General features: G+C 38.3%; 1 protein-coding gene across 4 annotated transcripts; it reads right to left on the bottom strand.

The window, feature by feature from the left end:
- Positions 1 to 24967: 24967 nt before the first annotated feature.
- LOC127445625 (E3 ubiquitin-protein ligase PDZRN3-B) lies at positions 24968 to 173479 on the bottom strand. Of its 4 annotated transcripts, XM_051705811.1 has the most exons (10): positions 172636 to 173479; positions 169039 to 169125; positions 159346 to 159453; positions 38203 to 38456; positions 34802 to 34889; positions 28626 to 28724; positions 28434 to 28496; positions 28232 to 28333; positions 28020 to 28136; positions 24968 to 27308 (listed from the first exon to the last, which is right to left on the bottom strand). In XM_051705811.1, exons 1-10 carry the CDS (start codon positions 173347 to 173349, stop codon positions 25785 to 25787), a joined length of 3156 nt encoding a protein of 1051 aa, XP_051561771.1. In that variant the 5' UTR covers positions 173350 to 173479; the 3' UTR covers positions 24968 to 25784. The 4 variants fall into 4 exon arrangements, with proteins under 4 accessions (XP_051561771.1, XP_051561774.1, XP_051561773.1 ...); XM_051705814.1 differs by lacking the exons at positions 159346 to 159453; positions 169039 to 169125; positions 172636 to 173479 and adding exons at positions 102699 to 102749; positions 107940 to 107985; XM_051705813.1 differs by lacking the exons at positions 159346 to 159453; positions 169039 to 169125; positions 172636 to 173479 and adding an exon at positions 59969 to 60112.
- Between the last annotated feature and the right edge of the window lie 84913 nt (positions 173480 to 258392).

Genomic DNA, 258392 nt, shown 5'->3' with positions numbered 1-258392 from the left:
AGCATAACCATTGAGTTTTCTTTTGCTGTTGGAGCACATGGGTAAGCAAAAATGTAATTTGCTGTGGTCTTCCATTCACCGCCATTCAGGTTTGGCAAACTATGATGACTTCCACTTCGTGAATGATGATGTGTGAAAAGGGTCCATGGATTAGCTATGATGTCATATGGGGACTCGATCTGACACAATGAACCAGAAAACAGTCTAGCAGCAATCAGAATCATCATGACACCGGCCAGTAGTTGGTCAGGATAAATGTGGAGTAAGGTGAGCAAGCAAGGGCCGTTATCACCGAACACATTTTCTGCGTCCATCCGAGCTGTTTTTAACTAGTTTCTCTAGGTCTTTGACCATTGTGACGCATCTCGCTGTATTGCCAGCGTCTTGTCCATGAGTGCCGTGTTTTTCAGAAGCTTTCAAGTTCTGTTAAAAACGCGTCTCAAGACACCTGATTTCTGCTCTGTTCGATTTGTCTGTTCGATCCATGTTTTGCTTTTTTAGTGCAAGAATGTGTGAGCGGCCCCTAATATTGAACTGTACATTGACAAAAACTTTACTGTCGTCTTCACTTTATTATAGATTAATATATCACAAGTAGCCTATCACAAAATCTTGTGTTTTGACCGTAGACGTTTGACTAACTGTGCTAGAGCCACCAAAAGACAATTTGGGTTGTGCGAGTTAAACTTAAAAGTCATAGTATAATTCGCATAGGCATACTAGTTTCTTTGGTACAACTCCTGAGAAACCCACAGAGACCTCTGCTCCTTCTGTATAACAAATCAAGCCAATTTCCAATTCATAATTTGCAATTACTACATGCCCTCTTAATAAGAGGCATGTCTAATTTTCATATTATCCCCAAAAGAGGTGTTATTAAAAGTGACTTAGAGAAGGCATTGACAGAAGTGTTCAAAAGTTTGGAACAGAGCACTGTGGGGAATCCAGTGTCTTGCAATTTGGACCAAATAATAAATGCACAAGTGCCAATTGAAGTTTGAAAGTTATTTCTCATTTTCCTTAATCAAATTCTGTAAGAAACTACTGAAATAGCTAAAACCATCTTATGATGTGGTTTGATGGTCTTTACCGGTCCAAGCTTGTCTTGCTGGTCTTTCAGCCTGACCAGTTAAAAAGTGTCCCAAAATTCTCTAAAACCATCAAAACAAACCTGCGTAACCAGCATGACCATGCTGGGAGACCAGTTTACCACCTATGATTGGTTCATTCAGCAGGTAAGACTGTGCATAAGAACAAGAACTTCATAAGAACAAGTAAACAAACTATACGAATTCTAAGCCAGTCCTACTGTATGTAATATTATTTCAAAATTAAAAATATATTAAGCCTTTCATGGGCATTTATCAAATTTTCATTCTAGACATGGATTGACTGTGGCTGGATTGGATTGGATTAGTTCACTGTTGGGTCACTGATCTCATTGCTGTAACCCATAACTCAGTTAGAGCAAGGGTCAAGCCACACCGTGCAGAATCTCTGTATCATCCAATAGAGGGTAGTGTTTAGTCTCCAAGCCAGGCCCAACAGGTTTGCCCCTCCCCGTGATGAGGAGACAGGCTGACTGCCCCAGGGCTGTAGATATGGGCTGCTCTCCTCCTTATTCATCCTTCTCTTTGGCATGCAGTCTTGATGACTGCTCAACTGCTGGGCACCATGTCCAATGCAACCTTCAACTGAGACTCCCACATGGTCATCACTTTAACCTGTTAACCTGTGCCTTTGTCCCTTCAGACAAAAAAAGTGACAAATCACAGTTTGTTTGGTTTTTATGTGCCCTTTAGGAATAGGCTTTTCTGAAGTAGTTGATATCTCACTAAAAGACATATATGGAAATAATTCATTTAAAACATTTATAAAATAAACTATTAATAAAATGGGTAACACTTTACAATCAGGTTCCATTTGTAAAAAATGAACTAAAAATGAACAATAGTTATACAGCATTAACCTGTATTAATCTTTATTAATGTTAATTTCAACATATATTAATACATTTTTAAATGCAAAAGTTGTACGTTTACATAAGTTAACACTATGAACTAACAACAAACAACTGTATTTTTATTAACTAACATAAAAAAAAAGATTAATGAATGCTGTAAAAAATAAATTGTTCATTGTAAGTTCATAATATCTATGCAGTAACTATTAACTAAATTAACTAAATTATTAATTAATTAATACAAGTAATTAAAAATAAATTAATAAAATAATTCCATGACTGGCTGTACAGAAAACTCTGAGAAATATGAATTAGCAGAAATCTGTGTAGACTTTATCAGAAATGTAGGTACTGATTATTTCAAAGACATAAAACACAAAACAAATGGGGAATATACAGTTTTGCTTGTGGAAATCTAGTTTACTTGCTACAAGGTTTGATGTCACTTACCTTGCAAACTTTGCAAATCCAAGTTCTTCCTCAAAACTAAATGTTGTAGCAAACATTACCTTGTAAACACGACTTTGCTGTGTACCCCAACTCCCAGAAGTTATGTGAAGTCAGTCAGTCAGATCATAATTTGCCACATCGAGAAAGTGGTTGCCATTTTTGTGTACAATATGCATCAGATGGTCAGCAAACAGTACATTTGCAATGACTAAAATATACTGAACATCATGGGTCAATTTAAAGTACATTTTAGAAGTTCTACAACTGTATCAAGGATATTTTAGCATTGCTATAGCATTTCATTATTTCAAAGTTAGGGATGGATGTTTTTGTTTAACGTCAAGGCACGTTGTTCAGCAAAAGTGTGGTGAAAGATTCTTCACATGGTTGGCAATGGCAGGACTGGTTTTTATAAGAGACATTTTTTATGTTTTCTTTAAATATGTAACCCTTGTGATGACGATACTTTTGTTTATGTTGAAGAGGGATGAGTTGTCAAGTGCACTGCAGTCAAGTTCGCCAACAAAGCCTGAAGTCTTGGAATTGCCAGACTGTTGAGGAGGTGCGATGGAAAAAATACACTGTTCCCAGACAAATGTTGTTTGAACTGCCACTGACTTCTCAGACAAACATTGACCATAGATTAAGTAGAGGCTTCTGTTTTGCCTATGCATGAGCTTTAAGTACTTAAAGATATATCATTAAATAGGAAAATAACTCATAAATCTTCCCACACGTGCTATTTGGAATTTCTTCAGAGACTCAAAGAGAAGCTTGGCGAGAGATGAAGTAAGAAAATTACTGCTTTCATATCGCAAAATGTATCTGACATCTGCTTTTTGCCATCTGTTTTCTTCACATAAACAGGTGAGGGGACATATTGAACGCAGTCTGCCAAGCCCATTTTCTTGGCTCAAATCTTTACAGGGTAGTTACAAGATGGAATCAGTGGCAAAATGCCTGTCATGTACAAAGTCCCATTTCTGTTGTGTTTGGTCATATTGAACACACTTTTACAAAAATTACCATGCTAACCATAGTTTCCACCATTACTAACTCTCTTAAACCATGGTAAATTAATATGAAATCGCCTTTAAATAGCATAGGAAGCACTCAGAATATTTCTGTGATTTTCTTTTTTTTAAATGACAGGTTACCATAGCTTTATCGTAGTAATTGTGATAATTGTAGTTAACTATGGTGTTTTAGTGGAAACTATGGTTGCCATGGTAAATTTCTTCATCTCAAATCATAAAACACATAAATATTTTTTGAGTTTGGCATCCTTTTAGTACAATAGTGACAGAATAATAATTAAGACCTCTGTTATATATTTATAGGCGTAGTCTCAAATTAATAAGAAGAAACCCTTAAGGGATATAATAAATCAATTCTATCATCATTGACTCAATCTCATGTTGTTCCAAACAAGGGCTGTCAATTGATTAAATTTTTTATCTAATTAATTACAAAATATTGCGATTTAATAATCGAATTAAAAAATCGAAATGCTTGGTGCAGAACAATCTGGAATAATTTTAAACATTGTATCAGTCACCTCTTTACAACCTGAACTTGTTCAAAACGTTAATCTTTGTGACACCTGCGCTAAAAACAATCTAGACAGTGCAACGAATGAAATAGAACACAAGAGTCTCATGTGCGTTTTTGAGACTTGAAGTTATTTTTAACTTGACACAGTGTCTAAAAATGTGCCGGTCCTGCGTGAGACACTGAAGAAACAGCGAGACATGGTGCAGCAGTCAAGGATGTTTGTCTAGTGCGTGTTTACATTGGAAAACAATGGAAAAACAGAGCAGACGAATGCAAAAATGCATTCAGTGTGAGCGACCCCTAACTCATGGGCGAAACAAGTCTGGAAGTCCTGTATATTTTTTCAGAAATTACAAACCAGAACCCAAAGTCCTACTTGAAAAACTGACCCAAACCGGCGGACCTCTAACATAAACCACTCTAAGAGTGCTGACAACAGAGTATTTGTGCCTATACACAACATGTGACATGTCACCCCTCAAGTGGTTTTTGCTGAGCTTTCCCACCGGGCCCCATTCAGTTGCGTGGTGGTTAAAACCGTTACTGACTATTTTTAATAGTGCTTCTCACTTTGGTTGTGTCCCGTCTGACTATTGTTCAGCATTTCTAGTCATAAGCGTTGTGTTTTAAGGACGCTGTGTTAAGTTAAACGTACTTTGAAATATTGAAAAACGTGTATCGACATCCCTTCATTTTGTTGTGCTCGGCTGTGTTGCTTGCTCATTGGTTTGACCAGGTGTGTTGCCTGTACTAATAGAGTGCTGACTGCCCCCTACTGCCTCTGATTTGCAAAAACATCATCAAGGTGGTACACCAAGCTTGGATTGCTCCAAAGATTGGAACATTCCTTATTACGGAATGCACATAAATTTTAACGTGTTATTTTTCATGTAATTAATCAAATTAAATTGACAGCCTTATTCCAAACCCATGAAACACAAAATGACACATTAGGCAAATTACACCCTCAGTAACCATTCACATCATTGCATCTTATTTTTTATTTTTTATCTTTTTTACATAAAATGAAAGTGAATTGTGACTGAGGCTGTCATTCTGCCTAACATCTCATTTGGTCAGTTACATGTCTTGCATTGATAAAAACTAGCCCTGCTACAGAGAGCTGATGGCTAATTCACAATAATACACACATTGACTGGCATCATTACAGGGTCTGTGAGCCGGTGGCCTCTGTTGGAGTATTACAGTGTAATGAAGTGCTTTATTTGACTCTTGTGTAGGCTGTTCCATCATTGCTCCATTTATAGATATATCCTCAGCGTCTCAGGCAAATAGCAGCTGAGGACCTGCTTTACTACACAGCTAGGCTTTTAGCTGCCATTTTGTGAAGGGAAGGCTGCTTTTTGCAAGAAGCTGTTAGAAGTGTAAATGGAAGACTAATAAAGGGGCAATTTGGGTGATTTTTTTTTTTGCCCTCATATAGAGTGCAAAGAACGTATGTCTGTGTATATTTTGTTTAGAAGGGGAGGAAATGGGCACTTGGGAAATGGTTGGGAACATGTTGTGTTGTATTTGTGCAACACTGCAAATTTTGCAATTTCACTGACATGTAAAACCAAGGTTTTTATATTTTCAGAAGAAAATGTTAATGGTGCTTTCCCACATGCAAAAGTTTGTTCTGATTGTTCTGGTTTCATCTGTAAAAATATCGGTTTTCCAATGCAACACTATCTTCATTTGAACAATCTCGATATCGATTCTTAAATCTTTTACTCAATGCACAACCCTCTAAACAACGAGAGCATACCACTTGTATTTGCAACCAAATTTCACACTATGTGAATAAAATGAACAGTGCACTCCACAAATATTGGCACCCTTGGTAAAAATGAGCAAAGAAAAATGTATAAAAATATGCCTTTTATTGTTTGTCCTTTTGGTCTTTCATTCAAAATATTCAAAAATATAAAAGATATATCCTCTAATGGATATCAAACAATTGCAAGCACAACACAAGTTTAATAAAAAATTAAAAAAAGTATTTTTGTCAAATATATGCGTGGTACAATTATTAGCATCCTTTTATTTAACAATTTGTGCAACCTCCCTTTGCCAAGATAACAGCTCTGAGTCTTCTCCTATAATGTCTAATGAGGTTGGAGAACACATGGCAAGGGATTTGAGACCATTCCTCCATACAGAATCTCTCCAGATCCTACTAATTCCAAGTTCCACACTGGTGGACTCTCCTCTACAGTTCACCCCACAGGTTTTCTATAGGGCAGGGGTGTCAAACTCGGTTCCTGGAGGGCCGCAGTCCAGCAGAGTTTAGCTCCAACCCCAATTAAACACACCTGAAGCAGCTAATCAAGGTCTTCAGGAGTGCTTGAAGATTACAAGGTGGCATTATGGAGCAGGGCTGGAACTAAACTCTGCAGGGCTGCGGCCTTCCAGGAACTGAGTTTGACACCCATGCTATAGGGTTCAGGTGAGGGGACTGGGATGGTCATGGCAGAACCTTGATTTTGTGGTCAGTGGACCATTTTTGTGTTGATTTTGATGTGTGTTTTGGATCATTGTCCTGCTGGAAGATTCAGCCATAGCCCATTTTAAACTGTCTGGCAGAAGCAGACAGGTTTTGATTTAGTATCTGTTGGTATTTGATAGAGTCCATGATGCCATGTACCTAAACAAGATGTCCAGGACCTCTGGCAGAAAAACCACCCCACAATATTAAAGATCCACCACCATATTTAACCATGGGCATGGGGTACTTTTCCATATGGCTACCTCTTAATTTTTGTTTCATCTGACCATAGAACCCAGTCCCATTTAACGTTCCAGTAGTGTCTGGCAAACTGAAGACGCTTGAGTTTGTTGTTGGATGAGAGCAGAGGCTTCTTCTTGAAACCCTCCCAAACAACTTGTAGTGATGTAGGTGACGTCTGATTGTAGTTTTTTTATTGCATTTCTTTAATTATTTGATTTTTCCGTCCTTTCAATTATTTTGCTTCAATTACAGGTTAGATTTTTGTGAATATTTTGAATCAAAGATGCATTTATCTACACGCTCTTTACAGAAATGACGGTTTTGTTAAAGGGACAGTGCTGGTTTTAGCATGTGTTCAACAAATCAATGTCAGTACTTAAATAGTAAATAGTACACATTATGCAATTTAACAATAAACATATAACACAAAATAATATATAAATTATAATATCTGATTAATTGACTGAATACATGGATTTGTTCATTTTTAAAAAGCCAAAATGTTACCAAATGATTAAACACTAATAAAAAATAATTAGTAAAATTCATATTTTCGTAATGTAATTAGAAGGTCCCCTGTATTATTAACAACATTAGCTGGAGAGAATTTGTTTCATAAAAGGGACATTATTACTGAAATATACCCATATGAATCGATATTGAATTGAATCTAAATTGAATCGAATCGAGAGCTTGTGAATGTTTTTCAGCATGTTACTTTGTGATTGCTTACTGGCCCAAATCAAATGAGCCCAGCTTACTCGCAGTTTTGGGGAAGCTACTTTTAAACTGTAGCTTCCCAAGCTACTTATAAGTTAAAGTAGTTTAACTTTCAGACAAGCTACTCTTTTAAAAACAGGTGTTACTGTAGCTAAACTACAAGGTACTAACAAAAAGGTTAACTACATAGAAGCTATATAACAAAGGAAAATATTTAGGTATATAACAATTGGATGACATTGCTTGCAAGACTTTATGATATTTGAATCCATAGATATGGCTCAAGTTAAGCATCAGAGGATAAATGGGATTTGTTCAAATCCTAAACCCTAAGTATTAGAAATAGTAATAGTGATACTTGCTAATTTAACTAAAATTCCAGGTGCAACTGCATAACCAACCAAAACACCAAACGGTTTATTCATTTCAATTTATTGGGAAATTCAGCATGAAACAACTGGTATCATGTGTTGCAATTTTGCAATGCAAAGCTGAATCCTTACACAGTCAATATAAAGTATTGATATTAAACAGGACAATTGATTTATGCAGACATCCAATTTACGCATGTGCACAGATTTAGCCTTGATTATTGCGGTGAGCGCACAATCTTGTAGGCAGTTTGATGAGAGTTTATACTGCCACATTGTGAACTCCTCTTAGTGGCCATGCACTCAATCAATTTCCTGCTTGTGTTACCACATAGCTACTCATACTGGTGACCAAACAAGCCACATATTACCAGAGGTTATTATATGATGTAATCCTCACCATTACAGCTATGTGCAATAGCAAATTCATCATAATATGAGTTGGTGGGGTTTAAAGACCTGACAAGAGGAAACCAATAAAATCAATAATGCCTAAATACAGTGAGTGGATTTATTGTGACAAAGCTAGTGAATTTAGGGTTAGTACAGCAGTTAAGCTGGTCCTGGAACCGGTGTGTTGCACTGCAGGCATTGCCATCAGAACTGCTTCATCCCCCAAGGGAGCTATTATTTGTTTTGATGGTCAGTAAACCAAATCTACCCCGACACGCAAGACCTGCCTCACTGTAGCTACATAGGACTAATACAGGTCACCACACATAAAAAAAAACAAAAAAAAAAAAAACTGTATTTTGTTTATGCATGCAGTAAATTACTGTATTTAGCTGATAATGTTTTTTAATTTTTTTTAATCAAATTTAAATCCATTTTCTAAATGGTTTCAATTTATGCATATAGTGTATTCATCTTTTTAGAGATTCTCTTTTTTTGTTTTGTTTTTTGCAAATATTCATATTTGCAAATACATTGAAGCTTAATCTTCATCTTCAAAGAACAAAAACTTCATCTTGCCCTTGCAGTAGAACAACATTCCACGGATTCCTTAGAATTTCATTTCAGTCCGTCTTTCCCAAAAGTCAAAGGCAGTAAATCTACACTGACTTTAACCTAGAAAAAGGGGGCTAGTAAATTCATTCTGATGCCTCATTTGTTACACTGCTGAAAGACCTCACAATATGTCATCTAAAGGCATATCTTTATTTGTTGAGGATTGGTCATAAGCCATGATTTATTCCATTAGACATTCTTCTACAAGTCTTCCTCAAGTACTTAAAATCTACCAAAAAGGCAATATATGACAAAATAGTATGGTGCCTTGATCCTGGCATGGAATAAAAAAATTAAAAAGATAATTTTGACTTTATCTCTGCAATTATTTCTTGCCATTGCAAGATATATAAATCACAGTTATGTGATATGAAGTCGCAATTGCAGGCTTATATCACGCAATTGCCAGAACTGTAAGTTTATATCTCTGAATTGAGACGTTGTTTAGCATCATGCGAAATTGCAATTGTGACTATTTCTTGCAATTGCGACTTTATTTCTCGTAATTATAACTTTAATTTTACATTGTGAAGATATTAAGTAGAAATTGGAGAAATAAAAGTAGAAATTCCGTGAAATAAACGTTATTTCTTACAACTGCGAGTTTATTTCGCAACTTTAAATGACTTGAGTGTCTAAATTGCCAGAAATAAAGTTGCAATTGCGTGATATAAACTCACAATTGTGACTATTTGCCGGATATAAATTTGCAATTGTATAATATAAACTCACAATTGCGACAGTATAGTACAATTATGACTATTTCTTGCAATTGCGACTTTATATCACTCAACTGTGATATTAAGTTGCAATTGAGTGATATAAACTCGCAATTGTGACTTTATTTGCTGATATAAATTCACAATTGCATGATATAAACTAACAATCGTGCCTTTAGTTATTACAACTGTGACTTTATCTCTCAAAGTTGCGAGTGTATAACGCAATTGACTATTTCTCACAATTGCGACTGTATAATGGATTTGTTATTTTATTTCTTGCAGCTGCGACTTTATATCATGCAATTGTGTGATATTAAGTTGCAATTGTGTGATATACACTTGAAATTGTGAGAATAAAGTCACAATTACAAGAAATAGTCAAAACTGTGAGACAAAGTCAGAATTACCTCTGAATTTTTATTCTGTAGTGCGATCCGGCTTCCATAATACGTAACTAATATATAGTATATCAATATGTCTAATCTTTGGGCTTACATACTTGCTTCACAGGCAAAAAACCCTTCGTAAAGCTAATGAAAACTGTAATTTATAGCCCACCAATGCTTGTACTAGTAATTTACAATGAAAATATTATCTAAAATGGATCTACAATCGCTACAATGACAATCTGATAGCAGAACAAAGGCAAGACATGCTAATCACTGTACCTTTGAGGTTCAACGTGATGTTTAATTTCTCAGAGAGGGAGAGAGAGAGAGGGGGGTAGAGAGACAGGTTTTGGATTGATGCCTCGAGGTACCCAGGGTAAACATAATGGAATGGCACTGTACAAACTAGCACAGTTGCTGGTGCCAGGGGAAACCAAAGCACCTCTTACCTCTATGAAAGTTCCGACACAACAGTGCCTATGGCTACTAACAGTGACAGGAAACCCAGGTGCATGAGTGTCATGTTTACATTGCACTGCACTTGTTTTAGCCACTGCTCTCACTTGCAATATTTTGATACTAACCTACAGGTATGGATGAGCATTAATGCAAAGTAAATATGTAAAGGGGGATACTTCTTAGTGTTTAATGTTTTATTTTGAGACTTAGATGAGTTTCTGTTATGTTGGAGTTTTAGGGGTCACCATTATGGTGAAGAGTGGAGCTTGAGGTAATGATGAGGACAGGTAGGCAAATGCTCTGCTAACTATAGCAAAGTTACTAAACTACACTTTATAGTGCTTCCAACCAGCATGTATTTGTCATGTTAACATACATTTTCACTAGTTAGTACATAAAGAAATAAAATAGATTTGTTTGAGTTACAGTGACACTTCTAATTTTGTTGGGTTTACCCAGTTCAACTAGGTTCTTTCTACACAAAGTGTTTGTGTTGAGATTACGTAGTTATTTTAAGTAAAGAAAACTCATTTCAAACATGTTGAACCACTGTCCATGACTGAATCAAGTTCAGCCGAATAGCAATTTTTTTTTTTTTAGTGTATATTGATATGAGAGGGCTATTGAAACCCTTTTAATATAACGTCTTCTTCAGTCCAAGAGAAATACTTGTTGAAAAAAACTACATTAAAACAGCCTTAACTGGTTTGACAGTCTCAGCTGATGTTCCGCTCGCTTAACTGGGAAGCCATCTGGTGCCCAAAAAGGGGGCCAAAACTGCCCCAAACTCCCCTGAACAAGCTAAGAGACCAGCCTGACCTTAGACTGGTTTAAGCTGTTTTTTGTTTTTGTTTTTCAAGTAGAGAAAAGCTGCTTAGCTGCTTCATGTGGTGGCCACCTTAAATGACCAGTTAAAACCAATTAAAACATTTGGGCAATTAAATGCTGGTTTAAAACCAGATAAGACCATCTTGGACTCCCTATTTCTTGGCAAGTCTTTTTTAATTATAGGAATCGAGCCCTAGTGTAGTACTAAAGTGAAAACTGGACTATGAGTTACTGCAATGTTAAGCCATAAACAACGTGGCTTAGCAGACCTTTGAACCTAACAAGTCTGTGCTAAGTTCAAGGGTCAGATGACTAGTGGGGGTAACTTTTGTTTGTGGTCATGCACAGGGTTAAGACCATTCTTAACTATTTGTGTGTTCACAAAACAATGCATGAAATGCATATATTCTGCCTTGTACAATTTCCTGAATTGCACCTCAGGGATCAGCAAAGAACCTCTATTTATTAGGACTGATGTCACAACAACATTCCAGATATTGTATGTCTAAAACATCATCATAATTCTTTAATCAGCAGTTGCATAATTATCAATGGCTAGATAATTACATTTTCCTAAAAAAATATGATTGGCGGAGAGTCACATGATGCCATGCGAGGTTCGGACGTGTGAATGGCCAGCTCTGCACACTTTGCTGGTTTTAATACTTTTTATGTCATAAACCGGTGAGATTTGATACACCCTGATTCTTAACTGTTCTAGGAAAACAATATGTCAAAGAATTCAAAATCCTCAGGCTCTGGAGACATTAAAAGACACTTACATGCTCAAGCTGATGCCCCTCCGGAAGCCTCGAGCCCGGGACTCAATTTGGACAGTGCGGTCAGAGAGATTCAGCATCAACTGTTGAGCATGATGGCAATGCTGACGAAGGTCGTTGCTGACTTGGAGGATCTTGCTGTAATACATCGATCGATCACTGCCATGATGACTAAATTCACTGAGTTGGTTACAAGAGTGTCAGATATTGAGAAACGGATCGATTATCTGGAGTCATTGGAGAGGGAATTAGCTGCTAATCCGCTAGTGACCAAGGTGGATTTGGAACACATTTGGGAAAAGTTGGAAGACCTTGAGAATCGTAACCTACGGAATAAGGTCCGAATTGTTGGAATTCCTGAGCGAGCAGAGGGTCAGAATATGGTGGAATTCCTGACACGGGCTCTTTCCGAGTCTGCTCAACATAACAGGCCATAAGCTGGAAATCGAGCAAGCTCACAGGGTTCTGGCTCAGAGATCTGCTGAGGAAGACAGGCCCCGATCAGTTCTGGCCAAATTTCGGAGATCATCCGATAAAGATCTCATGTTACGCAAGGCGAGGTGTAAATGAAGGCTTTCTTGGAAGAACCACAACATTTTCTTGTTCCCAGAATTTGCGAATTCGACGAGAGAAACGTGATCGATTCAAGGAATGCAAGAAACTTTTACATCAATGGAAGGTCGCTTTTGCACTGATGTTCCCTGCCAAATTGATAATAGATACTAAGGATGGCCGCAAAGTATTTACTTGTCCTCAACAAGCATTGTCCTTCATAAGGTCAATGGAATGAGTAAGTCATTGTGTGATTCTCGTGTTGCAGTCGAGTGGGCCTGACTCACTGAACATTCACTTGACCGTCCGAGGAAACTGGGCACCTTTTTTTTTTGTTTTGTTTTTTTGTGCTGGTTCCACCTAGTATCTGGAGTTTGTTTTGTGTAGTAACACTCCTTCGGGACAATTTGTGGATGAATCTGCACGTTCTTTGTGCTTGTGCCTCCTACTGGCTGGAGTTTGTTTTGTGGAGTATTTTTTGCAGAACACTGGAATGATTAGGTGTAATCATTCCATGTAACAGCCAACTCACTGAACATTCGTTTGACTGTCCGAGGAAACTCAACAGCTTTTTTTTTTGTGTGTGTGTGTGTGTGTGTGCTGGTTCCGCTAGAGGCTGGAGTTTGTTTTGTGGAGGAACACACCTTCGGGACAGTTATGCGGATGAATCTACATGTTCTTTGTGTTTATTCTGCCTATTGGCTGGAGTTTGTTTTATAGATTTTCTTCTGTTATGTAATTCTGTCTCACAAAATTTGTATAGAAACACCGGACTTGAGCAATCCGATGGCAAAGTTGTCATGGGGGCACTCGTAAGCGTGCATGGACTGTTGGACGCTGGTTGGCGCTGTCATGCACGGGGTTAATGCGCACATTTTTCTTTTTTCTGTTTGTTTGGTTCTGGGGGAAGTTCGTGGTTTGATTATTGCACTAATGTTGGAATGTGGTCTTTATAACTTTGTTTTTGACACACAATCTATTTTTTATCATATGTCAAAATGTCAAATGTTAATATGAGCGGATTGTCTCTCTCCACATGGAATGTGAATGGGTTGGTGCACCCCATAAAAAGAAGGAAGGTTATTTCTTTTCTTAAACGAAATAAATATGATATAGTGTGTCTTCAAGAAACGCATCTTTCCCCAGGGGAAGCTGAAAAATTTGGGAAGATATGGGGTGGACATGTTTTCTTTAGTACTGGTTCAAGTAAGAGCAGGGGAGTCATTACACTGATAAGTAAACATCTACAATTCAAATGTCTCATTTGAATTGTAAAGATAAATTAGGAAGAGTCATTATTGTTTTAGCAGAAATTCAGAGGCAAAGGTTGATTTTGGCTAATATTACGCACCTAATGCTGATGATCAGGGCTTTTTTATAGATCTTGAAGGGATGTTGCAAGCCGCTGGCACCCCTCATGATATAATATTGGGAGGAGACTTTAATCTTTTGATGGACTCAATCCTTGATCATAGTGAAGCAAAAGTGTGCAAGCCCCCCCAGAGCAACATTGACGCTTCACAGGATGTGTAAAAATCTTGATCTTACAGATAATTTTTAATAAGGCATTTGAACCCATCTGGTAGGGACTATACATTATTTTCATCAGTCCATAGATTTATTCAAAAATAGATTTATTTTTATTTTTATATATAAATCCCTCATTTCATCTGTTGTTGATTGCTTAATTGGAAACATCTTAGTCTCAGATCATGCCCTGGTGTGTTTAGAGGTGTTGCCACATATGGAGAAAAAGAAATCATATAGTTGGACACTTTAATGTATCCCTTTTGCAAAATCTTGATTTCCAACAAATGTTAAAGGTTGAAATCAATGTTTATATGGAGACCAACTGGTCCTCAGTATCCTCAGTGGGCGTGGCTTGGGAGGCACTTAAGGCGGTTCTTAGGGGTCGGATCTTACAGTATGCCTCATTCATCAAAAAACCCAAAGCACGAGAACTCGTGGAGTTGGAAGGGAATATTAAAAGTGCCGAGGCAGAGCTGAAGCGCGAATGTCGTCTGATGGCCTCAGAGAATTGACCCGATTGAAATACAGAAATAATACTATTTTGTCACAGAAGGTGGAGTTTTGGCTATTCAGGGCAAGACAGTCATACTTTGAGTTGGGGGACAAAGCAGGGAAGCTTTTTGCTAGATATATAAAACAGAGAGAGTCTTTTTCTACCATTCCCTGTGATATCTGCTGGTGGTGAAACTTTTACCGTGGTCATTTATATTAATAATGCTTTTAAAGAATTCTATCTTTATCTCTATAGTTCCACGTCTTCATCTACTGATGAAGATATTAGCCATTTTGTGGAACCTTTAGAACTCCCTAAACTGACGACTGAGCAAAAAAATTCTCTTGATTCTGAGATAACCTTGGAGGAGCTTGGCGAGGTAATTAAGACCTTGCCTACAGGCAAGACTCCGGGGCCAGATTGCTTTGCCACTGAGTTTTTTAGATCTTACGCTATAGAACTGGCTCCACATTTGCTATAAGTTTTTACGGAATCATTAAAAAATGGAAAGCTTCCGCCAACCATGATGCAAGCCCGGATCAGTCTAATTCTTAAAAAGGACAAAAATCCAAGCGAATGTAAGAGTTACCATCCAATTTTTCTGATCCAGCTAGATGTTAAAATATTGTTTTGGCTAATTGATTAAGTAAAGTTAAGGGAAGTTTAACTTGTTTGTTGGGAAATGGGGTGGATATCTGATGTTTCTGGATGTGTGATTATTTATTTATTTATTTATTTATTTATTTTTGTGTGCGTCTATAATCATGTATGACCACTGGGATGTTGTTGGGGGCCATGGCGAGGTTGGGAGGGGTAATAGTAGGGGTTACAGTGCATCCGGAAAGTATTCACAGCGCTTCACTTTTTCCACATTTTGTTATGTTACAGCCTTATTCCAAAATTGATTAAATTCATTATTTTCCTCAAAATTCTACAAACAATACCCCATAATGACAATGTGAAAGAAGTTTGTTTGAAATCTTTGCAAATTTATAAAAAAAAACAACAAAAAAACAAATCACATGTACATAAGTATTCACAGCCTTTGCCATGACACTCAAAATTGAGCTCAGGTGCATCCTGTTTCCACTGATCATCCTTGAGATGTTTCTACAACTTGATTGGAGTCCACTTGTGGTAAATTCAGTTGATTGGACATGATTTGGAAAGGCACACACCTGTCTATATAAGGTCCCACAGTTAACAGTGCACTGTAATTGTTGATTCTGTGTATATATAAGTTTTGTTTTTCTATGTTCAATATGTGAATCAATAAAAATTGTTAATCTGAAAAAATAAAATGTGATTGGTAGTTGCCAGTGCAAAAGTTGTTCCCCTACTTTTACACACACTAAAATTATGGGGGCAACTTTTGCCCTGGCAAATGCCAGGATGTTTTCCATGTGGTTGTGAAGGTGTTCTAAATGCTTTTTAGTGCATTTCTATATGGCTAGATAAGAAGCTACACAAAACACCCTAACAACTGCATAGCAACCACCCACAACACCCTAGAAATGTGATGGTGACTTTTGCATGGGCAAGCACCACTCACATTTTAATCAGAAAATGTAAAAATATAGTTTATTTTACTATGGTCAATAGATTTTCACCTATACACATACAACCACAACAGTAGCTCTCCATTCACATTTTGTCTGATGTGCTTCTTTTGCAGCTGTCCTTCACACTTAATTTCTAGTGTTCAAATCACTGGTCCTCCAAGGGCATGGATTGCCCAGAGCCTAAAAGATAAAAGTATGAGGAGATTTGAGTGAGATTTGTAAATTAGGAAAAGGTCAATGTGAATGAATTGTTGGCTTTTTTTTTCAGCTGGTGGTGGAATTGATTGATTGGCACTGTGTCAGTCACATTGTCTTCAGTAAATGTAAAACTCTAGGTTTGCTTTGCATTGAAGTCCTTGTTTCCAAAAGATAGGGAGGGGACTGTTTACTAGTGTTTTATGCTATTCTTAAGTTTCGATTAGACAGGCTGTTTTTTTTAAATAGCTTGCACACTGTGGAAGCATGTTAGAAATCCATTAAGACTTTGGGGGAGAATACGTTTTCACATCTTAAATGACTCAAAAATAAATTTTAATGTGTGACCCAGATACTCCATTTCTCTTTGAACTGAGACTGTGAACAATCCTATAGGCTGTGATTGGTAAGTATTGAGTCCTTTATTTATATAGCCTATATCAGCACACTCTGGAAATTGCACATAAACTCTGTTTCCCCTGTCCTGCTTTTCAAATGACTGAAATGTTTCTATACATTGACAGTGGGCTTTTTCATACACTATACTGTCTTAATCATAAAGAGATGTCACTGTTCAGATTTTATGAGTCTGGTCAGGCAGCGGAGGTTTAATTGAATTGGGCACATACTTCAAGTTCTCTCTGACGTCTTCATGTTTGAGGGTCTTTGGCCATGACTTTTATGGTAGTCGATCAGATGGGAGTCTGCTTCTCTCCTATCAGTCATTGTTATGTTTGATGTCATTTCACCTGCACAATATGAAAAAGGTATATAGGGTCTGTAATATCTTCCTATCCAGCACATCTTAATGTGATCCTATTTTTATTTTATTTTCTTTAACATTTTTTATATCAATGCTTATTTTTCTTATAATATAGTATCACACACACACACACACACACACACACACACACTTAACAGTTTGGAATCCCTATGACATTTGTATGTTTTATGAAAGAAAACTGAATTACTTTTATTCTCCAAGAATCCTCCACTTGCAGCTATGACACTTTAGGCATTCTAAAAGGTAAGTATTCCTCAGGTGAAGTTTCATTCCATGCTTTTTTTCAGCAGTTCCCAATGATATAATTGGCATGTAATACACTTTAAGGGCATTATGATCAAACTGTTCCCAGAACAGCTCAACACCTCAAACTTAGAATTATCCATCAATACTCACTAATAATTTACAATCCACTTTTTAGGTTATTTTGCACATTCTACACTGTTCTTCTTATTTGCCAGTGTCTTCTCTTCACTGTTGCGGATTAAACTGGTGTTTGGCATGTACTGGTCATTGACACTGATAGTTTAGGACCTGATGGGTCTGTTTCTCAAACTAGAGACCTTGATGTATGTGTCGTCCTATTGTTGTTAAGCATCTGGGCCATCCACTTCTCTCTTTGTCCTGGTTAAATCAAGGACGATTTCTTCTTTCAAAACATGGAATATCCTTTATCTCTCTCTTTCTCAGTAAAATAAAATAAATTTCTAGTGAAAAGTGCTTCTTTTTGTCCATTCTAAAACCAAAAGTGACTTGCAAGAAATGTTGGAGTACCCAGTACTTCAGCAACTGAAAAAGACACTATATTGCCATTTTTGAAACTTCATTAATTAGCACAACCGTTTTCAACTGTTCTAATAGCAAAACATTTTTCCTGAGTACCAAATAAAAATAAAAAAATAAAAAAAAGAAATTATATATATATATATATATATATATGTATGTGTGTGTGTGTGTGTGTGTGTCCCATTTCCCACATCTGAGCAGTGTGGTGCACAAGTCTGAGACCACAATTAAAAATGCTTTTATTTAGAATTTTTCTCATTTACAGTTTTTCTCAAACGCTTTGGCTCATTTTTTGAAACAGTCTTAACATTCTCTAAATTGTAAGTGCAATTGTCACAACTGCTTTATGAGACATCACAACTCTATTGCATGTCTGCAAAATGTAACTCACCCAAAACATTTAATTCATGTTTCAAAACCTAGTTATTGTGTCAGTAAATTGGCCAATGCCACCAAAATGAAAAGTTTTTTTTGTCATCGTGTGAGCCGCACAGGTCAAAATGTTTAGATGCTTTTTCACCATGTCAATCAACCCTGGAAATGTTTTTTATATACAAATTTAATTTTTCTTCTACATTTTTGTTGACACTGACTGCTTACTGTACTATACAAGAATGTCAGTTTTGTCTAGCTGAATGCTATTGTGTATCACACGGAGCTTTTTAGATACCGATTTCAACAGTAGGTAAAAGTTTACTGGGAAAAGTCAATACTGTACAATACTGTAGTACACAGAAAAAGGATATGCACATTTTTATGTATACTGTAAATTTTAGTAGCAATATGTTACATGTAAACAGAAAATTCAAATTTGCTTGTCCATTTTTACAAATTTCTTACATGTAAAGTCATATATAGTGAACAGAAAATTGCCTCAAAATGACAAAACAATGAAAAAACCTGCGGTAGTTCTGTAAAAAACTATAAATTGTACCACCTCACAGTACGTAACACTACAAGTTCCCATCTTCTTGGTAGCCTGTCGCTCTTGTTGGTCTGGCCAGAAATTTAGCAGACATCACAAACATTCCATGTCATAGATATTTATGGACTATACATGTATGTCTGACAGATTTTGATAATTGAATGGATCATTTTGCATGTGATGGCTCACACAATGAAAGAATGTTTAGAAGTAGTGAAGAGTATGACAATTTCACTGAGTATCAACTCATCAGTTTTGCCATTTGCATTGTTATTGTGCAAATTGTAGACAATTGTACTTACTCTTTTGCACACATGTGCCAAAACACGTGCAATTTGCTTAAATGAATAAGAAATTCAAATCTGGTATGAACAAGAAACTAAATGTTCAGAGATTTGAACTTGTTATATAATTCTCATTTGAGAATTGAGCCAAAGCAATTGAGAAAATCTGTAATGTACACTCACTAAGCACTTTACACCTGTACACCTACTTATTCATGGAATTATCTAATCAGCCAATCGTATGGCAGCAGTGCAATGCATAAAAACATGCAGATACGGGTCAGGAGCTTCAGTTAATGTTCACATCAACCATCAGAATGGGGAAAAAAATGTGATCTTAGTGACTTTGACCATGGCATGGTTGTTGGTGCCAGATGGGCTGGTTTGAGTATTTCTGTAACTGCTGATCTCCTGCGATCTTCACGCACAACAATCTCTAGAGTTTACTCAGAATAGTGCCAAAAACAAAAAACATCCAGTGAGTGGCAGTTCTGCGGACAGAAACACCTTGTTGATGAGAGAGGTCAACGGAGAACGGCCAGACTGGTTCGAGCTGACAGAAAGGCTACGGTAACTCAGATAACCACTCTGTACAATTGTAGTGAGCAGAATAGCATCTCAGAACGCAAAACACATCGAACCTTGAGGCGGATGGGCTACAACAGTAGAACACCACATCGGGCACTTCATTAGCACCATAGTGTTCCTAGTAAAGTACTCAGTGAGTGAATAGACCATATTGTAAGCGTAACAAGCGAAAAAATTTTTTTTTTAGAAATAAAATAAAAATAATATATATATATATATATATACACATATATATATACACAGTATATATATTGTAAATGTGTTCTTTTGTTCTCTAAAGAGCAAAGAGGATTTTTTTTTTCCTGTTAAAAGATCATGTGATTTATTTTTTAACATAGGGTAATTGGTGTCCTGATGTTTGGTGAAGATAAATGGTAAGATCTACCCCCTGTCCCTGGTCCAACATTCGGCTTTGATGACATCAATATTTAATCTTAGGGATGGAAACTTGGGTTCCCTTATTATTACTGCAAAAGTCAAATCAAATCCGGAACCTACACTAGTAGCAACCTCTTAGTCAAGAAGACTATATTTATGATGTCTTGGTTGGGTGATTGGAAGTACAGGCTAGACTGTTTACAATGGTGAAATGTAACATGTAAACACGACATGTAATGAAAGTTTATCATGTAGATGGCAACGATCATATATACTACATGAATATAATTAGTGATCCTACATAGGATGGCAACCGTTCAATCAATGCAGTATGTTTTGATTGATGTTACTTCAGTTGTATGCTGTTTGCTTGAAAGGATAAATGGGACTTGGAGAGGTCTGAAATAAAAACCCCTGAAGGTCTTAATATTGTTAATGTAATTGAAACGTGAACAAAATATTAATTTTGATGTAGAAAATAACCAGCTATTCAAGGCTGTTAACTTGTCATTTGAAATTGATTTTACCCTTCTTTCTTTCTTTCCTTTTTTTTTTTTTAAATGTTGATTCAGTTGATGCAGTCCATAACACAAATGGCACAATTGGGGGAAAATTCTACGACAGCCAATTGAAACTAGATTTTTACATTTTCTGAGGACAATGTGCGTGGTGCTTGCCTGTGCAAGATATGGCTTAATATAAATCGAAGAGATTTTTAAATCCATTTTCTTAAGTCCAATGGCTTACAAAAATTATACCGTACCTCTCCTCAACAAGCTGCACAATTTCAGATTAAAACCTAACCCTAGGTATGAGCAATATTATAGTGATTCTTGCTGTAGCAAACACCACTAATAAAAAGCTTGCTATTGCCTTACTCCCAAGCAGAGTTGGCCCACTGGAGTGCATTCTCATTCTTAACAATGAACCCATCCCATCACCCAGTTTCCTTGCAGAAAGCTGAATGCGAGCCAAGGACGCAAACAGTGATCTTACCGGTCACCGGACGATTTACTCCTGAGCCTCTCCTTTATTTCTGCCGTGGCATTTAGACAAATGAGGGGAGCTCCAAAACTAACACCAGAGGATGGCCGGCAGCATCAAGCACTGCCCACATTCATTCATTACCAAAATAAAAACAAACCAGAGAGTGTGATCAAAGCAATCTACATTTCAGCTCTCTTTCTGCCCTGGAAAGGGAACAGCTCAGAATTGATTGCTGTTGCTTTCTTTTTGTTTGCTTTTGCTTGGAACACTGTTATCTCTTATTAAAGTGTGTGTGTGTGTGAAGATGGATCACACAAATGGTCCTCCTTCAGGCAGTGCAAAAGCAATCAATTACAAACAAGCAGACAGAGAGCGGAGGAGGGTGACAGCGTGTTCCCTCACCTCCCTTATTAACATAATTATTCCCTTAACATTTGCACAAAGATACACATACCCTATTCATGACAGTATGGGCTTTTTGTAGACTTAACAAAATTGGACTTATGAAGCCACAAGTGGTCTTGGTAGAAGCATACACACTTCATATCTTTGATTATATGCCTTATTTTTTGGAAGCCAAGATTTGCAAAAGGTTGGATTCATAATTTTGTCATTGGTTCTTGGATGATGCAGTGGCCATAAAGCACAGTTACTGCTTACACCATGGCCCTAAAAAGTACGGTGAATCCTGGCAAAGTGGGACATTTTCTGATTGCCACTGATGTACTTAACCCTCTGAGACGCGAGCGTAACTGCTGTGTGCAATTTCCATTTCTCTTTTTGATTTGTAACTAGTAGCATCTAATAAGCTTGCAACTTTTTTTTTGAGCAAAAAGTTTTTCTAAAAATGTATGGCAACATATGTGGACAGCAGGACTAAGTTGAGAAATTAAAAAAAAAAATACTAAGCTATAGAAAGTCAATTTTTTTTTAATCAAATTGTTTGTTTCCAGGAGTGTTGGTTATTCATGTTTTTGAGACGTTACAGACATTACATCAGAAATTAGCATAATTAATTCTGATGCACAGCAAAAATTTTCAAAATTGCATATCAGATAAAACTAGACTAATCTTTTGACTCAAACAGGTTTCAATGTACAAATGTAATTAGGTTTCTTACCAGATGTAGTTTTGTTGGTGTTTCTCCCAAAGAAAAACTCCGCTGTGGTCGGCACCATGTTGTTTGGTCACAATTCGAAAGTTTAACCCTTTACTGACAGCACATGATTCTCCTCCTGAACTGAGATCAGTCGGTTTAAATGAATTTAAATTATGCGTTACGTATAGCAAAGCAAAAATACAACGTCCACGCATGTGTTCGCAGGGTTGCACGAGGTTAAAACAAGAAAAAACTATTTGCCAAAAAGCACAAATGTAAGTAAATTTTAGGAATATTTAGACATTTTTACTGGTGAACAAGAAACAAATACTCAGTAGTAATTTTTTTTTTTTTTTTTTTTTTTTTTTTGCAGTGTAAGTGAAGTATATACACATAATAATAGATGATTAGGCTAAAGTATCCCAATTAACAAGTTTTCCTGTATTCAACATATTTGGACACTTAAGTCACACTTTAAAATGTATTTCATTGCATTAGATAAAACACCAAACCAAGTGTCATCAATTTTAAAGAAAAATGCAACAAGCACATCTTTTGAGCAAAGCATTTCACAAAATAAATTAGTTTTAATTTATCTGGACACTTTTAACATGTCCATAGACCATTAGACAGAACATTAGTGAAGCATTTCCATATAATTAAAGTGATGAACTACACCTGTGGTTACTTTGCTAGGCCACCTGTGTGAACCTGAGGGAATTCATACATCAACTGAAATTACCCTGAGGTCAGAGGTAATTGCAAAATTGCTAAGAAAATTAGAAAAGTTCGTTTGTTTGCAGATGCCACTTGGTTTGATATTTTGTCATTTAATGCAATTAAATTAATTAATTTGTAAGCCTGTCTTTTTGGGGCATCTGTACAAATTTTGCTAGACTGAGCTAGTCTAGAATCGGGAAAACAGCAAGACTTTCGGCATACAGCTGGCAGCACATTTCATTGCAGCTGTGGCACTGCAGACCTTTCAGTGAGACTGGTATGAGATAGAGGTCTGTGCACTGACCTAAGCTCTATGTTTCAGAGTTACACAGTTAGGAACATATAAGCAGAAACAGGGGCCCAGCTGGGTCACTGGCCCTCAGGTCGAGTGGTCACTGAAGTGTGGACATCATTCATCCACAACCCCCCTAATAGACTTGGACACAAACAGACACACACATATCTGAAGGACCAATGTTAGACCCTTTGCTTCAGTGAATTCTTAAATTAATTTAAAGGAATGCCTTTTGGAAAGTAACCTACTTGTGGTTTCTCATGGAGCCAATTATTTCAGGTATTCCCTGAAAAAGTAAAAAAGAGTTAAGTTGTACTGGAAAATACACTGCGTGCCCAGTTATTAGGCAAGTGAGTATTCTGATCTTATCATTATTTCCATGCACATTTTCCAACTCCAAACCATTTAAACTAGAATGCTTATTGGATTCAATAATTTTCAGGAGGTATGTATTTGTGTAATGAGGGAGGGTGTGGCGAAAGTGTGCATAATTATAAGGCAGCTTCATTACCTCAGGTAAAATGGACCAAAAAAGAGATTTAACAGACACTGAAAAGTCAAATATTGTAAAATGCCTTTCAGACGAATGCAACACTCTTGAAATAGCTAAACTATTGAGGCGTGACCACCGCACAATCAAAAGTTTTGTTTAGAAAAGGTGCAAATTAACTGCAAAAGACTTGAGAAGAATTAAATGTGAAACTACCAGGAACCCAATGCTACCATATTCCAGAACTGCAACCTACCTGAAGTGTCCAGAAGTACAAGGTGCCAAGTGCTCAGAGACATGGCCAAGGTCAAGAAGGCTGAAACACAACCACCACTGAATATATTCACAAGCTGAAGCGTCAAGATTGGGCAAAGAAATACATGAAGAAAGATTTTTCAAAGGTTTTATGGACAGATGAAATGAGAGTGACTCATGATGGACCAGATGGATGGGCCCGTGGCTGGATCACTAATGGACACAGGGCACCACTTCGAGTCAGGTGCCAGCAAGGTGGAGGAGGGGTACTGGTATGGGCTGCTATCATTAAGGATGAGATAGTTGGATGTTTTCGAGTTGAAGATGGACTGAAACTCAACTCTCAAACCTACTGCCAGTTTCTGGAAAGTACTTTCTTCAAGCAGTGGTACAGGAAGAAGTCCTCAGCGTTCAAGAAGGCCATGATCTTTATGCAGGGCAATGCTCCATCACATGCATCCAAGTACTCCACTGCTTGGCTAGCTAGCAAAGGCCTCAAAGATGCCCAAATAATGACTTGGCCCCCTTCCTCACCTGACTTAAATCCTACTGAGTACTTGTGGGCCCTTCTCAAATGTGAGATTTACAGTGAAGGAAGACATTACACCTCTTTGAACAGCATTTGGGAAGCTGTGGTTTCTGCTTCAGCGAAAGTTGATTGTGAACAGATCAAGAAACTGACAGACTCCATGGATGGAAGGCTCATGGCAGTAATTGAAAAGAAGGGTGGCTATATTGCTCACTGAATATTTTTGAAAGGCCACAAATGTTATTTAATTGTCATTTTGTGTTACTTATTTGTTGCACCTACTCTAAATATAAAGAGAATAAACAACTGAGTTGGGAGAAATTCTTTTTGTAATTTAGTTGCCTAATAATTGTGCACACTTATATATTCCCCTGAGAAAGACAAAACTCACTTTTTCTTTGTTAAACATTCAGGTTTGAGGTTCAATAACATTTTGGATTGACTGAGAGCATTGTGTTTGTTCAACAATAAAATTAATCCTGAGGAATACAATTTGCCTAATAATTGGGCACGCAGTGTAAAAAAAAAAGCTCAAAACACATTTTGAAAGCTCATCAAATATAAAACAATAATTTATTATTTATCTCATTTTAAAAGACATCAAATTGTGTTTCTAACTAATGATTTGTTAAACTGTATCGTCTTGGCATAACACAATGAAGACCTATCCAAAAAGGCTTTTTGTCTACAACAGAAATTAATTCAAACAGATTTAGATTTCAATAAATGGTTTTGCTTAATGCATATCTAATGTAACAGTTGGAAAACACAGTAGCTGTTTGAAGTATGGCCTTTAGAAAAACAGCACCTTTTCTTTAAAATATGTAAAACCTTTTTAGTTTTTATTTTGTTTTAAAACCCCAACATACTGTAGTACTGCAAAGTATACAAAACACCCGGCAAAAATTCTGAGACAACCATGAAGCTAAATAGTTGCATTACTTTGATAAGCAATATGTATGCATAAAAAAGTAAAATACTGTTAATTACAGTCGTTACATTTTGGAACATAAAAGAAAATCAATAAATGTTGCTGGTTGTTATGGCACATTGTCTTCGTATTGTGTTCAAAAAGCTTATAAAGAGGTCAAATTTCATTAACTTCTTTAGTAGAATATTTAAAACAGCAAGCTCAAAGATAGAAATGAAAAGGGCAAATAAGATGACACAATCCTGTCACTTTAACAAATCCATCCAATGAGACCCTCATTGTACCTTTTCTTGGCAACTGGCAAAGTTCCTTCAGACAAGCCATTCATATTTCCTATTTACACATGTTGCCACATTGAACGAGGCAGGATTGTCTACCCCAATCGGTAGTGTCCTATATACAGCTCATTATATAAAAAAATGGATGCCTACACTGTGGTTACTGACAGCAGGGAGTTGTACACCCGTGTACCATCGGGTGATTTTGTACCATGGGTCAACAGTTCCTGGATAGTCATCCAATTGTCAAAGATTTTCTTGTTTCGCTTTTTCATCATCTTCTTGTGACTCAGTTCAATGATGGTGGGCTCCTTCTTATCTTCGGCACTAACACCTTGCTCTTTTAGACAGTCCATACGGCTCTGCTTCATAAACTCCCTGCGCTGACGCTGCTCCTTGGCACGGACGGCGTGCTGCTTGCGTTCCTCTTTGCTCCAGTAACGACCCATCTTCAGCTCACTGATGGCGTCATCATCTGTGGTCATTCCACTGCGTTCCTCTCGGATTCGTAAGGCTCGCTCTTTCAAGAGCTTGTCCCGGACGGGCCGTTTGGTGATGTAGCGTGTACCGTCACTGCGGATCTTCACCTTCCACTCCATCTTGGGTCCCAAGTCGGCAGAAGCAACAGGGTCCCGGCACATGCTGACCAGGCTCAACTGGCTTTGGGCATACTCCACTGACTTTTGCTGGATCAGTTGCATGTAGCTCTGGTAGTGCTGGGCATGGGCAGGGATGTGGGCATGTTTGTAGGGCGAATGGGGCTGAGTGTGGCGGCTTGTTGTGCGCTCTCTGATTTCAGGCTGAGACCCAGTCTCTGACTCTTTTGACGATGTTGGCCGACTCCTGTTGGGGATGCAAGCCTCTTGGACAGGCGAAAGCAGAGGCTTCAGAATTCTGTTGCCACAACAAGTTGCGCTACTTGGCCCTGCCTCAGCCTGATTTTCATTTCCACGCCGCAAAGAGTTGTCGGGAGAGAGCTCTAGTGTGAGTGGTGTGCTACGGCAACTTTCACCAGTATTGTAGGCACTGGAGCTGTCCTTGTCTGACTTTTCAGGGAGTTCACTGATGTCGGCCAGCTCATGGCGTCTTGCATCCACACTTGTGTTGTAGTTGCGGAAGCCACTATTGTGCAGCATCCAGGACTGTTCACGGCACTGCTCGCGCAATTGCTGCATGCGATGCGCTCTTACTATGCTCAAGCACTCAAGCTCAATGCTGCGAAGTTCTTCGTTTAGAAGCTCCAACTCTTTGTCCACACCCTCCTCGCCTACACTGCCCTGCCCGCCAACTATGTCACTGCTTGGCCAAAACAGGCTCTGCTGTGGACTTCCGCTCTGTTCCTGGCACTTGAGCTCCAGCAATTTCCGAAACCGCTCACATTCGTCCGCAGGGAAGTCACCCAAGAAGTCAGCATCAGCATAGTCTGCAGAAATGAAGGACTCGCTGCTAAAAGGGAGGTCACCGCTGCCTAGGGTGTCCTGACTATATGCGAGCATGCAGCGGCTACCTAACGTGGTGGAGGCGTTGGTCTGGTCATCTGCTAGGTTCTCCTGCTCAGAACTTTCATCATTACGGGTGCTGTCGTCCGTGCGGCCCACTCCACTGTCCTTCTCATGCCGTTGAGAGAGAAGCGTGGCAGAGTCTGTTGTACCGCCATCCTCCTCATGCTTCTTCTGTGACAAAACAAGTGAGGAATATCATTACTCTGATTGAAAAGACTCCAAATATTTCTAAGTATGACTTTGGCCCTGTTTACACCTGATATGTGTCTCAAATGTGTCTTCAATGTGTTTTTGTTTTAAGATGCTGGTAAAGGTTTGGTAACTTCCAGCACTTTGCTTATTTCAACCAAACATTTGTAAATCCAAACGTGCAAAATTATGTACAGACAGAGAGTGTTTCTGATTGGCTAAAAAAGCACAGACTGCTCCACTGACTAATTTTTTATGTTTACAGAGCCAAGGGCTGTCACAAAGGTAGGTGTGATTTCTCAGAACACCTATTTCATTGATATCTGTCAGGTAGTTTACGTTACAAATGCGATGTGGACATTTTCGTTCTTGACAACCTCCGAAAATGGTTTGAGTGATGCATTGGACCCGGTTTACACCTGTATTTCTCACTGTCCACTTGTGATCGGATCACCCGAGTTAAATAGTTAATAAAAAGTGTAAACATGGCTTTTAACACATTTTGAGTCCTTCTTTCTTTTAAGCTAAAATCTTGTCTTTACCGCTTCACCTACTCCAGTTACATAGCTCAGTAACGGACACTGAAATTATGATTGATATACTGGATGTTTCGCCATGACAGGCTGGGCTATGATTGACTGATTTGTCTGCCGATTGACATTCAGGAGTGGCATTGTGATGGATTTCCTGTACCTGCTGGAGCATGCTTGCGGTGAACTGCATAGCCTGATGATGCTGTTGCTCCAACATATCCATGTGGAGGTCATCCAGGTAGTCGTTTCTGTCATCATCCATCCAGCCCTCATCCAGCTAAAACAACAAGAACAGGAGAAAAGCAATCAGCTGTCCTTTAATGTTGGTCAACAGCACGTGTGGTGTGCGTGTGTGGGGCTTGGGTTTCTCACCTGTATCTCTGGGCGAGCCAGTAGCAGGCACACATTTAGGTGTTCTTCACTGGTTAAAAGAGCCACTGCTTCCTCACGATTCTGAATCTCAATGCCATTTATCTAAATTTAGAGTGGAGTAGATATTTGCTTAGATAAATACCTGAATATTACTGAATGAGAACAATTACATCAATTAGTTTCTGGCTGAAATGGAACAAACCTGGATGATTCGATCTCCCTCACGAATTCGTCCATCTTTTGCTGCAATGCTGTTCGGATCAATCTGCATAATTAGAAAAATCAGTTTGCAAATAAAATACATCTAACTGGCTAGTAATTGAAAACATTACCTAGACATTAAAATGGACAAAAACAGCTATGCTAAATTATTTTAAACAGTTCTCCAAATCACCTCGCTGACATAGATCCCTGTCTCATCGTCATCATCTGTCCTGTAGCACACCGTTAACCCCAACTTATCCTGGATATTAGTTCTGTATAAATCCACTTCCTGTAAAGAATGACATTTTAAACTTGAGTGTGATCTTAAAATTTAAGATTTTTACATATACTGAAGAAAACGTGATTAGCGCTTGTCCTTGCCAAACACGCCACCATGATGCTAGTGTTGTGGGTTGTTGCAAAGGTGTTGCTATGAGTTTGCTAAGGTTTGAGTGGTACTGAGTGGTTGCTAGGTAATGGTTAAGGTGTTCTGTGTTATTACTAGGTGGTTACTTAGTGGCCCAAGTAAAAAGAATGGCCCAAGACAATATGAAATGCTGGTCCCTGTATATCTCAGGTACTCTATGGTATTTCTTTCCACAATTTTCTTTTCATCTGCCAAGTGAGAATTGTAAGCCTGTTTACTTAAAAAAAAAAAAAAAAAAAAAAATGGAATAGCACTCCTCTTCTCTACCAACCAAAACATGTTTTGAGGCATTATTCATGTTCATTGCACAAACAGTGTGGGATGAGTTAGACTCTAAAGTTTAATACTTTGGTTTAGAAATTTGTTCAAAAGTGGATGCTTGCCTTAGCCAGCACTGCTCACTACTAATATACACATGTCTGCTGTTTTGATCTAAGTGTTTGAATAATTTGTTATTCTGTTATTTTGTTTGTAATAAATTAATCTGTAACCTACAAGATACATATGGAGATCACAGCTCTCATGGGGCTGATATCACAGCAGTAGGGACAGAAGAGGGTGTACGGTGCTGTTTAGATTTTTCATTGTGCATTATTCTCATGATTATAAAGCACATTTTACCCCCAAATTAAACCATTTTCTTTTTTCTTTTTTTTTGTATTCTCAATATTCTTATTTTTTTACTACATAACAGCATAAAGACAGCTGTAATACAATGTTTTTTTTTTTTTTTTACTCTTAATTCAGATATGTTGAAGACAGTCCAACAAATACTACAATGATGTATTAAAGGTGCACTCAGTCATTTTTTCCTCATTAAAAAAGTTTAACTCCTAAAGACATGAATGGTAATTTTGCAATATGTGTAGGAAATCATGACCGCTCACATTAAAATGAAGACTCCAGTCATGTTTTATTCTACATGGAGAGGGTCCGCACATGGGGGCTGCCATGTTAGAATCACATGACCAACCGAATACTACTCGTTTAATCTCAGTAACCGTCCTGATATTTGACACTTTCACTTATTAAAGAAATTATGGCTGACTGTGAATACTATATTTCTACAATGGCATCTGAAACTGAAAACTATTTATTTTAAATGATGCTGCATCCAAGCCACTAGGTGTCAGTGTAAGTCCAAGATGACACAAAGACAAAAGTTACTGAGTGCACCTTTAACACTTTCAAATTTAAATAATATATTGTTTCTTTGTCCCATTATAGTAATAAGAATGTGATTTTTCTGTAATTCGGTAATGAGATTTGGGTAGGGGTGGGATGATGCTTACTTGAAAATACTGTCTCAATGCAAAAATATTATCCTAAAAGAGGCTTCATTTCTCTTTTGATTTTAGGATGAAATACGCACAGTACATGGTGAGATTTACCTAAGCAGTAACTGACCACAAATTTACTTTCCTGACAAAATCTTGATTGGTTCATTGCGCATAAAGTTGCTCAAGTTCAAGCCCATGTTGAAGGCTGTCTTGTTGGGCACTTCTCATGTACCTTACAGTCTAGCTGATCCCACAAAAGCTCAATGGGGTTAAGATCCATAACACTCTTTTTCAATTATCTGTTGTCCAATGTCTATGTTTCTTTGCCCACTCTAACATTTTCTTTTTGTTTTTCTGTTTCAAAGGTGGCTTTTTCTTTGCAATTCTTCCCATAAGGCCTGCACCCCTGAGTCTTCTCTTTACTGTTGTACATGAAACTGGTGTTGAGTGGGTAGAATTCAATGAAGCTGTCAGCTGAGGACATGTGAGGCATCTATTTCTCAAACTAGAGACTCTGATGTACTTATCCTCTTGTTTAGTTGTACATCTGGCCTTCCACATCGCATTCTGTCCTTGTTAGAGCAAGTTGTCCTTTATCTTTGAAGACTGTAGTGTACACCTTTGTATGAAATCTTCAGTTTTTTTGGCAATTTCAAGCATTGTATAGCCTTCATTCCTCAAAACAATGATTGACTGATGAGTTTCTAGAGAAAGCTGATTCTTTTTTGCCATTTTTGACCTAATATTGACCTTAAGACATGCCAGTCTATTGCATACTGTGGCAACTCAAAAACAAACACAAAGACAATGTTAAGCTTCATTTAATGAACTTTTCAACTGTGTTTAATATAATGGCAAGTGATTTTCTAGTACCAAATTAGCAATTTAGCATGATTATTCAAGGATAAGGTGTTGAAGTGATGGCTGCTGGAAATGGGGCCTGTCTAGATTTGATCAAAAATGACTTTTTCCAAATAGTGATGGTGCTGTTTTTTTGTTTGTTTTTTTACATCAGTAATGTCCTAACTATACTTTGTGATCAGTTGAATGCCACTTTGGTGAATTAAAGTACCAATTTTCTTCTGAAACAGCCAAATCTGTACATTATTCCAAACTTTTGGCCGCCAGTATATATATATATATATATATATATATATATATATATATATATATATATATATATATATACAGTTGAAGTCAGAAGGTTACATACACCTTAGCCAAATACATTTAAACTCAGTTTTTTACAATTCCTGACATTTAATTGTAGAAAACATTCAGTTAGGATCAGTTAGGATCAGTTAGGATCACTATTTTAAGAATGTGAAATGTCAGAATAATAGTAGAGAGAATGATTTATTTCAGCTTTTATTTCTTTCATCACATTCCCAGTGGGTCAGAAGTTTACATACACTTTGTTAGTATTTGGTAGCATTGCCTTTAAATTGTTTAACTTGGGTCAAACGTTTTGGGTAGCCTTCCACAAGCTTTTCACAATAAGTTGCTGGAATTCTGGCCCATTCCCACAGACAGAACTGGTGTAACTGAGTCAGGTTTGTAGGCCTCCTTGCTCGCACACGCTTTTTCAGTTCTACCCACAAATTTTCTAATGGATTGAGGTCAGGGCTTTGTGATGGCAACTCCAATACCTTGACTTTGTTGTCCTTAGGCCATTTTGCCACAACTTTGGAGGTATGCTTGGGGTCATTGTCCATTTGGAAGACTCATTTGCGACCGAGCTTTAACTTCTTGGCTGATGTCTTGAGATGTTGCTTCAACATATCCATATAATTTTCCTTCCTCATGATGCCATCTATTTTGTGAAGTGCACCAGTCCCTTCTGCAGCAAAGCACCCCCACAACATGATGCTGCCACCCCCACGCTTCACAGTTGGGATGGTTCTCTTCGGCTTGCAAGCCTAAACCTTTTTCCTCCAAACATAATGATGGTCATTATGGCCAAACAGTTACATTTTTGTTTCATCAGACCAGAGGACATTTCTCCAAAAAGTAAGATCTTTGTCCCCATGTGCACTTGCAAACTGTAGTCTGGCTTTTTTATGGCAGTTTTGGAGCAGTGGCTTCTTCCTTGCTGAGCAGCCTTTCAGGTTATGTTGATATAGGACTCGTTTCACTGTGGATATAGATACTTGTCTACCTGTTTCCTTCAGAATCTTCACATGGTCTTTTGCTGTTGTTCTGGGATTGATTTGCACTTTTTGCACCAAACTACGTTCATCTCTAGGAGACAGAATGTGTCTCCTGAGCGGTATGATGGCTGCGTGGTCCCATGGTGTTTATACTTGCATACTATTGTTTGTACAGATGAACGTGGTACCTTCAGGCATTTGGAAATTGCTCCCAAGGATGAACCAGACTTGTGGAGGTCCTCAATTTTTTTTCTGAGGTCTTGGCTGATTTCTTTTGATTTTCCCATGATGTCAACCAAAGAGGCACTGAGTTTGAAGGTAGACCTTAAAATTCACCCACAGGTAAACCTCCAATTCAGTACACCTCCTATCAGAAGCTAACTGGCTAATTGTCTAAAGGCTTGACAACATTTTCTGAAATTTTCCAAGCTGCTTAAAGGCACAGTTAACTTAGTGTATGTAAAGTTCTGACTCACTAGAATTGTGATATAGCCAATTAAAAGTGAAACAATCTGTCTGATAAAAATTGTTGAAAAAATTACTTGTGTCATGCACAAAGTAGATGTCCTAAATGACTTGTGTTTTAATGACTTCAACCTAAGTGTATGTAAACTTATATATATATATATATACATACACACATACTCAAAAAGTATGTGCTCAAAAGTTTGCATACCCTTGGAGAATTGGTAATAAATGTACCATTTTTAAAGAAAACATGTGTGAGCAGGCAAAACACATTTCTTTTATTTCTTATGGTTTTCATATTCAGCTGCAGTTTATAACAGAATGGCACAATCATAAAACAAAAAATGGCAACAAAGAAAAAAATGAAATGACCACTGTTCAAAATTCTGCATACCCTTAGTTCTTAATACTGTGTTTTGCCCCCTTTAGCATCAATGACAGCGCACAGTCTTTTGCAATAGTAGTCTATGAGGCCCCAAATTCTTGCAAGTGGTATAGCTGCCCATTCGTCTTGGCAAAATGCCTCCAGGTCATGCAAAGTCTTTGGTCATCTTGCATGAACCGCACGTTTGAGATCTCCCCAGAGTGGCTTGATGATATTAAGGTCAGGAGACTGTGATGGCCACTCCAGAACCTTCACCTTTTTCTGCTGTAACCACTGGAGGGTCAACTTGGCCTTGTGCTTAGGGTCATTGTCGTGCTGGAAAGTCCAAGAGCATCCCATGCGCAGCTTTCATGCAGAAGAATGCAAATTGTCTGCCAGTATTTTCTGATAACATGCTGCATTCATCTTGCCATCAATTTTCACAAGATTCCCCGTGCCTTTAGAGCTCACACCCCCAAAACATCAGTGAGCCACCACCATGCTTCACAGTGGGGATGGTATTCTTTTCACTATAGGCCTTGCTGACCCCTCTCCAAACATAGCGCTTATGGTTGTGACCATAAAGCTCTATTTTGGTCTCGTCACTCCAAATTACAGTGAGCCAGAAGCTGTGAGGCGTGTCAAGGTGTTGTCATTTATGGCATTGGCACAGTAAAGGCTTCTTTCTGGCAACTCGACAGTGCAGCTAATTTTTGTTCAAGTATCATCGTATTGTACTCCTTGAAACCACCACACCGTCTTTCCAGAGCAGCTGTATTTCTCCTGAGGTTACCTGTGGGTTTTTCTTTGTATCCCGAACAATTCTTCTGGCAGTTGTGGCTGAAATCTTTCCTTGACCTTGGCTTGGTATCAAGAGATCCCTGAATTTTCCACTTCTTAATAAGTGATTGAACAGTACTGACTGGCATTTTCAAGGCTTTGGATATCTTTTTATATCCTTTTTCATCTTTATAAAGTTCCATTACCTTGTTACGCAGGTCTTTTCTGCTCCCCATGGCTCAGTATCTAGCCTGTTCAGTGCATCCACGTGAGAGCAAACAAACTCATTGACTATTTATACACAGACACTAATTTCAATTTAAAAAGCGAAAGGTGTGGGAAATTAACCTTGAATTGCCACTTAAACCTGTGTGTCACCTTGTGTGTCTGTAACAAGGCCAAAGCATTCAAGGGTATGTAAACTTTTGATCAGGGCCATTTGGGTGATTTCTGTTATCATTATGATTTAAAAAGGAGCCAAACAACTATGTGATGATAAATGGCTTCATATGATCACTATCCTTAAATAAAATACTGTTTTTGCATGATCAGTCATATTCTCAAAATCAATGCCAAAACGTAACAATTTCTGCCAGGGTATGCATACTTTTGAGCACATCTGTGTGTGTGTATATATATATATATATATATATATATATATAACAAGAAAAAACTTACTAAGAAAATTATTATTGATATTGCTACAGTTGACCACTCCAGTACTTCAGTATCAGGTTATTAAGAGTGCAGTTAGAGATCAGTGGAGACAGGTAGGCTGGAAAAGCCTGGCGTCAGCATGTTGGCTGTATTTCTTAATTCAAATTTCAGAGAAGACAGATGGAAAATGGGATGGCATAGAAAACAGATAGATTGTGTGTATATCAGTGTGTGCATTACCTCATATTCCAGCTCCTCTCTCTCTATCTCATGCTGCATGCCCTCTAGGAAATCGTTGGCATCAAAGTACTCATGAGCAGGAGAGTGTCTATAAAACAAAGTCAAACCATAACACAGATATTATAGAGGGACTGTACTGCTCTGCGAATTCAAAACGCAGTCATCGATCTGTCCTGTGACATACAGGTTTGGCTCAACTATGCTTAGATTCAGAAAAAAAACAGTGACTACACTGCAAAAAATAATTTTTTTAAAGTCGGCATGAAACGGAAGTTGCGACGGTACTGTGACGTATTTCCGAGTGAAACAGCTCATCGAACAAAAAAAAAAATGTAGGGCAGGGATTTGAGTTTATCCATTGGTTGTTGATTGGATTATGAAAATTGGGCATAGCATAGTGGACACACCTACCACCATGCTGCTTGAGTCAGAGCCGGTTACTGGTGAAACTGAGCAGCGATCTCAACACATTTATGATCGAACTGATAACATAAACGCACGAACACATCGCGGTCTTTGCTTACGAAGAGGGTGCAGCTGATGAAAAATTAGTGAGTAAAGGAAAACAATACACTAAATATAAAGGGAAAAAACACTTACTCGTGCTGTGCATCCCAAGATAACTGCATTCAAAAATATAAATAAATTCCTGAGGCATCCGAAGCGTTGTATTCAGTAGTGATCACCGCCGCAATTCAGGCATGAAATATCTCGAGCACAACCGCAAATTTGCCATTATTCCTTCTCATTCTAAATGTAAATTCAAGCCAGCTGACCCATAATCAAGGAAGTTTGGCTTAAGGAACAATAATTCTGAAGCTAAACAGATGAAAATACACCTCGCCATCTTCACCAACATATGACTGACGCTACGTTCAACTCTATGCAAGGTTGTGGTATTTATAAGAAAGGGGCATGTTAAGCAGACTAAATGATTGGAGAAGTCCTGCATATGTAACCAGAGAGAAGTCTGTCGTTTCTCTGGAAGATCGCGTTATTACATTTTGATTTAAAATTACGAGGTCAAAAATTATTATTATTTTTTTTTTAAACAAAACATGCATGGATGAACCGTTCACAATAAAATCAATAACGTGCATTTAGAAAATAGATAGGGGTGAATTTTCATTTCATGCCGACTTTAATTTGTATTTTTGTCTTGTTTTCTAGTAAAAATATCTAAACATTCTTAAAACAAAATAAACTTAATTCAAATGGGAAAAAAGTTAATTTTTATTTTCAGATTTTTTTTCTTGTTTAAAGCAAATTTGCAAAATTTTCTGATTTCTCTGAAAACAAGACATAATACAATTTTGCTTGTCAAGTAAATATATATTGTTCTAAGAATATTTCGATATTCTTACTGGAAACAAGACAAAAATACTAATTAAGAAAAAAACATTGTTTGTAGTGTATTTATTAATCCACATTTGGCTGGACAATCAAAAGTAAAGAGCACATGTATGAGGAGGACTGGAGATACTTGCATTTGTATAACTTGTTTCTGAAGGAATATAAAGACATCTTTATGGTTCTTAACTCCTGAAGAGAGAGAGTCCAGTATCTCACAGCAGTCGTAGCGCGCATGCGCCAATCAGCCTGTGTATGCGCACACAGTTATATGGAGTATAATTTCACAGGTTCGCGTTCGACTGTACGTATACGTTGAGTGTTTGCGTCAAAATGGAAGTATACCTAGGGCTTTATGGAATGAAATCAGTGTGGATGAGCTGCCAATTTTGTCATATTTGCACTTTGCAGTTCATGCAAATCATGTTCACCGTTGACAAAGCATAAAATTAATAAAAAATGTATGTTTAAAAGTTGAGGGAAAATATAGTTCATCAAGTAATAACAAACATCTGTGCAAATGAGATATCAACACTGCTCTGTTTCATTTAGTTAAGTAGCAAGACAAATCTAATAAATTCCTCTCTCATGGCAATGAGAAAGGTAAGTTCCTGTCTTAAATTAGAGTCAAACCCTAGGGGGACACAGACAGAGATGAGAGAGGACAGAGTGTGGAAAAAAAGAATACAAATCCAAATAAATGACAGCAGCTTAATTTTGTATTGTGCCCTGGGCCACAACTCTGCCAGTATGACAAGTATATTAAAGTCCAGCTGCGCTGGTAGACCAAAATTTGAATTCCTTGTTAAGACAAATCACAATGACAAATAATTGCAAGAACTTCAATGTGTCTTTGGAAAAATCTCACGAAAAAATGTAAATAAATAAACTGAAAATGAAGCCTATTTTAGGATAATTAATTATTCCTTAACAATTAAACAAATAAACCTCTTTCTCATTACCATATTACATTCAGATTTTTTTATTACTTTTCAGTTTTATTGTAATTCCCATTATTCTCAAAGGTGGTTCTCATTAGATTCTCATTACTCACTGTGTTACAGTATTTTTTTTACTTTATCACATAAACAAAAACACTTTAATATAATGCTTTTATTTCAATCAGTGTAAATGAAAGGCAGTAAAACAAATACTACCATGACATACAGTTTAAATATCTCATATTTTTTGCATTACGTTAAATGAGGATGAGTTTATTTTGGAATGTATTTTATTTTGAGGATTTATTTTGCATTACGGTAATGAGAATTGGGCAAAGGGGTCTTAATTGTCATTAAAATAATAATACAATGACACAGCAAAATATAATTTCTTATTTCTTTACTTTGATTTTGGGGTGAAATATTTTTGATAGGTTTCGTGAGATTCATTCCTTCAGTGAATAACATCTTCACTGTTTAGCTGCATCCTCATATGCGTCACTCATAACTGAAAAACACTCATTGAGCACTTTATTAGGAACAGTATGGTCCTAATAAAGTTCCCAACGAGGTCTTCTGCTGTTGTAGCCCCATCCGCCCCAAGGTTTGACCTGTTCTGAGATGCTGTTCTGCTCACTACAATTGTACAGAGTGGTTATCTGAGTTACCGTAGCCTTTCTGTCAGCTCAAACCAGTCTGGCCATTCTCTGTTGAGCTCTCTCATCAACAAGCCATTTCCGTCCACAGAACTGCCGCTTATTTGATTGTTTTTTGTTTTTGCACCATTGTAAGAAAACTCTAGAGACTGTTGTGGGTGAAAATCCCAGGAGATCAGCAGTTACAGGAATACTTAAACCAGCCCGTCTGGTACCAACAATCATACCACGGTCGAAATCACTGCGATCACATTTTTCCCCATTCTGATGGTTGATGTGAACATGAACTGAAGCTCTTGACCTGTATCTGCATGATTTTATGCATTGCACTGCTGCCACACAATTGGCTGATTAGATAATCGCATGAGTAAGTAGGTGTACAGATGTTCCTAATTAAGTGCTTAGCGAGTGTATGTCATGTGCCTTCTGATTGGCCCAGGGAGCTGTCACTCACCCCTCTGGCAGCAGGTATTGCTCAAGTACATCCACAGGTGCAGCAGATGCAGGCAGCTTGCTGAGGGCCATGATATGCTGGAAGGTGATATCCGTCTGGGTGCTGATGTCCACTACTTGGCCATCCCCAGTTGGACCTGCAGGTTTAGGCCTCGGTGCCCTGCGTAGCACCTGGACCATAATGGGTTCTTTAGCCATACGGAAGGCCTCCACTGCCTGGTCGTGTGTTGACTTGGACAAGTCCTTGCCATTGACCTGTAAAAAACAAACAAACAAACAAAAAAAAACACAATATTGATGTTAAAACCGGTATTAGCTTGAACGTGCATAGAATCATAAATTACCAAACTATTTTTGTTTCCAGTTTTTTAAAAAAAAGGAAAAATTCTATTTAATGGTGCTTACTCGGTAAAGCATCACTATTAAAAATTGATCATGCTTAGGGTTAGGGATTTAAATAAAAGCTATCCCATAAGTATTCTACTTTGGCGTGTAACTCTACTCGCATGGTTTGTGCTACGAACATGAAGACTACCTCAAACTGTGCAGCTTGTTGAGGAGAGGTGTGCTTACTTTTCTAAGTAATCAGACTTATGATGTTTGATAAAATGGGCAAAAATAGATTTATACTGAATAAGGGACCTAAGCCATATCTAGTATCATAATAGTATAGAGACTTGGGAGCTGGTGACAGTCTGAACAAGCATTGTGCTTACTGACTGATTGCAATGGACTGTAGAATAAAAGCTACTCAACCATATACAGTAAACCTGCAGTGAGAGGACAAATTCCTTGAAAATGAAAACAGAATGCAACAGAGCATTAGAAAACAACTATTATAACAGAACAAAACTTATGTAATGCCTATCATGGATTTCACTGAGTCAGATCTAGACTCAGCTAAACAAGAGCATAAATTAGTTGGTACTCTTCTGCTAATTAAACAGGGTCGTTACACAAGCTGAACTGGGGGGTTGGTAAACTAATTTCATTAAGTAATTTCAAGCTGAGGGCCACCCTGGAAGATGTTGATGGTGCTGTATGTTGACTTGAGGAAATGAACACAAGCTTCAGGGCCAAAGCTTGGTGCACCAATTAAGAGCAGAGCTCCACTCATTAGGGTTGAAAGGAATAAGAAAGAAGAGGTTCACAGCAATCTTTTAGTGCAGAGAAACAAGACCAGATGGGGACCAGAGTTGTACACAAAAATAGCCATTTCAAAATTGCAACTGATTGCTGCTGCCCTGACAAAAAAGTACTGTGGTGGTATAATGTACAGTGATGGTATAAGATGGCAAGACCCTGGTACTATGATATGTGACTTAGTACCTAATCTATTATGTTCCTGTGTGTCTATGCTCTCCGTATATCAAGTTTCCTAGACAGATCCCATTGGTTGCTTCCACTGGAAATCCCAATTCCAATAGACCGCCCAGTTTAAAACCATGCCAAAACCCATTCACAGGAGCTTTTGCTGAAGTCACTGTATTTATACGTTTGATTCACTAGCCATTATTACATCCATTCATTTGGTTTGTTATTGTATGTTCACAATCTCATTTCCTAGTCACGTTTTTGTTATTAATCGTTATGTTTGTCACAGTTTTCGTTATTGTAATTTTGTTGTACTATTGAGAAGAAACAGACAGGTAAGAGGTCATGTTTCGTACATTGTAAATACATGTAGGGTTTCTATTCTTGTATAGACACACCAGGTTAGGAGCGAGTGCCACCTGCTGTACGTTTTGTGTTTTTCTAGATAGATAGATAGATAGATAGATAGATTAGGTAAGGCGTCTGGATGCTGAAGACATTTTTATTTACTCTTTTGGTTTCAAGTCAGTTTAGAGGTTAAAACATTGTAGCTAGATTTTAATTTCACTTTTCACCAATTTACTTATTACTTTACACTTTTGTTTAAACCACTTGATTATGGCACCGTATTTGCCCTTGTTTATTGTCATTTGTTTCAGCACACAAATAATTTTAATATCTATATTTAATGTTACACCCTTACACTATCATGGAGTTGAAAATTGTTTTGGGGGCTCGGCCGGGATTTGAACCCTGGACCTCTCACACCCAAAGCGAGAATCATACCCCTAGACTATGGTTAAAAAAAAAAATTAAAAATTTTTAAAAATAAAAAAACATTTATACTGTACAAACTACAGATTCTAGCCCCTAACCCTAAACCTACCCCTAAACCTAACCCTCACAAAAAACTTTCTGCACTTTCAATAAAACATCGTTTAGTATGTTTAAGCGATTTGAATTATGAGGACACTAGAAATGTCCTCATAAACCACATATATAGCATAATACCCTTGTAACTACCAGTTTGTAACCTAAAAAAAAAAGTCCTCGTAAACCACTTAAACCACTTTGTCCATTCTGACTTTTTCTTTTAGTTTTTCCTGTTTTCCAAAAGTGGCTTTTTCTTTGCAATTCTTCCCATAAGGCCTGCACCCCTGAGTCTTCTATTTACTTTTGTACGTGAAACTGGTGTTCAGCAGGTAGAATTCAATGAAGCTGTCAGCTGAGGATGTGTGAGGCATCTATTTCTCAAACTAGAGACTATGATGTATTTATCTTCTTGTTTAGTTGCACATCTGGCCTTCCACATCTCATTCTGTCCTTGTTAGAGCAAGTTGTCCTTTGTCTTTGAAGACTGTAGTGTACACCTTTGTATGAAATCTTCAGTTTTTTTGGCAATTTCAAGCATTGTTTAGCCTTCATTCCTCAAAACAATGATTGACTGACAAGTTTCTAGAGAAAGCTATTTCTTTTTTTGTTGCCATTTTTGACCTAATATTGACCTTAAGACATGCCAGTCTATTGCATACTGTGGTAACTCAAAAACAAAGTCAAAGACAATGTTAAGCTTCATTTAACGAACCAAAGAACTGTGTTTGATATAATGGCAAGTGATTTTCTAACACCAAATTAGCAATTTAGCATGATTACTCAAGGACAAGTTGTTGGAGTGATGGCTGCTGGAAATGGGGCCTGTCTAAATTTGATAAAAATTTACTTTTTTCAAACATTGATGGTGCCTTTACATACTGACTTTACATCAGTAATGTCCTGACTATACTTTGTGGTAAGCTGAATGCCACTTTGGTGAATTAAAGTACCAATTTCCTTCCGAAACAGCTAAATCTATATATTCCATATATATATGGGTCAAAGACGAGACGTCCCCATTTTGTGTCCGCAACGAATTAAATATACATAGAAAACCTATTAAATGCAAGTGTCTACTTTAATGTTTCAAATAACTTTTGCAGAGATAAAATGCCAAAATATGGGTGAAATAATGTTCCAAACTGCGAAATTGTCATTCAGTGTAATGGTCCAAACTTTGATTTTACCATTACATCTTTAAATAAACAGATAAAATACCAAGTAAACAAATATATATTTGTTTTCTTGGCATGTTCAAATAAGTGTTGGCTGTGTTATATTGCAAGGAATATGTCTTATTGTTTTTCTTAAGTATTGAAATAACCAGGGGACTTTTGTCCCAAATATGCAGTTTGTTAGAGGTCATTCAGTGTAACAGGATCAAGAAGCCATTTTGAAATCTCATCAAAAACTAATAGTCATTCAGCAGTCTGTGACATCATCAAAAGGTGCCCTGAAGACCGTGTGGTGATGCAGCAAGGTGAGTTTATTGCTCTTAAATATTTGATCATTTCACCTTTTCATGGTGTGGTAAGTTACAAAACCACGTCATTCAGTGAAATGCCAAAAAACACTGTTATTGTTAGAATTTTTGAAAAATAAGTAGATGTTGTGAATAATTGTGATTAACTTTACTGGTCAAGCTCACTATTTGATATAGGTAGCCAGTTGATAGCCTGCAATATAAGCTGAAGTAGGAGTTTCGTCATTCAGGGTAATGTTTTTGTCATTCGGTGTAATGCAAATTCTCTGTTACATCACAGTGTCATCCATTACACTGAATGACAGTATCAGTGTTTAGATAACAATTTTAGCATTTTATTTACATTTCAGATAAATGAGGGATGTTTTACACTGACAAATATGTGTTAAAATGTATAAATATTAATATTTTAATGCATTTTTGTATTTTTTAATAAAGATAATTAATATTATTGATTTATTTTAGATGCACATGAACAAAGAGAGAGTTGCAAGGCACCGCCAGAAAGTAAATACAGACCCAGTAGCTAGGGCAGTGCTTTTAGCAAGGAGACGAGAAAGGTGTGGAGGATTGCAATTGTCAGAATAATAGCTTACCACTTTTTCAGGACAGAGAGTCCCCCCTCCCTATGTCAAGTTCAAGAGAGGCCACTGAAGGGATTCCCCACCCAAAATACCCATCCTGATAACATGTCATTTATGTTGGCAAACAGAAAGTATTCATAATTAATAACACTGAGTTTATATCCATGTCAGTAATTTTATGTTCATGTCAATAATTGCGTGAAATCTGCATTTCAGCTATCAGAGAAGCAAGCAAGCAGACTTGGGTGGAAATCCTGATCACCCAGCAATCAGGAATTTTATCAGATGCTGCAGCTCAGAAGAGGCGAAAGCAATGGCGGGAAAAATCAAAGAAAACACATGGCAGATTGGGAGAAGTTTATTGAGTAGGCAGAACTGTGTGTGTGTGTGTGTGTGTGTGTTCTTTAAGTTCTAAGTTCTCAATGAAATGAGAGATATAGAATATATTGTATTGCCACCAATGTTTGTTTTGTTTATACGGGTATAACAATCTGTTCTTCTAGTGGGCTACACAACCTGTAGGTTTTTAAACTTCCCACTGTTGTACCTTTCAGTTTAAAGGGCTTTGTTATGCATGTTGTTCAGGTTGCACCATTATGCACATGCCTCATAGAATAAAATGCTTATTCTTTTTCAACATCTGCTTAAGCTGTCATTTACTCAAGAATAGTATTAAAACTAATTTAATGATACAGACTAATACTAAAAATATTGCAATAATGGGAACAATGACAATACCAATATACTCTCTCGCTTTTTGACAAAACATCATTCAGAGTAACAAACCATGGTCATTCAGCGTAACAGATATATAAACCATATACTTATTCTGACCTGTACTTATTAAAATATATAAAGGAATATGTGATCATACTAAATTGTATTATATTTTAAATGAATTTCACTTCCTTACAAAAACTTCTTGCTGACAAATGGGTAAACCCTAGTGGTTTGAAGGATATTGGCAAAGTATAAAGATTTAAATTTACAACTAATTAGTATTTGGGGGTTGCACTGTGATCCTTAAATAGTCTTTTAATATGTCATCAAATGACTGTTGTTATAAATATGCTTGACAAGATTTTATTGTATATAAACTATTGTTACACTGAATTACATTTTAGTGGGCGTCCACTATAAATCATGGTAAAAAGTATGATAGCCACTATTTTTTGCTAAAAAAAAAACAAAAAACAAAAACACTTAAACAGGACTCATTCTAATGTAAAGTAAAAATTTAAGGTTGTATTACACTTCAATTTTTTTGATGCTTGAAAACCCGTTTTCGTCTTTGACCCATATATATATATATATATATATATATATATATGTATATATCACACTGAATCCTTACCATATTCATCCTTAATAATAACCATGGTAATAGCAAGCGGTCAACTGATATGGGCTCTTTTTAAAGGCCAATGCCAATATCTAGAGACCAGGGTGGCTGATGGCCATTGTAATGCTTCCACACAAAACTGCTGATATCAGTTTTACATAAGATTTAAAATTCACTAGAAGCATTACAAACAGAAAATATTTCCCATCAGTTGACATGGCTGTAAGTAGATTTTGGAACTGATACTGGGGGAACTAACCCTTCTGTTAATCACCCAAACTGGGATGATTATCCGCTGATGCCGTTAATCTCAAATTGGCCAAAATTATCAGTAGTATTTACATGAAATTACAAGGTACTTCAAGAAATATCCAAGAATTATAATTTTCCAAAAATAGTGATATTGCCACACAATGTAAAAAAACAAAAAAACAAAAAAAAACAACAACATTGTAGTACTATGGTACATATTGTACTTTTCTGTTAATGTAATAAAAACATGTATAAATAATTTCTAGAAAATCTTAAATGAGATTACAAGGAGCTTCTTTCAGGCATAGTGTAAGACCAAGGAAATATCTAACACAAATGTCCTGAAAATGGTTAGGTTGACGAAAACCTAAACTGACTTCATAAAGATGTATAAGCACAACAGTCTGTGTTAGTATGGCTGCTAACAGGATACTTAACTTTGAGTGAACCATCTCTCTTATCTGAGAGCTTACAGAGCTTTTCCCTGTGTGCTCGTCTCAACGCACACAGCATTCCCCATTTGTTCAGTCCTGATTCCTGGACGAGAGACAGCTTTGATAGGATCAGTGCTTGAGGAACTCTGCAAACAGGTATGCACGGCCGCTCCAACACACAATTATACACACACATAAGCTAAGTACAAGATGATGATGAAATTCAGGAAAAAAACCTAAAGAATCTGGGTGATGCAATAGTTGTGAATACACAAATACCTTATTAGGGTGAACACAAATCCAAATATTCTCACCCAGATTTTTGCATAAAAATAGTCAAATTTTGGGATTCATTTTCTGACAGATATGCATATTTTCTCTAGTTGAAATCCAGTTCTACTTTACTGGGTATTTCTGCACCATGGCTAAAGAATTGAACAACCTCTCATAGAGTTTTAGCAATTTATCCCTTTAAACCCATTCTGCATCCAATATTCTGTTAACTTCTGCTTCTAAAAAAATCACTTGTGAGAAATGTAAAGATACTAATTCACAGGCTGCTGGATCCAAAAAGATTTCTAAACAGACAGTAATATGTGCACACACTGGGCATTGGAATACTCCAGCTGTGAAGAGGGTACATGCTCACTAATAACCAAAACGGATTAAAACTAATCCCAGCCTGAGGGATAATTGGAACATCCAGTATGACTCCAAATTCTGAAACATAAAAACGGAAATAAATAAATAAATAGTTCACCATCTCTATGAAATAAATGAATGTGGAGGAAGTCTTCAAAACCAACCTTACAAAAAGTACAATGGCAGTACCATGGTACAGTGATGGTATCAGATGGTTATACCAAGGTACTTTTATAGATGTACCAAGGTCCTGAATGATAACCATATTCATATATTATGGTATTTACAAGGTACTTCAAAGAATAGCATGGTATTCCCCTAGTACATGTCCAAAATGTGGCATTATCAAGGCATTCAGAGGTAATTAAAAAATACCATGGCATTAGTAATGTTACATATCCAAAAACCACGGTATTACCAAGGTACTTAAAAAAAAAAATACCATCATTAATTCTGTTTTTTTTGCCACTGCTGTTACTGAAGATGCCAGTTCTGTTGAATGGTAATAATATGATACTTTTAGAGATACACCAAAAAGTCACGAATGATTACCATATTATATAATATGGTATTTACAAGGTATTTCAAATAATACCACTGCATTACCATGGTACATGTCCAAGAAACATGTTATTATCATGGTACTCAAAGGTACTTCAAAAAATACCATCGGTAAATAATTTTTTTTATTCGTTTTTTTTTCTCTTTAAATTCTCAACTTTCTTTGCCAATTTTCATTGTAATTTTCATTTTAGTTCTTTATTTTACCTTTTAACTCCTTGTATTCATTTCTGTATCAATTTTATTTCTTTTTCTTAAAACCGTTTCTCTATTTTCACCTAGTTTTTGTAAGAGACAAGTACATAGGAATCCATCTCCTTCTTGTAGCCCACGACCCCCAACACAAAGTCTCAACCCTGGAAATGTTCTGCCTGACTGCAAAATACTGTGAGTATTCCCCACTTTCCAGCATGGAGGAGGAGGACCGGGGCCTCCATTCACTCAGCTCACCTCTGACACAGCCTGCAACCACCTCACTGAGGAGCCACACACCAGAACGGAGCAAACTGAGATCTTCACCCTCTGTTTAACAGAGTCCCACTGGGATGGCCACTCATTGATGACACCAGCAATGACATATGTGCTGTTCCATTAGACTTCCATTGACTGAGTCAGTGAACAGGAACAATGTTTACACAGAACACTGACAAAAAGTAATGTATGAAATGCCAACATAATGTCTAATTTAAAATATCATAAACTACTGTTTTACCTCAGAGACAAGCTTTTTATGGTTATCTTAATGGAGAGGACAAAGTTGGGACAGTCATAAAAAAATAACTACAATTATTACACTGCTCTCTGGAAAACTTGATTCTGATTGGTCAATCACAGCATTCTGTGCTCCATTTCCAGTTTATTAAAGGTGATAATTGCCTTAACCACAGGCTGACATAGTATCTTCACCTTAACAAGAAATTTGCAAGAATTCCATGGCTCTTGGACTTACAGGTCTTGATCTGAGGCCATGTCCACACTTGTACATTTTCTGATGAAAACACTACGATTGTGCTATGTTTACGCCTCTCATCCACACTGGAACAGCATTTTCCTCCACCAAAAACACTTCTGAAAACACTCTCTAACACAGCATACTTTGGAAAACGATGACACTAGGAAACATTAACGTTTTCAGCCATAATCATACTAATGTGGTTGAGGCCATAGTCTTGGTGTTGGTTTTTGGTCTGGATCTGGGCCTCAAGGGGTCTAATATTGGTGTGGGTCTTAGAGGGACTGGTATTGGTCTGAGTATTTGTGTTAGGTCTTGGTCTGAATTTGGGTTTCAACGGGTCTAGTCTGGGTATTATTAGATGGATCTGCCACTTTTCCACCAATGGGCCGAACAGTTGTCATTGAAAAACCGTACTGTTCCGTGCCGATCCGGGCCAGTTGGCATGGTTACAGTTTTTTTTCCACTGTGGTGCAGTGAAACCAGGAGATCTATTTGTGGTGACGGCATGAAAGGTAAACATTGGAGCGCGTGCACTATGGAGGATGATCGCATGTTCCAGTTTTTAGGACTGCTTTTTCCCCCTGGTTTTACTCTGCTAATACACAGACAAGACATAGCCCATGTTGCAAAAAGGAAGGCAAAGAGAAAAAGGCGAGAGGTTTATCATCATGAGGGCTCACGTATGCCACCGGACACGAACACGCAGAAAGGTGAAAGTTCCTAGACTAGCTAAAAAGGATATTTATTGTAAAAATATTTTATCAGGATTATATGAAAATAGTATCTGAGAATATACTGACATATTCTGAGTTTTAATGAGCTCGTAATCTGCTTCCCTGATGTAAAAGGCATGTAAAAAAAACTAAATGTATGCTAAAATACTAGTTAAACCATCATCATAAAATCATGAAGATACACTAACATACACTCTTTTTTATTAACTTTTATTAACCAGCAAAATATTAGTAAACTTGTCAAGCTAGAAACAACAAAGCACTATAAGTTACCTTGGCGTTGGCAAATTGACAAGTACACGTACTAAATCCATGCAAACAGTACGGCTGAGTACGGTATGGTTCGGTGCCGAACCATGCTCAAGCGGAAATGCTACTGTAACTGTTCCTTACTGTGCTCAGAACCGTTCGGCCTGATGGTGGAAAAGCGGCTTTTGTCTTTGTCTTAGTGAGTATTACATTCATCCTGGGTCTGGGTCTAAGGGGGTCTGCTATTGGTCATTGGAGGGTTCTTGAAAGATCTGGTCATGGCTCCAACTTTGGTTTGTACCAGATTATACTGAAGTCGAGGCAAAATCTGCCTGTCAATCATATCTGATGTTGAGTTGATTGGATCGGTTTCCCATCTACACAATATAAAAGAACTTCTCAGTAACCATTAATTGTAAAATATCAAAATTAAGGATTCCTTGTGAAAGATTATTCAAGACTACAACACAGACTCTTGAAAGATATTGACGCAGATTGGGAAACACTGATAAAAATAAATAAATAAAAAAAAACAGTTTACAGATAAAGTTTAAGCTTATGGGTTTATTTTCAGAATCCAGAATCTAACTATGTGTGAGTCCGCTTTGAGTCTTATTTCCTCTTTCTTTCAAATGTAACTGTCCTGAAAACAGCAACGCAATTTGTCAGGGCTTGGTATGGTCTCTCTATGTGTATGTATGTGTGTGTTATAGTCAGTGATGAAGGTTTTCTTGGCCGACTTGAAACACAGCAACCTTTATATGCTGCGGCATGCCATCCCTGTGTGGATTAAGCAGCAAGCAGAGGGAAACTAATGCCAGTGATAAGCATGGACGCCTGCTAAAAGACACTGCTGTTTACTCGCTCTTAATCCTGTTTAAGCATGAAGCATTCTGTTATCCAGAGAGGATCAATAGAGGGAGGCTATATCACTTCCTTCAAGCTTCCTGTGTCTATGCTTTCCTCTTATGAGTTGTCCGTCACTTTCCGTTGGTGAAAAATACTTTCCCACACTCTACCAAAGCTGGTTTTACCACAGATTCAGGTGTAAACAACCAAGATAAAATGTTTAAAGACTGCTCAGTCTTCACCTGTTACCCTACCTATGTGAGCTGTGGCTGAACATAACCGTAATTTACAAACTCATGTAATTGCTAGCCATTTATTTGACATAGTATAATGACATATACTATAAAATTCCATCTGGATAAAATCACTTTACAGCAACTAGAACTACCACTAAAAATTCTGAAAATATCACAGGACAAAGGTCTTTAGCACCAATGAATGTTAACACTTGCTCTTTAAGCTCTTTAAGTCTGCACTTTTTTAAATCACACTTCAAAGCCACACAGCAAGCAGTTATTAGGCACTAAGAGCATGCTCAGTCTGAATCTACATGAGATTTAATAGCGTTTCATCATCAGCATTCAAAATCAGCCAACTGCTTTAGCGAGTTCAAACTTCTCTGTTAGCATGTTTTATTCATGAATCAGCATGGACACCAGGGAAGCATGTCGCTATTCAGCTCCCCCAACATGCATACACACGATTTAGGCTGTTAATCATGTTCTGTCACATTCTAAAGAATAACAAATCTCTGGAGTGAACCCTGCTCTCTGATAAAATGCTAATTGCGATTTAGCTTCACAGAATTGGGTCTATTAATATAAATGACTCTGAATAAAGTAATCATTTCGTTGAGGTGCCATATGCAATACTCAATCTAAAACTTTTTTAAAACAGTATTTTGCAAATTCTTCTATAATTAATATGCATGTAGCTTTTATGACCTCGTATTAATTGAGAGACTACATGAAATACTTTTACTTTAAAAATAATTTAAAGAGTCCATAGACGTATTATGGGTCCACTACCAACATACTGCAATTATAAAACTGACAGCGGAAAAAAAAAGAGCAGACCCCTGTTGTTAGACAGAACAAAGCGCTTTAAACAAAGGCAGACATAACATCATGCGTGAAAACAAAAACAGTTGGGACATTTAATCTAGTCTTATTTCAATTTAATTGAGGAGAATCGGATGCATCTGTGCAAATAAAGCTGTCCATAAAAAGATGCAGGGGCACCTGTGTTTGTCTATCCCCATACAAAATCACATCTATGCCAGACTTGTGGAGACTAATGACTGAACAATGCTAATCTATTCATAGTGTACGTTGAGCCCTCTCATAGACTACAGTGATCTATGCATCATGCCACTTACATAAAGCAGTAACAACATCAAAGAACATATGTCTCAGCTTAGTATTGTGTATTAAAGTACTAAGAAAAGGAATTTAGTTTATATTTGTGTCAAATCCATTTTTAATTCGACATTTCTGAAATTCTTTGTTTAAATTTAGGTGTGGTTGGTCTATAGAACTGTAGTAACATAGTAAAGTGCCCACCTTGAAAAGTAGGCCTATCCAAAATTGTAGACAGGGCCAAAAGTAATGTAATTATAAATATATTTACATTTCATTTAATAATGAGAATTACAAATGTAAAATTTTACCCAATATTTATGTGTGTTACTGCATGCATTTATTATTCGTGTTAAAGTTGCCTATAGAGCTGTGACGTCAATTTGTAGGCAAACATGGAAGTCTAATTCACTATGGTTTCCCTCTGGATAATCCTATGGGTTTTTAAAATGGGGTTTCTGAACTTACAAGTTAAATAAGGTCTGTGGTAAACATTACTTGACGATACATGGATGTTTTGTTCTACAACATAAATTACACATTTTCATAACTCAAATGTTAATTTTGAAGCCAACATGTGTTTAAAAAAGAAAAAAAGTATGTAATTTATGTTGTAGAACAAAACGTCCACGTATCGTCAAGTAATGTTTACCACAGACCTTATTTTACTCATAAGTTCAAAAACCACATTATAAAAACCATAGGAAAATCCAGAGGGAACCCATGGTGAATTCTCTTACAGGTTTTTGGACAACAATCTGAACAGCTCTATTGTGATGTTAGCACAGCAACATGTGCTGATGAAAAACCCAATTAGAATCAATCATTTTAAACCATTCACTTTAGAGGCTTCATTTCAGTAAGCTGCCTATAAAAGTAGTACACCATAAATTAGCTTACTAAGTTTTGGAACAGAGCTTTTTTTTTGTTTGGAAGTAATATTCTTTGGGGAACTCTTTTCGGTCTGTCCTTTACATGTAGTAAAAATATGTCTATAATATAAGCAGTTTGTCCATGTTATGTCTTTATCTTGTCCATTACTTTGCTACAGTGAATCAGTATTTTGTTTATAGTACTCTTTATTGTATGTCAATATTGTCATGTTACATCTGTATTTAATCTCTTCACGTGACTCATTCCATCTGTATCATGTCACTTTGTGTATATCTTTGTAATGCTCTGTCCATGCTTTGTCTACCCATCTCTCAATGGCAGTGGTAGAGTGTGTTAGAGTGTCAGCCTGCAGACTGGAGAGTAGTGATCTCTCCCGGATGACTGCTGGCCACCTGCTACAGCGTGAAACATCTGTGAAAGCGCAGTAAGGAGGACCTGTCCCTGATTAAGCTAACTAAGCTGCGCTCTGCCAAAATCCCCATGGCACGGGTGAACCACTTTGTTTTTGCATCTCACCTCTGTAAAGACTAATTAGGGGACGAAGGGGAGAGTGACAAGGCTTGATAAAGGCCGGGTTAACAAAGTCCAATGCCACTAAATTACAGAGAAGTTTTCGCGAAAAATTATTAATTTATTTATTTTTTACATCAAAACGATACACACCGAGTCCGATGATGAATTTTGTCTTTCTCTGGAAATATCTAATTTATTTTTTTCATGATCTGAAATTATGTGGGAAAAAATAGTGTGAATAAAACAACAATAGATCATCACAGTAGGATACTATAAAGTCTTTGTGAAGGAGTTCATAGACATGCATGAATTCATTTTAAAATCTTATCATGGATGTTTTTCATGCTGAAAATTCAGACTTGGTGGTAATACTGTAAGCCTTAAAGTCTAAAGGAAATCAAAATGGACCCAATTTACTTCCTTAAAATCAGTACATGCTATCCCCCCCAAAAATATAAAATAATAATAAAACATATATATACATATATATATATATATATATATATATATATATTATTTCTATTTACAGTTGAAGTCAGAAGGTTACATACACCTTAGCCAAATACATTTAAACTCAGTTTTTCATAATTCCTGACATTTAATCATACAAAAAACATTCCCTGTCTTAGGGCAGTTAGGATCACTACTTTATTTAAGAATGTAAAATGTCAGAATAATAGTAGAGAGAATGATTTATTTCAGCTTATATTTCTTTCATCACATTCCCAGTGGGTCAGAAGTTTACATACACTTTGTTAGTATTTGGTAGCATTGCTTTTAAATTGTTTAACTTGGGTCAAACATTTTGGGTAGCCTTCCACAAGCTTCTCACAATAAGTTGCCCATTCCCACAGACAGAACTGGTGTAACCGAGTCAGGTTTGTAGGCCTCCTTGTTCGCACATGCTTTTTCAGTTCTGCCCACAAATTTTCTAATGGATTGAGGTCAGGGATTTGTGATGGCCACTCCAATACCTTGACTTTGTTGTCCTTAAGCCATTTTGCCACAACTTGAGGTATGCTTGAGGTCGTTTTCCATTTGGAAGACCCATTTGTGACCGAGCTTTAAGTTCCTGGCTGATGTCTTGAGATGTTGCTTCAATACATCCACATAATTTTCCTTCCTCATGATGCCATCTAATTTTGTGAAGTGCACCAGTCCCTCCTGCAACAAAGCACCCCCACAACATGATGCTGCCACCCCCAATCTTCATGGTTGGGATGGTGTTCTTCGGCTTGCAAGTCTCACCCTTTTTCCTCCAAACATAACGATGGTCATTATGGCCAAACAGTTCAATTTTTGTTTCATCAGACCAGAGGACATTTCTCTAAAAAGTAAGATCTCTGTACCCATGTGCACTTGCAAACTGTAGTCTGGCTTTATGGTGGTTTTGGAGCAGTGGCTTTTTCCTTGCTGAGCAGCCTTTCAGGTTATGTCAATATAGGACTCGTATTACTGTGGATATAGATAATTGTCTACCTGTTTCCTCTAGCATCTTCACAAGGTCCTTTGCTGTTGTTCTGGGATTGATTTGCACTTTTCACACCAAACTACGTTAATCTCTAGGAGACAGAATGAGTATCCTTCCTGAGCGGTATGATGGCTACGTGGTCCCATGGCGTTTGTACTTGCACACTATTGTTTGTACAGATGAACGTGGTACCTTCAAGCATTTGGAAATTGCTCCCAATGATGAACCAGACTTGTGGAGGTCCACAATTTATTTTTTTTCCTGAGGTCTTGGCTGATTTCTTTTGATTTTCCCATGATGTCAAGCAAAGAGGCCCTGAGTTTGAAGGTAGGCCTTAAAATACATCCACAGGTACACCTCCGATTCAGAACACCTCCTATCAGAAGCTAACTGGCTAATTGTCTAAAGGCTTGTCTAAAGAAATTTTCCAAGCTGCTTAAAGGCACAGTTAACTTAGTGTATGTAAACTTCTGACCCACTGGAATTGTGATATAGTCAATTAAAAGTGAAAATCTGTTTGTAAACAATTGTTGGAAAAATTACTTGTGTCATGCACAAAATAGATGTCCTTAAACGACTTAAAACAATAGTTTGCTAATATTAAATCTGTGGAGTGGTTAAAAAATTAGTTTTAATGACTTCAACCTAAGTGTATAAAAACTTCTGACTTCAACTGTGTGTAATATATATATATATATATATATATATAATCTCTGAAACAACCATTCTTTTTCAGGTCACCTAGCTATTTTATTTTTCAACCTCTCCCCTCTTACCATCTGTCATATAGAGATCACTTTCCATGATCCAATCCATTTCACTCAGAAGTACATCACAATTCAGAAGTAAATGGATTGCAAATTTTGTTTTATGTTGACAGAGATTTATCTAAACACACTCTTTATGGGAACCATTTAATTTAGGTGAATTTCTTGAAGAACTTGGAAAGACCTGTGTAAAGCCACTAGCATAAATGTGTTAGCTAGCAGCACTCATCAAGCACTAACTTAATCTGAGCTCAAGCTTCACTAGTCTGACTGTTTTGATACTCTAATTAAAATGAAAGCCTTGCATGAGGCGCAGACAGGCGCCATGACCATTACCGGCCACTTGAAGAGAGATTAGGAGCCACAGGGCTGTCAAACACAGTTTCTAGCAGTCGGCCAATATAGACTCATCAGGGACAAAGAAGTCAACATCTCCACATGGTGCATACCTTTCCTGCTTTGAAGCTGAGAGCACAGAGTTCAGCACAGTTAGAGATAGATCACGTTTACTCTGAGATGGCGAGGAGTGTTCACGCTGCATCCTCGCTCAGTTCTAATTATTTTAACTGAAGAGGAAAATGACCCTCTCTCGACCTGTAGGTTTAAAGGGACTGGGAGGACTAATTCTCTTTTCTTCTTAGTGGTTTTCTTAAATGAGGCCCCTACATTGAAATCAATAGGCTGACTGAATGGTTGTTTTTAAACACAGGAGGACTTTTTTGGGAGCAAATGTTGCACGGTGGAGGCTAAGCTGTTCTTCCATGATGAATCCTTGGCACTAAAGAAGTGCAATACATACAAAAATTAAAGAAGGGAAAAGCTTGTCTCTTAAGTTTATTTATACCATTGAACTGGGACAGCGGCCAACCATAAAGGTTTAAATAAGTGAGTGAAACAATGAGGGACTAAAGAGTTGGTTAAGGAGTTCCAAATCAAGAACCGGTTCCATTGTTAATAAAAATCCTGGAACCAACTGATTTTCATGACATTTGATTCCACAACGGTTCTTGAACATCTGCATTCTTCCGATGATGTGGACAGAGCATGACATTACAATACTCTGACAATGTTTCCTGCGCCTTTACTGAATATGCAATGCCGCTGCATAAGATATGACGTTTTAGCTAAGTTGTGAGCTTTTAGTCTGAACTGAATGATATGAGATAAAAATTGTGCATCGCAGAGTAATAAAAATATCATTCATAGACAACACATTTTTATATTGTGTTATCCTCTTTGGTTGCATGCAACAACAAACATACAGTGTATCGATTTATGATCGAATGACATGGAGTCAAAAATCAGGCCATGTCCACACTAATCTGTTAAAGTTTAAAACCTCGTTTTTCAAATTCCTAAAGTCATTGTTTCCAAAGTATGCGTTATGGAGAGCATTTTCAAAAGTCTCCATTTTCGGTTGAGGAAAAATGCCATTCCAGTGTGGATGAGAGGCGTAAACGTAGCAAAATCAATGTGTTTTCAAATGAAAACGGATAAGTGTAGACGTGGCCTCGGTCTCAAATTCAAGATTAATTAGTTTGCATTAGTTGGAAACTATTGCTACCAAAAATAGTACTGTTTTTGTTTCATATTTTTGTTTAGTATAGAGTTAGGACCAATATTTTGTGGGGTTGGTGCATTTACTAGCACTAAGGAAACATCCAGACTAATTTGTTTTAAAACTCTGTTTTCCGTTTTTTATTTTTTTTTCTGACGTCAACTTTTTCCAAAGTATGCGGTAATGTAGAGCTTTTTTTTTTTTTTTTCAGTGGAGGAAAACATTGTTCCAGTATGGATGAGAGATCCATTTTCTAACAAAAACGTATTACCGTAGATGTGGCCTAAAAGAACCGTTAATGGAGCTGTTAAAGAACTGTTGAGGAATAGTTTTGTGGAATCAAAATAAGAACCAGAAACATACAATTCTTTATAATTCCCATCCCTAGAGCTATGTGCATGCCCTGGAGCACATGGGCCAATCATATATTGTTTGTGTATACATGAATCTCTCTCTGTAAATGTGTGTGTTTATGTGAGGAGGATGCATTCTTCAGGATCATCAATTAACCTCTGGGGAGCTCTAAAAGAGAGAGTAAGAGAGAGGGAGAGAGAGTCAGAAAGAGAGAGAGAGAGCAGGCATGCTGCCAGACACCCTAATGAAGAGGATCTGTGTGTATTATCTGGGGATGGGGCCAGTCAGGAGCCTGATCCGCTGTATATGCCATCTGATTCACCATGGAATACAAACACACACTGACAGACCTCCCATCCCAATAATGCATTATTTCCAGAAAAGCCGGTTTAATCCACAAGACCAATGCCAATCCATTGCAATAATGCAATCCCATATCGCAATATCATACCAGAAATGCTACAACATGCTGATATGTGGTTTATGCACATGCTTAAGGGGCAGTTACACTAGGCTTTGAGCATGCAATTTTTTTTTGTTCAATGCAATGGACAAGGATATGATGTCATGAGGGAGGGCTTCTTGTCTAAGTAAATAATACAACACAAATAACAAATAATATTATATTTAAAATGTTAAAATATATTGTCTACTCTCTTTCCTGCAACAATAAAACACACAGCTTTAAAGAATGTATTCTTTGTATTGAGCCAAAGGGCAGCGTGTGATGTTTCGATCTTCTACTGGTCACACGTCCTCTTGTCATACGAATTCACAGTTCAGAGTTCACCACAGTGGGGGAAAAAGGCTCATTTTCATAAAATGTTATCTAAACAGTTTAACTCAACTTTGTTAAACTGGATATGAAAAAACATACTGTCAGTTTATATAACCAACAAAGTAGAATTAAAAACCTTAAAGGCTAGACCTCCATAAATTATCGACCAGCTATCAATTATATCAAAAACACTACAACACGCAAACGCACGTGTGGTTTATGCATATGCTTAAAAAGGTCAGCGGTAATGTTTATGTCTTGTGGCTGTACTTTTGAATCAATGTGTATTTTATTGTTTATGTACTGGTGACCAGCTATGATAGCCTTTTCAACAGGGACCCTCATCCAAATTATCTAACCATGGAAGTTTCACCTATCATTTGACACAGTAAGTCTTCAAGGGAACATGGAATGGGAGAGTGTCTTTTTTTGATGTTTCAAGCCAGACAAGAATGATACAAATGGTTGCATAATCTGCAATCACCACAGACAACATAGCCATATCAAAGCTTTTTAGATGACTTATCAATGTCTTACAATGTGTGAAGAATGGCATTTGATGTTAAACATGGATAAGTGTCTTTGTCTGTCAATTTCTTGCTCAGTCTGGTGTCAGTTAGGAGTAACTGGCAAGGATCACCATTAGAGAAACCAGCATGGTTCCCTTTACTAACAGCCTGCCAATCAAATGTAATTGACAGCAGCATGACAGATGCAGTCTGATAGAGAAGTGGGTTTGAGAAATGCTCATGTGATGGCCCTAATATATGTCTTTGTCTCTTTTCGTCTTTCATTCATTTTTCCAACATGGAGTGATTTGACAATTCCTTTGAAGGCCAACATCGGCCGTTGGGTTGTTAACAAACAGAGAACATTTACTGTTGTGGAGCAAACACAAATACAGAGATATATACACTGGGTCCTTAAAGGAATAGTTCAACCAAAAATGAAAGTTTGCTGATAATTTACTCACCCTCAGGCCATCTAAGTTTCTTTCTTCATCAAAACAGAATTTAAGACTTTTAGGATTTCATTTCAGGCCTCCTCCTCTAAACAATGCAAGTGAATGTACTCGATTTTTTAATGGTCCAAAATGCATATTTAGGGTGCATCAAATTAATCCACATGACTCCAGTCAACAAATAAAGTTCTTCTGAATGCAAACGATTGATTATTTTGAGAAACAAAACAATACATCTCTGTGATGTGCGCTCATGAGAGGGATGACAAGCTCGTTGGTAAGGTCACGCGTCACGTGGTGGTGGAGTCAGGAAGCACGTCATTGTTTACAAGAGAAACTTGCACAGAGCATAGACCAAGTGCCGTTCACAAACCAAAACAGTCCAAAACAATTTCAAAACAATATAAAATAAAAAATCATTTCCAAATAACAATAAAAAATTAAAAAAACAGTATAAACAATGACATGCTTTGTGCCTCCTCCTCCACGCGTGACCTTACCAACGAGCTTACGTCATCCCTCTCATGAGCGCACGTCACAGAGATGTACGGAAGCGAACATTTGTAGTTAAAAAGTATATAAGTATTGTTTTGTTTCTAAAAATAATCAATCGTTTGCGTTCAGAAGAACTTTTTGTCGACTGGAGTCATGTGGATTATTTTGATGCACCCTAAATATGCATTTTGGAATGGAGTACATTCACTTGCATTGTTTAAAGGAGGAGGCCTGAAATGTTCTGTTTTGATGAAGAAAGAAACTCAGACACATCTTGGATGGCCTGAGGGTGAGTAAATTATCAGCAAATGTTCATTTTTGGGTGAACTATTCCTTTAACAGGAGAGAAAGCTTTTAGTCCCGTTTTCACACAGCCAGTACTATCAAAGTGGAGTCTTTCACAATAGCGACTGTGCTGTCATCAACAGCTAATGCAGAGAAATAGCCACTATGGAAAATTGTAAAAGGGGAATGCAAAGTAGCTAGTGGCCACTCATTAAACTGAAAGCACCCTCAAACATGGTCGAACATTCTTGCTGGTTGCTTTCATGCCTGAAAACAAGAAATTTTGGTGTCTTCCAAGGAGCAGTTCACACAGGACACTTTCTTAAATTCAAAAACAGCTAGATGGAATACTGCAACAGAATAGTGTCTTGAGGCGAGTTTTTGTATATTTGAACTGTTTGTAAAGTAACACAGTGACTTAAAAATGAGGTATACTGAGCAAAATTCTGGAAGTGACGCATACGTTCACTGACCAACAATTAAAAAAATTGTGTGCATCTTCTGTGTGAACAGCCCCTCATCAAAATTTGTCAAATACAGTAAATCTTCCAGTTTCTGTGAACTCCAGTGAGAGGAAAAGATCAAGAGCAAGTTACCATTTGTTGATAACTGTCAATATCTGTAAGAATTTAAGTATATGTATTTGCATAAGTTTGTGATATGTCTTAGAAAAAACAGCACCTGAGCATGTTTACAGAGGCTTTCCCTGCTGGCTTTCATCTACAGCCCCCCAGCGATATCGTGTCAGACATTCTAATGCTATAAGCATTAGGATCATACAACCTACAGGAAATCAAATCAGCACTGACATCAATGTCAAACAGCAACACAGAGATCACAAGGACACAGTATATACATGCTCCATGACATGGCACAAGTTATAAAATATCTGACGTCTATGTGAAAGGCTAGTGAATATATACATTATATGAACCAACCAACCAAGAAAAAAAAAAAATGAACAGACCAAAAAAAACAAAAAAAAAAAAACAAGAGCTCTCCAAAATGACAAAATGTTCAAGGCATCTCAAGCACAATTAATTTCGAAAAACAAACTGTTTTTCTATTTCTACATTAAACTAACAAGAGACAAACCAGCAGTATGGCATCAAACCTAGCCTAAATTCACACCTAATAAATCAGGAGAAACAAAAGCAGCAGTCATTTTAAGATTTAGATCCATACCAATCAAGTGGTTAGTCATAAACTTATGAACTTATCAGAATCTGACTTGAAAATATTACCTTTAGATAGAGAGAAGGGAGACAGAGCACCGCCTTGACACATAGATACACGCTTGTCAACCCTGTGATGCTTCAAACACCTTATCAAACTCAATATACCTTGACCAACGTCCTACAGCTCAGGATAAATTTAATATTGCTGGGTAACGTCAGGATCACATTGCAAAATTATTTTCCTAATGTAACATTCTGTCTAAATACAGTAACACTTTACAATAAGGTTGTATTTGTTAACATTAATGCATTTGGTATCATGAACTAACAATGAACAATATATTATGACCATTTATTAATCTTGATTAATGCTAATTTATGAAAAAAAAAACATTTGTTAATTGTTAGTTCAGTTTAGTTCATATTGCATAACTGATGTTTACATTTATGCTTTTAATTTAAAAAAAAGTATTAGTATGTTAAAATTAACATTTAACATAATTAATAAGTGCTGTAAAAGTACTGCTCACTGTTCATTTTAACGAATGTAGTTAACAAATTTTAACAAACTACCTTATTGTAAAGTGTTACCGAAAATGCTTAAATAAACCTGACACAAACATCTCCAACATTACAGTTTTGCAGCTAAGGTTGATATGCATGAATCAAATAATTTGGTTTGACCACATAATTCTGAATAATGTCCATGGTTGTAGTGATAATCAGAGAAACAATCAGAAATAATTAATTCTAAGCAACAGTATTGCGAGATAAATGTGCATAAAGACTCTTGCATGACGCTCGAAAGTTCCCCTAAATTGCTCTATTGATCATTGAGATCAAGACACTTTACAACCTCTGTTTAAAATTATTGAGTTGTTACCTGGCATACTTCATACAGCAGCTTGTATTGTTCTTGAGGCTTCTGTAGAGTACACACTCTGCATCCCATGATGGACAGATCACACCATCTAGTCTTTCTTGTGGAGGAGAGCAGGAACTCAGCACACTCCCTCCCTCACTTTTGCAAATGTGGCTGCTCTTTAGAACATACAGCTTGTCCTGTCTCTTCCTTTTCCTCCCCCTTCTTCAGTCCACTTTTCCTTTATTCTATATGATTTACACAAGCTCGCCAGTATGTAGTATGCAGTGCTTGCCTGGAGGTCTGTCTCAGTCCAGCATTCCCCTCTCTGGATCTCCCTGTCTGCTTCAGCTGCATACACTGGCAACACACTTGTACTTATGCACGCCCACTCATGCATATTAAATACTTCATTGAATATTCATTAGTGGGTTGCCCCATACAGCTACAGAGAGTAAAAGGTACATTTAAGTCTGTTGAAGATGAATTCGTTACTCTACCTGATGTGTAAACAAAGGCATTCTCCCAACAAAAACAACTGCATAATGGGGTTAGATAATGATGCAAACCGTAATAATAATTTGAGACGAGTCATTCAAACAATTGTTACTGCAACAAAAGAGAAGCACTCATGTAATAAATAAATGGATGCTTTGCCTTTTTCCAGTAATAATTGAATTTTTCAGAATTGTAAAGACTACTACAATGAGGAGAGAGAGTGCTTTGGAGGCTCAACAAAGGGAGCACAGAGTTCAGTTTAGTCTTTATTTCGGCGACCTTTAGGATATGCATTAGGACAATAGAATAAACAGGGAAATTCTTGGGGCTTATTCTCAACTAATAAGTGGGCTGACAGCCAAGCAAACAAATCTACAGACCAAACTCTTCCTTTCGCATCATGGACCATGCCGAGGTGACTGATGCAAAACGACAGTAATTCGTGAGTTGCCCTTTATGGCACCATAGGCAGCGCAGACCTGGCATCGGTCATGTCCACCACTGTGGTGCCACGCAGCCAACCAAAAATAAGCGCCAATTAGAGGAATGTCAAACCGTGCTGGTGCAGCCTTTTGGCATAAGGAGAGTAATGATATTATTTTACATGCTAATACATAAATAAACCACACTCCATACAAAGCATCCTACACTGTAAAAAGTTGTAACCTGCAATTGTTACCTTAAGGAGCTATTTTAGGGGTCGGCAACCTATGGCACACCTGCCGAGGAGTAATCACTGGCAACTGAGAGAGAAGTAGGCTATTTGATTTATATGAATTCCCTCGCACATGCATGCCAATCTACCTCTTCATGTAATCCTTCCTCATGATCACGCAGCATGTTTTATGCAGGGTTGGGAGGGTTACTTTTGAAATGTATTCCACTACAGATTACAGAATACATGCTGTAAAATGTCATTTGTAACATATTCCATTAGATTACTCGAGGTCAGTAACGTATTCTAAAAACTTTGGATTACTTCTTCAGCACTGGTAGATTTTTTTCACTTTTGACTATAAAAACTCTGCCAGTAGAGTAAGACAAAATACACATGTTAAAAATACATTCTCTGAAAAACCTAAATATCTTATGCATTGTTGTTTCTAAAACAAGATAAATCAAACTGATCTTGTTTTAAATATTTTTAGATATTTTTACAAGAAAAAATTCAAAAATTATTATCATGAATATGATTTTTGCCCTAATATCAAAAGGTCTTACTAGAAAAAAGAAATTATGATCCAAAATGAATTTTCTTGATAAAAAAATATGATCGTGTCTGGTAACATGTGCATGTAAAATGGCTAGAAATACAATTTACACAAGGTTTATTTCTATTTCTTCTGCTCCAAACTTACTTCAAACTTACTTCTCTGTCTGCTCGTATGAATGTAACACGTTTTTCACCACTGTTCAAATGCACTTTGGATCGCATCATTTATATGTATAAATGTTTTCCATCTGCAAGGACTAAATATTAAATGAAACAAATGACAATAAAATGCAAAATAATCAAAGTAATCAAAATACATTTTGAATGTAACTATTCTAATTACCAATGATTTAAATTGTAACTGTAGTGGAATACAGTTACTTATATTTTGTATTTTAAATACGTAATCCCGTTACATGTATTTCATTACTCCCCAACCCTGGTTTTATGTAATTACGAGCTGTATGGGAAGCTAAACACTATTAAAGTATGAAAAGACTGTTGTATAGTCAACAGACGAGGCAGCATGCAAGCAATTCGTGCATCACGAGTGAATTTCGGTGAATCGTGCCAGTTTTAATGCACAGCCATTAACAAGAATAAAAAATAAAAAGAATAAAACATTTCTAATTGATCTATAAATTAAAAATGAGGTGTGTTGTTATAACCTAATGTATTCAGGATTATTCTGTTTTTTCCCCTGTATGTTTTTAACTTGAATAAAACCAGTTAATTTAGTTGTACCACATTAAGCACATTTTAGGTTAACATTTTTTTCCCCAGTGTTGCTTATGATAATACAACATCCCAACCAACTAAACATCTCTATTGCAATTGTAGTGGTCCATTGTACAATTCTGTCATTGTTCACCCTCGTGTTCAAATTGTTAACTGGGGAAGATTATCAGTAAATAACAACTTACATTTTGGTCTGTTTCTTACGCAAACCTATTGTCTGACTTCAGAAGACTTTTATAGCTCATAACCCAGAATATTTTTGTGATATTGTTATTAGGCTTTTTTTTTTGTTTATTTTTATTTTTTTTGGGTGAACTATCCCTTTAATAACAAAAGGTATTTGGAATGCCAGTAAAAAAAAAAAAAATGCATGTTATGCCTTTGTGGCATGACAGCTGAATGTTCATCCACATTCCATACGTGCCTTTGTATTTTCATATATACATGTTTTGCAGTCCAGAGGTAACAGGGAAGTGTGAATGGCTTCCTCTGTTGTATATGCACTGTTATCAGATAAGAAAATATTATTACAGACATGAGTTTAAGCCACCTCTGCCCAGTATGAGCCATCATCTCACTGACCGGGAATGTGTCGCCAGGGAGCCACACAGGAAGTCAGTTGGCATGTACCATCCTTTCCTAACTGTCTATGTGTCATGGGCAAGGATGAGAATCGGAGTGTATTTGTATGTATGTGTATGTTTAATATGGTGGCAGTGGTGGGATTTTCTTGCACCAGATGTTTCCAGATGATACTCATCAGTCCCAGATTCCCACATTCCTGATGTTTCCCAGGCTGACAGGGTGAGGCTCCACAGAGTAAATCCACTTCCAATACCAAGTGCTGTCCACATGATTCCATCAATCCCTTTCCTACATATCTGGTTTGGGAATGCTGGACAGTCCTGATCTGAACAACTAAGATCAAATGATGTTATCAAAGCTCTCAAAGAAAACAGAGCACTGCAAGATGAGGGTCTGGTCTATTTGAAGGCATGGTGCCCTAATTTGGACGTCTTCCTTTTCTTTCATCAACTTCATGTTTCTATATGCAATCCCTAGGGGTATTGTTTGGCCTTCATATTGGTGTCTATATTTGTGCATGTGTCTGTATAAATGGGTTTATGGATTAACCTATGACCTGCCTTAGGCTGAGATGATCAAAGAGATTTAAAGACTTTCGACTCATCTCACCTCCAGCAAGATGATTACTATACAAGCATGACTAATGAAATCTCATGCATTTAAACTTCACACACACACACACACACACACACACACACACACACACACACACACACACACATACACAGTACAGACTCTAAAGAAAGTAAACCAATCATATTGTTGTCAACTCATCCATTTCTAAAAAACATAGGGGCTCCTAAAATTAACACAAAGTGGATTCAGGCAAACTGGCCACTTTTTGTGATTGAGATAATTGGCAAGATAGGGTAAATTCAAGTAAACTGGGCCATAAGTTTAACGCTGTTAAATTTATTTAACCCATTTACCAAATTTGACATTAAACCACCTTCATTTTGAATGCAATGCAATGATTAAACTACATACAGTACTGTATATACTATATGCTTCACTTTATCTATTAGCCTATATAAATATGTAATCCATATAGAGATAAATGGATATATACATTTCACATAATAAATATACATCATATAAATAATACAAATTCTACATTTTATATACTGTATTTAAATACACATTTTCGTAGTTTTTATGACCTCATTTCTTGAAAGACTAGTTTAAATATTTGTACCTTTAAAAAATAATTTGTCATCCTGCAGGACTAAGTAAACTGCAAAAAATGATGAAAATGTAAAAGAAATGGTGACTAGTTACACCATCAACAGCTTCCCTCTCTCTATATGTAGAGGCAAATTTCTGCAAATTTAAAATAAACTGCATTAACACCAACAAAATCATATTTATCGATTTATTATTTTAATCTGTTCACAGTTCTAATACGTACCAAATTAATATCCTATGTCACAACAAGCAAAACACACTGTGTGCTGTTGTCATCACATTCGTCATGGTAACATTTAGTTGATGTGCAAAGAGAGTGTATATCTTGCCTCCTTCCCTGGGGAACTTATTTTATTTCTCTGATGTGATGTAAAAGGGCTTAACCAGCTTGATCTCTAAATTCTGGAGAAACCCCCAAAAATTGGTCATTAGAGGTAGTGGGATGTTGCCTGAATCAAACAAAAGAAGCAGACCAAGTCACAGATAATGATGTTTAGTGGGGCTTCACATCCACACGGAAGGTGGAGGAAGGGCCAGAGAGGAGGTGAGTTAACAGAAGGGGGGCGGGAGCTACATCATTCCTACTTTAAGACAACACAGGCACTGGGAAAGCACTGTCCTCCTGCTCGGAGACTAAGCTCTGATGCAAACATTCATATTCATAAGTTATTCTTCCAGATGTCTCACTGTGGCCCCACTGGACCCAGTTTAACAGTTGTCTCTGTTGATTTTTTAACAGCCACAACAGGAGGCCACGGATATCATTGAATCCAACTCAAACACTAAGGACGCATGCAGACTAATAAAATCAAGGAACATCAGTTTAAAACACTGAGCAACATTATGCTGTATTTAAGCAATAAGATACATAAAGCTGTGCTGTATTGTGAATGGACCCTTTTCACAGACTGTTATGACGTTGTTATAATGTTTCCACATTATTTAGCAGCATAAATCCAACTAATGTTTTTATATTTAAATTTGTTTTTTATTATTTAGTGAAAATGTAAAACATTATTCTTTTTGTTATATTAACCTTGCATTGATAATAAATTTTTTTAATAAACACTGCTATGGGAGTGACAATAATTTGGCATATTTTTGTCTTCTGACTGCCGTAATCCACCGCTCTGTATTTTTTCCTCTTTTAGAAAGTTTAAAAAAAAAAGTGATTTTAATTTGTATTTTTCTGGGTAAGTAAAAATGGGTAAGTAAAAACAGTATTTGCTGTGGTCTGCCATTCACCACTATAGAGTTACCCTGGTATAGTTTACTTCTGCGTTTCAAACGCGGAAATGTAAAAAAAAGTCCATATAGTCATAGCTAACACGCATTTTTAGGTCTATCCTATATTTACTAATAAACATGGCTTCAAGTGATTTTTAATTTGTAGAGGGGCAGGAAAAAAAAATTATGCAGTTCTTTTTTTTTTTTACTTACTGAAACTTCACTAATGTTTTCCCCACTTCCTATGGCTAAAATTGGCATATATACATTTTTAGAAGGTACACACAGAAACTGATTGTGTGGAGTAGTGCACTCTTATTCATTACGGGCAACACATGTCTCAGGCACAATAAGCAAGGGAGCGGATTTACAGTACGGAGAATAAAGACTTAACCCGCAAGCAGTGAGCCAGGTGTGGGAGAGATATGGGCAAGCTGCCGTATCTCTTTGCATCACCCAAAAACACTAACTCACTGTCATCTGAACCAGAGTCAAAATCGAAACCAGGCGAGAGAGACCCAGTGTGTGCATGATAGAGATTGAACGGCAGCCAGAGAAAATAATAGTTTTGAGATTTTAAACTTCAGCAAATTAAACTTCAGCATTCAATTTGTTTTATATCTGTATGTACACTGCCTGGCCAAAAGAAGTCGTCATTTGGATTTAAATAAGCAGATACTTAAGAGCCTATGATTGGATCATTATTGCAGTGATTAATATGTTTCAGCTGGCAACAAATCTTTTAACCCTAACTGATGCAGTGTGTAACTTCTCATTTCATTAACAACTATGTCGGAAGACGTTTCCTGTGGTCGTGGAAAAGATGTTACTGTGTTTCAGAAGGGGCAAATTATTGGCCTGCAAAGAAAACAACTAAGGAGATTGCTGAAATCACTGGAACTGGGTTAAGAACTGTTCAATGCATTGTTAAAACCTGGAAGGATAGTGGTGAACCATCAGCTTCGTGGAAGAAATGTGGTCGGAAAAATCTTGAATGATCGTGATCGGAGATCACTAAAACGCTTGAAGTCACATCGTAAAAAAAATCGACAGTAGAACTCATGGCTATGTTTAATAGTAAAAATAAGAGCATTTCCACATGCACAATGTGATGAGAACTTACAGGATTGGGACTAAACAGATGTGTAGCCACAAGAAAGCCACTTATTAGTGAGGCTAATCAGAAAAAAAGAATTCACTTTGCTAGGGAGCATAAAGATTGGACTGTGGAGCAACGGAAAAAGGTCATGTGGTCTGATGAGTCCAGAGTTACCCTATTCCAAAGTGATGGGCACGTCAGGGTAATAAGGAAAGCGCATTAAGCGATGCACCCGTCATGCATTGTGCCCAATGTACAAGCATCTGAAGGCAGTGTTATGATCTGGGGTTGCTTCAATTGGTCAGGTCTAGGCTCAGCAATGTTATGCGGCAATAAAATGAAGTCAGGTGAGTACCTGAATGTACTGAATGACCAGGTTATCCCATGGATTTTTTCTTCCCTGACGGCACAGGCATATTCCAGGATGACAATGCCACGATTCACCGGGCTCAAATTGTGAGAGTGGTTCAAGGAGCATGAGGAATCATTTTCACACATGAATAGTCGCCTTCAGCTTGGGTTTCTAAATACAATTCTCACAGGGTTTCTAAATACAATTATTATTTAATTATTAAATTTTGATACACAATTTACAATCATATTTAATCAAACTACACAATAATCACTCTAAGACTTTATAGATATTACAGTTAATATTTTTTTGTTAATGCATTATTTCCTGTAAAGCTGCTTTGAAACGATGTGTGTTGTGAAAAGTGATATACAGATAAAAATTACTTGACTTGAATTGGCCACCACAGAATCCTGACCTTAACCTCATTGAAAGTCTTTGGGATGTGCTGGAGAAGACTTTACGAAGTGGTTCGACTCTCCTGTCATCAATACAAGATCTCAGCCAAAAATGAATGCAACTCTGGATGGAAATAAATGTTGTGACGTTGCATAAGGTTGTCGAAATAATGCCATGACGAATTTGCGCTGTAATCAAAGCTAAAGGCAGTCCAACTAAATATTAGATTAAAATTAATTTATTTTTTTGGCCAGGGAGTGTATAGTGTCTAATAATGCATTAGCAATGTACACAAGTTTATCTTGCCAATAAAGCTTGATATAAGTAATTATAAAAATAATTAAAATAAATGATGACTAACAAATTTCTCGCAAATTCTTGGAGACAAAGTATAAAGTAAATATATTTAAGATTATATTTTAATGTTTATTTTAATGTACCATGTACCATAATTTATCACAAAATGGCATAATTAGTTACAAAATTGTAATTGATTAATAGCCCTAATAAAAGAGACACATTTCCATCACAAATATTTTATTAAGCAAATTACTTAGTTTCATCCTTCCACTGGAAAATATAGTCCCTGATGTAAACCTACTTAGTCCTAACGTGAATAGTTGGCTTTTATAGGTCCAACATAGTACATTTCATAATTGCTACAGTAGGTGAACAGCTGTTTTGTGTCATAGTTGTTATTATATCATCTATTTAGTATGGCTGAAAGCTATATTGACCAATCAGCATTCAGGACCGAAATGAACAATTTTATAATTAAATAACTAATTTTCTGTTCATTATGCTACTAAAAAGCAATAACCCACTAAAACTTTGGTAGATCCTCCACAAATATATACAGTTCTTTGAAAATATCTGCCATTCAGCTGGTCTCAAACAGCAGGTTGTTTCTCACCGACAGCACATTACCAAATCTTCCTTCTCTACACTTAACACTCTGAGGTGGAGATCAGAGTTTAGACCTGGCTTAGTTGGGAGTTAATGGAGCCATGCCCCGGCATTTCTGATGCACAGCTAGGCTTAAATGTCACACTATCACTCTCTCCATCAGACAGTTTAAGCTCTGCAAGGAAAAGGTAGAGAGGGATTTGGAGGTGCTCATCAGACTTTTATAGCAGAGTCGAGTTTAAAGAGCAGGAGACCATTGATCTGGGGACACGGCGGGGGAGGCGAGGATGCTGCAGTGGTGCACAGACACCATGCGATGGGGACAGGATAAGAATGGAAGGAACTTGTTGTGTCAGCCCAGTCTCACAAGGAAAACACTAGTGCGCACACCATCAAAACATTGCTCTGGGAGCGTTGTAATGTTGTTTTGGAAGATTCCGTAAAGCCTAACACCCTGTGTACACCGGATGTGTCCATTGACGAAATGCAGCGGCTTGAGGCTTTCTACACTGGAGGCGTTGAAATAAGTGTTCAAAATGTAGGGCAAACACGGAACAATCAACTATGCGCAAAAGGCTAGACTTGAGCATGTTACATGGGTGAATAACCTACAGTATATCCCAATTTATTTTTAATGGGAATCCATTGGTATAAATAAAATGTATTTTATAATTATTAAATTAATTATAAAAAAAATAATTAATTACTACTTATTAATTTAAGAACTGCCTAAAAATATGGTAAGACACAAAAGATTATTTAAATTGGTAAATCAGAGACTAGAAACATGACGAGCAGGCTTTGATGTAATGGTCAGAAGTTATTTAAATATGTAGCGAATAAAATTCATAGCAATTATTTTATTAGATAGGTAGGTAATATAGTGGCTTAAGTAGCTCTGCAGCGCATCCGGAAAATAAAAACGGGCCATCCATCTACTTTAGGCACGATGCGACCATCCAATGTAGACAGCATCATTAATTATAATGGGAGTGATATGCTTTTGATGTGACGTGGTGCAACGTAACACTAGCATTCAGTGTAGATATGATGAAAGGCCATGTCCACACTAACACGATTTCATTTGAAGACATTTAGGTACATTTATGCTTTTAACCACACTAGAATAGCTTTTTTCTCCACCGAAAAAAATGGAGCGCTTTGAAAACTCTCTCCATTATTGCAAACCTTGGAAAACAATGTTAAGAAACTGAAAGCAGACTTTTCAAACAAAAACTGAATAGTGTGGATGAGACATAACATATCTCTCTCTGCATACCCACAAAGCATGTATACAAACACGCCTGCACAAACAAGGGCACACACACCACCTTCACCAGAAAAGTTGCATCAAGGCTTTTGGTATGAGTCAACGAGAAACAGAAGTATATCAAAACTATCTTTAGAAACTGTCAAGATATCTTACAGCACAGCATGGAAAAAGCACACCTGAAAGTATTAGACACAGCCAATAATTTGAAAGGAGTTTTGAGTGACAAAGCCAGAAGAAGTCCCAAAAAGCAGACAAGAACTCATAGTAAATGAACAACTTACAGTGAAACTGTCAAGCAGAGATGATGACAGAGGTGGGGCTTAAATGAGGTAACTTCATTCTCTGTCTCTGACTGGCACATCTAATAGGTCTTCGGCCCTGGATGGATTCCAGCGAACAGTCATCTGCCCTCGCCATACAAAGTGGAATTAACGACTATAATAAGGGCATTAAAATCAGGGCATAACCTTTGCCACAATAAAACCTCCTCACTGCAGACCCTAGACTAATAAAACAATATTTACGGTTCATTATCTAAATGCCATGACATTCCTTTATCGAGCTAACTCCCAGTGCTTGTCACCACCACTATTAGATGGGATATTAAAAGATTTCATATTCAGTCTTTGGCTCTTAACGCAGTGGGAGCAAGGTTTGGCATTTTTAACAGGCACTTTACAAAAGCACAGCTGTTTTGGGATATGTTTTGCTGTCCGTTTTAGAGTCACTGTGAATGGTTAATCTGATTATAGGGCATAATCAACGGTGCTTCATCTGATCTTAAATTAGTACAGACATGACTTGGGATATATAGTTTAGAATGAAGTTATTTATTAATTTAGACATTGGCGAAGTTGGCGTACCAATCAAGGACCATCATTAGTGGTGCTTGCTTTTACTATTGCACATACTTGGGGTTATGAATTTGAACTAACCCCTAAACCCAAGTTTTAAACATTGCTGCATAACTTGTCACACACCGTTTGTGCTACGGACATGTATGATACCTCAAATTCTGTAGAGGAGAGATTATCTTTGAGTCGAGGTGTGATATTACTTTGAGCAATCTGACTTACAGACAGAGTTAGCAATACCCTGACAACCACCCAGTACACCTTAGCAACTACCTAACAACATCATACCAACCACCCAAACATCATGGTGACAGATTTTGCAGGGTAGCACCACTCACATTTTCATCAAAAACGTAAAATGGAAAGATCTTCTTGCACAAGGATCTTTTGCCTTAAAACAGAACAGTGGGTGCTATTGAGGATTCACTAAAATCTTATGAACATTTCCACATGCACATTCAGAACTGATTATACTGAAATAACAGAAGAGGAAAACAATCGGTTTAGTCTCATAATCATTTATGCATAGCAAGCCGACCAGGGAATTTCTGGAGATACGTCCTCTAGTACAGGCTTTTGGGGTTACCTCTGAAATGCCCTGTACAGATCAACTCTAATAATAAATAAATTAAAATGGTTGCCAGATGTTGTCATGCACTGTACGAGCTGTACACAGGTTGTGTATGGGGTGATGCTGAGCCATGACTATATACAATCATCTATATTTTACCATTTTCACTTTGTATACCTTCGAGGCCATCACTAAGAAAACAAATCTGATTATCAAGGTAGAATTGTGGTACCCAAGACTAAATATTGGCGGTTCCACAGTATTTTGAAAATGGTAGTAATGTAAATACAATAGCACTACAGGTAATTTAACTGTTCTTTTTCCAGCAACAAGTAATTTGTCTGTCCACACTAAAAGCAAAAATGTTGGGTAACGTTACACAATCACAACCAATCTGAACATATTTGTTGTTTTATATACAGTAATGTGGAGCAGGATTTTGGACCAATGAGATTTAACTGTGGATTTGGCTACAAAAACAGGCAAGTCTCAGCTGGTTAGGACAAAAATTCAGATTTACATGGAAGGGGTAGCTTTTATCATTTCTCGCGATTACAGCTTATCGCTTTATCATGTCGCGCCTACTTAGGACACAGTGTAAAGCTTTGCTAGTACTTCTCTTAAGGCTAAGTTTGACTTCGTTAGTTAGCGCACTGTTCCATCCCGTTCCGAATACTTCTTTCAAAGTATTCTCTTTTGACCACGATCCCATAAAGACGCGTTCGATGCACATACTGTGTTGATGGAATTTGCATCACACGTACCGTGCACAAGATGTAGTGGCACATGAAAACTGAAGCATACTTTGACCTTTAGCATTCTAACAGGGTCTACAACATATGGTAATTTTTTCCCCAACATCCTCTCTCCAGACGTTTCAACTCCAGACAATACAAACCTTGTAAGAGCGTCGATTTAAATCAGATCACATGTCTAAGTGTAATCAGATAACAATCAAAGTGCAATTTATCACATCTCCACTTCTGATTTGGCTCTCCATATTGGAACACAAACCTCTGGGGCTTTAGTTCCCAGTCTCTAATCATTTTAGCATACATGAAAAATTCATTTGTAACAACTGCTGTTACTTAAAGGAATAGTTCACCCAAAAATGAAAATTTGCTGATAAATTTACTCACCCTCAGGCCATCCAAGATGTATCGGAGTTTCTTTCTTTTCTTCATCAAAACAAAATTTAAGACTTTTAGGATTTCATTTCAGGCCTCCTCCTCTAAACAATGCAAGTGAATGTACGGTCCAAAATGCATATTTAGGGTGCATCAAAATAATCCACACGACTCCTATATACTTTTAAACTACAAATGTTTGCTTCTGTAAATCTCTGTGACGTGCGCTCATGAGAGGGATGACGTAAGCTCGTTGGTAAGGTCACGTGTCACGTGGAGGAGGAGGCACGAAGAGCGTCATTGTTTACATTGTTTTTTTTTTTATTATTAATATTTGGAAATGATTTTTTATTTTATTTTATATTGTTTTGAAATTGTTTTGGACTGTTTTGGTTTGTGAATGGCACAAGTTTCTCTTGTAAACAATGACGTGCTTCCTGCCGCCGCCTCCTCCACTTGACGCGTGACCTTACCAACGAGCTTACGTCATCCCTCGTCACAGAGATGTACGGAAGTAAACATTTGTCATTAAAAAGTATATAAGTATTGTTTTGTTTCTCAAAATAATCAATCGTTTGCGTTCAGAAGAACTTTATTTGTCGACTGGAGTCGTGTGGATTATTTTGATGCACCCTAAATATGCATTTTGGACCGTCAAAAAATGGAGGACATTCAATTACACTGTTTAGAGGAAGAGGCCTGAAATGAAATCCTAAAAGTCTTAAATTCTGTTTTGATGAAGAAAGAAACTCAGATACATCTTGGATGGCCTGAGGGTGAGTAAATTATCAGCAAATTTTCATTTTTGGTGAACTATTCCTTTAACGTCTCAATTTTGGTTTCAGATTACAGGTTCGCACATCTTATTCTTAGGATCATGTGTGGTTCTAATTGATTCACATATGTAATAAGGGATAACGACTTCTGAAGAGTCAAATAAATGTATTCTAGTGCAAAAAAAATAAAATAAATGCTTTTGCAGATAAAACAACCCTGTTAATATGCATATTTGTCAAAAGCACAGTGCTAACGATCTAAAACTATGAGTGGTAAAAATTAACAAGTTTGCTTTAAAGGTGTTTTCAAAAGACTGAGAACAGCGACTAATCAATACTGTCATTTGGGAGCTTTTGAGTGTATTTGTTGTTCCTTTAAATCTCTTTAAGAGAGAGGACCAGCCACAAAGAGCCGGTTTCCCTATTAGCGAATGCTACAGTATTCCTTTACTCCAGGATTATCAGCATGGCTCTAATTCCCTAAAAGCTGTTTCCCCCACATTGCCACAGCAAGCTGCCTGTTTGTTTGAAGATAATTTAACCCTATCTTCAAATAGCCCCTTGTTCCTGGCTGAGAATTGGTGAAAATGGATGTCTAAGGCTTTTAAAAAGACCCCAGGTCCTATAATTTTCATCCAATTCAAACTTAATTTGTGCTGAAGTACTCTGCAAATGCTGTCATTATGGAATACAATACTATGGCTCAGTTAGAGGGACATCAGAATCCATTAAGCAGGTGAATGGAGCAGTGTCTTAACCATCTTGTGCTGCCTGACAAAGAAAGAGTGAGTGAATGAAAGAGAAAGAGAGAGTCTGTTTTGCAAACAACAACAAAAAACGAGGTTTTCTGCAAACCAATATCTGGCATACAGCTGCTAACACATACAGAAATATTCTGTTGCCTATGCGAAGACAATACCATACTGTCTGTTTGCAAACTACCAGACTGATACCTCCTGATGTGTGTGTGTGTGTGTGTGTGTGTGTGTGTGTGGGGGGGGGGGGGGTTTATGGCATCAGAAGAATCACAGTCAAACATAGGCATGTGTACATTTGTCTGTATGACCAAAGTATTGCAGATATATTTAATAAATGAGCACAGAAAAATGGGAAAGAGGGATATATCTTCATTCTTATGGTTCTTATTATTATTTTAATTATATTGATAAAGTGTACTATAAAAATAATAAAACAAATTATATTTAATTATAAACATTATTTAATATTATAAAATGTTTTATTACACCTACAGGGAAATTTAGAGTCTCCAATTCATTTAACCTGCATGTTTTTGGACTTGTGGGGGAAACCGGAGCACCTGGAGGAAACCCACGTGAACACGGGGAGAACATGCAAACTCCACACAGAAAGGCCCAGTTGAGCCAGGACTCGAACCCGGGACCTTCTTGCTGTGAGGTGACAGTACTAACCACTTATTAATATTTGATGTTGTTAAATAATGTTTTCAATAATATTATAGTATTCATTAATGTACTCAATTTAAAATACACAATTTTGAATACATAAACATATCATGATACAGCATAATATTAATAAATTAAACGTAATATTTTTAAAAATTAAACAAGATTTTTTAAGTTAAATTTAATATTATATAATTTTAAATATATAATACTTTAAATTCTATTTATTTTTATAATAATATAATAATAGTATTACTAACAATAAATGATATAATAAAAAAATATTATTAAAGTTACTTAATTCTTTTATTTTTTGCTAATCTGTCTGCAGACAAAATCACAAAAGCAAACATATACACAACACATTTGCTAACCTACAAATATAGTAACCTAAAAAAATAATGTATCATTATTATTATTACTGTTATTTCTTAATTTATTTTTTATTCTGTATTCTGTATTTTTTATTTTGATTTATCTTTCCATCTAAATTACTTTGTATATATTTTTCTTTTAATATTTCTTTGTTGTTTGTCTTTATATTGCACTATTTTCTTTGTATGCAGCTCAGCTTCCATTGCTTTGGCAATATGAAAGCACAATTATTTGTCATGCCAATAAAACACCTTAAACTTAGAGAAAGAAAGAGAGGGAAATTTGAAGAGAATCATAATTCCAAGTTCTACGTGGAATACCGCACTCAACTAAATTTTGCCCAAAATGTATCGAAGACATTCCACATCAGTTTAAGGCAGGTTTACAACTAAAAGCAATGCACACAGATGATTCCTCGCGTAACCCAGCCTCTCTGTAAAATTAATTACTGCTGCTCTCCCTGACTTTACCTTCTGTAATGGAGTCATAGTCACTGAGGCATATCCTCTCTCTTCTGACTACCTTTTCTGTCAGATGTTTTCAATTACTATTGCCAGAACACACAAAGAGAACCAGTGCCATAATTCAATAAGGACACAAAGGGGAGAGGGCAGGGGGAGCACCCCTTATTGTCACCGCAATGGGTGAGTGACAGTTGCCGTTCTGCATCTTTCTCCCAGAACCCATAACAATGAATTCTAACTTTGTACCCACCATTCAGATGTTGACACCAGGACCCTGTATGGCCTTCAGGGGTTGTGTTATACGTGAGTGTGTGTGTGGATGTGTGTTAGGGCTGAGAGAAAGGGTCTTCAACCATGGCCTACTAAAAGAGCTGCCTTTTAAGAAAGACACACACTTTGCAGCTGGTCCCCAGCACTCACACTGACAGTAGTTTATGGAATGATCACTAAAAGGGAGCAGCAACATTAACAAAACAAGATAATTAGGTTCTTGAAAATGTCATGAGTCAAATACAATAATTGGTTTAGAACATATATTACATGGAGCTCTATACTGTGAATCATTTATATCTCATTTGCTACCTTAGGCCAGAAACATACGCAAGTATGCATATACAAAGGAGACCGTTTGGTCAACGCATTGCCAACGTGTGGTCCTGTTGAGCATACATAACATGCATTCTTGTTACTCTGGCAGTAATAAACCTCAGTACTCAACTAGGCGACAGTTACCTTCAGAAGTCTGTGGCATTAAACTGGATATTTTATTATTCAGGTAATTTGCTATAAATATACAGACTTTACCTTCTTGCTCAGCAATATTCTCTTCAATCTATTGCTCCGCTATGACAGTAGTTGACTTGAATGAGAAAAATCAAGGTAAAGGCGGACATTTCACACTAGCGTACGCTACAGTATAGTGCCCTTTGTGGCAAAATTAAGAATGCAACACATCCTTGCGTTGTAGTATGAATTGCAGTCTGACACATTTTGAAATACAACTATGAAATCAAGCTTCTCTAGAGTTTCTAGAGTGTACTCAGAATTGTGCCAAAACATCCAGTGTGTAGCAGTTCTGCGGACGGAAATGCCTTGTTGATGAGAGAGGTTAACGGAGAATGGCCAAAGCTGACAGAAAGGATAGGGTAACTCGGATAATCACTCTATACAATTGTAGTGAGCAGAATAGCACAATCTCAGAATGCACAACACGTCGAACCTTGAGTCGGATGGGCTACAACAGCAGAAGACCACGTCTGGCATTTTATTAGGACCATAGTGTTCATAAAAAAAGTGCTCAGTGAGTGTATATCGGCTGCTCCAAACTTACTTCAAAACCCCACAGAGTCTACACAATGACATCTTCCAAAACAAATACATAAAATAGACATGTGGGTGATGTACGTGTGCTATCAGGAAATGGATAAATGTTTTGAACTGAAAAGACTAAATATTAAAAAAAAAAAAAAAAGACAATATAATGCAAAATAATCTCCTTTTACCTTTTGAATGTAACTGTACTCAAATGACCAACTATTTAAATTGTAACTGTAGTGGATGACAGTTACTAATATTTTGTATTTTAAAAATGTAAGTGCAATACATGTATTTTGTTACTTTCCAACCCTAGTGCTTTAGGTGCTTGATCAACTCAAATGGGTATGAACTGGTTTTCCATCAAGAAAAACTGATCAAATCAGTTTCTCAAATGCATATGAATCAATGAGTAAACAAAAGAGTATATTATGAATCTTAATGAGTTCTAATCAGAGTATTATCCTAAATATAGGCTGGTCATTAAAACAGGTGGTTCATATATCTTAGATATGCAGTCTATCATTGAGAAAGGATATGTGTTTATAATCTCCTGAGTGAACCTGATTCATCTGCTCCACCGGATTCCGTCATCCACTCTTTCTTTGTTTCTCTCTCTCAGTGGGGAGTAATGAGTGCTGTTATGTTCAGTAGTATTAGTGTCTAAGGCATGATGGAGGTTCATTACTCAGAACTCTACTTTGATGTTTCTTTACAGTTCACCAAATACCAGCCCCCTAATGAGGCAAACAGGTGAGCAGTGATTTCCACACACACACTTACAATCCAGGAGAAAAGAGAGTCTGATTTATCTCAACAAACTCTAAATTAACAATGCCAGGAAACTTACCGTCTCGGGGTGACGACAGAACACGTGAAGATAACATAGATTTCTACCTGGAATATCAAAGACATGGGGGTGGATTCTTTTGATTTGGGCCAGTAAATTTCCACTTAACCACCCAGAAAGCACAAACCTAGCAACCATCTAGAACACGCTAATCAACCACATAGCAACAATCTTTTGAAATTTCGCAATAGCAAAGTAGACAGACTTAATTTGCATGTTCTTTGTTGCAACACTGTTAACAGGCATCATTTGTGGATTTTTCAAGAACTAAAACTTGTCGCACACATGCAAATTGGTTAAAAATTATATTTTTTTTAATAGCAAAAGTGTCGCACTGTATAGCCCTGCATCTTCTACACACACACACAGAGCGCGCATGATGCTCATGACTCATGCTGTCAGTGTATGAGCGGCCAGCTTCAGACATTTATTTTGAAACACGCAGCACATGCAGATCATTTATTTATTTAATTAAATCTCACCCTTTTGCGCTTTAATAATCACACTAGGACATATTGCAATTTTAATTTGATTAATTATGCATTCAAACATAAATTTTCATCCCAATTATGTCAAATTTTGTACGTTTTATAGCTAATGCTATTTTTCGGACTGGATTTAGTGATTCACTCCACGTTTTCCATGTCGCGGAAATGTGGGAGCACCAATGATTGTCGGGAGCACCATAAAATACTGTCTAAACAGGCGCTTCACTAGAACAGAGCAAAAGACTGTCTTGCGAACTTGCTCATCATATCTTGTCATAACAACAGTTCACTACAAACCCAACGATCAAACATGAGATAGAACCATAGGGATTGCAAGATATCAGCTTCAACCTAACTGAAGGAATTATTTTACCTGAAACCTCCCCCCAAAAAAGACATGATTGCTGGTATTGTCATTATGCAAGCTAGAGCCTAGATTACTCACTCAGAGCAGTTTTTATGTAGTTATGTATTTGTAGAGAGAGAGAGAGAGAGAGAGAGAGAGAGAGAGAGAGAGAGAGAGAGCTGAGGTGAAGTGGGTCTTTTGTTGTTCTGTAATGCGATTATGGATGAAGGCTTCACTGTAGAATCAGGTTAGACAGAATGGCAGGTTCAGCCATTATGAACTGGCCAATACTTCAGCAAACAGGGGTTGAGTATGCGTAAGCAACAGAGATTAGCTGAAGGTTACGTCACAAATCCAAATAGTGACATTTCTTACTCTCTCTCCCTCTACCAGCTTTATGTCCTTAACAACTTTGTGTGGGTTTTAAATTTCCGCATTTTGTTTTATTTTCAGGTTCCACAAATTGGGAGACAGTGTAATGTGTAACATGACAATGCAATCTACATGGCCAACTACACTGTATGTATGTGTATATATATATATATATATATACACACACACACACATACATACAGTATACACACACACACACACACACACACCCACACACACACACAGGGTTGGGAGGGTTACTTTTGAAATGTATTCCTCTACAGATTACAGAATACATGCTGTAAAATGTCATTTGTAACGTATTCCGTTAGATTACTCAAGGTCAGTAACGTATTCTAAATACTGTGGATTACTTCTTCAGCACTGGTAGATTTTTTTCACTTGTTTTGATTATAAAAACTCTGCCAGTACAGTAAGAAAAAATACACATGTTAAAAATACATTCTCTGAAAAACATAAATATCTTATGCAGTGTTGTTTCTAAAACAAGATAAATCAAACTGATCTTGTTTTAAGTATTTTTAGATATTTTTACAGGAAAACAATACAAAAATGATCAAGAATACGATTTTTGAGGTCTTAATAGAAAAAGGAATTATGATTCAACGTGAATTTTCTTGATAAAAAAATATGATCGTGCCTGGTAACGTGCATGTAAAATGGCTAGAAATAGCATTTTAGCTTAGCATAAAGCTGACAATTTACACAAGGTTTATTTCTATTTCTTCTGCTCCAAACTTACTTCAAACGTACTTCTCTGTCTGCTCGTATGAATGTAACACATCATAAGAAAGTGTTTCACCGCTGTTCAAATGCACTTTGGATCACATCATTTATATGTATACATTTTTCCATCTGCAAGGACTAAATATTCAATGAAACAAATGACAATAAAATGCAAAGTAATCTCTTCAGCAATCAAAATACTTTTTGAATGTAACTGTATTCTAATTACCAATGATTTAAATTGTAACTGTAGTGGAATACAGTTACTTATATTTTGTATTTTAAATACGTATTCCCGTTACATGTATTCCGTTACTCCCCAACCCTGTGTGTGTGTGTTTGTATATATATATATATATATATATATATATATATATATATATACACACACACACACACACACACACATACATATATACACATACACACACACACATATACACATACACACACACACATACTGTATATATTTGAATAAATCAGGGTAGAGAAATGAATGAATAGCTAATCTTTAGTGATGAGAGAAATTTTTTATTTTTGAAGTTTTAGCTCCCCCTACAGGTAGCAATTATTGTATAATAGAGCTGTGAAAGAAGACTGAACTATGAAGAGTTGTCAGAAAGTGAAGCATCCCCATGATATAAAGCTGTATGCATAAAATAAATATGTAAAAACTTTATATTTTATCATATTTCATATGCCCCTTATACTAATACATTGCACAATAGTGTGCCAAGAGACCGGGGCTAGTCACACTTCCACTCTCGTGAATATTTCTCAATAAGTAAATTTATTTTTTAGTCAGTTTATTTTTTAGTCAATTTCTGCACATACCTTCACATCTTGGCTGGAAACAGTTAATGCACAGGAAAAAAAAGATACAGTTAATTAAAGACACTTTGATCTTTTGTGGTCACACTATATGGGGTAAGTTGTCACAGTGGAATCTGCGATTAAAGCAGTGGTGTAAATTTCATGTGAACATTGGAGGGGGCACATTCCTTAATCATCTGTTCATCACAACCACCAAAACAAAATCTTCACCTCTCTTTAAATCTACACCTGCATTAAACATCTCATTATAGGATTTATAGCAAAAGTAAAACAATTATGAAGCACAAAACAATTTATGAAACAACAAAAATGAAAAGGTAACATTTAAAAATATTAAAACATTGTTTTAAATGTAGATAACAATATTGCAATTGAGTTTTTGCATAAATTATACATTTAGAACACAATAAAAATGTATATTGCCCTTATAAAAAAGAAAAAAAGGGACAACATGCCCCTACCTGACTTTCACTACAAATATCTTTGTCCTAAGAACATTTAAAATGTTTGGTAAAATCTTCAATAGAATATTTGTACTTTCAAAAATGCATGGCCAAAAATGATTTCTTTAGTTGAACGTTGATATCAAATTTTACCGACACTTGTGATATTGATTAGGACTATGCTATTCATCAACTTTTTGCATTATCCCTTACTATAGTGTGCGGTGTAAAATTAAGTACTTGAACACTATATTTCATTTTGTTTTATTCCGAAGAAATTATTTATTAAAGACAACAAAAATTATGTGTATTGGCAAAATTTACTGCATACAAATGCAGTCTACTTCAGTTGCAGGCAATTTATCATCCTTTGGCAAAGCTGCTTCCAAAGAAAATAAGTACAAGTCAGATTTGACAAAAACTTCTTCCAGCCAAGGTGAATCATGGGTGTGAATATGTCAAGAGTGTGAAAGAGGGCGAGAGAGAGAGAGGGGAAGTATATGTGTGTGAAAACAGAGTGGAAAGTTGTCCAGAAGTTTGTAGCAAACTGAGAATCTGTACAAACAGCTTAAACAAAAAAGATAGAAAAATGGGGAGAAAGAGAGAGAGCAGGTGGAGCAGGCCTACTGTTTGCTTGTGACATTCTACAGCATAACATAAATCTTCCCTGAACACACACACCTCAGGACATCTCAGTTATCTCCTTCTCTACCATGCGATTCCCTCTTTATCTTCTGTGAATGTTCTTTCTATACTTGTCTCTATAATCTGTTATCTATTAATTTGGACCTATTTCCTGCGTCTTATATAATCAGATTGCTATCTGATTGAGTATGCACATTTCAGCTGTTATGTGTTGCATTTTATTTTGTCGCTCCTAAACTTCTGCTGCTGACATGGTTCCATTTGGGAGGAGTAAAGTTTACGTGTGTGGCATGAACAACAAGATACAGTACATTTAAACTTGCTATAATTTACCTGATTCTCCCTAAAATAAAAATACAATAAAATAATACAGTATAGCATTGAGAATAAAATGCTCTTTCTTTTATGCCTTTAAAAAAAAAAAAATCTACCCACTCTACTCCTCTCCCTCTGACTTTCTCTCAGATTTCGTTCTCATGAACCCCCTCTGAGTCCATCTGGTCATACAGAGTGTGTGAATCATCCAGTATGTAACTCTGCCCTCAGGAGATGTCAGACCGCCAAATATACAAACATGTCTTCCTCCCCCTTCCATTAAAGCTCACTTTCCCAACAGTTACCTCTCTCAGCAAGAACAATGAGAAGTGAGTGTGTTTGTATGCATGTAAACCTCTTCATGAGGTAACCAGGAGCAACCACAACTCATAATTCAACTGCTGTTTCATCATGGTCTTCATAGTCTAAAAAGACAGCCAAATATGATTTGCAAGAGTGTTTCATGTCTCCCAATGATACAGCACCATTACTAAGCATTAAAGATGAAAGTGTGTAATTGTTTTGATGTTAAAATACATCTTATGTCTTCTTTCTGCAATTCCCTGAGGTAAATCAAGTCAAACTTCCCTTAACACGTTTATATTTGGTCAGAAAATTGCTCCTTGTTCAAAAATGTCACGTTGGACAAACAATTGCAAGACTTCCATTTTTGATTCTGAGTGTGCATTCCTTACACCAATCTTTACATGTAATGACAGATGGGCTCCACTCCACAAAAGTACAGCTGAACTTTCTATTAACTGTTTGTTTAGCTAAACAGAGCTTTTGAGGCAGCCAAGAGAGTATTTTGTAATGTCTGCAAGTTGTTTGAGGTCATATACAGAACAAATGCCAGTGTCTGCTCTAAGCTTGACCCTCGGATTCCACAAGCCATGCAACAGCACATTTAAACTTAAACAATGACAGTGAGAATGCCACAGTCTGCCTTTCAATCCAAGACACAGACAGACTCTAGAGTATATACAACTTGGTAACATACACACACACAGGCGGCCAAACGTTTGGAATAATGTACAGATTTTGCTGTTTCGGAAGGAAACTGGTACTTTAATTCACCGAAGTAGCATTCAACTGATCACAAAGTATAGTTAGGACATTACTGATGTTAAAAACTGCACCATCACTATTTGAAAAAAATAATTTTTGATCAAACCTAGACAGGCCCCATTTCCAGCAGCCATCACTCCAACACCTTATCCTTGAGTAATCATGCTAAATTGCTAATTTGGTACTAGAAATTCACTTTCCATTATATCACAGTTGAAAGCTATTTGGTTCGTTAAATGAAGCTTAACATTGTCTTTGTGTTTGTTTTTGTGTTGCCAGTATGCAATAGACTGGCATGTCTTAAGGTCAATATTAGGTCAAAATTGGCAAAAAAGAAACAGCTTTCTCTATAAACTCATCAGTCAATCAATGTTTTGAGGAATGAAGGCTAAACAATGCATGAAATTGCCAAAACATATAATAATGAAGATTTCATACAAAAGTGTACACTACAGTCTTCAAAGACAAAGAACAACTGGCTCTAACAAGGACAGAAAGAGATGTGGAAGACCAGATGTACAACTAAACAAGAGGATATGTACATCAGAGTCTCAGCTGCCAGCTTCATTGAATTCTACCCGCTCAACGCCAGTTTCATGTACAACAGTAAAGAGAAGACTCAGAGGTGCAGGCCTTATGGGAAGAACTGCAAAGAAAAACCCACTTTCGAAACAGAAAAACAAAAAGAAAAGGTTAGAATGGACAAAGAAACAGACATTGGAAAACAGATAATTAGAAAAGAGTGTTATGGATCTCAAACCCATTGAGCTTTTGTGGGATCAGCTAGACTGTAAGGTGCGTGAGAAGTGCCCGACAAGACAGTCACATCTATGACAAGTGCTACAGGAAGCGTGGGGTGAAATGTCACCTGAGTATCTAGACAAACTGACAGATAGAATGCCAAGGATCTGCAAAGCTGTCATTAATGCATGTTGAGGATTTTTTGATGAGAACTCTTTGAAGTAGTTTAAAAAAAGTTCAAATTGTAATAGTAATTTTTCACATTATTAATGTCCTGACTATACATTGTGATCAGTTGAATGCCACTTTGGTGAATAAAAGTACCAATTTCTTTCCATAAGAGCAAAATCTGTACATTATTCCAAACTTTGTCCGCCAGGGTATATACACACACACACACACACACACACACACACACACACACACACACACACACACACACACACACACACACACACACACACACACACACACACACACACACACACACACACACACACACAGGCCTACTGTGGCACAAGTCACAGAAAAAAAATGTATGGTTACAGGAGGAATGTGCCACAACACACAGTGCATCGCACCCTGCTGCGTATGGGGGATGGTCAGAGTGCCCGTGATGATCCCTGTCCGACAACGAAAGTGCCTACAATGGGCACGCAAGTGTTGGAACTGGACCTTGGAGCAGTGGAAGAAGGTTGCCTGGTCCGATGAGTCTCACTTTCTTTTACATCACGTGGACGGCCATGTATGTGTGCACTGTTTACCTGGGGAAGTGATGGCACCAGGATGCACTGTGGGAAGATGACAAGCCGGTGGAGGGAGTGTGATGCTCTGGGCAATGTTCTGCTGGGAAACCCTGGGTCCGGCTATTCATGTGGTTGTAAATCTGACATGTGCCACCTACCTAAACACTGTTACAAACCAGGTACACAACTTCATGGCAATAGTATTCCCTGATGGCAGTGGCCTCTTTCAGCAGGATAATGCACCCTGCCACACTGCACACATTGTTCGGGAATGGTTTGAGGAACATAAGCCCTGGCCTCCAAATTCCCCAGATCTCAATCCGATTGAGCATCTGTGGGATGTGCTGGACAAACAAGTTCAATCCATGGCGGCTCCACCTCACAACTTACAGGACTCGAAGGGTCTGCTGCTAATGTCTTGGTGCCAGATACCAAAGGACACCTTCAAGGGTCTTGTAGGGTCCATGTCACGGCAAGTTGGCGCTGTTTTGGCGGCACGTGGAGGACCAACAGCATATTAGGCAGGTGGTCGTAATGTTTTGGCTCATCAGTGTATAGTATAAAAGTGTAATCAAATTTCAGCAGTTACAAAAACTACAAAAAATCATCATCATGATATGTGGTTTTCTTTTGGACATGGTACCAAGGTAACTGAATGGTATTCTTTTAAGTACTTTAGAGTACCATGCAAATACCTTGGAATATAAATATGGTAATCATATCAGTAACATGCCATATATCAAAGTACCATGGAATTACCATCTGCTACCATCACTGTACAAGATTCAGTCATGAAATAATTCAGGTTAAAACATTTTCACACCTTATAATGAAGAAAAACCTCACTGTGCTCATTTCTCCTGCAAAGAACTAAAGCTTGATGGAAGAGAACTGGCAACACTGATTTGTCCACTAGAGGGATCTCCTCTCATCCTGTCTCTTTCCTCTTCACTGAAATGGTTGAATCCAGCTGGTCTCTTGGCAGAACTGGGGCAAACAACATCACATTTTCTCAGTCTGTTAAAAACAAGGCATTCTAACAGGTCAACAGAGACCTGCTTCAACAGACAACAGCCTGACTTAAATGCCAAAGCACATTTTTTAGTGAGCACATAAATGTCTTACAGTAATGGCACACCTGGCACCTAACAACCTGTATATCCTCACACTCTGACAGAGACTGTTGTGCAATGTACAGTTAGTTCCGTTTTGTAGGTGATCCAGGAGAAAACACACTGGAATTACAATATATGCCACAATAATGGTTAATAAAACAATGTTTGTTTTTACACAGACAAGGCGAGTATAAAGTCTAAAAGTAACATGAGTGTTTTTGAAAGATGCATTGCTTTTCCACTATGGCTGTTATTAATGGAAAAAATACCCTTGAATGTCTGGCCTTGTTACAGACACACAAGGTGACACACACAGGTTTAAATGGCAATTAAAGGTTAATTTCCCACACCTGTGGCTTTTTAAATTGCAGATTTAATTGTCTGTGTATAAGTAGTCAATGAGTTTGTTAGCTCTCACGTGGATGCACTGAGCAGGCTAGATACTGAGCCATGAGGAGCAGAAAAGAACTGTCAAAAGACCTGCGTAACAAGGTAATGGAACTTTATAAAGATGGAAAAGGATATAAAAAGATATCCAAAGCCTTGAAAATGCCAGTCAGAACTGTTCAATCACTTATTAAGAAGTGGAAAATTCAGGGATCTCTTAATACCAAGCCAAGGTCAGGTAGACCAAGAAAGATTTCAGCCACAACTGCCAGAAGAACTGTTCAGGATACAAAGAAAAACCCACAGGTAACCTCAGGAGAAATACAGGCTGCTCTGGAAAAACACGGTGTGGATGTTTCAAGGAGCACAATACGACGATACTTGAACAAAAATGAGCTGCCTGGTCGAGTTGCCAGAAAGAAGCCAATGCCACAAAAAAGCCCAGTTACAATATGCCCGACAACACCTTGACACGCCTCACAGCTTCTGGCACACTGTAATTTGGAGTGACGAGACCAAAATAGAGCTTTATGGTCACAACCATAAGCGCTATGTTTGGAGAGGGGTCAACAAATATTGTGCTCCTTGAAACAACCACATTGTCTTTTTCCAGAGCAGCCTGTATTTCTCCTGAGGTTACCTGTGGGTTTTTCTTTTTATCTTGAACAATTCTTCTCGCAGTTGTGGCTGAAATCTTTCTTGGTCTACCTGACCTTGGCTTGGTATCAAGAGATCCCCAAATTTTCCACTTCTTAATAAGTGATTGAACAGTACTGACTGGCATTTTCAAGGCTTTGGATATCTTTTTATATCCTTTTCCATCTTTATAAAGTTAAATTACCTTGTTACGCAGGTCTTTTGACAGTTCTTTTCTGCTCCCCATGGCTCAGTATCTAGCCTGCTCAGTGCATCCACGTGAGAGCTAACAAACCCACTGACTACTTATACACAGACAATTAAATCTGCAATTTAAAAAGCCACAGGTGTGGGAAATTAACCTTTAATTGCCATTTAAACCTGTGTGTGTCACCTTGTGTGTCTGTAACAAGGCCAGACATTCAAGGGTATGTAAACTTTTGATCAGGGCCATTTGGGTGATTTCTGTTTTCATTATGGTTTAAAAAGGAGTCAAACAACTATGTGATAATAAATGGGTTCATATGATCACTATCCTTAAATAAAAGACTTTTTTGCATGATCAGTCATATTTTCAAAATCAATGCCAAAATTTCACAATTTCTTTTGAGCACAACTGTATATATATGTATATATCTCATTTGTGATTTTTCTTTTCATCAGGCAGTCACCTAAACATTACAAGTGTAATGTCATTGTTAAAGACAACAGATGGAAAGGGAAGAATAATGAGGGACAGAGAGAGAAAGAGAGAGACAGGGAAGTAGAAAATCAATGTTGTAAAAAGGATTTCAATATAGACAAGACAGATGGGGAATACAACAAGAGAGTGTAAGAGTGTCAACTTAAGTATCTCTCAGTTCATTGCAGGTTTATTACATTCTTATTAGTTTAGTAAACTAAAGACAGGAAGCACCTGGGCCGAGAGGCTCTGCACAACACACCAACAGCAGTTCAACTGGAATGTTTTTGTGTATGTGTACAGTCGCCCCTTCCACCCCACTGTACGCAAACATCTCTCCATAGCATCAAGAGGTACAGAGATGGCTATGTCTCTACTGAAGCTTATCATATAGTGATCAGTTTGTGAGCTTATGTGTGTAGAGTGGCCCCAAAAAATATTTGCATTCTTAAACAACATGAGTGAATGTATACATTTCATTGCATTAGTTAAGAAAGTATCAAACCAAGTGGCATCTTCAAATCAAATTATGCTAGACATTTTCTCAGAACCAACTTTTTTGCAATGAAGGTCATTTTTAGTAATTGTAGGACGTTCATTTCCCCTTAAATTACACAGATGTTTTGGGTGAGACTATCTGTTTTTCAACCAATGGAAGATGGAGGGAGTGTTCTGGAAACATATTTGAAAACAGTCATCATTCTTGCAATTCCGTTTTGTAAGGCTAGTGGTGCAGAAATGACATATTTCACCTTTAACTATGGACATGATCCACTAAGTTTAACAACCAGAAAGTGTCTGAACAGTATATATATATTATTTTATAATTACATTATAAATGTATGCAATTAAAACCTATCAAACTTCATTATTATAATTTTTTTTGCTCGAAAAGTGCTTGTGCTTTCAATCTTTAAAATACAAGCCACTTGGTTTGATATTTTGCAGTGCTGTCCGTCGATTAAAATGTTTAATCGTGATTAATCACATAACTGTTCGTAGTTAATCGTGAATAATCGCAGATTTTGAAAGTTCTGAATTTTGACTCAAAATATACTTTTCTGTCAAAATGCATTTATTTCATTCTTAAAATAAACGATGTCAAAATATAATGCTTTATTTATATTTTCCAAACAAAGCTTCTCACAATATAAAGACAGCAATTCACAAAAATAGCACCAATTTAAGTAACATGAAAGATTTCCCAAAGTCTAAGTGGGAATTAGACTAATTGATAGAACTAGTTCTCACATAGGTTGCATATTCATTGCAATGGGCATTACATTTCTTAAACTCTCATCCTCCACAATATTAATCAGCCAGCAGACTGATTCGCCGGCATGATTTGCGTCAGGGTGTCAGCAGCAGCGCCAAGCGCCGTTTTGAACTCCACATGAAAAGCGCTTGCAGAAAAAAATAAAATCTCATTCTGCATTTTGGTGATAGATAAGCCTTGCCGTGCTTCTGTGGTAATTAAAATGCACCATACTTAGGCTGAAAATATTTTTTTTCAGTCAAGTTCCATCTGGGCTTGTTTTGTACAACAAATTGCATTACTAGCTCCTTTCCCCATCCCTATCACTGACACTACTGTGTGTGTTTGTGGTGTGTCCGTCAGTGTAATGACACTGGGTGGACACATCGCAAAGATTCCGCCTTCCAACCAATGTTTATGCTGTATTAACAGTAAATGCGATAATCTCGATTAAGAAAAATTAATGTGTTAATCTTTTAATTTTTTTTATGCCTTTTTCTCCCCAAGTTGGCATGCCCAATTCCAAATATTCACTAGGTCCTCGTGGTGGTGCAGTTGCTCACCTCAATCCGTGTGGCGGAGGTTGCCTCTGCTTCTGAGACAGTCAGCTCGTGCATCTTATCACGTGGCTTGCTGGGCTCATTATTCCTGCTATTCCCCGCAAACTCTGCGCACAACTTACCACATGCCCCATCGTGAGCGAGAACCATTATATCATGACCACAAGGAGGGTAACCCATGTGACTCTACCCTCCCTAACAACTGAGTATATTTGGCTGCTTAGGAGGTCTGGCTGGAGTCACTCAGCACATCCTGGATTCGAACTCGCGACTCCAGGGGTGGTAGTCAGTGTCATTGCTTGATGAGCTACCCAGGCCCCTGCGCGTTAAATATTTTTAATGAATCCTACAGGCGTGTACGTGTTAATTTTGACATCTCTAATATTTTGTTATCTAATGCAATAAAATTTGTGCACTTACAAGTGTCTTACGTGCCCAAGTGCTTTTTAGAGCCACTCAATCTGTTTAAAAGAGAGAGTGAAAGAGTTACAGAGAGATTTTTCCTTTTTCCTCTTTGTGTTACACTTGAACTGTGCCACTTCTGTCACTGGTCTGCGCAAGTGTGTGTCTGTGCATAAGTGTGTCCTGCTTGCCGTATGGTGTGTGGCTTGGCCTCATGGAGCCAAGAAAAGGAAACTGAATGTGGCCATGGCAGCCAGAGTCCAGCAGCCTAGAGTAAACAGCTCCTTCCCAAAGCAGCATGCAGAAACACCAGTAATCACCACCGCCTCGAAGACAGGCCATCTGTGGCCTCCACGACGACAACCAGGGCTGTGCGTGTGTTAATGCGTGTTTATGTGAGGATGGAGGCTAAGTATACATGACTTTGCTGTGCTCAACTCCTTTTTCTTGGAAGAGTTTTCGGTACCACAAACTGAATATACACATGCGTGAGGCTCTTGGATAAAGACAAGTGGTGTGAAGACTTCATAAAAAAAAAAAAGAAAAGGAAAAAAAAAGGTTCCTTTGACTAACTTGAAGTTCTAAATCTACACAGTGACATCAATGGTTCCCTTGAGACAACTTTATTTGTGGTGTTTGGTAAGGCAAGCATAACTGTTGCTATTGCTTATACTTAGCATTAGGGATGTGAGTTAAGCCCCTAACCTTAAGTAGTAAACGTTGGCAGGTAACTCATTTCTCATCGTTTGTACTTCATACTTGAATGATACAAGAAAGGTGTTTAAGAGAGGTATTATAGCACAGCAGTTTGGTTCTGGAAGTAAATATCCCATTCATTTTCTCCATAGGTGAACTGACTTTTAACAATAATTTATAATCATTTAAAGAAAGACTTAACGTGAGTGTAAAGGTTCTTATTCAATGGCATATGCTTCTGCTGAAGCAACCAGTCCGTGTTATTTCAAATTCATTTTTAAAATGAAAATTTTCATTTCATAGCAGAAGTTGTGGTGAATAACTACATTACATATAATCCTGCTGGTCAACATTTAAACAGGTGAAAATATCCCTTAGACTTGCATTGAAGGGGGGGACCCCGGCAATATCTAGAGACCAAAATATCATAGATACTTGGGGATGGGCTCTTTTGACGGACCAGAAAGCAGCCCTCTAGCAACCACATACTGTAGCAACAGGCCAAAAACCAATCAGAACACCTTAGCAACTACATAACACACCATGGGAACAACCCACAACACCTGAGCATAGTGGTGGTGACTTTTGCATGGGCAAGCACCAATCACATTTTCCTTAGAAAATGTAAAAACCTTGTTCATTACTTTAGTCTCAAGCTAGATGTGTACACCATCATTTTCTTTACATTGGAAGCACTATATTCTCTGCAGTTTACCCATCTGTTTTGCTTTGCTTTGCACTTGGGGTTACATTTTAACTTGGAATAATAACTTCTCTAACTAGAAAGGCTCTGATGTTAGTCATTTCTCATAGTGATGTAGGTTAATACGAGCAACTCATGCAGTAGCTTGACAACAGACCCCCCTCTAAACTTGAAGACAGCCATAAAATTTAAGAACCAATCCAATGGCTGGCTACGAGTTCAAGTGCTCCTTATTTGGATAACATAGAAAAAAACAAATGTAATACAGAACAATTTTGTCCATCAGTGCGTGATGCAAAAATCTACTTAAGACACATTCTTGGTAAAGTCTAGAATCTGTAAGCCAAAAAATTTCCGAAGGCAAATATTGGATTCAAAGACAAACATTTATTACTTGCTGCATTGATTGAATACAGAGTAAAAAAAAAAAAATTAATTTATTTTTCAGTCTTGTTTTTCATCATCTAAACACCCTACAAAAATGATACATTTAGCCTAATTGAGAAGCAAAATGGTATAAGATATTAAGCACATTTAGTGAGGGTTTAAAAAAAAAAAAAATTTGCTAATAAAATTTGGAAAATAAAACATTTTTTTCCCTAAGAATTGTTTATTTTTTTAGCAAATAGTTTTATTGTTTTAAATATATTTCTCTGTAAACAAGATTTAAGAGGACAGTTCACCCGAATATGAAAAATCTGTCATCATTCATTCACCTTTGTTTTCCAAACCTGTATGACTTCCTTTTTTCAGTGGAACCCAAAAGGTGATGTCAGGTTAAAATGTTAGTCTCAGTCACCTTTCACTTTCATTGTGTGGTAAACACATGCAATGAAGGTGAATGTTGACTGAGTGTAAAAATAAATTAATATGGGTTTGGAACAAAAGTTTTGGGGGAACTATCCCTTTAATATCTTATGATGTCATTTTGCTTCTCAAGTAAATGTATCTTGTATTAAAGATGCTTGTATATTTTTAAGTAAGGATTTTATTTTTTATTTTTTTATTTTTTTGCAGTGCAATGCCTCTGAAACATCCAATCTCTGCTCTTCAGTTCTTAGAGATGTCACCTCATATACATAATCATCAGCTTCAAGTGATTATGCCGACCCTCACTAGCACTGGTCAAAGGTTGGCATGGATCATTACAAGTGCGAGCACAGATGAGTGTAACAAGCAGGAGGCAAAGATCAATGTCTGATCCAGATCAGCCTGTTAAGACTTAACACAAGCGTACGCCCAGTGTGCCTGCTAAGGTGAAAGTGAGCATAGATCTAAATCACACCCAAGATGAGAAGCAGGAAATGTCTGGATGCTAATGATTCTATTTATTGAGACTACATATTGTAATATCATCATAAATTAAAAATATACTTAAATATAAAGGTGAAGGGTGTTATTTCTGTGCCACTAGCATTCCCAAACACTCCTGTCTTCCATTGGTCATTCAAACAGACAGTTCTGCCCCAAATTTCACCATTGGTTTGGCCAATTTTGCTATGTCAGTTTGGTAGAAATGCACCAGCAATGTTTTGATAGCACCACAGAGCCATGGCGTTTACACTTTTTGGGGAAATCAAGTCAAGTCATTTTTATTTGTACAGTGCTTATCACAACACACATAATTTCAAAGCAGCTTTATAGAAATTCATGCTTTAACAAAAACAAAAAACAAAAATGAAACTGTAATATCTATAATGTCTTACAGTGATCATTGTGCAGTTTGATTAAATATGATTTTAGGGGCCTGGGTAGCTCAGCGAGTATTGACGCTGACTACCACCCCTGGAGTCACGAGTTCGAATCCAGGGCGTGCCAAGTGAATCCAGCCAGGTCTCCTAAGCATCCAAATTGGCCCGGTTGCTAGGGAGGGTAGAGTCACATGGGGTAACCTCCTTGTGGTCACGTTTAGGGGTTCTTGCTCTCAATGGGGCACGTGGTAAGTTGTGCGTGGATCGCGGAGAGTAGCATGAGCCTCCACATGCTGAGAGTCTCCGCGGTGTCATGCACAGCGAGCCGTGTGATAAGATGTGCAGATTGACGGTCTCAGAAATGGACGCAACTGGGACTTGTCCTCCGCCACCCGGATTGAGGACCTACTAAGTAGTGAGAACTGGGCATTCCAAATTGGGAGAAAAAGGGGATAAAAAAAAAATAAACAAAATAATATGATTGTAAAATGTGTATGGAAATAAATAATTAAATAATAATTGTATTTAGAACCCCTGTGAGCAAGCTGAAGGCGACTGTGGCAAGGAACACAAAACTCCATAAGATGAATCAACTTACAAATGGCTTACTCTAGTTGACTCTGCATTTTAAGCGAGGATAGGAAAGTATTTTAAAGCTGCACTATGTAACTTTTTGCTCTCAAAGACATCTGTGGTTGAAATGTAAAATTGCAAGCAATTTGTGGAAGAATTACGTCCGTCGTGTTTTGACACTGCTCTTCTGGCGGATGAATCTCATGATTTGAGGTTACCTGACATTGCCTGTTTGTGATCATGACTGGAAGATATTCAGAGTTGGAGTCATAACGTGCTATTTTCATGATGATATTAAGTTACACGATTAAACATTTAAAACTAAAATATTTCTTACTTTGATGAAGATAAACACTCTTACTTATTTGGAATGAATGTACTCTTTTCTGACACTACACTCAAAGCTCTTTTACATAGAGAACAGGGGACTCTCCTCAATCACCACCAGTTACCAGTATATTTTAATATGATTATTCATGTGTTTTATTGATACTTATAAATTTAAAATGTGAAACTCGTGATACTGCTGATTCGAGTTCAATGTAAGACTTCATTATTTTTACATTATTAATCTTGTCAATGAAATCACTGACAAAAACATTCATTGACAAAGGGTTTTTGATTTCATCAACGATGAGACGAAAAAGGCACATAACACTGGCAAAATGAACCGCTTTAAAACAGGTAAATACCTCATTCAAACGCATCCTATTTATACATGAGATTCATCAATAAATCCACAAAATGTATGGAACAACTTACATCTGCACAACGAAACGAATGAACATGTGAACTTGAAATAAATGACGCACTAGTCAGAATATGCATAATTTGCATTGTATAACTTGTGTCGGACAACAGATAAACATTCATTCAGCCTGCAGCAATGCTGTTCTGAACTTTTTGAGTTTAACTGAACTGAACAGCATCCTCAGCTGGAACATGTGACAGCTGGTACTTCTTTCCAGTGTTTATGGACATGACGTCATGACGCAAAGTGGATCGACATAAACCAGTGATTTCACGCCAAATCCGACCCGACAAATGAATCGGGGTAAGGTAAGGACATTGTTTTGAACACTGATTGTTTATGTACTTAATCAATAATGGCAATTTGTTCATTTTTAACCAAAAAATCTTACATAGTGCAGCTTTAACATTGAAAAAATCTTTAAAAATAGGGGTGCACCGATCGATCGGCCACCGATCTAAATCGGCTGATCTTTGTCTCAAGTCTGTGATCGGCGATCAGCTGTTTGTGCCTAGAATCAGGACCGATCTTTTTTGCAGCACGCAGGGAATCACACATACACTGCTACGCTAATGAATGAGAGCTTTCTCAGCATTCCACGTGTATGAATATTAAGTTGCCCATTTTCTAGAGTCATTACGGTAGTAATTCTGACTCGCTGCACTGTGAGCATGGAGAGGATAAAGAGATTGCAAACAGGTTTAAAAACAAATTAAACAACAAATAATCATGCATATACAAATCTGAGTATACGTGATGTGACGTGAGTCATGACAATCAGACGTTGTGTTGAGCGAGAGGCTGTTTGAGCAATCATGAGCATTTTCAGCTTCACTCCCTTTAATATGCTCACTCGTGGTGTCAATCAAACATGAACACTCTCCAGGTGCTCTCAATATCTCGTCAGTTATTCATCTCAGCGCTATTCTGTGACGATCCCAATTTAAATCAGATTAATGTTGGTCACATTACCACTAATCACAGCAATTACATTTTAACCATAACAGCACCGCGTCTTCATGCATTTGCTTAATAATTAGCGATTTGTGTTACAGCAAAACGCCGAAGACAGTAAACAAATCATAGGTATTAATGATTTCTCACTAGAGCAGTCTTATTTTTGAACGTTGATTGAATTGTTAGTTCATGTTAGTTCATAGTGCATTAACTAATGTTAACTAATACAATTTTTGATTTAAAAAATGTAATAGTATATGTTGTAACTAACATTAAGTTCATTAGTTCATGTTAACTACAGTAATGTTGTTAAATAATGTTAACAAATGGAACCTTTTTGTAAAGTGTTACCGTAATTTTACTGTGTGGGGCATAAACATATAACTGCACAATATAACTTGCAAAAGCGTGGCAAAGGGCACAAAAAAAAAAAAATCGGTATCAGCCGATCTTAGTGTTAAAAATCGGAGATTGGTATCAGCCTCAAATTCACCACTATACGTAAAAGTACAGCTTTTGTGCAAATATAAGGCGCCCATCATGTTAAAAGGTATCTACTGATCACACTTAATGAGTAACATTTTGTAAAGCCTCTAAAAACTAGAAATTAGGCCAAAATAACATACAAATCTAGTACTGAAACTTCCAGATATATCCTAGTTGTCATAGAGCCTCACTTGAGGGAGCTTACTAATTTATTACAAGTATACTGGACATAATTTTTTCCTAATATAAACAGAGTTATAGGTAAACAAAAGAATGGAAAATTTAATAAAAATAGCACAAGCCAAACCAAGCATACCCTCCTTCTTTCCTTCAATATAAATCTATGTTTTCTCCCCCGTTTTAGCTTCCCCCAAGCAAGAATCGCAGTTAGATTTCTTTGAAATAAAATAACATTCCTCCCCTCAGCAAGCTGCACGATTTGAGGTATCATTCATGTCTGTAACACAAACGATGTATGATGAGTCACACTCCATATTTTAATACTTAAGTTTAGGGATTTTGAAAAATTCCTAACCCTTAGTATGAACTACACAAATAACTTTGCAAGTACCAATACTTTACTAAGAGCCACTGCAAACTATAAGTTTGTTCCAGTAAGGTATTTATGTTTGTATGTATACATGTATCTATCTGCCCATCCATATATATAATGCTTTATAGACACAACCACTGAGAATGACACAATACTGTACTTATTAGCATTGTTCAGTGGTACTCTTTCTCATGTTTTCTACTCCCTTCTCTAATTCCCCTGTGGGCAATTACCAAATTAACCGCTAGGCACCTTGATCTCTCATCAGTTCTTGGGCACAGTTAGTGCTGCGACCTGGCAATCACAGTAATCCCCCTTTACACCCACATTACAGCCGTTTTCCATCCGGCAGTGCAGGGTGAACGCCAGGTGCGTTCCAGCAGATTAGTGGTAATCTGCTTTCTAATTAAAGCAGGAGTATACAGCAGGGGTGGACCATGGGCCTTGTACCGCCTTTGAAGTCAGATCAGTGGGCTGAAAAAAAAAAAAAAAAAAAAAAAAAAAAAAGGCATTCGCCCTGGTGGAGGAGATCAAGGGGGGCTGGAGCTGGACTCTAGACTTGACTCAAGAGCTGATAAGCAAGTCTGGGATTAGCGGATCCTTTTGCACCCCCCGCAACTCTTAATTTAGCTGTCTCTGTATCCCTGTCTCCTTCACTCTTAGCTTTTAATTGAACTAACATTCAAATGGATGAGTTCCAGAACATCTCAGGGTCTTTGATGTGTTTGTAATAGGGATGTGCAAAACTACATATTTTAAAAATGGACTATAGCGATGATACTTTAAAGGGTTATTTCACCCAAAAATGAAAATTCTCTCATCATTTACTCACCCTCATGCCATCCCAAATGTGTATGACTTACTTTCTTCAGCGGAACACAAAAAACGTTTTTTTTTTTTTTTTTTTTTTTTTGAAGAATATCTCAGCTCTGTAGGTCCATAAAATGCAAGTGGAAGGTTGTCAACACTTTAAAGCTCCAAAAAGCACAGACAAATGTTGTAAAAGTAATCCATAATACTCCAGTGGTTAAATTTAGGTCTTCTAAAGCTAAATGATCACATTGGGTGAGAAACAGATCAATATTTAAGTTCTTTTCACTATAATTATTTACTTCCGGTTGCTGTTTGATGAGCGTCCACGAGGGCACTCGGTTGACGCTGCAAAGTCATATACTCCTGGGATGGCATGAGGGTGAGTAAATAATGAGAATTTTTATTTTTGGGTGAACTTTTCCTTTAAAGGGGATGAAGTCAAATACAAACTTTTGAGAGGATTTTACAGTGCAAACTGTTACAGCTTAAGTGCATGCTAATTAAAGCACCACTGACAAAAAATCTACATAAACTAGATGACCTCACTAATTGATTAGTCGGTTGTTGGGCTACTAGTTGACCATTGTGATCCATTCCTAGTTTATAAAGATATTTTTGAATGTTCATGCACTGTATTGCATGTTATTGAGGGGAGTATTTGACATCTAATAAAAGGCCTATTGCTTGGATGACATCCAAATTCTTTTATAAGGTCAGCAAGAGAAAGAAAGGGCAATGTAGAGAGAAAACAGATATCCAAGAAGGAGGGAAATATCAGAAAGCCAATGGGTGGAAGCAGGATGGAAAGCCTACGGGTTTTTCTAGACAGAGGCTCTCCTTCACGAAGTTGGCACAGAACGAAGGTCATTATAGCACAAAAACAGCAGGAAACCCAAGACCCTACTGAGACCTCCACAGTAGAACAGACCCGATAACCAAAAGTAAATCACTGTAAATGTAAATTGTAACACTACAGCACCATCTTAATTAGCCTTACACAATCCACCAGATATTCCTAAAAAAAAAAACTTTCCAAAAAATTCCATCCTCTCATTCTCTACTATTCATTACACATCTTGGCTGCTGTATGCACATATTCTGACAGATTGTGTACAGTATTCTGTGCACAAGTGACTGCATTGCCCATATGGTTGAACAAACTGAGAGGTCAAGCATTGCATTTGTCCCAAAACGCTGTCACAGCATTCACCTTCATGCATGTCTACAATCCAATTTTGCCCTTAGCTGTTCTCAACAACTTTACTTTTATCTTTTTCTGAGCTTCTCTTCCATGACTGCCTGAACAACTATCTTATAGACCAGGGGTTGTCAACCATTTTTGCCCTGTTGAAATATTGTATTTACACACACTATGGTCCTAATAAAGTGCCCAACGTGGACTTCTGCTGTTGTAGCCCATACGCCTCAAGGTTTGGCCTGTTGCGCATTCTGAGATGCTATTCTGCTCACTACAAGTGTACAGAATGCTTATCTGAGTTACCGTAGCCTTTCTGTCAGCTCGAACCAGTCTGGCCATTCTCCGTTGACCTCTCTCATCAACAAAGGTGTTTCTGTCCGCAGAACTGTCGCTCACTAGATGTTTTTTTTTTGTTGTTTATTTTTTTTGGCCACCAATCTGAGCAAACTCTAAAAACTGTTGTGAGTGAAAATCCCAGGAGATCAGCAGTTACAGAAATACTCAAACCAGCCCGTCTGGCACCAACAATCATGTCACATTTGAAATTACTGAGATCACATTTTTTCCTCATTCTGATGGTTGATGTGAACATTAGCTGAAGCTCCTGAACCGTATCTGCAGGATTTTGTGCATTACACTGTGGCCACACGATTGGCTGATTAGTAGATAAATCGCACGAATAAGTAGGTGTACATGTGTTCCTAATAAAGTGCTCAGTGAGGTTATATTTCATAGATTTTAATACATTTCTATATGTTTTATAAATCAGTCTCCAGCCCACTTGTAGTACCTCCATGGATACCGTTTGCAAAAACCTGGCTCTAGACCACCCCAACCTTACCTACACCTCTTATGGCACTTCTCCACTGCACGTTACGGTTCGAATCAACTCTGCTCGCTTTACTTTTCTGAGCTTGCTTTTCCACTGCAGTTAGTGTAGTCTCAACATGGGTGGGATTATAGGCTGATCGTCATAGTTGCGCCGCCTCTACTGCCGTGACATCATCATTAACAATAGCACGACCGCTAGCTGTTAGCTACTAGCTCATTGTGCAGCATAAAGCAGTTGTTGCATGGTTATTTTACACAAGTGTAACAGTTAAATTGGCCTGGTTGTTTTAGAAGCAAGCTTTCCGGTCAACTAAATAAAGTGAAGCTTTCAAGCAGAATATAGAGTTAACGTAACAAAACGTACCATCCTCCATCGTGCCCTCCAACAACGCTGGAGGGCACTCTCCCTCCCATTGCTCGCCAGTCTATTGCCATAGATAGCATCCATTTGGTTAAACCACTTCCACTTTCTTCTGTTTGAATCACTCTGGCTGTTGTGGTCCTTGATGGTTCTGTAGTCAATTTTAATTTTTTTTATTTTTTTATTTTTTTTATTTTAAGGCTAACAGCTGAGACACTTCCTGAAATAAGTTTTCGTTTTGCGTCTCCCCATCTAGCTCTTGTTGGATCCTCTCCTCGGCTACTAACGAGAGGAACATCTGCATCTCCTTTATTGACCATGGCGTGGTTTTGCGCACAGCCATTTCTTTTTACAATTCGAAAGTCGCGTGAACAAATGATACTGCTATCGCTGTTGCTAACTTTAAAACTAGCGGGTTGATGCCCCATGTTGCAAATCCAGTGACGCTGGTAGTGACGATTCTCTCTGACCAATCAGTGATCTGCAGGGTTTTGACGTCACATTTAGTATTGGCTCGGCTCGCTTAGAACCTCGACTGAGGAGGTACTAAAAAAAAGTACCAGGTACCAGGTACTATCCACAGTGGAAAACCCCCCAAAAAACGAGCAGAGTCGAGTCGAGCCGTACCGTGCAGTGCAGTAGAAATGCCCCATTAGCTTAAGGGGTTTACAGTGCTCTATTGGAGGTCAAATAAGGACAAATCAAAACAGAGAGAGTGAGCTATTAAAGATCAGCCAAAGACATCAAGAACCACTCCAATGTTGTTACACTTCACCAATGCCTTCCTCAGTTTCTGAGTTATCCTTTCGCCTTCGCTCCAATGCACACACTAGTTTACACAATAAATTACCATCTTTGAACCAAAATAGAGCAGGATGGATGCATCCAATTCTTGGAAATCAGAAGTGCAGGTCAGAGCAGAGCTGGAATATGGGACCCAGTGGAAAAACACGTAAAGGAAACCAGCAGACATGAGTTTCGTGTCAATCAGAAAAGAAACTGTCCGTGAACACTGCACAGGCCAGCTACAGTAAAAGGGTAAAAATATTACCTGAACTGAGGCATATACTTAGTTGAAAGAGAAGTCTAAGATTTAAGTTCAAGGGAGCTTGGTCAGTTTACATAAAACATATATAACATAAAATATATGTACTTTATGCTATATGTAACATATACTGTATAGTCATGCTAGAGACAGACAGACAGAGAGAGACTGAGATAGATAGACAGATAGATCACCATGGCAGCAGATGGCTCCGAGTAGAGGGAGTTAATTATCTTCACAATCTGCACCACTTGAACACTTATTCAATCTCTTCTCACTACATACAAATGCAGTCTCACATCTTCTGCCCTGCTGAGTCCTCTTGAGCCTCGGCTGTTTGCCTGGAGCTTTGGAACTTCTCTAAAGTTTGCTGGGGCGATTGCTCACCACATGCTTTGTTATTCTCACCCTTGATTTTTCCCAGATGTTGATGGTGATCTCTCCTTTTAATAAACCCAACCCTATCCATCATACTTCCAACGAGAACTTCAGACAGCTCCTTCTGTTTGTCCTGACCAAGAGTTCAGGAGGTTCTGCAGCGCCACATCTACAGAAGCGTGCAGCATGTGCACATGCATGTCACTTATGAACTCTCCCATCAACTCCTGCTCTCTGCCCAAACAAGAACAGTTCCAAAAACTACTGCTCAGCCACCACTGGTTATCTTACATCATGCAGGCCCTCACTCAGCCATTTTATTCCATTACCCTAAGTTCCCACTGCCACAGCCTCCTCTAAACCTCATAAACACAATTAGGTCTGGAAACGGTCTGTTCTGTTTTTCTCTGTGTTGATGTTTATGCTGGGCTGACTGAACATGAATATTTTCAGAACATTTAGTTAAACTAATTTAATTTAAAATGTTTCTAAATACTGTGGGGTGAATTGCTCCATTTGAGAGAATTTGCAAGGACTGAATGCATTCAACTCTGCACTAATAAAAGAGGCTATATTTATGCTGGTGTGAGGGAACAGAAACGAAAGCACAGCAGTTAAAGAACAATTCTGTGCTGCATGACAGCATTCCTGGATTCAAAGCTGTGTGGTGTTATGACTTTGGTAAAAAGGCCAATAGACTTTTCTAATATAAGACGCAAATATTTATTTCCATGACGGCTCATTGATGTTGCTGGTTTTTATCAAAACTATGCAAAACAAATATTCTCTTTAGGAGGTACAGCTGAATAAATTGAAAAGGAAGGGAAAAACTATCAGCGAGGCATTATTTAATTACAAGCGAGTCATATTGCTCTAAAGGATTTTGGTAAACAACCTTTTAAGCAACAGACGAAGAGGTTGAATGTTTGTCAGTTACACATGTGTAGCAGATTTGTGTCATCTAGTTATTTAAAGGGGTCATTTCATGAGAAATTAAATTGTTTTATTATTTCCTATCTTATTTTTCTCTCATCTTATTTCATTTGAAATAAGAGTTAATTGTAATATGAAATCATTTTATAACTTTCTGGACTCTGAAAACTGTCTCCCAAATCTAAAAATCTAAATAAAAAGACAGTAGGTTTTGAAATTTCTGACATCAGACAAATTAAAACATTAATGCATGATTGCCAACATTTACACATCTGCATTGCACATTCGATGTTCAGCAACTTGACAGTCATTGTTTACTGTATAACAGTAAAGAAATATGCTGTTTAATTTATTATTAAAATCAGTGAAAATGAAAGGCAGTACTAAGGGAGTACTACTATTATGTTTAAATATTTTACAATTTAAATAATATATCATAAATAGATTACTATAAATACAGTAGATATGAATATAACAAATATATAATACAGTATTTAAAATAATATATTTTTCCACATTGTGGTAATCAGAATATCATATTTTTTTTGCGTTGCAGTAATGAAAATTGAGGATAAAATGTGCATAACGTCATTAAAAATAATAACAATGTAACAAAATAATAATGCACACAATGTAAAAAATCTTTATGGCCCTAAAATATAAGTCTATGAACTACAACTCCTACTATTACTAGTTTAATAACTAGTAGTTTAATAACTAAGTTAAATTATGCATGTTAGCTTCTATAATCCTGTAATTCCTGATAATTGCACACCCAAAAATCAAAATGTACTCACTTTGTTCGGTGGGACAAAAAAGGAAATGACAGGAAGAATCAAGGCTTCAGTCAACATTTACTTTCATTATAGGGAAAAAGATGCAATGAAAGTGAATTGTGACTGAGGCTAACATTATGCCTAACATGATAACAGAATGGCAAGACTATCCCTTTAAGGCTGCCTCAACTCTTATCTATGTCCTGTCTTTCTCCTGTCCACCTCCAGACAGTATTATAGTGAGTTTTTTGTCCTCCTTCATCTGAAGGCCTCTTATCTCTCCTGCTCCCCAGCCATGCACGTCTTCCCAGGTAGCGTCTGGCTGAGATAACGTTAGCCAGGCTGTGTGTGCACGTGTGCAGCTGCATGTAGAAGCGAGGGTCTCTAAGTCTGAGGTTAATTGCTCAACATAATGCTTCTCATGACCTGGTGCTTGCCATACTCAGGCTTACAAAGCAACCACTTTCACTCTCCCCTGCTTTAGGCCTCAGAAGCGAAAAGCGCAGTTAACCTCTCAAAGCTGTGACTAAAAGGCATGCTCGTGTTCTCCCTTAAATCCTGACACATCGTTTTCATTGAGCCGAAGTATTCCCATGACGGTTTACCTCAGTCGTATCGCATCGGTGGCAATTACAAAAACCCCGAGAGGTTGCTTTTTAACCAGTGATTATGCAAACGAGACGGTCAATGCAGGTCAAGGATCTTTCATGGCTATGCCAGTGGTGGTCGGGAGAAGATTACAAGTGGTTAAATTGCTCCTTTTTTGCGAAAGAAGAAGAACAGAAAGAGAAGATGGTATCAACTCACATCTGCAAAGGGGCTTTGTTTGCCTGACAGCGGGATTACAAGATAGCAGAAAGGTGGGAGGGAAAGCTTAGCTCCCAATGTTCTAACAGACACAACTGCCCAAGGGTTTGTCAAAACACCATTATCCAGGGTAAATTACACGGCTGCAGTGTGAATAAGGTGCAATAGAAACTACACCGCTACTTACATGGATGGCTGCACACTTTGTAGGTGAGAGGATTCAAGTTTCAAGTCTTACCTGGAGATAAAAAAGAGAGAGGAAAGATAGAGATTAACAAAACAAACACAATACTGCAGAGTACACAAAATGTTACAATTTTTTAAAGAAAATACGAGTAACACTTGCCCGTAAAAAATTTGTCGCTACAATGCTCGGGTGTTCTGGGTGGTTGCCAGGGCATTGCTATATGGTAGCTAAGTGGTTCTGAATGGTTTTTAAAGTGTTTCTATGCAGTTTCTTGCTCCGTGGTTAATTACTGGCCCCAGTGAAAAGAGCTCAATTCCCCAAGTCTCTATGAATTTCTGGTAACTAGATACGACTCAGGTCTCTACTTCTGTCCAAGTAATTTTTTTGCAGGTGTTAAAACTGCACAACTCCCCTTAACAAGTCCCACGAATGGAGGCATCATTCATGTGAAGTTTAATGCTTAGGGTTAGGGCTTCATTCAAATCCCTTACTCTCAGAATGAGCAACTGCAGTAGTGATCAATGCCACTAACAATAGCACTTCTCCCTTAACGAAATTGACTGTAATGCATTAGCGTGCTGCACTGTTTGGAGGGTCTGGTTTTATACTTGTGTTAAAAGCACGCTTGTTGGCAGTACAGTGGGGGGCTGGAAGAGTATGAAGGGCACAGTGTTGGCCTTATTTGGAGATGACTGGCTGTGTTTAATGAAGGACACTGGCCTTTACAGAGTTAGGTGAGGAAAGCGCACACTGAAAAGCTTACACTCAATTTGTCATCTGTAATTCTTACACTGAAATTCGTACTCTGCTTCCATTCTTGGTAAAATATAAAATGTTCCTCCCCATACAATGTTCAACAGCCCATAGGAATAATACAAATAAATAAATAAATAAATAAATAAAAAAAATCACAAATGAGATCTCTTTAATATCTCAATTGTTTCTCCTAGAAAGCAATGAGATTAAATGGAGAGCAAATAGAGTCTTCTGCGTCCTGTTTCTCAGATTTTCCCTCTACCCTAGTAATCTCACCCATGTCTCCTCTAGTGTTTCAGAAGAGATCCCAACAATGAGCCCGTTTACATGCACACCAATACGCCGATTATTCTCTAAAATCAGTTTATATAAAAAAATCTAACAAGGAAAGAAATCCAGGTTTACATGACATTTGAAATAATCCTGTTATTCTCCACTTTTGACGTCAAACTGTGAAGAGGCATGCGCTCAACAAGTGCACACATTGGTTGAGCTGATAAGAACACAGGGTAAGGTGTTTACATGGCACATGAAATTGGCGTAATGGGCAAAAATCTACCTGTGTCGATCGGGTTATTCATAAGCCGTTTATGGCCTTTACGCTGATAAAGGAACACGGTTTATTGCGTTTACATGACCGCACACATTGTCGGCTTATTAAGCATAATCGGTGTAAAGAACTGTGCTCAGATTTGCCAAGACACCAAAGTCTGCAATTAAAAGACAGATTTCAATATAAACATTTCTTATCAAATTCCTCCAACAACAAATTATCTAAAATATGCGATCAACAATACTTGTATTGCTCTATATTTTTACTGTATGCACTACTTTATATGTCTATTAGGGGTGGGCAATATGACCAAAATATTACAATCACCTAATGAATATTTTTATATCACGATAACGATATACAGTACATCCTGACAGGGGTGTAATGGTTTATTATGGCATGATGCATCGTGGTTCAAAAATGTGACGATGTGCATCGTGGATATGGGAAAGTTTTTACATTTTTTAAAATTTATTTTAGCGTCTGTTCTATCCAATACATGCGACGTCCTACGCCTACGTAACGTGGGCATACAAATGGAAATCGCTTCATTGTCACAAGGAGCTCTAAAAATACGATTGCACACAAGCAGCCACAAGTGTTGTATGATGAGTTCGGCTGAAAGTGAAACCAGGAGTGGGAGAGAGAAGCGCCTTTTCAGTGCAAGAGATCAAATGTACGTTTGAAGCGTGAGACTGATGCACTCTGACAGCACGAGTGAAAATTAAAGTTTACAGAGGTTTATAGAGAATGCTATATTAATCTACTACATATAATGCTGAATATTCTGTATAATAATGCTATGGGGGAATATAATCCTAATGTCAAATGTCATGTCTAATTTAATTTTATCAGTAAATTATTGTAAATTAATATATTATTTAACTGGATAAGCATGCACCTTCATTAAATATGTATTTTTGAAAAGAATATTAAGATGTTATCATAGACGATACTATTTTAGAAAAATATAATTTTTATTTAAAATATTTTTAATGTTTGTAATCAGTGACAGTGTGTAAGCAGCATATGTATCTAACATAATTCTGTATTTTCAGTAACCAGAATTACTAGCTAATATTTCCATTTGGTGTCACCATTGCCCTGTTTTAGTCTCAGTACATCTCTGATGGATCATTTAGCATGTTTAAGAACAGTACTTTTAGCTACATTTTTAAGGAAACAAACGGTAATAATAATAATAATAATAAAAAAAAAAAAAAAAAAAAAAAAATTTCAATCTTAACTTTTCTTTATTCAGACTTAGTTTAAAGAATCGTGAAAGGAACCAAACCATGAGTTCAGTATTGTGAATCGACTTGAATCGTGAGATGAGTGAACCCTTATACCCCTACGATATAGTATTTTTTTCTGGAAAATCAATAAAAATTGGTTTATATATTAAATAACCATATTGTAATGTCTATTTTTGGATAATCCAGTGAGTGAATTAAATACTTTATAAGTAAAAACTACTTGCTCTTTTATAATTTTTTCTTTATTTGTAACTTAATACTCTATAGAGCACAGATGCCCAAACTAGGGCCTGTGGGCCAAAGTTGGCCCGTGATGACCTTTGATATGGCCCGCCTTGCCATATAGGACAACAGAAAAAAATAAAAATGCAATTGGCGCAGCTCTTCACTACATTAGTTAAGCAGATTGCATAGTAATGTTTTTTATACTATGAAATCATAAAGGAGGGAAACCAAGGCAACTTTTATATTTTAATACAGTTTGATATAATTTATAACGTTAATATAATTTATAACCGATTTATAACGTTTACTTTCGGCCCATGGCCCTAAATCAAGTTTGATTTTTGGCCCTTCGTAGGAAAAGGTTTGGGCACCTCTGCCATAGAGAATATATTAATATCTGAAGACAAACATAGACGGTTTGGTTCCTAATATTTTCCTATAATTTGTTTTAGTAAGAGTGATGATGTTTAGTTTAAAAACTATTTACTGTATTTTGGTGCATGACAGTGTTGTAGCTGTTTTCATTGTCAGTGGTGGTTAGAATGTTGGGCTGTCTAACTGTTTGAGATGTTTGACTTCCTCCATATTGCTTTAAGGTAAAAAAAAAAAAAAAAAAGTAGAATTAAAATGGGTTAAGTTTTGTGGTCTTCTTTCTACTTTGTTTTTCAATACACTGCATTAAACTTAATTTAAAAAAAATAAAAACTTGATTCTATTAACCTGTGTGATCCATTAATAGCTACTAAAACAAACCATTTAAATTATATGCTTTGGCTTGTCATTTATATAAGACGACAAAAGACTGCTTTGCACAACTTATCAGTATGTGGTTTCATACAACAAATAAAAATCATTACAACATATATTTTAAATACATAAAGATGAGAAAGAAACCATGGTAGTAGTTAATATTTTTTTTTATTTTAAAACAGCCACACTGGCTGATAAATGACCAAAATCACCAGCAGTATTATGCAAGAACAAACAAAATAAGGTGATTATTGGGTGAGAAGGATAACAAAGAGGTATATAAATATAAACATAAATAATATTTTGTAATTATGATGCTGATATTAAGTCATCCCAAACACGTTATATAATGTTGAATATATTCATTTATACTAAAATAAATATATGCTTCACTTACGTTTCACTATCTGATTATAATAAATAACTTATGTTGAAAAGCTTCCCTTGACGTCATCATGCCGAAAATACCCCGATCACTCGAGTAGGCGGGTGTGGCTCCTGATCGTGATGAACTCTGGGATGCACTTAGCCTGAAAGGCCACTCCGAAGCGGTATTCGCACTAGTGTGGATTTAGTGTGGGTTAAGTACACTTAGATTTGGCATGTTTTAGACATGGGACAGTCTTGAACACTTACTTCCTGTCGTGTGCACGTGCGCTCAAGTGGCCAAGACCGCAAGTGTGGGTATTGGGACATGGCCAAAATCTCTATCGATTGACACTTAATATCATCGCCAAGATAAACAGTAGATCGTCATATCATTCAGCCATAATGTCTATATGTTAACAATTCTCTCATTTGTTTATATTTTTAATACTCTCAAGGAAGTTTATGAGAAACATCTGAGACAAAGTTGATATTTTAATGAAACATAGCTGAAAACACCACTAAGTATGAAAGAGCAACCTATGAGCAATAACATATTCCCAGGGAATCCACTGTCCACACACACACACATACACACAAGCAAATGACCGTACATGTAATGGAGCATGTCAGTACATGTCACATTATCAGCTAACTCTAAGAGGCTCAAGGTTTGGATCATAGCTGTGATTGCAGATTGCCATTGAGCTTTTAGTTTAAAGGTAAAGTGTGCAATTTTTTATGTTATATTACTTTTTTATGCCTAGTTGAATACAGAGGGACAACTCTAGACCATTTGTGTGTTGACTTCCCATGCTGTTGCTCTTTGGGACTGTTAAACATCATCCTGTCTGTTTGAGGAGTTGGATATGCCAAATTCTGGCTTGAGTTTGTGGTAGAACAATGGATAAGAGGGAGAGGGGGTGGGGTGGAAGTGACCGTATGACTGTTTGGGAAAACAGTTTGGGAACAATCATTATTTTTGTAATTTCCATTTCAACAGTGCCTTGGAAAATACAAATTACATATTTAATACAAAAAGGTCATTGGTTTCCTCTTAGAGCATCATGTTCTCTTGTTAATAAAAATGCAACTAAGTTTTCACAGTCAAATAATGTTGCACTTTTGAAACTGATTTGGCAACCCTGCCATTCCTCTTAAGAGTTAACATTTTAAAACTCTTATTAAGAGGGCAATATCAAGGCTGTGGACTGTCTGGAGAACAATAAAGAATTACTAAAACTATAAAACCTGAGAATAGTAAACAAATATTGTCCTGTAAATGTGATGTTGCAACTTGCACACATTGCACAGGTAGTTTCTCTTCATACTCACTTGTAGAAGCTACTGTCTATCTGTCTGGTTATATGTCCTATCCACTCCTGTCTATGCACATACACATAGCAGTGACTGATGTTGTAACAACAGGGTTCTGTTTTAATCCTTGCAGTCATCTTCAAAGACAGATTAGAGGTCTCATAATGAGGTAGAAACAGAGAGAGACAGACAAAGACAGATAAAAGATCAGAATATGTTGAGCAGGTTTTATTTTTCTCAATACCTAGACTATGAACTTTCAGGATACATTGTAGACACTATTAAACACTTATCCATCCTTATGTATTTGATTATACAGTACTACAGCATTGCTGAATTCTTCATTTTGATTCCTTCACATAACAGTTGCATAGAGGTCGACCGATAGTGGATTTTGCCGATACTGATAACTAATGTAATTTTAACCCTCATGTTGTGTTCTGGTCATTTTGACCCGAAGAGGATATCCTTTTGCCTGAAATGCTAGTTAATGTTATCCTATTGGACTAAAACTTACTGACTTTGCTCACACAGTGTTTCACAACTTCACAAATAATTTTTTTTGCACAGTGTTTTCATATTTTATTTAATATTGTCAAAATTATCCACAAATAATACTTTTTTCACTCAAAAACAGAGGTGCATAAGCTCAGGTCAATGAGGCCTACGACCAATAAGTTCCAAAAAGAAATACAAAACCTCTGCTAATTGAAAGAATACAAGTTGGCAAAAAGATCTAATCCAATATTTGGTGATAATATAGCATAATGAGATATTTAGAAGCAATTTTCATAGGATGGTCATTTTTGACCGGGAACACCACAAGTGTGACTTTGTGCCATTTTGTACAAAATAAAAGCATTTCAAAACAAACTTCCTGGTTAAACATTAAAGGATACTAGTGTGCTAAATAGTACAGAATGTTTTCATATTTTCTTTAATATTGCCAAAATTATCCACAAATAATGCTTTTTTTTGTCAACGAGGCCTATGATCAATAAGCACCAAAAAGAATTACAAAACCTGTACTAATTAAAAGAAAACAAGTTGACAAAAAGATCAAATCCAATATTTGGTGATAATATAGCATAATGAGAGATTTCTAAGCAATTTTAATTGGCCGGTCATTTTTGACTGGGAACACCAAATTAGGTAAAACATTTCAACACAGCACAAGGGTTAAAGATTAGAATCTCCCTCTCCCCCCGCTCATCCACCCCTTTCCTTGCTCAGATATTTTTTTCTCTGTACTTGGCTGTCAATTAGTCTCGGCACAGGTCTGTAAATGTGAAAAGGCTTTGCCTCTATCTCCTAAATCGAAGTGTATTACGTAATGCTTAAATGCACTAAAAAGTACATTTAATTTGATGTAATAATACACAGAGACCGTAAGACTACAAATATATATTGAGTCACATGTATAGCGGGCTAAGTGTAGAATGAAGACATGCGCCGCTGGGGAGACATGTCTGTCCACGGGTTTAAATTTAGCCTGGATCAGTCTATCTTAGACTTGCAATGCCACCGACCATTGAAAGGAGCATTATCATCACTTAAAGCCTCCTTTGGACAAGATGACGCTGGACAAATTATACTAAACATCAGCCATGCAAAATAGAACAACTCCAGTTATGTTGTCCAGACTGATTTAGTAGTAGTAGAAAATGTTTCATTTTTTTCAATCGTTTCAAAGTCTGTTTAACGGAAACTTCAGCGGAGATTAAAAATCATATATATTTGTGCATATTTATACATCCTTCAAGCTAAGATGCCTGCTATGTAATAATGCACAGAAAAATCCAGTCTATTTTGTGTCACACAAGAGTGGTTTTAAGACAATCTCTTGTAAACAATGCGACTTCACCCAGCTTTTATGAGATTTGTGTTTAACATCAAAGTACACTCACCAAAGTGTTTGTTTACTAGCTATTTCTCATTTCCTGCGGCACCAGCCTGTTGTCCACGGGCCGCTATCTCTTCTATAATTGTGCGTTATTATATAGGCAAGATAAGGGTGAGTTAAGCAGCGAGGTTGCCTCTTGCGTAAACATTTGGATGTGATTTTTGCCTCTTATCTAACCTTTGCTGTTTGCTCTCTCTCCTCTCACTCTCTCATGTTCTCACAGTATATATATATATATATATATATATATATATATATATATATATATATATATGTGTGTGTGTGTGTGTGTGTGTGTGTGTGTGTGTGTGTGTGTGTGTGTGTGTATGTGTGTGTGTGTGTGTGCGTGTGTGTGTGTTTGGAGCGCAGAGGGGGCCTGGCTCTAGCCTGGTCTTAACAGACTCTGTGGAGTCATTGCAGCTGTTTCGGCCCGGCCACAAAGGGGAGCATTTAATTGGTACTGAATGCAGGGACAGAGGCTTTCAATTTGGCCAGGGCTGTACAGACACGCACTCTTTTTGCTTCGTGTGTGTGTGTGTGTGTGTGTGTGTGTGAGAGAATGTGTTTTGTTATGTTTGTCAAGAGTTCTCATATAACTCACTACAACCCCCCACAGAGTGTTGCCTGAGAGCCTCCCCTCCATACAACCAGTTATGGCACAATCATGCACAACAGTAACAGCTTCAACCAATGCAGTAGTTAATGATTGCGCTGTATGTGTTAGGAATTGCAATACAAGGTGTGTTAAAATCAAACTGGGCAGCTGCACTTTCAAACACTTGATTTTCTATTCACCCAAAAACTCTTTATCACCTTTTTTCCAAATGAGTTTTGGTTCAGGAATGTGGCCTGCAAAAATACGTTTGTTGTCTGTTTATACACAGTCGTAATTGTGTGATCACTCAAACTGGGGGAACTGATGATGTGACGCAACTTACAACTCCCAAAGCCCCCCTCTGCTCTTGTGATACATCCCTCCCTTTAAACCCAACTCTTGAAAAACAACAAAACATTGCATGACCATGACACGGAAAGCCAAATACTGGTGTAATTTTGTTTAAATGGTATAGTGCAGGCCTCGTTGAGCATCATATGAAGTTCATTTGAGGCTCTGCTGTAGGTAAAAGAAGTTAAGAAAGTCCAACAAGTCGGGTAAATATTCCAAAACATGATCTCATGATCTCTGAGAAGTCTGATTTCATCTTTATTTGGTGTGATAAAAGTCTCTTTATGAGCTTGACAGCGTGTTAGCCACAAATAAGTGTGATGCTAAATGTAGCCCAGAAATAGAGTGCTTCTCTCTCCCGTAATTCTCTCAAATGTGGGACTGCTTAACTTTCCTTATGAGCTCAGTGTTCTTAACATCCCCTCCCCTTGAGAAAGAAACACATATCCCCCCATATACACACTTGCACTTACACCACTGGACTGTGCATTAGTCCTTAAGGTAAATAAGACACCCTTGGTGTCTGAGCCATTGACAGGCAACTACAGAGAGAGACTTTTTATGGTACTTTAAACACAACGGTAGTAATTTTTCCAAGCCAGAGGACGAGAGAGGGCTGCTGCTGCTAACTGCAGTTTACAATGCACATACTGACAAAAAAAAAAAAAAAAAAATGCAGATGTTACCCTATACTAATTCAAACTTAAAGGGATACTTCATCCAAAAATGTAAATTGTGTCATTTACACACCCTCATGTTATTCTAAACACGGAAGACTTTCTTTCTTCTGTGGAACACAAGATATGTTAGGTCACCATTCACTTTCAATAAATGGAAAATTAGCAATGATGAGCAAGGGTGAGTAAATGATGAGAATATTTTCAATGTTGGGTCAACTTTCCCCAAAAGACGTTATTGCTTATTTGGAAATACATAAAATATAACATCACTTTAATTATTAGGTAAGTAAACTAAAACTAAAATAATACACTGCCTCCAAACTTTGCACTTGGGTGAATCTTTATTACAAAACTGAATATTTGTCAGATAAATGTGTTCTCCTATGGCTCCTGTATCTAAATAGTGGAGGGCATCAGGATTACCACAGGCAGAAAATGAGGAAAGATCTTACATGGCTCAACAGCCAATGTTCAAAAACGAGAGTGTGAAATGGCAAAGCCTCCAGCTAACATTAGTGCCATTTTATTTTCGAATTGCATCTGGAGATGTTTAAATGTTATTAAAACGTGTGTAGGGTGTGGACAGATCAGGTTACATCCAAAAACACTGGTGAAAGAGTTCTAGAGATGCTGTTTTCCTCAAATGAATGAGAAAAACAGAGGTGGGCAAGGAGACAGTAATGAAAACGAAAGCGGTGTGAAGACTCCGCCAGGAGCTCTGTGTGAGTGTCTGTGCATGGTTCATGCCAAGAAAAACAAGGCCCAAGCAAGGTTTGGAATCTGATTTCAGCTGAGAGGCATAGCAGGAAACGTTGCTCCTCTTGGGGTGAGGGGTTCAGATCCGCAGTCATAGAGCTCTCCCAAAATCTTCTCCGCTCAAAACACCTTTGCTTCTTCTCTCAAATCCTCTTGGTCACTCTCTTTCTTTTTCTTGCATTCCTGTTTTTTCCAGGTCAGACCCACAGTCAATCAAATCAGGCTCTGTATCTTCTCCAACATACCTATTCCTTTTCCTATAGGTCAAGGGCTTTGGCCAAAAACCTTTGTCTGGGAGGTATCACATTTCACACTTGCGTTTTTCACCCTGCCTTTGGGTGAAGGGCAATGAAACCCAGGTCCTAACATTGCTAGCACAAGGCCACCATCTCCATCTGGATCAAATAACCAGCACAGTTGACTACAGAACCAAGGGTTTGAAATTATCAAGATGCTCTGATGGATTTAGTAAATTCTCACACTTGAAAAATGTAGGCTAGCTGGGGTGAGCTGGCAAAAGGAGCAGTTTCAAAAGGATGTCTTTGTGGTCTCAATGTGGAAGTAATGATGTCAGATGTGGCCAATCAATCCGTAAAGAGGCCAGACTGCTGTAGTGCAATAGCACAGCTGTATTTGCAGCTGAATGATCGCTCCCATTCTTTTTTCCCCATTTCCATCTAACTCCTCCTCTATCTCTTCCGTTATTTCTCTGCCTTCTCTTTCAGGTCTGTCCAACCAGCCAGCTAACAAAGTATCCCACTCTGACAGCGGATTTGGGTAAAATACAGCCATTACGATAAATTATGCGTGCACTGGAGCAGGGGATTTGGTGGGAAGGGATAGTGCTGATCACTTTTGCAGAGCACAGGGAAATAGAGCTATAAAACTAAGCAACGGTAAACACATCTCTGATTAGCGCCACTCCAAAGCTGGACGTCCACCTAGGGATAAAGTGTGACATTGATGAGGTGAAGAAGACATCTGTAGAAAAAGCGATGGATCAAATGGACCAATAAAGAATCCTGTTGTAGGGTGCTATAAAATCTGTTTTATTTTTTTTCTAAATTCTGTTTTACTTTTTACAAAAATTCTGTGTTTTCTATTTTAATCTTTCTAAATTCCATGTTTTATGATTTAACTAAAAGTTATTATAAAAAGGAGAAAAAATATAATAAAACTTAAATCAAACTAAAATATAATAATCATGTTTCAACATAACATTGTATTAAGCTTCAATACAGAATACTGAATCACAGCCTTGCCGATACACAACACATTTATTATTATTATTATTATTAAATATTCAAATATTATTAAATATAAAACAACTAAATGCTAATTTACTGTTAATAATATAATAATAATTTATTATTATTGTTATTAAATATGATGTAATAATTAAAAAATATGTTTATTTTATTTTGTGATAATTTTTTTTATTGATTCATACAATAAACAAAGAAAAGCAAAACACAATCACAATTTAACCCCCACCACTACCCCTCCCCGAGAGCTCTCCAAGAATGCTAAATAGTTGCCCCATTTCCAAACAAACGCATCAAAGTTCCCCAGTCTTCTAGATGATGCTTCCTCGAGAGCCGCCACCCTCCCCATCTCCATGTACCACTCCCGAAATGGGGGCGCTCCGGCCGAATTCCATCCCCTTAAATCAACTTGTCTGGCGATCATAACACCGGTTAAAACCCAATTTTTTATGTGTTTATTGATGTCTATATTGATGACCGCCCCAAATGAAGGACTTCGCTATGCTAACAAATTGTTTGAAATAAGAGAGGGGGACATCTTTAGAGAGAGACTATAGCAGGTAGTTGAATTTTGGAATACAATTAATTTTAATAACTTTAACCTTCCCAATCATAGATAAATGTAATGAAGCCCATCTGCCCACATCGCTCGAAAACCCTTTTATTAAAGGGTCAAAATTAACTAACCAAATCACACAAATTTGCTGGGAATAAAATACCCATATACTTAATGCCCTGTTTGGGCCACTGGAAGGTGCCAGGCTGAAAAGCCGTAACCGGGCAGTACGCTGTCAGAGCTAAAGCTTTGGATTTAGACCAATTAACTCTGTATCCCGATAACTTAGAAAAGGAATTAATAATTCTGTGGAGGCAAGGCATAGATCTAGTAGAGTTGGAGACGAATAATAAAATATCATCTGCGCAAAGCAAAAGCTTATGCACCACACCTCCCGACACCACCCCTGAAAAATCATCCTTCTTTCTTGCTAATGGTTCCATGGCAAGACAGAACAATAATAATAGTCAGCGAGTATTGACGCTGACTACCACCCCTGGAGTCTTGAGTTCGAATCCACGGTGTGCTGAGTGACTCAAGCCAGGTCTCCTAAGCAACCAAATTGGCCCGGTTGCTAGGGAGGGTAGAGTCATATTGGGTAACCTCCTCGTGGTCGCGATTAGTGGTTCTTGCTCTTAATGGGGCACGTGGTAAGTTGTGCGTGGATCGCAGAGAGTAGCATGAGCCTCCACATCCGGAGTCTCTGCGGCGTCATGCACGACGAGCCACGTGATAAGATGCACGGATTGACAGTCTCAGAAGCGGAGGCAACTGAGACTTGTCCTCCGCCACCCAGATTGAGGTAACCGTGCCACCACAAGGATCTACTAAGTAGTGGGAATTGGGCATTCCAAATTGAGAGAAAAGGAAAAAAAAAAAAGACCACATTCCAACATTATTGCAACAATCAAACCCCAAACTTCCCCCCGAACCAAACAAACAGAAAAAAGAAAAACGTGCGCATTAACCCCATGCACGACAGCGCCAACTGGCGTCCATCCCTCTAAACTCAAACAGTCCATGTACACCTACGAGAGCCCCCGCGACAACTTTGCCGTTGGATTGCTCAAGTCCAGTGTTTCTATACTAATTTTGTGAGACAGAATTACACAAAAGATAATCTATAAAACAAACTCCAACCAATAGGCGGAATAAGCACAAAGAACGAGGTGATTCATCCACATAACTGTCCCGAAAGTGTGTTTCTCCACAAAACAAACTCCAGCACAAAAAGAAACAAAAAAGCCGCTCAGTTTCCTCGGACAGTCAAGTGAATGTTCAGTGAGTCGGTCCACTCAGCTTCAACGTGAGTACCACAAAATAACTTACTCCACTGACTTTACGAAGGACATCGCTTGCTGGGGACATGTGAATGTTTTATGGCCATCCTTAGCATCTATTCTCAATTTGGCCGGGAACATCAGTGCAAAAGCGACCTTCCGTTGATGTAAGAGTTTCTTGAATTCCTTCAATCGATCATGTTTCTCTCGTCGAATTCGCAAAGTTTGGAAACAAGAAAATGCTGTGGTTCTCCCAAGAAAGACTTCCTTTATTCCTCGACTTGCGTAACACGAGATCTTTATCGGATGATCTCAGAAATTTGGCCAGAATTGATCAGGGTCTGTCACCCTCTGCGGGTCTCCGAGCCAGAACCCTCAATTTCCAGCTTATGGCCGGTTATGTCGAGCAGACTCTGACCATATCCTGACCCTCTTCGGCCTCAGGAATTCCAACAATACCGACGTTATTCCGCCGGCTACGGTTCTCCAAGTCCTCCAACTTCTCCCAGACATGCTCCAAATCCACCTTGGTCACTAGCGGATTAGCAGATAATTCCCACTCCGATGACTCCAGATAGTCAATCTGTTTCTCGACATCCCCCACTCTTGTAACCACCTCAGAGAATTTCGTCTCCATGGCAGTGATCGATCGACATATTACAGCAAGATCCTCCAAGTCAGCAACGACCTTCGTCAGCATTGCCGACATGTTCAACATTTCTCACCGAATTTCCCGCACTTCACCAATCAAATTGGCTCCCTGGCTCAGGGCCTCCGTGGGGGTGTCAGCTTGAGCACATAAGTGTCTTTTAATGTCTCCAGAGCCCGAGGATTTTGAATTCTTTGACATATTGTCCTCCTAGAACAGTTAAGAATCAGGGTGTATCGAATCTCACCAGTTTATGATGTTAAAACTAGCAAAGCGCGCAGAGCTCGCCTTTCAAGTCCGAACCTTGCATGGCGTCACGTGACTTCTATGTATATTCTATTAAAATATTACACATTACTAAATAAAAAACAATTTTGTTCAATTATTTTTATTATTGTTATTATTAATATCATTACTGCAACTACTAATACTGCATTAATGATAAAAGTTTTACAGTAGTAATATATTTTTTCATAATGTATACAATTAAACATTCCCAGTTAAATGTATCTTTTATTTTGATGGAAAACAGAGAACATCTTTCCAGTGTGTATTTGACAGCAGTTTCATCATAAGGCCCTACTGTTGACAAATGAAGGCATCTCATCCGCCCTGCCGGGAAAGCAAATAATTGGGACAATATTCACTTCTGGAACACCAGAAAAGCTTTGATGATGAGCCAAAGGACATTCCATGTACATGGAAAGAATGAGACTTAATGTGCCTCAATGTGACAACCAATTAAAGGTGTGACCCAGTTTAGTAGAGCTACACCAGGAATAAAGATCACATCCGTCACTTTAAATCTAGCTTCTTTTCAAACAGCACCTGATGCTTTTACAGCACCAGAGACTGGGGCTTCTTCTCTAACATAATATCCTTTACAGAAAATGGACTTAACTGTTAGTCCGAGGCATTTCTCACATTTTTCCCATGAGAGCTGACACACTCACACAGGGGCCATACAAGAGCGTCTCTGTTCGAGGCCGCTGTGAGGAGCTGGGGTCTGCTAGGCTCCAGACTAGCATGAATGTGGACATTAAAAAAAATAAAACCTGTTCACAGACTTGGCCATAATTAAAACCCCATGTCACAAGCAGCATACTGGGGGTTTGCAGCCGCCCATCGCTGGTGAAGAACACATGTTGTAAACAAACACATGAACCCAAGTCAAAAAACGGTTAAGAGCTAGGGCCTGCTAACCACTTAGAATGATGCTAAGAGTTCAAAAAAGTGAGAGACACAAACATATGCACAGCGAAAGTTTTCTGCTTTTTGCATTATACTGTCACTGAGCCTCTACCAGGAGATTCCATTTTTTAAAACTTTACAAAAACAGCTGTAGATAAGAATGCATGTAGATCAGTGTTGGAAAGAAAATAACTAAAAGTAACAGCACTAATAACGTCATTAAATTTTTTAGTAGTGTGACAGTGGCTACTAAATGCAGCATTATATCTTGCACAAGCTTTCATACGAGCAAGCAAAGTCAATAATCAAACATGATCCTCTAAACTGCTCTCTCTCTCATATGTACCGCTGGAAAGACTGAATCATTGTAGAGAATAATTTTATTTGCACAGTTCATTTTATTCATTAAAATGATAAAATAACATTTTATAGCTGATTTAAACTTGGTCGACCAAGACTCTTCTCATCGACTAACGTTTGGTCGACTATCAGGGGGCAGCCCTAGAAAATTCCAGAAAATGATGTCAAGCCTTTAGACAAATAGCCAATTAGCTTCTGATAGGAGGTGTACTGAATTGGAGGTGTACCTGTGGATCAATTTTAAGGCCTACCTTCAAACTCAGTGCCTCCTTGCTTGACATCATGGGAATATCAAAAGACCAAGACCTCAGAAATAAAATTGTGGACCTCCACAAGTCTGGTTCATCCTCGGAAGCAATTTCCAAATGCCTGAAGGTACCATGTTCATCTGTACAAACAACAGTATGCAAGTATAAACACCATGGGACCACACAGCCATCATACCGATCAGGAAGGAGAAGCATTCCGTGTCCTAGAGATGAACATAGTTTGATGCGAAAAGTGCAAATCAATCCCAAAACAACAGCAAAGGACCTTGTGAAACAAAAATGTGACTTTTTGGCCATAATGACCATCGTTATGTTTGGAGGAAAAAGGGTGAGGCCTGCAAGCCAAAGAACACCATCCCAACCGTGAAGCATGAAGGTGGCAGCATCATGTTGTGGGGGTGCTTTGCTGCAGGAGGGACTGATGCACTTCACAAAATAGATGGCATGATGAAGAAGGAAAATTATGTGGATATATTGAAGCAACATCTCAAGACATCAGCCATAAAGTTAAAGTTCGGTCACAAATGGGTCTTCCAAATGGACAATGACCCCAAGCATACCACCAACGTTCTGGCAAAATGGCTTAAGGACAACAAAGTCAAGGCATTGGAGTGGCCATCACAAAGCCCTGACCTCAATCTGATAGAAAATTTGTGGGCAGAACTGAAAAAGCATACAAACCTGCAACTATAAACCTGACTCATTTCTGTCTGGAGGACTGGGCCAAAATGTTTGAACCAAGTTAAACAATTTGAAGGCAATGCTACCAAATACTAACAAATTGTATGTAAACTTCTGACCCACTGGGAATGTGATGAAAGAAATAAAAGCTGAAACAAATCATTCTCTCTACTATTATTCTGACATTTCTCATTCTTAAAATAAAGTAGTGATCCTAACTGATCAAAATAGGGAATGTTTTCTACGATTAAATGTCAGGAATTGTGAAAAAACTTAAAAAAACTTATTTGGCTAAGGTGTATGTAAACTTTTGACTGTGCGCGCATATATATATATAAAATCATCTGATAACTAGATAAAAAGATATTGCCCTGTAAAATACCTTAAATGTAGATAGTTACTTTTTTAAATTTTTTTATTGTCATTCAATAACTTTATATTATGAGTAGCTTGAAGCTTGGAAAGCTTCAGTTTCAAAGTAGCTTCCCCAAAACTGGTGTAGATGCAATTCGAAGTGATAGCATTCACTAGGAAAGAGCACTGCAAAAGCTAAACCAAAGATTCTGCTCTGAGTCTCTGTTCTGAACAGTATAGCGATTTGTTAGACATTTCAGAAGCGCAGACTCTCCGAAGACATGCTAGTTGCCGAGGTCGGCTAATAATAAAATCTGTTAATGAGCAGTAAGCAGGCTTCTCAGATGTTAACGAGTATCAGCCATGCCAAAAAACTGAACCATATCATTGGTGGTTATCAGTATAAATCTACAAAGGCATGCATGTAGATACAATTACATGGCGTGCCAGTGTGCCTTCTTCAGCCATATTGGCTTTCTAGCGTCCTAAATGTAAAGAAGCCCATTTTCATTGAAAACTAGAAGCCTGATAAATTACACATGTAAGAACCTTGGTTTGTTAATGTGGATGAAATTGCATGCATGCATGCCAACCATGGAATGAAAGCCCCTGACAGCACTCAGAAAATCAATGCCAAGGATCATGGGTTAGACCAGGGCTAGTCAACTGGCAGCCCATGGGCCAAATCCTGCCCGCAAATCACTTTTATCTGGCCCTCCGACTGATTTTGATAAAATCGCAATGCAGTCTGAAACATCCGAGAGGTGAGTTTAGCAATACTCAGCGGCGTGAAGCGATCTGTGGTCTAGTTCCGTACAGAAGAGCGTGTGTTTAAACTTGGTTGGTCATTGTTCAGTTCTGCACCTAAACTTTAGTTAAGCATATTTTATCGTGTCTTATTCAATCAAATATATTTATGCAAATTGCTTAGTTGCTGGGTGCAGTGAAATCTACAGACTTGAAAATATACATCCCAGCAGTTGTTTCAGAAGTGATGTCAGCTCATATGCACAACCTTTTTCCACAAAAGATAAATCGATGATGAAAATCGAACCTTCAAAGAAAATACTCAGAAGAATTTGCTTTTATTCTCCATGTTTCAAGTGTCAAACGGGCGTGTTCATCTGTTTAGGGTCTATTGCTCATAAAAAGTGACAACGTGAAGCTCCACTAAACTTTCAAACACGCATATATCCTGGCTATTTTTGGTTCTACATACAGATGCGTGTCAGCATTCTCAATCGCCAACATCAAATCAGTTTTTTCTCCTTTTACCAATGAAGTATCTGGCTCCTGCACAAATTCACAATTTTTGCAGGACAAGTAAATGCAAATTCCCCTCATTGAATGGTAGGATAACAAAGAAAAATGAATAACAGACATTCTCTTTTTTCAGTTTTAAATTTTAATATAACTTTCTAACTTTTATGTAAAAAGACAGTTCTTTATTATTTTACTATTGTTTTCTTAAGTGGGTTGATATTGTCAAAGATACAAAAGTTAGCAGATCTAAATGATCTTCCTAAGTTTTCATAATTTGGAAACAATAGCCCTGCATTGTTAAAATTATCATGTTTTTATTTTATTTTTTCAAAGGAAAGTTCATCAAAACCTATTTGTTATTGGAGGGCAGATCTTTAGAAGGAATTTATGGCCAGACCTTAAAAAATTGTTAATTGAATCCCCTTGACTACTTTAATGTAAATAAACACATAGTATTAACAGTGTTTAGTTTAGTTTTTCATGTTAACATGTTAGTTACAATGATAATTGTCAGCTAAGATAACTACGGCAAAAAGTTTGGCCTCCATCAAGTTTTCATTTGGATAATCTACAAGAAAGTAGTTGAAGAGCCCTGGGTTAGACAGAGAGCTAGAAAATCACAAAGCTCAATATGGACACAAATATTCATGGGAACTGAGCCTAGAAAGCTACCCTTACATCCTTGGATCAAACCATGGTAAATCTCTACAAAATAAGAACAGGCTATTAAAGTCTGGACCAAAGAGTAGTTTACATCTAACATAAGCAAACAAAGTTTACTGCAATGTGTACAGCATTAATTTATTATTTCATAGAAATTATTACATTATTTAAAAATTATATATATAATTATTAAATCGCAGAAACTGTGTTTTGAAAGCTTATATGTGTGTGCTTGTCATTAGACAAGCAGTTTAAATCACAAATCTGCTGTTCTGGTGAACAGAGGGTTGACCACTGATGTCAATATTAGTAATAGGGCTGAAATGATTAGTCAACATTATCGACAACGTCAATAACAAAAAAATTGTTGACAAAAGTTTTAGTCGTCGAACAGTCGTTTGATCTCATTTAACATGAGATCATATGAAACTCTAATGATGGCGCAGCTCACGCCAGACTGAGGACAGGAAGAAAACACAGCTCACAGTTCAGATGCACTCTAAACTTTCCAAACAGGGCGCCATACAAGGAAGAGCCACTACTGCAAATGAATCACTGAACCCAACAGTTGAAGCCTATAATTTAATTTTCCTTCCTTAAAAAGGAACTGAATGTGTAACCTAAAAAGGTAATGACTCTGCCTGTATACGTGGAAAATCAAGCGTGCAAATGACGAATGTTGAGTTAGATTGATGTAAAAAAATCACATTAAATCAGACCTGGCTGTTCACACTGAAGGCACATTGAAAAAAATCAGATACGTATCAGATTTTTTTTTTCCACATATGAAAGTGGATCGGATTTGAAAATGTCAGATTCAAAGCACTTTCAGCTGTTCACACTTTATCCAATTAACAGATCGTTGTCACATGTGAGTTTATAATTTGATGGTAATACCATGGTACTTTGATAAATACCATGGCAATGAATGATTAACATATTCATGTATCATGGCATTTACACACTGTAGTATGTCAGGGTACTTCAAAAATACTATCATGGGGCCTGGGTAGCTCAGCGACTATTGACGCTGACTACCACCCCTGGAGTCACGAGTTCGAATCCAGGGTGTGCTGAGTGACTCCAGCCAGGACTCCTAAGCAACCAAATTGGCCCGGTTGCTAGGGAGGGTAGAGTCACATGGGGTAACCTCCTCGTGGTCGCGATTAGTGGTTCTCACTCTCAATGGGGCACGTGGTAAGTTGTGCGTGGATCGCGGAGAGTAGCATGAGCCTCCACATGCTGGGAGTCCCACGTGATAAGATGCATGGATTGACAGTCTCAGAAGTGGAGGCAACTGAGACTTGTCCTCCGCCACCCGGATTGAAGTGAGTAAACGCACCACCACGAGGACCTACTAAGTAGTGGGAATTGGGCATTCCAAATTGGGAGAAAAGGGGATAAAGTATATATATATATATATAAAATAATATCATGATATTTAATTTTTGATTAAAAAAAAGCAAAAAAACAACATGACTGTACCATGGTATTTTGGGGCAGTTTTGTCGGTGACAAGTCATTAAAACATTACCCATTGCCAATACTCTCTTTATGTCATTAACTCCATGAGAATTTTTTTTCAATCTAAATCACCAACTGAAAGTTAAGCATGCATTATTGTTACAATAAATCTTTGAGAATTGCACACTGCATAGCCTACTCGTTGGAGATAAAACACTGGGTAAAAGATATTATGTAATTCATAGGAGTCTCAACTCAAAAATGATTACATAAGGAAAACTAGTTTAAGTAGTCTAGGCCTGATTCAAGGCTTAGTTAGCTACCATGGAATCACACTTTTCCAGTTCAAGGACTTTATGGTGTCTTACTGCCTTTTGTATAACTTCCAGCCACTTGCCTGGGTCCCAACTCCAGCACTAAGTGGGCAGCATGTGTTGGTAATTTGCAGGCAGTTGATGTTGATTAGTGCAGGCATGACATCTCTGGACCTCAGCTGTTATTGTGTGCAAGGAGAGAAGCCTCTCTCAATTAGCTGCAACATGTTAGCAAATCAGGGTTTACAAGACCTCCAGGAACACCTAAGGCTTTGGGTAGAGTGTTGGGGGCTGAGCAAACCTGCATGCTTGCAACCAATAAAAACATTTTAATGAATTATGCCATCACATCAATAAGTCCACAATCTTCTGAAAAGATGTTGCTGGTCTATAAATGTAAGAAAAATTAACAAAATGTCACACATGTTATTTTATTTCATAACTGATATCTACGAGATAATGAAGCCAAAAATGTGACCCCCACAAATGTCTTTCCTCCCATCTAAAGCAAGGTTATAATAGTTTTGATTTTTTAATTTAGTTTTTATTTCAATTTCATTTTTAATTTTTTACTCTAAATTATTTTAGTTTTTGTTTTGTTTGTCAGTTCTTTGTTAATTTTAGATTCGTTTTAGTTTTGTTTGTTAGTTCTTTGTTAATTTTAGATTCGTTTTAGTTTTGTTTGTTAGTTCTTTGTTAATTTTAGATTCGTTTTAGTTTTGTTTGTTAGTTCTTTGTTAATTTTAGATTAGTTTTAGTTTTGTTTGTCAGTTCTTTGTTAATTTTAGATTAGTTTTAGTTTTGTTTGTCAGTTCTTTGTTAATTTTAGATTAGTTTTTCAGTACATTTAGTTTTTATTTTAGTTTTAGTTTTTATATAAGGGGTAAATGGAGAATGGGGAAAACAGGCATTTGTGTAATTGTGTAATGAGTAATTTATTGAACTTAACCACAATGTCCTCTTTAATGCACTGGACATGAGAAAGTAATTCTCACCGCATCTCTGAAAATTGAACTCAAACAAAAATCTTTACCAGTTCCAAATTAAATGTAAAACAAATCACAGATTGACAGAGTAAGACAGAATGAGTGAAAAGACTGTGTGTGTGTGTGTGTGTGTATCTTACGTATGTTGATATGTGAGTGTGTGTGTGTGTGGGAAAGAGAGAGAGAGAGAGAGAGAGAGAGAGAGAGAGAGAGAGAGAGAGAGAGAGAAATACAGAATAAATTACTGGACATTGTTATATTGTTTCTGTTCTCTTTGTTTTAACCGCATGCTTTGACAACACAACGAACAGTCATGCCAATAAAGGTTAAATTATAATAAATATTAATTTACTGGATGTTGCGGACATCTTCAGACCTGCTGTTCCCAAACATTTTTAAACTACAGCACCCTTTTATGTTTATTTTTTTTTTTCATGGCACCCCAACCACTGAAAAGTAAGTAAATAAACAAATATGCTTTTGAAAACACCAAAAAGTTTAATATTAATATAAATATTAAATTAAATTAAAACAAATAGTCTTCAAGTTTTACTAAAGAAAACATTTATTCAAGCTTTTAAAGTAAATATTCAAGAGTCAGTAATAAAATAAGAGTAATTAAATAGAGAACAGAGTAAACAGTGCTCTACATTTCTCAGTTACAGCAGCAATTAAACATTAAATATCAATGTAAAAATTTAAAAAAGTAATCTAATGCAAAATACTTCAATTGTTAACATTCTTTACTGTGTGATTATTAGATATCATTGTTCTAACAGATACTATTAGATAAGTTTAAGTTAATAGGCTATTGATCCCATGCTATGTTTACATTAATATCTCTTTAACAACAGATTTGGTATCTTAAAGAGGGGCATTTTGACCAAGAAGTGCATTTGACTGTTCACGCATGTAGCTGCATTCACAGTGAGACATGAGTGCTCATGCGCAGACATACGCATGCAAGCGTTTGAAAGCAGCCGGTTGCACTCTAGCAGTGCGCGGGTACAGAAGTCATTTCTTGGTACTGCCGGTACTTTAAACATCAGTTGCAATTAAAATATTAAACTGAGTGGATATTTCACAGCAACCCTAGCCAGTCGTGGCGGCACCACAGGGTGTGTTCCCTCTCTGTTGCTAATGAAATGAGGTCTATTATTGCCGTCTTGTGTCATCTTCATGTTACGGTAATGGCGGGTTTAAAGGTTTAAAAACATACCGCAACAATAACAAGATTATTTTATTTTAGTTAGTTTCAGAGCCATGAAAATTTATTTTAGTTTCAGTTTTTCCAATTATGCTATTTTGTATTTTTATTTCAGTTTATGAAAATGTTTTTTTTTTTTTTTTTACGTTTAGTTTTCGTCTTCATTTTCCGATAATAACCTTAATCTAAAGTTGTGTCTGATCATATTTTCAAGCTGTTCTCATCTAGGCTTAAGGACTGGCCCCATTCACTTCCATTGTAAAGGCCTGTTCACACCAAACCCGTTCGTTCCGAACAAGCTTTTGAACGTTAAAATGGATTCCTATGGCACCATTCACAGCGGGTCCAACAAATCGTCAACAATCCGAATGTTGTTGTTTTTTTTTTTGTTTGTTTTTTTTTACAGAGAGTGGTCCAATTTTTATTTCGTCATACTGTAATGAAAATTGACTGACCAATGAGAAGAGCTTTTTATAATTTTTTTCCAGAGTTGCTGCAGCTGCTCAATCTAGCGTGTTGGTGGAGCTAATCAACTGGCAAACACCGGCATTGACATGCAGCTGATACACACCGTGAAAATTATATACTTAAAAATAGTTGCATTTCATAAACCCTTTGCACTGCAAACATAACCCGGTCTGTTTTTGAAAGTCTGATTATGGTGTTTTGTCTTAATGTACATTATTTAATATGTATATTAATATCCCGGCATATTCTCATGGCATTAAAAATAGCAGCGAGGTTCGGCAATTCATTTGCACTAAGCTCGTAGCATTTTTATTGCAAGGACAATATAACAAAGTATTGCAATAATTTAAATAAGAAAAGACTGTGAGCATCGTTATTCTCAATGTTCATTATTCCACATGTATTTATATCACTGTACCTTGTGTTATATTATCCAGGCATTAATCCAGACATAAAAAGAGAAGCTGAGATCGGGAGTCTGGAATATAGACCTACTTGTAGCAAAATACATGTGCAAATAAATATGAAACAGCGCTCTTTACTTATCTCACTCGCATAAAAAAACAGATTATATACTCCTCAAAATGCATCAACACTATGGAAAGAACATAATGAAACAGTTATGACAAAGTAGGTAAATAAATGCTTTAACAGCATTCAGTATATTAATCTCTAACAGTTGAAGGGTGCAGACAGGAGACTAGTATAACAACAGCACCACAACAGCACCGCCTACTGTACAGGAGTGAAGTAGATTTATTTTATTTTTTATGGACTATGTGTGAATAGACCTTTTTTATTTATTTTTATTTATTTTTAGTCCATTATTTATTTATGCTGTACAACCAATAACAACATGACAGAAATAAATCATATTAACAGACAATGTGTGAATAGACCTTCCGTCAGACGTTCGTCTCGCAAAATCGTCACGGAACATTTATTTATAAAGCACATTTAAAATCAACATGAGTTGAACCAAAGTGATGTACAATTAGAAAAGCAAAGCCAGAGAACTCAACTACGATAAATAAATAAAAGAAAACAATAAAATTATGACAGGGCTATAGAGATACAACACACAGAGTAAGAAGTCAGGGTGTCAAGCTATACTCGAGTTCAACGCCAATGCGAAGAGGTGGGTCTTCAGCAGTGACTTGAAAATTGTTTTAGTCTGAGCAGTCCTTATATGGAAAGGTAAGCTGTTCCATAGATTAGGAGCAGCCACCGCAAAGGCTCATCACCTCTGTTTTTGAGCCTGGATCTTGGAACATCCAAGATCATCTCATTGATCGACCTCAGTGCTCTAACCGGGGTATGATGATGCAAGAGATCTGCTAAATAAGATGGTGCCAAGCCATTTAAAACCTTAAAAGCAAGCAATACAATCGTAAAATCAATCCTAAGACAGGAAACCAGCATAGAGAGGCTAGAACTGGTGTTTTGTGATCACGCTTTTTTGTTCCTGTTTGAAGACGAGCAGCCACATTTTGTACCAGCTACAGACGTTTTAGAGACGACTGGTCTATACCCACATACAAAGAATTGCAGTAGTCTAAACGAGATATAATAAAAGCATGAATAACCTTTTCAAAGTCATTGGGAGAGAGATAGGCCTTTACCTTGGCTAAAAGTCTTAACTGAAAGAAGCTAGTTTTGACAACTGAGCTGATCTGTTAATCAAATTTAAAACAGCTGTCAAAAATTACTCCAAGGTTTTTCACAACAGATCGACTATATGAAGGTCCAAGAGTCCCATCAGGATCATCCAAAAGGCCCAGACATCCAAAAATAACAATCTCAGTCTTACTTTCATTCAGAAAGTTCAAATCCATCCACGTTTTAATATCTTTTAAGCAATCCAGCAAGGGCTGCATTGACTCTTTGCTTTTTATTTTTATAGGCAAATAGATTTGTATATCATCAACAAAACAATTAAAAGGAAAATTTTATATCATCTAAAGATAGACCCCATTGGCAATATATACAATGAAAAGAGAACAGGGTCCCAAAATGGAGCCTTGGGGAACCCCACATGTAAGCGGGGCTGTAGTCGAAGAATAATCACCCAAATGTTCCGAGAAACTCCTATCTGTCAGATATGATTTAAACCACTCTAGCACAGTACCTTTAATTCCTACGCACTGTTCAAGACGTGATATAAGGATCCTATGATCCACAGTGTCAAACGCAGCAGTCAAATCTAAGAGCACCATTATAGCAGAGTTCCCTGAATCAACAGTTAAGAGAAGATCATTAAAAACTCTTAAGAGAGCTGTTTCAGTACTATGACGTGATATAAAACCCAGATTTAAACTTTTCGAAAATGCCATTGTTATCTAAAAATGTTTCCAAATGAGTAAGAACTACCTTCTCCAAAACTTTACTCAGAAAAGGTAACTTAGAAATTGGCCTGAAGTTAGAAAGAACAGAAGGGTCAACATTTTTCTTTTTGATAAATGCTGCACCATGTTTAAAAGCAGCTGGAACGCACGCTGAGGTAAGAGATGAATTTATCAATACAAGAACACTTGGACCATTAATACTAAAAACTTCCTTGAACAGGCGAGAGGGGACACTGTCTAAGGGACACTTTGTAGGCTGCATATGCTGAACAACTTCTGTTAAAAAGGAGAGTGACACAGACTCAAACTGATCAAAGAGAACTGAGCACACTGGAGGTACAGAAGGGTCTAGGGCAGAGTGAGTGGACGAAGACCTACAGGGCTCCAATAGTGGTTTGGTGCGTTTAGACCTAAATGGAGCAACAGAGTCGAGAATGTCTGTACAGGTAGAGTCAAAAAGGGTGGTAAGCTCCTCCACATTCAAATCAGAACAGCCATCCAGGGTATAAAGTATAGTGTCTTTGAAAGCAGTAGAAAACTGCGCTGTAGTTAAAGGGTTAATCACACGAAGGCGGTTCACAGGAGTACAATATTTACACTAGAACAAGGGACTGTAACAGTAAATAAAACAGGCAAATGATCCAAAATACATATGTCACAGATTTCACTGATATATACACATAGTCCATAAGACAGCACAAGATCTAGTGTATGTCCCTTTTCACGAGTCGGGCCAGACACTGACTGGGTGAAATTAAGAGTCAAGATTCAAAAATTCCTTGACTAATGGTCTGCTTACACATCATACATGTATATTAAAATCGCCAACAATTAAGAGATGATCATATTTCAAAATAAATCCCCCCAAGAAGTCTGCCAAGTCCTGTATAGAAGTCTTGAACTTAGGTGGACGATACACCACTGCGCACAGCACAGGTGGAGAAAAGTTTCTCTCCAATAACTGCAATTCAAAACTGGAATAGGAGTCAAACGGAATCTGCCGACAGTGGAAGCTGGATTTGAATACAAACAAAAAAAAAAAATGTACAATTTGGAGGAAGTTCAGAAAAAGGGACAAGCTCGCCAATGTGAAGCCAAGTTTGTCACATACAGAAAATCCAAGCCACAAGAAGTGAAAAAGTCCTTGAGCAAAAAGGTCTTGTTTGCTAACGATCTAGCATTAATCAAAGCCATACTGAGAGTGAGCTCCGCGCTGGTCGGTGTGGTGGCTCGTTTCGGCAGACGACAATTCCCGTGCTCCTCGCCGCTTCCGTGAGCCCGCATCCGCCAGGGCCGGTAGGTCAGGAATATCAGGGATGACAGGCTTGATCCACCGACATCCAAACTCTGATGAGCCGTAGAAGATACGAGGACCAGTCACCCTCGAGGACGCCAGGTAAGCCATGAATCTCACCAGTATACCTCCACGTTTACCCCGTCTTCTACGACGTTTTTTATGGGGAGTGTCACATGATATACGGCACAGGAATGCTGGTATATCTGACAACACGGGAGGAAGGCTTGTAGTCTTACCACCCAAATTGTGCCTAGACAATATCTCAGCATATGCTCGGATGTTAAAAAGCGTTTGGCGATCATAAAGGAATAACGCAGAAACATCCTGACAACATATACAAAGAAACAAAGCAAGAGCAAACAATAGCCCAAGTGAACATGAGAGACGACTCGCCGTACACACTGGTGCCATCTTCCTGTGTACCATCCCGTTAAAAATCAAGGAAGCTGTTCTGCCTGTCACGTGGCTTGCTGAGCGTTTTAGCACAGAGACCTAGTGCTTGTGGAGGCTCACGCTATTCACCGCAGCATCCTTGCACAACTTACCACGCGCCCCACCGAGAGCGAGAACCACCTTATAGCAACCACGAGGAAGGTAACCCATGTGACTCTACCCACCCTAGCAACCAGGCCAATTGAACTTGTGATTCCAGTGGTGATAGTCAGCGTCTTTGCTTGCTGAGCTACCCAGGCCCTCTGCATTTTTATTAAATAAACAAAGGACGAGTAAACATTTCTTTGTTGTTGTTACATTGATGCTACAAATGTTGTTGATTGAGCTTAACTTGTTTTGAACCTAGAACATTCCTTTAAACCCCTTGAAAAAAAATGAGGTTTGAAGTGAATGGGGCCGGTCAATATATATATTGGATATAACTTTATTGGATATAAATACACAGACGATATTAGTAGCCTAAGCAATTTTATCAGACTAGAATCATGTTAACATGTATAATGTTTACATAGTCCCTAGTGAAAAAATAATACACTTAAGCACACTTTATTCTTGGGTGCTTCAGTATACTAAAGTGTATTGCTGGCACACTATAAATTGTATACATAATGTCTGCTACATTGGAACAACTAATTTTGTACTTAATGCACTTTAGTTTGCCGAAAGCAGTGCTGTGGTGCAACTATGGATGTGTTAACTATACTTGGTTGTGCTAAAATGGAACTATTTCAAATATACTTTAGTACACTTGAAATATCTACCCTTGTATTTAATTTTTGAAATACACAGAATTGACTCAATGTAAACCTATAATGTATTTTTTTTTATTTTTTTTTTTTATATCACAATTGCAACTCCATTACACTGTAGTAATGGAGATCCATTAATGTCATACTAATAATATACTGATAACATACTGCATGCCCACACAACTGCATTTTGGCTGGCAATAATATATATACTTCTGGAAGTTGCATTAAAAGTATTATAGCATGGGTATAATTGGGAAGAAAGTTGTGGGACCAAGCATAGTGAGTTTTTTTTTTTTTTTTCATCCAATTTGGAATGCCCAATTCCCAGTGTGCTTTTTTTTTTTTTTTTAAGTCCTCGTGGCCGCGTAGTGATTTGCCTCAATCTATAACCCCAATTACTTTTAAATGTTAGTTAACAAAACCCCCAAACAGTCCCCAAAACCTACACAGACCTACCTCATTAATTATGCAAACACAACAGCCAATAGCAAGTTCCCAAGCAGAAACATCAACAGACATTACAGTATATTCCTGGAATGGACTATAATTCTGTGTAGTTTTAACACCTGATATTTTATTAAAATAGGTAAATGTGCCATTTTGACTTTTGCACAAAGAAAAGTGAAAAAAAATTGCAGATGTCTGATTGGACCATCTTATCGCTGATCTACAAAGACCCCTGGCTTACCTCTTCAACCCTTACCTCTTCAAGTCACACAATATTGAATGCAACATGCTGCCTAAAAATGGTATAAAACACAGGGCATACTGTACGTGTAATGTTGTGGAACGCAGACACAAACAACAAAAGACTGTCTGATTGAGACTGATTTAATAGATACATAAAGAGGAGGAACCCATACACAAGATCCCGTAGTTGAACCAATTCCGTGTTTTAGTAGTATCATCATCAGTGGCTTAACAGACAGCATTTCATTTCGTTTAAAAAAAAACAAAAAAAAAAACTGTTTGAGCAGCGGTGTGTGTGAACTGAAAATAATGACAAGAACATAGTCTCTCTCTGTGGAAGCAGATTTAAATCTTTTTAGTTTGATTGCATCAACATTTGAACTGTGTAAGGGGACAGTTTTTGACTAATATTTATGTAGATAAATAACTAAACACAATGATTTTGACAATTTTGGAAGCTGGTTTGGTATAAATTGGGTGTACAACCCACTCTGCATACTGACTACTTAATGTTGTTGTGATGATGTCACAATCAGCCTGTTTTAACAAGCACCTAACCAGTGTACTTTCTTAAAGAACACTATATTTGAACTTAATGTATACTTCCCCTAATTGCATTTGTACAAGCTATACTACTTTACCACTTCATTTGTAGTGATCAAAGTTTCTCTGTGTGCATTTGAAGAAAGCATGAAATAAGTGCAATTACATGGTACTTTCAATTAGTACATAGATATGTTAATGTATTTGCAGTATACTTATCATGAAATAAATGTATTCTAAATACAATTTGGTATACTGTATTACTTTTTCACTAAGGTTGTAGCTATACTTTTGAAACAGTATGTATTTTAATGTTTATGGACTGGCCCCATTATCTTCCATTGTAAGTGCCTTACTGTAACCGAAATTGTTGATTTTTTATTTATTTTTTTCTGAATAAACAAGGGACGTTATGTTTATACATTTTTAGGTAGATCAACATTATGCCACAAATGCTGTTGATTGAAATGAACGTACTGAACCCAGGACATTCCTTTAAACCCCTCAAAAAAGAATAAGATTTGATTCCTAAGAGAGATAGACAGTTACATAAAAGCTCGGTCCCCACTCCCACTGTTTAGATGTGATAACGTCACATTAAGTCGTTTGGAACCACAAGAAACCGAGCCCCTCTGGCATTGTAACTATGTGATGACACATAATGCCTCCAATTTTTGCTCTATTTGGATGATAAGAGCTTGTAATGATTTAATAAACTGGACTTGACATTTCAAGTCCTAATGTAGAAGCTTTACGCTTGATGGCTTGAAACATTTCCGTTCGCTTCATTTTCCATCCAGCTGTTCATTTGAGTGTGTGCTTGCAGCAAGGATCATGAGAACCTGCTTTTGTGGCTGAACATCAAAGGGGCTTGTTACGTCCCATTGAGGCCAGATTTGGCTCTGAAGTGGACCCAGCCCCACTAGGCTTCCCCTTCCCCTAAAACCACTTCCTCTTTGGACTGCACTTGAAGAACCACTGCCCAATCCATAGGGACGAGACTGAAAGACATCTCCAAGCCAAACAAGCAAGAGTTTGTCTTGCAATGACAATGTACTGTATATCATCAAGCAGAAACATATTGATCGTCTTTAGTTAAATGTAAAGTGTAATTTAAGAGCACAACAGTCTCCTTGTTTCAAGTCTCCAACCAGCTCACAGCTGTGATAAGAGCAAAAATCACAGGTCACCGAGATGCCTTTTCATCCCCCAACCTCCCCGTCCTCCATCATCGCACTTTCTGATAGACAGATAGCGTGAAGGTCATCCTCAGAGAACAGAGGCTCCGGGCAAGAATGCAAAGTATGACCCTTTCTGAGCCGCCGGACAGAAAGGCTATATGTAAGTCAACACATGGCTGGCACAAGGGCCTATGTGTCTGACTTGTCACTGAGGATATCTGATGTGGTGTAAGGGGTTTGTAACTTGCTGGTCTATAATTATTTCGACCATTTTTCGCAGAGTGGAGTTTTCAGTCATGGGCTTGTGATGCATCTTATTTTCCGCAATTTGGTCCCAGCCACTTACGTAAGCACACTTTTGCAATCTTTAATCCTAATACAGAAAACAATAAATTCCAAGACAACAAAGAGAGAAAAGGAACCGAATCTCACATCCAGTCACTGGAAATACAATAAAACCATAAGAACTTACAGCAAGAAGAGCTTTTAAAGAGTGTTAATTCACCTCGTCACTCATTTGAAACTGGCGCACACGCAAGAATGACCTTGTTTACATGAGCACACCTGACATCAACGCTTAGGGCTGTCAAGAGCTGCTCACGCAGGACGCGCTGCGGTGCCAGGCGAAAGTTTAAACAAGTCAGGAGAAAAGGCAGAGGAAAAGAAATTGCACACATCAGTTCTTATGTGTATTTTCACTATTTTTGTTGAATGTGTGAAAATTAACGAGATTTGAGGATGGGTCAGTCTTCCGTGCCCCCCTTGCAATACCTCCATGCCCCCCCCCCCCCCCCCCAACAGGGCACGTCCCACACTTTGAGAACCACTGTTTTAAGGGTTGCTAGTGCATTGCTAGGGTGTTCTGGGTAGTTGCTAGGGGGTTGCTTACTGCCCCAAGTCAAATGTGGCTCGGGTCCCTCCTTCAATGTAATTATATGGATTTTTCATCCATTTATTGTCCAGCAGGTGTGAAAATTGGATATAGAAAAATAGCATAATAATCACACATTTCCTCAACAAGTCTCACAATTTGAGGTTTCATTCATATCTGTAGAACAAATGGTGTAGGGTCATTTTTCATGAAAGTAAATAAAGGATATTGCTCAAAGCAAAATGCCACATAGGCTATTTAAAAGAAACTAAGCACAGTAACATAATTTAACAAAAAGTTTGCAAAGTTTTCTTCAAATTTCTGTCACATGTCTGCTCCAATTTTTAAAACACATTAATAATAATCCAGTAGATATATGTTATGGCATTCATTCCAACTTTCTTATAGGAAAACCATCTTTAGTAAAAAGACAGATGAGGGTGGGACAATTGTTTCCAAATGCATTCCTTCCAATTTTTTAATTTTTTTATATTTTTTTATATACAATGCCCAAGACACCAAATGACACTCTCAAATGTCAAAGTAACAGAGCTCTCTATTGGCTTTACCTTACAATAATAACTCTTAAACAAACCCTTGCTATATGAGAAGCACATCAGTGTGTGGAAATGTTAGCAGCGTGCCAGCTGTTTTTATGCCAAAGTACTGCAAACAGAGCAACCAGCTGCCGTAGTACATTAGTACAGATTTTAGGAATGTTGATTTCGGTCATTTTGACTGTGAGTGCTTGGGGTACAAGGGCAAAGGAACAAACTCCATCTGCGCTATTTAAAAAAATAAAATGGTCTATTTACATGTCACATGGCTGCAATATTGTGACTTGCCTTTTTTTCTGGCACCTTTAGCCTCACATTTTTAAGATGGCGTGTCAACTTAAAAACATTTTTTTACAACTTTTTCAACAAAATTTCCCCAAACCCTTTCCAAACTATGCTGAGCATTACTGCTACCCTTAATTTCAAGACCCCTTGTACAGTTACGGTCCCAAATCTAACTAATCAGACTGCAAGGGACCACACAAAATGTCACCACAAAAAAAAAAAAATCACATTATTTACAAATTAAAACACAAATTAAAATTAAAAATAAGATGCAGGTTTTTGCGCTGAAATACCACGCTCAAAGGTTGTGCTACTGTTTAGTGAATTCGCCCCACAGTTTACTAAAGAAACTACTACAAACGACAAATGTGCATACATTATTGCATGGCTGAACATCAAATGTACTAAACTAATGGTTTACAGTCTCAACTGAATCTGTACATATTCAACTATATCCTATGTAAACACCTTAAATCCTAATACCAGCAAAGAATCCTAAAGAGACCATGTCTGTTTGACTAGATATCTGGCAGCGAGTTGGGTATCTTTCCTTTTCTCTGGTGGTCCATTGTGCTACGTGTCAATGTGGTAACAGCGGACCGCACAGCCAGCTGAATAGCAGCAGAGTTTGGCTTTAAGTGAGCAGTGATTCAAAACTGAATCCGATATGAGTAGATAAGCAAGCACTGAGAGTTTGGCCAGGCTGACTGAAACAGCTGAGGAGAATGTTGGGCTGGAGTTCATTGCAGGCTGGGTCAGGACATCTGGTGTGATTATGATGATTTATCCAGTTCTGAGCAGATTTAACCCTCACTGTGACTCAAGCACACCCATTGTGTTTCAATATAATTTCAAGATTCTATATTTTGATGTGAGTTTTTGCGTGTAATGATGAATTTACAGATAAACATCTGAAAGCAATGAAACAACTGGAGGGAATTCTTCTGGTTCAACCAAAGTAGGAGGACAAAGACTTCTTTTGAATATGTTTAACAGATTGTGAAAAATGTTAATTTGAGACAATGTGCACAACCACAATGAAAGCTTGACAATTCAGTTTCTTGACATTTGTGTCATATCATGGAAATTTGCAATAAAATTGCTTAGGTTGTTTCAATGTTGCCTTTTTTTTTTTTTTTTTTTGCACCATCCCGTAAAACTATCTTTTAAACATCCTCTAATGATTGTCTTGTGCACATTCATCCAATACGATGTCTCTAAATAGCTTTACTACCTTCGCCACCTTGGGGAAAGCACAGGACAGATTCCTGATTAAGTTTAATGCATCCAGCTAATCACCGGCAACGGTTCAGGGGCTTTAAGAAGAAGCTTTCTTTCATCTCATTGTTGAAGCTCAGGGAATAGTCTGCCTCATTAGCCACGAGTCTATGCCTTAGGTGCTTCACAACAAAGTGTGTAATTGTGTTTTCATGTACACGTGTCTGTGTGATCTATTGCAAATGTGTTTAATTAATGAGCTCGTTCTGAACGATCCAGCAATTGTGGTATTGTAGCTGGTTCACTGCAGCTTCTACCCCAAGGGTTTGCTTGCTCCATCTTTGCTGGTTCCCCTCATTCCTTTCTTTATCCGCTCTTGTGTGCTACTAGAGATCAGCAGAGCAGCAGCTTTGGGACCTGCATGTTAATCAGTCAGAGCTCCTTTATTAGCAGGTCTGTGGTAAGAACAGGAAATGAAGGGAAGGCATCGTTGATAGGGATGTAAAGAGCAGCACTGATGAGGCCTTGATTGAATCAGTGCATCATGTGTTTTCTGACCAGCTGCTGCTTCTAATGCTGCGTACCATCAAAAGTGGGATGTAGGATATTCCTTCTTATTACACTGCTCTCTAAAATACTCTATTCTGATTGGTCAATCGTGACATTAAGCGGTCAAATATTTCAGAATAATGACTGCATATCTGTGATATGAGTCATCTTTCCTACTTCTCATATCACTCTGCAATCTTTATAAGTAAGCTATTAAAATAATTCCATCTCAAATCAATATTTCATGTCCATTTATTTGGCAATTAATCACGTAATAAGTGGGATAATGAATAGTCAGATGGTCATTAGCCCAAAATAAACCCCAACAGGGTGTTCATAGATCCTTGTATCACACTGAATTCAATAAATTCAACTTGATTTCTTGAATGCAACGTACTTAATTGGCCATCATGAAGATGACATATAAAGAAGCAAAATGGCAATGCTACAGCTACCTTTGCAGATGTTCAACAAAGTCTCCTGATAACCAAACTGCAAAGTATAAACTAGGTGTACAATTATCAACAGAGATTATCCTTTATCAAATGTTTGTAAAAAGGTATTATTATCATGTATCAGGAACATTGACTCATCCAAACATTTTATTTGCTTAAAAAGTAATCTTTATCATTAACAGTGTACATCTCACTGAATTTCGCCATATTGGTGAGACATTATAAACTGGCATCACAGCGTGGCACTGTACTGCACTTTTCCTAATAAAATGACTGGCTGGATCATTTCTGTGCTAACATGAAGAAAGTGAAGAACAGAGAGTTATGAACATACAGAGAAATATATTATGTGACCTCATATAAATGGGAACATGTGACTATGCATAAATCTGCAGCGTGTGTGGGAAAGGGGTGCACAGTCATCTGTGCATGCAAAATGCAACCTGATTTTCACACAAACTTAAACAACAGCAGTGGCAATGAAAACAGAACTGTCAAGCACGTCTAATGCATGTGCAGTCATGCAGTCCTACCCCAACAGACCTACGGCAACTTCGCCAAGACCATATGAGTTCTACACAGCTGCAGAGAACACAAATACAATACAGTATACAAACATCCTACCACAAGCTGGCCTGAAAACAGACACAATCTATCTTTTACACAAACTCCAATGCACAAAGTGACAGAAGTGCTCATCCTTACCTACTCTGCTCCCGATTTGTTCACCTCAAGTGCAGCCACATGTGAAATTCATCATGTAGCAACTCAATGAGCATGTATAAGTGCAAGTAATGTGTGTTTACACGGTAACATGTCCATCCTTGGGGCATTACAACTGTTGTGTGTTACCAGATCCTTTCGCTGTAGTAAAATATAGTGGCAAAATAAACCTTAATTTGGTAAATTATTTAAAAAAAATGATTTCTCTTCTGGCAAAATGGACCAAAGCAAGCAGGGAAATATAATTTTTTGTCAAATAAAAAACTCTGTAGAACGAGAAAGTCCCCTCCACCCCAATATCACCTTCAACTGACTACCAAGGCTCACAGCAAGGGCTGTGACATAAACTACAGGCTTTGGGGTATTTTCTTTTCTTTGAAAAAAAAAAAAAAAAAAAGGAGATCCCTCATATATATATATATATATATACACACACACACACACACACACACACACACACACATACAGTTGTGCTCAAAAGTTTGCATACCCTTGGAGAATTGGTAATGTATGCACCATTTTTAAAGAAAACGTGTGAGCAGGCAAAACACATTTCTTTTATTTCTTATGGGATTCATATTCAACTGTAGGTTATAACAGAATGGCACAATCATAAACAAAACATGGCAACAAAGAAAAAAATGAAATTATCCCTGCATACAAAAGTCTGCATACCCTTAGTTCTTAATACTGTGTATTGCCCCCTTTAGCATCAATGACAGCATGCAGTCTTTTGTAATAGTTGTCTATGAGGCACCAAATTCTTGCAGGTGGTATAGCAGCCCATTCGTTTTGGCAAAATGCCTCCAGGTCATGCAAAGTCTTTGGTCGTCTTGCATGAACCGCACATTTGAGATCTCCCCAGAGTGGCTCGATGATATTAAGGTCAGGAGACTGTGATGGCCACTCCAGAACCTTCACCTTTTTCTGCTGTAACCACTGGAGGGTCAACTTGGCCTTGTGCTTAGGGTCATTGTCGTGCTGGAAAGTCCAAGAGAGTCCCATGCGCAGCATTTGTGCAGAAGAATGCAAATTGTCTGCCAGTATTTTCTGATAACATGCTGCATTCATCTTGCCATCAATTTCACAAGATTCCCCGTGCCTTTAGAGCTCACACACCCACAAAACATCAGTGGGGATGCTTCACAGTGGGGATGGTATTCTTTTCACTATAGGCCTTGTTGACCCCTCTACAAACATAGCGCTTATGGTTGTGACCATAAAGCTCTATTTTGGTCTCATCACTCCAAATTACAGTGTGCCAGAAGCTGTGAGGCATGTCAAGGTGTTGTCGGGTATATTGTAACCGGGCTTTTTTGTGGCATTGGAGCAGTAAAGGCTTCTTTCTGGCAACTCGACCATGCAGCTCATTTTTGTTCAAGTATCGTCGTATTATGCTCCTTGAAACAACCACACCCTCTTTTTCCAGAGCAGCCTGTATTTCTCCTGAGGTTACCTGTGGGTTTTTCTTTGTATCCCGAACAATTCTTCTGGCAGATGTGCTGAAATCTTTCTTGGTCTACCTGACCTTGGCTTGGCATCAAGAGATCCCCAAATTTTCCACTTCTTAATAAGTGATTGAATAGTACTGACTGGCATTTTCAAGGCTTTGGATATCTTTTTATATCCTTTTCCATCTTTATAAAGTTCCATTACCTTGTTACGCAGGTCTTTTGACAGTTCCTTTCTGCTCCCCATGGCTCAGCATCTAGCCTGCTCAGTGCATCCACGTGAGAGCTAACAAACTCATTGACTATTTATACACAGACACTAATTGCAATTTTAAAAGCCACAGGTGTGGGAAATTAAACTTTAATTGCCATTTAAACCTGTGTGTCACTTTGTGTGTCTGTAACAAGGCCAAACATTTAAGGGTATGCAAACTTTTGATCAGGGCCATTTGAATGATTTCTGTTATCATTATGATTTAAAAAGGAGCCAAACAACTATGTGAAAATAAATGGCTTCATATGATCACTATCCTTAAATAAAAGACAGTTTTTTTTTGCATGATCAGTCATATTTTCAAAATCAATGCCAAAATTTCACAATTTCTGCCAGGGTATGCAAACTTTTGAGCACAACTGTATATATATATTTAAAAAAATATTTTAAATAACATATAAAATTATTGCATTACAGTATTGATTTTTACTTTAGTACATACACAGTAAAACTACATTTAATATTAATTTAGAATTAATACAATATTATGAGTACAATGACATCTCAAAATTAAAATGTCTATTACATTATTGAGAATGTTGGAGGGGGTGGGGTGTAAAAATTGTCATTAAAATATCACAAAGTCACAATGGTCCTAAAATTAATAATTTTCTTGTACATAATTTAAAGTGCACAGTCACATGCAATTCACCCAGGAAATACATGAACACAAGAAAGAAAACTGTATTCTTTAAGGTCTCTGGCATTTCTGTAGACATTTTATTTTGGTCTTTTCTATATGAGACCTTAAAGATTGCACATTTCCTTCAAGAGACATACCTCATTAATCTTATATACACTCTCCAAACAGAAAGAAAATGTGAGCGACAGAGAAAACAATGTGGATTAGTCAGTGAATTTTCAGGCCATATCAGAGGTTGGAATGCAGAGACACACTCAGACACAAAAACAAAATGGTCTTGTATGAAAAAAAAAACAAAAAAGATTTGTACTGGCCCCTTTACCACTGCACTGTCCGGCATATGACTGAGTCTGGTCCAAACTGGAGTCAGTAGTCTGGATCCCCACAGATCGTCAATCACGTTATCTCAATAATCAGCTGCACAACACCACTAGCACCCACATACTACTGTGTGGCCAGAGAGTTAGCCTAGCACTGCCTAAACGCTACCATTTGAAATAGAACCTCCTCTCATATTACTAAATTACAGTCTCTTCTACTTACCAAGCCAGTCTGTGGCATTCTATCTAATTGACTTCATGATAAACGAGCTCGCCGGACCACAAGCAAAACATTTCCAGGAGTCGCAAGAGCATGTTTCACCCTCCTTATGGTTGCCAAACATTTCTAAGGGGCTTCATTCAGTCCTCCTTAGCCATTCAATGAAAATATATGACCTGGTGGATTACATGTTCTGAAGAGAGAGCTCACCACAACGGAGTAAGTGAAACATGCAGCAATGCCGCAAAATTCACCCTCCAACTTGTGGCTTTGAACATACCATGATCCAAGTTTGATATGGGCATATGAAGTACAAAACCTCTATGTTGACTGAGGGAATCATAGGAACCAAGAGCCTAAATTTGGAAAAACTGTACATTTATAGCACATCTTTGGTTAGCATGAGCTGAAATTAAGGCCAAAATGGATGGTCCACTACTATAAACTGCTCTGTGAATAAGTGCTTTTTGAGACAAATAATAGAGACAGAAATTTGAGATTCCACATTTGGTTTGAGAGAGAACTAAATGACACCATTAGACAACAAGAATCAGCTAGCTCAAGTGGCGATACCAGAACGGTATCGTATTGTAACAATAAGTAAAAAACAAATCCTCAACATCAAACATTAAAATGTAATAATATTACCATGATTTGGATAAGTTCAACAGTTTGCAAATTTCCTAGCATAACAGGTTGAATAGGACTTGGAACGACTTTAATTTTGCATTGAATGTTTGGTCTCTAAATGTCTCAGTTCTCACGGATGTCACGTGACCTGTTCATGTTGATATTTGCCTATTTTGCCTATTTTCTACAAATTGACAGACGAATTTACATCAAAATACACATGGTCTTTGACGTTAACATCAAAAGATATGGTAAGCATTTTCTCATTCTTTTTGGTTACAATTGAAAAGCCTATTCATTTAGCTGTATTTACTGTATACAATTATGTGGTTAGTTGCATTTTATCATTTAAATTTATTATTGTTTTTTCACTGCTGTCCACCACCCTATCAGAACAGACCTGTGAACCATTTTTGGGTCGTGACTTACCAGTGAGAACCACTGCTCTAGCTTACAGAAGATTTAAAATTTGTGTTTGTCCAATTCAACCAGAGCTCCAATCTGAATCGGAGGCCAGCCGCCCGCCTTGCCATCTGATTACCCTCAGCTTCGTTAGGGGTTCCTGGAGGGCCAAGTCATCCGAAGGTCACACATGAAAGAGCCGTTTGATCACAGAGCCCGTCTGCTCATTCCTACTACAAACGCTTACAAAAATATTGACAGACGTTCCAAAGGCCGTGCAAACTGTTCCCAAAACAGAATAGCTGTAGACAGTCAGAACATGCTAGATGTTATTCATGCTCTTCGAAAATGCAGACAATCGGCTCTTGAAAAAAGACTGGACTGCTTCCAAGAAATCTTCTTCTCTTCTTACAAGACATATTCATCAATTTGAGGTAGTCCAGAGTAAACAGATGTTTTGTAATAGAGGTAAGTGAACATCATTAATTATCAGCACTACCATTAGAGTAAACTTTCCAGGCTATGCACACCCTTCTTGTCTTTGGCATTTTTCAAGCACCCTTATCATACTCGCCAAAAAATGAAAAATAGCGGGAGGCATAATCAATTTAAAATGCAACTTGGCACAATAACGTGACCACTTTGTGCCTTATAAAACAGACAGATTTGAATTATAAATAAGGATTAGTTTAGTAAAATGATTGGGCCTGAATGCTTGTATGAAGTCATAAAATTGGGACTAATGGTTTTAGTCTTCAAAAAAGTTTCAGTCTTTAACTTAAAGTAACCATCAGCTCGCTAAACATTTAGTATTTGATGACAAATGCTTGCAATTACAAGACGACAGGATCAAACATTTAGTGCTTGAATGGCTGTTACCATTAATGCTTGTAATGAGAAATTGTATTTATTTATCAAAAAAACATTGCCATGCATGGAATTAAAGTAAACATTAAACTACATTCGCAACTTATTATCTTCTGTAATGTGATGAATTTATGGGTGAAACAGGATATTCAAAAGAAAAAAAAATATGTACACCAAGGATTGATTTCATCCATCTGGAATTGACTGGATCTTTAAAAGTGGGCATTCTATACCAGGATGGAGCCAGACCTGAATGCAAGTTTGCCAAAACATTTCCTAAATAGCTATTTGGCTATTGTTGAACATTATCCAATAGACAGTGTGGCCTACCATGTGACATTATCAGAAAAGGAAAATTATTTCAAAAGCAGATTAAGTTATTCCATTTTGATGAAAGATTAAGACGACATAAAAAAATAAAAACATGCTCTGATAAATCATGCACAATAAGACCAGAAACATGCATTAAGAAAGTCAAATGAGTCAACTTTAGACTTAAAGTAACTCTGTAATAACATTTTCACCATTACAAATACATTAGAGAACATTAGAATAATCTAAGTTAGACATATACTGAAAAGCCAAATAAGCCTACAACTATCCAAGCAAGTTAAAAACGGTGATTCTGCAAAAGAAAATAGCATCTTAATGCCTTGGATCCTAAAAGTACTTGAACTAAGACAGAGAATACCTGCTGACTACCAACAAAAGGTTCCCAAAATAAACCAGTCACTGACAGATTCCAATCTGCCAAAACTTGTTATGAAGAGACTATGCAAGACTTATCAGATAAACTTTCTTACAACAAGAACTGACATAGAAGATACTTCAATAATGCTTTAATACTTTCACCACAGACTAAAATGCCATACATTTGGCTTTGATTGAAAAGGTTGCAACCTACACAGGGTTTATCTAAACCTTGTACACCAAAATAATCAGAGCCCTAACATTCATCCGGGGCCTGCGCTTATAGCTTGAAACTTTTTTTATTTCCGCATTAGACGTGAAAGTCAAAGCACAGACAGAATATTATCATTCTCCTTTTGGTTGTCCACATTAGAAACGTCCCACCAGAAACATGCAGAGAGGAATGTGGACACTGTGGTTAAGCACATCTGCTAAGGGAAGGTACAAGTATGAAAAGAAATGGGGTCTTGGTCTCTACCCCCCTTCTTTTTAACAGACATACCTTTTATCTTTAAAATGAGGCTAAACATGTGGTTCTCATTTTCTGAGCTTAACATAAGTGATAATGTTTGAAAATATTATAGTGATGGATTCCAACCACATTAAAATAAATGAGGAAATTTAAGAAGAATTCATTGTGAGGGCATGGTAAGGATGCATCTAAAAGACTGAATTTATTACCTGTGGGTGAACTTTTTGAACAATTGTCATATTAACAATGCAAGCAATTCAAATGATCCATAACCTGTTTTAAGAAGACAAGTTAACAAAGAAAAGATGTAAAGAAATGTAAAACATTTACAAGACAAGCACCTAAATCAAAAGGAAAAATAAATTTTAAGACCTACATTAATAGATTCTGATCTTGGGGGGCCTGGGTAGCTCAGCGAGTAAAGACGCTGACTACCACCCCTGGAGTCACGAGTTCGAATCCAGGGCGTGCTGAGTGACTCCAGCCAGGTCTCCTAAGCAACCAAATTGGCCCGGTTGCTAGGGAGGTTAGAATCACATGGGGTAACCTCCTCGTGGTCACTATAATGTGGTTCGCTCTCAGTGGATGCCGCGAAGAATAGCATGAAGCCTCCACACGCACTATGTCTCCGCGGTAATGCGCTCAACAAGCCACGTGATAAGATGCGCGGATTGACGGTCTCAGACGGAGGCAACTGAGATTCGTCCTCCGCCACCTGGATTGAGTCGAGTCACTACGCCACCACGAGGACCTAGAACGCATTGGGAATTGGGCAGCAAAAGGGGAGAGAGGAAAAAAAAAAAAAAAAAAAAACTGATTCTGATCTTTCTCATAGCATTAAGAGAAGACTCTGATTCATAGTGCCGTTTCCTGCAGTTTTAAGCTCTGTGTTAAATACAGATCAGACCTTGATCCGGAAGACAGCTGGAAGAGGATTTAAATTTTTTGGGCTCCGTATCAAGGAATTTAGCAGCAGTATCACATAGACTGGTAACAAGCTCTTCATAATGTCCAATTGATAAAGAAGAAACAAGACTTGCAAGATTCATAACCATATAACTATGACTAAAGACTGGGTATTTTAGGCATTTCGTTTTTCACGCAACATAACACCTGTCTTTAAACTAGTACGACTCAGTCTAGAAATTTTGTCCAAGCAGATATCATGCCAATATACCCCTTTCAAAATAGTACTAGTACACACATCAACTCCAAGGAACACATATTCATTATGACACAATGTTGGCACGTCTTTTCTCCTCTCACTGTTTCATAAAAAAGGGATTTGGCATCCATTTCTGTTGATGACATTTGTGGTCCTCACTCTGTCTCATTCTAAACTTCAGGTGGGCATCTCTTTGGTTGGATTAGTTTTACCTTTCTTAGAATAACATACCTTACTATAACCTGCTTAGAAAAAGCAGTCATAAGAAGTCATATGAAAAGATATGGATGTCATAAGAAAAGGGGCAAGAATAAATGAATGAAGAATCACTAACAATTATAACTTGTACGTTTTTTTTTAAAGGATAAATTCACCCAAAAATGAAAATTCTTTTATGATTTGCTCACCTTTAAGCCATCCCAAATGTGTATGTCTTTCCCTCTTCAGCAGAACTGAAATTAAGATTTTTATAAGCACATTTCAGCTCTGTATGTCCATACAATGCAAGTGAATGGGTGCCACAAGGCTGTTGGCTGTTTGATGGTCCAAAAGGCATATTTAGGCAGCATTAAAGTAATCCACACGACTCCAGTCGATCAGTTAATGTCTTCTGAAGCAAATCGATAGGTTTGTGTAAGTAACAAATCAATAATTAAAACATTTTTAACTTTAAATCATTACTTCCAGCCAGCGCTATTTGAAATGACCTAACTGACGTTCGTTCCTCTGTTGTAAACAAAGTGCTCACATTCGACTTCTCGCGTGAACTCGCCATCATGCTTACATTACATGACAGCTCCGTGATGCGTCCAATGTTAGCAGGAAGCGTTTTTTTAAAAGTTAAAAGTTTTAATTATCAATTTATTTTTTACACAAACCTATCAGTTTGCTTCAGAAGACATTAACTGATCGACTTGAGTCGTGTGGATTACTTTTATGCTTCCTAAATATGCCTTTTGGACCATCAAACTTATAAATGTGATTATAAAAATCTTAATTTCAGTTCTGCTGAAGAAGGAAAGACATACACATCTGGGATGGCTTAAAGGTGAGTCAATCATTTTTGGGTGACCTATTCCTTTAAGAACATTTGACTTGACACCATAATGCTAGAGCATTCTCCGTGGTTGCCAGGTCAATGTAATGCATTTCCAAAGGCATTTTGAGCGGTTTTAAAGCGATGCTATGTGATTATTTAGGTGTTCTGGGTGGTTGCTTACTGCCTTTGTCTTGAAATTCTGGTCTGTACATGGGTTCAGTTTTCACACATTTCGTTTTAGGTGTCTCAAAGTGGTTTGCAGGATTTTTGTCCCATATGTGAAGACTCCAAGCAATCTCAGATCTTTTTAAAGCGAACCGAACAGAGACTATCTTTGGAGATTTCAGGGTTAAACTGGACAGTCTTGGAATGCCACGTGAAGGTTAAAACAGGAATTGCTAACTGTATATTACTATTGCATTGTATGAATGGATGTAGTCAGAGGATGTCATTAGATTAAACATTTTATCGTGATCAATCTTTTTGTTTTGTATTATTGTTAATACAACTAATCTAACATGAATGAATTAAAAATACTGTATTTTATATCAAAACAGTGAACTAATGTGTAAAATTATATATGTATATGTTTATAATTATTATATATAATTAATGTGTCTATAAAATATGCACTGTATATATTAAAATGTATATACATTTTATGTATTAATGTAGAAAATATTATATACATATTATATATGTATTAATGTAGAAAAAGTATAATATTATGTATTATATGTAATACAGATGTTTTACTGATGCAGAAGTTCAATAAAAAAAAATTCTTTTTAAACACAGGCACCTTTACTCAAGCTTTTAAAGGCATTGCACGTTTAATTAATCTTATAGGTTAACATGTAGAGCTAATTACACTTAAAAATGAAATACTCCCCTAATAGTTATAATCATCATCAATATTATATTTCTCCACCAGGTAGAAAAATGTGGCAAATCACTTAGAAAACTCAAACAAAACAAACAATGTGCAGAACAAAGTACCCTGAGTATAAGCAATAATAATAGTGATGCTTGTCTTGCAATGCAAGAAGAAAGAAAGAAAGAAAGAAAAAGAGAGAGCTGAAAAAATAAAAACAGAGAAAGAGAGGGGATGAAAAGAGAAAGAGAGGTAGAAAAGAGTGTAGTGCTGAAGAAAAAGGGAAGAAAATGACAGTGGTGCGGAGAGAAAGTGTGAGGAGAAGGGAGAGAGTCTACAAAGGAGCGGTTGTCAGGCTGCCAGGCGTGTGAGAAACTTGATGCCTCGCTGCAGATGTGGCCAGGTTTATTTAACACCACCTACCTAGTCCATCAGGATCCACTATATCCATTCTTATTCCACTCGACCCAAGGCAGACCCTCTCTGAGCCTCTAAACCCACCATGACCATGCTCTCTGTTCTGTCTGTTTCATGTCTGACCCTTTGTTTCCTCAACAACTCCAAGGTTTGGCCCTAAATGAGACTCCCCATCATGCTGTACTTACATGGAGGCCAAACTGCAATGCAAGGGCCTGTCTACTCTCTATGTAAAGCCAGACTTGTCTGCCCTAAGAGTATGAGACTTTGCCCAAAGCCGCTGTTGTTAGCCTCTCTTTGACCCTCAAACCCCACCAACAGTTCGTCCAGAAGTTCTCCTGTACTTACACTGAGTTCCACATCCCTCTAAAGTGAAGCCAAATCAAACCTTGCAATGATTGTTTTCACAGTAAGAGCAACAGTTGAAGATGATGACAAATGGAAAAGAATGAATAAAAGTGAAATTATTTGGCTATATTTTTGTCTGAAAACTAATAAATTAAATTTGGTAGAAAAGCTTGCCTGTGGTCAACAGAAAGTGTGGTCCACAGTTACTCATTGTCTGAAATGGTCTTGGAGGAAAGCAATGCACTTGGGTTGCAGTGTTTTAATTTCCGTAAAAAGTATTACATTTGCTTGAACTGTTATCTTTCCTGTTAAATTAACCAGTTTACAAGAAACATGCACTCCATCACCAAATGTACGTCTCAGCTGAGCGCTGTGTCTGGTACTGTGCCTAAGTTATACAAAACTGCAAATATCTTTAACTAACTGGAACAACATAGGGTATTTGCAATACACGTAGAATGACAAATTTCTCTGTTTCCAAACTGAATGACATAAGAAGTCTACAATCAAACTGAGATGGCATATGTGAAAGGAGTACATCTCTTTCAGTGGAGCAGGGAAGCACATGGTGGGTCCACAAGGACAATAACATGACATGGGAATAGTGTTCTCATTTGCATGAGAAGGGTGCACAGCGGTTGCTGGTTTCACTTTGTTTGGCGTGTGAAAGACCGCTTTCTCAAACAGCACTTGAAAAGAAAGCTTGTCAGGCTAGCAGTGAAATAATTCTACACCAACCTGTGTTGTCTGGATTTAAAAAGAGTTTGATTATTTGCCAACACAAAGACCTGGATGGCAGACTCAGACCAACCATGTGTCAATTGTGTGTTCCCAAAGAAGAGACACAACTGGACTAATAATGACCTCACTTGTCCCCAAACTGGGACAGTAGGCCCCAATAAGATGGGAGAGTACTTTTTGCTGCAGCATAGGATGGTTTTGAATTCAGGACAAAACTTAAACTCACAATCATTTACAGTGAAATTCTAGCATAATTTCAGATGTGAGATGTTCTACATAACTACTACAATAGAGTTGGCTTCTTAGGCATGAAACATGCAAGAATGTGAACGCAAAAGGCTTCTAGATGCAAGCACGATTACATATGTTGTTGCGTTCCGAAATGTAGAACAATGAACATGTTGCATTGCCACAAGGGCCGCTACAGAAACCATTAGCATAAATTGTCTTTTATGGTTTTCTCTTTCAGGTCAGCTTTTGCCATTGTGAAGCAACAGGTTAATGAGAGTTTTGCTGAGGAAGTTAAAATTAGTTACCTTCTAACTCCATACATCGCAAAAATATACATTTTAAAAATTAATAGCATGGCCCCAACTATAAGGTTCAATTGCTATAAAACTGAAACTTTAAACTTTCAATCTTGTGATTTTAAAAATGTATATTGTGATCGTTCAAATGAAGATGGTGATTAATTGGAAAAACTATATTTTTTCCCCAGCCCTATACAATAATGCACATTAAGTATGTAAAACAGGACTGCACGTTTACAATGCATTGACTAAGCAATCGCCTCTGCATTTGCGTACTTGTGTAAAATAAGATTCTGGCCATTGTCATGTTGAGCAGAGTACAACTTTATATCTGTTGGGCAAAGGGACAAAGAAGCCTAGTTTTGTTCTTTGGTGAGTTATGACAGGAAACAGGACTTCAGTTCTCAGCTTTGACGTTCTTTGATGTCTGTGACATTCTTATGGAGAGACTTTAATCATGAGTAAGCTTCTGAAATACTGTGAAAATCTTGCTTAAATTACAGAACAGACATTCAATAAATATATTTACAAGATCACTGTGGCTGTAGGTCCATAAAAAAAAGAGGGGGAGTGAAGAAAATTACCTTTGCGTCCAAGTCTTAAAACAGGAAGACTGTGTTCATGTGTACTCATAAAAGAGGCTGGATTCATAAATGATATTTAATCCTTAATACCACATTTGGCGAAAATCACAGGCGACCAGCCTCCTGTTAAAGTCAAAACGCAAATACTTTGCTCACCAAAAATTGCAAGCTTCCTTATGTGAATTAAAATTAAACACTTATTTGCCCATTCCTATTGACTTATAGTGATATACGGAGCCACGAGTTGAAAGCCTCGCAAAAGTCAACGAGTGGCTTTACCGCATAGATCAGGGGTGGGCAACTATTTTGGTGAAGGGGCCACATCGGCATAGGGGGCCACATTGTACTCCTTTTGAGATACAATGCTTTGGATTGATTTGGTTCTTGTATCTTTTAAGCTGAGAAATAGTTTTGTACTCAATTTTCTGAAGTGTATATGTGACTAATGGGACTATTCTGCAATTTCCTAAAGTATTGCTCTACAAAGGTAAATTATTTTCTAGATTCAGGCATTAAAAAATTTAATAAACGCTGAGCAATTTCCCTGGTAATTTATAATTTAATTTAACACTCTCTACATCAGGGTTAATAAAAAAAGAAAATAGAAAATTATAGAACTTTTAATGTTTGTCACAAAGCGGGCCAGTTTACTTATTTTATTTTCAAAACATTACCCGTTACGTGCTAAAAGGGTCATGATGCGGGTCTCAACAATGGTTTGTCCACCAATGGTTTGGCTTTCCATTTAGCACACAACTGAATAAAACACAACTATGATAAATGATTACAGCAAGAGTTAGATTAACATACAGGTGTGAGGGACTTCAACATTTCTAAATTGCACAAATAAAAAATACATATTTGTCTCTCGCTTGCTTTTGCTCAGTCAATAATGCTGAGATCTATGTTTATTTTTTATTAAAGTTCATTACGGAGACATTTTGCCTGCAAACTTAGTAGCACCAAAAAGCATAAGCAGCCTCTAGAATGGACACAGAGTGGCCGTATCACACTTTTCCTTGAGCAGATTATTGCACAAGAGATCGCCAAGTTTGTTCAAGGGGAAAGCAGCTAGAAAGAGCGCACTCCCATGCGTGGTTGCCAGATTGCACAAAATAAGTTTAACATTAGGTGGAATATTTCCAATTTGCACAAGTATAAATCTTTAACTGGGGGGTTTGCATCTTTTATCTGGCAACTCTGAGCATGTTAAATGCCCATGGAGGTGCTTTACTGTAGGTTCCAATGCAAGATCCAATGAAGAAAAAAAAAAAACACTTTTAGGATAAATGAGCCGCAGGCCAGATTTAACCACGTGGAGGACCGGATCCGGCCCGCAGGCCATAAGTTGCCCATGTCTGGCAAATAGCCTTCCCTTCTTGGATCCCATTTAGCATTACAAATTGCTGAAACAGTCCTGAGCCATAATACAGACATGTTCTTTTTCAACATTTATCACACTACCATGACTTGAACAGGCTATGTTTAGTTGGGTCCTGTTTGGGGCACTCAAAGTAGGCTGTGATTATTGAGGGCCTGGCCTGCATTACAGAAGGGAACTAGAAGGAAACGACTGCCTATTACTTCATGACCAAGGGTCTGTTAATCAGCCTATTAGCATTTAATTGAGGGTAGTTCATTAGAGAGGCTATGGGGGTGGACGGCTTGCGTGGCGGGTTAAGAGGGTCTGACTGTGAGAGCAGCTGGCTAGGCAACCCGAGACTATTGTTACTGATATGTTTACAAAAGACAGATTGAAAAGACAATTAGTTTTAATTACACTTGCCTATTCCCTCTCCCTAAACATTTTAGAAGCTATAAATTATACCATTCCCGTCTATAAATAGGGAAAAAGCCTGCTGAACAGAATGCACGCTAGATTTACAGTAGACTAAGCCGGATTTAGCAGCTTCTTTATAACCAGCATCAGGAAGCTTAATTTTGAGCTGAAAGGAATAGTGATAACCTGAAATTTCGGGTAGCATGACAAAACATTGTCTTGACCAGTTGCATGAGTTTGAGTCAGGACTATCTGTTTGTTTGATCAACAACAGATATGGGGCGTATTTTGAAGGCTGTTTAAAACAATGTTTAGTTTTGCAATTCCATTCGGTGGCAGAGAAATTACACACTTCAGCTTTAAGCTCAGAGCTGGTAACCGAAACGTTGCAGGTTTGAACCCCACAAGGAACAAGCCATAAGACATCACCATTGTACTTGAGTAAGGTGCCTAACACCAGGTTGATTTAAAGGTATTTTCCCTGAAAAAGGGCAACTGTAAGTGTGCTTTGGATAAAATAATTTGCTAAATGACTAGTTACATGTTTCTAATATTTTACAAGTTACTCGTCATAATTTATTTTGAAGGTAAGAAAACAAGGCTCTACTAGCCCAGCAATCCCCTAATGGCTTTCTTTCTCTAACACAAACATAGATCCACCACAGAGCTGTCCATTCCATTCATGTGTGCTCAGCTAAAACAGAAGCAGAGACCAGAATTATGTTATGACCCTTTCAAGACTTCCATTGGATTTAACATCCTGTAACAGATAAGCTAGGCACTGGAATGTAGGTCTCAGCTGGGCCACACAGTCATGCTTGCCTCTGCCTGCTCGCCTCAATCTACAAAATAGACAGGGGCACAAATCCAATAAAGTCCTTGACAAAGGCCTGCTTCTTGCCTTCAAATTCCACCCACCATGTGATACTGCCCACAGTAAATAAACTGTCACCTCTGGACAAGACTGTTAGACTAAGACAGAAATAGCACGAGAGAACCTTGTGATACATTCCTTGCTAAAGATGACATGTGCTGTGATATATTAGTCGTAAGGTGAGGAGGGTGGAGACTCAACTTTGGGGAGTGGCCCCATGCTGGGTTGACCCAACTTCGTGTCCCTGGGGAAACCAAGAATGGGGCCTCCTGGTTCAGAAATGTCCAAGCTGGTCATAAAGACCACAGTGGGACTGATTAAGGTTAATGCCTAATTCAGTAAAGGGCATACTGGCTAAGATTAAGTGGAGTTAAACTAATTACAAAATTGATCAATGCTGAATCTACCTATTATATTTTCCAAGAGTTCCAAGTTGGTGTGTTTCTCAAGACCAAAGCATACTTTGGTTTTCCATGTGCCGCTACATCTCACATACAGTGTGTTTCATGCAAATTTTGTCTTACTGTCCGCATGCAGCCCAGTCTTCCAAGACATGCAGACAGTCTGCAACTGTGCACATAGTTTGTACATGTGCCTGGCTTTGGCTGTACTAAGGATGATCACAAAATGCCTCCGTACATGCTCATGGTCAAGAGTATACACTGAAAGAGCGCTAGATCACTCAACCATGCACAAGACATAACGGCAGTGGCGAATTCTCAGGGCCAGCAAAGTCTTCTCTGCTGGCCTAACATGCCAAATAATCTCAATCACCTTTTTGCTATGTATTTTTAAATTGCTTTCCACTCTTAATTAATCTACAAACAAATAGAGAAAAACTTGGTTTTATCCAGAAGTCAAAATGTATTCCTTGATGCTTACAAGGGAAGTGTGACAGCTGTTTCGCATGCCAGAAGCCCGAAGCCTGAAGCAGCGTGCGAGTCTGAGCTCCACCCCCTCAGGCCTTCAGAATTTCCACAGAATCCCTCAACAGTGCAAATGAATGAGCAACTAAAGTCATATAGTCATTTTCATCAGCCAATCAGATTGATTTATTTGTTTGTTCTTGGTGGGTGTGGTCTTTAGGATATGTCCCGGTCGAGGCCTTCTAGCTGGCCTTGAGTGACGCAATCACGCTTTAAGTGATGTACGTAATTTGAAAGCGAAGAGCGCGAGATCGTCATCACTGCCACTATTGCCTTTGAGAAAGAGATCCTTTTGGATTTAAAAACACGAGATGTTCTGCATGACTGTGTGATTGCTTAATTTATTAAACAGGAAAGGATGACCAAGTAAATTGGTAAGTGCGTTTTGCATTGTTATAGCTACATCAGGAGTTTTCTAAGTGTAAATTAGGCTGCTGGAGCATTCAGTGTCGGATCAAGTTTTGAAAAGTAGTGCTGCATTCCATTCAACTCGGAAAGTTGGATTTTACATCTTCCTACTAGGAAAAGTGTAATGGAATGCAACTTGAAGTCAGAATTACAACTTGTAGGCTCGTGCAGAAATTCTCAACTCCGATTTTGCCGAGATGCAGGGGCATGATGTCACACAAACATGTCGACACTCGACGGAGATTTACAAAGTAAATGATAAACATTTACTTTTAAGTAATATTGATAAATTAGTTTGTTTCCACATTTCATTATATTAAAGCTTGTTTAACAAACGCCTGCAGAAACAGGTGTATAAAACGTGGTAAATTATAATCTCTTTTGATAATCGTACACCTGAAGCACAAATGCCAGCGCTGCAGCATTGTTTATCAGTTGGGCTGCTAGGAGACATCTCTAATGAGAGTCAAACCCCTGCTAAGCTAACGGAGCGCTGCATTTCCGAATATCGGGGAATGGAATGCATTTATTGTCGGAGATATCAAGTAGGAATATCCCACATCCAACTTGAATGGAACGCAGCATAACCGTGTACCCTGACAAAATGAAATTTATTGCAAGCAACAATTAAATCGCAAATATTATTAGATATATTTTTCCAGGTATTATAGACCTCCTTGGTAGATTCATATGAAAAATTATGATTTTTGATGTTCATTTCACAAAACAGTTATGCTGCAGTTAAAATTAGGCACAAAACCTGTCGAAGAACATGTCCAGGTCAAATTTCACCACAAAATCAAATGGGGAAAATAAGAAATTATATTAGAATATAATTGAACATGAAGTCAATTTTGTACCATTAAGAATTTAAGTCACCATTTAAGTTTACCATTAATTCACAATGCAAAAAACAAAACCTTGCTTTTTTTTCCTTTATGCTTTTTTTCCTTTATGAACTGTGACTATAAAATGTATCTTAAAAAAAAAAAAAAAAAAAAAAAAAAAAAAACATTTCTGATAGATGAAGACAGACCAATAACAAGTGAATGAAGGACACTTTGAATCCAAGCCCTTTCTATATCAAGCCAAAACCAAAGATATCAAGCCAAAACCATTTGAACTTAAAAAAGTCTTCCTCAAGAACATCTAAGATTTCGGGCCTCTTGAATCTCCCTTCTTTTTCCACTAAAGGCAATTTTTATACATGTTTGCTCCTCTGTCCTTCATCACAACTGTCTGATCTACTACATTCTTCTTAATCTTGAATGGACAAGAATGCTAACACCCTCAGTTCAAAAGGGCTAAGTACTCATCTGCATGCTAGCAATGGACCCCATCCTCTTAAGACGCTTCACATACAGTATCTATTCAAGGTGCCACTCTATTCATGTTGCCACTCACCCCTCACGCCATTTAACGCCACATCTGACAGCGAGCACACACTAAAATAACTGAAAACACTGTTGGGTGTTAAGTGGTGCACGGTGCACTATGCGTAACCTTACAGCTATATGGAGGCAGAAGAAGATAAGGAACATGCGGTGAGACTAGGGCTGCTGATATTAAGGCACACTTGCTCTTTTGTCTGAAATAAAAATAAAAATAAAACAAAACTGAAATAAGACAATGGATTCCTCGTCCTGGGTAAAATAGATAAAATTATACCCCAATATTTTCAATATTCAATACATATCACTCTCAATATACAGTATATGTATTTGCTCTGAAATGGTATAAAAGGGTCAAGAAACCATAACTTGCATCAAACTGCCATTTTTTCCCCCCAAGCAGATTAACAATGTTCAATGGAGTAACAACTGACATTTCCAGAATCGAAATTAATCAATTCTCGATATGAAAGTGTATTAAGATCATTGCAAAATTCACTAAGTTGCTTCATTCCATATTGCTGACAACATCATCAAAAATACATCGTAAATATTCAATATATCACCCAGCCCTTCTCAACTCCCAAAGGTTGTGTTACAATCTATTGGTTTGATAATGTTCATTCTTCTTTTAGTGTTGTGGCTCTTCCTTCATAGATCGTCTTTCTTTCACATGGCAAACACTGGCCTCTCTGTGGTGCTACTTTTTAAAGGCTGGTTGTTGTTCAACCTCTGACATTTGTCTGTTTGCAGGCTTTTACAAGGTGACATTTACAACCCAAGTATATCTCCATGACCCCTTCCTATACCTCTAAAGCTCCTGAGGACAGCACTGATCTACACTTGGACATCTAGGGACCTGGTTTTTCCATGGTTTTGTGAAAAACACACAGACATAGAAGCGGTCAAATGTACTGTAGCCATGCACTAGGTTCCCATCATTGACGGGTTGAGATCCATCTTGGTCATGGGGAAAACATACAAGTAACAATGGCAAACCAACTTAAAAACAATCAATATTTTTGCCATTCTGTTTGGTGCAACTAGTGTAGCAGAAAGTTAGTGCATAAAATACACACTGCAACTTCAACATTCGTGAAACTGAAGGACATTAGCATGAAGTTGCATACAAATTTAGCCTTCATTTAAAAAAGAAAAGAAAAACTTATAGCCAAATAATTGACTCAAATTATGTTCTAAGCATCACAATACTGTATAAACAATCACTATTTAAGGATCTGCTCTGGTATAAAACTTGTGTTACAGTCTTGTGTTAAATCCAATCAAACTTTCGCAGGCAAACATGACTTCTAGCCATGTGTGAAAATCTTCGAAAAGTGTGAAGAGCAAACAATGTGCCTTTTTTTCCCCCTTTCACATCCTTTTTTTATGAGAAATAAATGTCTCACCGAACAAGGAGCTGTTCATCCGCTGAATTATCAGAGTCAGTTTTTCTTGTTCTTAGCAGGAACATCTGCCATTACAATCCTCCTTCAGACAGCTATAGGGGAATCTAGATCTTTATGGACATGTGATATATGTGCAAGAAATGTCTCTAAATCTAACACAGCCAAGAAAATATGAAAAATAAATGGCTTTTTGGATTTCCGTGATTCACTCACACAAAGATGTGAGCAAGTAAACATTCCCTTTCTTTCTGCAAAGTTGGGCAGTAAAATGTATTCAAGCTCATTTATAAGGCCCAGATGATCTGTGCAGGCTGTTCCTGGCTGGAATTTCTCATGTTTGCTCCCTGAGTCACTCAACACTACTGCTGTCAGGAACATGTGCACAAAGCACGTTGAAAACCGTGATGGCCCTGGTCACCCTATGACACACATTCACACGCTCTGCCTGGATGCGCTCTCGGCAGAGATGTTGATGCAACTCAGTTGAAAGTTATTCACGCAAGAGTCTCTCGGCTGAATGGAAAGCAGCAAAATATGGACTTTCCTGAAGAACATCTGAGTGGTGCTTGTTCATGCAAAAGTCGCCACAACAATGCTAATGTGTTCTGGGTGGTTTCCAGGGCATTTAGCATGTTGCTATGTTGTTGTTAGGGTGTTCTGGGTGGTTGCTTACTAGCCTGATTTCATACAGCACACCCCAAGTCTCAATTTTATTCTGGTCCCTATATATGGCCTGGGTTCCTCCTTAAATGTAAATCTAGGGAAGTTTTTTAACATGGTGGAAATCACAACATAGTCTGATGAATGAATGAATGAATTCACGATGAATTCGAAAGATATCGTAAGACTTGATCGTCAAGATTTCATCAAACTCATTCCATATTTATTTATGCAATACAAATGACTAATAAATATCCACAACGTAATATGCTTCCCTCATTTTCTCATTCCAAAACCTAATATTTTCTTTCTTCTGTGGCACACAAAAGTTATGTCCCAATTAAAATCATGGTTAGGTTTAGGTTTGGGGTTTAACATTGTAAGAACACTCAATCAAAACCCTGATGTTTTGCTTTGCTCCATGATACACAACTTCAGCTTTAACTGCAATAGAAATGGAACTACAGGATGTTGGTTTAGCTACATATAACAGTGATTACAATGTCAAGAAAACTGCTGTAAGCCATTTTACATTAATTCTTCCCCAATAATTACATTTCTACAGAAAGTCATTTTTTCAAGTCCATATAATTAAATGTATGTGATACCACCTAAGGTGCTAAGGTAAATCTAGAAACCGTATTTCTGTCCCAAAGAGCACAACATTACCTCAGGTGTTAACAATAGCTAACAGCATTATTTCACCCTTTTCAAATGGTGGAAACAGTTTTAAAAAGTGTCAATAAATCTCCTGAAGGAAAATATTATTGTATATATGTATACATGATCTAGATTGCAGAGGGTTGGAACAGCTTTGCACTGTGGGAGAGAGAGCTTCTGACTATAAATTTCGGAGGTCTACTCAATGGACCTAAGGGTTTGTACTTAATGTTCCTTATGTATTTGCATCCTCTGGCACTCATGCTGACTAACCTTAAATAATTCAAAAGACAAAGACAAAAAGTGACTTTCTAGGTCATGCCATCCTAGAGCAAAATATATTTTTTTATTCAAAAAGCTTGACAAAAACAATAAAACAACTAAATCTGTCAGCAATAACCCTTCTCAAATATCTACACATTGTTATATTGACATCTTAAAAAAAATCAAAAATAAAATACAAATAAAAAAAAATTAAAAAAAAAAATCACAAGAAAAAAAAACAAGATGTAGGCGACATTCTACAGCAATGACTATCTTGAATCTTTCTGACTGCAAAAACCATAAAGAACACAAAAATCAAGGCAAAGAAGCAGTTGGCATGCTTACTACACTCCAAAACTTTTCCCTCGCCAGGGCCTCTTCCTCCAAGCAAGACACACTACCACATTTTAGCCAAACACATTAACCAATGTAGGTTTCATACACCCGCCCCCCCCCCCCAAGTGAGGCTAGTTTAGTGGTCTTAAGTCACCAGGCGCCAACTGCATTAATGTCGCCTTTGGTGGCTCAATCTATCCATTGTCTCAAGGGCTTACGGCATATGTGAACGAACAGCAGGATTTAAGACACGTAAGACTTGTTCACTGCATGTGGCAGTTCTTAAAGGTAGTATAAGGAGTATGTTCTGTTTCTTCATCCTACGTGCTGGGACTAAATACTGAACTTTTTGATGTCAAAGCACACATGAATAAATCTTGCAACTAAAAAATTAATGTCGTCAACTAGCTCTTGAGAGGAAAATTCTTCCCAATGAGTTAAGAAGAGTTGCAGGGGAATCTACTGTTCCATTGAATGATGATTTGACTACATGAAATTAAAATATTTACACTGTAGAGCCCTGGGACATATTTATAACACGCTACATTAAATTCAATGCCTCCATTGTTACACACTTGAGATTCATGCCGCCATAAAAGCAACCTTTGTAGGGCTGGCTTTCTATGCACCATCAAAACTGACCACCGGGAACTCTTGGCCCTTTTAAACAGTCAGATTTTGTTCCAAGGTAAGAGAGAGCCTTCCGACCCAACGGCAGACAGATTTCTTCACAATTCGGTAAAAAAAGTTTACCAAATTACACTGAATGACCAAATGGAAGAGACTAACTTCAATAGTCAGAGCTCAGTTCTTAAGAGAAATTCTGTAAAAACCTCTGTATCATTATCACAGTATAATGTGCTTTAAAACTGAAATGTATAATTTTGAAGTTAAAGGTGCAATATGTAACATTGACATCAAGCATTTAAAATGGGTACAGCAGTCCAAATTCAAAATATTGGAGAGAGTGGTCTCCTCCCCCCCCCCCACCCCAAACTCAAAGCTTACACGGGTTGCCAGGTTGAGGACACGCAACAGGAACGAGCAAAATCAAATCACTTTATTGTCACACAGCCATATACACAAGTGCAATGGTGCGTGAAATTCTTGGGTGCAGTTCCAAACTGACAATGGCAAGCGATGAGCCTTACACTGTAAGTTGACCAGCAAATGCATACGTTTGAAATTTTTTTTATTGTTTGCAAATTATAAACCAGCTCATGTGGATTTTTTATAACTTTGTCAATGTTAGCTAGATGTATTGCTGGCTTCCATTGCTGCAGCGCATTGTGTTTGCCCGATAACTTGTTTCAAATCTGGCAACCCGGGGTGTCAAAATACTATTGGGAAATGGGCAGTGGGCGGCATCACACATGCCAAAACACAAACAGAAATTCCGGCCCAGAACGGACATTTCAAAGTAGAATATACTGGCTGTAGCATTGTTTTCGGAGAAGGTAGTATTTCAACTTAGCATGTTTCCTATATCTCTGATATTATTATATGATAATGATATTATGATACTTTTATGCTTTAGTACAGTAAATATATTACATAATGCACCTTTAAAATACTTCCTCTTATCCAAGCTTAATATACAGACAACTATGAATAAGCCATTTGTAGGTTGATTTCTGTGGTGCAATCAAACCTTTGTTTTACTTGTTTGAGCATCCCAACCAGACCAACACTGGCTCAACCAATGGCGTGAGTTTGGAACGGGGTTTTCTGTTTTTTTCCATTGGTATTTTAGGGGCACAGAAATTACACACTTCAACTTTCAATAATAATTTTCATGGCATTTTCATGTTCAACACTGTTTTGTACAAATGTTGCTCTAAGGATTTAATTGACACTTTAAACAAATGCACCTACCTCCATTATCCTGTCGTGGATCTGCAAACCCCCTTCTTTATCTGCTGGTCCATTTTCCACAATCCTCGACACAAAAATTCCTTCATTCGAAGTACCATCTTTATTATCCTGTAATCCAACAACAAGACATCAAATGTTCAGCCAAAAAATTAAATCACAAATTGAGACCAAATATAAAGTATCTTTTTGAATCACTATCCAATAAAAATATGACACTTTAGTAAGGGTTACAGATGACCTATTGCAAGGTGTCACGTGACACTATGCGAAGGTTGGTCATTTAAAGGAGAGCTCTGCTTAAACTCTGCTGCAATTATCCTTAAGCAATATTAACTGGTGAGAACTGTAATAGTTTTGCTTGTTAAACTGTACTGGGAGGGCAGGACGTCGAAAAATTTGAAATTGTCGGCCTGTGGGGACATTAAAAAGCACTTACGTCGGACACCTTGCAGGATCAGGATGGCGGAGGTCCTGTCAATGGTGGCAGCGAGCTTCGTGAAGTAGGTCGGGATATCTCGAACATTTATGCAGCGCTGAAGAAAATCTCGACTGACTTGGAGGGCCTCGCAGAAATAAGTTGAGCGATTACATCTATGGAGGTTTCTGGAGTTGGCCCGAAAGCTACATGCTAACCCGCCTGCTACCAAGGTTGATGTGGAACGTGTGTGAGAAAAACTAGAGGACATGGAAAATCGGAGCAGGCGTAATAATGATTGTTTCGTTGGAATCCCCAAAGGAAAGGAAGGTCAAGATATGGTGGAGTTTTTGGACGGGCTTATTCCGAATTTGATCGACACAGCGGACAGCCGGCTTGAAATTGAGCATGCCCACAGAGTTTTCGTTCAGCTTCCCATGGCAGGTGACAGACCCCGATCTATTCTGGTAAGATTCTTGTGGTCGGCTGACAGAGACTTTGTTCTATGAGCGGTGAGGAATAAAGGCAATTTGTGCTGGGAGGACCACAACATCATGGTTTTTCTGGATTTTGCTAGATTGATTTAAATGAATAGTTCACTCAAAAATGAAAATTTGCCGATACTTTACTCACCCTCAGGCCATTCAAGATGTATATGAGTTTCTTTCTTCATCAAAACAGAATTTAAGACTTTTAGGATTTCATTTCAGGCCTCCTCCTCTAAACAATACAAGTGAATGTACTCCATTTTTTTGACAGTCCAAAATGCATATTTAGGGTGCATCAAAATAATCCACACAACTCCAGCTGACAAATAATAATTGACAAATAACACAAACGATGGATTATTTTTAAAAACAAAACAAAGCTTATATACTTTTTAACAACAAATGTTCGCTTCCGTACATCTCTGTGACGTGCGCTCATGAGAGGGATGACGTAAGCTCGTTGGTAAGGTCAAGCATCGCGTGGAGGAGGAGTCAGGAAGCGCATCATTGTTTACATTGTTTTTTTATTTTTTTATTATTATTTGGAAATGATTTTTTTTTTTATATTGTTTTGAAATTGTTTTGGACTGTTTTGGTTTGTGAACGGCACTTGGTCTGTGTTCTGTGCAAGTTTCTATTGTAAACAATGATGCACTTCCTGCCTCCTCCACGTGACGCGTGACCTTACAAACGAGTTTACGTCATCCCTCTCATGAGCGCACATCACAGAGATGTACGGAAGCAAACATTTGTAGTTAAAAAGTATATAAGTATTGTTTTGTTTCTAAAAATAATCTATTGTTTGGGTTCAGAAGAACTTTATTTGTCGACTGGAGTCGTGTGGATTATTTTGATGCACCCTAAATATGCATTCACTTGCATTGTTTAGAGGAGGAGGCTTGAAATAACATCCTAAAAGTCTTAAATTCTGTTTTGATGAAGAAAGAAACTTAGATACATTTTGGATGGCCTGAGGGTGAGTAAATTATTCTACTATTCCTTTAAGCAAAGCGTGATGGATTCAAAGAGTGTAAACAATTGCTTCAACAGAAGGTGGGTTTCACACTGCTTTTTCCTGCTAAGTTGAGAATTGACGCCAAGGGTGGTCGCAAGACTTTTACATGCCCACGACAAGCTATGGCCTTCATTAAATCAATGGTGTGAGTGGGTAATTTTACCTGCACTCGGACAACAATACAGACTACACATCGTGCATTTTACTGATACAGCATGAGAGGGTATCTTATTCTATTGGCTGCCCACTGACTCTCGTTCTACTCTTTTTTTTTCTCTTTAATATTTATGCACCCAATGCTGATGATCAGAACTTTTTTATAGATCTTGAGGGGAAGCTACAAGCCACTGGGATCCTTCATGATACGGTTTTGGGTGGAGACTTCAATCTTTTAATGGATCCAGTCCTTAATCATAGTGATGCAAATTTTGAGATATTCAAAATGTGTAGTGTTGCGGGGCTCCAGGAACAAGGCTGAGAACCACTGCTTTAGAGCAACATTGACACTTCATAGGATGTGTAAAAATCTTGGTCTTACAGACTTTTGGAGACTTCTAAATCCATCTGGGAGGGACTACACCTTTTATTCATCAGTTCATAAGATTAATCTAGAATAGATTTATATATATATAAGTCACTTATTCCATCTACCACTGACTGCACAATTGGGAACATTTTAGTTTCAGATCATGCTTTGGTCTGTTTAGAAATGTTGCTGCATACAGAGAAAAGAAAAATCATATAGATGCCTCTTTCATACATCCCTTCTATAAGACCCTGAATTTCAACAAATGTTAAAGACAGAATTCAATGTTTATGTAGAAACCAACTGGTCCTCAGTGTCATCTGTGGGCGTGGCATAGGAGGCGCTTAAGGCAGTTCTTACTGGGCGGATCATACAATAAGCCTAATTCATTAAAAAGATCAAAGCAAAATAATTCATAGAATTGGAAAAGAGTATTAAAAGAGCTGAAACACAGCTGAAGTGCCGAATGTCATCCAATGGTCTTAGAGAGTTGACCCAGCTAAAATATAGGTACAATATTATTCTGTCACAAAAGGTTGAGTTTTGGTTTTTCAGGGCAAGACAGACATATTTTGAATCAGGGGACAAAGCAGGGAAACTCTTGCCAGATACTGTCAGGGTTGTATGTGTTTTCTGGATTTCACTTATGTAAATAAACTGCACTTGGGTTCTTCACATCATCATCGTCGTCTTCGTCAGCCTGTCACTGTCTTTGCCAGCATCATTACAGATACATAAAACAGAGAGATTTTTCCACCATTCCTTCAGTGAAGTCTTCTGGAGGCAATATATTTACTTCTGCCACAGATATTAATAAAGCCTTTAAAGAATTCTATTTCGATCTTTATAGCTCCACGTCTTTGTCTACTGATAAGAATATTAGCAACTTCATAGAGGCATTATAACTTCCTAAACTGACGCGTGATCAAAAAAACTCTCTTGACTCAAATATTAATTTGGAGGAGCTTGTTGAGGTAATTAAAGCCTTTCCAACAGGTAAGATGCCAGATGGTTTTGAATTCAGAATTTTTTAGATCTTATGTCACAGAACTGGCTCCACTTATGCTGGAAGTTTACACAGAATCATTAAAGAAAGGTTAACTACCAGCAACCATGACACAAGCCCTGACCAGTCTCATTCTTAAAAAAGGACCCAAATAAATGCAAAAGATATAAAAATGTCTACAATTCTGGCTAATCGATTAATTACATCTATTATACATATAGATCAAGTGGGGTTTATTCATGGCCATAGTTCTTCTGATAATATTAGAGGTTTTATAAATATTATGTGGTCAGTAGCAAATGATCAGACCCCGAATGCTGACATCTCACTTGAAGACATTTGATTTATGGGTTTGGGAACACTTTTATTGGGTGGATTAAGTTACTTTATAAACAACCGTTAGCAGAAGTTTAAACTAATGGATTAATTTCATATTAATTTTCTCTTGGTAGGGGAACCCGGCAAGGCTGTTCTCTCTCCCCTTTATTGTTCCATGGAACCAATAGCAGCCACAATTAGAAAAGAGGATGATTGTCCTGGTGTTAACTAAACTTCTACCCTACGCAGATGATATATTATTATTTGTCTCCAAAGCAGATCTATACCTAGCCTCCATAAAATTATGCATCCTGTATCCTTCTCAAAATTTTCATGATACAGGGTGAATTGGTCTAAATTGGAAGCTCTTGCTCTGACAGCATATTGCCCTGCCACGGCTTTCCAACCTGGCACCTTTCAATGGCCCAACCAAGGCATTAAGTATTTAGGCATTTGATTTCCAGCAAATTTGAGAGATTTAGTTAGAGTTAATTTTGACCCATTCATTAAAAGGTTCTCATGTGATCTGGATAGATGGGCTTCACTACATCTGTCTATGGCTGGGAAGGTCAATGTTATAAAAATTAATTGTATCCCAGAATTCAATTATCTACTCCAGTCTCTCCCCTTAGAAGTTCCTCTTTCTTATTTTAAACAATTTGATAGAATATCTAAGTCCTTTATTTGGAATGGTAAACGACCTCGGTTGCATTTCAGTAAGTTACAGACCAATTGACATAGGAGGTTTAGGCCTCCCCAAAACTGTGTTTTATCACTATGCTTTATGCTTAGACACTTGGCCCATTGGTCTCTTCCACCTGAGAGAGCCCCTCCCTGGTCGTACATTGAGCAAGCAGTCCTTGCCCCAATCTCGCCATTGCAAAGTCTTTCTATCAAAATGCCTGGTGAAGTAAAAATGCATCCCATTATTTCACACTTACATTCGGTATGGACAAGTTTCACGTTTGTTCAATTTTTAATTTACCTAAATGTTTCCTCAAGCTTATGGCTGAACCCCAAATTGTGTATTAACAAGTCCCCTTTTGCTGGAAAGAATGAATTGAGAGGGGTGTTGCTACACTTGGTGACCTTTATGAAAACGGAGCTTTGAGATCATTTTAAAATCTAACACAGCAATTTGGGATTTCTAGGTCTCAATTTTTCAGGCATTTACAGTTGCACCATTTACTATTTTTGGTGCCAGTACACAGGCCCCTTAAGCTGCAGAGACCCTCTGTATGGTGCTCACAGCCTTTGGAAAGGGGCATGAAGTGTCAGTATATTATTCCTCTTTGATTCTGAGTCTTGGTGATGGGGCCTTGACATCTCTTAAGAGGTTATGGGAAAGAGATTTGACCTTGGTATTGGACGATGGGGAGTGGGAAAGAATTTTAAAAAATGTTAAAACTGTGTAGGGATGCAAGGGTATGCCTTATACAGTTTAAGATTTTGAATAGTTTCTACTGGACTCCCTCTAGATTGTTTAGGCTTGGTTTAAAAGACACACCTACCTGCTGGCGATGTCAGTTGGAGGATGGAGACATGGCCCATGCTCTGTGGTTTTGTGCTAAGATTCAAGAATTCTGGTTAAGAGTCCAGAATTTTATCTGTGAGGTTTTAGATACTCAAATTTCATTCTTCCCCATACTATGTACAGTTGTGCTCAAAAGTTTGCATACCCTTGCAGAAATTGTGAAATTTTGGCATTGATTTTGAAAATATGACTGATCATACAAAAAAATAAATAAATAAATTAAAAAAAAAAAAAAAAAAAAACTGTCTTTTATTTAAGGATAGTGATCATATGAACCCATTTATTATCACATAGTTGTTTGGCTCCTTTTTAAATCATAATGATAACAGAAATCACCCAAATGGCCCTGATCAAAAGTTTACATACCCTTGAATGTTTGGCCTTGTTACAGACACACAAGGTGACACACACAGGTTTAAATGGCAATTAAAGGTTAATTTCCCACACCTGTGGCATTTTTAAATTGCAATTACTGTCTGTGTATAATTAGTCAATGAGTTTGTTAGCTCTCACGTGGATGCACTGAGCAGGCTAGATACTGAGCCATGGGGTGCAGAAAAGAACTGTCAAAAGACCTGCGTAACAAGGTAATGGAACTTTATAAAGATGGAAAAGGATATAAAAAGATATCCAAAGCCTTGAAAATGCCAGTCAGTACTGTTCAATCACTTATTAAGAAGTGGAAACTTCAGGGATCTCTTGATACCAAGCCAAGGTCAGGTAGACCAAGAAAGATTTCAGCCACAACTGCCAGAAGAATTGTTCGGGATACAAAGAAAAACCCACAGGTAACCTCAGGAGAAATACAGGCTGCTCTGGAAACAGACAGTGTGGTTGTTTCAGGGAGCATAATATGACGATACTTGAACAAAAATGAGCTGCATGGTCGAGTTGCCAGAAAGAAGCTTTTACTGCGCCAATGCCACAAAAAAGCCCGGTTACAATATGCCCGACAACACCTTGACACACCTCACAGCTTCTGGCACACTGTAATTTGGAGTGATGAGACCAAAATAGAGCTTTATGGTCACAACCATAAGCGCTATGTTTGGAGAGGGGTCAAGGCCTATAGTGAAAAGAATACCATCCCCACTGTGAAGCATTTTGGTGGCTCACTGATGTTTAGGGGGTGTGTGAGCTGTAAAGGCATGGGGAATCTTGTGAAAATTGATGGCAAAATGAATGCAGCATGTTATCAGAAAATACTGGCAGACAATTTGCATTCTTCTGCACTAAAGCTGCGCATGGGACGCTCTTGGACTTTCCAGCACGACAATGACCCTCAGCACAAGGCCAAGTTGACCCTCCAGTGGTTACAGCAGAAAAAGGTGAAGGTTCTGGAGTGGCCTGACCTTAATATCATCGAGCCACTCTGGGGAGATCTCAAACCTGCGGTTCATGCAAGACGACCAAAGACTTTGCATGACCTGGAGGCATTTTGCCAAGACGAATGGGCAGCTATACCACTTGCAAGAATTTGGGGCCTCATAGACAACTATAACAAAAGACTGCGCGCTGTCATTGATGCTAAAGATGGCAATACACAGTATTAAGAACTAAGGGTATGCAGACTTTTGAACAGGGGTCATTTCATTTTTTTCTTTGATGCCAAGTATTGTTTTATGATTGTGCCATTCTGTTATAACCTACAGTTGAATATGAATCCCATAAGAAATAAAAGAAATGTGTTTTGCTTCTCACTCAAGTTTTCTTTAAAAATGGTACAAATATTACTAATTCTCCAAGGGTATGCAAACTTTTGAGCACAAATGTATATTGGGTGATGGGGCGGTTATTAAAGTAGGTGACAAATATACAAAAAGCTGGGTCAAAACTAGTGTAATGATTGGCAGACAAATAATTCTTAGAGGATGGAAGTCAATTGTCCCTCCCTCATTTCAAGAATGGTTGACTAATGGAAAACAGATGACTTATTGCATAATAAATAAAAACAATGAGTACACAACATGATTAACTTAACATAGACACTCCTTTACTCCAAGACCCCCCCAAAAAAACAACTAATTGTTTGCAGGTGTACAAAGCAATGAGCTTCAGAGTGTAGCTTCTCTACAAAGACAATATCAAATGACAGAAATTTTAGTATGTACAAGTTTTAGGGAACCAAGAGATGACTGCCAAAAGGATGGTACCAAGTGGGGAAACTATTTGGCATTTATTATATGAAAATGTAACCTGGACAGGAAGGTTACAACAAAGCCGTTGCCAAAATTTTGTTCAATCCACCATAAACCACATCACACCACATTAACTCTGTGCCATGTTGTGACATTGTGCCGTAATTTTTAAAGGAATACTTGAGAAACCGCAGGAAGTCAAACTGTGAACTCTGCAGTTAATTATTGTAAGCCCTTTCCTCCCCGTTACAGCACCAACATCATCCTTGTTTACCAAAGGATACTATGCCCAAGAATTATTTGGTTATATTCTAAAATAAAATAACATGAGCTCTGTTCCAAAACCAAATGCAAATACAGCTAACTTCTAAGGGTCCATTCATGGCAAACACGTTTTACATCCATCCGTGCTGTTTTTCCAATTGCTTTCCTATAAAAACGTGCTAGACTGATGTCTTTGACCATTGCGTCATGTGACTCACGTCTCACTATTTTTTCAGCGTCTCACACAGGAGAGCTATGTTATTTAGATGCCATGTCAAGTTAAAAAACAAATAAACTTTTAAAAACATGTCTCAAGACACGTGTTCTTTTCTATTCATTGCACTGCATCAGCTTTTTTAGTGGAAGAATAATTCAGTCTGAACAGCACCTTATGGCAGCATCCAAACTGAAATGAAACCTCATATGTGACTGATCTGGAACAATAAATAGGCAGCACAATTACCACTGCTCATCTGAAGCGTACATAAGACTCAGTTCAGTATTGCTACTAATAGAGTTTGATGTTAGTATATGTTACTAAGCTAACGCAAGTATAAAAATACATAGCACACAGAAATACTGAGTGAATTTCATTAATACGATTTTAAAAAATTCCACCATCTTTCTCTAATAAGGTATCTTATAGGGCAGCAAAATCATGCTTGGAACATAGCAATGGACTCCCAAGCAGACAGGTCGGCTATCATGTCAACTGTTTGCTTGAAAGGGGTCATGGCCACATTGAAGTAGTTGTACAGTTGCTAAGAGTGAACCATTTGTGTTGCATTCTTTAGTGACTGACCTCTTTCACTCATGTTAGCAAAAAACCAGAGGTAACAATTTGTGTTGAATTCTATGAAACTTTTTTTTTTTAATAAACAAAGCTTCTAGCCTTGTCATTGTGATGAGGCAACATCTAGGGCTTAGAAGCAGTGCTAGAAACTTGGCTCTTTTATTAGGGTACGTTTACACAACAACGATGTACTAAAAACGTTTTTGAAATGTTTCGTGTACAGACGACAACGTTGTCAAAATGATCCGTTCACACGGATCCGCGAAAACGACTAAAAACGCTGTATTATGCATGCCAGGCCAGTAGTTGGCGACGTCACTTTGTAAAGAAACACTACATGCCTGCGCACATAAGCATTCTTCCACAGAGCAGTGAATACAAACAATGAAGATGGCGATCGCTGGTCGTAGTAGTGATGCAGTAAATCTACACTTTGCTGGAGAAGCGTCAATAAACTCAAAATCTTGAGCAGCACAAACACAGTTCTGTAGTCCGCCATTATAGTTTTGAATGTCTCGCGCGTTGTTTTGAAGTACTCGCGCGCATGCCTATAGACTGAACATGTAAATACCCGTGCGCATGACATCGTTTTCACAAATTCGTTTTTGTGTGTTTACACGGAGACGATAAGGGCATCGTTTTCAAAAACTTGCACTTTGAAACCAGTTTTCAAATGTTTGCGTTTTCAGACCCCAAAATGCCGTTGTCGTGTAAACGAACAGCCAAAACGTATAAAAAGTTTTCCGTTTTTAGTTGAAAACGTTGTCGTGTAAACGGCCCCTCAGTTTCCAGTTCTAAAAGTTTTGCTGCAACAGTCCAGTTTAGTGCAATAAAGTGTGTCTGCGTCACATTTCTATTTAAGACAAACCACATACAAACACTTCCAAACAAGGGTTTGGTGCTAATTCACACTAATATGGTTACCACAACTATTACTTTAGGATGGGTCAAAGTTCAAAAGTGGAGTATGGAAGGTATGCATGTGACTTGCTCTATCATTTTGACTTATTGTTACTGTGACCCAGAAACACATTAAGTTTTATGCATTGAAGAAAAAGGTCTCAGTCAAAATTTAAATGATTACCTCTCGGCAACACTTTGGAGTAAAAAGATATTACTTTTATCATTAGAAAGCTGAGACTTTTATGTTAGTGCATAAAAGTGACAACATTATGAGGAGGTCTTTTTAAACTTACCACGCATGGTCTTCCTCCAACAATATTGAAGCCTAAAGATCCAGACTCCCGATAGAGTATTGCCATGACACTTTTGGTCTCTCCACCCTGAAAAAAAGGGATGGAACCACATAAATGACCCATTATTTCACAGTTTTTCACAGCACTACAAAGCCAAAATGCAATTACTACACCAACACTAAAACTGAGAAAAATGGCCTCAGAGTTTTTTGATCACTGGTATCAGGTTTACATTTGACTGTGACCAAAACTGGTGCATGACCAGAAGTGCACCTGTTACAGTCACTAAATCATAGGTTCTGCAATATACATGATTAGCAGCTTAAAGCATCTTTGAAAAGGAGCTGTCACCTGACCACTGGCTTTAAGGGTTAAGACCTAGTTCCTTGCTCATTTGGTGAAGTGTATTAATACATTTGCAGCAAACAGCTCTCTCAACAGATGAACGGTGGAACGCAGAGAAAAGAGTGGTGTCAGCATTTCATCCCTCGCTGAAGTGTGGCACTGTTTAGGATCAGCTACTAAAGCAGCTGCCATTTCTGTGTGCCACAGAATACACTGTCTAAATATAATACAGACATCAATGGCATGTACAGTGTCCTCTTTACTATCTGAGCTGAGTGTATGTGATGTATGTGTCCTATGCACCCTGCTTAACCAGGTCATGGGAACAAGCCCCATAATTCCAACGGGAAACAAATAATGTCCAAAGATGACAGTGACACCACTTAAAATAAATGCATATTACTGTTGTTTGGCACCGTCAGTGTTTCCCGCTAATGGTCACACTCAGTATTTGATTTGATCACAATTGAGAATTTTAATGTATTTTATAATATAAGGAAGCATGTTTACCAACATATTAGTATTTGCTGTGGTATCAAAATAGCTATTGAGAATACTGGTCACTGCTGAAACTGGCCTTGACATTGTCGCGTGGTGTAAATGGTTGCCATTGCGATGCGCTTGATAAACTGTTCTGATGCCACATCCACACTAATCCATTTGAAAACGTATTAATTTTACTACGTTTGCACCTCTCATTCACAATGGAATGGCGTTTTCCTCCACCGAAAACAGACTTTCAAAGTGCTCTCCATAAACGCATACTTTAGAAAAGGATGACGGTAACTGATGACAAAACTGAAAACGGAGGTTTCAAACTTAAACTGATTAGTGTGGATTAGAAGTGGTTCTAAAATTAATTGCTAGGCAGTTGTTAGGGTCTTCTGGGTCTCTATGACATTCCTGTCAATATTTCAAGGCATTTTTTGCCCGTTTTATTGTTCGCCAGGTAATATTTGCTCATGGCAGTTTAGCAAATAATAATTACTGAGAAATCGTGCCAGTTGATTTCTCCTCCGAAAAATACATTATTGAATTGTGAAAAACAAATATATTCACATAAATGCATAAATAAATAAAAATACATGCTTGATTGATTGATGCTGAAATGCTCAGAGGTCATGCCAAAGTGATACCAAAACTCAAGACTCAAAACAAGTGATATCACTTCTTCCTCTAGAGCAGCTGGATCAACAGTCCAGTATTCAGCAGACAAGACCAATCCTGCAGATGTCAGCTCCCCATCATTACCCTCCTCTCTCCAGTCCCGTGTTGCTTCAGCTCACTTGACTGATGAACCATGTGATGGGAACAACAAGAGAGACTTGATTCCTCAGCAGGAAGGCAGTCACTGGCACTAAGACATCATTCAGGGCCCATAAACATGTTCACTCATTAGGATGTTGCCTTTAAGTTACTGTGCTCCTTCATAGAGCGGTCAAGGGAGGTTATCTGTCACAAGCGTTACACACTGACATGTTTCCATGCTCTGGCAGTGTCCTGAGGTAAGAATATGTTATAGCTAATCTGAAGCACATAGCACATTCCAAAGGATCTGACAGCAGACAGCACTAACAGCATTTAGGGCAAGAGCATACAGCACTAACAAGACGTACCATGTTTTTACAATGTTTTTTGGACATGTGCTATGGTAATGGAATGGTACCTCGGAGTGCTATGTAGCCTATCAAAGTACCATCTTATAAAGCTGTTCAGCTTGTAGTCCAAAAACCTGGAAGAGAAATCGCCTGGGTTTTCCTATGGGTTTTTATAATGGGGGTTTTCAACTTATTTTTTACCACAGTAATTTTATTTGTAAGGGAGGCATTCTGCAGCAACTATACTGAAGCATAATCTTGTTGTTTACTAGCAAGCACTAGCAAACCAGTGCCAAATACAGCCTGGTAAGTCTCAATTAGCTGAAAATTATTTAAATAAAAGTTTTAAGTGGGACATCTTACACTACTCCCCCCCCCCCCCTTTTTTTTTATTCCAGTTTGTCATTTTAGTTTTAAAAAACTTCAGTGTTCTTACAGAAATGACAGAACCTTCTCACCATCTTTGTATATGTGAGTCTAATGTGAAACTGCTGTACCCCTAACAAAACACTCAAAACAAAACATACTACCTAAGATGGAAACTGCCTCGAGTTATCGTTTTTAACTCAAACATTCCTGAAACCACTTGACATCAAACTACACGGAGTTTACCTCCACAGCGCCAAACAGCTGCGCTACACCACAGCAGACCACGACATTTAATGAAGCTCTTTAAACGCCTAAAAATAAAGTCGCTCTTCGCATAACAATAACTTTTAAACTCATGTGTCTATGTTAGTTCGTTATGGGTTTCTAATTACCAACAGTATTGTCAATGAGATGTAAACTGATCTGTAAAAGTTTGAGAAAAACGGGATTTTGTGGTTAGATCAGCGGTAAACGTTTGCCCCTCCCCCGCTGACTGCCAGCTGACAGGCAGCTCTCATGACTGGCCAAGTCCCCTCGACTGACCGTTCTGAAGCTCCCAATCTTGTCTGAAATACTAACACCCCACATACACTGCAAGCTAAACGAAGCTAGAACGCAGCTGTCTACACTGCAAAGTAGCGTCGCGTCGTTCAAGGTTGTGGATGAAATCCTGACGTTGGCATGCAGTCGACCAATCAAAGGCTTTGTTTATGCGTGCAGCGCGACGCAACAAATGAGAACGCTTCAATTATTTTCAACGAAGCTGTAAATGGGATGTCATCTGAGAGCAAACAAGTAAACTTCCCACAAAGTCAAACTCGCTAACTTTAAATGTCTAAATAACACGTCAACACGATTCATATTGTCAGAGAAAGCGTTAAAAACTAGAACATTCCATAACACATGAATATGGGATTTTCTTCAACATTTTCAGAATCTTGTTATTTATTTTATTAATATTGTGCTATTGAATTATGTAGGCTATTTTGATGACAGTGGTGGCTAATACCAAGTTACCACAGTAGTAGTCGTGTAGCAAAAATGACTTGGTTGTCACACAAAAACCTCCATGCAACTTCCTGGGAAGGTTAGTTTATGGTTATAAACATAGAAACTAAAAGAGCGTCCGTTGAACTTTAGGAGTTGGCTAAAAAACAAAAAACAAATTGGAATCATACTAACGTTAGGGCTAGGGGAACGTTGTTCGCTAGATATGTTATCAGGTTGAAACTATGTGTATAGTAATGACCTCTTGTAAGGGAAATAACCCGTTTTTGAGTGTTACCTTGCACGGCGGAGAGAGACTCTTGGAGAGCGAGTCAATCCTGGCGCTGTACTCGGTGAATTTCTTCTGATACTTGAGCGCTGTCATCTGAAGCTCGTTATGAACCGTCGACAGTTGCGCTAAAAGTGATTTCTCTCTTTTACTCGATTTAAGCGCTTGTTTCTTCAGCTCCTTATCCAAATTGACGACTTTCCCTTGCAGCGCACCGTTGTGCGTTTTAAGGGCTTTCAAACAGCAATGGTTATTTATCTTCTGCTCCTTATGAGAGAGCATCAATCCGCATCCGCTCTCGCAAATCCCGACCGCTCTGTAATCACACGACTCACGCATGTGTGCATCCATATCTTTCAGGTTCAGTACCTCGTTGCATCCTTTATTCCTACATTTGGCAGGGGAATAATCGCACATCTCCGCGTGCTCCGCCAGATGTTGCAGCTTCACGATCTTTTCGCATCCCCGCGCGTGATTGTCACACTTGATATCTAACTTTAAAATTAAGTTTTTGAGAGGGAGAACGTGGTTGAGCTCTTTGGTGGAGATCCTCTGGCATTTGACGGGGCAGCTGCTCTGCTGGACGACCCAGGGCAGCACGCAGCCGGCGCAGAAGACGTGGCCGCACGGGGTGGTGAGCGGATCCTCCAAAACTTTATTGCACAAGTTACATTTGAAGTCTGGGTCCACGGCCCCCTTAAAACGATCCAACTCAAATCCCATTTTTGAAAAAAAAAAAAAAAAAAAAGGAAAATCCAAAAGATAAACGGGGCGCCCACAGAATTATACAGGGGTTTAATCGGTCTTCGGGCTAAGTCATTAGAAGAGTTCTTGGACACAGTGTGTGAAGTAGGAGCACTTCTCACTAACTGAACTAATTGCTTGAGACTTCCTATGGGGGAGAGAAGTGCTGCACGTTTGGGTAGGTACCGTAACGATATGAAGAACTGCGCAATCAACAAGTTGCTCCCAAAAAGTATTTGGACACTTCTCCAAAACTTTGTCCATATACTGTATATATGTCATAACAAGGATGGACAAACACTACTTTTGAATTGTATAGTTTATAGGTATAGTTTAAAATAATAACTCAAGTGGTTACAGATTAAAATAAAAAAAATAAAAAAAAAATAAAAAAAAATCACATATTATGTTTTTATGTAGGCCATTTATAATAATAATAATTTAATAATTACATTTATTTATCACACATTTGCACATATACAGTGAAATTCTTTTTTTTCACATATCCCAGCTAAGCTGGGGTCAGAGTGCAGGGTCAGCCATGATACAGCACCCCTGGAGCAGATAGGGTCAAGGGCCTTGCTCAAGGGCCCAACAGTGGCATATTGGCAGTGCTGGGGCTTGAACCCCTGGCCTTCTGATCAATAACCCAGAGCCTTAACCGCTGAGCCATATATTAACTAATTATATATGTTCATAAATGACCACGTATCAGATTTCTGTATGGATTAAACCATCCTTTGCATTAAATAAATAAGTGGTATTTATTTTAAAAAGAAAGATAGCACAAGCATATACTTTTTAAAGGTGCACTCAGTAATTTTTTCCTCAATAAAAAAAGTGTAACTCCTAAAGACATGAATTGTAATTTTGCAATATATGTAGGAAATCATGACCACTCACATTAAAATGAAGACTCATATCAGTAACCTTATAAAAGCTGTTTTATTCTACATGGAGAGGGTCCACACATGGGGGCTGCCAAGTTAGAATCACATGATCAGCTGAATACTACTCACTTAATCTCAGTAATCGTCCTGTTATTTGACACTTTCACTCATTGATTAAAGTAATCATGGCTAACTGTTAATTCAAAATTTTTACAATGGCATCTGAAACTGAAAACTATTGATTTTAAATTATGCTGCATCCAAGCTGCTATGTGTCAGTGTAAGTCACGAAGATGACACGAAGACAAAAGTAACTGAGTGCACCTTTAAGCAAAACATTTATATAAAAAAGTATTTGGACACTTAAACCACACTTAAAAATAACTATGACTGCATTTGATACATATGCATTTGATAACAAAAGTGGTATTTATTTTAAAGAAAGACATGTCAAGCAAAACATTTCACAAAAAGACCTTTATTAGGATTTAAATGATAAAACAACAGATATATTGAGACAAAAACTAAGACAGCTAAGACAAAAGTATCTGTACTCTAACAGGGCTGGGGAGTAACGGCATACATGTAACGGGAATACGTATTTAAAATACAAAATATAAAACTGTATTCCACTACAGTTACAATTTAAATCATTGGTAATTAGAATACAGTTACATTCAAAAAGTATTTTGATTACTGAAGAGATTACTTTGCATTTTATTGTCATTTGTTTCATTTAATATTTAGTCCTTTCAGATGGAAAACATTTATACATATAAATGATGTGATCCAAAGTGCATTTGAACAGCGGTGAAACACTTTCTTATGATGTGTTTCATTCATATGAGCAGACAGAGAAGTACGTCTGAAGTAAGTTTGGAGCAGAAGAAATAGAAATAAACCTTGTGTAAACTGTCAGCTTTACACTAAGATAAAATGCTATTTCTAGCCATTTTACATGCACGTTTCCAGGCACGCCATATATTTTTATCAAGAAAATTCAAGTTGGATATTTATTTTATTTTTTATTTTTTTTCTAGTAAGACCTTTGATATCAGGGCAAAAATCATATTCATGATAATTTTTGTATTGTTTTCCTGTAAAAATATCTAAAAATCCTTAAAACAAGATCAATTTGATTTATCTTGTTTTAGAAACAACACTGCATAAGATATTTATGTTTTTCAGAGAATGTATTTTTAACATGTATTTTGTCTTACTGTACTGGCAGAGTTTTTATAGTCAAAACAAGTGAAAAAATCTACCAGTGCTGAAGAAATAATCCACAGTATTTAGAATACGTTACTGACCTTGAGTAATCTAACGGAATACATTACAAATTACATTTTACAGCATGTATTCTGTAATCTGTCGTGGAATACATTTCAAAAGTAACCCTACCAACCCTATACACTAAATCCACACTTACAATGTTACATTAATTTTAATTGCATTAGATAACAAAATATAAATCAAAATGGCATTTATTTGAAAGAAAACAAACACAGTTTGAAAGATTTTAAATGATAAAACACTAGATAAATGCATACTGTTTAAACTTTCTGGTTTTCAAACTTTGTGAAAAATGTTTAAGCGATGAACTACAACTGCTGTTACTTTGCTAGAACAACTTGACCTTATACCGCCACAAAAAATTGAATAAGACAACTATGAAATTTCACCAAAGTAACACACACACACACAAATAATGACGTAACATTAATCATAGCTAAAGGTGTAAGAAACATATTTTCTTTGTGTGATTATGCAAAGCAGCTGACAAACTCAAACAAGCTTACAAATCTCAACTCTCTAAATACTCTGAAGCAAATATGCTCTTTCACAAACACGAACTTTGCATGAATGGCCAATGATGTCTCTTAGGAGGAAAATAATTGTATGTCTGAACATTTTCTGATAAATAAATGGGAGCTTGTGAGCATATGATTTGCTAAAAATGTGTATTTGTCTCCAATGTATTTCGAGTAAGAAGAAATCTGGAGTTTAAATTCAACTCATTTAAATAAGGACATTTTCCATCTCAGTAGGAAGTAACACAGTCATAAAAGCATTTGAATTGTAAATGATGAGATCCAAAGACAGGGTCACTGGCAACTATGTGCAGTGAAGGGACAAAAAAGGGCTTTATTTTTGCAGCTTAACTCCTTTGTGAACAGTGTCCATCCCTTCTGCTATAGACTGATCTGAAGATAGAAAATTCTTTTCTTTTGCACATCCATATTCTGGGAAATAAAATGTTCTTGTTAGGCCTAAATGTAGCGATTCTATCCATATGTGTATTATTAAACACCAAAAACACCAAAACTCATAAGTGACTTCAGAGTAAGAGGAAAAAATGAAGAAACAAAAAGAAAAGAAAAGGAAAATGGAACATGTTTGCAATTGCGTAAGTCGCGACTTCTGTCCTCTGATGGAAAGAAATGTATAGTTCAAGGAAAAAAGTGCATTAAAGGAGCCATGGATTGATGCCTTTAGTAATGTTAATATTACTTTAAATGGGTCAAACATATTGAATCAGCATCATGAACGAACCAATAAAAAGTGTTGCCTATAACATAAAAAAAAAATACAGCCCACCTTGATTGATGTCCCATTTTGTGTGTCTACCAAGTCTGGACACGTTCATTTAACTTAAAAATTTTATGGAAACTCGTTGCCCTAAAAAAAGTTTTTTTTTTGTTTTGGTAAAAAATGTACATTGACTCAACTTAACTTGTGTTTATCTTTCTGCTTTGACTGAAGTTACATTGATATAAAAATATAATTTTTTTTCAACATATAAAGTCTTGTTGAGGTAACAGATAAAACAATTGACAAAACTGTTTGATTTAAGCAATGTGGACATGACCAGTTTTGTTCAAATAACATAAATATAATTAATGAATCTTGTTTTTAGTACTGTTGTACTTTAAACTGTATAATTCATGTGAAGTACACAGTACAACCTTTGCCACTTGCAGGAGCATCTTGCAAACCAAACGCAGCACGTGATATCTAGCCAGGGAGGCACATAGACCTCAACACTTCAAATCAAATCAAATCACTTTTACTGTCACACAGCCATATACACAAGTGCAATGGTGTGTGAAATTCTTGGGTGCAGTTCTGATCAACATAGCAGTCGTGACAGTGATGAGACATATACCAATTTACAATAACATCAAATTAACACAACACAATTAAAGTCTAATATACACATAATTACACACAACACAATATACAAATAATAACATACAATACACACAATATAGAATACACATTATTCAATAAAAAAAAAAGTATATATAGTAGTATATATATAATGTACAGTAGGTTGTATTGTACTGTACTGACATTCAGGCTGTCGGTTGATAGTAAGTTGTTAAGAGAGAATATAATATAATAATAATATAATTTATGACAGTCCGGTGTGAGATATAAGAGTAAGAGTAATAAAATGAAGTGCTGATGTATTTTGATCGTGGGAGATCAAGAGGTCAAAAGTCTGATTGTTTGGGGGAAGAAGCTATCATGGAGTCGGCTGGTGCGGGTCCTGATGCTGCGATATCGCCTGCCTGATGGTAGCAGTGAGAACAGCCCATGGCCCGGGTGGCTGGAGTCTCTGATGATCCTCCGAGCTTTTTTCACACACCGCCTGGTATATATGTCCTGGAGGGAGGGAAGCTCACCTCCGATGATGTGTCTGGCAGTTCGCACCACCCTTTGCAGTGCTTTGCGGTTGTGGGCTGTGCTATTGCCTTACCAGGCGGAGATGCAGCCAGTCAGGATGCTCTCTACAGTGCAGGTTTAGAACCGTGTGAGGATGTGGCGGTTCATTCCAAACTTCCTCAGCCATCTCAGGAAGAAGAGGCGCTGATGAGCCTTCTTCACAACGACTTCAGTGTGGATGGACCATGTGAGTTCCTCAGTGATGTGGACACCCAGGAACTTGAAGCTGCTGACTCTCTCCACTGGTGCTCCATTGATGGTGATGGGACTGTGTTCTCTGTCTTTTCTTTTGAAGTCCACCACAAGCTCCTTTGTCTTACTGACGTTGAGGGAGAGGTTGTGCTCCTGACACCAGTGTGTCAGAGTGTGCACCTCCTCTCTGTAGGCTGTTTCATCATTGTCAGTGATCAGACCTACCACCGTCGTGTCATCAGCAAACTTAATGATGGCATTGAAGCTATGTGTTGCCACACAGTCATGTGTGTACAAGAAATACAAGAGTAGGCTGAGAACACAGCCCTGTGGGGCTCCAGTGTTGAGGGTCAGTGATGAGGAGATGTTGCTGCCTATTCTAACCACCTGGCGTCTGCTTGACAGGAAGTCCAGGATCCAGCTGCACAGCGAGCTGTTTAAGCCCAGAGCCCGGAGTTTCTCATCTAGCTTGGAGGGCACTATGGTGGTGAATGCTGAGCTGTAGTCTACAAACAGTTTCTCACATAAGTGTTCTTTTTTTCCAGGTGGGAGAGAGCAGTGTGTATTGTAGATGCAATGGCATCATCAGTGGAGCGGTTGTTGCGGTAAGCAAACTGCAATGAGTCTAGAGAGAGAGGCAGCACAGAGCAGATGTAATCTCTGATTAGTCTCTCAAAGCATTTGCTGATGATGGGGGTCAGAGCAACAGGACGCCAGTCATTTAAGCAAGTTATTTTTGATTGCTTTGGAACAGGCACAATGGTGGATGTTTTAAAGCATGTGGGGACTACAGACAAAGAGAGGGAGAGGTTGAAAATGTCTGTAAAAACACCAGCCTGCTGGTTCGCGCACGCTCTGATGACGCGGCCCGGAATGCCATCTGGGCCCGCGGCTTTGCGGATATTCACCTGTCGGAAGGATCGGGTTACATCCGCTACAGAGATGGAGAGTGAACTAACCTCTGTAGCTTCGGCCGCGAGAGCTCTCTCTGCGAGGGCGGTGTTATTTCCCTCAAAACGAGTATAAAAAGTATTTAGCTCATCCGGGAGAGAGGCAGTGGTGTTCATGGCGGAGTTTTTATTCCCTTTAAAGTCCGTGATGATGTTAATTCCCTGCCACATGCTTCTAGAGTCGGTGGTGTTAAACTGTCCTTCAATCTGACACACAAGCCTCAGTAATGATGACAATCAACAAACATCATTAAATAAAAAGATGAGCTCTGAACATAACCACACAACCATTAACTAACAGTACTGTCAAAAACAACAAGAAAAGCACAGATAAAATCTGCAAACAGCAAAAAATAAGCCTATAACACTATACATAAAATTTTTTTATTCATGCCACAATGCATGGTGGGAGCTGGCAAATCAGCACCATTGTTAATATGAAATTGTTAGTTAAGACAACTTTGTTAAGCAAGTTTGGGACAACATTTAGGGTGATATTTGTCTAACTTGTTTAGATTCAAAGTAATTTACATTTCTTAGTCTCAAAGATTTTGCAACAAATAATGCAGCATAACCTGGCACCGAACGTAGTTGATTCAACATATGTTTTTAAGTTAAGGTGACAAATATGTGTGTTAATTCAACTTAAGTATACAAATTGATACATTGACAACTTAACATGTTGACTTGAAATTTGTGAGTTGTGTCAAAAAGCACTTTAATATAATATTACAAATCTTGTTTATTTTGTTGCCATTGGCAACAGACTAAAACAAGCTCTGACATATTTATTGAACTCCACAAAGAAATGCATCCACCAAACTCAAAAACGTAAGTAATGGAGATAGTAATATGTTAGTATTTATGTTTGTTGTACTCAAATTATTTGGGTTATAACAACATCCGGGATAACAGTGTACCTCACACCTTCCAAGAGTTTGAAAAACTATTGGCAAATTGTCTGAAAAAGGAAGAAAAACAAAGTAATAAATATAAGCCATAAACTAAAATAAAAATTATAATAAAAAAAGATACAATTTAAAATGCTTTGATTAGATAATTTTTTTTTTTTTTTTTTTTAAATCAATATAACACATTAAAGGAAAAGTTCACCAACATTTTTTAAGTTTCATCACTCACCCTCATTTTACTTTTTTTCTTCCGTGGAACACAAAAGGAGATGTAAGGCAGAATATAAGTCTCAGTCACAATGAAAGTGAATAGTGACTGAGGCTAACATTCTGCTCAACATCTCCTTTTGTGTTCCATGGAAGAAAGCAAATGACTCGACCTTGATTTAACTACCTGCCAAAACTGTTCTTCAAAAGTGCATGTGCAACCAGATAATTAAATTACATTACAAATGCAGAGTTTGGATATACATCATTACTTTAAAAAGATCTCTGTAACCTGAAACAACTTAACTGTAACTTAAATTGGGAAAGTCATGTAAAGAACTTGAGTCTGTTATTTATTTGATGGCTGTGGTAGACTCAAATGACTAAGATCAAGCTATGCAGGGTTAAAAATAAAGATCAACTGTGTTCAATTTGTGACAAGACTTTATCCGGCTCTTAGACTCCAGGCTGCACTGGAGGTTACTGAACCATTTCTCATGCTCTACATTTCTTCCATCTTAGCTCAGATGTTTAGAGTCTGTCACCCCGCCCTTCTGGATCTACTTCTTACACCTATTAGTGGTTCTATCAACCTCTAGATTTGTACAATGCCACTTTAAAATATTTCAAGGTATGAAGGGCCTGGAAGTGGCCTCATCTTGTTTAACTTTCTTGAGAGGAATCTTTCCGGAAGTCTTTCAGACAGAGATTACCCACTTTTTTTATTTTTTATTAAACTAATAGCAGCTATGGACTCCCATGCCCATATAAGCACATTCCTTGTGTATAAATTTGTAGGACTGCAATCTATAAATCTTTGTTCTACCAGAGCTAGAGGGATACAAAACATCTACATTTTCATTTCCTTACATGAGGGCTTCATTTGAAGCTTTGGAGGCTTGCCATGCTGCAGTCATCACCACTCTGCAACAGTGACAATATGACAAGATCATGAGGGCGATGAGGGATTGTGGGATCTCGTAAAGACTAATTGCTTTTTTGGATACGCTTTCATCCTGCATTGTGGTACAGTTTCTATCAAAGGCAATGAGTGAAATGAAAGCATGCAATGGTAAAGCTTGTCTGCATTTCATGAGACATTCTTTCTTTATTACCATACTCAGTTTGCATTCTACTGTAAACAGTGCATAGTGAGATGCTTTAGCTTGTATACAAAAATATACAGTGGGGTTCAAAAGGCTGAAAGCAGTGGTGAAAATGCTTCTATAATGATTTTTTTCAAAATTACAAATTAAATTATCAGCACAACAATTTGAGTGAAGACCTGAATAAAAAAATTGAGTATAATTATGCCGACTTTAATGACAGCATGTACTCGAGCTGGCATGTAATCATTTGAGAATTTCCAAAAAGCAAGAAAATCTAAAATTTTGTACAAATTAATTAACAAATTTGCTTACTTGATTAGTGATCTAGAAATAGCCCTGAATGTTAAATATTTCTACTTCATTTAATGTCATAGCAATTTATTTATTTATTTATCCTGAAACTTTTCATTTATTTTAGGTTTACATTATGTTGTAGATCCCAGACGCTTTATGTGGAATGGGCTAATTAACTTTTGGACCCCACTGTACATTAACCTACCAGCCAAGGTTGCTTTGATGTCTTTTTTTTTTTTTAAACCTGAGGAAGTTCACACAATTGCTTGTAAATGTGTTCGAGATTTTGAGTGTGTGCATATACATTATGTCAACCACATGTGCTTACTTAGATGCATTTATTCATATTTGTTTGCTCATGTGTGCACATTGTTCCAGGTGCCTACATGCATATGATTCATCAGGTAAAAAAGCTGGACTTAGTTACCCATTCGTTTAATTTTTATTAGGTCTGTGGCCCTTTACCATTGACCCTAATCGGGAACTGTTAGCAGCGAGCCCATTATGTCTCCACCTGAGGTTGGAACACACATGGTTTCTATAGGCTGCTGGTTTCCCTGACATTACCTCATATTCCAGTAGGAGTTTCAGGTTATTCCAAAACGTCAGTTGTCTGTGGGGGTTTAAATCATCCAGGTCATCATAGGGTAAAAATAAGTAAAAGGGATGGTTTACCTAAAAATGAAAATTATGTCATCATTTACTCATCCTCATGTTGTTCCATACCCACATGACTCTCTTTCTTCAGTGGAACACAAAAGGAGCTGTTAGGCAGAATGTTAGCCTCAGTCACCATTCACTTTCATTGCATCTTTATTCCATCCAGTGAAAGTGAATGGTGACTGAAGTTAACAATCTGCCTAACACTCCCTTTGGGTTCCACAGAAGAAAGAAAGTCAAATGGGTTTGGAACAACATGATGACCTTTATAAGCAACTGGTGTAGGAAGTGGTTGTCTGGAAATCGTCATAGACAAATGGGTCTTTAAGGCGAGTATGCATACACTGTTTTGTAATGGGACTGAAAGACATGTCAATGTGGATCTCATTGTGACCTTGTGATCTCGTTCCTGTGAACTGGTATTGGTATGGGCCTTGATGCAGCACAGGCAAGGCCACACTTGTCTCCTGGAAGATGTTGATGACAGATGGCGAGAACAAAATAACCCACCCAGCTCCTTATGACAGCAGAGTGCTCTGCCTTTTATTTCAATGTTTAAACAGGAAAAGATGTGGAAAATCAGCTCTTAAATACAATGTCAGTTACTACATTTGTAAATGGAGTTTTAAGTCATGATTCAACAATGCATATTATTAAAACAAAACAAAAAAAATTCTCTTCGTAATCTTTCATCAAAATGTAATGCGACTTTCATTTTTGTATGATGTAACCAAGCCCTTTTTCTGTATTTTCCACTCCAACCATGCCATGCATAAAATCATGCAGATACCAACCAGTGTTGGGTTGCACCAGCTGTGCATAAGGTCTCAAGTAAATTGGGATGTAAAGTTCACACTAAGGGCTTAGTAACTACTAGTTAGTTTATAACTAAGTCAGTGCTTAATTTGGTTGCACCATCTGTTCTTAATGCAAGACTTAACTAGGGGGTAGTAAACTCTCCGTAAAATGCGTAGTCGCATAATATGATGTTTACCTGTATTGATCCAATAAACAGCCTTCAAATTTGTACACAGAAGTGTTAAAAACACGTGAATTTCAATTTGATCTTGTTATGGGTTTTCAAACCTTGTTTGTTCACGTAACTGTCAGCTGTAATAAATTGTATCCCCATTAAAATACGATACGTAATAAAAGTAGATTTGATAAATAGTATATTTGCTCTGTGTAAATAACACTACATAGGAACTGTATCTAAAATAAATAAGGGGTGATAAATACATACTAATACAACAGGCTGGAAAAACAGACATTTATTAATTTTAATATCCTATATATATTTTGAATGTGCTGGAACTTGACACTGGGAGATGCATCCTGAAAACTGCACCGTTTGAACGGTTTCATGCTGAAGAGATGCTTTAAAGTAAGTTTTTTTTCTCTCTCTCGAAAATGTAAATGAGTGTAAATGTCAACATCATACTGTATGTCAAAAGGATTGAAGCTTGTCTCGCAAAACATGAGCTCATTGATGTCATAAAATATCAGTCTGCTTTTTATTCCAACTGTTACTCCTGGTCGGAGTCTTCCGTAGATATTTAGTTTATACGTAGGGTTACGTCCTACCTAAGTTTAATGGTGCAATGCTCAAATATTTAGTAGTGCGTAAATTGTGACTTAGTGCCTATTTATGCCACAACTAGACTAAGTTGTAACTTACATATAGCTAGTGCAACCGGCCCCAGGAGCTTTAGTTAATGCTCACATCAACCATCAGAATGGGGAAAAAATGTGTTTCAGTGATTTAGACCGTGGCATGATTTTTGGTGCCAGACAGGCTGATTTGAGTATTTCTGTAACTGCTGATCTCCTGGGTTTTTCACGCACAACAATCTCTAGAGTTTACTCAGAATGGTGCCAAAAACATCCAGTGAGCGGCAGTTCTGTGGACGGAAACGCCTTGTTGATGAGAGAGGTCACTGGAGAATGGCCAGACTAATTTGAGCTGACAGAAAGTCTACAGTAACTCAGATAACCACTCTGTACAATTGTAGTGAGCAGAATAGCATCTCAGAATGCACAAGATGTTGAACCTGGAGGCGGATGGGCTACAACAGCAGAAGACTTTAAGTCTTATGCTAGTTAACTTAAGTGTTGATGTAATGTAGTAAAACAATAGGTTCTGGAACCCTGGTACCTCCTACAAAATATCTTTCATCGGCAGAGAGGGTCTGCTACGGATCTTGCATAAAATGCTTCTGGCAACCAAGTTAACATATTGTATTAGCTGTAGAGGTTCCCAAATAACAAGTGTGCAATATTAGAACCAGATGACTCTTTTACAAAGCTGATATCCCAAACTGCTCGAAACAGAGGAAAGCAAGAAAAACAACTGAAGATGGTGTTAAAGAACATTGTTTTTAACATCACCAGAGAGCAGTGGCATAGCCAAGGGTGTAGCACTGGGTCACCCAAATTAGACCCAGGCCCACCCAATAGTAGAGATTATTTTATGGCTTCAAATATATATTTATGAAATAGTTTTTAAAAAATGCATAAATTCTGATTTCTGAAAGTGTGAAAGAACTGTTTGAATGCGCCGCTGCTTCTGTTGGTAAGGAAAATTTGGTAAAAAAAATGTTTTTTTATTGAGGCCCACCCAAAAGTAATATCTTGGCTATGCCCTTGCCAGAGAGAGGAAACAGAGAGGATCGATTACGTTTTTTATCACTGTGTGGTCTTGCATCTGTTCACTTTGAAATTATTTCAAAGTTTAGCTTATTATTCAAAACACACTGTTTATTCCAAAGCACACAGAACAATGTTAATGAATCAAAATAAGTTCTGTTATAAGCGTAACGCTCAGCTGCAGAACTCTTCATTAAAATCAGTAAGTCCTGAATCTGAAATCTGATTGGATGAGCCAGTTTCAAAGCTGATATGCGCACATCTGGGACCACATATCACTTGAAAAATATACAGTGCATTCAGACCCCTTCATTTAAAAAAAATAAAAAAATTATGTTGCAGCCTTATGCTAAAATTTTTAAATTATTATTATTATTACATCAATCTACACTCCATACCCATAATGACAAAACAAAAGTAGATTTTTGATAACTTAGCAAATTTATTAAAAAGAAAAAACTGAAATATCACATTGACATATGTTGTGCGTTACGTTCAGGACTGGGTTTGGTTATTAGCAATAATTAATAATTATCAAAGATAATTGCCGCACAAAATGGCGGACGTGGCTCTCGTGGAGAGTGCGTCACGTGAGGTTTCCGGCCAGAGAATGTGGCCGCGAATGTAGGTTGAGAGAGGCTGGTTAATGGCGTCTGCCCGTTTAGCGCGTGTCTCCGCTTGTACGATGACTTAAGGACAAAGCTGGGCTTTATCGCCAAGTTATCTACTAGCCAAATGTGTGTGCGGGTATGTTTGTGAAGGGTCACGTGTGTGTGTGTGTGTGTGTGTGGTTAGTACGAGAGAGAGAGAGAACAGAGTGACGGCACCGAAGCCGGTTTCGCGATCGTGGGAGAGAAAGCAACTGTTAGTTTATCACTCAAAGATGCAGCGAACAGCTCATAAACTGTCCCGCGGTCTTTGGTTCTTTAATGGATAAACTCAGTGTGCCGATCTCACCCGCGATGGTGGAAATACACACAGCAAATTTCATTCATGGTAACAGTATGTTACCATTAATACCTTGAGTATTATTAGCAGCAATGAGCGGACTCACCGGTTCGTAAACTGTACAAACAATAACCTTGATACACAAGAATAACACACTATAATAATCTATCTCTACCCAGACGTAAACCTCTTACTTGAATCACGTGAGGACGTGGGTAGAATGTGTGTTCATCCGTCATTTGATTCCGACTTGGTTCCTCGAAGCTCGGGTGATGATGGGAGGCTGTTTCCTCGCTCTGTCGGCAGGCAGTACGGCTGCTGATTCTCAGTGGGCTGGCAGAGAAATCAGCGAAGTCGACTCGATTGAAGAGGGAAGAGAAATCTTCTTTCTTCACTTCTGCAGGCAAACGGGTGAAGACGTGGATTGCTCGGCGGTTTACTTCGGATCCGTTAGCGTGTTTGGTGGAACATGGAGAAATCTCAACTCATCCAGCAAGATGGAAACTGTATGGCTAGAGTTTCAAATTGTACATTACTTCCTTGTGCAACGAGGCTACACCTGAGAGCAGCAATGAGCTGCGTCTAGACACGGCACGTAATGTTGCAGGAAGCAATGCCCAGAAAGATCTCAGAAGTTTTTCTACTCCCGATGACGTCATGGTTGAGGGTGCGTTCTGTCATGCGCCTCATCCAATAGGAGTTGAGAGTTCGATCCTTCAGAATTGGTGTAAAGTGAGCAAGGTTTCATGGGATTTGTAGTCTGTTTTGACTCCCTTTGTTTGATTTTGGCGTGGTTGTTATCAGTAAGGCTTTATGACTCTATGTAGGCCTCAGTCAGTCTTTATGACTAAGTATTGAGTTAAGGGTCTGAATACTTATGTCAATGTGATATTCCAGTTTTTTCTTTTTAATACATTTGCAAAGTTATCAAAAATCAGTTTTTTGCTTTGTCATTTTGGGGTATGGAGTGTAGATTGATGTGAAAAAATTAATAATTAAAGGATTTTAGCATAAGGCTTCAATATAACAAAATGTGAAAAAATGAAGGGGTCTGAATACTTTCTGAATGCACTGTATTTAATGTCATCAAGAAACAGTGTTTGCAACCTATTTTACTTCCATTATGTGACATTCTAAGTGAAATATGATATTTATTGAGACAAAAATGTAGGACTGAATTTGATTTTATCCATTGGGAATTAATTGGATCCTGAAAGATTGATTGTTGGGTACTTAAATTAAATTGGAGGAAACCATTATACTTAAATGTGTTGACCCTTAAATGCCCTTAAATGCGTGGGAATTTCACCTACATATTCAGGTCTAAAGAGACCCGGCACACATATCTATTAAAAAATGGATCAACAAAATGCCCAGATAGTGTAACATTTTCAACATATTTTCAAGACAATTAGAAAAAAAAAAAAAAAAAAAAAAAAAAAAATATATATATATATATATATATTTGGATATATTTTGATGTTTTATTTTTCATATATCAAAGAGATAATGCAACAAATCAGGACAAATATAGAACAGGCTTAATTATTTTCATACACTGAAATTTATGAAATGCAACTGGCTGTCAAACATATACAGAGCTACATATAAAACAATCTACACAAGAGATACACATAAGCTTCACAAGTACTTTCTCTGACACTTGTGTCTAATTAGATGCACAACTTACATCATTTCAGTAGTACACACAAATGACAAAAATCATCATACTGTTCATGTGTTGTACTTACTATTATTTACTTTGATGTTGTTTCTTCATCAAATAGCAATGTCAAATGTAAATCAAGTCAATTACTGAAACAACAGTGTCACCTTAAGTAAGAAATAGCATGTAAATTATGTATGTGTACATGCATATGGGATACAGATATTTCACCACTGTTGCACAGAAAATCAATGTGATATAGTATTCATTTGTATGAATATAGTAATAATTTATCTTGTAATAAACAAAGAAATAAATATTCTGTGATAGTAAACTTATATACGGTAGTTTTGAAATAATCATAAAAAATATAATTTATGGAAGTGAAAAAAACAAACAAACAAAAAAACAACAAGAGGTGTGGGCACAACTCAAAAAAATTTATGAGGTACAGGGGATGAAATGAGGTCCCGGGTCTCTAAAGACCAGAGATATGCGTTTAAGCACCATAAAGCATTGGTCAACTAAAATTCAATATTGTCTTTATAGCTGGGATCACCATGGGATCACCTTTGTTAAAGGCAGACAGGCCACCTCATCCATTATAAAAAACAAACAAACAAACATTGCAATTCAATAAAGAAGATCTAATACTAAATAGTTTTGCCATATGGTCTTCAAGGGGTCACCTGGCAATGTAACATAATATACGAAAAAATGCAGCAGCATTTACGATAATTTTTTAGACTAAACAAAATATTAAAAAAGGATGCATTTTTTTCCCGACACTAAGGTTGTGTGTGACAGGTGTTTTTGAATTCACCAGTTGTGTAAATGATGAATGGTAAATGAGGAGGCATTTTTCTTTATTAGTATTCTTTTAAAACAAAATTCCAGGTTTAACTACTGTGGAAGGTAGAAATGGAGAGTTAAAATGTGTATCAAATCCAAAACATCTTCCCCTGAATTTATGTGTCCGAATATTGCTCAATTTTAGAATCAGAAGAGGGGGAGAAAGAAACAGGATCAGCATTGAGTAGAACCAGTTCTTCACAAGGAGATTTACACTGCCTAAAGGACATTCAGCTTTGAGAACAATCTTATGTAAACAACACAAACATTGCCTTCGTTATCCTTGGTTTTGTCCTGGGTGTAGGGGTGGGGGGTGGGGATACTGAGTTGTCGAAGATAAAACTTTAAGATGAGTTGCTTTCATCATGTTTTAATAGCTACTAATGCAAAATCTCAAAGAATCTCTAGCAGCTATTTACAAGAAAAAAAAATTTCCATTGTTTATTGATGCTTAGATAAACGTCACGTTAATTAAGGACAACTCTGCTGCCAAACATTAATAGAGAGTCTAGCTCAAAGGCTTTGGAGAGCATGAAAACAAAAGCTCGCAGTCAACTAAAATCCTAGTGGGCAATATTAAGTGTACTACCCAGCTGCAGAGCTGTAGAAGTGGCTCACAGCAGTATAATTTAATCAGCACGGAAACAAGGCAACAGTCTGCCTGAGTAACATGAGGAGCTAATCGGAAACAACTCCACTATAATTATCCATTACAAAAATAACAAGCTGAAGTCATGGCCATTGTTACCTTCCCTTGCGGGAAATTCTCTATCAGGTCAAGGGAAATCTAAATAGACCACAGCAACAAATAAATTCAGCTTTATTTTTAAAAATACAAAAATGTCTACTTGTTTTTAGAATGATAAGGATACTATTAAGACCTCATGTAACATGACGCAACATAGATGTGTAGCTAAAACGAAGATTTTACACTACACAGGGCAGTACAGAAAAAAGTTACTGGGTTTTTACCTACATTTGTCATAAGGGTCATTCTACAAAACTGGTTTCTTGTGTGTCCCTCAGTAACATATTAGTAAATAATGACTCTAGGTTGCACTTTTTCTATTTGTATTTAAAGGAATTTTTCTGTAAGCAAAATCCAGTAAAATGCTTTTATTTTTAGTCTGTCAGCCTAAATCCATGTTTTGGAATTTAGTTGACATCATCATGGTGTCCGTTAGTCTCGAGAGACAATGGAATTTCTGTGGCCATGCAGAGTGTCCAGTTAGTTGTTACTGCAATGTCTGCTGTGGCTGTATAGTCCAACATGTGAGTGACAGACTCTGGTGTAATGTCGACACTTGATGGTTGTGTCAGCTCTCGGCTGGATATGTTTTTCCTTTTGTTTTGCTCGTTTCTCCTCGGCGAGCTGCCGCAGCTTGTCTTCTCCAACTTTCAGTCCAGTGGTCAAGGAGTGTCTCCAACATGACCTGTCCTGGGCAAGTTCTTCCCAGCTGTTGATGTCAATATCGAGAGCTTTGAGGTCTCTCTTGCATATATCTTTGAAGCGGAGATGGGGCCGACCTGTAGTCCTCTTGCCAGTGGCAAGTTCTGAATATAGGATGTCCTTTGGGATTCTTCCGTCATCCATCCTGCATACATGGCCTAGCCATCTGAGGCGACACTGGCGGAGGAGAGTGGCCATGCTTGGGGTTTTGGCGCGTTCCAGCACCTCGTTGTTTGTCACGTGATCTTTCCAGGAGATCCCAAGTATGCGTCGGAGGCAGCGCATATTAAAGGCGCTCAGTCTTTTCTCTTGTGAAGAGTACAGGGTCCAGATTTCACTGGCGTAGAGGAGAGTGATTACCATGCAGACACGGTACACAGCAACTTTTGTGTTGATGGTCAGCATGCTGTTGTTCCACACTCTCTGCGACATCCTGGCCAGTGTTGTGGAGGCCTTGCCAATCCTCTTGTCAAGCTCTATATCTAGTGAGAGGTTGCTGGTGATGGTGAAGCCAAGGTAGGTGAACTGTTCCACAACCGTCAGTTTGTAGTCATTGACGATGATGCTGGGTGGGTCCGCGTCTTGGGCCATCAGATTTGTCTTTTTGAGGCTGATCGTTAGACCAAAGTCGTTGCAGACCTTAGCAAAGCAGTCCATTAGGCACTGTGATTCAGCCACTGTGTGAGTGGCTATGGCGATGTCATCTGCAAACAGCATGTCCCTGATGACTGCTTCCTGTACCTTTCTCTTCGACCTCAATCTGGCCAGATTGAATAGCCTTCCATCAGACCGGGTGTGCAAGTAGATCCCCTCTGTTGAGGTTCCAAAGGCGTGCCTCAGCAGACCTGCAAAGAAGATGGTGAAGAGTGTCGGAGCAAGAACGCAGCCTTGTTTGACTCCACTGTGGATGTCGAAGGCATCAGATGTCAAGTCATCGTACTGCACTGTGCCCTTCATGTCATCGTGGAACGACTGGATCACGCTTAGCAGTTTCGGTGGGCAACTGATCTTCGCCAGAACGGTAAAGAGTCCATCTCTGCTGACAAGGTCAAACGCCTTGGTCAGTTCTATAAACGCCAGGAAGAGGGGCTTGTGTTGCTCTCTGCACTTCTCTTGTAGTTGTCTGGGAGAGAAGATCATGTCGATCGTGGACCTTTCTGCACGGAACCTACACTGTGATTCGGGGTACACTCTGTCAGCAAGCTTCATGTTTTAGATTTTAGTTGACATAATGGTTTTAAAAGACAAGAAACTGTGTCCCCAGGTTATGCGTCAACCCTGTTTTCATCATAACTATCCCTTATTAAAACAATGTCCCATTCCATAAATAAAACACTCTGCCAAAATGACATCATCATCATTCCAGAAAGTGAACTCTGTAAGGACAAGTAAAGGTTTAATCTTTTTTTAATCCCTTATCTTATATTTTATTATAGATAGTCCAGTCTGACTATTTTAGATTTTCAACCCTTTTACCATGATTTGGTAACCTAACCCTAACCCTAATCCCAATCCTACCCTAATCCTTACCCTAAACCTTAACCCCTACCCCTAAACCTACCCATACTTCAAACTCAGGAGCACCAAATGTGAATCTTGTGAGGATTTTGCAGAACAACTTGTAGTTACATAATAAATACATTGTATTGTATGTATTTTAATGTCAGTACATTTTAGTTAAAGACACCTAATATAAAGTGGGACCAAATAAACTGTCAAACTTTCAACGCTGTTAACGTCAACCCTGTTATTTTTCTCAAGGCAAAGTTATTCAAAATATATTAAAATGCATTCATTTAACTTACGGTGCAACCTATTAAAAACTAAAGACATCCATTGTCTAAAAGACTATATGAAAACATACAGAAATGTAATTTAAAAAAAAAAAAAATTTCCAAATAAAAAAAGTTTATAGAATTAGGGTTCCAATGGTCATGAAAAACCTGGAAATACCAAGGAATTTGAAATTCCTGGAAAAAATAATAAAAATGTATAACAATCTTTAAATATCTAGACTGAATATATTTTTCTAGTTATGCACCAGTTCTTAAAAAATTAATTGGCTTGAAATTGCTCTTTTTATGTGCAATCTCAATAAAATTATTTTTTAAACTGAAAAAGCTGTGTAAATTATTTGGTTAAAATGAGTGGAAATCCTGCAGAATGACCCATAAAATGCATGTTACCACTTTCTTCCTCTCTAGACCTTATGATCTCACTACCCTACATTTCTACTCTCTCAAAGCACACTTAAAGTCACTCTTTTCCTTTTAAGATGTGGTCAATATGCTTTTGCGCTTGGTACATTGCAAGGCTGTGACCACTACAGTGCATTATGGGAACTTTTGCTCTAGTGTGGCTCTGTGTAGCAAACAGAACTGAGTAGAGAGTTCCTGACAGGAAGATGCCTGAGAGGCAAATACCTGGCATCCATCTCCTGCTTTCTTTTGTGTACCTCCTACCAAACCCCTGCTCCTCTATGTTAAACCAGATTAGACTAGAGATAGTGCTTCTTTTCTTTGCATGCTGCACAAAGCATAAAAGCAAACAACCTACCAGACATCAAGAGAATTTCCTTTTGCTATCTGCATGCTCCAACTGTGTTTCTTTTAATATGTGTGCAATATTACTGACTGCTAAGGGAGTTCTTATATAGGCCTGCTGTGATCTGTCACATGGTATTTACAGCTCAGATGATTGGCTCAAAAAAAAAAAAAAATAAAAAAAAATAAATAAAAAAAAAACCTCTACCGGAAATGTGTGCCCATTGACGAAAGATCGCAGCATCCAGGTTACGAAGGCTGCATGCGCATTTCATGAAAAAAATAACTTAATCCAGTTCTTCTGAAAGAAATAATAATAATAATAATAATAATAATAATAATATTTAGATTTTCAAATTTACTCATTTATGTACTTTGTAATTTTAACAGAAAAAATTTAATGTAATGTTAACATGCTTCAATAAAAAGCTGTTAATTGGTTAACTGGTAGTACCATGTATGGTGAAAAATTATATTTTATTTAACAAGATAATACATGTAATTTAATGGTAAAACATTATAAAAACTGTTTTAGAATTAAAAATCATCCATTACTTTATAGGTAACGGTAAAAATGTATATTTATATACCTATAAAAATACAAAATTATGGCCTAAAGGCATAGTTCACCCAAAAATTTTAATTTTGTAAATATTTACTCAACCGCATGTTGTTGCAAACCCTTATGACTTTTTTCTGTGGATCACAAAAGGAGATTAAAGGCTAAAATGTTAGCCTCAGTCACCATCCTTCTACCATACAAATGAAAGTGAATGGTCAAAATGGAAATTCGGCCTTACATCTCTTTTAATGAAAAAAGAAAGTTATATATGTTTGGAAAAACATAAGGGTGAGTCAACGATGACAGAATTTTCATTTTTGGGTAAACTATCCCTTTAAAGGAGATAGGGAAAATTGTATGTCCATGTTACGCTTTAAAGAGCCCTCAAAATTGATACTTTGGAAAATATCTACTAAAATATAATGCCATTTGTATCTGATTTTTTCTGATTTATATGTTACTTGAGAAAAACTGGACTTTGTCAGAATACAAGGCTACTTTCAAATGGACGTCAATGGATGAAGATGCTTTTTGCCCACAATAGTGTAGTTACATCATCTACCAGCAGGGTAGTGATGGGAAGATCGGATCATTTTACTGACTTGAAACTTTGAATCTCGTTCAGCAAAATGAACGAATATTTATTCAAGTCATTTAGTTAATTTCGTTCATTTGAGCAGAATTAAATTAAAATGTTACATTTTCAATGGCCAAATCCCCCAAACACGTCTACTTACGCAAACTTTGATTATAGTCCCAATAAGGAAAAATTGATAATGCAGAAACAGAAATGATTAGTCCATTAGACTCTATAGGTGAACTCATCATTTCTGTTTCCTGTGTGAACAATGCATAGCATATACGGCTGTCACGTGACAAAAGAACGAACAACTCGTACCAGAAGACTCGATAGGTGAACTAATCATTTCTGTTTCCTGTACAGGGCCTATGCGGTTTTCATGTAACAAACGAACGGCGGTTGCACAATGCACATGCACGGCCAACAAAAAATGAACGAATAACTCTTTGAGACTACTCGTTTTTCTGAGTCACATAATAGATTTGTTCAAAATGAACAAATCATTCATGAACGACCCATCACTACAGCAGGGGTTTACTGCTGAAGCTAAACAGCCAAACGCCTTAGAAGAGGTGACCTTAGACTCTTAGAGATCCCTCAAACACAAGTGTGCCTGCCTTTAAGTGAGAGACTGTCACATAGCCTCAGTCCACCTCCATATAATCAGTGACATTTGGACCTGGCCCACACAAATACTCATATCAAGATTAAATGTGGCAGACATCTCCTCACATTCTGCAAGGCACTGGTGAGCACATGGGCTCACAGAAACTAATTCATCCTTCCCAAACCACATAAACAGGAACCATTAACAGCATGTATGCATGTTTACCCTGCTTGACGTCTTATTTTCTCATTTTATTTACTCATTTTAGTGAGTAGCAAAATGCCATTACTGACAGTCGCTATGAAGTGAAAGCCCATTAAATTTTGATCATAAGGCTAAATGATAGCAATACAAACTAATAATTATATGACTTGAAGATAAAACAGCTTTGCAGGTATATTTGATTAGTGTGTTCATACTGCTTACAGGAAGCTTTTCATCCCATACAAATCTGTCCACTAATCTGCACCATACACTTTTAAATGTAAGGAAAGGAGACATATGGTAAAGTAACTTAACCATAACATATGTGGTGGATTAAAATTGCTACAACATCAGCTGTAAGTGGATGCAAGTGATTAAATAAGACTAATTAAGAGATTAAATGCTTTTTTAAGATCTGTACTAATTAAGTCGTAAGGCGTGATGTAGGAAATACTGTACAGTCTGCACATAAAACAGGAACCACAATAAATAATTTGCTAAATAAAAAAAATCACTGTTTTCCAGTTTTGATGAGTCCTCAGTTAAACGTCTTCCCCAGTCCTTGACAATAATAAAAATAAAACAAACAGCTGAGTTTTTTATTGTGGGGGGGGGGGGGGGATTAGAAAAATGAACATGTATGTCAAGGGTTAGGGACATAATACCTGGGGCATGAAACACCAAAGGGTTGGTGTGTAGCAAAAGGGATGAAAGCTATGCTAATCAGCTAACATGGCAGACCAAAATAAATTCTTGGCTCATTGCTAAAAGAAAGGATCATTTGGTCAATGAGTGTTAACAAGAGCAATTTGCTGTGTGCAGTGGGCCATACTTGTAAATTATGATGCCATACTCTGATGCTACTCAGAGAAGCTGAAAAACAAGTTTTCAGCTAACGACCCTGTGTGGCGAAGCCTGAAAGACATTACTAACTACAAGACACCATTGCCCAACACTGTAGGGAATCAATAACTGGCTGATGACCTGAATGTGTTTTACTGTAGATTTGAAAAGCCCAGTCTCACACCCCACACCCAGTCTGACCTTCACTTCACACAAACATCAACACCTCCTGCGACCCCCCTTCCTCCTCCCTCCTGCTACTCAAACTGCACTTAAGATCTGTGAAGAGGATGTGTGCCGGGTCTTCCGGAAACAGAACAAGGAAAACACAGGGCCCAGATGGTGTTTCATCCACTTGTCTAAAATCCTGTGCTGACCAACTGGCCCCCATCTTCACACAGATCTTCAACAAATCACTGGAGCAGTGTGAAGTTCCTTGCTGCTTCAAATGCTCCACCATCATCCCTGTCCCAAAGAAACCCAAAATCACAGGACTTAATGACTACAGACCCATCGCTCTGATGTCTGTGGTCATGAAGTCATTTGAGAGACTGGTGTTGGCCCACCTGAAGGACATCACTGGACCATTTCTGGATCCCCTTCTCTTTGCTTATCGAGCAAACAGGTCTGTGGATGATGCAGTCAACATGGGATTGCATCATATCCTACAACATCTGGACAGACCAGGGACATATGCAAGGTTCCTTTTTGTGGACTTCAGTTTGGCTTTCAACACCATCATCCCAACTATTCTCTGGACTAAATTAAACCAACTCTCTTTTCCCACCTCTATCTGTCAGTGGATCACCAGCTTTCTGACAGATAGGCAGCAGTTAGTGAGACTTGGGAAATTCACTTCCAACACCTGTATGATCAGCACTGGTGCCCCCCAGGGATGTGTGCTCTCCCCACTACTCTTCTCCCTGAACACAAATGACTGCACCACCAAGGACCCCTCTGTCAAGCTCCTGAAGTTTGCAGACAACACTACTGTCATCGGCCTCATCCAGGATGACGATGAGTCTGCATACAGAAGGGAGGTTGAACAGCTGGCTGTCTAGTACAATCAAAACAACCTGGAGCTGAACACACTCAAAACAGTGGAGATAATAGTGGACTTTAGGAGGAACACCCCAACACTGTCCCCGCTCACCATTCTGAAAAGCACTGTGGCAGCAGTGGAGTCATTCAGGTTCCCGGGCTCTACCATCTCACTGGACCTTTAGAGGAAGACCCATATCGACTCCATTGTGAAAAAGGTCCAGCAGTGAATGTACTTCCTTTGCCAGTTGAGGAAGTTCAACCTGCCACAGGCGCTGCTGATACAGTTCTACTAAGCAGTCATTGAGTCTGTCCTCTGCACTTCAGTAACTGTCTGATTTGGTTAAGCTACAAAATCAGACATCAAAAGAATACAAAGGACAGTTCGGACTGCTGAGCTGATTATTGGTTGTCTCCTGCCCTTCCTTCAAGTACTGTACACTTCCAGAGTGAGGGAAAGTGCTGGAAAAATCAATCTGGACCCCACTCACCCAGCCCACTACCTTTTTGAACAGTTGTCCTCTGGCTGGCGCTACAGAACTCTGAGCACCAGAACTGTCAGGCACAAGAACATTTTTTTTCCCTAAGGACAGTTAAACTGCCCCTTTGAGCAATAATTATGTGCAATACACAGCTTAGTCTATTTATATTTATATCCAACATATCCTACCTCTTCTGCCATTACATTCCCTTGCACTATCTGTATATAACAGATTTGAATTAGTACATACATACATATATATATTTTGTCTTATTGTGGATTTCTATATATATATATATATATATATATATATATATATATATATATATATATATATATATATATATACTATTTTCTATTTGCTTTTTATTTTTATTCTATCTTTTATTATCTCTGTCTTGTTGTTGTATTGTTTGTGCACTGGAAGCTTCTGTCACCAAAACAAATTCCTTGTATGTGTAAGCATACTTGTCAATAAAGCTCATTCTGATCCTTGGGGAAATAATCTTTACGATGTCTTGTGTCTTATCCATCCATAAATCCATCCATCCATTCATCCTTCTGTCCTTTTAACCATCCATTCATCCATCCTTCTGTCCTTCCATCCATTCATTCATCCATCCATCCATTAATCCTTCTGTCCTTTCATCCATCCATCCATTCATTCTTCTGTCCATCCATTCTTCTGTCCATCCATCCATCCGTCCATCTTTCTGTCCATCCATCCATCCATAAATTCATCCACATACGTGTTTACTGCATCCCTCATTGTATGCTGTTCAAACAGACAAGATAAACATATGCCAGATCTTTTGAAGAGATATCTCTTGCTTGAGGACACATATTCCCAGATGCCAAAGATTTTAAGCAGGACCAGTTGTGCTTTCATGGATTACACATTGGTTAAGCAAACATTTGGCCAAGGCTCTATGTTGTACTTAATCTCGGTCTTTAGTGCTACTGTTTACATGAATGTTTGATTATTACTTTCCAATTACAATACTATCTATCCAAGGAAGAGTCTGTCTGTCTTTCTGTTTGTCTATCAGACAGAAGATCAACACTGTCTATATTAAAAATGATGTCTAATTGAAATTATTAGTTTATCCAAGACTGATGGTAACAGGAAAATGTTTAGTGGTCTACAGTTTGGGAATGGATTTATTTTATTCCCCCTCCACCACCCATTTTTAGCATGCTAAATACATTTGACGGTATACCACAGAGGATAAGCAGAAAAGATTGCAAAGCCCAGTGGTCAACCCCCTTCTCATTAACCTCCTGGATGCTCCCCAGCAATAACTGAACATTTCCACTGTCGCCTAGTGATGCAAAACCAACCATGCAAAACAGACCATTCCAAATCATTAAAGCATTTGAGAGGAGGATTAGGCCATTTCAGGAAGTAACTGTGCTCTCAGATAATTTCTGTAAGTACATTTAATTACAGAGGAGATATACTGCATTTAAAGAAGGAGCAGATAAAAGTATTATGTATCATATACTATATTTTATTATTATTATTACAAGTTAGTGTGAATGCTAAGGCAAGTATCATTATGACTATTGTCCACATTTTTCAAACAAACTTAAACAAATACAAAACACTTTGTATTTCTCTCCTCACCTCCAATAGCTGGTGTTGTGAGTGTACTGGCACACTATGGCTGCTGTCGCATCATCCAGGTGGATGCTGCACACTTTCGGTGAGGAGATTCCCCTTATACTATGTAAAGTGCTTTGAGTGTTTAGAAAAGCACTGTATAAATATAACAAATAATATTTCACCTTTGGTGCAAAACTTGTCCTACACCATTTGTGCTACAGACACAAATGATAACTTCAATTGTACAGCTTGTTGAGGTGCACATTGAGGTGCTATTAAGTTTCTAAGCAATTTGACATATTATTTTTAACTGGTCGATGATAAAAACAACAAAGCAAAAAATCATTTTATTACTATGTATTTTGTCTTGTTTTTCTGTAAAAATCTCTTAAACATTTTAAAAACAAAATACATTTACTTCAGAAGCAAAATAACATCTTATCTTCATTAAAATCTGACAAAATGTAAAGAGGTTTATGCTATAAACAAGAAAACACTATCTGCCAACTTGATTTGAACCCCATTAGTTTTTTCTTGTTTTTAGCATAAGAATCATAATATTTTGGTTGAATTCTCTGGAAAAATTACTTGACATTTTGTCATTTTGCTTCAAGTAAATGTATCATGTTTAAAAGATGTTTAGATATTTCTACTGGAAAACAAGGCAACATACTGATTCAGAAAATGTTTTATATATATATATATATATTTTTTTTTTTATTAATTTTTTTGTGGTAAACTGTAAAAATGTATTGTGTTAATCAGCATTTTTTGTCTTGTTTTCCAGTTAATATATCTATAAATCCTTAAAATAATAAATGTTTAAGAAATTAAAATTACAAAAAATTACATAAGACAAAGTTGTTTTAAAGTTATATCTTAAGCTTATTTTTCTTACCCCATTGGTATGTTGTTTCTCTAGTTTTAAGCATACATCTAATAAAATTTAGTGTGGTTTATGCTTAAGAAAAAAAAAAATAATTTGCTGATTGGTAAGAAATGAACTTGCAGTAATTCAAGATATACTGCCTGTAAAGTCTTTATTTCTTTTTATTTATTTATTTATTTTTTTTTACAAACTTTTGTTCTTGAGTAAATTTATTTTGTTTTAAGGATGTTTAGATGTTTTTTACAGGGGGAAAAAAACACAACAATACAATACAATAATAATTATATTTTGCAATGTATACAGTTGTGCTCAAAAGTTTGCATTCCCTTGGAGAATTGGTAATATATGTACCATACATGAGTGAGCAGGCAAAACACATTTCTTTTATTTCTTATGGGATTCATATTCAACTGTAGGTTATAACAGAATAGCACAATCATAAACAAAACATGGCAACAAAGAAAAAAATGAAATGACCCCTGTTCAAAAGTCTGCATACCCTTAGTTCTTAATACTGTGTATTGCCCCCTTTAGCATCAATGACAGCATGCAGTCTTTTGTAATAGTTGTCTATGAGGCCCCAAATTCTTGCAGGTGGTATAGCTGCCCATTCGTCTTGGCAAAATGCCTCCAGGTCATGCAAAGTCTTTGGTCGTCTTGCATGAACCGCAGGTTTGAGATCTCCCCAGAGTGGCTCGATGATATTAAGGTCAGGAGACTTTGATGGCCACTCCAGAACCTTCACCTTTTTCTGCTGTAATCACTGGAGGGTCAACCTGGCCTTGTGCTTAGGGTCATTGTCATGCTGGAAAGTCCAAATGTATCCCATGTACAGCTTTCGTGCAGAAGAATACAAATTGTCTGCTAGTATTTTCTGATAACATGCTGCATTCATCTTGCCATACATTTTCACAAGATTCCCCATGCCTTTAGAGCTCACACACCCACAAAACCTCAGTGAGTCACCAACGTGCTTCACAGTGGGGACAGTATTCTTTTCACTATAGGCCTTGTTGACCCCTCTCCAAACATAGCGCTTATGGTTGTGACCATAAAGCTCTATTTTGGTCTCATCACTCCAAATTACAGTGTGCCAGAAGCTGTGAGGCGTGTCAAGTTGTTGTCGGGCATACTGTAACCGGGCTTTTTTGTGGCATTGGCGCAGTAAAGGCTTCTTTCTGGCAACTCGACCATGCAGCTCATTTTTGTTCAAGTATCGTCATATTGTGCTCCTTGAAACAACCACACCGTCTTTTTCCAGAGCAGCCTGTATTTCTCCTGAGGTTACCTGTGGGTTTTTCTTTGTATCCTGAACAATTCTTCTGGCAGTTGTGGCTGAAATCTTTCTTGGTCTACCTGACCTTGGCTTGGCATCAAGAGATCCCCAAATTTTCCACTTCTTAATAAGTGATTGAATAGTACTGACTAGCATTTTCAAGGCTTTGGATATCTTTTTATACCCTTTTCCATATTTATAAAGTTCCATTACCTTGTTACGCAGGTCATTTGACAGTTCTTTTCTGCTCCCCATGGCTCAGCATCTAGCCTGCTCAGTGCATCCACAATTTATACACAGACACTAATTGCAATTTAAAAATGCCACAGGTGTGGGAAATTAACCTTTAATTGCCATTTAAACCTGTGTGTGTCACCTTGTGTGTCTGTAACAAGGCCAAACATTCAAGGGTATGTAAACTTTTGATCAGGGCCATTTGGGTGATTTCTGTTATCATTATGATTTAAAAAGGAGCCAAACAACTATGTGATAATAAATGGCTTCATATGATCACTATCCTTAAATAAAAGTCAGTTTTTTTGCATGATCAGTCATATTTTCAAAATCAATGCCAAAATTTCACAATTTCTGCCAGGGTATGCAAACTTTTGAGCACAACTGTATGTTTATTAAAGTAGTGACCATATTTAGAGATCAGAATATCATATAGACTTGGCGGTGGGCTTTTTTGACTTGAGTCAGAAACCACTCCCCTAGCAAATTTTCAAAATACCCTAGCAATTTGCATAGCAACATTCTAAAAACAACTCAGAACACCTTAGCAGCCATATAGCACCGCAAGCATGGTGTTAAGTTTTGTATGGGCACACACTCACATTTTCCTCTTTCTGGGGATTAACCCTCCAAGCCCAACCAGTTTTTCTTATCATTTCAGGCGCACAAATTTGTTATGCCACCAATTCATGAGTCTGTAAAGATAGCAGCCAGCCACAACAGAGAAAAGCCAGCCCCCAAAGACACCAATTAACTACAATACCGAAAGGACTACTGGAGGAAGACTTCCTGTACTTATCTTAAAGTACACACTCTACTGTATATTGAGCAACTGTAGGCTTACTAATAAAACTCTTCGAAGTAACTTGATTGAGCTTGTGCCAGAGGAAGCTTTGTGTTTTTCCAGCTAAACCAGGCAGTTAAGAGGAGTAAACCTCTGACCCAACAGTTTGTAAACTATCTTCACCGCATGACTTCAGACATGCAGCTGGATCACACAATGGTGGCTATGAGAAGATGACTGGTTAATCAGAATGCCCAAAGCTTATGTACCACAAGCCTGGAACGGAGCACAGCCAAACCCGTAAGTATCCCTTATACTTACTGCAAAATGTTACATGGATCACTTACAAAAAAATGCACCATGGTAAATACGTTTTTCGGACATTGACAATGTAAATACTATGATATTCTATGAAGTACCATGATAATACCATGATATACACTTATGGTAATCATTCCATACCATGGTATACTGTGGCTCCAAAAAGTGTTTGGTTACTAAAGCCACACCTAAAAATGTATGAATTTCATTGCACTAGATAACAAAATATCACACAAAGTGGCATTAATTTGAAATTGAAAATATAATCACACTTTTCAAGCAAAACTTTAAATAAAAAAATATATATATACACTGTTAAAAAAAAAATATGATATACAGTATTTAGACACTTCCTGGTTGTTAAACTTAGTTCCTCAAATAAACTATGGACATGTTCCACTATCTATGGTTACTCTGCTAGGACATGGAACTGACTTGACATCCATTAAAAAAGCCTTTGGAACCAAAAGAACAAGAAAAGCAAGAAAAAAAAGATCTAAAGAAGCATACTTTCTTTGCAGATGTCACTTGTTTTGATATTTTGTCATTGAAAGCATGACGTTTATGCATTTTCTTTAAGAGTGGATTAGGTGTACAAATACTTTTTGGGGCCACTGTACATGAAAGAACCATGCTATTTCCATCTGATACTGCTACAGTACTTTTTTTGTGAGGCTTTTTCTTTTCAACCAAGATACTTTCACTTTTTTCATTGTCCCACAATATGAAGATACGTAAGCAGTGGTAGATACACGGTTCCCAAAGGCCCTCTCTCTTTGTGTGACATGTGTGTTCCATTACTAGTTGTCCCAAACCTTTCTCCAGATCTTGTGGCTTTACAGTCTGCTTGAGCTGAGGATTAGACACTCCTGAAATTGATTTATTTCGGCACTAAAACATTTTATTAAATATAATAGACCAGGAAGAAAGAAAAAGAAAATCATCATCATTTACTGCAGAAGTGAACATTTTCAAGAGGCAGTTGAACACTGAAATGTCTTGGTTAAGGCTGAGGTACCACATGGTTTCAAATTACACACCAATCTCAAACCAATTCCAGAAGAGGCTATAAGCCATTTTGGTTCTAATGACATAGACATTTACTGTAATTTTTTATTTTTCAATGCTTTTCCCCCTCTTTTAGCATATAAATCTCCTCCAACCTTACATTTAGATAAAATAAAAAATAAAAATATATGATTATTAAGCTCCAGTCATGAAAGGTTTTGGATATGTTTAAAGTTAAAAGGGATAGAATGAATATTCTCTCATTATTTACTCACCCTCACACCATACCAGATGTGTATGACTTTTTTTCTTCTGCTGAACACAAACAAAGATTTTTAGAAGAATATCTCAGCTCTGTAGGTCCATACAATGCAAGTGAATGTTGACCAGACCTTTGAAGTCTAAAAATCACAAAAGCAGCATAAAAGTAATCAATATGACTCAAGTGGTTTAATTTGTCTTCTTAAGCGATGCAATCACATTGGGTGAGAAACAGATCAATATTTCAGTCCTTTTTTTTTACTTTAAATCTCCACTTTCACTTTCAGAAAGTGAAAGTTGAGATTTATGGTCAAAAAGGACTTGAATTTTGATCTATTTCTCACCCACACCTTTTATATCGCTTCTTAAGACATGGATATAACCACTGGAGTCATATGGATTATTTTATGCTGCCTCTATGTGATTTTTGGAGCTTCAAAGTTCTGGTCAGCATTGACTTGCATTGTATAGACCTACAGAGCTGAAATATTCTAAAAATCTTCATTTAAGTTCTGCAGAAGAAAGTCATACACATCTGGGATGGCATGAGGGTAATTAAATGACAAGAGAATTTTAATTTTTGGGTGAACTATCCCTTTAAATAAGGAATTACATTTATGCATAAGGCAGACACTTCATCCAGAATGAATTGCAGTGCATTCCAGGGAAAACATTTTTTATCAGTATGTGTGTTCTCTCAGAATATAACCCATGACATTGGCACTATGCACAACCAGTTGATCCACAAGAGCACGGTACAATGAGAACATTTATTTGAATTTTTCTCATGTTGTTTATAACACTTTTCCTCCCCTATCTGAAAAGATTAGTGTATCTGTGACATACATTTCATCAGCAGACAAACATATAAAGACATTTCTACCAAAGCTGCCTCCTTCCAAATCTTGGGAGGACTTTTAGTCAGCCAGACATCAGGCATATCAACAGAGCACGCAACCTACGGGTGGTCTGATTATCATTCTTTGTGTCTTAAACAAGCCTGTAATATTTAAATACATGGCAGATGCCAGACTCCCTATGAAGGCGCTCTGTTTTCCAGAGTAATGTTAGTTTCTTCATTTCATGCAAACTTTTTAACTCCTGCTTAATCGATTATTAAATATTTGTAGTCATTCTTTAGACAGATGAAGACCTTGAAAAGACTTTTTCAGACAGATTTTATTTCCAGCCAGCATTGTTACTTGGTGGTTAAACTTCAGTGAATTACATAATTAACATGATCACAGAGATTCTGTAACACAGTGATATACGATTAGGCAAACAATTTTGGTCATGGATAAATGCGATATGACACTGCTGTTTTGATAGCAAATTACTAACAAATGAAGGAAACTTTAATTTTAAAACTCACTTTCCACTGCAGCGAGCTGTTTCTGTTTATGACATCCCATGGCGTATGACAAAGAGATGTTGACACAGTTGCAGACTAAGCCATCAGTTAAGCCATTTATCAGTATGCATACTTCTAATCATCTGCAACATCTGGAACAACCATGGCATATGTAAACTAATGCGAAGACAGACAGAAAAAACATCCATACTGAAATGTTAACTTTTAACTGTGGTATTTTCATGGAGCATTTCCGTATAGCCCAATCATCCATGTTATGGACGCATTTTTCCATTTTACCTTGACTAATCTCATAGATTTACAGTACATTGACGGAGGGACTTGAGCCATATCTAGGCACCAGAATATCATAGAGACTTGGGGTTGGGCTCTTTTGAGTTGGGCTAGTAACCAATCTCCTGACAACCAACCAGAATAGCAACTAAGTTTTGCACAGTCCCACTCACATTTTCTTCAGCCAATGTAAAAATCTAGTTTTACATTGTAAGCACACTTTCCAAACATACAACAAATTTCCAAAGTGGTGTTTCAATTCGTGTGACTACCACAAAAACAACTCTGGTCAGAGGAACTGATGACAGTGATGCAATCTTTCTCCCCTAATGAAGAAGGAACACATGTAATCATAGAAAAATGCAACAAAGGAATATGAAAATGTTGTCAAGCCAAAAACTAGAGCAGCAGACTGAGTGATTTTTGGGAAGACGTCCAGGAATGAGTCGTCGTTATCGTTGGTCCCCATTAGGCCTGAATTATGAGAAGCATCGGTGATCTCTTGTTCTTTGAGCAGGAATCAAACAGCCCATCTCCATATTCTGTATGGCACACATATACAATGCGCACAGATGCAAACATGCATGCGGGGAACGGGGCGTGCTCATGTCCGCTCTTGAACCATTGAGATGGAGAAGACAAGAAGTCAGTCAGGTTGAAGCTTGTCAGCTGCAGATGGTCTTATGGAGACAGGTGGCACAGATTTTTCACCCATGACCAATTTTGTCAACATGGCCCACACTCTTCATAGAGGTTTAAAAATTCTCAGAATTCTAAATTCTAAACATATCATATTATTAAACGGAAGATATAAATGGTACTTGTTTAATGTGACATTTTGTGGAAGTGCTCTTTACTCTATTCCTGAATGTGTTTGTACAATTTCTGCTTGTTCAATAATAAAAAAATATATATAAATGGTAAGACAAACTTTCATCTACTCTGTTTTCTCCAGTTAGCTTACAAGCTAATCGGTTAGCCTTTTAGTTTAGCATACAGCTAGCTTTTGCTCCTCTTCACCTTCATTAAATTTCTCCTCCTAGTGATACGGCGGTATGACTGAATTCAAAAGAAATTTTATTTTGCAGTATATTTAATGATTTGACAAACTTTTCATTTTTAAAATCTTATGGGTAAGTTTAGAGTTATGGATAGGTGTAGGTATATGGTTGCTGCGGAACTCCAAATAAACACAACAAACACTGTATGAGGGGGGCCTGGGTAGCTCAGCAAGTAAAGACGCTGACTACCACACCTGGAGTCGCAAGTTCGAATCCAGGGCATGCTGAGTGACTGAGTCAGGCTTCCTAAGCAACCAATTGGCCCAGTTGCTAGGCTGGGTAGAGTCACATTGGGTTAACCTCCTCGTGGTCGCTATAATGTGGTTCTCGCTCTCGGTGGGGCACGTGGTGAGTTGTGCGTGGGTTCCACGGAGAAAAGCGTGAAGCCTCCACACATGCCACGTCTCCGCGGTAACGCGATCAACAAGCCACGTGATAAAATGCATGAGGCAACTGAGATTCGTCCTCCGCCGCCCGGATTGAGGTGAGTCACTATGCCACCACGAGGACTTAGAGCGCATTGGGAACTGGGCATTCCAAATTGGGGAGAAAAGGGGATTAAACCCCCCCCCCCCCCAAAAAAAAAAACTAACAAAACAAAACACTGTATGAATGTGGCATCCAACAGTTCCAAGACTTCAGGATTTCGCTGGTTATTTGGAGGGGGTGCATCTTGTAGTAGTCTTGCTGTCTGCTTCTACAGTGAGTTTTCTCTTTCAAGTCAACTACTGTCATGGCGGAGCAACAATTTGAAGAGAATATTGTAATATACTTATAGCAGCTTACCTGAATAATAACAAATCCAGTTTGCAAATTTTTGAAAGTCATAAATTGTGTCCCAAAATGACACACTATACACTGCAAAGTTACTGTATGAATTTTCAAAGTGTACTATAGTCCCAAATGGAACACTTAATGTTTTGTTTTTTTTTTACTACATGGAAGCATTCACCGTTTAACAGCTGACAGAAGTGATGTTTCAAACGCATGCAATGTGTTGCCGCTAGCTTTAGCGCGTTAGCCAACCTCAGTTCAACACTTGTATCTCAAACAACATACATATTAACACAGATGGTAAAACAACTTTTGTAACTGTGCTGTCTTCACTGAAGTTTCACTAGTTGCTCCGTTCTCCATTATTTACAATTAATTTGTCAGACCAGCATTGCAGCCAGGTAACACGGGGCTCACTTTATCTTTATCATTCTTTATCATTTATATTATAACTTTATGGATTAGTTGTACAGCAACTATAGTAACTGGAAGAAACAAATACAAGACACAACAGCTGAAGACTGCCGTCTATTGCATGTTTACAGACACCAACAATTAAACAATCACACAGACCCAGTGTTCTACTATTCATCATATATAAATAACTTTGATGCTGTGGAAACAAAAGTGTCTGCAAAATGAATATATGCAAATGTAATCGCTTTCTCCATAGGGCTCCTGAGCCCAGGAGGGCATAGGGGCAGCGGCTTGGGCCGCTGTAGCCACCCCTCTGTGAACGTCCCTGGTCTGGTCCCTAGATGTTGCTCGGGTCACTCATTCAATGTAAGTCTATGGGATTTTTCAACAACAACAAAAAACATCTTAAACCAACCAAAGTTGTTTTGCTAGTTTAAGATAGTCTAGCTGTTTGCATAGCCTGTAACGCAGATCTTCAGCTGATCTATCTGGCCTCCCAGACTGGGGTGCGTTTCCCAAAAAGCATCATTAGCCAACTATGGTCACAAGTTCCATTGTTACCAACATAGTTTATTGATTTGGTGTTTCCCGAAACCATAGTACCAACAAACATTTGCAAACAGCATCACAAATTTGTGTGTTTGGAACTACAGCTCTTTACCTGTGGTTAGAATCATAGTTCCTTATTGGTTTGCTGTGTGGACATAATTTCACTTTGCTGAGGCTTCTATATCTTTAATTCCATATATATCTTTAATTCTGCCAAGACTTAAAATATTTACATGCACTGAAGACAATGATTTATTCTGGGGTTTTCAGAAAGCGGTATTCTGAAACGTCATGCAAATGCAAGTGTAGCCGTTTAAAGGTTTAAAGGCTGTTAAGAGAAAGCACTTTATCACACGGTTCTCTTTCATCATCTCATGTTCGAGATCCACCCATGGGAAAGGCATACGCACCTGACCTCTGCAGAAGCATCCAATTGCACCAAGTCTGGCTTGACAGACAGGAGCATGTGTCCAATGCCGCTGTAAGGCCCGACCCTTACCTGAGGGCATAAAAGGATCTGTACATGCTACTTTCCTCAGCTGACATTCACTTCTCGCTACCTCTATGCAGAATACTCACATCTTGACTGGTTTTCACATTTGGCTCTCACTCAACAGTCTGCAGAAGGACACATCTTTTGATCAGCCTTCGCCAGGCGAAACTGCCAAATGATTCTGGTCAGTTTGCTGTTTTATTCAGCCTGCAAGCCACCCACGCTCACTGGCCTTAGTGTTTCTTTATGGCTGCCCGCCTTTCCTTGTTGCCATTTTCCCTGCATTCGGTGGATTATTACTCAAGAGTTTTTCTGTAACATGGCTCATTCCAAACCCTCATTACCTGCTTGCGCCGGTAACCAGCAGTCGCGAGCATGCCCTGCCGCCTGCAGAGCGCTTATCGCAGAAAGAGATTCCCATCCTTTCTACATTGTGTGCATGGGATTCAAACACGCGGAGGAGGCTCCCTCCTTCCCTGAAAATTGTAGCCAATGTATGTCCTTGCCAAGGAAACTCCGGCACCGTAGGCTCAAAGTAGCTGCTACCCAAGGCAGCAAACTCGAGCATGATGACTCGGATGGGGGAAATGGCAATGAGGATTGCAACTCTGGGGCCCCCCCAGTCTTTGCCTTCTCTCAGTTGAGCCGACCAAAAATGAGGATTCTTTACTCGAAGAATTTTCCCACCCCAGAGTTTCTTATTTTAAGCACAAGCCTCCTGGCTCTGGGGATGATGACGACACTGTGCTGGAGTGCTCAGATGACGAGGAGGACATCCCGTTGGCTCAAGCTCAGCCAGTCAGTGGTTCGGCGGTGTTACCGCATGCCATCCTCCTCGAGGTGTGTGAGCGAGCGACCGCTTGGCTCAACATCAAATGGCTGGCACTTCAAAATGCTGCCGATCAGGAGAGGGATGTTTATGACGTTAAACTGTTGGGGCCGCCTGGCCCAAGAAAGCAGCTCCTGCCCATCCTTTCTGCGTGCGCTAAGCACATGACCTTAAGCATGGTCTCCTTGGAGGTGAAGGATATGGCTGTGCTCGGTATGGGTGACACACCCCCCCCCCCACCATCGTACCATCAATAGCCAGACACCTTAACTCCTCCCAAGGAGGATTGCTTGCCCCGCCTAAGCCCAACCTCCCTAACAAGATGGACCGCTTCTCCACCTCCATTTTTCAAGGCTCGTACAGAGCCTCAGCTCTTGCCGTTCAAGCTCTGAATGTTCCCTCCCTTCTTTCAGCCTACCAGGCTGAACTCATGGAAGATATGTGTAAACATTTAGAGAAGGGCTCTCCTTCGCCCACGTTGTGGAAGAAAATCGTCACTGTTCTGTTACAGTAATTCAGAAAATTAATAGTAATTAAAAAGTAAATATTTGTTTGCTTAGTAGTGTATCTCCCCCTAGTGGTTGTTCTGAGAATATCCCTTTATATTGTTCAGAATGTCCTGTGACTAGTCAGGTGATCAATAATGAAGATCAATCTCGTACACATGTAGCAATGAATCAGCATCCATCTGCATTCATTTTTGGTCTTTGGTAGCTTCGTCGGTATGTTTTATTACTACTGTTTATACATCTTCAATAGTATTTGATTATTTTATGTATTTATAGCTTATGCAGTTAGTTTTACATGTTGTCTGAATTTGCTCATTGGATTGCTTGGGAGCTATAGTTTGTTCATTTTTGCTTTAACTTTATTCTTATTTGCTCGCATATTTAATTTCATATGTCATTTATAAGTAAAGCAGTGTCTTTAAGAGATAAATTCATTATTTCATAGTTTACAAGACATTTGTGAAAGTATTTCATGTACATATTGTGAATGGAAATTCATATTGTTTATTGTATTTCTTTATTTTATAGTTTTACCTATCCTTATTAAACTTTGGAAAGAGACATTCCGTGTTTGTGAAGTCTTGATGAGGGTGGAGTTTAGCTTGCTGTCAAAATATACAGCGAACGTATATAGAAGACAATACAGTCACGGTCAGTGACCTCATTCTTCATAATGCCCGTCAGGCTGTCCAAGCCTCCAGCCGTGCTATGGCTCTATCTGTCGCGGGTGAACGCGCACTGTGCCTGAATCTCTCCGGTCTACCCGGCAGTGAGAAGAGGTGCATTTCTGGAGCCCCAGAGCAAACTTGACAAGCTCTATTTGGTCCGGCAGTTGCCCTCATGCAGCAGTGCTGCAACGACAAAAAGGAGGAGGACAAAGCTTTTAAATTGTGCCTCACTAAAAAGTCAGCGCCCCACCAGGCTCCCAATGTACGGCCTGCCCAAGCCCCGACTTCCAGGCATTTTTTACCAAAATGCTTCCCGACCTAAACCCCGTAACAAGCAGCCTAGTCAGCAGCCCAACCCCGCACCCCACAAGCCCTGGGGTAAAACGAGCCGGCGCATAGTTTGTCTGTTTGTGGAAGCAGGATTAGCACCGTTACACCTAGGTGGGCTGAAATTCCTGACATACACTATATTGCCAAAAGTATTCGCTCACCTGCCTTTAGACGCATATGAACTTAAGTGACATCCCATTCTTAATCCATAGGGTTTAATATGACGTCGGCCCACCCTTTGCAGCTATAACAGCTTCAACTATTCTGGGAAGGCTTTCCACAAGGTTTAGGAGTGTGTTTATGGGAATTTTTGACCATTCTTCCAGAAGCGCATTTGTGAGGTCAGACACTGATGTTGGACGAGAAGGCCTGGCTCACAGTCTTCGCTCAAATTCATCCCAAAGGTGCTCTATCGGGTTGAGGTCAGGACTCTGTCCAGGCCAGTCAAGTTCTTCCACACCAAACTTGCTCATCCATGTCTTTATGGACCTTGCTTTGTGCACTGGTGTGCAGTCATGTTGGAACAGGAAGGGGCCATCCCCAAACTGTTCCCACAAAGTTGGGAACATGGAATTGTCCAAAATCTCTTGGTATGCTGAAGCATTCAGAGTTCCTTTCACTGGAACTAAGGGGCCAAGCCCAGCTCCTGAAAAACAACCCCACACCATAATCCCTCCTCCACCAAACTTCACAGTTGGCACAATGCAGTCAGACAAGTACCGTTCTCCTGGCAACCGCCAAACCCAGACTCGTCCATCAGATTGCCAGATGGAGAAGCGCGATTCGTCACTCCAGAGAACGCGTCTCCACTGCTCTAGAGTCCAGTGGTGGCATGCTTTACACCACTGCATCCGACGCTTTGCATTGCACTTGGTGATGTATGGCTTGGATGCAGCTGCTCGGCCATGGAAACCCATTCCATGAAGCTCTCTACGCACTGTTCTTGAGCTAATCTGAAGGCCACATGAACTTTGGAGGTCTGTAGCGATTGACTCTGCAGAAAGTTGGCGACCTCTGCGCACTATGCGCCTCAGAATCCGCTGACCCCGCTCTGTCATTTTACGTGGCCTACCACTTCGTGGCTGAGTTGCTGTCATTCCCAATCGCTTCCACTTTGTTATAATACCACTGACAGTTGACTGTGGAATATTTAGTAGCGAGGAAATTTCACGACTGGACTTGCACAGGTGCCATCCTATCACAGTACCACGCTGGAATTCACTGAGCTCCTGAGAGTGGCCCATTCTTTCACAAATGTTTGTAGAAGCAGTCTGCATGCCTAGGTGCTTCATTTTATACACCTGTGGCCATGGAAGTGATTGGAACACCTGAATTCAATTATTTGGATGGGTGAGCGAATACTTTTGGCAATATAGTGTATATAGATTATTGGTTAATCATAGCCAATTCAAGGGAGAACGTAGTGCAAGACACACAACTAGTGCTCTCGCATCTCTGGGTTTCAGACTAAATCTGAGCAAGAGCAATTTCACTCCGTCTCAGAATGTAAATTTTCTGGGACTGATCTGATTTCCTCTGCGATGCGTGCTCATCTCTCAGAAGAGCGCATTCTATCTCTAATGAATTGTCTCTCACAGTTCAAAGAGGGAGCGAGTGTGCAGTATCGCATTTGCCTCAGACTTCAGGGCCTTATGGCATTAGCCATCCAAGTTGTGCCCTTGGGGCTTTTGAGAATGAGAGCTTTCATGAAATGGATTTTGTCTCTTCATCTCAGCCCCCTACGTGATCTCCGTCAAAACGTTACAGTGACCCGCACTTGCACATCAGCATTGCACCACTGGACGAGCACAGAGTTTTATGTACACAGGCTGCCTCTAGGGGCGGTCATGTTACAAAAAGTTGTATATACAGATGCTTCCCTGACAGGGTGGGGTGCCACCCAGGAGGGCAGGACAGTGAATGGGACGCTCTATGCCTTTCCCCCACTCAGTTTGATTTTTCCCACTCTAGCCAGAGTGAGGGAGCAGAGCTTGATACTAATTCTCTTAGCGCCCAGATGGCCCAAAGCACCGAGGCTGGTGGAGATAATTCCTCTACTTTACGCCCAGCCATGCCCGCTCCCGTTGCACACAGACCTCTTGTCTCAGAGAAATATACCACCCTCACCCAGACAGGGTGGCACTATGGGTCTGGCCAGTGAGAGGTCCAACATGAACACATTGGGGCTTCCCCCCAGGGTGGTTACCACCATACAAAATTCCAGGGCCTCATCCATGAGGTCTTTGTATGGCTATGAGTGGCAAGTGTTTGAGAAATGGTGTAATACACATCAATTGGTGTCACATCAGTGTTCAGTCACTGACATAATATTCTTTCTACAAAACCTTCTGGACAAGGGTAAATCCTTTTCTACCATCAAGGTTAACCTGGCAGCCATTTCTGCTTGCCACATTGGCTTTAGTGATGCAATAGTGGGACAGCACCCTCTCATTCATAGATACATGAAGGGTGCTCGTCATTCTGTGCCAGTTACTAGAAAGCTTGTACCTGAGTGGGACCTCTCCATGGTGCTGGAGGCTCTGTCACAGCAGCCTTTCGAGCCCTTGGAGAGTATTTCTTTAAAGCTGCTGTCTTATAAAACAGCTTTACTCCTGGCGCTGGTATCAGGCAGGTGTGTAAGTGATCTGCATGCCTTTTCTGTTCATTCTTCTTATACAAGATTTTCCCCAGGCATGGAGAAGGTTTCTATAAGACCCATTCCAGCCTTTATGCATAAGCGCTTCCCAAAATTCACAGGGAGGTGTTAGAGCTCAGCGCTTTCCACCCACCTCCTTTTCCCTCTCTGGAACATGAGAGGCTGGATGCTTTGTGTCCTGTGCGTGCACTCCACATGTATTTGCATAGGACTGAGAATATCAGAAAGCACGACCAGCTCTTTGTCTCATGGATCTTCCCCCACACAAATAAACCTATATCAAAACAACGCCTTTCCCATTGGCTTGTTGAAGCAATATCTATGGCATATAGCTCTAAGGGGCTCCAGCCCCCCTTAGGCTTTTCAGGCCTTTGGGGCCCACTCCACGAGAGGCATGGTTGCTTTCTGGGCCCTGTTTCAGGGAGTCTCTCTGCAAGACATTTGTTCAGCTGCATGTTGGGCTTCCCCCCACAAATTTGTCAGGTACTCCCTGAGGGCAATCAGAGAGTTGTCCATAACTTCTCGAATGGATCATGGACCTCGAACACGGGATGATGAAAGAGAACGATAGGTTACCTATTCTGTAACCCCAGTTCTCTGAAATATAGAGTGGAGAGATCCACCAAGCTTGCCCCGCTTGCTTCACAAGAAGTGAATATGTTCACTGAGGAAAGTAGCGTGTACAGGTCCTTTTATGCCCTCAGGTAAGGGCCGGCATTGGACACGCGCTCCTGTCTGTCAAGCCAGACTTGATGCAATTGGATGCTTCTGCAGAGATCAGGTGTGTATGCCCTTCCCATAGGTGGATCTCTCCACTCGATGTTTCAAAGAACTGGGATTACAGAATAGGTAACCTATCGTTTCTGCCGGAGAACACAGCTTTTATGTGTTTATGGTAATGCATAAGTGCCGTTAATATGTTTTTGAAGATTGTGCATGTACATATGCTCAAGTGCATCAGTGGAACACCAAAGTCTAACGTAGAGGGATCTGTCGCATAACAAAATGCATGCCGCTTTCGTGTCTTAAGCAGCTTTCTCGCATTAAACTGCTTTCTGCTGTATGTGTAAATGAGCTATTATAATTCAATATTTGTGGAAGTTATTACACCACCCACTGAGTAATATCATTAACGACAGCTCAACGAATGTGGTTTGAACAATGGATGTGCAACATAATTACTACGGTTTCGGGAAACAGTCATGACTATCAAGTTAATTTCTACAGCGATGGATCGTACTATGGTGGTTAGACAGAGTTACATTTATGCACAAGAAACGCACCCCTGACTAGATGACAGTGCCCAAAACAACTTTAAAACCAGCAAACAAACCAGCCAAATCCATAAAACCTGCTTTTTTCCCCAACAGGGTTTCCATTTTACATCAGTTTCAAAAAGCCTCCACTTTACCCAAAACACAAACACATTAAAAGGCAGCTCACTGGCATGAAGGGAAACCTACCGCTCCGCCAAAAGAAGAGTGAGTGATACAGACTGATCTGAAACAGCTGGGTGTCTCTCCTGAGGAACAGGGGGCGAATGACACACTAGCTGGACTATGTGTTTTAAATGTAAACACGTGGGATTCCCTGTTTCTTTTGATCGCACTATCCATTTTTTTAAAAAAGTGCCATTTATAATCAACAGCCTGAGGCGGTAATCCTTAACAGATGCTTCATAAGACTGTATTACACCAAAAAGCAAGATGCAAGTCATTTCATGCCTGGTTGAGTTTGGTGACGTAATTGCTGGTGTCCCTGTCAGGCTTCTTATTAAGCTTAACCAGCAAACTTCCCTTGGTCAACCAGCTCCATCAGAAGACCATGCATCAGAAAGACCATACTGGCTGACCACCATTTTTTGTCTATGCTAGTCCACAAGCTAGACCAGCACCAAATCAGCATCAACAACCCTGCTGAAAAAAAAACCAGTTGGGTCTTGATAGTCTCCCAGCCTGACCAACTGAAAAGTGCCCAAAACCTCTCTTAATCCAGCTTGAGCAGGCTGGGAGACAAACTACGACCAGCAAACAATTTTAGGGTGGTATAATATTTTTATATATTTATAATTCATGTATTTATATATATAAAAAAAAAATAATAATTCTTGGACCAGTATGGACATTCACGGACCATTAAAACAGTGCTAGAGTGAACTGAAAGACCAGATGGGAATGTTTGAGACAGAGTGCAGGTATTGGTTGAGTGGACCCAGGCGCTGTTTTCCCTCAGATTAACTTTAAAACACGTGTGCTTCCTGGTGCAGGGAGGGTGAAAGCAAAATGGAGCAGCTGTCCACTTCACTGAAAAAAAGAGTAGAATGAACTGTCTCACAGACCCTGAACATCTGACCACCATACGACTAATCATGGGATTATTTAATATCAGGATGTGCATTTTAGTGATCATATTTAAGCATGTAAAAATAGCATTTTATACTCATTGTAGTTTGGGCACTTACTTTCTAAAGAAAGTTGCCCGTTAAAGTCCAGGGCCTAGATGCACACCAGTATCTTATGCCCTCATTCCACCTACCTAGTCACTATCAGTGATGTCCAAATTTCAAGACCATTAATGCAGTGAAAATGCTTCTATTTTGCATTTTTCTAATGTAATACCATTTATTTTAACAAATGATATCATCATAACAATTTGAGTATGTTAACTGAAAAACAGATATGTATTTCAGAATTTTTGGAATACTAAAAGTATTTTATTAGTCACCCAGAAACAGAATCTTAAACATTTCTTAATTTTCTTAAAATAAAATAATAAAATAAAAAAAAATAATATATATTAATAATAATAATAATATTATATATAATAATAAATATATTATGTTTCTTCATAACTGAAAAATCCTAAGTTTTTTTTGTTTATGTACAGTATATGTTTGAATAGGAAAAAAAATCCAGATTTTTAATGTGGCCTCAGACTTTGGATTTCACTGGCTATGTCTCATTTGGAAGGATGCGTCCTCCGGAGGTCGCATTTGTCTCGTTTCATCTTGGACTTAGGGTGTGTTCACACTTGGCAGGTTTAGTTCGATTAAAACGAACTCTGGTGCAATTGCTCTGTTAGTGCGGTTCATTTGAACAAGTGTGAACACTGCCATCCGTACCTTGTTGCGCACCCCCTGAATAGTGGGTCTCGGTCCGCTTCCAAACGAACTCTGGTGTGGTTCGACTGATATATGAACACAACATGGACCAAAGATGTCTAAACGGACCAAAAACAGGAAGTAATTTGCCTAATACTGACCTCAAGCATACCTGGTTCTTCTCATCATAGGAGCTATTACAGTTCGGTATAGGCATCGGCCATCCTTGCAGCATATCTTCGTTTGTGTGTGCAATGGAGGAATTCCTGCCACTGTTTTGACTCCTTTACACCTTTTATTAGCTCTTCATTTGTTCTCAGCTGGTAAAAATACCACCATATATACATATATAAATCTAACGAGCACACTTTGCCCAGCAGCCAGCATCGTTTTGGATGTTCGGCAAGTTCCGTCGCAAAATATACGTCATAAAAGCTGTCCAATCAGGTTGTGACTTTTTCCTGATGCCTTTTGTTTCGTATCTTTAGGTTCGGTGTTAAAAATGCCAGTGTGAACGCTAAGCGAACCAGGACTAAATCATTTTCTTTTTTGGTCTGGACCAAGAGGACCAAGAGAACCGAACTACAAATGTGAACACACCCTAAAACTCACACCTAACAGCTTGGATGCTGCATAATTTAAAATCAATAGTTTTCAGTTTCCAGTGTAGAAATTTAGTATTCACAGTCAGCCATGATTAATTTAATCAATTAATGAAAGTGTCAAATAACAGGATGGTTACTGAGATTCAGCGAGTAGTATTCTGCTGGTGATTCTAACATGGAAGTCCCCATGTGTGGACTCTCTCCATGTAGATTAAACCAGCTTTTATAAGGTTACCGATATGACTGGAGTCTTTATTTTAATGTAAGTAGTCATGATTTCCTACATATATTGCAAAATTACAAATCATGTCTTTAGGATTTAAGCTTTTTTAATGAGGAAAAAATTACTAAGTGCATCTTTAAACATCAGTATATTCAGTATATATTTATATATAGGGAAATAAATAAGAATAGATCAGGCATGTCTTTTTGAGTTCCTGATCACCAGGATGCAGATACTGATGTTCTCTCTCTCTCTCTCTATAATTTTTAAGGCTTGCTCCAGCCAAGTACAATAACTAAACAATATCATTACACATAACATTTACTCTAGCCAAGCGCTCCAGCCGTACAGACTACATGCCTCGTCAAACCAAGGAGCAGGCAGCACAGCCAACAGAATGCATACATTCTGAGTGCTGATTTAGGGCCATATGGCACGATTGCGAGTGTGATATTGCTTATGTACAACAGTTCAATGAACAAGTAAATTAAAAAAATTAGGAAGATCATAAAAACGCATTTGTACATGGAACTACTTTCTTACGCGACGGATCAGAATCTGTCGTTGCTGGTTCAAACCAAATGATGCGTCCAAGCCTCCGTTAGTAATTCACTTCAGAAATAGTATCACGGCTTGTGCTGTTTCTAACAAGTTATTGGATAAACAAGGATGGAGGTGTGTGTGTGTGTGTGTGTTTGTATGTGTGTGTGTGAGAGAGAGAGATATGGAGCATGTGCGATCACCTGCTGCCACTCCCAAGCAGGGATGCTGTTAGCTTTCTGAAGATCAGCTTTCTCAGTGGTAAAATAGCCGTCCAAGTGGGGGTATTCCTCTCTATTTCGCGGTACCTGGTGGGCAAGAGTCGATCACTATAGAAACCGCAATGTCCTCCACCATTTTAGACAGTGTGTATCCAATGTGGAAACTCCGGTTAGAGGTAAGCGCCTTGAGTTCTGTAATCAGTCTGTTGTGTCTCTCAGCTGTGTTCGTTTAAAGCTATTTCCTTGCTTGAGTAGTGTAGTAGCGATCATGGAGCGCTGTTGTATGTGAACAGTGGTTGACGCGGATTCACCTCACGTCACCAACTGGCTCATATTACACACAAAAATGATCTTTTGCCACCACCTGCTGGCTAACATATGTAATGTCAAAAAAAAAAAAAAAAAAAAAAAAAAAGACAAACAGTACCTCTTAACACATATGCACTGCTCTTACACTTTAGTTTAGAACAGCACGAACACAAGCGGAGTGATACACACACAGTGAAGCGTCCGAGTGCTGATGGTGTCAGACCATCAATGCTCATGGAACGTCTCTCGTCCAATCAGATTCGAGGACCGGAACTTACTGTTGTATGTATATATATATATATATATATATATATATATATATATATATATATATATATATATATTCTCCTCCTCCTCGGACCCGGACGCGCAGAGCAAAGCGAGTGCAACAGGCATCCGCGGTTGCAAGAGACAGACACAGAACATGGAGTATGAGTGTCCGGACCCCAACACAGACCGAAACTAAACCAGACAGGGATGTCGGTATCCAGAAACCATGCATCAGACATGAAACACAAGAGAAACGTGCAGCGCATCATGAGTGCGATATGAGGCACACCTGTGTTCGCGAGAGACAGACATAAACTATTGATGCAAGTGTATGCTGCCAAGATGACATAAGCACGATGCACCCACATCAATAACAGACAGACATGGAGCATGAGTGTCTGGATCCCGACACAGACCAAACCGAACCAGATAGGAAGTCAGGATCCAGACATCATGCTCCAGACATGAAACAAGACAGACCGAATAGCTCACTCAAAGACAGACAATGAAACACAAGGACGATGATGCCACGGTCCTGTCAGACAAAATCCCAGACAGTGTGATAGGACCGTGACAGTATCAACATCAACTCCATATGACAGAATTAAATCTAGTGTATGATTATAGCAATGTGCTGATCCTGTCACATTTTGTCTGACTCCAAGAGAGTTGAGAACATCAATATATGCTAATCCAAAGTGTCATTTTCGTTATCTAAGTGAATGTTGAAGTCACCAACAATTAAAGCTCTGTCCCTGACTTGTAATCTACAGTAATTACAAGATCTGATAGAAATTTGCAAATTCACCAAGAGTACGGCCTGGGTGATCTATATACTGTAGCAAGAGATTTTTTTATTTATATCTGATGGAGTCATATTAAGCATTATTAGTTCAAAAGACTTAACACCAAAAACTTCACTGTAAATTGTAGCAACACCTCCTACTTGATCCTTCAGACGAGGCTCATGTTTATAACAATAACATGGGGGAGTAGATTCATTTAAACGAATATATTCATCCGGTTTAAGCCAGGTTTCAGTCAAGCAGAGCAAACTATAATCTGTAATAATTTAATTTACAATTAGTGCTTTTGTTGAAAGAGATCTAATGTTTAGTAGCTCTACCTTTATATGATGTTTATCTTAAATTTTTTTTTGACCTTAATAAATTTTTTTCTAAATGATTTAGTGAGGGGTTTGTGTTTGGTAGTTCGGGGAACAGACACAGTCTCTATATGATATCTAGGTGACACAGTCTTTATGTGTTGTAGTTTATGTGACCTGTGTGACGTCATAAGGCAACTTGTAGACGTTCGGATTAACCAGTTTGTCTGCTTCCTGACCTGGGCCCCAGTTAGTCAAATACTATCACTATTAAGACTGAGCCAAATTACTAGAGAGGAGAGTGGCACCTTCTCTGGAGGGATGGAGTCTGTCTCTGTTTAGCAGGTCAGGTCTACCCCAAAAACTCTTCCAATTGTCTATATATCCTATGCTATTCTCCGGACACCACTCAGACATCCAGCCATTCAGTGACACTAATCTAATACAAACCTTGTCACCACGATGAGCAGGGAGGGGAGCAGAGCATATTACAGTGTCTGGCATCATTTTGCAAGTTCACACACCTCTTTAACATTATCTTTAGTGATCTCCGACTGGCAAAGCCGAACATAATTAGTGCCAACATGAATAACTATTTTAGAAAATCTACATTTAGCATTAGCCAGCACTTATACATTTGATCTGATGTCAGACGCTCGAGCCCCGGAAATGCATTTAACAATGGTGGCTGGAGTCTCTATTTCCACGTTCCTTACAATAGAATCACCTATGACCAAGGCTCTTTCAAAATGATTCTCAGTGGGTGCATCACTGAGTGGGGAGAATCGACTGGAAATCCTAACAGTAACAGGAGAGTGGTGTCGCTTTGCTGAGTGAGTATGTGGGGGTTTTACAGCTGGAACCAAAGTGGGTGTGTTGCTCGCTGTACTACCCGCATCCGAAACAGTATCTACCGGCTTCTCTTTCTCACTGACCTCCACTAGCATTCAGACGCATGTCTCTAACTCATTAACCTTCTCCGTCAGCCTGACTAATTCCTTACATTTATCACATGTACTGTAAATCCCTCACTGCTGATGGAAAAAGCTATGGTAAACATGTGGCATGCAATGCAGGAAGAAATAATATGAGCCGATACCATGACTTACCACAATTATTTGTTGTTGTTGTTATGGTTGTTCTTGAGCGGCGAGGGTTTAAGATTGATGTGGTTCGATAGGGTTCCTGATCAGCAGAGGTTTGAGAATGATGCAATAATCCGTGTAAAACACAGTGGAGAAAATGAATCCATGCAGTCGAGATGCGAGATGTAGACAAGCGGAGAAAAAAAAAGAAAGAAAAAAGAGAGAAAACGGGTGCACGCGGTAAAATACACACAGTTGCAACAGTAGAAAAGCGGAAAAAAACAAAGCACGCTGAAAAATGGCAAAGGATAAAATGATGAACGTAAAAGAAGACTAAGCAATGCTAAGCAGGCTAGCAAGCTGAGTCGTGCAGTGTGCCAGCTGCAACTGGAACCATATAATATCAGGTTATATGGCATTTGGATTATAATGAAAAATGCCAGGAAATGGTCGTCACTGTTTTGGTTAGCAAACCCTAACTCTATATAATGTAATGTATATGGGTCATCATAGCATCATAGTACAATATTTTCTAACTCAGTGTGACCTAGTTTGCAAATACGCATTGTTCCGTCCAAAACTTCTTGCTTGATGAGGATAGGCCTTAATATATCCTCTTTTAGGTGTTTTTAAATTTATTTAATTTTTTTGCTTGTATGAGCCCACTGTAGGTAAAATGTTACTTTTTCAGTGATCCTATTTAAGATCCCATAACACTGAACAGTATTACAGTGACTTGGACTTTGAAAATATTTCCCGTCTTTGTTTCAAGTCTACATCAAAAACCCTAGACTAAAGTGACCTGAGGATTACAAGATTGAAGTAAAGCTGTGCTAAATGACTCGTGGCGTTTGTTCTCAGATGTTGCCACAAAGTTTTTGTACCCATTGACTTTTACAGTACCAACACTTGAGAAATGGATGAAAGTTCAGGGTCCATTTACAGCTGAACATTTAAATCCAGATAAAAAGGGATAGTTCACCCATAAATTAAAATTCCGTAATCATTTACTCATCCTTGAGTTGTTCCAAAGCCCATATGACTTTCTTTTTTCTGTGGAACACAAAAGGAGATTATAGACAGAATGCTAGCCTCAGCCAGTATTAATTTTCATTGCATCTTTTTTCCTTCTTTTCATGTTCCACGGAAGAAAGACCTACGGTTTGGGGAACAACATGCGGGTGAGTAAATGATGATGGAATTTTCATTTTTGGGTGAACTATCCCTTTAAGCTCAATAAATGTTCAGTCCATGCATGCATGTAACATACTGTTCATTGCCAGAAACATAAAATTTGGTGAGACCAGTTGCATTCTTTGCATTTTACTCAAATAGGTCTAAGGGACCTTTGTAGAGGTTTTAAAAGAGAAGCTTACTGAAAGAAGCTTTGGTGTTTTGATGTTGAAAGGCCATTTAGAGACATTCAAGCCTAATCGTTTTTACGCCAATGTCTCTCTGGCAGCTCAAGAGTGATCGGGCTGCATTAAAACTAATTAGAACCTTTAGATAACATTTAGGGCGTACTGAAGGACCATTGAGGGTCTTTCCCTTCCAAACAGAGAAAGAGTGATGAGGAGATGGTGGTGGGGTTAGACAAAATTTGTGGCAAAATTAGGTCAACATGGCCAGCACAGTATTTTCACACAGTATTTTTACGTTCCGGCTCTGGCGGTCCGCAGGCTCCTGTACAAAATAGTAACCAAAGAATGGTTAAATATGGTACATTTTTCTGTTAGTGTTGTGCTGGTCAAAATGACAGTCGTTTTGGATTTGTACTGACATATAGTGGCATATATACAGCATTATTCAAACGTAGTAGTTTTTAAGTTGCCAATGGAGACTGAATTGCAAAGGACACTGCTGTCAAGATGTACAGTGAAAAAAGGAATAATATTTTGGTCTGTTCTCACCCCAAACCAACTGGATCCCCTCAGAAGAAATTGATAAAACCACTGTAATCTTATGGAATAATCTTATGCTGACTTCATCTCCTTTTTGGAGCTTTTGGAGTGCTGGTCACCATTTACTCACATTGTATGGACCTACAGAGCTGAGATATTCTCCTAAAAAATGTAATTTGTGTTCAGCAGAAGAAAGTCAGAATCATCTGGGATGGCTTGAGGGTGAGTAAATGATAAGATTATTTTCAATTATAGGCAAACTAACCCAAATTTTAATATTTTTTTTCAACAAAAACACCTACTCATAAGAGTGCACAAGCAATGAAAGTATTTTAGGCAACAGGAAGTGATGTAAATGTTGAAGTTTACTGTAAAAATTTGTTGGTGTCATGAAAAATTATTGGTACAAAATGACAAAAATAACGTTGAACAAAACATTTTGTTCTCATTTTCATTCTATTTAGTTTTCTTTACTTTCGTTATGTGAACCGTTTCTAATCCCTGCCATTTGATTCTAACGGTTAATGCTTCTAACAGCTTCTATCCTACATCATTTCCATGTCCTGGCTTTTTATATGATGTTACTATGAAGGTATTGATGGAGTGACCAAAATCATAACCTACAGGAGTCTCTATGTCTCTTGTTGCCGTTTGCTCCAAATATTTCTGTCTCGTAAAGTCAGCAGTCGTACCGCTGAACAAGCAGGAGGGCCAAGTTCAAAGAGTGCACTTTTTTTCTGAGGGTGGACACTTTGGCCCTGCGGCGAGAGTCTGACAATGCTTGTTGAAGATTTACAAGGATATGAAATGAGTTATCAGGTAAAACATTCATCTGAGAGGAAGACACAAGGAGAAACAGTATGATAAGGAGCTGAGAGGTGTAGGGTGAAGAAAACCAGACAAATATGAGGGATGAAACGAGACAGAAGCTAAGAACTTTTCAAAAACCTATCATTTTAAAAGGATACACATTCTGTCATCATTTACTCACCTTCATGTTGTTCCAAACCTGTAGGACTTTCTTTCTTCCACGGAACCACAGTGTTAGGCAGAAAATGTAGACCAATCCAAATCAGTCACTTATGAGGTTCCATTTCATTTGGCATGTTGCTATTGAAGGCAATTGCCTATGTAGGCAGTAGGCAGCTTACTTTTCAAACAGAGTCGTAGTGTGTGGTGATTAGAGGGAGAGACATAAGACAGAGCATTCTCAATAACAAAGGGCACTTATCTTCCTTTTCACAGGTGCGGCCCATGCAGAAGCCATCAAGACAATTCTCTACTCTCTTTCTGCCTGGCTGTCTCTCAAAATAAACATTTATTGACCTTAAAAAATCTCCCTCTTTTGGCCATATCACATAGCACAATCCATCAGTCCACAGACCACAAAATTATACAGCTAATACTCCATCCACCAGGCAGTTCAATATGACTACATGTGAAAATCAGCAAAAAAGAGGCAGGCCTGAGACATTGCGGCACCAAATAATTGAATGTTAAGATTAAATTGAATAAGCAAGACCTGTCAGTTAAGCTCAAAATAAACAACAATAATGTCAAAATGGGGAAATGACTACACATCTGTTGGAAAGAGGTCCTCTTATTTGCCTAGGTGGCTTGCGGTAGCCAGGCTTATCCTGACAAACCTTTTCCTCTCTAAATGGATATAAATTATTTAACGCAGAAACTCTGCCTAAGTGCTCCTGATGAGTGATCTGTGTTTTTCTAGAAGTATTGAGGTACTTTGTAAGCAGGCAAGAGTACTGTAATTATGAAATTACAGTGGAAGGACTTGTCATGCTGACTCAGAATTAAGTCTGTTAGATTGAGTAACAATAGGAATAATGCAGAATCTTGAAAAGTGGATGAATCAGTGGATTATGATATCACTCCTTTATCCTGATTCTTATCCTACTGGATGGACAACTGTCTTAGCTAAAGATGCACTTACGTGCCGGTAAATCATCTTAAATGATGTCTTAATATCTGAAGTTCCCTTCAACCATAGTACAGAACAAAGCAGGACTGGTTAGAGTTACCTAGAGTTACCTAGAGTTACAAATCTGGTCACTAGTTAAGAAAAGAAAAAAACACAGGAGGCAAAAAAGAAAGATTAAAAAAAAAAGAGATCTCTTTAATATATCAGTTGTTTCTCCATGACAACAATGATATTAAATGGAGAGCAAATTGAGACTTCTGCTTACAGTAAGTCTCCTGATTCTAAGATATTTCTCCTTAGAAACAGACATAATTAATCTCGCTACCAAAGTCTGCAATCAAAGTTGATAGCATACCTGAGAACTCCTTTAAAGGGATAGTTCACCCAAAAATTAAAATTCTCTCATCATTTACTCACCCTCGTGCCATCCCAGATGTGTATGACTTTCTTTCTTCTGCTAAACACAAACAAAGATTTTTAGAAGAATATCTCAGCTCTGTACGTCCGTTCAATGCAACTGAATGGTGATCAGACCTTTCAAGCTCTAAAAATCACATTAAGGCAGCATAAAAGTAATCCATACAACTCCAGTGGTTTAATATGTTTCTTCTGAAATGATGCAATCACTTTGGGTGAAAAACTGATCAATATATTTTTTCTTTTATAAATCCCCACTTTCTCTTTCACTTTCAGAATGTGAAAGTGAAAATGGAGATTTATAGTTAAAAAGGACTTAAAAATGTATCTGTTTCTCACCCACACCTGTTATATTGCTTCTAAAGACATATATTTAACCACTGGAGTCTTATGGATTACATTTATGCTGCTTTTATGTGATTTTTGTTGCTTGAAAAGTCTGGTCACCATTCACTTGCATTGTGAGTACATAAAGAGCAAATATTCATCTAAAAATCTTTGTTTGTGTTCAGCAGGAGAAAGAAAGTCCTACACATCTGGAATGGCATGAGGGTGGGTAAACGATGAGATAATTTTTATTTTTGGGTGAACTATCCCTTTAAGCTACGTAATAGCAAACAAGCAATACAATTTTCCTCTGGGTATAATTTAACTCTAAACAAGTCTGAAAGAGATAAAGACAGAGACATACAGAGAAAGACAGGATTGTGTGGAATGCTGAAATTTCACAGGTTTTGGAGTGAGAAGAATGTGGTTGGATATGCAGATTCAGATTAGGAAATGGAAGCATGTCTCAACAGAAGCAGGAAGAAGCATCCAGCCAATAAGTACATGGTTGGAGTGTCACTCCCCAGTAGCTGCAGGCTCTGACCTATAATGATATAATTTATATGCTGAATATTACAGACTTAAAAACTAAATAAAACACATGGGAAATGGTTAGCCACAGGATGATGTTTTAGAATAACTTGCTGTTAACAGAAGGAGGTATCAGAAGATGTGCAAAAAGCCCAGAAGTGACAGTTAAAAATTTAGTTTGACCAAATTGTATTCACTTTACTGATCACTATACCAGTATGAGAGATGCATGAGATCTAATTCAAGATCTAACCCTTTTTGTAAATTACTTGTTCAATTCTTGGTGTTTCCGGAATTGTTTTACTAAACAGTATTTATGTGGGAGTGATGTGGATGATGTTTTTTGACTTTCAATTTCCCATCCCATTATGAAAGCTTGGCCCATACAGTGTTACTTGTCCCACTATGCCCACAAAAATTCAAAGGTGTTAAATAAATATGATTTTTGTATAAATATGTAAATATGAAGTTTCTTTGGATAAAGGCATTTGCCAAATGGCTAAATGTACTGTAAATAGAGACAAAAGGAGTTAATTGAACATGAAGTGCATCCACTCCTGTTTCCTGTAATCAACTTAATACTTGACACCACATCTCTGCACCATACTACATGTCTATCAACATGCATGCCTGACCAACTCCAAAGAGATAACATTTAAGCCTCACTGAACCACTGCTCCATTTACCACAGCTAAACTATCTTATTCTCTCTTTCCTTACTCATTCTACTTTTCACACCATACCTACTGTGAATAGACTCCTGCCCCCTCCTTCAACAAATGCTTTTGTCTCCCCAAACACTTAACGGGCACTTTTTCATAAGTGCTAGGGCACCTCTCCATATGTAAAAAGCAGGGGGGAAACAGTAAAGAGTGGAAAGAAATCTTCAAACATGACCCCTTAAAAGGATACGCGTCATCTGGCCTTTTGTGTTGGCTTCGGATGATGAAGACCAGGTGCAGTACATTCAACTAAGAAGAGAGTGTGTCTACTGTATGTGTGTGAGTTGGTTGAGATGGAGTGAAGCTTCAGTTTGAATATAGAATGTTGGGGGTATTCAGATCATTATTGAAAATTAAAGTGTAATATCTGTACCACTAGCATCTCCAAATGAAATTGCAAAAATAATGATTGGTCAAAACAGATAGCCCTGTGCCAAAATTAATACCATGACAATGTTGCTATGTCGGCCTGGTCAGGATGCTCAAACAAACAGAGCAATGTTTTGACAGAGATATGGGTTTATACTTTTCGGTGGAATCAATACGAATGGCTTCCTTATAGTATACTTTGCATATTAAGCTGGGATAGGAAAAAGTATTTTAACATCCAAAAATTAAACCACCTTTAGGGTACGTTTACACAACAACGATGTACTAAAAATTGAAGTTTTTCCTTTGCGTTTTTGAAAAGTTTCGCGTACAGACAACAACATTGTCAAAACAATCCCCGTTCACACGGATCCGCGAAAACGACTAAAAATGCTGTATTATGCATGCCAGGCCAGTAGTTGGCGATGTCACTATGTAAAGAAACACTACACGCCTGCGCACATAAGCATTCTTCCACAGAGTGGTGAATACAAACAATGAAGATGGTGATCGCTGGTCATAGAAGTGATGCAGTAAATCTACACTTTGCTGGAGAAGCGTCAATAAATTCAAAATGTTGAGCAGCTCAAACACAGTCCTGTAGTCCGCCACTGTAGTTTTGAATGTCTCGCGCGTTGTTTTGAAGTACTCACGCGCATGCCTATAGACTGAACACGTAATATGCGTGCGCATGACGTCATCGTTTTCACAAATTCGCGTTTTTGTATGTTTACATGGACACGATAACGGCATCGTTTTCAAAAACTTGCACTTTGAAACCCATTTTAAAAAGTTTGCGTTTTCAGGCCCCAAAACACCGTTGTCATGTAAACGAACAGCCAAAACAAATAAAAAGTTTTCTGTTTTTAGTTGAAAACGTTGTCGTGTAAACGGCCCCTTAAGCTAACAAAAAAGTGCACAATCTAAAAAAAATGTGTTTGAAATCTGTTATAAAATTAAATGAATACCTAGAATCCTTCCAAGGATGTTCTGCTGAAAAGTTTACTAATGTTTCTGGAATGTTTGTGAGAGTGGATTTGGAGTTTTTAATGCCTTCCAAATTTAACTGAATGTATTTGAAATTTAACCTCAAAATAACAGGCTAAAACATCAAAGATTATCGCTTGGTGCCAAAAGCTTTAACTCGAGATATGACTTTAGATACACAAATAGCTTAAATGAGAGGTTATAGAATCACACACAAACATGCACTTCTCTCTTTAAGTATGCGGTTAAAGTCACAATATAAAGGTATGTAATGGATTCTAGATCAACGGAACAGCACCTGTTGAACCCATAGAGCAATAAAGAAGAGAGAACAGAGAGAAAAAGCAGAAAAAAGCTCAAGAAAGAGAAAGAGTGCTGCTTTTGACATTTATAAGAGCCAATAAGATAAATCGCCCACCGAATTTAGTACCAGATTCTCTTTCATAAAGGCCATGAAAAGAAGACATGATTATTTAATTCACCTCTTCTGTAAGTATATATTGGCAACCAATGTATTTTGATAGGAATCTAAAAGTTAATGAAAATGGGCTGGCATGTTTAGTTTGGTGGGACAACCCAGATTAGAAAGCAAAAATCTAATCAACACATGGATCCAGTGAATGTCTACAGTTTTATCTTTGGCAAAGACAGCAGAATGTTCAACCTCAGTCGGATTTATAAGGTGGTTATTACAAGGCTACGAGTCTGAGTGTATCAGTGGGCTCTTAGAATGTGTGCGCACACGTGCAAAACCACCCTCATTTAAAGAGATGACATATATCATCTATGCATAATATTGTTAAATTTAGACGTGTAGAGGATATGGTGAAGTTGACGGAGACTTTTGCTCCTCTGTTCTGTTTCCAAAGTCAACGTATTTATTTATTGTCTCCTTTAAGCTTTAAACATCAGGGCAGATTTGTTCTGTACAAGGCTGGTGTAATTTGAAAGCAAAATTAGAACAAACAAACTGAGTCGAAAGAAAGCCTTCTTTTACACAAGGCAAGTAGGCAATCAGAAGTACTCATTGCCCCCATCTTATTCCAATTGGCCTAGACAGAGATAACAAAGACCCATTGAAGAAAGGTGCCCTGCTTATTTTTTTTTATTTTATTTTTTTTATTAAATGTTCAGCAAGCACATAGGCTTCTGTATAGTTGTAGTATTCAAATGTCCACATCTTTTAGGGCCATGCAGTGTATGAAAAAGTCACATGAAAGCATTTGCAGCAATACATCGCCCCCTTGTGGTGAGCTTCTCAAAGCGCTTTTACTTGTGCCTGTTCATCGTCCAGAATCAGCCTTTTGACTTTCCCCAGTCATCCTTAAAGCCCTGAAAGCCCCCTTAACAAACCCCTTAACCTCGTCTGAACTACATTGTACTGTGCTGAACCTCTCTGTAACGGTCTACAGTGTGCATTCCAGGAGCATTTGGTTTGGACGGCACCATCAGAGCACATATGGGATTGGTTAAGCAAATCCTGCTATTTTTTGTCCCCACTTTCAGTTTATTTATTTATTTTTTTCTTTTTTTATTGCTTCCACATTATAAATGAAGGTTATGTCTGTTTATTTGTGTGGCAGTCTTCAAAATTATATACGACCATAACTGACCATTTCCATTATTGTTTGATAAATCTGATTTACGGCAGTAATGTTGGAAACAAAAATAAAACAAAAATGGGTTTGATCATGGAATTAGATTAGTTAGGTTTGGTTAAGGTTTGCATCCTTACTCCAACAACCTACAGTTTGTGAGTGACATGAGCATGCTAACTATTGAAAAGCTAAATCGAAACACGCTTCGTAAAGCTCTGAAACACTCTGACGCCTGAACTGGTGCCAAATTATTTAAAAGTTATCTTGAGTCAGTGTTATAATGAAATGAGGCAGGGGCGGACTGGCCGTCGGGAGCAACGGGCATTTTCCCGGTGGGCCGCTGGGTAATTACCGGCCCATCCTACAGCCGGCCACCTTGGGCTCCAACATGCCCGTGCGGACCCCATTACAGAATGAATATTCTAATAACTCTGTAAGATAAAGCCAGAACTTTTATTTTGAAATTACTTACACATCGTGGTGTATTTCTGTATATGTGCGTTTACGCCGTACCTGGCATGGAGCGCATTATTTGACATACAAATTACAATAATGGCGTCAACCAAAGACAACATATTAAGTATAAGAAGAGCTCTGAATAATCACAAAATAACAAATAACTGCAAGTTACGACAAAACAATAACAGCAGTGTATATCAAATCTTCAAACAGTAAAGCTGTGAGCAGTACATAGTCATTTGCATAATTTAATCATACCTCAGGGAGCTGAAGTGTGGCTTGCTGAATAATGCTCACACCTGATAAAAATGCGGAAAATAAGTCTTGACAAGTGATATAATAAGTGTGGGTCAAAAACAGATAAATATTTAGGTACTTTTTTTTTTTTTTCAATAAATCAACACTTTCACATTCTTGTTTTATTTTTGGTGAAAATCTTTGTGAAAATTGCCACCTACTGAGCAGGGAGGAGAATTAATTGAAAAAAAGGACTTAAATATCGATCTGTTCCTCACCCACACCTATCACATCGCTTCAGAAACCATGAATTAAACAACTGGAGTCAGATGGACTACTTTTGTGCTGCCTTTATGTACTTTTTGGAGCTTCAAAGTTCTGGCTGCCATTCACTTGCATTGAATGGACAAACAGAGCAGAGATATTCATCTAAAATTGTTTGTGTTTAGCAGAAGAATGAAAGTCATACACATCTGGAATGGCATGAGGATGAGTAAATGATGAGAGAATATTCATTTTTGGCTAAACTATCCCTTTAACTACTTTGAGTTGTTATGACAGCCAACAACTGCACAAATTGAGCCTGATAACACTGATAACACTTAAAATGGTTGTTGTTCTCCATCTGGATTTTTAGTTTTTACATTGCTTCTTATGGAGACCAGAGCCAGAAAACATTCCATCGGTAATCAGAATAATCATGGCGTCACCCAGAGGTCTGTCAGAAAACGTGGATAAAATAAGATTGATTTAAACAAGTTTTTTTGTATCAACAGTCAGTGACTTGACCTGAAGGCTACCTTCCACAAAAACACTGAAAACACAAAATGCAAAATGTGGTGTGTTTTTACTTAGAAGAGAGCCACTGATATTTTTTATAATATTTAAAGAGATTCTGCTGACCTGCAGAAGAAAAATCTGGAATATGTATATTAGCTAACCATTCTAAACAGGTATTTATTTCAGCCAGAAGGGGGCAGTGTAACAACGCTTGATCTGTTGCTTAGGGCCATAACTTCACATTTATGTGCTTGTTTCATGGGAGGGCATGCAGTTTGTCAAATAAGAATCATGCATCACTCATCAGGGTGCGCCCTCTCTGTCCTTTCATCCACCCTCTACCAATACTTTTCCAGACATTATTCAGAGGATATTGCATTGTGCTCATAGAGGGTAATTTCTTTAGCTTTGTAACTGTGATCAGATCATTACTAATTATTGAGCAGTGTATTAATATATGCATGTATTGTATATTCACCTTACCCCTTAAGCATTTGATCTACCTAAAATGAACATGAAATCAAAACTGAGCTATATTACATTTTGAATACATGTTCCTGGTTTTATTGTGAATGAATTATCTGTGCAAATTATTTCATGCACGTAATCATTAATCAAAATGTAATTTTGCTTCACTTCTGAAATAACTTTTTTCGGTTGACATCACCAAGCCCTCTTTTTTTCAGCCCCTCCCTTCCAGCCATCTTTCATATAAAGACAACTTTTTCATGATCCACTCAATTCTCAGTGGATAAAATCAATATTTTTTTGTTAAATATGGGTTATGAACATTATATGTAATTTTTTGGATGCTAATATCTCTCTCCCACTGTCAAAACATTGCTCCGTTTGTTTGATTACTTGCAGCCCCACACAGCAACATTAGCTCAGCAAATGACCTGAGACAATCTGTTTGTCGGGAAACATATTTAAAAAAAAATATTTTCGTTTGGTGGCTCTAGTGACACACTCAAGAAAATTATTTATACTATATATTTATATTATAGTATACTTTAACAAAATAATAATAATAAAAAACGAAATATCTAAAGTTTTATTCATTTAATTTAGTTAAAAATTACATTATTTAATTTAATGGAATTTCGTTTTAAAAACTAAATTGCGTAAATCTTAAAAATAGGCAAAATAATTTTTGAAGTTCATTATTTTAATTAAAATCCAAAACTAAAATTGTAAAACCTTCCTCAGCTGAATAAAAAAGGCTTTTATTGATAAACACTTTGAACATACTTAGCACACACACACACACACACACACACACACACACTGTACAAGATACCAGCAAATAAATATTTCTCTTTTCACATTCCTGATGATTCATTGCATTGTTCAAATGTCCTTTTTTCAGAGAGCAGAAAGAATTATGAATATTGAAAAGGGTACATATAGTGAAGTCCATGTTGGTAAAATTCTCTCAATTTAAAGAAAGAGGAAGATATTACAAAAAGTAGAGGGGTTGGGAGTCAGTCAGGCTGTTCATTCTAAAGCGTTGTCCTCCTAAAACGGGGCTGAAAAGAGGTTTTTAGTTAGTGCCAGATTGCATTCCACACAGTTCATTACCCCGCACTAACAGAGAGGACAAAGGTATCCCTTTGCATTATACATTCAAGGCTGACAAGATGAAATTCCATTTCAAGTCCAGGAGTCAGCAAGTCAGGGAGTCAGGTGCAGGATGAAAGCCCAGTTTGGGGGTGAAAAAGAGAAAAGAATTGGTTGTGAGTAGTAAACCCTGTCAGTTGGAGCTGTATGAGGAACAAGGAAATACCTTTTACTTTCTTAATTAAACAGGACCGCTAGCTTTCTAGTCATGGCAAAGCTGAACATATGCAAGGGCAAATATTTGAAAGCTTGTTTGAATTAAAGGTTTTCGATATATCATTTTCATTGAAATGTGGAATGTGGCCAGACATGATTGGGTTTTGTAATATAAGGCTAGTGTGCCTAATGGTAATCTGCAAATACATTCTAGATGTAGACATATGGCCTTACTGTACGTCCTCCCCTCTTTCACAGACACATCCATGGAACATAATCTTTCCCATTATCATAAAAGCTTTTATATATAGTACATATTGACACTGTTTGTAAAACTGACAAAAATCAGCTTTAATATATAGAGTAGGGAAGACTGAGGCTAGTTGTCACACTTTTTACATTAGTGGATGTTTTTCAAGGCTTATTTTTAGTCTATTGATTTTCAAAAGTTTGTTGAACATTTCCAACATTAAGGCACAGGAAAAAAAGTACAGTTTATTCACACTATATGGGGCAAATTTTCACAGTGGGGACCTGCAATTATATAGCCTATACAACTGGGGCCTAGGTAGCGAGTAAAGATGCTGACTACCACCCTTGGAGTCGCGTGTTCAAATCCAGGGCATGCTGAGTGACTCCAGCCAGGTCTCCTAAGCAACCAAATTGGCCCGGTTGCTAGGTAGGGTAGAGTCACATGGGGTAACCTCCTCGTGGTCGCTATAATGTGGTTTTCGCTCTCGGAGAGGCGCGTGGTGAGTTGTGCATGGATGCTGTAGAGAATAGCGTGAAGCCTCCACACACGCTATGTCTCCGTGGTAATGGGCTCAACAAGCCACGTGATAAGATGCGTGGATTGACGGTCTCAGATACGGAGGCAACTGAGATTTGTCCTCCGCCACCCAGATTGAGCCGACGAGGACATAGAGCGCATTGGGAATTGGGCATTCCAAACTGGGGAGAAAAGGGGAGAAAAAATAAATAAATAATAAAAAATAAATAAATAAATAAATAAATAATATATATAATTAATTAAATAAAGCTCAGGCTGGGGCACTGTCCGGCCTGCTACGACTCCCCCCCCATTCTGAGAGAGAACATCGGCCACAGCCATCTGCACCCCCGGCATGTGGACCACCTCAAATTCAAAGGGCTGAAGTGCCAGATACCAACGAGTGATCCACGCATTGGTATCCTTCATGCGGTGGAGCCATTGGAGCGGGGTGTGATCCGAACAGAGGGTGAAGGCCTTCCCAAGCAGGTAGTACTGGAGGGTGAGGACTGCCCATTTGATGGCCAGGCACCGAAAGCTTCTGACTAATGTACAGCATGGGGCGCTCCTCCCCCTCCACTACCTGGGATAATACAGCCCCGAACCCCCTGTCCGACGCCTCCATCTGTAACAAAAAAGGGAGAGAGAATTCAGGGGAATGCAACAGTGGTCTGCCACAGAGTGTGGCTTTCACTTGTGTTAACACCTGTTGTCACGGCTCTGTCCACTGGACCGGGTCTGGTGTTCCCTTTTTAGTGAGATCAGTCAGCAGGCTGGTGGCATCCGAATATTTAGGTACAAACTTACAATAATAGCCAGCCAGCCCCAGGAACTGTCTCACCTCCTTTTTGGTCTTGGGTCTCGGACAAGCCGCAATAGCAGCTGTTTTATCAATTTGGGGAGGCACTTGTCCATGACCCAAGTGGAAACCTCGATACCGTACTTTCACCCATCCAATTGCACATTTTCTTGAATCCTGCCCGTCTCGGCAATCTCAGGACATCCCTCATTTGCTGGATATGCCTCTGCTAATCATTGCTATAAATAATAATATCATCATCCAGGTAGGCAGTGGCATATGCAGCGTGTGGGTGGAGAATTTTGTCCATGAGTTGCTGAAATATAGCCAGGGCCCCAAACAAACCGAACGGAAGGGAACAAATTGATGTAAGACAAACGGAGTGGAAAAGGCAGTTTTTCTCGGGACATGGGAGTCACGGGGATCTGCCAATATACCTTTGATAAATCCAGTGTCAAATAAAAGCGAGCTGCACCTAACCGATCGAGCAGTTCATTAATGCGAGGCATTGGGTATGCATCGAATTTAGACACTGCGTTAACTTTTCTATAGTCCACACAAAACCGGACCGTCCCGTCGGACTTTGGTACCAAAACCACAGGGCTGGCCCAGTCACTGTGGGACTCCTCGATCGCACTCATATTGAGCATGGATGTGAGTTATTCCCGGACCACTTTTTTCTTGTGTTCTGGTAACCGATAGTGGTGGGAACGTACCACCACTCCTGGAGTCGTCTCAGTGTGGTGTTCTATAAGGTTCATATGACTGGGTAGAGACAAAAACACATCGGAAAACTCCTTTTGCAACCTGGCAACCTCATTGACTTGGGATGGTGAGAGGTGGTCTCCACAGGGAACTGGTTTGGTTTGATGGGCGGTTTTTGATTCCACCTCCGGACCTAACTCCACCCTCTCTGGGACGACCATCGCCAAAGCCATGGGTACCACCTCTCTCCATAGTTTTAGGATATTCATGTGGTAAATTTTGTTGTGCTCTGCCTCTATCCATTCGTTTTGCCTCATAGTCGACTTCCCCAACTCACCGTCTGACCTCAAAAGGCCCTTGCCACTTGGCTTACAATTTAGAGCTTGATGTGGGTAATAACACGAGGACCTTATCTCCATGTGAGAATTCCCATAGCTGAGTGCCCCCGTTATACAGCTGGGACTGCCGTTCCTGGGCCTGGAGCAAATTCTCCTGTGTTAGTTGTCCCAATGTGTGGAGTTTCGCTCTCAGGTCCAGAACAGATTGAATTTTATCTTACTCTCTGAAGGTCCCTCTTCCCATTTTTCCCTCAGAACATCTAGGATGCCCCGAGGCTTGAGGCCGTAAAGTAATTCAAAGGGGGGAACCCTGTGGACGCTTGTGGGACCTCTTGTACTGCAAATAACAGGGGTTCTAGCCACTTATCCCAATTTTGCACATCTTCGTGTACGTACTTCCGAACCATATTTTTAAGGGTCTGATTAAATAACTCGACCAGGCCATCCATCTGAGAATGGTAAACACTGGTGCGGATCGACTTAATCCCCAGTAGTTCATAAAGTTCACGGAGTGTATGTGACATAAACGAGGAGCCCTGATCAGTTAGGATCTCTTTCAGAATAAGAACTCGGGAGATAATTTTAAAGAGTGCCTCCGCAACACTACGTGCTGAAATGTTGCGTGGGGCACTGCTTCAGGTTATTGCATTGCATAATCCACCAAGACGAATACAAAGCGATGCCCTTGTGCCGTCCATTCTAATGGCCTGATGAGGTCCATGCCAATTCTTTCGAAGGGAACCTCGATCAATGGAAGAGGGCAAATGCCACTTTTGGAGTGGCCAGTGGATTCACCAACTGAAATTCACGACATGCAGTACTCCACCTGCGTACATCCCTGCAAATACCTAGCCAATAAAAATGGGCCATGAGATGGTTTAGTGTCTTATCTTGCCTTAAATGTCCCACCATCATATTATAATGAGCCGCCTGGAAGACCATTTCCCGGCAGCTTTTCAGGATTAACAATTGGGTTGTATCTGCTTTTGACTGAGTATCCTGCATCACTCAATACAACCTATCTTTAATAATTGAAAAGTAGGGATAGGAGAGCGCAACACCGGGCTGAAGCTTTTGACCATCAGTTACTCTCACTTAGTCAAAAGTGTGCCTGAGAGACTCATCTCTTGTCTGCTCCAGCAGGATATCCCCATGGATGGAGCCCTCACTTCCCTCCAGGTTTCCCTCACATGGAGTTGATGTCGACGGCTCAGGCAACGCCTCCCCAGCCAGTGCTGCACAAATCCCACACCGGATTACCCTCTTGCAGGACCCATCCACACACATTCCCCTTAATAATGTCTGAATGCTGGCCAATTCGTACCCAAAATCAGCGGATGGGTGAGGCGGGGACTAACCGCTGCCTCTATTCTATGTTCTTGTCCCAGGAATTGAACAATAACAGGCACTAAAGGGTATTCATGTATATCCCCATGCACATACCTCACCTTCACCCGGCATGCTATACCCAAAGCCTCACCTTGAACCAAGCTTTGGTGAATTGAAGTCTGATTACAACCGGAATCCACCAAGGCTTGATATGTACCCCCTTGGATACTCACTGGTATACGGTACATCCCTGCTCGATCGGGGGCGGCTTGTGACGTGTCGGGAACAGGGACTTGCGGCCCCACATCCATCACTGGATCATGAACCCTCCGCGGCATGCTCAAAGTTCTCTGAAAAGGGGTCACCCTGTGGTCGCATTTTCACCAGCGAGATCTGAGGCACAGCAGGCATGGTCGGGGTTGCTGCTGGACTACCCCCCTGAGGCAGCAGGCTCCGGATCACCTGTCAGTCCTCTGCCTGGGCTTGCATCAGGGCGTGGAACCGTTGCTCCTGTTTCAGCTTTAGCTCAGTTCGCTCTCTCGTCTGCCAGCATCTCCTCCCCTTTTATCTCCGTGTCACAGCTCACTGGGAATACAAACAGGTGTTAGCACAGGTGTAAATACTTAACCACTCAGCTTTCCCGGACCTCACTCTCCACAGATCGGCACTTGATCAAACTTCCAGCTCCACAGTAGGTATTGTAATGAACAGGTCTTGTAATTAACCCTTTAAGCTCTAAAAGTGTTTTTAATGATTTCTTAAGTTTGTCTCTCTTCCCAAATATGGATGATTTTTGCACTGATCTGAACCCAATCCGATTGGTTTTGTGTTCCATGCGCTACATCATCTCCGATGATGTCATCCGATCCAAGAAAGCTATCGCATTTTCAGCCAGATTTCAAGATGCCAGATAGCCAGATGCTGTGTGCACTAGGGCTGAAACGATTAGTCGACGTTTTCGACAATGTCGACAATAAAACATTTCTACTAAAATTTTCATTGTCTAATAGTTGTTTGATCTCATTTAACGTAACATGAGATCATATGAAACTCTAATGATGGTGCGAGAGCAGCACTGCAGCTTGCACCTGACTGAGGAGAGGATAAAAACACAGCTCGCAATCTAGATGCACTCTAAATTTTACAAACAGCTTCAGGTGGTGTAGATTGCAAAGTATTGTAAAAAAAATACAAAATAAGTAAATACAGAAGTACTCTCTTTGTGGAATAAGTAGAGCCGGAGCTGCTGCTCTGCTTAATCCAAACTTGCGTGTCGAGTGTCTTTAAAGGAAACACCCCAGCGTTACATTTTTAATGCAGTTATATTTAATGCATTATAGCTTTAGTTCAAATAAAAAGCAGGTCATGTAAATAACTACAAACTCCAAAACTGGCATTTCTCTGTGTGGTCAGCGCCTCTTCTGTGAGTTGTGCGAAGTGTCCCGATCTAAGGGTGAGAGATTGAAACTGCACCCGGCTGATGCACATTCTGGCGCGGGGATGCTCATCCTTCGAGTGCGCGCGCTTGCTGCAGCTAGATTATAATGTGATGGCTCGCAATTTATTGAATAATAATATATGTGTCACTGTGCATTTCTTATTGTGAAGAAAATTGGCAATACGCAGCTTTATTAATAAGAGAGAGTTTGTTTTTATGTGAGTTATAGATGCTTTGAAGTGGACAAAAAGGTGAGAGAGAGTAATCTTCGCCACATTATACATTGCAACAAAATACGCTTTTGATTTGTTTTTATTTTAGCTTGTTTTCCAATATAAATATCTAAAACTCCTTTAAAACAATGCACATTTACTTTAGCTGCTATCCTGCAGAAGAAAAAATTGATATCTGAGAATGTTGAATTTAATATTAAAAATACAAATATGTATCTTGTTTTAAGGATTTTTAGACCATTTTAAATGAAAAACAAGACAAAAACATTTGATAACTATAGGATTTTTTTGCAGTGATTTTTTTTTTTTTACTGAATTAAACTTAATAAAAAGTTATTTTTTTCTCTCCTTTAAATCAGTGAATGTCATTTAGAGGTATTTTTAAAAGATGATTTTGTCCTTTTTATTGTTAGCAAGCACATTTAATACAACCTTTTCAGTCGGGGCACAAGCTGAATAGTCGGTTAAGAGCTAATGATTAATCATTGCAATAATCGCCCAAATAATCGAATAATCATTCTAATAATCATTAGATTAGTCGATTATCAAAATAATCATTAGTTGCAGCCCTAGTATGCACATTGTGTTCTGTGTCAATTATCTAATGATCGATACATCCGATTACCTTGTGTGTCGGCTCATTTGAAAGATAAACATTTAAGTAAAGGTATGTGATATTTTATGTTCTGTTAACTTTTTGGGAAGTTATAAGCAAAAATGTTGCATATAAGTAACACCTTTTCACATGTAACACAAATGTCAAAAGACATATACTTAGCTATTACTCGCTATATTTTTCTCTGTGAGTAAAACAAATTGGCTGGTGTAATTCAACTCTTTGAGAGCTTTCCAACAATATATGACACATGGCTATTTTATAAGTTTGATATTTTTACTGATTGCAATAATATGCACAGTGCAAAATGTTTCATAAATTATCAAAATGGAACACTTTTGATTTGTCTGCAAATTCAAAGCACTTGTTCAGTTTTGGTCATCATGCCTACATGCATTTTAAAGTAGAGCTTCTAAGCTTTCAAACGATACATATTTTGTTTTGGTCAAGACTGTAGTTATTTAATATTTTGAAAAGAATGTATTTCTTGTGGACACGCCGGTGGGCCAAACTGTATAAAATTACAACACATAAAATACATGTGGCAACCTGCCTCAACTTGACATTAATAAAAAAATTATCCTTGTCCTGAGAAGGTAAATCAGGGAAATAGATAAACAAATAACAGTTTTCGGTTAAAAATCAACCTGGTCTCATGACAAGTCGTAATAATTAGTATGAGATAGCTAAATTGTGAGAAATTGCACAAATTTGCTAGTACAAAAACGTGCAACTTTTATTCCCACTGAGAAAAATAAATGAACCAACGAACAAACCAACCCAAACCACGACCTAACCTTAAAGTCTAACCACTTATCCAAACCCAGTCGATTTTAAATTCTTTTTGTTGATTGGTTGGTCTCTACGGGAATTTAAGTCGTACCTTTTCGTACGAGCCAAGTCATACAATATCTTAAGATTATGACTTTTTTATGAATTATTGCAGGTTGTCTTGAGAATATGTTGGACTAAAATCTACCTTTGTTGACCCTTGCCTTAACGTGACTTGGTACAGTTTTCCCCTGTTTACCCAAAACTACCACATCCCTGCTAAAGAAAACAAGCTGTGACGAGGAGGAGGGCAGGGCTGGGCCGTGACTATGCAAGCCCGGCCCATATATATATATAAATACAGTATATATAAACTCACTTGGAAGTTGGGACGACATCTCCCTAGCGCTATTCCCTACAAACTACTCTTTTTAACAGACTGTGATCTTTGGCCAAGAAAAATATAACTTGAACTAAAAGTTTCTCCATATACTCATCCAAAAATTTTCCATCCTCTGTTATCACCTCAAGTAATCATTGTCAGGTGCTGTTTTGGATAGTCAGGCTCTCTTATCCTGTAAGATCCAATTTAGTTTCTGTCCAGCACTGTGGGCTCCAAATGGGTTTGTCCGGTTGATTAGCTCTTACTTGACCCCCAATATAGATAGAGAACTCTGGTTGGTATCTGGCCAGAAGTATTTGTCTGTGTAGTCTGGATGCTTGGGAAATTGTTCTTGAACATTGGTGAGGGTCATTTTGAAGCTGAAAGAACAAACACCAAACCAGCACAGGAACATTACAAGGTTACTGGAGTTAATTGACAGTATTTCTCTCCTTTATGTCTTCGATGCATTTAATCATATTTAATCTTGACAATCAACAATAGAACTTAAGTGTCACGGTCCTGTCACTCTGTCAGTCTGGGTTTTTGTCTGACAGGATTGTGGCATTATCGTCCCATGTCTGTCTTGTGTTTTCGGTCGTTCTTGTTTCATGTCTGGAGCATGGTGTCTGGATCCTGACCCTTCTGTCTGGTTCGGTTTCGGTTTTGCTGTCGGGATCCAGACACTCATGTGCCATGTCTTGTCCTGTATTGGCGTGATTTCATTGCGCTTGTCATCTTGGTTTTGTTTAGTGTGAGATGCGTGGCATCGCTTTGTTTGGTGTTGCTATGCAAAATCTTGTTTGTCGGTTGGCATGGGTGTATATTGCCACATTGTCTTGGCGATGTACACTTATGACATTTGGATGTTTTGTTGTCTTGTGAGAGCACGTGGCTTTGTTTTGTTTCTGTATTGCCACACGTCTCTCTGTCTTACGTCATACCCCGCCTCCTTGTTTGCCCATTATTAGTTTATTAGTCACACCTGCCCTGTCTTGTTAACCTGTTGATTTCTCTCCCTATTTTAGTCTCCTCCTGTTTGCTGTCCAGGGCCAGTCTGTCTTGTTTCCAGTCATGTTTTCCAATTGGTCCTGTGTATTTATTTGTTTATTCCAGTCAGTCAGTCTGTCGGTCAGTCTAGTTTCCTGTCCTGTTCATCCCTACCCGGTCCGGTCGGTCCTATTCCCCGCTGCCAAGTTTATGTTTGTTTTTTCCCCTTTGTGGGAGTTTTGGTTTGTTATTTATTTATTTTGTGTCTAAATAAATTCCTTGTCTTTTGAAACTCTGCGTTTGGGTCCTGAGTCGCTCTGCACATTCCTGACATTAAGGCAGAGCACATTCTCTACCCGGTACTTGACCTTGTAGATTGAAGGCTGGGGTAAAGTCATAACCGTAAAAAACACAACAGTACAACTTAACAGGGCTCAAGAGGACATTCACAGCTCACATAAATTGTACCATCATTTTAATCAGGATAATAACGGTGGTACTGAGTAATATGATTCCGCAATTTTCTAATGTTAGTGATTACATTGTAGATGACACATCGTGTTATACTGTTGGGGATTATGGGTGCATCTTGAAAGTGGATATTTGATGAGAAAGGTTATGTAAGCCCAATATAAACTCTAGCCTAATCTTTATGCCTGCTGCCCTGATATCAAAACTGTCAAGCAAATCACAGATCAAATACAGTGGCTTGTAATTGTCATACATAGCTTACTGGTTTAACCTGCTAATGCTTAATAAATCATGATTTTTGATACTTCTTATACAAGTAGAAAATGAATAATACATAAAACAAAGCATAGCCTACATAAGCAGAGATTTGAGATGAAAATACCATCATTGAATCAACCAATATCAGGACAATGTTTCAAAACATCATGTTAATCTGGTTAGCTACAGAATAAGCTTTTCACCCTGCTGGCCCACCAAGCTGCTTTCAACTGGTCAGACTGGTTTACATTGATGGTTTGGGGCACTTTTCAGCTGGTTAGACAGGGAAACCAACTGGCGGACCAGCTAAGACCATCAAACTTTGGTTTGTTTTAGATAGATACGCTCACTGAGCACTTTATTAGGAACACTGGTCCTAATAAAGTTCCAAATGTGATCTTCTGCTTTTGTAGTCCATTTGCCTCAAGGTTCGACGTGTTGTGCATTCTGAGATGCTGTTCTGCACAGAGTGGTTATCTGAGTTACCATAGCCTTTCTGTCAGCTTGAACCAGTCTGGCCATTCTCCGCTGACCACTCTCATCAACAAGGCATTCCCGTCTTCTGAGTAAACTCTAGAGACTGTTGTGCATAATAATCCCAGGAGATCAGCAATTACAGAAATACTCAAACCAGTTCCATTCGGTAACATTAATTAATGTATAAGGTATCGTGAACTAACAATTAACCATTTTTTTACATCATTTATTAATCTTTGTTAATGTTAGTTAATAAAAATATTTGTATACTTGTTCATTGTTAATGTTAGTTAATAGTGCATTAACTAATGTTTACATATACATCTTTTAAGTTGAAAAATGTATTACTATATGCTGAAATTAACATTAACCAAATTAATAAATGCTGTAAAAGTATTGTTCATTGTTAGTTCATGTTTATTAATGCTGTTAACTAATGTTAACAAATGGAACCTTATTGTAAAGTGTAACTGTAATAATAATAATAATAAATATTGCCGCAAGCAGCAATTACGGGGCCAAGCAGATCAAAGGCATGTAAGGAACTGGAAGAAGTGTTTGGACATCACTGATTATGATTTCAAGAAAAGCGATGTAAAAAGTAAGTACAATTACTTATATTACAATACAATTTATTATAACTTTTGACCAATAGGTGGCACTGTCACCAAATGTATATGGTGCAATCAGAGTGTGATGACAATGCCTCATTCAAAGTTTCATGTCAATACGCCAAAGTGTTGCCGAGATACAGCCCGAATCCTTTTAGGAGTCTTGCTGTTTTTTTCTATCGAAAAGCTTTTCATAACCTTTTGTCAAGAGTGTCCCTAGATGATACACTGCAAATTTCGTGAAAATTGGAAGTACGGTCTAGGAGTAATTTGAAATTTGTCCATTTTGGTGTGCACACCATCTAATTTGTTAATGTGGTATATGAGAACAGTTTGGTCTATCATTATGAATATCATACATTGTTGTCATGTGTGTATCTAGATGATACGTGCAAACTTTGGTGAAAATTGGACATACATTCCAGGAGGAGTCCAAGAAAGTATGTTTTTAAAAAATACATATAATTAAATGGTGGAAAATGCGACCCAAGCAGATGTGGCCAAGGAATTTTGTCTCTATGATTTACGGATCAAAAGTTACGAACCAAAATGTAAGTGAATTTTGAACTGTTGGTGGCGCTAGAGGATCTGAGTCAGAAACCCCAGATTTTGTGTGGGAGCTACACATAACCACCCCTACCAGTGTGCCAAATTTCAGCATTTCCTACATACTGTTCAATGGGCTGCCATAGACTTAAAGAGATGAAGAAATAAGAAAACGTCTTGGTTACTGATGTAACCTCTGTTCCCTGATGGAGGGAACGAGACGTTGTGTCGATGTAGTGACAATAGGGGTTCCTACAGGAAACGCCACAGGTGCTGAACCGTGTCATGAGGTACAGAAGAGTGGACACGTGCAAGCTGCTGCGTGCCTCGCAGCAAGCACTCAACCACGTCGTGACCTTCCAGCGAGTTAGGTAAGGCATCTCCCTAGTCCCGTTAAGGGGGGAGGAGGCACTTACCCAAGGAGGCTACCGGCAGAGCCTTACCTGATTGCTGTTAAGCAATTTCTGCTGAGCACTTTCTAGAATAGCGCTGGGAAGTGCTCTTCCCTCTCCAGGAGGGAGGGCACTACGGAGACCACATCCTATCGGAGGGAGGTTAACATGTGGAGAATACCCCACATGGACTTACCAACGGGGAAGTTCACATATGGAATGATACCATTGGAGGACCCTATCTACAGAGAGGGTATGCAGTAACAGTGGCCAAGGCAGAGAAATCTCTGGTGAGGGGAAACACAGGGTTCACCTACGGGGAAACCGAACAGTGGAAACTCATCATACAGGATTACCAAGGGGAATCACCACGTATGGAGCACTGAGACCGAGCACACAGGCTCACCTGAAAAGGGGCATACCACGAGTACTGGGCCTGGTGCCATAACTCCTCCGCCGAGTTCCTCACCGAACAGTGCTTAAGAATTAAAGAGGCGTCCAGGGTTCACCGGATACAGGGAACTGTTGCGGACAAAAGGCGCACATTATCACCTTTGAAAAAGGGCAAGGGTGCAATGCAAGCGGTACACCCATCCGGCTGCCCAGCCTATCTGCTGCTACCATGTAACACTTGGGTCGAAACCGGCTCTATGCGTAGGTTGTAAAACCTCGCAAAGGTATTGGGTGTAGCCCAACCCGCAGCTCTGCATATGTCTGCTAGAGAGGCTCCCCTTGCCAGTGCTCAGGAGGATGCAACACCTCTAGTGGAGTGCACTCGGACTCCCAAGGGGCACGGCAAGTCCTGCGATTGGTATGTGAGGAAAATAGCATCCACAATCCAATGGGCCAGACTCTGCTTGGAGACAGTTTTCCCCTTCTGCTGCCCTCCAAAGCAGACAAAGAGCTGCTCCGAGCACCAAGTCCGGTTGGGCCAGTACTGCGGGCTTGCTGCTCGTCCTCCCCGACTTTGCACAAAGTCTGTGCAATGAGGCTCACAGGAGGAAATGCATACTTATTTAGCCCCTGAGGCCAGCTGTGTGCCAAGGCATCCATGCCAAAGGGGGCCTCGGACAGGGAGTACCAAAGGGGGCAGTGAGAGGACTCTTGGGAGGCAAACAGGTCTACCTGCGCCTCCCCGAATCTCTCCCAAATCAGCGTTACCTGCCCTGAGAGCACATCTGCCGCACAGTTGAGGTTGCCTGGGAGTTGAGTGGCTTGCAGAGACTTCAATGTCTGCTGACTCCAAAGGAGAAGGCGGCGGGCGAGTTGCGACATGTGACATGAGTGTACATCGCCTTGGCGGTTTATGTATGCTACGGTCGCTGTGTTGTCGGTCCGGACCAACACATGCTTGCCGAATAAATGGCCGAAGCCTCCTCAGGGCCAGCAAGTCCTTTGGAGTCGGGTCCCCTGTCCAGAGCCCCGACACTGCCTGCCTGTTGCACATGGCGCCCCAGCCCGAGTTTGAGGCATCTGTCATGACCAAGACATGCCTTGAGACCTGCTCTAGGGCAACACCTGCCCATAGAAATGCCAGGTCCAACCAAGGGCTGAAAGTCTGACTGCACTGTGGTGTGATGGTCACACGGCAGGTGCCATGGTGCCATGCCCACCTCGGGACTCGAGTCTGTAGCCAGTGCTGAAGCAGTCTCATATGCATCATCCCGAGGGGGAGAACTGCCGCGAGGATGCCATATGCCCCAGGAGCCTCTGAAATTGTTTCACTGGTGCCGCTACCTTCTGCCTGAAGGTCTTCAGCACTGACGGAGCACGTTCAGTCATGAGACGTGCCGTGAGAGTGACCAAGTCCAACTCCATACCAAGTAAAGGGATGCTCTGCTGCACAGGGGAGAGCTTGCTCTTCTCCCAGTTGACCTGAAGCCCGAGTTGGTTGAGGTGCTGAAGCACATGGTCCCTGTGTGCACACAACAGATTTCGCAAGTGAGCTAGGATCAGCCAGTTGTCAAGATAATTGAGAATGCGTATGCCCTTTTCCCTCAGTGGGGCCAGGGCAGCCTCTGTGACCTTGATAAAGATGCAAAGGGACAGGGACAGACTGAAAGGGAGGACCTTGTACTGGTATGCTCATCCCTTGAAGGCAAACCGAAGTTAGGGTCTGTGTCGAGGAAGGATCGATACGTGAAAATACGCATAGTACCACAGGGGAACGGCTCTGGCGAGAAGCAGACGTGGCGCAGGACTTCAGAGGCCTGAAGGTAGCTGAGTCACACCACGACAAGATGTGATTAATCGCCTCAGTCTGATTCCTCACCGTCGAGAACTGATGGGCAAAATCCTTGACTGTGTTGCCAAAAAGCCCCCCTTGGGAGATGGGCTTATCGAGAAAGCGGACTTTCTTGGCGTCAGGCATCTCTGCAAGGTTGAGCCATAGGTGCCACTCTTGGACCGCAAGAGTGGACATCGTCCAGCCCAGGGTACGTGTGCCGTGACTTTCGTCGCCCATAAGGTGAGGTTGGTCATAGTATGCAGTTCCTGCATCAGCCCTCGGTCGGTCCTACCCTCGTGCAGATCTTTCAGCGCCTTGGCCTGGTGGACTTGCAGGATGGCCATGGTGTGCAGGGAGGAGCAGCTTGTAAGTCATTAATGAGGAAGAGAACTTACATGCCTTGGAAGGGAGCCTTGGTCGGTCACGCCAGGTGGCTGCTATGGTGCGCTCTACCTGGGGGAGCTCAAAATATCCCTTAGCCGCTCCACCAGTGAGGGTAGTCAGAGTGGAGCCCACAAAAGGTGCCTTCCATGACTTCGTTAGCTCCTCGTGCACTTCCAGGAAGAAAGGCACTGGGGTGGGCCGTGGCCGTGAGTCGCACTCCAAGCCCAGAAACCAATCATCTAGCCATGAATGCTCAGGGCAGGGTGGGGGGTTCCACTTCAGACCCATGTTCGCAGCCGCCCGGGCAAGCACGGCTGCCATCTCAGCGTCCGCCTCATCCTGTGCTCTACCATCCGTGGGCGGGAGCTCAGAAGATTCATCCACTTCCGATAGCAGAAGCCCACCCTCCGATGCTGCGACCGAAAGCTCATCCTCGTCACGAGCCATGAACGACACATTAAACCCACCCTGAGGCCGACCACCTGCATTGCTCAACAGCTCTTCTAGATAGAACGAGCGTGCTGGGGGATGGGAGGTCTGCGGGGCTGAGCCGGCAGAAACGCTCCCATGTCCACATCCAGATCGCCCCCGGTGCTTGCCGACCCGGCCGGCAGAGCATCAGCCCAGGACGGACCAGGTTGGGGAGCAGCCGTGGTGGCTCCTTGCTTCATGAAGAAGGAAGTAAGCAAAGACTGCAACGTTCTCATGGGAATGTTCCGCAATGAAAACACGAACCTTCCACGAAAGCCGCCTCGGCGTGCTGGCGCCCCAAGCACTCAAGACAGATTTCATGGGTATCCGGAGGGGAGAGATAACACCCATATCCAGTAGTGCAAACGTGGAAGGACATCTTTGGCACCGCGGATGGCTGCCTCGGTGTGTAGCTTTTGTTGTTTTTGTTTGTTTGTCCTGTGTTTAGTAATATTTTTCCAGTCAGTTTTACCAGGGACGAACTGCTGAACATTCCCCCAAGGATGTGTGCTCTCCCCACTACTCTTCTCCCTCTACACCAATGACTGCATCGCCAAGGACCCCTCTGTCAAGCTCCTGAAGTTTTCAGACGACACCGCTGTCATCAGCCTCATCCAAGATGACGATGAATCTGCATACAGAAGGGAGGTTGAACAGCTGGCTGTCTGGTGCAGTCAAAACAACCTTGAGCTGAACACGCTCAAAATGGTGGAGATGATTGTGGACTTTAGGAGGAACACCCCAACACTGACCCCCTTCACATTTCTAAAGAGCACTGTGGCAGCAGTGGAGTCATTCAGGTTCCTGGGCACTACCATCTCACAAGACCTGAAGTGGGAGACACACATGGACTCCATTGTGAAAAATGCCCAGCAGAGGTTGTACTTCCTTCGCCAGTTGAGGAAGTTCAACCTGCCACTGGCGCTGCTGATACAGTTCTACTCAGCAGTCATTGAGTCTGTCCTCTGCACTTTAATAACTGTCTGGTTTGGTTCAGCTATGAAATCAGACATCAGAAGACTACAAAGGACAGTTCGGACTGCTGAAAGGATTATTGGTTGCCCCCTGCCACCCCTTCAAGAACTATACACTTCCAGAGTGAGGAAAAAGGCTGGAAAAATCACTCTGGACCCCACTCACCCTGCCCATTACCTTTTTGAACGGTTGCCTTCTGGCCGATGCTTCAGAGCTCTGAGCACCAGAACCATCAGGCACAGGAACAGTTTTTTCCCTTAGGCTATCCATCTCATGAACAGTTAAATTGCCCATTGAGCAATAACTATGTGCAATACACAGTTTAGTCTTTTTTATATTTATCCAACACATCCAACCTCTTCTGCCATTTCTTTACTCCCCCCAAAAAAACAAAACAAAACAAAAAAAACATTTGCAATGTACATAACAGATTGTATTTGCACTGTACATAACAGATAATAGATTTGTATTAGATTTGCATTACCTATGTGTATGTGTGTATGTATGTATGTGTGTGTATTTACGTATGTGTATAATTATTTTTTTATTTTTATTTATGTCTTGCTATTGTTTTGTATTGTTGTACACTGGAAGCTCCTGTCACCAAGACAAATTCCTTGTATGTGTAAGCATACTTGGCAATAAAGCTGATTCTGATTCTTCTAAAAAGATGCCAAGCGTTTGCACGAGCTCTTTTAGAAGAAAATATACTCTTTTGAATATACTCTTTTAGCACCTGCAGACTCAGCTGATGAAGCACCCAGGGGAAGCACAACACTCGACCGTATGCGGGTGACCGCTGATATGTGCCATAAGAATCCAGCAGCATAGCGAAAGGTGAGAGGATGAACATAACATGCATTCGGCTCCGAAGAAAAAATCTGAATGAGTGTTGCACGCCATCTCCTTTTATACCCGTATGTGCGGGGCGGAGAGTAGCATGCAAATTCCACTCGCCAGTTCTCATTGGCCTTTTCTATTTTAAGCAAATGTGATTGGGGCTCTCAAGATCGAACCCCTAGTGTCACTACATCGACACAACGTCGAGTGAGTGACAGACAGGGAACTAACAGAAACAAAAGGTGCCTCAGCACCTTTGGTGCTTGCAAGGACGGATTAAGAACTAAGAAGCCGATGGGCTGGTACACCGTGGAGGCCCCCCATGACGTGATTACGTTCACCTTTATGTGCTACAGTACACTTGTCAGATTTGGTTAGATTTTTCAAATAGATGGAAGAAAAGTTTGTAGCAACGTCTGACACGGCCAATTATATGTACTTTTCATGATTCAAAATCATGCGTTATTATTAGGGATGTGCATGGAATTCAAATATCAAAATCACTATTCAGTTATTCTGCAAGTGAGGTCTTCAACCCGATCTGAGTCCGATGTTACCTGACAAACCTACAGGTTTTGTGCCAGGTTCGGGTCAGTTTTTCAAGTAAGCTATATGGCGAGTTACGGGCTGTTCACACGTGTGTCTGCGCTGTTTTTTAATGGTTTTTCTATGTAAACACGCACTGGACTGACATCTTTGATCATTGCACCGCGCCACAACTCAGAACCGTGGTATTTTTTAGACTACATTAAGTTTAAAAGAACTTTAATATTTATAAACGCATCTTGAGACCGTGGCGTTCGCTGCCTCATGGAAAATGAACCTGCCCGGGCAGAATTACGCATTTTCCATTGATTAAGAATAGGCCTACTATGTTGCAGGCAGTGACAGAGATTATTTTTGTTCGACTTTAATGTGATTTTATCATTTTAAGATCTATGTATTGTGCTATTTCGGCTCATAGCTCACTGCACTTTATTCCCTGCTAATCTGAGATTGTGTTTGAGGCATCCATGGCATTAAATGTTCTTTATTCCCGAGTCCCGACAAATAACACAATAACCGTTTGTGAACTCTCGCGGTTAACCAAATAGGCTATTACAAAAGTTTACCATGCACATATTTAGGGTATTTAGGCATCTTTCACTTTATCATTTAACATTAAATGCATGCACGACTTAAACATTTTAAAGTCATCTATACTGTTGCACGAATTCTGTCGCTTATATGAATATTAACCATCAGCTTTGTACACAGCCAGGGTAAACGGCACCTTATGCTTGTGTTTGGAAGCGTTTTGTAAATCAGACGCTGTTCTCTGTAGTCCTTCAAATAAACGTGTTGCACCTGCGAGATGCAGATTCCTTGAGCACACACTCGAGTCCTATAGAACGCATTCGCCGAACAAATGGTTTGTCACATATTTACGTGGATTTTTAATAGATGTCTCAAAATAAAGAAATTAATTGATTTAGAGCTCGGGGCCCTTTGAGTTTAGAGGCCCCTGGGCAATGGCCCAATCGCCCGGTAGTTAATCCGTCCTTGGTGCTTGGCCCCCCCAAAAAATTACAAATAAAATAAGAAATAATTGTACAAATTGTATTTTCTATATGGAAACAATCAATAGAATAAAGTTACATTTAAAAATGAGCTTTTTATTTAATTTTGATGCTTTTCTAGTTTAAGCCCTGTCCACATCAAGTTATATCCAAATACAGATACAGATAATTTTGGGTTTGCTACACACCCCTCATGGGTGGATGGATGGATGGATGTGTTTTTAAACAAAAACGTATTAGTGTGGACATGGCCTAAATATTCACAATAAAATTTAGATTACTTTTCCTGGTGTGGAAATAACAATTTTAAAATTCCTTGATATATCCAGACTAAGAACATGAATGTACAGAAAATTAATGACATTGGGGCAGTCTTTTCAGATCAATATACCTCTTCAGGTGCAATGATAAGCATATAAATTCCAAACACACACACACGACTGTGCAGACACGTGTGTCATCATGAGTTGAGAGAATATGTGAGGGCCCATGTTACAGGGGAAAGAGATTCTCCAGCGCATTGCTATGGCTGATCCTGCCTGATAAGGGAACTAAAGATGAATTTTCAAATCCTTGCTAAATCCTTCCATTTCTGTCAGGCAGTATTTTTCATGTTTCTTGGCTTGGGTCTCTATCCAATACAACTCTAAGAGGTGTTAAGGAGGTGGCTGATATCTAGCACTGTTTTTGAAGTATTTAATATGGAATATTAATGTCAGCTAGAAGAAAACACCGCAAGTGCTATTCATTTATTGATCGAGAGGAAGTTTCCCTCTCTCAGCTCAACTTTTGATCATAAGATGGAGCTGGCCCCAAACTTTATATGTACCCTCAGGGCATGGTTCTGATTATGCATAGCAAGTTTCGTAATGGTATGCCAATGCATTTGTTAAATACAGCATTTAACGACAAAATTAAAAATGTCATGCTTGTGATGACAGCAAGTTTTGTCTCAATACGCTAAAGCATTGCGAAGATACATCCTCATGTCCATTTTTGTGTGCTCGCTGTCAAATTTGTTGATGTGGTATATGAGAATGGTTTATAAAGCTGTGCTTATGAAGTTCTTGATCTTGAAAATGCAGCATGCAGATGAAACATATTAGAATTGAAGGTCTTCAAGAGTGTATTTTTTGTACAAGTTTCGAATGACTGAAACATATTGTTTTATATATATATATATATATATATATAAACTGATAGTCCTGGATGCTGACTGAACAATCATCAGAAGTTTAGAAATGTATTGGCTTCTGAAATCTAAGTTATTTAGAAGGAAGGTTGTACATTCTGATTCCAGTTTTCTTGGCAAGTACAGAGCATTGTAGCATATGTATGAGCGGTCAGATTTATACATTCATTCAAAGTATGTAGCTCTTCCAAACTAAGACTGCAGCCTTTAGTGGTTTAATAAATTACACAAGGACATGTCATGATTTTAATTTGTTTAATTGTCCATTTGAGTGTAAGGAGTAACAGAGCACGCGCTCAAAATGAGCATTTTAAAGCAGTCGTGTGTCAGTCATACTGCACGCTGGTACTGGAACGAGTCAGTGCTCAGTACTACCGGTACTGCAGAACCACTGGTATCTTTACATCTTTTTTTATTTTAGTATCGACTTGGTACCGAAGTACCAGTACTTTTGACAACACTAGTAGCATCAGTACAGTAACTTCAAAATACTTTACCTTAGTGCTAAATTATAAATAAATGAATAAATGCTTGCATACTCAGTGTCTTTTGGGTGGTAAACTGATGAGAAGATAGTGGCTGGATGTTTTGCATCAGTCCATTAAATTATGCACCAGGATGTCTGCTCACATCAAACAAGTCTTAAGACGCATCTATACATTCCCTGTGAGATGCACTAGGGTAGTGAACCTGATCGTGAGTCTCAAGGGTGGCACTTAGAAAGGTCTGGAATTTTTTCTGAAGGAATGCTCAGGTTTGGCATCCAAAGAACTTCCATCTATAGGCCCTAGAGTGGATCTATGAGGTTTAAAAAAGGGAAAGGGAGTAAGATGTGAGGACTGGCAGGAAATGTACCCCCTACAATATGCCAAGACCACTTTTTCCTTCATGACTTTATCATTGAAAGGACCATCTGTACACATCTGTTTATTATCCAGATAGCACATGTAGCAGTTGTTTAGATATCTTCATCTGGAAAGCATCACAATCTAATTAACATCTGCTAAACATCTTAAAAAGGTCAGATTTACAAATATTCTAAATCATAAACATTTTAAAGACATCTTCTAAATGTCTCATTGACATCTGAGACATACTTATTGACAAACGTCTTATAGATGTAATGCAGATGAGCAAAAAACGTAAAAAATATGTCTCCAGATGTAAACACACATCAAATAGATGTCTGGGTGATGTACGTGTGCTATCAGGGTCACAAAATCTTATCTTAAAATACTCCTTTAAAGCTAAAATGTTCTGTAATCATGCGGCTCATACAAGATTCAAAAGAAAATAAATTCATGTACAGTATAAGAGTGCAGCACTAGTTACATTACATTTTTGGAAATAAAAAAATTACATTCACAAGCTCTCGATTTGATTCCAATTTGATTTGTATCAATTCCAGTTATTTTGGGTAGCCTATATTTCAGTTATAATGTTAATTTTGCTAACACATGGAAGAAATTTGATGATTATCTATACCAATTTCAATACCACAACCAAATACTAATTTGCAATTATTCAAGACAAGTAAACAGTGAGTAAAAAAGTATTGAAATGTAACACAAAACTACTTAAGTCACTGGTCTTCAATGTATGATTATAAAACTTTAATAGGCTACTTGGTCCAGAGAGCAGTGAGTTGTTTCCTTATTGTTTTTTTATTTAACGATAATAAAATAGTAAAAGCACGCTGCTTTTGTGTGCTGTGTGAAGAAGGCCATGATTTTTTTTTTTCAGTGATGTGAGCAACCAAATTAGAAATTAACATATTCTGCATTCTGCATCTGATAGAATTGACCTGCACAGCCCCCTTTTGAATAAATATCTCCAGGCAAAGATCTTACAATAATTAAATAAAAAAAAAAGTCTTGATTTGTTTCCATAAAAATGGTATCTTCAAGATTCTGCAGAAGCTGAACTCCTTTCAACCCTCACAAAACACTGACCTTGCTGTTCAACTCCATGGTGGACTGATTTCCAATGCCTGTCCAGTGCCAGGGTTTAAACAAATGTGAAGACAGCTTTGGGCAAGGATGCCTTCTATATAAAACCTGCTGTTGTCTAACCTGTTCTCCTGAGCAGTGCTATCACTCCTAGAGCATATATATTATTCAGTCCATCATGTCCTTTTTTGCTGTAGGAGCGCAGGCGCTGTGATGTTGTTCCAATGTGTCTTTTGTGAGTCCCGTATGAGGTGAAATGAATGTCTGTTGTGACTGCAGTCATATTGATCTGATGTTCATTCTTCAGTTCTTAGAAGCCTTTTATACTGTATCTGTGCTGTCTCTTATTGTGGCTGTACTTTTTCTCCTATTCGAAACGTTTATTCAATACGTATGTTACATAGGCCACAAAGACATTTTATTACAGCGTTATTTTATTGTAAAACACAAATAAACAGTGACTTTGGAATTGGTTGGAGGGCTGAACCTTTTAATGCCGAAATAATAAATCTCAAGTGAGTGGGAAAACACTGAAATCAAACTTGTCTGGGGTACAGTTCAGCTTGACAAAAAATATCCTATTGATGGTACTAAAGTAATTATTTTAATTATCCTCATTGGCTCCCCCAGCTGGTGGCACCCTAGGTGAGTGCCTAAGCCTAGAAACCATATGACCAGCAATTTCAGTTCAAGAAACAAAAACTTCAGACAGTCTTACTTAACTCTGACATTTTCCAGAAAACAACATCTTACAGTATGTTGGATACCAGTAAACCTGCAATAACATCACATCAGTGCTGTGGGTGCTCTAAAGATACGACTTTACCCAGATAGCAACAGAATTTGGGACAAAATTGTTAAGAATTGATACTAGCGAGGGTAAGAGCCAACAAAACATAAACAAAAAATGACAAACTGTGTGCTAAAAAGGTGTGATGTGACAAGTGAGTTCAGACATGAGTTATTTATTGTTTTATTTCTGTAATATCTGCTAAATGCCCAGCAAATAATTTGTATTTGGCAATAGCTCTCTCGTCACACAAAGAGACCTATATTTAAAAAAAAAACAATTTAAATGCAAATATGTCAAATTAACCCAATTAGAAGTACATCTGTTACAAAACCAAAATACTAATGCTCAAATAATAATACTTAAATTGCATTTCTTTTTCAAAATTCAGTGTATCAGATTATAGTGCAAATCACACAAAGTATATTCACACATATTAATACTAATGAATTGTGTGAACAATCACATTTTGACCTGCTTAGTGACATCACTTTTTCCTTGCAGCCGCCATTTGTGACCATCAGCGGGAGGAAACAATGGAGGTGAATGGAAAAACACCCATAAAACAATAGAAAAACCTAAAAAAAATGCTTAAAGTGCACCTATTATGATTTTTAAATGTGCCTCATTTTGTTTTAAAGGTCTCATACAATAGATTTACATGCATCCAAGGTTAAAAAAACACTTTAATTTGCTCATAATTTAAATTGCAGCATTACCATTTTTTCCCAGTGTCAAAAACGACTCCTTCAATGATCCGTTCTAAAGGATTCATTCTAAACTCCTCCTTTCAAAGAGCCTACTCTACTCTGATTGGATAGATGTCCCAGTCTGTTGTGATTGGTCTACCACTTAGAGCGCGTGTCGGAAAGGAAACACCCACTACCATATCCGAGTTTCAGCTCCGTCTGAAAAAATGTCTGTTTTACCTTACCAATTTGAGCCTGAGTCCCATAGTGATACATTGGAAGATCAACCCGAACCACCATCGCAAGCACGACGAGAACAGGACGTTTCTCTGTGGTAAGATTTTATGTAGTTTGACAATAACATGAGTTAGCCGGTTAGCAGAGGCTAACAGGCTAAAAGCCTGCACTGGCTGTACATGTAAACAGACCAGAGGCGGGTTTTTTGTAACCAAATTACGTAGGTTAGTACAGGAAGTAAGTCTGGAATTACTAACGACTCGTTTCAGGTGTTCAGAATCGGTTCTTTCTTTTGGGTGTCAATGGCTGTCTCGTTTAGAAGGATGCGTCCTCCGGAGGTCGAGTCCTTTGAAGGCTGCAGTATACCGAGTGTCCTCCTTTAAACAAGTCTTGTTTAAACATTTTAGGAGAGTTATAATAATATGGAGAGAAAAGAACATAGATTTTACAGGTGTACTTTTAGTCTAATACTTTATTTTAATTATATATTAATATAATTATACATATTATATACTCTGCACCCATCTACTGAGGTACTTCAACTTGGGAATTAACATTACTTGTGTTTGAACATCATATTTACGGGCAAATTGGCATTATTTTTTTTTAGACATTTCCGTTGAAGCAAAGAATTGTGGGTTGTGAGAGCCCACGAAGTATACACCTCATGCATCCTCCGAATTCCCGTGAAAGAAGGTCGCATTCGAAGGCTGCATTCGAAGCGTCCTACTCGCTTTTCTGAAACGAGACAGCCTCTGACGTATGCGGCCGACAAATGCGACCTCCGGAAGATGCAGCCTTCCAAACGAGACACAGCCAATAACTCCATATTTCGTGCACTTTGATTTTTGAAACTTTGCAGACTTTTTTACATTCACAAACAGCTACAGGTGCATCTCAATAAATTAGAATGTCGTGGAAAAGTTCGTTTATTTCAGTAATTCAACTCAAATTGTGAAACTCGTGTATTAAATAAATTCAATGCACACAGACTGAAGTAGTTTAAGTCTTTGGTTCCAATAACAAAAAACCTTTTTAGTGAATTGTTGGCCTTCTGGAAAGTATGTTAATTTACTGTATATGTACTCAATACTTGGTAGGGGCTCCTTTTGCTTTAATTACTGCCTCAATTCGGCGTGGCATGGAGGTGATCAGTTTGTGGCACTGCTGAGGTGGTATGGAAGCCCAGGTTTCTTTGACAGTGGCCTTCAGCTCATCTGCATTTTTTGGTCTCTTGTTTCTCATTTTCCTCTTGACAATACCCCATAGATTCTCTATGGGGTTCAGGTCTGGTGAGTTTGCTGGCCAGTCAAGCACACCAACACCATGGTCATTTAAGCAACTTTTGGTGCTTTTGGCAGTGTGGGCAGGTGCCAAATCCTGCTGGAAAATGAAATCAGCATCTTTAAAAAGCTGGTCAGCAGAAGGAAGCATGAAGTGCTCCAAAATTTTTGGTGAACGGGTGCAGTGACTTTGGTTTTCAAAAAACACAATGGACCAACACCAGCAGATGACATTGCACCCCAAATCATCACAGACTGTGGAAACTTAACACTGGACTTCAAGCAACTTGGGCTATGAGCTTCTCCACCCTTCCTCCAGACTCTAGTTTCCAAATGAAATACAAAACTTGCTCTCATCTGAAAAGAGGACTTTGGACCACTGGGCAACAGTCCAGTTCTTCTTCTCCTTAGCCCAGGTAAGACGCTTCTGACGTTGTCTGTGGTTCAGGAGTGGCTTAACAAGAGGAATACGACAACTGTAGCCAAATTCCTTGACATGTCTGTGTGTGGTGGCTCTTGATGCCTTGCCCCCAGCCTCAGTCCATTCCTTGTGAAGTTCACCCAAATTCTTGAATCGATTTTGCTTGACAATCCTCATAAGGCTGCGGTTCTCTCGGTTGGTTGTGTGTCTTTTTCTTCCACACTTTTTCCTTCCACTCAACTTTCTGTTAACATGTTTGGATACAGCACTCTGTGAACAGCCAGCTTCTTTGGCAATGAATGTTTGTGGCTTACCCTCCTTGTGAAGGGTGTCAATGATTGTCTTCTGGACAACTGTCAGATCAGCAGTCTTCCCCATGATTGTGTAGCCTAGTGAACCAAACTGAGAGACCATTTTGAAGGCTCAGGAAACCTTTGCAGGTGTTTTGAGTTGATTAGCTGATTGGCATGTCACCATATTCTAATTTTTTGAGATAGTGAATTGGTGGGTTTTTGTTAAATGTGAGCCAAAATCATCACAATTAAAAGAACCAAAGACTTAAACTACTTCAGTCTGTGTGCATTGAATTTATTTAATACACGAGTTTCACAATTTGAGTTGAATTACTGAAATGAACTTTTCCACGACATTCTAATTTATTGAGATGCACCTGTATATAACACACTACATCGGCAATAAAGATGATTCTGATTCTACATGAAAGTTAATATTTGAAAAACCATAACAGCTGCTCTTTAAGATCCATGCAAAGGTGCAGTGCAAAATTATTATTATTATTTTTTAATTTACGGTAAATTACCGGCAGCTGTGGTTGCCAAACATTTACCGTAAAAATGACGGTGACCATGTTTCAGGCTTTATGGGATGTAATTTTATTGCCTGTACATTTTATGGGTCATTACCATTCATATTATTACCATATATTTTAAGGTAACTACCCATTAACCAATTAACATTGTTTTTACAGTAGCATTTTTACAGTCTTTTACCGCTCAAATTCCAGAAATTTTTTACAGTGTATATAGAGGTCTGAGGTCAAGACAAATAAAGCAACTGAGGAATTTTAGTGTATATAACTAATATGTTTACATTTTGGTTTGGTGGTGTGAATAATATCTGTGCTTCATAATCTTATGATGTGTTGTTTATTGACTAACATTAGTACAGTATATATGTTGTTCACACAAGATTTCACTTAATTTAAGCTGCCTGACTGATCTTTGTGCGGCTGCCTACTGGTGAACAATGGAATTGCAGTTAAGACATTACTCGCAATATGAAGAATACTTTCCCTGTTTAATAATATAGAACATTCGAACAACATTTTACCCTTTAAATTACTCAAATGCAATAATATACACACATGCTACACAAACAAATTGTCTGTCCACAATGAACGTGAAACTGCTGCATGACTAAACACTAATCACAGCCAATCAGAACATATTTGGTATTTAATGTACACTTATGTGAAGTGGTGATTTTGCACCAATGAGATTTCACTGTGGGCGGGGCTCCTCAGAATGACACATCAGAATTAGAAATAGAAGCGATCAATAAAATGTCCTGTCACTCGTTGCTTTTCACGGTCGTGGATGGTTTGGACAAAAACTAAGATTTACATGGAAGAGATACTTTTTATCTGTGTCTAGTTAATGTAAATACTTAGTCTGAATTTTTTTT

This window comes from Myxocyprinus asiaticus, chromosome 9, assembly GCF_019703515.2.
Source record: "Myxocyprinus asiaticus isolate MX2 ecotype Aquarium Trade chromosome 9, UBuf_Myxa_2, whole genome shotgun sequence".
Lineage (NCBI taxonomy): Eukaryota > Metazoa > Chordata > Actinopteri > Cypriniformes > Catostomidae > Myxocyprinus > Myxocyprinus asiaticus.
This window is presented reverse-complemented; position numbering and strand designations above follow the sequence as displayed.

Excerpts from the sequence above, each read along its gene's own strand:
- LOC127445625 (XM_051705811.1), bottom strand. The coding sequence starts at position 173,349 with ATGGGATTTGAGTTGGATCGTTTTAAGGGGGCCGTGGACCCAGACTTC. Across the intron at positions 28,497-28,625 it reads CAGGGATCTATGTCAGCGAG|ATTGATCCGAACAGCATTGC; the intron begins GTGATTTGGAGA and ends CTAATTATGCAG. Across the intron at positions 28,334-28,433 it reads AGGGAGATCGAATCATCCAG|ATAAATGGCATTGAGATTCA; the intron begins GTTTGTTCCATT and ends CTCTAAATTTAG.